Source organism: Natrix helvetica, assembly GCF_964273705.1.
Source record: "Natrix helvetica genome assembly, chromosome: 2".
NCBI lineage: Eukaryota > Metazoa > Chordata > Lepidosauria > Squamata > Natricidae > Natrix > Natrix helvetica.
The window spans coordinates 272,831,994-273,053,783 of NC_138552.1; the positions used below are offsets into that span (position 1 = coordinate 272,831,994).

The 221,790-nt window shown below is 44.0% G+C and overlaps 6 protein-coding genes across 7 annotated transcripts; 1 reads left to right on the plus strand and 5 right to left on the minus strand.

Annotated features, from left to right (window-relative positions):
• Positions 1-912: 912 nt before the first annotated feature.
• LOC309387461 (maestro heat-like repeat-containing protein family member 2A) lies at positions 913-58,799 on the minus strand (the record flags this gene model as incomplete). The annotated part of the gene is made up of 33 exons (XM_081943942.1): positions 913-961; positions 3,623-3,757; positions 6,122-6,312; positions 9,859-9,972; positions 11,550-11,702; positions 14,139-14,260; positions 15,257-15,374; positions 16,131-16,235; positions 17,007-17,114; positions 17,205-17,309; positions 18,669-18,752; positions 20,621-20,752; positions 23,726-23,878; positions 24,888-25,010; positions 25,974-26,093; positions 26,362-26,469; positions 26,559-26,611; positions 29,944-30,085; positions 31,821-31,858; positions 32,216-32,354; positions 33,968-34,078; positions 35,689-35,808; positions 36,342-36,415; positions 40,661-40,774; positions 41,728-41,809; positions 43,666-43,758; positions 48,811-48,957; positions 50,180-50,331; positions 51,760-51,858; positions 52,933-53,095; positions 53,772-53,897; positions 57,625-57,767; positions 58,769-58,799. The coding sequence occupies 33 exons, from the start codon at positions 58,797-58,799 to the stop codon at positions 913-915; spliced, it is 3,747 nt and encodes a 1,248-aa protein (XP_081800068.1).
• Positions 58,537-77,224, minus strand: MKS1 (MKS transition zone complex subunit 1). The gene is made up of 18 exons (XM_081945927.1): positions 77,089-77,224; positions 74,573-74,691; positions 73,964-74,031; positions 72,663-72,818; positions 71,976-72,073; positions 71,706-71,834; positions 70,826-70,930; positions 70,600-70,708; positions 70,453-70,509; positions 69,184-69,226; positions 68,656-68,718; positions 67,571-67,641; positions 65,890-65,959; positions 64,219-64,326; positions 63,090-63,223; positions 62,871-62,953; positions 62,455-62,552; positions 58,537-61,352 (listed from the first exon to the last, which is right to left on the minus strand). Exons 1-18 carry the CDS (start codon positions 77,166-77,168, stop codon positions 61,225-61,227), a joined length of 1,719 nt encoding a protein of 572 aa, XP_081802053.1. The 5' UTR covers positions 77,169-77,224; the 3' UTR covers positions 58,537-61,224.
• Positions 77,225-79,414: 2,190 nt separating this feature from the next.
• BCL7B (BAF chromatin remodeling complex subunit BCL7B) lies at positions 79,415-88,948 on the minus strand. The gene is made up of 6 exons (XM_081945619.1): positions 88,694-88,948; positions 85,475-85,550; positions 84,493-84,592; positions 83,375-83,545; positions 83,077-83,156; positions 79,415-80,396 (listed from the first exon to the last, which is right to left on the minus strand). The coding sequence occupies exons 1-6, from the start codon at positions 88,783-88,785 to the stop codon at positions 80,304-80,306; spliced, it is 612 nt and encodes a 203-aa protein (XP_081801745.1). The 5' UTR covers positions 88,786-88,948; the 3' UTR covers positions 79,415-80,303.
• Positions 88,949-92,577: 3,629 nt separating this feature from the next.
• On the minus strand, positions 92,578-102,544 carry TBL2 (transducin beta like 2). The gene is made up of 7 exons (XM_081940362.1): positions 102,296-102,544; positions 98,877-99,001; positions 97,830-98,014; positions 96,808-96,959; positions 96,516-96,642; positions 96,232-96,384; positions 92,578-93,125 (listed from the first exon to the last, which is right to left on the minus strand). Exons 1-7 carry the CDS (start codon positions 102,444-102,446, stop codon positions 92,669-92,671), a joined length of 1,350 nt encoding a protein of 449 aa, XP_081796488.1. The 5' UTR covers positions 102,447-102,544; the 3' UTR covers positions 92,578-92,668.
• A 124-nt stretch (positions 102,545-102,668) lies between these two features.
• BUD23 (BUD23 rRNA methyltransferase and ribosome maturation factor) lies at positions 102,669-117,357 on the plus strand. Of its 2 annotated transcripts, none has more exons than XM_081940364.1 (12): positions 102,669-102,965; positions 105,570-105,607; positions 106,807-106,902; positions 108,227-108,309; positions 108,400-108,496; positions 108,579-108,675; positions 109,495-109,545; positions 111,346-111,431; positions 112,057-112,102; positions 112,770-112,828; positions 114,403-114,492; positions 116,991-117,357. In XM_081940364.1, exons 3-12 carry the CDS (start codon positions 106,814-106,816, stop codon positions 117,043-117,045), a joined length of 753 nt encoding a protein of 250 aa, XP_081796490.1. In that variant the 5' UTR covers positions 102,669-102,965; positions 105,570-105,607; positions 106,807-106,813; the 3' UTR covers positions 117,046-117,357. The 2 variants fall into 2 exon arrangements, with proteins under 2 accessions (XP_081796490.1, XP_081796489.1); XM_081940363.1 differs by having other exon boundaries at positions 102,953-103,093.
• Positions 117,358-121,591: 4,234 nt separating this feature from the next.
• STX1A (syntaxin 1A) lies at positions 121,592-207,798 on the minus strand. The gene is made up of 10 exons (XM_081944001.1): positions 207,682-207,798; positions 160,492-160,569; positions 157,521-157,620; positions 138,632-138,706; positions 136,492-136,565; positions 135,248-135,356; positions 132,412-132,485; positions 131,281-131,418; positions 124,678-124,788; positions 121,592-121,843 (listed from the first exon to the last, which is right to left on the minus strand). The coding sequence occupies exons 1-10, from the start codon at positions 207,709-207,711 to the stop codon at positions 121,766-121,768; spliced, it is 867 nt and encodes a 288-aa protein (XP_081800127.1). The 5' UTR covers positions 207,712-207,798; the 3' UTR covers positions 121,592-121,765.
• Between the last annotated feature and the right edge of the window lie 13,992 nt (positions 207,799-221,790).

Here is a 221,790-nt window from a genome sequence, read left to right on the forward strand (position 1 = left end):
GGAGTGGGAATGGAGATTTTGCAGTATCCTTCCCCTGGAGCGGGGAGGGAATGGAGATTTTGCAGTATCCTTCCCCTGGAGTGGAGTGGGAATGGAGATTTTGCAGTATCCTTCCCCTGGAGCGGGGAGGGAATGGAGATTTTGCAGTATCCTTTCCCTGGAGCGGGGAGGGAATGGAGATTTTGCAGTATCCTTCCCCTGGAGTGGAGTGGGAATGGAAATTTTGCAGTATCCTTCCCCCGGAGTGGAGTGGGAATGGAGATTTTGCAGTATCCTTCCCCTGGAGCAGGGAGGGAATGGAGATTTTGCAGTATCCTTCCCCTGGAGTGGAGTGGGAATGGAGATTTTGCAGTATCCTTCCCCTGGAGCGGGGAGGGAATGGAGATTTTGCAGTATCCTTTCCCTGGAGCGGGGAGGGAATGGAGATTTTGCAGTATCCTTCCCCTGGAGTGGAGTGGGAATGGAAATTTTGCAGTATCCTTCCCCCGGAGTGGAGTGGGAATGGAGATTTTGCAGTATCCTTCCCCCAGAGTGGAATGGGAATGGAGATTTTGCAGTATTCTTCCCCTGGAGTGGGGAGGGAATGGAGATTTTGCAGTATCCTTCCCCTGCCATGCCCACAAAGCCACGCCCACAAAGACATGCCCATCAAGCCACACCCACAGAACTGGTAGTAAACAATTTTGAATGCCACCACTGAGCCAATTCTAGAGCAATTGAAATCTGAAATCTCAAGAGAAGCCCTGTTGCGGAGGGACAAGGTATGCTGCTCAAAGAGGAAAGGTTGTATTGTTTTCAAGCACACCTGGGCCACTTGTGGGCAATGATCATGGCAGTGCAAGAGGAGGGCAGCCAAAGCACCTCCCACTTTCTTGGCAAAAAACTTGGAAAGCCTCAGTGGAATTGTCTTGGCTAGTTCACCAAGTAGCTCAAAGGCTGCAGCACGGACAACATCATGTTCCTGCAAAAGAACGGGAAAATTAAGCCCATCTTCAGGAAATAAGGTTTTCTTTGACAGCAGGAAACACAATATCCAATATTCCCAAGATGGGTTGGGGTAGTAGAGCCAGGCAATTCCTCTATAGATAGGGGGTCAGGGGTGCACAACCTATGGCCCACTGGATACATGTGTCCCCCGCCCAAGTTTACTCATGCAAACGTCTTGCTACTTTCCTGTTATCAATGACATTTCAGTGGGATTCATAACTGCTGCTGAAAAGTATAGTACTATTATTTTCACAGCGTCGTTTTTCTTTGTACCTGTCAAGCTCTTTATCCTTTTATTTTATATAAAACATGGACAAGAGTGAGTTGAAAGAAATATGTTTATTATGAGAGATGGAGAATTCGCTGAAGATCCAGGCAGTCCCAATGCTTGTGCTGAACATTTATAGTTTATTGCTTTATGTGTATTGCTTTATAATTTGATTGCCTCCCTTAACACTTCATATTTATCATTTTACAGTTTGATTGCTTTCATTTCCCCTTCATATTCTACCTGCTTCCTCTATATAACACCCAAAATATTTCATTGACTCTAAATGTAGGCCTCAACCTTCTCCACAAGAATGATGGAATTCCAGACTTATAACTGAGTACCAGTAGAAGTATTCCTATAATCTTTAACTGATTGCAAATTTATGACAATTTGTTGTCATAAGTTGTAATAATAATGGCTGGTTTAAGTGTGTTCGGGTGAAATTCAGAGGTGGAGGTGGTGGTGGAGGAGGAGAGGAGGAGGAGATGATTTTTCAGTGGCAAAGGCTCCAATGCTTGGATTTCCAGATCCAGAAGCAAATATTAATTGCTGAACAGCAACCAAAAACAAAAGACCCTTCTTTTCTAATTCCACTTATAAACTCCCTAGAGAGAGTTGGATATACCATATAATTCTAGTTTAGGAGGACCGGGTTCAACACTTTTCTACTAAAGTAGTAACAGGAGAATGATCTTTCTGTGGCCTAACTTACATGCCGGAGATGTGCACAGGTTTGGCTGACCACAATCTGGAAAGTGCAATCTGCAGGCCATTTCCCAAGACATCTGCATAACTTGCATAAGGCATGTAGACTTTCAGTGGCTAATTCTGGGCTGGAGTTGTCCTGCAGAGCTTGGAGAAGAGGCTTCAGCAAAGCTTTCTGGTACTTCTTTGCCTGCAAAACAATTCTTGTATTTGTCAACGCCTGGACTACTTTTATCCCCTACAATCTGCTTCTAATCTCTATTACTAGCAGAAGGTGTATAAAAGTAACTAACAGATTGTGGAATGATTATTTCAGGTCAATATAATAACCAGAAGCTCTCTTCCCATTAACAAGTCCAGTATGCTATGTCCATCTTCCTTTCCTTCTCTGAAATGTCCTCTTTCTTTCATCTTAGAGAACACATTTCTTTGGAAGACTCTTCTCCTTGGGCTATTCCTTCCTCAGACATCTTCTTTGTTCTTTATTTGGTCCCCCTTAATAAACAGTTCAATCAAGGACAGTGAAAGATTATGTTTCCTGGCCAACCTCTCTCTGAGAAGAGCAGCTCAGCCAATCACTGCCAACAAATCTATATGTATTAAACTTAAAGCAATCCACAAAATTCCTGTTCCATTATTAGAGTATGATTGTTCCTCTCCCTCCCCTTCTTGTTTAGAACTAGATGTCTCGGTTTTGCACTTTCCGGCTTACCTCTTCTGGAGCACCCTTTGCCATGTTCCCCAGCCCCCTCACTGACAAGATACGCATAAGATAATTTCCACTTTGAGCTTGGGTCAGTAATAAATGCAAAAGAAGGTTCAGAGTTTCTGGTTTCTTCAAGAGAGGATGACCTATAAGCTGAAATACCAAAATTACAGTTACTGAATTTCCAAACTGGCCATTGGAAATGGATGGTTTAATAGTTCGCTCTTTTCCCCCACTAAAAGATAGTAGGAAAATATGTATATACAGTATGTTTCTTAATTATTTCTGCATATGGCATATGGCACGACTTATGTATTGTTTCCCTCCTCCACAAGACTAAGGCTATCACACCCCAGCCCTGTGTCGCCATTTCTCTTAGTTCTTTTACTTTACACTATTTGAAATAATATCTCACCTCCATGCAGAAGATCAAGCTAAGATCTTTAGATGTTGCTCCGGGGGACTGCAGAGAAGAATGGAGACGAAGGAGTAGCCCATCTAAAATGGGGTTGTTTGTATGCATCAAGGCCCTGATGAAGGAAGCAATCAAGGGCCGACTAACTTGGTATCAAAGGATCTGTTTCTTCTCAAGATTACCCCCAAACTGGACTCCCCAAATCTTCCAAAAAGCTTTCTATTATAATCCTGAACTCCCTCCCACCCTTTTAAAGTTCAAATATGCCAACTTTGCCATTACTCTGTGTAATTTCATTTTCATCTTATTTCATATTCTAAGTTCCATTGGTGAATTTGCTAATTTAAAACAAAAAAACACCAAGGAATTGTGTTAAATTTCCATAGAACTTCAGATTAAAAAATGCTGAGCTGAAATCTAAGCCTTTGATGGCAGACCTTATCGATTTAAGAAACATCTTCCTTAATTCTTAGGTTTAAAGATCCAGAGAATGATTTTTCCTGGGCTGAGTGAAAAATGTTAGGGATATGCCCTTTACCTGGCCAACAGGGCCACACCCTTGAGGCTGCTGCTAGGATCCATCAGGAAGTCCCAGGTCTTTCCAGAGTTCAGTTTCCTTGCAATCTCTGGCAGAGCTCTGCTGAACACAGCCTGCAATACTGCAACAGCTACCCTGGAATGCAGAAGACCCCACAGAAAAGATGCATCGGGGACAAAAAAGTTTGCAAATTTTATTCATAGTGATCTGAATAAATCAAGGTGGCAAATATCTACTCAGTCACCAGAAGTCAAACTCAACTCAATGACACCTATCTATCCTGCAACCTGAAGGGCCGTCACAGGGTGGGGGAAGACAAAGAACTCATTTGCAGAATGAAAGGGAACATCTTATAGATTTACAGTAATCTTCCCCATTTGATTCAGCTCTGTAAAGGCTGGGATTAAGACAACCACATTTTCTTTCCATTTGATTAGGAATGCAGTTCCAAAATAGTTCCAAGACATCTGGCAGGTTTCAAGTCAGGGAAAGCAGATCTACAGATTGCAGCAAAAGGCAGTACTAGGTTGAAGAAGTTTCTTGGATGAGAAGCAAAACATCTTCTAAGAAAAACGGGAAAGTCCAGTTGCCTCTTGAAAAAGCACCTTTGGGACAACCATGGCCTGGATGACTGAGAATCTCCATAGACATTTAGCTAAGCACTTTGGGATGAACATCCTCGAACAGTGTAGGAAAGTGAACAGATTTACAGAGAAACTGCAGAAAAACCACAGGAACCCTTTCAGCAGTTCCAAAAAGGCTCCACAGTCATTTGCACTGCTCAGGTGACCCTGAAGACACAGATAAAGCTCCAAGTGGCCTCAACGACTCTCTAAAATAATGCAAATTACCAACTGTCTGCAAGGAATATAAATCCTTCTATTCCCCATCATTCAGTCAGAAGAAGCTTCTTGGATGAGAAATGAAACGTCTGCTAAGGAAAATAAGGAAGTCCAGTTCCCTCTTGAAAAAGCACCTTTGGGGCAACCATGACCTGAATGACTGAGAATCACCATAGACAAGATTTCTATCTCTCAACCACAGCTCTGCTGCCAGTCTTTGCCACCTTCCCTCTTTGTTTCCAGCTGAACATACCCATCCCACTTCTTAAAAAGATATATATTGTGTTATTTCTGTGCTCATCACATATTACTGATGGGGATTTTGGGCTCCCTGGTATGCCAGCATGCTATGGGCAAGCTGGATTCTCCACTCTAAAGCATAGATTTTTCCCTCTTAGAAGCAGGAACTGCAAACAAGTGTTAGGGGAATGATTCTTTGTTCCTGCTCCTGCTGTTTCCTTAATAAAGGCACGAGTAAAAGGAACAGAGAGTATCTACAAGGCCCTGGCTGCAGCATCATTTAATCAGTGCAGGCTTACCACAACTGGTCAACAGATTGGAGCCTCATTTGGGAGTGCCATTCCAAGTCTGCATTTTATGTTCCAGCTTTACAAATTATATTGAAAATGGCAGCAGTTGGGGAGAAATAAAACAAAATAGCACCCACCCAACTTGAATGAATAGCAAATGCTTAAAACTACAATGGCTGAATGAAAAGACCCAACAACTACTGCCCTATGGCAGATCAGGGGAGAGGACAGGGCTGGTACCTTCATGCCTTTCCACTAGACAGTCGACTGTTGAGAGAGGTCCTGGTCCTTCCTATGGAGCCTTGCTTTTTAAAGAGATGGCAGGAGCACATGTTATCCCCCAACCCAAAGACCCCTGCCACTATCAATGTGGCAACACTGATAAATACTGTAATAAATGACTGGGACTGGAGGCCAAAACATATGAAGAACGGTTGCAGGAACTGGGTATGTCTAGTTTAATGAAAAGAAGGACTAGGGGAGACATGATAGCAGTCTTCCAATATCTCAGGGGTTGCCACAAAGAAGAGGGAGTTAAGCTATTCTCCAAAGCATCTGAGGGCAGGACAAGAAGCAATGGGTGGAAACTAATCAAAGAGAGAAGCAACTTAGAACTAAGAAAGAATTCCCTGACAGTTAGAACAGTTAATCAGTGGAACAGCTTGCCTCCAGAAGTTGTGAATGCCCCAACACTGGAAGTCTTTAAGAAGATGTTGGATAGCCATTTGTCTAAAATGGTATAGGGTTTCCTGCCTAGGCAGGGGGTTGGACTAGAAGACCTCCAAGGTCCCTTCCAACTCTGCTATTCTATTCTATTCTATTCTATTCTATTCTATTCTATTCTATTCTGAATTAAATTGATAATGAAACCCAACCAAGCAGCTTAATTATTGTTAGAAGAAAACAATGAAGCCATTTCCTCCAGATGATTGTCAAGAAGCCTCTTTCCCTGGCAACAGATTGCTAGCCAATTGATGGCTGCTGGGCAGTGCCACACAACACCTGTGCAACTATCAGATTGCAGGCAGTGAAACATTCCTGGCAACAAGTATTTAAGGGGAAGAAATGCCAGAAACATGAGAGGTTTCGAAGGAACCGTCCACTTTTAGGAAAGGCACAATGTTTACCCATGGGATGCCATGAACTTGGTCTCAAGACTCCCGTTGCTTTCTAGAGGAGAAAAAGAGAACGTTGGCATCTTATCATCCTGATGTTTGCTGAGCTGCTGCAGAAGAATGTAGCACAGCTCGGTCAGTAATGGAAACAAGGTGGCACAATCATCCAAAGCCAAGACTACCTCATGGAGAGCCTCAAGACCCTGAAAAGGACAAAGATTGAATGGAACATCTGAATTGTATTTGTCTTGGATCTATTGCTGGTCTACCTACCCCACTCTTGTTGACCTTGACTAGCAACAGCTCTCGGACAAGTCAATTCTCCCAACTTGTTAAGAAATCAGTTGTCCCGTCACTTACATTGTTTCAACTTCTATCCTCAAAACGATGCTATAGGGCCCTACACAGAACAACTACTGAACAACTAGGCACAAGGACAGTTTCCCCCCCAAATGCCGTCACTCTGCTAAACAACTAATTCCTACAACACTGTCAAATTATCTACTAACACTGTATTACTATTATTTTTCTCTTCCTTCCTAGTACCTGTCTCTTCCCACTTATGACTATAACCATGTTGCTTATATCTTTAGAATTTATATTGTTTCATTTGTTTCCCTGTATAATTTGAATGCTTATTAGTAACCTATGACTATCACTAAGTGTTGTATTTTATGATTCTTGATGAATGTATTCTATTTTATTTTTCTTTATGTACACTGAGAGCATATGCAACAAAGACACATTTCTTGTGTGTCCAATCACATTTGGCCAATAAAAAATTCTATTCTATTCCATTCCATTGTTTAATTATTTCCCAGCCATCCAGAGAAAATCAACCTCCCCACCTTGGGTATACTGATTGTCCCTCAGTCTCGAGTCCAGAGCTCTCACCCAAAGGCAGCTGCTGGTGACATTTCTTTCCATTCTCATCCAGATGAGCAAACACTTCAGGACAGAAGGGCCATTATTTTTATAGGTTGCAAGCGATGCCCAGAGTTCTCTCTTTACTCTGGAGATGGGGAAAAAGTTTACATTTTAAAGCAATGGTAGTCTGCCAGTCCAGTACCATTGCCATTCCCGGATACTCCCGGCAACCAGAAGTCTTTTAGTCAGCTCTTAGCAATATAGATAGAAATAGAGACCATCCTCATTTAGTGACCGTTCGAAGTTACAATGACACTGAAAAAAGTGACTTGTCATATTTTTTCACACTTACAACCATTGAGGCGTCCCCATGGCCACATGAGCAAAATTCAGATGCTTGGCAACTGACTCACATTTCTGACAATTGCAGTGTCCTGAGATCACGAATGTGATTCCCTTTTGCGACCTTCTGACAAGCAAAGTCAATGGGGAAGCCAGATTCACTTAACCGGGTTACTAACTTAGTAAGTGCAGTGATTCACTTAACAACTGGGGCAAAAAGGCCATAAAATGAGGCAAAATTAAGCAAAGAAATGTCTTGCTTAGCAATAGAAATGTTGGACTCAATTGTGATCGTAAATCAAGGACTATCTGGAGTCGCAATAAACAGTATAAACCATGAGTACTAACACTACCTTTATGGTAAGGCTACAGTAAAAGAATCATGCAAGTCTGAAAGAACATCCCTCTCTCTCTTCCTCACACACAGAAACACACAGAGACATCTTTGTGTGTCCTTGTGTGTCCTTGTGTGTCTGATCATACTTGGCCAATAAAGAATTATTCTATTCTATTGCATTCCATTTCATTTCATTCTATTTTCTATTCCATTCTATTCCATTCCACTCCACTCCACGCCACTCCATTTTCTGTTTCTGTTTCTGTTTCTATTCTATTCTATTCCACTCCACTCCGCTCCATTTTCTGTTTCTATTCTATTCTATTCCATTCCATTCCATTCCATTCCATTCCACTTCACTCCACTCCACTCCACTCCATTTTCTGTTTCTATTCTATTCCATTCCATTGCATTCCACTGCACTCCATTTTCGGTTTCTATTCTATTCTATTCTATTCTATTCTATTCTATTCTATTCTATTCTATTCTATTCCACTCCACTCCACTCCACTCCACTCCACTCCACTCTACTCCATTTTCTGTTTGTTTCTATTCTATTCTATTCTGTTCTGTTCTGTTCTGTTCTATTCTATTCCATTCCATTCCATTCCATTCCACTCTATGCCACTCCATTTTGTTTCTATTCTATTTTATTCTATTCCACTCCACTCCATTTTCTGTTTCTGTTTCTATTATTCCATTCCATTCCACTCCACTCCACTCCATTTTCTATTCTGTTCTGTTCTGTTCTGTTCTGTTCCATTCCCCTCCAACCTACTTCACTAAGTTTATGGCCAAAGCATGAGAACGACTCCCATTTACATTGTCTCATATACCTTCAATGAAAGGTGATGGATCATTAATTTACAGAGCACCAGCAGGATGCATGACATTTTATAAACAGATTAACAAAAAAGACAGATTTCTGCTCTGGTGTATAATACGTATAAATAAGTAGAAAAAAGTAGCACTTTTTTTGCTTCCCCTAGACCCATGATGGCGAACCTATGGCACGTGTGCCAGAAGTGGCACGCAGAGGCATCTCTCCGGGCACTCGAACCATCGCCCATTGTTCTTTCAGCCAGCCAGCTGGTCGTCACAGGAGTGCTGGAAACCAGAAGAGCAGTTGCCCAGTGTGCATGTGCATGCTGGGCAGCTGCTCTTCTGGTTTCTGCTATGCGCATGCGCACCGGCCACTTGGTCTTCCATTTTCTGCCACACATGCGCACCTGGCTGGGGCTCTTCCAGTTTCATGTGCATGCATGTGCACGAGCCTGCTGGTCTTTGTGCGTGTATGCGCACCAGAAACCAAAAACCATGGGGGCGATGCGCAAGCACACGCCGGAAACCAGATGAGCAGCTCCCAGGCGCACACATCGGCTGCTCTTCCAGTTTCCAGCACCTGCACACATGCTCCCGTTTCGGCACTTGGTGCCCAAAAGGTTCGCCAACACTGCCCTAGATTTTGCCTCATATAAACAGAGTAACCTAAAGGGATCCTTGAGTTCTCCTGTAATTCTTTGCCATTGAGCTTATCACTTCTCAATATATTGGCTGGATCCTCCCAGCATGTTAGACTAGATTAGGCTAAAAGAGGATGCTTCATAATTATGGTGGAATGTAGTTATTATTGTCTTAGCATATTTGAATACAAGTAATTTGGCTGCACACCTATGAACTGTGTTTTCTTAACCCAGGATCAAGGTTTAGCATGGTATGTGAATCCATCCACTGGATGAATGGATGGAAAGAGACAGTCTCCATCCCTATTTGAGACCTTTACTACCGCTGAAGTAGAAAGGAGACCCACAACGACGTTTTTGTGTGAAACATAAAATGTGTGGAATATCAATGCTGCATTAATTTGTGACTGCCCCATACCTTTCTGCCTAATAGCAATTGCATTTAGACTTACATACTGCTTTACGGTGCTTTAACAGCCCTTTCTAAGCAGTTTACAGAATCAGCATATTGCCCCCCAAGAATTTGGGTCCTCATTTTACCCACCTTGGAATGATGGAAGGCTGAGTCCACCTTGAGCCTGGTGAGATTCAAACTACCAAATTGCAGGCAGCAGAAGCAGGCTGCAGTACTGTACTCTAATCACTGTGTCTGCGCCACCCCAGCTCATAATGATTAAGGCCAACCCTATGCCCACTCACTTGTCTTGAAGCAGGGGTTGCTCCAGGAGAGAGAAACAAACTGCTTTGCGATGATGCTCAGCCAAAATGCAGATGGCCTGGGCCAGGAACTGGCGCTGAGCTGAGTCTTCGGAATATTGCCAAAAGGAACAAATGATGTCTACGATATTGTGAACCTGAGAAAAGGAGAAGCCATCATCACTAAGGAAATTATATCTGCAGCTTTTCTTCACAACTGGAATGTACTTAAGACAAATGCGAGCCTAAAACAAATTATGTAAGTTTTATTCTTTCTAAGGAAGGTCTATAAAAGATTCCAAATTCGCTAGCAACTCTCAGTTTTAGAAAGATGGTATCATCTTAATCCTTCAGGAGTTAAGCTGCAAAGATTTTGACTTGGTCGCAAAGTTTAAATTAAATCCAGGTAAGATGGAGGTATTTTTGGTTGGTAGGAAACAGCTGCTACTGGAAGCCTTCAGGCTAGGAGTGCTCCTTGATCTACAGATGTTTCTGGAGTCCCAGATGGCAACGGGTGAGAAGTGCTGAAAAGTTCATCTCATAGACATCTTGTGACTGCATCTAAGCCAGTTGTCCCAGAGGTGCTTTTTCAAAAGGCAACTGGACTTTTTAAAAATTTTCCTTGAAGACGTTTTGCTTCTCATCCAAGAAGCTTCTTTAGTTCTGAAGAATTAGTTCTTGGAGGAGAAATGTCTTCAAGGAAAAACAAAGTCCAGTTGCCTTTTGAAAAAGCATCTTTGGGACAACCATGAGCTGGATGACTGAGAATCTCCATAGATATCTAAGCCGGTGGGGTTTGGCAGCAGTGACACATGGTTTAGAGCACATCATGAATTGACAACAAAAATGTACCTTCCATCAGACTATCCTTTAGAGCAGGGGTCCCCAAACTTGGCAACTTTAAGACTTGTGGACTTCAACTCCCAGAATTCTCCAGCCAGTTATGCTGGACCACGTTTGAAGATCTCTGCTTTAGATGTACCCGAAATTGGATCCTGACCACTTGAAGGAGTACCTGCCTCAGTTTGAACCTGTCTGCACATACAAGGTGAGCAGGAGAAGCTCTTTTAAAGGACCTCACTTTCCAAGTTCTGCTTCTCAGTCACTTGGGCAAGGGTCTATCTATGTTGCTCACAAGCTGTGCAAAGCGCCCCTTGGAGATACACTCAGACCCCACTTTCCTGCTTTCATAAAAGGTGTCAGGCCCTTATTTTAGCCACATTTTTAGAACTTGAATGAGATAAGCATGTTGCTTTTATCAGCCTTAAGAAATACACAGCGGGGTAGGAGTAAAAATTTCTTTGGCGGCCAACATCTAATCAAGGGATGGATAACCTGTGTCCATCCAGTTGTTGAACTACAATTCCCAGCATGCCTCCTTATCAGCTAAACTGCTGAATATTGCATTCGAACCAGGGGTGGGTTCCGGCAGGCACTACTGCCGGTTTGCTCGTGTGCGCGCCATGCGCGCCTGCTTGATGCGCATGCACAGTGCTATTAAAACCGTTCTGCACATACGCAGAACTGAAAAACAAGATGGTGGCGCCTATGGAGCTGCCCGGGGAACCAGTTCGGGAGCATGGAAGGCCTGTGTTACTGCCGGTTCCAGTGACCCAGGCTGCTAAACCACTACCAGTTTGTCTGAACCAGTCCAAACCACTAGGAACCCACCACTGATTCGAACAAGATCCTGGGTCGCTGCTCTTGTCCTAGTTTCTTCAGATTTAGGCTTTACCTTGTCTTTTAGATCTGGTCGCCGTTCCTTCACAGCCACCTCAAACCACAGGAGGGCAGCCTTGTCACAGGCCTCGTTCACAGTCCTCAGTTGCTCCAGCAAAGTGTGCAAGAAGGTCAGGATTCCTTGGAGAGGCAGGACACGGCTGACAATCTGAAACCGGAAGTAAGGACAGAAAGTTCAAAGCAGCTTCATCTTAAGCCAGAGCAACATCACTTCATCTTTTCTTGAACGTACACTGTGAACCAGGGCTGGGTTTCCAGCCGGCACTACTGCCGGTTCGCTCATGTTTGTGCTGTGCTGAAATTGTTCTGTCCGTGCGCAGAACTGAGAAACAAGATGGTGGCGCCTTTTGCACTGCCCGGGGAACCGGTTTGGGGGTGTGGCAGGCCTGGGTCACTGCCGGTTCCAGTGATCCAGGCCGCCAAACCACTACCAGTTCGGCCGAACTAATCCGAACCTATAGGAACCCACCACTGCTGTGAACTCAGACCGAGCATGGGCAGGAGATTTCCACCCTCTCATACATCAACAGCTTTCAGGGATCCAGAAAGATCTCTTCTTCCTTAAGTTTGGATTGTTAGCCCTTCCAGGATGGAGGGTCCCTTATGAAGTGCTTATCTTGTCCTTCTCCTGGGTACTGAGATATCTTTTACATCAGTGTTTCTCAACTTTGGCGACTTTAAGTCCTGTGGACTTCAACTCCCAGGATCCCCCTGCCAGCACATGCGCAACCCCCCATGCTCCCCCCGCCCCTCGTGCATGCACTCATGACGTCACCCCCCCCTCCTGTTTTGGGTCTAGCAGGCCTCCCTGTAGCCTCCTGGGACCAAAAATGGGCTGCGGGGGGGGGAACCTCCTGTGCTCCTCCTGCTCCCTGTGTATGTGACCCCCCTGCCCCCGCGTATGCACAAATGACTCCCGCATGCGCCCCTCCACCCGCACATGCATGGTAGAGACCCAAAAATCAGCTGGCTGGCAGGAAGCGCATGCGCATGCATGGTGAAGCCGGACCGATGGCTCACGTGCCGATGGCTCACATGCCCGCAGAGAGGGCTCTACATGCCACCTGTGGCACACGTGCCATAGGTTTGCCATCACGGCTCTAAGTGATCTGACTCTTCCAAAAAAATTGCCAATTTTCTGGGTTTATTTTCTCCAAGCAGGATGCCTATCTTTGAACAAGGTTTTGGCAACATTTCAACACTAGGTGGGACAACAAAACAAAACAGGCAAGATTGTATTATCTATGTGGGCTAGGATGGATATTTCATGTTATTCTGACTGTACCTACATTTTTGTTCTCTTGCTTTGTTGAAGTTCTGAGAGCATCCTTCACCAACCAGTTATGTGAACCTCAATTCCCAGAATTTCCATCCCACGTGGCATCATCAGCTGAAAATTCTGGGAGATGAGTCGACACATTTGGAAGGTGCTCCAGTTGGAGAAGACTACCTAAGAAACGATGGAAAGCTGGTATCTTCAGTTTCTTAATCTATATCAATTCTATCAGCAGCAACACATGCTGTATGCTATATCAGGTCCCTGGCTATAAACTGACAGCTCTCTTTAAGAGTCAGAGAAAGACGCCACGAATTGTCCTCTACAAAAGCGTTCCCCAACCTTTCCAGTTTGGTGGCCCGACCTGGCACATGTGTGTTTGTATGTGTGTGAGTTGCAGGTGAGTTGTGTCAATGGTGTGCGCACACCAGGGGTGGGTTCCTGCCAGTTCTAACCTCTTCTATAGAAGAGGTTCCACAAATCTACAGTGCCGTTTAGAACCGATTCCAGCTCCCTCCCCCCCCGCCCGTCTGCACATCATCAAGATGAAGATCGAGAGGAGGAATTCTGGGAGTTGAAGTCCACAAGTCCTAAAGCTGTCAAGTTTGAATACCACTGGGTTTTTTTTCCCTAAAGGGTTCAAATGCCAGAGTTTCTGAGCCAACATTTTGTTTGCTAAGCAAGAGCGTTGTTAAGTGAGTTTCACCACATTTTACAAGTTGGCCACGCCCACCCAGTCACATGGCTGGCAAGCCACTCCCACAAAGCAGGCCACACCTACAGAAGAGGTTCTAAAAAATCTTGAAACCCACCATTGGCGCACACGCTCCCCCCACTCACTCAAATGGAGCTTCACACACAGGTGGAGGGTGCTTGCCCTTGTGCACGAAGCTTCACTTGTGCGAGAGCAGAGGGCACAAATGAATGGTACTTGTGCTGGTGTGCAAAGCTACACTCGTGCGAGTGCCCTTCACTCACACGAGTGGAGCTTCGCGCACAAGTGCAAGTGCCCTCTGCTTGTGCAAGTGGAGCTTTTGCGCTCAAACGCAAGCAACCTCCATTCATTCGACCAGAGCTTCATGCGCACACACTTGCCTATTTCTCTATGGCCTGATTTCAAACAGGCCATGGCCCGCTAGTGGGCTGCAGCCCCAAGGTTGGGGACTCCTGCTCTACAATATCCCATTGTGTGAAAGTCAGTCCCCAGAATCTTGAGCAATGACCACTATGGCAGTTGTTCAAACATCTGCAGATATTCATGCACACAGATATGCAGTCACACACAAGAAGCTGTCCATTTTTTAATACTTTGGCCAACTGGAGAGAGGCAGCGTGCATCGTCTCAGTACTCTCACTTTGAAGGTCCCTTTGAATGCAATACAATCGCTGTTGGTTGACACGCACTTTGGGCTCACGCAACTTTGTGGCTCCTAAAGGAATAAGGAAGGAGTTGGCTGAATATTATGCTCTATTATTCCATGTTGTAGCTACAAAAGATTTCTCAGTAAGTTTTAGTAGTCTAGCAAGGATGTATCAAAATTTGAAAATGTATCTCCCTACAATCAGGGAAAGGACAATGAAGCAACGAACCAGCATTTCCATTGCTAAGCAAATCAGATGTCAAGCAAAACATCATATGACCACATTGCTTACCGATGGCATCCCCAGGAGTCTGTTCTGGTCATTAGGTAATGACCTCATGCTTCTCCTGCATTCCACAAATTGCCTCTGTTTCAATTTCCCCTTCTTGCCTATCTACCTCATCCATCTCCATCTCCAAGAGCCATGGTGGCGCAGAATGCAACATTGCAGGCTAACTCTGCCCACCGCCAGGAGTTCGATCCTCACTGGCTCAAGGTTGACCTCATCCTTCTGAGGTTGGTAAAATGAGGATCCAGATCATTGAGGGCAATATGCTGACTCTGTAACTCACTTAGAGAGGGTTGTAAAACACCACGAAACGGTATACAGATCTAAGTGCTATTGCTATTGCTACCTCTGTTCTTTTGGCCACCCTAAACAGTAGGGCTGAGATGAAAAGGCCATTGTATCCTGTCACCATCCCACCACCCCGCAGGAGCTTAGAAATCCTTTTGGCAGAAGGGTTGGAAATGAAGGACTGGAAGCTGCGATTATAGCAAATGTGAGCTGGTCACTCAAGCACCCAAATATTCATCATGTCACCATGGAGATGTTACAATGGTTGTTAAGCGTGAGAACCAGTCATAACTTCAATTTTTCAACAACTTTGTAACTTTGAATGGTTGCTGAACAAATGGGATGTAGCCCAAAGACGGTTTTGAGCATGGGCCCTACAGAGAATTCAACAGTCTAGTGTGGCTTGAGATGGCTGAATAGTTCATTCATTGAGACTGCAATCCTATGTCAGTTTACACCTGCAGAGCTCTTCCATTGTTAAAACTCACCTTGGATGTTTAGCAGGAGTCGAATGCAATTACCAGCACTATGACGAATGGTGCTCAGTGTGTCATAAGTAAAAGGACCCAAGAGTGCCATCACGTGGCTGAACTGGTTCTGAGAGATCTGTGAAAGATTATTTTTAAAAAGGCAAAGGGTAGCTAAACTGTTCTGACCCCCCTCTCTCCACTCCTGTGAACAAGCCAAAACACAGGCTTGGCTGTTTGCCACTATTTAATTGCAAAATAACAAACCCTTTGGCTGAGGGCCCAGATAACTCAAAATACAAGAAAAACAAACCAGATATTCAAACACGGCTCTAAGACATTGACTTTCTTCACTGCTAATTTCAAACTGTTGTTTCCTGCAAATGTCCCCTCCCAACGCCTCACCTTATAAACTCTCTTGGGAGGGCCCAATCCCCAACCACCTGTACTGAATTATCTTCTATGAGCCTTCCTACGTAATTGCTGCTTTCTTTTCTCAGCCCTTCTCACTCTAGCATCAGGGACAAACTGCCTTTGATCCTCCCCACTGCTCCATGCCTCAGGCGCCTCCTAGTGGCCAACCAGCTCCTCTGGTCCCTGCTCTGAATCTGAACCCTGCATACGGTCCTCCATGTCGTCCAGGGCAGACTCAAATGATCCCTCGCTATCCGAGTCCATCAGCAGCTCAACTGGATCCTGCTGGGCCACAACACTAAACTATGGTTAATCTTACAGAATAAACCAGTTTTCTGGCAGTAACAATTCCAAAAAGCTACTCTTGCAAAACTTGGACCAATCTTCATGGAGATGTTTTCCCCAACATATAAGAATACCTACCCCCTGGGTATAGCTTGCTGGGCCAGGCTTCACTTGGCAGATGCTGGGCCATACTCACAGAAGTGTTAGTCCTCTGGCAATGAGCTTTCAGTAGATGGACACCAAGCTGCATAGCTCGAGCACGCTCCCATTCACGCTCCGACACCAGCCAATAGCCTAAGAGCTGGGGAGAAGATGGAAGTCTACATCATCATCCACCATTAGAATCTAGGTTTAGTCACCGAAATTAAATGCAATGAGAGTTAGCACCAATAAAAAGTTGTGTTTCGTTAGATAACATATAGAATTTGCTGTCATATAGCTTTAAATTGTTTTAAAAGCAAACTACCGTATTTTTCAGAGTATAAGATGAAACTTTTTCCCTCAAAAAAGAGGGTGAAAATCTGAGTGCGTCTTATACACTGAATGCAGCATTTTTGGCCTACCAAAACCCCATCCCCTTTGCAAAAATGGACCTTCAGAGGGTTTGGGAAGCTTGCAAAGTGCTCCTGAGGGCTGGGGAGGGCAAAAATGAGCAAAAAATGGACTGTTTTTGCCCCCCCAGCCCCCAGGAGCACTCTATAAGACTCCCAAAGCCTCTGCATGCCCCCGCTTTTTTGCAAAAAACAGCCCATTTTTGTCCCCTCCAGCCTCCAGGAGCACTCTACAAGCCTCCCAAAGCTCTGCATGCCCTTTTTTGTTTTTTGGGGGGGTGGGGGGTGGAAAGCAAGGCGTGCAGAAGGTTTGGGAGGCCTGCAGAGTGCAAAAACTTTTTTTTTAATTTACCGCTTCAAAATCATGGGGCGCCTTATACTCGTCTTATAGTCCGAAAAATACGGTACATAAATTAAGGGAGGCCTAAATTACTGCTAGTCTTGATGACATTATATGTATTTTTTTAAAAATCATAGACAGTGCTATTTAAGTAAACATGAAGTTCTTCTGTCCAACTCACCTGGAAGATCTGCTGGAACCAGTCTGAATAGTCATTCTCTCCTGATCCTGGCTCCAGTAAGGTCTCCATCAGCTCTGACAAGGAAGTCAAAGTACCAGTATATAGAGTCTGAAATGGAGAAGACAATAGCACTTACAGTATTAGTGCAGAAAAAGCAGGGGATTACAAAGTCCCCTCCTTCAACCCACAAGTACTTACTTGACTGGCACCTTCTGCCACCCCCAAAGGAGGAAGAGCAAAGACATGGCTTAGACAGGCCTCTGCCAGCTTCCAGTTCTCCTCAGGGCTCAGCATTTCTGGCACCTTGCTGAGGAAGCAATAATACTCTGTTTAAAAAACCCTTCCTTGGCCTTCCCAGTTCCTGAAGCAAAATAAAGCAGAATCTCACTGGGGCCCATTATATGATCCAGTCACTTTTCTTTTCTTTCCTTTCTTTTACTGTATTAATATCTCACCAGAGGTCCCAAAGTCAGAACAATCAAAGGCTCTTATGTGCTGGTTCATATCGCCACATTCTCCAAAGGCCAGTAGTTAGGGACCTTATTGTGAATGCCCACAATTCGGCAGTGGTGGGATCCTGCCAGTTTAACAACCGTTTCGGCGATGGCGGGCTTTGCACCCACGAGCTCTGCCCGCATCTGCGTCTAACATGCGCTCCACACGTGTCAGCAGTTACCTCTGGAGAATAACACAGGTGAGACGCGGCAATCTGTTCTGCCGCACAAGTCAGCTGAGAGGATATAGGTAAGTAAAGTGCAGGGGCGCGTGAGCGGGCCAACCTGATCATCGGAGCAAACCGGTTCGCTCCCCAGCTGATTGTCAGAGATACCAGTTCGCCCGCAGTGGTCCAAACCGGCCGAATCCCACCCCTGCATTTACGACATCTTCAGTATATGATATCCAAAAAGCAAAGGGTTTCTTGATAGCATCTCCTTATTTACATACCTATTAGCCATCAAATGGACAGCAATCAAAGAAATGCCTAATTCCAGAGATTAATTTCTGACTTGATGAGTGGCAGAGGGAGGTAATGTCCCTTCCTCTGGGTTCGCACAACAGCTTCTTTTACAACTCAGTCAAAGAACTAGGAGTTGAATCGCAAAATATCAAAAACCTGGATCAGAGTAAACTTGGCTAGATTTGGTAAGCTAAAGATTCAACGTATTGTGCTAATTCAGTGATTTAGTTTCACATGTTGTCCAAACGCAGCCAATGGGGGCTTCTAATTAACTGGAGGGGAGGACATGGCATCTGTGCATGCTTGAAGGCATTTTGTGTGCCAGAACTAAAGGTAGACTATGAAATCTGGTTCCTGTTCTGTAGGGAGAACGAGGCAGACAGGGACTGAGGCAAGGCAGGTTGAAGCTAACACAACCTTTATTAACAGTGACAAACAGCTCATACGTATGGCAAACCTGGAACCGGCAAACAGCAAAACAAAGGACAGCTGACAGCTGTTTTATACTAGAGCTGTCAGACGCTTAGCCAATCAGGTAGCTGGAATCTCCCGCCAGCAGGCTGCTCGCGTCTCAGCCAATCAGGAACTAGCAGTGTAAGTCAATGGCAGGGAACTTCAGTACTCAACAGTTCCTCAATCTTTATTTGGGCTCTGACTGATCCATGTAGGGCTGGTGTTAAAAAGAAAGGCATAGCAATGGGTACTTGCCTCAGGTGCCGAAGGGCAACCATCACCTGTTGACAGACAGGAGTTACAAGCACTTCCAGAGACTCTGTTTTAACAGTATTCTGTAGCAAACAGTATAGGAGGGAAATAAATTGGGCATGGTTTAGATTGGGATCCTTCTGTTGAGTTCCCAAGCAACATTCCTCAGTAAAGAACATTCCAGAATAAGCAGTTGGTGTTTTAGGCCATAATACAGCCCCAGAAACATTCCAAAGATATCACCATATAGTCATTTTTAAAGTAATTAGGAACGGTTAGTGATGATTGTGGAATATGAGATGGACTATATTTAATTTTAAGGACATGTAAACTTATGAATTCAAATATAAATTTTGTCCTGGCTTCCTTCCTTCTATCCATCTATCCATCCATCCATCCAATTTATATGACCACCTGTCTAACCAGAAGGAACTCAGGGTGGAGTGTAAGGATAAAACCTTGATATGATTAGAGAAAAGAACATTAAAATGGAAGTTAAGCCCTGTATATAATTTGGAATAATTAATAATAAATAATAAACTTTTCATCCATAAAGTGACCACATCAGATTGGTTCTCATGGCAGTCAATTGCCAAATGTGATCCTTGGCATAGAAGAATTTGTTTGAGGCAAAGGCAACTTTGCAGGATCCAATCTGGGTCGGTCACCAGGACCAGAGATTTTGTCTTCCAAGCTTTCAGGACCATCCCTAGTACGAGTCCGAAAGCTTGGAAGACAAAACCTTCGAAGTAGCCACACTCTACAGGGAAGGAGGAGGAGAAGCCAGTAAGTGAAAATGCTCATGTCCCTTCCTCAGGACCCAGATTGTTGGGGGCAATAGGCTGACTCTGTAAAGTGCTTAGAGAGGGCTGTAAAAGCACTATGAAGCGGTATATACCGTATTTTTCAGAGACACACCTTTTTCTCTCAAAAAAGAGGCTGACAATCTGGGTGCGTCTTATACACTGAACACAGCATTTTTTGCCTCCTGAAACCCCGCCCCCTTCACCAAAATGGCCGTGCATAGCCTGTAGAAGACTTTCAGAGAGCTCCTGGGGGCTGGGGAGGGCAGAAATTAGCAAAAAAAATGGGCCGCTTTTTGCTCAATTTTGCCCACCCCCCAGCTCCCAGGAGTACTCTATAAGCCTCCTAAAGGCTATTCATGCTATTTTTTTTTTACAAAAACGGGCCTGTTTTCGCAAAAAATGGGCCCATTTTTCTCATTTTGGGGGGGGGGGGCGACCCCCCCAGGAGTACTCTGCAAGCCCCTAAAGGCTATTCATGCCTTTTTTGGGGGAAAAAAACAGGCCAGTTTTTGTGAAAAACGGGCCATTTTTGGGAGGTTTGCAGAGTGCAAAAAACTTTTTTTTTTAAATTTGCCTCTTCAAAACCTTGGTGCATCTTATACTCCGGTGCATCTTATACTCCGAAAAATACGGTAAGTCTAAGTACTAACTACTATTGCTATTCCAGCAAGAGCCATAGCTGGAACAAAAATCACATGGTAGATTTATGTGATCTTTTCATCTCTTTACAGTAATTTTCCGTGAGACCAGGTGTAAGAAATCCCTTTAGGAGACCTTTTGCAAGCATCAAGTCAAGTATTTTAAATAAAATAAACAAATTGTATTCACCAGTAGTGGGATTCAATTTTTTTTACTACCAGTTCTGTGGGCATGGCTTGGTGGGCATCGCATGGCATGGCGGGCATGGCTTGGTGGGCGTGGCAGGAGAAGGATACTGTAAAATCTCCATTCCCTCCCCACTCCAGGGGAAGGTTACTGCAAAATCCCCATTCTCTCCCGATCAGCTGGGACTCAGGAGACAGAGAATAGCTGGGGGCGGGGCCAGTCAGAGGTGGTATTTACCGGTTCTCCAAATTACTCAAAATTTCCGCTACCAGTTCTCCAGAACTGGTCAGAACCTGCTGAATACCACCTCTGGTACTCACCATGAGAAGGTCAAGCAACACTCTCTTTTGAGGCAGCTGGAAGGTAGTAGAATCCCCTTTGCTCTTCATGGAAATGCTGATTTCTGACACACACTGGGCGAAACTCAAAACCAGCTCAGCATCATTGGCCCTCTGGATGGAAATGGGAAAAGGATGATGGAGGCTGAGTCCAAGAGGAACTTGGATTAAAGGAAGGAAGCACTGAATAACCAAACCTTCCCGAGTAAGAAACAACTGACACCACTCCACTGACACCATTTCTTTTGTAAAAGATTTATTCCATCGCTGAACTCAGATAAATGGGGCCCAAAAAATCACCAATGGGCAAGTCATTCTCGGTTCCCACATCTGCCACCTCCAGCCCAAGTATGCATCAGATGAAAATTACTTCATTGTTACAACAAGAAGGGTCTGGAGAGAGCTCAAAAGACTTATCCGTTACCCAAATGTTTCAAGAAATTATGAGGGGTCAAAATGAGCTGAAAAAGGAGGTGACAGATCTTAAAGAAGAACTCAGAGGTGTACAACACCATATAACAGAAAACAAACAAAAGATTAGGGTGTTGGAAGAGGGGGCAGCTGGGCAAACCAAGGGGGTTAAGGCAGTCCGGAAGGGGAATTTAGAATTGGAAAATTTTATGGCCAAGATAGAACTTGAAAGAATGTCCTTTTTTCTCAGATTCCAGAATCTACCAGAGACAGAAAATGAAGATCTTAAGGATATTATGAGTACAATTTTAGCAGAATATATTAAGAGAGATAAAGAACAGTTGTGGTGGGAAATGGATCTGGTTTACAGGATTAATTCAGCATACGCTAGAACACATAATGTTCCAAGAGAGGTACATGTTAAATTTCTTAGGAGGACCACGAGGGATGAGGTGCTAGAGGCTCAAAGGGGGAGACCATTAAAATATAAAGACAAAGAAATTACCATTCTTAAGCAAATTCCAAAAAGAATAAGAGAGAGAAGGAGGAAGTATTCCTCCTTATCAAAGAAATTATATAATAAAGGAGTTTGGTTTAGATGGTTATTGCCAGAGGGAATGTTGATCTTTTGGGAGGGAAACAGAATTAGAATTAATACGGTGGGGGAGGCAGATGCCTTCATTAAAAAACACGCCTCTCTCCTAGAGGACGAAAATATGGGAGGTAGTGAAAAAGGTAGTAATGTACAGGGTATGAGGGAGGGAGGGGCTGTGGCTCCATCTGGGGACAGGGAGGAGGGAGCAATATCGAAAAGGCTCAGGTCACAAAAATAAATGCATTTGAAATATTATTGTAATTGTTGATATACTAGAAAGTGAAAAAAAAAGAGATGATTGAACACATGGTTGATATATAATGTAGAACAAGATTCTGTTTTTGCTTATCTTTTATACGTTGTCTTTAACATTCTAAAAATTGTGAGATTTGGGGGGATTTCTACCACTAGCACGGGAGCTGCCAAAATTTTCTATGTACCCTTTTACCTTTCCCCATAAATGTTTAAACACCAATAGAATTCTTTTTTAAAAAATAGTGATTTAATTGGTGGAGCATCAATCACCCTTATTAGTAATGTGGGGAAATCAGGAGGACCTTCTGAACAACACCACAAAGGAACATCAGTGTCAGGGTTCCAAATAATATCCCCAATGAAAGAAGACTCCGAGGCTTTAAGTTCCTCAAAGTTCCATTTTATTAGAGGTGTCATATTGGCACATCTTGGAAAACCCGAATCTGAAAGCTTCCATGTTTTCCCCACCCAAATGAAAGTCCAAGCCTAGCCCAACACCCACATGTTCATCACATTGCCCAATCAGGCACCGTCCCAACTGGAGATGCCTCCCAGTCATACCCCTCCAGATGCAGGGCAAGACGTCCTTGACTCTCTGAGAAAGGAATGTTATTATGACTATATATCTCCCAAACTCCATATAATCCCCCCTCCCATTTTCCTACAGCATTGAATGTGGCAGGCCTGAAGGCCTAATGCAAAACATGGCTTCCAGGCCGGACAATCAGTGCTTCCAAAAGCTAGGATCGTAAAATATATTCTCCACCGATCAACCAAGATTTTTTCCATAGATGAAATTATGTTATACCTTTTAGGAACTATCTTTTTTTACTTACATAATGACCTAATGCAGTGCTTCTCAAATAGTGGGGCGCGCCCCCCAGGGGGGGCGCGAGGCTCCATAAAGGGGGGCTCGTTTGATCGGAGTGGGCGCTCCGGTGCGTCTCCTCTGCCCGCTTTTGTTCCGCCCTGGCGGCAGGGATTGCCCGTCAGGATCGCTGAGCCCGCCCGCGTCTCTCTTCCCTCAGCCGCCCCTTCTCTTTCTCCTTCTTCCGACTGGCCCTCACAGTTGTGACTCAAGCATATCCATCTCGGGCAGCCACAACAAGGCGACTGCTCCTCCCACAGCCAGCGGCGGTGCCCATTTATCAGACCTCCGACCCGGAACCTTTATCGGCCGCTGGAGCCGTACGGGAACCGGATCTAGTGCCGGCTAAATGGGTGGGGAGTAAGGCAGGGCCCCGGCGGAGAGAAGCAAAACCCGGGCTTCAAGGATGCGTCTCTGTCTGGAGAGTTTCCAAGGCTCCGTGGTAAGGAAAGGCGAGAGTTTCCAAAGCTTAGAGCTGTGTTGTTTCTAGAAATCACTGCGTGCAGGATATATATGTTGTGTTTGTGTGTGTATACAAGTGTCATTTCTTCAGTGTTATCACAGAAGTGAGTATACCCCTTAACATTTTGTAAATATTTAAGTATACTTAAATATTTACAAAATGTTAAGGGGTGTATTCACTTCTGTGATACTCTATATAGGGGGTGCGCGAAATGTTTTCTTCTTCCTAGGGGGGACATGACAGAAAATAATTGAGAAGCACTGACCTAATGCAATAAGGTAGTCAGCGGGTGGATATCTTATTGCAAACATGTACTCAACTTTTGGGCTGGGTGGCATGTAACACAAATCTCCTCCTGTAACTTACACTCTTTGTGATTCCAGAAATTATTTTCTCCATCTTCATCCCTAAAAGCATGCTCTCAAAATCCAATGCCACCAATTAAATGAAACAGAATCTCGCTACCCTGGTAGCACAATAAGGCAAATAACTCACCTCTGGATTGTTTAGTATCATATAATGGTGTAGGATCCTTGGCACAATCTCATTGGCCAGATGAGGCATTAGCTGTTCCTGGGGAACACGAATTGCCACACTACCATATAATAGAAGGAAGGTATTCATCACATGTTCTTTCTCTGGCAAGCCCTACAGATGATGAAGAAGACCAGGGGTGGGTTCCTGCCAGTTCTGACCTCTTCTATAGAAGAGGTTCCACAAATCTACAGTGCCGTTTGGAACTGGTTCCAGCCCCCTCCCCCCACCCATGCGCACATCATCAAGATGAAGAGCGAGAGGAGGAATTCTGGGAGTTGAAGTCCACAAGTCTTAAAGCTGTCAAGTTTGAACACCCCTGGGGTTTTTTTTTTCTAAAGGGTTGGGGCTTCAAGGGTCTTGTAACTTGACAGCTTTAAGACTTGCGTCCTTCAAATGCCAGAGTTTCTGAGCCAACATTTTGGTTGCTAAGCAAGAGTGTTGTTAAGTGAGTTTCACCACATTTTACAAATTGGCCACACCCACCCAGTCACATGACTGGCAAGCCACTCCCACCCAGTCACATGGCCAGCAAGCCACTCCCACAAAGCAGGCCACACCTACAGAAGAGGTTCTAGAAAAATTTGAAATTCACCACTGAAGAAGACCAATTCTAATGGCACAATCATATTCTGGGTCCCAAATTTGTTTCAGAGAAAATATGACAAGTTAGCAGAAATAACTTTGGTTTTTCTTGCTCAATAAGTATTTTTCTTTCTAAGTGCCATTTGTTTGAGGCGCTAGAGAAATTTTCTTGAGTCTGACTCAGGAAAAAAAAAGAGAATTGTAAAAGCCTGCTCAAAGAAATTAAAATCCAAGCTGGAGAAGGTTGCCTTCCGTACCTCTCTTTTTAAGCTGGCAAACCAAAGAGACAGAAACAAAGGCCAAAGGTTGTATGAGGCTAATACTTCTGGGAATTGTAGTGCCAATGCATAGAGAAGGTATCTGTGGTAAGGAGCCCGGCATATATGATTACATGTGTTGCATCATCTGCATTCTAGGTCTGACTGAAACATGCTTTAAGCGTGATCTTTTAAAAGGGCACCATGTTCTCATGTAGCCAGCTTCCCAGTTGCTAGTCAAGAAGACCAAGAAGATAGCATGAAATGGTAAATCTTCAAACCTGGCCAATCCGAAAGCAAGCCGAATCTTTTCCCTCAGAAATCGCTTTCTCAAAGCAATGTAGAGCTTCCAGCACCGCCACAAGCTGCCCCTCTGCACAGTATGCCAGGCACCATCGAGTACCCTGAGGACAAGAGAAGGGGTAGCCAGAAAACAGAAGAACTCCTCTGTCAAATCCAGTTCACCCCTCCATCCACCCTTTTAGGATCTTCTTAACCCCATTTTCTCACTCCTAGAGATATTGAGCTAAATGGATCATTCAGTTACAGGCCCTGCCATCATAGAAGAAATCAAAGACGTTTTTAAAATTAACAGCAAATGTGATCTGTGTTCTACTTTGATGCTTTTCTCTGACTTTTCACTGACAAATAATATTTGAAAGTGTCCTCTTCTCTCCAGCATGAGAAAACAAGCCTTCTACTAAAGCAGAACCCAGTGGCAAAATAAAACATGGAAAAGAGCAAAAGGGAATACTGCGTGATTTACAACAATAACCTCTTTTGAACAGATATATTCTTCCAATAATATCAAATGGAATAGAGAGAGAGGAATGCTATATCATTGTAGTAAAAGCCATACTTAAAAGACATGAAAGTTAGTTCCAGAATACCAGAATACAGAGTCAGAAAGAAGATTAGGATTACCAAATAACATCATCATCATGTACTGTACGATCAAGGCAAAAACATATATAACAGAAGAAATCTAGAATTCTCAACCGCAGACTGTGGTTGAGGGAGGGAGGGAGGGAGGGAGAGAAGAGGGAGGCAAACTATTCTCCAAAGCACCTGAGGGTAGAACAAGAAGCAATGGGTGGAAACTAATCAAGGAGAGAAGCAACTTAGAACTGAGGAGAAACTTCCTGACAGTTAGAACTGAGGAGAAACTTCCTGACAGTTAGAACAATTAATCAGTGGAACAGCTTGCCTCCAGAAGTTGTGAATGCCCCAACACTGGAAGTCTTTAAGAAGATGTTGGATAGCTATTTGTCTGAAACGGTATAGGGTTTCCTGCCTAGGCAGGGGGTTGGACTAGAAGACCTCCAAGGTCCCTTCCAACTCTGTTATTGTATTGTATTGGTTCTTGCCTTTTGCTGGGCTTTCTCAGTATAATCTGTGTGCGAGAGCAGATGCAGGAGCTGCTGGGTCACCCCACCTACATCCCCTGCAGCAGAAAGAGCAATTCCCAAAGTCTTGTAGAGGAAGACCTGGAGGAGAGAAATAAAACAGCTGGAGGTTCTTTAAACATGGCCTAAAGAAACCCAGACCCATCCAAAGCCAATATGTAGGCTTTAATTTTCAGAATCCTCAACAATGGTCACAATAGTGGAAGATTTACTGTAGGTGAAATCTCCACGTTTGAAGAATCTCTAGGCTGGAGAAAGCTGACATGGGACGTATTAGTGTATGAGTTACAAGGTAGAACTGGTTAGCCTTTTTATAAAGGACATCACCAATATTCTTTATCACACTGACTTTTTCTTTAGAGGAGTTGTGATAGACACCCATCTGCTTCATGAGTTCCTGCCCCAAGATTAGGTTCCAGCCTTCTTCCTGGTTTCTCTGTAAGGATTTCTTCAGGAACTGTGGAGTCATCAGGAGAATTGAGGAGGCCATTAGAGAGGGTCATCGGTGCCGTAGGAAATATTCATGTTCACATCACTGGGATTTACCTCCAGTAGCTTCTGCTCCCAGGCTGCTGGTGGCAATGTGTACTTGCTGTGGCCTTTGGGGAGAGCATAGGAGACCAACATTACCCAGAGAATCAGGAGGAGAGATGGTTCTTTTTAAAGCCCTTTGGAAATGAGAGAAATTTCCATAAAAATATGAGGACCAGATTGAAATGAACCATGCCAACTACACATTAAAAAAACAACCACTTCCATGAATTCCACATTTATTGGTGTTCAGTAAACTTTTGAAGTCTGGATGGTTGGATGAGCCTAACATTGTAGGGCAGGGGTGTCCAAACTTGGGAACTTTAAGACTTGTGGACTTCAGGACAAGAGTTGAAGTTCTGGGAGTTGAAGTCCACAAGTCTTAAAGTTCCCAAGTTTGGACACCCCTGTTGTAGGGTTTTTCCCCTGACATCTCTAAGGATGTTTGGACAGATACAAGACCAAAATCACTTTGATTTCTCAATATTGGGGTTGTTGGCATGGAGCCTTGGCTTCAGAAATAAACTTTTTTTTCTTGTCCTCTCACATTCCTGCATTGTGGAAAGATTTACAGCTGCCATAGATAATCTATGATTATGCCTGACATCCTGTGCTTATAATTAATGACACAGGACAGGTGTTGGAATTTTACTTTCCAACCCATATATTGCTTTAACCAGTTAGGCTTAACTGTGACGACTAATTGAATTATCTGAACCTGAAGTAACCCCCATTCTTGTTTAGTACAGTGTTTCTCAAACTTAACCATTTAAAGATGTGACTTCAACTCCCAGAATTCCCCAGGCAGCATTGTTGGCTGGGATATTCTGGTTGAGAAACACTTACTTAGTACCTATTGTATTAAAATTTAGAACCAAGATTAATTGTCAATTGTTTTATTTGTGGTAGTTGGAAATTTAGACTTAGATGACCCATTCAGCCTTAGAAAAGCTACACATCATGGCTAAAACTTTCTTGTGATAGCCGTGGCCAGGGGGGCGTTCCACCAGGTTCGCCTGGTGCGCCAATTGCATCCCCTATTGGACCGGAGCGCCCTTCGCACAGTCACTCATGCGCTTGTGACGTCCCGGCTAGACTACTGTAACACTCTCTACATGGGGCTCCCCTTGAGATGCACCCAAAGGCTACAGCTGGTTCAGAATGCGGTCGCGCTGGCAGCCTCGGGAGTCTCTAGCTACTCCCACGTAACACCTCTCCTGCGCGGGCTACACTGGCTACCTGTGGCTTTTCGGGTGCGCTTCAAGGTGTTGACCATCATTTTTAAGGCGCTCCATGGCACAGGACCTAGTTATTTGCGGGATCGTATCCTGCCCCATACATCCCTCCGGCCGATTCGCTCACACAGAGAGGGACTCTTCCGGGTGCCGTCCACTAGGCTGTGCCAGCGGACGACGCCTAGGGGAAGGGCCTTCTCTGTGATGGGCCCGACCCTCTGGAATGACCTCCCCCCCGACATTAGAATGACTACGGATCTCCGCTCCTTCCGTCAGAAACTTAAAACCCACCTATTCCAACTAGCCGGCTTGGCCTAATTCCACCTATCCCACCTCAGTCCTATTTCTAAATTTTTAAAGATTGGTTTTAAGGTCTGTTTTTTTAATTTTTATAAATTGTACAGGGGCTGTTTAATCTGATTTTTACTTATGTGTATGATTGTTTGTATGTTTTAAATTTATGCCTGTACACCGCCCCGAGTCCCTCCGGGGAGAGGGGGTGGTCTAGAAATTTAATAAATTATTATTAATTATTATTATTATACAATTCTTCTTACTGCCACACTTGAGATATTAGAAGCTAGGACATATATCCTGAGATTACTGTGTTGCACTGTACAAACTATGTCTTATTTAAATGGAATTTTCATCAACGTGTACAGGCAGTCCTTGTCTTACAACAGTTCATTTAGTGACTGTCCAAAGTTACAACGGCACTGAAAATAGTGACATGACCATTTTTCACATTTACGACCCCATAGTCACATGATCAAAATTTGGATACTTGACAACTGGTTCATATTTATGACGGTTTCTGTGTCCTGGGATCATGTGATCAGCTTCTGCAACCTTTTGAACAAGCAAAATCGATGGGGAAGCCAGATTCACGTAACACCCGTGTAACCAACTTAACAGCTGCCGGGATTCACTTAACAACTACGGCAAGAAAGGTAATACAATGGGACAAAATTCACTTAACAAATGTCTCGCTTAGCATCATAAATTTTGGCTCAATTATGGTTGTAAGTCGAGGACTACCTCAGAGGTGGTTTTCAGCCAGTTCTGACAGATTCTGGAAAACCGATAGCGGAAATTTTGAGTAGTTTGGAGAACTGGCCCCGCCCAGTGCTGCCTCCCAGCCTCCCAGCTGATCTTCTTTTGTTGCCCTGAACAGCAGAATGCAGCTGGAAAGCACGTTAGTGAGGTGGGGAGGAAATGGGGATTTTGCAGCAATCTTCCCCCAGCAGTGACGTGCGGTGAGGTTTATGGCTGGTGAGGCTGGTGACGTCATCAGGAAGGTGGGGAATGGGACCACGTGTGCTGGAGGCCCAGGTTGCCTCAGCCTCCAGCACACGTGATCCCATTCCCCGCCTTCCTGAGCGTGCTCCGCCGGCTCGCGCTCCACAGTCCTCGAAAGCGACTGGGGAACGACGAGAACCTTCCTGCCTCTGCTGGACTTTGCGCGCTCCTCGCGACAGTCGCGAGGAGCGCGCAAAGTCCAGCAGAGGCAGGAAGGTTCTCGTCGTTCCCCAGTCGCTTTCGTGCCTTCATCATCCAGGAGCGCCGACAACATTTCTGCCTCCGCCCTCTGCAGCTCCCGGGCACGCCCGGGCGGATGTATATAATATTATATTTATTAGTATATAATATTATATACTATTATTTCATGAAGAGAGGTGAGGCTCTGCCTCCCTTGCCTCCCCTGACCGCACGTCCCTGTCCCCCAGGAGGGGGGAGGGAATGGGGATTCTGTAGTATCCTTCCCCTGCCACGCCCACAAAGCCGTGCCCACAAGGCCACGTCATGCCCACAAAATCACGCCCACAGAACTGGTAGTAATTTTGTTTGAATTCCACCACTGGGCTATCTGTATATACTTTGGTCAGGTACAGTATTTGTCTAAATGCAGGAATTATTTTCAACTGGATAGAGAACTGTATACAGTAGTTATGTTTGCTTGAATGTTTTTTATACAATCCAGGACCCTGTTTTTGTAGAGTCCTGGACCATATGGGCATCTATATACATATTCAAAGCATACATAAACAAATGTATGGATTAGAACTTGGTATGCAGTGCCATTGTCTGGTTAAAATTCTCCATGCATTAACTAAATACATTAGAAGAACACAGAAACATGGTCTCTTTGCTTTCATTTATCTCACCTTCCAGGTAATGGGCCAGGATGGGCACTTCGACCCACCAATGTTCACCCACACTCTTGTAGAATTCTGGGCGCAAAGCACTTAGCAGGAGAAGCGCTGCAGTTCCTTGGCCACCTCCTTCTAAAGGGCAAACTGCAAGGGCCTGCAATTTAGGACAATAAAACATGATTTTGTATCCAAAATTTCAAAACCTTTCCCAACGCTGCTTTAATCATATTTGAAAAGCTACCTTGAAAAGCAGTTGGATTTTTCAACTGGCGGTAAGTCAAAATGTAACCCCTATCTTCTGCTTTCAAGTTACTCATACCGTATTTTTTAGAGTATAAGACGCACCAGATTATAAAATGTACCAAGGTTTTGAAGAGGCAAATTAAAAAAAAAAAAGTTTTTATACTCTGCAGATCTCCCAAAAAAGGCCTGTTTTTCACAAAAACAGGACCGTTTTTTTGTCAAAAAAGGACATGCATAGCTCGTTTTTCACTCATTTTTGCCCTCCCCAGCCCCCCGGGAGCACTCTACAAACCTCCTAAAAACTATGCACAGCCATTTTTGCAAAGGGGGTGGGTTTTTGGGAGGCAGAAAATGCTCTATTCAGTGTATGACGCACCCAGATTTTCACCCTCTTTTTTGAGGGAAAAAGGTGCGTCTTATACTCAAAAAAATATGGTAATTGAGGGATTTCCCTCACAGATTCTGTCTCCTACTCTTTGCTGAGTATCCATCTAGTATGGGACTTACCCAACTACTAATAGGCTCTTCTATAGCCACATGAATGTGTTGTCTTTCTGTCCTTGAGATGTAGGAAAATACGTGGACATACTGTAATTGTGGATGTAAAAAGCACTGCCCCACAGTGACACTTTAACAATGAAACTGGTAACATTGCTTTCTTCACATATTACCCTGTTTCCCTGAAAATAAGACCTTCCCGGATAATAAGCCAAATTGGGCTTTTGAGCGCTTGCACTAAAATACGCCCTCCCCTGAAAATAAGCCCTCCCTGAAAATATTGCAACACAGCAGCAGGCATGAGGTGACCATGCTGACTGCCTCCTGTACCTCAAAAATAATAAGACCTCCCCCAAAATAAGGCCATGCGCTTATTTCGGGGGTCAAAAGCAAATAAGACCCTGTCTTATTTTCGGGGAAACACGGTATAATGCAAGTACTTTCAGGACAGCAAATGAAAGCCAGTTTGGTCTAGTGCTGAGGTCTTCAAACTTGGCAACTTTAAAACTTGTGAACTCCAATTTCCAGAATTCTCCAGCTGGCTGGAGAATTCTGGGAGTTGGAGTCCCCAAGTCTTAAAGTTGCCAAGTTTGGGGACCCCCAGTCTAGTGGTTAAGAAACTTGTAAGGGGAAAATACATTTAAGTTGGCTGATAAGAATATCCCAGAAGACCCATATTTGGTTTTCCATAAGGTCAATAATCCCATGTCCATATTGCCTCTGCCCCCACAAAAAAGAAGAAACAGGCTGAAGCAGCTAGGTGTCTGGTCTCTCTCACAGTCACAGCTAACATGGCAATAGAGAAGAATCCAGTAATTGGATGGTTTGACAGACCTGATGGACCAGCTGGCGTCCAGCAGATCGCCTGCTTTTGAAGGTTTTCCTCCATGCACCTTTAAATATCTACAATGGAGTTAATATATTGGAATATAAATAGAAATGTTTCTTGTCAGTTTAGCCTTTCTGGCCATTGTTGGTTAGATGTGTTATGACAATTCCTCCTCTGAGCAGATGTTGTCTGTCATTATTTTAGGAAGAATGGGCACCTGGGAAACTAATTGATTGACTTCCTGCATCAAACGTCCTACAACCAAGGCACGTGAAGTTGCAGGAGAGAGAAACCTGGGCCCTGCAGCTGTATCACTTACTATAAGGCGAGCCATCATTCCCTGGGGAGTTGGTGAATCTACTGGGAGTGGAGAGAGAAAGAGAGACAGAAATATGGATGAGGCAGGGAAGTACAAAACTTCAGTAAATCATGAAGCGATGGAAACTGATTTCCTAGGTCTAGTGACAATGTGCGCATTTATCGACTTTTATCTAGACATCAACTGGCAGATGGACAGGCTAATGGACAGCATCAGTTCATAATATGATAGCCTGAGGCATTTATAGGTGGCTAGTTGCTTCATAGTCAGGAATATCTGCAAGATTTTCCCGAATCTCTTAGAAAACTGCAGATGCCTCAGCCAGGTTGCTTCTACCATCTCCCCCTACAAGGAATGAAGCAGCCCAGTTGAGTGTTAGACTTGCTGGTACCCACCTGGCTCCAATGTAGCCTGTGTTGGAACAAACCACCTCAGTCGATGTTCAGCTAGGAGCCGCAAGGCTTGGCACAGAGGTGTAGCCAAACTTGTGTAATGTGGCTGCATTAGATAGTTGAGCAACATTTCCCATAATTCCTACCAGAAAGGAAAGAATAGTTAAACACTTACAGTCTGCTTCTTCTCTAGCATTATCAAATCACTATGTATGTACTACTGGTGGGTTGCTAACTGGTTTACTACCGGTTCACTCGTGCATGCACGCACCGCTTCTACACATGCACAGAAGCGTCTGGGTGGGTGGGTGGAGCCTCCCGCCACTGCCACTACTGGTTCCGCCAAACTGGGCTGAACTGGGACCAACCCACCTCTGGTATGTACAGTATATCTGTCTGACCGTCCATCCATCCATCCTTACAGCATAACTTTGGTTAGCTGGGGAATTCTGGGAGTTGAAGTCCACTGATCTTAAAGTTGCCAAGATTAAGAAACTCTGATCTAAAAGAGGCATGGCTGACTTTTTAAGTTTTCTGAAGTGAATCTCTCACATATTACTCTCAGAAGATTTCCTCCGCCTTGGACTAAGAGCATTAAATCCAGGTTTTTACATGAAGTTTGCCATTATGTCCCATTTGATCTTTTCCCACTGTGCTAATTCCCCCCCACCCCCTGCATTTTGTTTCAGGTCCCTCCACAAAATGTCTCCATTTATATGGTAATACCAAAAAAAAAGGAGCAAAATATCAAGGCCAATAAAGACCATTTATATCAGGAGGGCCAAACTCAAGGCCCGGGGGTAGGATCCGGCCCACGGGGTGCCCTGGAAACAGCAAAGGACCAGTGGTGGGTTTCAAACTTTTTTAGAACCTCTTCTGTAGGTGTGGCCTGCTCTGTGGGAGTGGCTTGCCAGCCATGTGACTGGGTGGGAGTGGCTTGGCAGTCATGTGGCTGTGAGGGCGTGGCCAACTTGTAAAATGTGGTGAAACTCACTTAACAATGCTCTTGCTTAGCAACCAAAACGTTGGCTCAGGAACTCTGGCATTTGAAGCACACAAGTCTTAAAGCTGTCAAGTTACAAGACCCTTGCACCCCTAACCCTTTAGAAAAAAAACCCCAGGAGTGTTCAACTTGACAGTTTTAAGACTTGTGGACTTCAACTCCCAGAATTCCTCCTCTTGCTCTTCATCTTAATGATGTGCGGATGGGCGGGGGGAGAGAGCTGGAACCGGTTCTAAACGACACTGTAGATTTGTGGAACCTCTTCTATAGAAGAGGTTAGAACTGGCAGGAACCCACCCCTGCAAAGGACTGACCCGTGGTGCCTCTGCCAGCGAAAATGGAGCTCAGGCGGTCTGCACAGCCTGTTTTCACTGGCAGGGGATTGCAGAAAGCCATTGTAGCTGAAAATGAAGCTTGAGAGCCTGTTTTCTTTGGCAGAAAGTTGCAGGAGGCCGTTGGGGTTGAAAATGGCGCTTAGGAGTCCATTTTCACTGGCAGAGCGCTCGGGACAACACAGGCATCCCCAACATGAGGGACGTCGAGTTGGCCACACCCATCCTGGCCATGCCCCCTCCCCTCCGAGGTCAAACACAATCTTGACGCAGCCTTTGAGTTTGACACCCGATTTATATGAATTTATATGAATGGATTTATATGAACACCACCACTATGACATGAATGAAGCAAAAGCCAAGACAAGTGATTGCAAAGAAATGAAACATAGCTAGCTTAAGTCTTAATGGTCTTCTGACCTGACTTGCACCTCTTCCTGAAGTTACGGCGAAATGAAGAAGATCCACACCGACTCTCTCCATGGCCTTCTCCTTTAAACCTCCCAAAGGAAGATCCCACGTTGGCTGTGTCTGAAAGAGAAAATCGGATATCCAGCCATACCCAGGGTTTGCACATTCTGCTAGATCAAAGTTCTCCAAGGTGGTCAACATCAATTCCCAAAGATCAAAAGGACTAACCCAGGGGGTGAATAAATGTCTGCGGATCAGTAGATGGCTGATAAATGATGGCAGGCCAATTAGGGTCAATTAATCTTTGGGGATCTCTGTAAAGCTCCAGACCAGTCTCTAGGCCTGAAGAAGAGGTGGCTAGTGATGAGACAATGTTACTCAGGTTTGGATGGTCAGCTGCCAGTGGGAACAGCCTTGAGTTATTTCTATTATTATGGTACGTTGTACATTCAGCCTAATGTTTAAACTGGATTCGGCATTTTTATCCAAGGGATGGAATCCTTCCCAAAGGATCTGGGTTTGATGGTATTAGAGGTATTGTCACAGGATGTAAGTTGTTCTGAGTAAAGTTGCCTTTTGCAATTGACTGGTGGTGATTTTGTCAATGCCAATGTGTCCACATGGTGCTCCAGTTATTATAATTATGGTTCGGTGATAGTTGGCCATACAATTAGACTGAATTTGGCATTTTATCCACCTATTGAGTTCTTCCCAAGGATCTGGAATAGGCAAATGTTGATGTTTGAGAGTGTTACAGGTATTGTCACAGGATCTAAGTTGTTTTGAGTATAGCTGCCTTTTGCAATTGACTGGTAGTAAGTTTGTCAATGGTGAGGGTGTTCAAGTAGTACTCCAGTTGTTTTGGGATTGAGCCCACGGCATTTATTGCTAATGACACTTGTTAGATCGGGTAATGAAAGGCACAAAAGGCTAGCGATAACATGAGCTCTTTATTGGTATAAGGCCAGGCATCCACTGGGGCCTCTCTGTTTCCGCCGGAAAAGAGAGGACCTGAGTGGAAACTACTATTGTCTTGCTGCAACACCGGGGGGGGGGAGTATCTAACACCACTAGCTTTGCTTATTATTATTCATTGTATTATTAGTTAAAACAGTATTCATTAATTTTTATATAATAAATATTTGGGGATTGATGAACAATCTGAAACGTCATAAAGAGGTCAATGAGCTGAGATGTTTGGGGTCTTCTGTGTTAGATTAAGCTAAATGGAATTGGGTAATTTGTAAGGACAGAAGGTTGTGGGAAGGTAGCCATTGCCTTAATACCTGAACGTGAACGTTATGTCAAGCTGTCATACAGGTGAGTTTCTTATGGGCCCTAGCATGTTATGTGACAGCAGCAGTCCTGTTTATTAACCTTTATTTCGCATTCCTGAGTTTGGGTAAGGAAAGAATGAAGGTAAAGAAACCCATATGATGATGCACGGAGAATCAACCCTCTTAAATAAATAAAATAAACATCTATGTACAGGAATGTGAAATTCATCTCTTATTCTTTTCTTGTTTCAACCCCACTTTTATTGCATTCTTCAGGCTGAGAGTTTTTTTCTTGTTTTGTAAAACAGCAATCTGAAAAATAATAGCTGCTCCTGTTAAGAGAGAGAGCACATCCTGCCCAAAATATAAGGATGATGTCACTGGGCTCATCCAGTTTACTCCCACCCCCCAACATGAAATGACTCCACTGTTGAAATTTCAGATTAGTCTTACCAGTTGATGGGCAGACTTGGACAGCTGCAGGGCAATGTAATTCAGAGGCCATCCTTCAATTTTCTCCAAATAACCGACAGACAGCAGTTTTCTAATAGTCTGGAGCGTTGCAAGACAAATCTAATAGCCAGAGATTTGGGGGATAGAAGATGGCATTGAGAGAGGGGAAAAAAATGGTACCTTGTCAGGGTGGAGAACATGCAGCCCTGTCCTCACTCCCACAGCTATATTTTTGCAATCTCTAATATCTTCCTGAATATATTCATCTCTTTTGGTTTCATTTTTTAATATTTTTCTATATTTCATTTTAAAGAATTGCAATAAAAAATTAAAACAACATTTCTATTTCTCTCCCCCTCTATTTTTGCAATTAAAGGCATTAAAGTGTGCTAGGGAAGTTTAATACACCCATTTTATATACCGGTATATACATACATATATACACATGCTATATTTATACATGTATATACACATACAAATACATACATACATACAAATATATATGATGAAATGAATCACTGCCCATTTTGAACACATAATAAAAAGAAGAGACTTGAGAGTTCACAAGGCTACTAATAATTACAAAGTTTTTCACCGGAAAATTGCTATTGACACACGTCGCATTTTAGAACTGCCGAGATACAGTTTCTCACCAGGGTGCTATCATCAACCAGGACAGCCTTCACCACCTTTACACAAAGCAGCCTCTTGTTCCACACCTCAGGCACTGAAAAAGATGGGGGCAAAGATGGGAGCTTCTTAACACGAGATATACAATGTGAAATCCCTAGCTGTTTGTGGCCCTTGTGTGCCACTATAGACTCTATAAAGTAATGACTTAAATTGGGAAGGAAAGGCAGGGGGAGAAAATCATTGAATGCTTAACTGAAGAATATATTTAGCCTGTTTAATTCTAATTAGATGCACAGGTAAATTAAACAAAATCAAATTTAATTCACCTCATAGTTTTACCTGGGGTAAGGTCAAAAGGACTCTCCACTTCGATCTTCTTCCTAGAGCAGGGTTTCCCAACCTTGATGACTTTAAGACATGAGGACTACAACTCCCAGCATAGCTGACTGGGGAATTCTAGGTGTTGAGGTCCATGTGTCTTTAAAGTTGCTACTGTTGGAAAAAGCTGGCCTAGAGAAATCATTAACCATAAATGTAAAAACTCCTTGAGTTTTGTGTATGGAGATTTTCAGTTGTCCTGGTCATGATTGTCCCATGAACTGGACAATTGATGACCTCATATATTACTGCCTTTTGGACAACCAAACTTCTGATTTAGGTGTGGGAGTCTGAATGGATTTCCAGGGGGAAAAAATGCAGACTACAGGACTCAGGTGACCCGGAGGGCACAGGTAAACCTTCAAGTGGCCTCAATGACCCTCAGAAAGAAGGATAATGACCACACAGATGACAGGAATATAAATCCTTCCATTCTCCACCATTCAGTCATATCTGAAGAAGTTTCATGGATGAAAAGCGAAACGTTTTCAGGCAAAACAAAGAAATTCCAGTTGAATTTGAAAGAAAGCACTTTTGGGACGTGTCTGGGTTTCTCTGCACTGCAAACTTAAGCTGCAATGCTCCTTGGGAATAAAGCTGGTTTAAATCCATTTCCATATTTCAACCACTTCATCTGCTTTTGCCTGCATTTTTGCCTGGGACACCCATATCACAGCCTCAAGCTGATAAATTGAAATCTGCTTCTGTATACAGCGCAGCCATGCTAGCAAAGCAAATGTCATTTTTTTCCAGTGGGGAGGGGTGTAGTTTTTATATCTGTACTTGCTATAGCTTTTATCTGTACTTGCTATAGCTTTTGTGTGAGCAGCCCCTCCCTTCATGCCTAAGTGTACGTAACATCTTCCTATCCACAGATAAACAAAAAATCAGAGAAAGAAAATATACAATACAATACAATACAATACAATACAATACAATACAATACAATACAATACAATAGTAGAGTTGGAAAGGACCTTGGAGGTCTTCAATCCAACCCCCTGCCTAGGCAGGAAACCCTATACCGTTTCAGACAAATGGCTATCCAACATCTTCTTAAAAACGTCCAGTGTTGGGGCATTCACAACTTTTGGAGGCAAGCTGTTCCACTGATTAATTGTTCTAACTGTCAGGAAATTTCTCCTCTCTTCTAAGTTGCTTCTCTCCTTGATTAGTTTCCACCCATTGCTTCTTGTTCTACCCTCAGGTGCCTTGGAGAATAGTTTGACTCCCTCTTCTTTGTGGCAACCCCTGAGATATTGGAACACTGCTATCATGTCTCCCCTATTCCTTCTTTCTCTTAAGCTAAACATACCCAGTTCCTGCAACCGTTCTTCATATGTTTTAGTCTCCAGTCCCCTAATCATCTTTCTTGCTCTTCTCTGCACTCTTTCTAGAGTCTCAACATCTTTTTTACATCATGCTGAACAAAACTGGATACAGTATTCCAAATGTAGCCTTACCAAGGCATTATAAAGTGGTATTAACACTTCACGTGATCTTGATTCTATGCAGCCTAGAACTGTGTTGGCTTTTGGGGCAGCTGCTGCACACTGCTGGCTCACATTTAAATGGTTGTCCACTAGGATTCCAAGACCCCTCTCACAGTTACTTCTATTGAGCAAGGTACCACCTATTCTGTACCTGTGCATTCTGTTTTTGTTGCCTAAATGTAGAACCTTTACTCTTTTCACCATTGAATTTCATTTTGTTAGATAGTGCCCAATGTTCAAGTTTGTCAAAATCCTTCTGTATCTTAAGTCTATCTTCTGGAGTGTTGGCCATCTTGGTGTCATCTGCAAATTTGATGAGTTCCCCATTTATCCCCTCATCCAGATCATTGATGAAGATGTTGAAGAGTACTGGGCCTAAAACAGAGCCTTGACCAAATCTCTTTTCACTTGTTGCTGGGCTTCCCTAGAGTTGTAAAGTTGGCCTGAAGGACAGACTCTTGGGTAAGATGTTGCGATGAACTCCTTGATAGTGGTTAATTGGGCATATATTTGTTTTTTTACCTTCACATCATATATTCTTTTTGTTCATTGGGTTTTTTTTACTTCTTGTTTTAATCTTCTAAGTGCCCAGTGTCCCCAGGATATGGTAAAAAACTCAAAATGGTGGCCACAACAAGACAATGGAGACTTTGCTATTTGTAATGTGAGTCGCATAGGCAAAACATATAAAACAATTAGAGTTCTTACTGCACCATTGCAACCACTATCTTCATCTTTTTGACCACACCCTGCAGATACCACTGTAGCCTAGGATTATTTGTGACTAGGAGGACACACAGGTTAAGAAATGAAGAAATTATTGTCTCCCGGGGGCAGATATAGATAGATGAGAGAAGAAGAGAAGAGGAACCAGCTAGCCTCAGGACACAGCTGAGCTGAAATTTGACCTGGAGATTGCAGCCACAATGTTTAGTTTATAGTTGGGACTGATGCATTTCTGTGTGTGATAGTTTGCACAACATATTAATCAAATTATATGCAGAGCACATCATGAGAAAGACGGGGCTAGATGAATCAAAAGTTGGAATTAAGATTGCTGGGAGAAATATCAACAATCTCAGATATGCAGATGATACCACTCTAATGGCAGGAAGTAAAAAGGAACTGAAGAGCTTCGATGAGGGTGAAGGAGGAGAGTGCAAAAGTTGGCTTGAAACTCAACATTAAGAAAACTAAAATCATGGCAACCGGCCCTCTCAATTCTTGGCAAATAGATGGGGAAGAAATGGAGGTAGTGACAGTTTTTATTTTCCTGGGCTCCAAGATCACCACAGATGGGGACTGCAGCCAAGAAATTAAAAGACGCTTCCTCCTGGGGGGGAAAGCTATGGCAAATCTAGACAGCATAAAAAGCAGAGACATCACCCTGCCAACAAAAGTGTGTATAGTCAAGGCTATGGTTTTCCCAGTTGCAATGTATGGCTGTGAAAGTTGGACCATAAGAAAGGCTGAGCACCAAAGAATTGAGGCCTTTGAGCGATGATGCTGGAGAAGAGTCCTGCAAGTCCCTTGGAATGCAAGGCAATCACACCGGTCAGTCCTAGAGGAGATCAACCCTGACTTCTCTTTAGAAGGCCAGCTCTTAAAGATGAAACTCAAATACTTTGGCCACCTAAGAGAAGGAAGGAGTCACTGGAGAAGAGCCTGATGCTGGGAAAGATTGAGGGCAAAAGAAGAAAGGGACAACAGAGAATGAGGTGGCTGGATGGAGTCACCGAAGCAGTCGGCGTGAGCTTAAATAGACTTGAGAAGATGGTAGATGACAAGAAGGCCTGGAGGAACATTGTCCATGGGGTCACAATGGGTCGGACACGACTTTACAACTAACAACAACTTAATCGAAGACCTATAAAAAAAATATTCATTTTAGTTGTTTCGTAGTTTGTTAGATGGTGTGTGGCAAATCCTATCTGTCTGCTGCTTTATGATCTTATATGAGTCTGTAGAATGGGTTAATTTAAGTTAAAGATATGGTGTGAACATAACTGTTCAGGGTTCATTTCAAAGCCTGAAGAATCCACACTACTTTGACAAGGTAGTCCTTGATGTACAATCACAATTGGGATCAGGATTTCCATTGCTAAGCAAGACAGTTGCTAAGTGAGTCACACCCAGTTTTATAACTTTTTTTTGCCACGGTTAAGCGAATCACAGAGTCGTTAAGTGAATCTGGCTTCCCCCATAAATTTTGTTTGTTGAAAGCCAACTGGGAAGGTCACAAATGGAGATCACGTGACCCTAGCATGCCATTGTAAATACATGTCAACTGCCAAGCACCCAATTTTTTTAAATCACATGACCATTGGAATGCTGCAATGGTCATAAGTGCAAGGACCAGTTGTGAGTCACTTTTTTTTCAATGCAGCTGCAACTTTGAACGGTCACTAAACGAATGGACTTGGGATTTCCTGTCCCGAGCCTAACCACCTTCCTATCCCAGTCCTTACATCGGGCACCAACAATTTCAGACAGTAGTAACAACACCACCACACGGACATCTTCTTGGCTTTCTTCCAGCTTCCTCAGGAAAAACCGCAGCAGCTCAGAAGGATGTGAACGTGCTGAGTGGAGGCAAAAATATAACCGTTATATCATGGAAGTGGGTTTCTGCCATTTTTTAAATTAAATCCTTCAGGTGTTTTAGGGGGTGTTGTGGTGGTAATATGGTGAAGCCACAAAAATCTGGCCCGACCTTTTGGCTGCTGGGAGATTAGCAGAAGTTTTAAAAAAATAAAATAAAAGAGCTTTTGGGGCCATTTTCAGGCTGTTGTTTGGCCATTTTCGGGCTGTTTTGGGGGCCATTTTCAGGCCGTTTTCTGGCGCTCTGGTGCCCGCAAAGACTAGCTGGCTGGCATGTATGTGCCTGCTGGAAATCAAAAGAACAGGTGGCGATGTCACGCGTGCCCACAGAGAGGACTCTGTGTGCCACGTCTGGCATGCATCAGAGGTGGGTTGCTCCCGGTTTGGCCAGGATCAGGTGAACTGGTAGTAACGGCAGCGGGAGGCTCCGCCCACCCATCCTGACGCTTCTGCACATGCGCAGAAGATTCGCGAGAGTTCAAGAGCACGTGCAGGAATGAGCCCAAACCGATAGTTGAAAAATTGGCAACCCACTTCTGGCACGCGTGCCATAAGTTCGCCATCACGGTTGTAGGTCATCTAGTCCAACCCCCACCCCCCGCCCAAAGAAGGAGGAATAATTTCCCAACTTTGCCCTAGAATGCAGACTTACAACTTATTCCCAAGGTCACCTACCCTACTTCCCCACTCCTAAGTGGCTTTGGCCACTTTTCCAAACTTATCCTTCAGACTAAGCTGGGTATTCAGGGCTTAGATTAGCTGCAGAAGCCTTTAGCAGAGCCCGCAGACCTCCTACAGTGTTATCAAAATGCATTTTTTTTTAATGTGGTGGGAATATTGTCAGATACAGTAAATGGGAAGAAGGGATCTTTCTAGCATTACTTCATTTGAATTCAGTTTAAATGAACATCAAAGAAGTGGCTCTTGCCTGTACCTAGCTTTAGGAAGAGCTGTGTGATTTCAGCAGAGTTGTTGCTCTGCCATTGAAGATGTCCCTTTGGCTCTCTGCTGCAGATCTAAAAAAAGAAGGAAAGGTCAAGAGTCCCTGTTCTTGCGAAGTTGGGAGAACAGAACTCCTTTTGCCCTTCAGCTGCCTTGGTTGGCTCAAGATTTTTTTTTTAATTAAGTTTTTTATTAGTTAAACATTAAAAACATTGGACGTAGTGCGACATTTCTGGCACAACCGTTCCCATATAGTGATTAAATCTTACAACAGTTACATTTTATATCCATTACTTAGGTGTATGTAATCAGTCAGATTACCTGTCCGTTGATCCTTTCTTTTATATAATTACTAATCATACAAATACATATCCTATTCCTACCTATCACATATTCTTAATACCATGTTCTCCAATTCTTAACTTTTCTGTGTATCAGGCCTGTAGTCCTATTCCTTTTAGGATCTTTGGCCTGCCACACACTCTATTCTTTTACCATGCTGTTTCATTAGTGGGGTAATTGGGAGGGGGAATAGTAAGGAGTAGATTTGTGGAATGTATTGTTGACATTCTTTTATAAAAGTCAAGGTCATCTTTTGTCTCCGCACCTCGACACCTGACCGGAAGCAGAGGGGTGTAGATGCCAGCGTGGAAGGTGATGATTGGAACATGTGATGGATTATAGGGTGTGGGGATAGATCATGAACTTTCAACTGGGTGGAATTCCAGGAAGAACATTAGAGTTGGAATTCCATAGACATGCTAACTTGCCTGTATGAATAAATGGGAACTTTAAGGATGATTCTGCCTTGGACAATGATTTATTTCATGCATGGTATTTAGAACGCCTGACATATGCAGCATTAAATATAGTCCACCTTTGGATTGGCTAAAGATTGATGGGCTTAGGGGAACACTGATATTTTTTAGGAAGGCCCTCTAGTCCTGGTGATGTCATCGGGCTTGGGGTTTCCAGGGAATTGATGACATTTTAAGGAGGCTCCCTTATTCTGCTTGATGGGGTTGATATACTTACTCTGTTGGTGATTTGTATTCTTTATTTTTCAGAATATTTAATTTTCAGTAATAACTATTCATATTTTAAGATTGATTGTTTTTGCAATGGCTGCTTTTACAGGTAGTCCTCGACTTACGACCATTTGTTTAGTGACCATTCGAAGTTGTAAGGGTACTGCAAAAAGTGACTCGTGAGCATGTTTCACACTTACAACTGCTGCAGAATCCCCAGGGTCACATGATCAAAATTCAGATACTTGGCAGCTGGCATGTATTTACGACGGTTGCAATGCCCCATGGTCATGTGATCATTTTTTGCGACTTTCTGGCAAGCAAAGTCAATAGGGAAGCCAGATTCATTGAAGTGTTACTAACTTAACGACTGCAGTGATTCACTTAACAATTGTGGCAAAAAAAGGACATAAAATGGGTCAGAACTCACTTAACAACTGTCTTGCTTAGCAATGGAACTTTTGGGCTCAATTGTGGTCGTAGGTCAAGGACTACCTGCATATTATTGTTATTATTATTGCTGCCTAGAGTCACTTCTGGTGAGATGGGTGGCTATATAAATTTGATCAAGTATAAGAGGTGTGTGTGTGTGTGTGTGAATGTATTTGTATATATTTGGCTTCTGCATCAATTTGCTCAGGGAAGCACATATTGTTGTAGCTGCCCATTGTGAGAAAAATCAATGGAATTGTGCAGGGAATAGAAATCAGATGGAATGGAAAACATTCTCCTTGCCTACTTTAATCTCAGCCTTTCTTTATGAACATTTTTTACATTGCAGAACTGTTCTAAGTCTAAGATTTTTCCAAAGGAATTTCATTGCTAAGTAAATAAATAGTGTGTAACAAAAGAAGAGTGTTACACACATACAAAATTGCAGTCTGTAATTTGTCCATTCTTACCTGCAAGATCAGATTCTGTGCAAGGGCCCCCACATACATACTAGGGATTGGGTTTTTGTTCACTAGAGAAGCTTCAAGAATCTGGCCCAGGATCTGTAATAAATATGAAAACAATTTTTTTCATATTTAGTCTGCAATTGGCTTCCTCTCTGGAAATCCATTCCTACTCCCCAGTGGTAGGTTTAAAAATTTTTTTAGAATCTCTTCTGTAGGTGTGGCCTGCTTTGTGACCGGGTGGGAGTGACTTGCCAGCCATGTGACTGGGTGGGAGTGGCTTGCCAGCCATGTGACTGGGTGGGCATGGCCAACTTGTAAAATGTGGTGAAATTCACTTAACAACGCTCTTGCTTAGCAACCAAAATGTTGGCTCAGGAACTCAGGCATTTGAAGTGTGCAAGTCTTAAAGCTGTCAAGTTACAAGACCCTTGCACCCCTAACCCTTTAGAAAAAAGAACTCCAGGGGTGTTCAAACTTGACAGCTTTAAGACTTGTGGACTTCAACTCCCAGAATTCCTCCCCTCGCTCTTCATCTTGATGATGTGTGGACGGGCGGGGGAAAGGAGGTGGAACCGGTTCTAAACGGCATGGTAAATTTGTGGAACCTCTTCTATAGAAGATGTCAGAACTGGCAGGAACTCACCTCTGCTATTCCCCCACCATTCAAAGAACGTTAGTCCCAAATTGTATAGCTAAAAGTTGCAGACTACAGGAACCAGAAGACCCTGAGGACAGAGATAAACTTCCAAGAGTTTCAATGACTCTCTAAAACAAGGGGGTCAAGCAGGCCAGATGTGTCCCGTGCAGGCAGTGCCCACCCCAGCTTCGTGAAGGGGAAAAAGTCACAATACGGCACGTGACGGCAACTGTGACACCATCGAGTTTGACGCCTGTGCTCTAAAAGGATGCAAATGACCAGCTGTCTGCAAGGAATATAAATCTTTCCCTTCCCCACTATCCTGTCAGAGCTGAAGAAGCTTCTCGGATGAGAAGTGAAACATCTTCAAAGAAAAAAACAAGCAAGTCCACTAATACAATACAATAATAATACAATAGTAGAGTTGGAAGGGACCTTGGAGGTCTTCTAGTCCAACCCCCTGCCTAGGCAGGAAACCGTTTCAGGCAAATGGCTATCCAACATCTTCTTAAAGACTTCCAGTGTGGGAGCATTCACAACTTCTGGAGGCAAGCTGTTTCACTGATTAATTGTTCTAACTTTCAGGAAATTTCTCCTCAGTTCTAAGTTGCTTCTCTCCTTGATTAGTTTCCACCCATTGCTTCTTGTTCTACCTTCAGGTGCCTTGGAGAATAGTTTGACTCCCTCTTCTTTGTGGCAACCCCTGAGATATTGGAACACAGCTATCATGTCTCCCCTAGTCCTTCTTTCTCTTAAGCTAAACATACCCAGTTCCTGCAACCGTTCTTCATATGTTTTAGTCTCCAGTCCCCTAATCATCTTTGTTGCTCTTCTCTGCACTCTTTCTAGAGTCTCCACATCTTTTCTACATCGTGGCGACCAGAACTGAATGCAGTATTCCAAGTGTGGCCTTACCAAGGCACAGTGACGTGCGGTGAGGTTTATGACTGGTGAGGCACTGACACAGTGCTGGGTTTCAAATATTTTTAGACTTGTGGACTTCAACTTCAGAATTCCACAGCCAGGCATGCTCAGTTCCAATTTAAAGCGACAGCATTTGTTTTTCTCCTTTGCTCCTTCTTTCTTTTTCTTTTTCTTCTCCTTCCCCTCCTTCCTCTCTCTCTCCCTTCCTCCACCTCTCTCAAACACACACACACACACACACACAAGTTGGATTGGACTATCTCTCCTACCCCTTTTCCCTCTCTCACTCACTCTCAAACAAACCCCCCCACACACAAAAGTTGGATTGGATATCTTTTCCAGTGGTTTGAAAGCAGCTCCTCTGCCATCCCCCCCCCCCATTCCCCTGCTGCCTTTCCCAAACACCTCCACCATTGCAAATGCAGCCTGCTGTCTGGGTGGGAAATGCCTGGAACACAATAAAGCCCACCCACCACCTCCTGCTGGCAGGCTGGGGTGAGAGGAGAGGCAGAGAAGCCGGAGGGGAGCCGATCTGAGCCTTCCAAAAGAAAGAGGCTGGGGGGAAGTGTGTGTACTACAGCATGGCTCTTTGCCTGGCTTCCTTCCTCCTCCTGTGGTCTCCTCAGTGCTCGCTTGTGCTCTCCCTCCCCAAGTGTAGTTTGATTGCAGGTGGAGCCACGTTGCCTTTTCAAACTTGTAATCAGTGAAGCTGGGCTAGATTTTTATATAGTTTTATCCAGCTGTGTGTGTGTGAGAGAGAAATGAATGGGGGCCTGGGGAGGAAGTCACTACACTTGGGGAGGGAGAGCATCAGTGAGGAGACCACAGGAGGAGGCAGGAAGCCAGGCAAAGAGCCATGCTGTAGCACACACACCGGCCCCACAACGTGGCTCTGCCTGCAATCAAACTACTCTTGGGGAGGGAGAGCACAAGCGAGCCAGGGTCCTTCCCTCCAGCCTTTGCCCAAAGCCCTGCACAGCACCAGGAGGATGAAGTTTGAATTCCTCCCCCTCCCTCCAACCCACACGTACCTTTTCCAGCTTTTTTTAACAGTTAAGCAGAGTCATCCACGGTGAGGCAGTAACTAGCTCAGCTTTTTCCTTTTACTTTTTTTTTTCATGATGAGAGTGGTGAGGCTGTGCCTCACTTGCCTCACCTGACTGCACGTCACTGCCAAGGCATTGTAAAGTGGTATTAACACTTTACGTGATCTTGATTCTATCCCTCTATTTATGCAGCCTAGAACTGTGTTGGCTTTTTTGGCAGCTGCTGCACACTGCTGGCTCATATTTAAATGGTAGTTCACTAGGACTCCAATATCACTTTCACAGTTACTACTAAGTTACCAAGTAAACTATATCGACGGCATTCCTCTGGTCCACTAATTTTGTCACATTATCAAAGAATGCAATTATCAAAGAATGCAAAAGTCCAGTTGCCTCCAGAAAAAAAAAGCACCTTTGGGATTCCGGTTCTGGCTATTGAGAGCGGCGGGCGTGTTTCGCTCACCCTGCGCGCTCTTGGTGGCCCCCCCTCAATCAGGGGGGCACAGGGAGCCTTGTGGGGGTGCCCTGCCGAAGGGGCAGCTAGCTGGGGGTCCCCTGTATCGGCGGCGGCTGCGGGGGGCTCCTGGCATTGCCCTAGGTGCCAGGAGGCAAAAGGGGGTGCGCGAGGAGCTTCCATGCTTCCACGCGCTTTCGCTTCGAGGCTGCTGGATGAATTTGACAATCTGAAGGCTGCAGCTGCAATGTGGTGAGATGGAAATGCTCCCCGATTCCCTCTCTGATTGTTTAATGAAGGATTGACAGCTTTTTAAAGATTTTCAATCTGTTCCTGGGAAGTGCGATTGGAGGGAGGGGGATTTCCTCCCCCTTGGAAAAGCGGCTTTGGACTGCTCTCTGCCCTCGGAGGAGGAGGGGAAGAGCTCTAGAATGAAATCACACTCATAGCAAACAAGCAGATGAATACCCTGCTGCAATTGTGAAAGAGAAGTGATGATCTGTTCTTTTTGAAAACTTTTGGTTTGTTGCCTTCTGATCCCGTGCTGGCAAGGCAAGATGGCACACTTCTACTGTCTTTATGCACTTTGAAATTTGACTCCACCCATAGAAATTGCTGGCATTTTGTCTTTGTCTCTGTGACACCCAGAAATATCTCTTGATATACTGTGCCCTGGACTTGGAATAATGGATTTTATTGTCTGGATTTGAACTATAGAAAAGGTCCCTATTATTGTCTGGACTGCCTGCCTCATGATCTCTCTTTCATAGTTGCCATTTCATCCCATGGACACAGACATCTCTGAGTTTCTCTTTACTAAAATGGCACCGAAAAGACCTCCACCTGGGAAACCAGGCTTTGCTGGCTCTGCTCCAACATCCTCAATGTCCAGCCCCAGTGGACAACAGACATTAACATCTCTACTACAACCCAAAGTCCATGAGGAGGACCTAACCCAGCAGTTGGTTCAAAAGCTCTTAAAGGGGCAGGAGGACTTGAAAAACCAACTGAAAGAAATGAATGAACAGCTCAGAGAGAACCAAAACCAAACGGCTCAAAACTCACAGAGACTGGAACTTTGGGGGGAGGGGACGGCTGAGATGAGGGGGGAGGTGAGGGGGGTCCAGAGAGGAAACCAAGAACTTGAGAACCATCAGATAAAAATGGAATTTGAAAGGATGTCTTTTTCCTTAGATTTCAAAACGTAATTGAGGCTGATGATAAAGATTTGAGGGAGATTATGACAAACTTACTCGCTGAATATATCAAAAAAGACAGACAGCAGTTGGGATGGGATATTGACCTGGTCTATAGAGTTAATTCAGCTTATGCTAGAACACACAATGTTCCAAGAGAGGTTCACATTAAATTTCTTAGAAAGACTACAAGAGATGAGATTCTGAGTGCACAAAGGGGGCAAATGTTAAAATACAAGGATAGAGAGATAGTCATCCTGAAACAAATCCCAAAGAAAGTTAGAGATAAAAGAAAAAAATATTTGCTCTTAGCGAAGAAACTATTTGAGAAAGGGGTTTGGTTCTGGTGGCTGCTGCCAGAAGGCATGCTGGTATTCTGGGAGGGCAGTAGAATCAGAATTAATACAACTATGGAGGCGGAGGCCTTCATGGAAAAAAACAAAGCTCTCCTAGATAAAGCTGATGACACTACACAAGACACACAAGACACGGGAGGTGCCGGAGCTTTGCTGGTTGGTGGGGGGGGGAGAGGAAAACATCGAGAAAACTTAGATCACAAAAGTGAGTTAAAAAAATAATGCAATTGCTGATACAGGGAATTTTTTCTGCTGGATATAAAATAGATTGAAATTATTGGAAGATATAAGGTAAAAATATGCTGTCAAAAAATTGCTAAGTAGTAATTACCTAATGTATTAACAAGTGAAAGTTATGAGAACCGGGGGGAGTGCCATTTCCTGCATAATGTAGCTGTCATAATTTGTAATCTTACCCATTACCCTTCTTCCTAAAAATTTTGTAAAACCAATAAAAAAATTTGTTCAAAAAAAAAAAAAACACCTTTGGGACAACCATGACCTGGATGACTGAGAAGCTCTACAAACCTTTTACCTTAGAGATATAAAAAGCTTCGGTGCTGCTGCTGTCGTACTGCAAGGAGAGCAAAATGATGTCGTCATAGATCTGAGTCTGGAATTCTGTCCTGGGTAGCAAGATGCTCAGCATGGGGCTTAAGGCCTTCAGAACTGCTAGCCTGACCTGCCAGGATGGATGGAAGAGAAAGGGTTAATGGTAATTGTTAATATTTCCCTCCAATTTTTCTTCAAGTAAAATATGTTCCTCTGAAGCAGAGGTGGGTTCCGACCGGTTTGGCCCGGTTCGGCTGAACTGGTAGTAACTTGGTGGCCTGGTTGCTGGAACCGGCAGCGACTCAGGCCTGCCACATCCCCGAACCGGTTCTCTCGGCAGCCCCATAGGCAGCGCCATCTTATTTTTGGCTTCTGTGCATGCGCCATTGGTGGGTTGCAGGCAGTATACCCCGGTACGGGCGTACTGGAGCCTGCCCGGAGCACCGGGTACCCAGTGGTGGGTTTCAAAAAATTTTAGAACCTCTTCTGTAGGTGTGGCCTGCTTTGTGGGAGTGGCTTGCTGGCCATGTGACCGGGTGGGGGTGGCCAACTTGTAAAATGTGGTGAAACTCACTTAACAACACTCTTGCTTAGCAACCAAAACGTTGGCTCAGAATCTCTGGCATTTGAAGCACGCTTTAAAGCTGTCAAGTTACAAGACCCTTGCACCCCTAACCCTTTAGAAAAAAAACCCCAGGGGTGTTCAAACTTCACAGCTTTAAGACTTGTGGACTTCAACTCCCAGAATTCCTCCTCTCGCTCTTCATCTTGATGATGTGCGGACGGGCGGGGGGAGGGAGCTGGAACCGGTTCTAAACGGCACTGTAGATTTGTGGAACCTCTTCTATAAAAGAGGTTAGAACTGGCAGGAACCCATCCCTGCAGGTACCGTTCTGGTATGGTGCTCTGGAGGGCCCACCTGCCTGCTCGAGCTCCTTACCTGTGCTTTAAGCCTTTGGCGCTTCCGCACACACGCATGGCGCGTACAGTGCCTGCGTGACGCTCCACCAAGCAGCTGGAGCATCGAGGAGGCTTGCGGAAGCGTCACAGGAGAAGTACGATGCATGCGTGCGCCACACATGTTCATGTGGGTGACGCCAGGGCCGTTCCAACCGTACTGGCTGGAACGGAATCCGGAACCCACACTGGCATGCAGAGAAGCATTTTTTTAGTACTGCGCATGTGCGTGAAGCCTGCTCGCACTCAGCGTCCCTGAGCGAAGCAGCAGTAGCAGCAGCCGGAACCCACGCCTGCTCTGAAGGGAATGCCACTCAGGGAGTTTTGCCACCTTGCCTTGCTACACAGAATTGAAGGCAGATCTGGGACAGGGTCATGAGCTCAAGGCAACTCACCTTGGAGTGACTGCCAGGTAACCAGGTGCGAGTGATACAGGCGTAAAGGGGCAGAAGGTAGCTGGAGAATTGCTGGACACTGATACGTGGGTAGGAACTCCTTTCCCAGGTCCGAAGATAGATTTGAATTGCTTTGCATATCTGTTTCAGGGCTTGTATGTAGGGGAAAGAGAGAAAGGTGAGGATCTTAGCGGAAGGCAACATTTCTGCTTCTCATAAAAAGGTACTCAGTGGGGACCTATGGGGAAGCTCAGCCGACTTTTCTTTCAAAGTCTTCAGAACCACAACTGGTCCAGTGCTGAAAAGCAGCTGTAGGAAGTTAAAACCCACCCTTCTGCTAGAAAACGGAAATATCCTGGGAAATATTAAGAAGGCAGAATATTATGTTTCCCTGGATGTGAAAAGGGTGAAACATGTTTTTAAAGACAAAGGAGCTCCCTGCAGCTCCCTGCCCCCACCATCGTTGTCAATGAGCCGTTAAAGCCTGAGCTAGTCTACTTTACATAATAAAGGTAGGATTAGCCTTCTACAGAAACTCACCACATGGACTCTGGGAGCTCAACCAAACTTGGACTCAAAACACAGTCTAGAGAGTTTGCACAGTCTGCATGGCCCCATTTGGAGTCTGACAACCAATCAGAATACTTTTCTTACACAGGAACAGGAAATAGAGAGGTGGGGCTGAACAGAGTATAAAAAAACCCAGCAAGCCCCTTCTTTTCTCTCTTTTCTTCTTCACCCAACATCTTGAAGCATGTGATCGTCTTTTCTGTTGAGGACCTCAAGCCATGTGACCCTGTCCACCGTTAAACCATCTTTCCCAGCAGCTTCCATGTTTCCAGTGTCTTTTTCCCACTTGGAGCTGAACCCAGAAGGACTTTTCTTCCAACCCAGGAAAGACACTTCCGCTTGAAGGATCCAATCCAGGTCCATTTTTGCTTAGCCCTAACTGGTTGGTTTGAATTTGGCTTAGGGCAGGGGTGTCCAAACTTGAGAACTTTAAGACTTGTGGACTTCAACTCCCAGAATTCCCCAGCCAGCTGGCTGGGGAATTCTGGGAGTTGAAGTCCACAAGTCTTAAAGTTCTCAAGTTTGGACACCCCTGGCTTAGGGTGTTGTATGAACAAATTTTCATTTGTCAACCACCCAATTCACATTTTTCTCTCTTTTTCATTTCTTAGGGGCTTCATTCACACAACACACTTAAACATCATCTTCTTTTAACGACCTCATAATACCTTGCGGGGTGGAGCCTGGGAAACTGAATGGAGTTAGGTGTTTATTGGCCAGATGCCCTTCCTGTCGCCAATGCAGAGTTTTGTTGAGCAGATATATTCTCATTCTGCCCAGAGAGAGAAATATCTGCCTCGATTTAGGATCGAACTCACAGCCCCGATTGTGAGGGGAAAGCTCCACCTCTAGGCCACTGCACCACTCACACAACACACTTAAACAGAACAATTAACATTCAAAGTGCTTGGCTCATGGGGGTCTGAGCCTTTGTGCGATTCCCAGAGCTGCCAGCAAAAGAGTTTGAAGGTTTGTGATGGGGAAACCTCAATCAGCTCTGGAAGTTTCACCTGTGCAGAGGGCCCAGCGCTTCCTGGTATCCTCAATTCTACGTGTGACTGTCTGCATGGTGGTTAAGGTGATCCCAAAGAAGGGGACACAGTGGTACACTAAGGGGAGGAAAAGAAAGAGAGGGAGGGAGGGAGGGAGAGAAAGAGCTTGTCAAAAGAGAAGTGTTGATCATTTTAGAAATCTGAAACTCTGAAATGGGAATTCATCAAAAAACAAAGATCGTTGAGCAACTCTTTGGGAAAAGTCACGAGCTACTTTTAACTTTAACTTTTAACTTTTATTTAATTTATAAACCGCGCCCTCTCCCAGAAGGGACTCGGGGCGGTGTACAGTCATATTAAAACACAATATAAATACATACAGATATAGATAAATATGGATAAATATAGATGGAGGAGGTAACATATAAACTGTACAATAATAATTAAAATTAAAATTAGAGATACATTAAAAACTACCCCTAAAAAAACTACCCCAGAATAAGATGTTTGCCAGGAGGTTAAAAATGGGACTATAAATGCGCTAGGCCAGCTAATTGGAACAGGTGGGTCTTGAGTTTCTGCGTTACAGACTATTTTGACTTCTACGTTACAGACTATTCCCGTATCTAGGGCAAGAGCAGAGTACTTTTTTTTTTTTTTGAGTTTAAATTGCAGGTAGTCCTCGACTTACAACAGTTCATTTAATGACTGTTCAAAATTACCGCAGCACTGAAAAAAGTGACTTGCGACTGTTTTCACACTTAGGACGGTTACAGCATCCCCGCGGTCATGTGATCAAAATGCAGGCGCTTTGCAACTGGTTCATTTTTATGACAGTCACAGTGTCCTGGGGTCAGGTGATCACCTTTCCCACCTGTCTGACAGGCAAAGCCAATGGGGAAGCCAGAGTCACTTAGCAACCATGTTACTAATTTAACAACTGCAATGATTCACTTAACAACTGTGGCAAGAAAGTTCGTTAAGTGGGGCAAAAGTCGCTTAACCGATATCTCACTTAGCAACAGGAATGTTGGGCTCAATTGTGGTTGTAAATGGAGGACTACCTATATGTCCCTCTAAGACAAGAACTGGACATCTGGATGCCAGTTCTGATATGAGTCCGGATGTGTTTCGATTGGGGACAGAAGCAGTCGCTTTCCACTCTCACCCACTCCCCCAGCTATAACCTACCATTCATGGTTGTGACTTTGCCCAAAGTGAGGAGAGTGAACTCATCAGGCTGCCCAAAAGGCTTGAGGTGTCGTTGAAGCTCATTCATGATGACACTGAAATGTCGGCGAGCAAAACTGGCCAGTGCATTGCTGACAGCCACCTGGAGCTCCCAAGGCACCTCCTGTCGAAAAAAGAATGAGGTCGAAGACTATATTAGGTGTTCGAATAATACAGCTTGTTCAAATACAGCTTATATCCGTGATGGAGAACCTATGGAACATGTGCCAGAGGTGGCACGCAGAGCCTTCTCTGTCGGCACATGCGCCATCGCCAGCTGCTCTTCTGGTTTCCATTGCACACACACAGAGCTGGTTTTCGGGGGTGCCGGAGCGCCGGAAACTGGCCTGAAAATGGACCCCAAAACTGCCAAAAGTCTACCAGTTTGGGGTCATTTTCAGGCCATTTTTCAGGCCAAAAACAGCCCGAAAAATGGCCTGAAAACAGCCAAAAAACAGGCATGCACGCACTGGCCAGCTGGTCTTTGGGTTTCCGGTGCTGCGGTATGTGCAAAGACCAGCTGGACGGCACGTATGTGCGTGCCAGAAACCTGGTCGTCAGGTTTCTGGCATGCACTGGCCAGCTGGTCTTTGGGTTTCTGGTGATGCGGCACGTGCAAAGACCAGCTGGACGGCATGTATGTGCATGCCAGAAACCTGAAGACCAGGTTTCTGGCATGCACCGGCCAGCTGGTCTTTGGCTTTCCGGTGCTGCGGCGCATGCACATGCACGCATATTCCGGTTTGGGCACTCGGTGCCAAAAAGATTCATCATCATGGGCTTACATTGTTCCTGCTTACCAACAGAGATGCTCTCAGCTGCTTCAAGGCTGTGAGAACAAAGCTGCAGGCAGGCTCCACCTCCAGGCCACGCTCCAGCATAGCCCGAAGGCTGCGGTAGATGGCCACCTTCTCCCAGACAGCGCCCTGCAAGGGGTGGGGGTGGGGAGAAGAGAGACCGTTTCTGCATAGGGATGGAACGAAGCCCTGATTCATTGACACAACCAAGAGTCAGAACATAGCAAATTGCAGGGTCAGAAACTGGTATCTCTGTGACAAAAAGAGGGGGCAGAACAGAGAGATCCTTTTCTACTGACCAGTGGTGGGATTATTTTTTTTAAACTACCAGTTCTGTGGGTGTGGTGTGGGTTGGTGGGAGTGGCTTGGTGGGTGTGGCAGAGAAAGGATACTGCAAAATCCCTATTTCCACCCCACTCCAGGGCAAGATACAGTAAAATCTTCATTTTCACCCCACCCCACTGTTGTGGCCCAGCAGGATCCAGTTGAGGTGCTGATGGACTCGGATAGCGAGGGATCATTTGAGTCTGCCCTGGACGATGTGGAGGATCCTGTGCAGGGTTCAGATTCAGAGCAGGAACCAGAGGGGCTGGTTGGCCACCAGGAGGCGCCTGAGGCATGGAGCAGTAGGGAGGATCAAAGGCAGTTTGTCCCTGATGCTAGATTGAGAAGGGCTGAGAAACAGAAGCAGCAACTCTGTAGGCAGACTCACAGAAGATGATTAAGCACAGGTGGTTCTGGATTGGCCCCTCCAATTATTATAGGTGAGGCATTGGGAGGGGACATTTGCAGGAAACAACAGTTCGAATTAGCAGTGAAGAAAATCCATGTATTCTAGCCGTGTCTGCTCGTTGGGACTATCTGGGTTGTTTTCTTGAATGTGAGTTGTCTGGGCCTCAGCCAAAGGATTTGTTATCTCAGCAAATTAAATAGTGGCAAACAGCCAAGCCTGTGTTCTGGTTTATTCACAGGCATGGAGAGGGGGGTCAGAACAGCCCACTAACCTGCTTTCCAGCTCTGTTCTCCTGTGCAAGGCAACAGAAGAAGACCCAGCCGATCAGCTGGGACTTGGGAGACAGCCAATAGATGGGGGTGGAGCCAGCCAGAGGTGGTATTTGCCGGTTCTCCAAACTACTCAAAATTTCTTCTACTGGTTCGCCAGGACTGGTCAGAACTGGCTGAATACCACCTCTGCTACTGACCCCGCAGTGCTGTTTCTGAGTAGTCTAGAGCAGTGTTTCTCAAACTTGGCGACTTTAAGTCCTGTGGACTTCAACTCCCAGAATCCCCCAGCCAGCATAGCTGGCTGGGGAATTCTGGGAGTTGAAGTCCACAGGACTTAAAGTCACCAAGTTTGAGAAACACTGCTCTAGAGTCTAGTCCCGGGGTGTCAAACTCAAGGCCCGTGGGCCAGATCCGGCCCATGGAGTGCTTAGATCTGGCTTGTGGGGCCAGCCTGGAAACAGCAAAAGACCAACCCATGGTGCCTCTGCCAGTGAAAACAGAGCTCAGGGGCACGTGTGCTCCGCTTTCGCTGGCAGAGGGTTATCAAAACAAACTAAAAACAAAACAAAAGGATAAATGTTTGAGCATGCAAAAAGGAACAGGTGTTCTGACCTAGGCTTCACAAAATCACAAAGCAGATTCCTTGTCCCGACCAACCCCCTTTTTATTAAGCTAATGTGAATGCATCTCATTCACATCCAGCAACTTCCTGACGAAGAGTCCTTCAAGGTTGAATTTGCAACCACCGACCTTATCAGGCTTGGAGAGCTGCCAGGCCGATATCTTCCAAAAGAAATGCTGTACAAGAAAATAATTGGTAAGGAGTCTCTGAGAGTCACAAGCAAATCTTCAAACTAATTATTTGAACTAATTGCCTCCTGCAAACTCCACTCCCCTTTCGCTCCTCTTTACTCTCAAGTCAGCCCTTGTTCCTTAACTGTTCCCTTCTCCTGGCAGGTCTGCACATGGGCAAATCGGGAAGAGGCTCCAGCTGTTCTTCTGCCCCACTGATAACCAACTCTGAAGGCAACTGATAATTGTCGGACGGCCCTGGTCCCATCTCTGCCTCTGACACAGAGCCCTCCTCAGAGCCTTCCCCAGACTCCAGGACTGGCCTATGTTCCTCCCCAACCTCCTCACTGTCTGAGCCTACCACCAGCTCCACTGGCAGACCACAACAACAGGAAAGGACGAAGGGAAAGAGGAAAGACAAAGAAGAAAAGAGTGGAAGAGAGTAAGGAAGGAAAAATAAGGGAAGAGGGGAAGGAAGAAGAAATTAGAATGAAGGAAAAAGAAGAAAAGGAAAGAAGGGAGGGAGGAAGGAAGGAAGAAAGGAAGAAAGGAAGATTATAATGAGAGTGAGGGTCTCAGGGAAGTCCTGTCTTAGCACTTGGCTACCACAGGCACCCCCAACATGAGTCGTGCCATGCCCACCATGGCAATGATCCCCCCTGGCCCTCCGAGGTCAAACACAACCCTGATGCAGCCCTCAATGAAATCGAGTTTGACATCCCTGATCTAGACAAAAACAGATCATGCCAGACTAATCTTATTGCATTCTTTGATAATGTGACAAAATTAGTGGACCAGAGGAATGCTGTTGATATAGTTTACTTGGACTTCAGTAAGGCTTTTGATAAGGTAGACTATAACCTATACTAGATAAAGTAGAAGAATGTGGGCTAGACAGCATCACCACCAGATGGATTCGTAACTGGCTGACCAACCGCACTCAACGTGTAGTCCTCAATGGAACTGCATCTACATGGAGGGAAGTATGCAGTGGAGTACCCCAAGGCTCTGTTTTAGGCCCAGGACTCTTCAACATCTTCATCAATTATTTGGATGAGGGAATAAATGGGGAACTCATCAAATTTGCAGATGACACCAAGCTGGCAGGAATAGCCAACACTCCAGAAGATAGGCTTAAGATACAGAAGGATCTTGACAAACTTGAACGTTGGGCACTATCTAATAAAATGAAATTCAATGGTGAAAAGAGTAAGGTTCTACATTTAGGCAACAAAAATGGAATGCACAGGTACAGTATAGGTGGTACCGTGCTCAATAGTAGTAACTGTGAGAGGGATCTTGGAGTTCTAGTGGACAACCATTTAAATATGAGCCAGCAGTGTGCAGCAGCTGCCAAAAAAGCCAACACAGTTCTAGGCTGCATCAACAGAGGGATAGAATCAAGATCAGGTGAAGTGTTAATACCACTTTATAATGCCTTGGTAAGGCCACACTTGGAATACTGCATCCAGTTCTGGTCGCCACGATGTAAAAAAGATGTGGAGACTCTAGAAAGAGTGCAGAGAAGAGCAACAAAGATGATTAGGGGACTGGAGACTAAAACATATGAAGAACGGTTGCAGGAACTGGGTATGTTTAGCTTAAGAGAAAGAAGGACTAGGGGAGACATGATAGCAGTGTTCCAATATCTCAGGGGTTGCCACAAAGAAGAGGGAGTCAAACTATTCTCCAAAGCACCTGAGGGTAGAACAAGAAGCAATGGGTGGAAACTAATCAAGGAGAGAAGCAACTTAGAACTGAGGAGAAATTTCCTGACAATTAGAACAATTAATCAGTGGAACAGCTTGCCTCCAGAAGTTGTGAATGCCCCAACACTGGAAGCCTTTAAGAAGATGTTGGATAGCCATCTGTCTGAAACGGTATAGGGTTTCCTGCCTAGGCAGGGGGTTGGACTAGAAGGCCTTCAAGGTCCCTTCCAACTCTACTATTGTATTGTATTGTATTGTATTGTATTATAGACTGCAGAAAGTTCTAGGCCTTGGTGGAGCCCTGGCTTCCCTGAATATAATCCAGAGCTTCAAAGAGCAATTTTCCCTACCTCATCCTGTTGGAGGATCGTCATGAGTGCTGGCATCACAACGGCTGGCTGGCTACGAGCTGCATGTATTATATGAAATACTAGATCCTTCGGGTTGGTTTCTTCTGGGAATTGCAACAGTTGACGGATGGAGCAGAGATGTCCTGCGCAAAAGTCCCAAAATTATTTAGGTAAAATAATAACATACCCTTGGTTTCATGGGGGAAAGTGCTGTGTGCAGTTTGATACTTGTTCATCTGGACTTATTTGTATTTTTAATTATGTTTTAATTAAAAAGTGAACTTTTAATTAAAAATTGAGTTGAAAATTGAAAAGTAACAGGGAGAGTCAGTTAGGAGTAGTGTTAAGGCACTAGGTTAGAAACTGGGGGACTGTGAATTCTAGTCCTGCCTTAAGCACCAAGCCAAACCAGATCACTTTGGGCTGGTCATTAAATAGCATGTAATGGCAAATGCGGTATTGGGACGTGGTGGCTCAGTGGCTAAGACGTTGAGCTTGTCGATCAGGAAGGTTGGCAGTTCGGCAGTTACTTGTCCAAGCTTCTGCCAAACTAGCGATTCGAAAGCATGTAAAAATGAAGTAGAAAAATAGGAACCATCTTTGGTGGGAAGGTAACAGAGCTTCTGTGTGCCTTCGGCGTTTAGTCATGCCGGTCACATGACCACGGAGACATCTTCGGACAGCGATGGCTCTTTGGCTTTGAAACGGAGATGAGCACCTCCCCCTAGAGTCGGGAATGACGAGCACATATGCGCAAGGGGAACCTTTACCTTAATAACAAACCACTTCTGAAATCTTGTTGAGAAAACTGCAGGGAATCCAGGCAGTCACTAGGAATCAAGACTCATGCACACGCACACACGCACGCACCCTCTCTCTCTCACACATACACAGGAGACTGGCATGCCAAAAAATATATATCTTTGTTCCAAAATACTTCTAGACCAGATTGGTTCACAAATGTTAGGAAATAAAAATGGCAGACAGCTGCAGCATAACAATGCCCATTTGTGTAGAAAAAGGACAAAAGCAAATAGGGGCACGAAATATTCTTTACATTTGATGTCCTGCTACAAAGTCTATTACACATTATATTTAGTATTTATTGCATTTATTTACATTGCCCTGAACATGTAAGTCTTACCTCCACTTGATGCTGCTTCCTCATCAGCCATATGCTCATACTGCTTCTGTTTCGTGTTTTCTGTCCAATGGTGAAAAAAGCAGCGATTGTGGTTTGCATCCACCCTCCCCAACTCACCTCCCATTCTTATGGTGGCGATGCAATTATCTTTCTCTTGCAGAATATGACAAGTCTTTATGCCATTATCTTAGCTAAAGTGTGAACCAGACCATCATAACAAACAACGTAATGGCTTCTTTGTTGGGTATAGAATTGCGTATGCGGTTGCATTTGGACAACTTGGAATTAGGCTTTACTATGGGGTATAAAGAAAGCCAAGCACCAGCCTGAATGTTGTCAAACCTCAAAGAATGAAGTTTCACAATTGGCAAATGACAGGGCAGAAAAATAGTATAGACCCCCCTCCCACCGAGCAAGGTTCTTGCAGGGATCCCCCATCCAGCTCACTTTGTCCTGGGCTGAATTTTCAGATCTTGCATTGTTCATTCCCAAAGACAGAGAAGTCCTAAAGAGTGGCTGATGACTGAGATGGGCCAGGAACAGTGTGTCCCAGAGACAAGTTCCAGTTGACCTTGGTTAATGGAACAGCAATCTTCACAGAGCTCTGTGACATCACTGGAAACCTGGGAGCCTTTGGCTCATTCATATGAACTGAGTCAAGAAAGAGAGTCCAGCAAAGAAATTGGAACAGGATTCACATCTTAATACAGAAGATTCTTAAAGTGAATATAATGATAAAACCAGAGACTTTTCTTTTGGGCTTAATGGATAAAGAACTTGGAAAAAAACAACAACTTTGATGTTATATATGCTGACAGCAAGAATACTTTATGCACAAAAATAGAAGGATACTTTGATTCCCACATTGGACAAATGGCTAGAAAAGTTGATGGTGTTAGCCAATAGCTAAATTGACTACTTTGATTTAGAGAAAAGAATACAATTAACTTTGTTTCTACTTGGAAACCAGTGTTGGACTTTGTGGTCAAGGTGGGGGGGAAAAGTAAACTTTGATTTTGGGCTTTGTTGATTAGATAGGTGTCAAGATTCTGAGTAACGAATCCAACCAATTCAGCAACTCTTGAGACTTTTAGTTTTCTCAAAGAACTCCTTTAAGTACATCATTTCAGCACAGTTGAAGAACAAACCAGCTCTGGCTATTTCTCACGCTTTCAAGGTAATTGAAGATTAGACAGTTCCCTCCCTCCTTGTCACCGGTCACGTTGTCCAATTACGTGTTCTGACGTCTTCTTGGTAACCTCTTCCAGTCTCTGGCCAGCACTTGGTAGAATGATCTTGGCTCCCACAAGATAGTAAGTTGTTGATGTCTGGTCTGACATTCCAAAGCTCCTCCTCCCCCACAAAGTACGTCAAGCTGAGAAAGGAGAAAATGGCTGCGACAGGCCCCACCCGTTTCAAAGTTGGCAATACGTTTTGTTATTATGGAATGGTTAGTATATACTATTATGTAAAAGTAAAAAGTTGAGGTCGTATATTATTACCTTATTCTACTGTGCCAAAAAGAGTCATAAATCAATCTTTTTTCCCCTCTTCCTTTCCCTCCCTTATTTTCATTTTTCTTTGTATTTCTGTATTTTATATTTTGATAAACTAATTAAAAATTTGAATCTAAAAAAAAAGGGAAGATAGTCCAAACACTAAGGGGATTAGCAACAAATCAGGAAAGCAACTTGGAAACAGTTTCCTTCCTATAAGAATCCTAGGAAGCTGCTAGGAGGAATTTTACAGCCCCAATCCGTGCAGGAGTCATTAGAAGATTCCCAGTTGGCATCACCACCTGAAATTGAGCCCACAGCTTCCCAGCTACTCTGCACTCTTTGCTTCAATTCAAGGCAATTTTGGTTTTGCATAGAAGATAAAGGGTGGAGACAAAGATACAATGTACCAGTAGCATCCTTGTTCTCTAGATTTCTGGAAGAGAAAGTTGTGTGGGGCAACTTTCTATGTTTTAAGAAAGAAATAAACAGTAATATTGAAATATCATTGTTTTAAATGTTCCTTGTCCTTTGTTATAAACAGAGTACAGATACAATGTGTGTGTGTGTGTGTGTTTAGGTGCTTGTGTATGTGTGTGCATGTGTGTGTATGGGTATAAATATATCCCTATGTATATATAAAGATACACACACTTGGGTACAAAAACACATCCATGTACATAAAATAAAATACTGTACAACATGGTTGCCTTCCTAAGGCATAAAATGTTTTTGTAATCTCATGATCTTGTGTGAAGAGAGAGAGAAAAACTGAGGTTTCTGTTACATCCTGTATGTCGAACCCGACATGGCCCATCTCCAGATTCAGACTGAGGTGCAGGACTCTGCCATAAGTTGCAAAAGCAGAGGTCAGAACCGAAGGCGTAGAGCTGGCAGGGAATTCTGAGAGTTGAAATTCATGTGTCTTCAAGTGGCTGAGAAGCACGGGTGGAGAACCTCTTAGAAGACAGCAGGCTGCTTGATGATGCTTTCATCACTGTGAGCTTCAGAGGCTGAAGTGCGAATCAAATCTTGAGGAAGGCTTTCTCGGGCTTCCTGCATTCGGTGACGAGCCCGTTGGAACGCCTCTGCAACAAAAAGAACAGACATGGTAGTTGAGGTTCAACCTGCACAGTCAGCTAGTTCCCCTGCCTGACCACTCCTTCCTTCTAGACTTTTTAACCAAAAGTCCATGCTAAAACATTGAAAGCATGCAATGAGTTGAATACATTATGCAGGCTAGAAAGTATGTCTTTTAGTAGCTCTGTGGAAGAGAGAAAGAAAATGTATTGTGCAAAAGCAAAAGAATGATTTTGAATTTCCCTTACTGCCTTATTCTGACACACCATCCAGAATAACAAATATTTTATTCTATAGTTTTTAAAAGACCTGGGGGCTACAAAGTTATTTTAACTTTAAAAAAATATAAAAAATAGTATTCCTCTGTAAATCTGAGTTTTACAAGTAAGAAACAGATATCATATGTTTTTCATTAAAAGGGTAAAACACAATCCTCTTTAAATGATTCTAATGTTCAAGATAATTTAAAACAATATTTAATTAGAAGATACGTTCGTATTTAATAAAATGAATAACCGCCTGTGAATTTGGGCTTTTAAAGAAACTACCATACATTAAATTAAATGATGAAACAATTTAGAATTAAAATGCATAAAATGGCCATTGAGAAGCCTAAGAATAAAAACGGTGCCCTGCTAGATTGGACCCCTGGTGCATCAGTCTCTTATCACAGTGGCTAACTCAGGACACAAGAAAGTCCACTCGTTCCCCAGCAGATGGCCTTTAAAGCAATTGCACTGTGATCAACGCTAATCATCGTTAACCCCTTGGATTCCCATGAATTGATCCAATCCGTTTCTGAAGCCACCTTAGTTGATAGCCAACAACATATCTCACAGTAGCAAATTCCAAAATTTAATTAATATTTCCTTTAGTCTATCCTGATTCTTCCAGGAGTCAATTTAATTTCTGGTTATAGAATTTTGGGTAGGGAAAAATAGCTTTTTGTCCACTTTAACTGCGCCATGCATAGTTGTGTGATGTTTCAGTCACGTCCCCTTTCATCTGCCTTCTTTTTAGACTAAAAAAGCTCAAATATTGCAATCTTTCCTGATAGGGAACTTGTAAAGACCAAGATCCAAATACCTGTTCCTGTGCCAAAAGCCTTACCTAAAACATTATAAAGGGAACTTTGGTGACTGAAGTTTCCCAGCCGATCCAGAACACTCTGCATGCGTTTCTTCATGGAGCTGGACTCCAGAAAAGCTCTGCCAAGAAAGAAGTTATAAACATATAATTTTGAAACTTTTAAACTTTGAGAACCAGTCGTAAGTACTATTGTTCAGTGTTGTTGCAACTTCAAATAAGTGATCAGTAAGCAAGCACCGTGTATGTGCTTCCTTATGTTTGCATCTGTATCAATGTGAGTATCAAAATTAGGCATTTGAATCTAAAGGCAGATAACCAAGCTGATAATGGAAGCCACTTTTTGCTGAAATTTCTTTAAATACAGAGGAAAAGATTCTCTTCCCTATGCATGTTCTGAATGTCCAGAAATTCTCTCTCTAGTGAAGAGGAAATCTTACTTGGACTGCTGCAGGCAGTTCAGCCGGAAAGTGACACTCCCTGTTGTTTCAGAACGAAAACCTAAACGGCTGAGACGATCACCCTGCACAGAAGATAAGCATCAGTTTAGACGAAGTCTTATCTGAGTTTTCATCCTTCGTTCTCAACAAATGTGCTAAGCTCTGGACCAAAATGCTTTGCAGAAAATATGGGTGGGCCATGGGGAGGCAGGCACTCACTGTGAAAGTACTTGGCACTTTGGTGTAGGTTATATCCTCAAGCTCTGGAGATCCTCCAATGAAAAACCTCCGTAGTTCTGAAATGGTGCCCAACTCCACAGGACGCCATGTAGAAACAGACAAAGTGTGAACTCCTGAATCATCGGGTTGAATAAGATTGATGCCAGAGATATGGGGGAGAAAAATCAAAAGGCTACTCAAAACATGGATACACACAATATGTTAGCCATTGAGATCATGATATAAAAGTTCCAGTGAAATACAAGACCTGGGAACTGTGTACTTCAAGCAAAGGAAAATTTAGAGATACTCTACAATGAATAAGAGAAGGTGGATTTTCATGGCATGTACAAGATGCCATAGTGCTCCATCCACACACAAAGTTTTATTTAGACATTTACTGGCTTATGTGACATCTCAGACACAGAGTGACTGTGGGTGCCTTATGGATTATACATCATGGTTTATATAACACAATACTATGTTTGTATCATACTAAGACAAACCCAAACAACCATATTACAGCTTAGCACAATGTACAAACTCAGAGAATTTGCTCATCTCTTGGCAGTGCAGACAGGAGATGTTCACATCAACTTGGTGCACTAATCTTCTGTCAAGGATATACTATCCCATTTGAATGGAAGGAAGAGAATCCTTTCCAAACCTTAAATCATATGCCTTTTCCCCGCAAAATTGTTGCATGTTAAGCAAAGGATAAATGCCCAAAACCACCCAGGAAATTTCACCAATCAGTAGGAATGTGAGTCTGCTAGGAGAATGACAGAAAGGCATTATAAAGAGAGTATCTATTATAAGCTTGCCATCTTAAGTGCTAAGAGCGTGCCATCTTAAAAGGACTTCCCAGAATTCCAGCAGTTAAGGAAATAAGAAAGTTTTCTCAAATTACAGTTATCAGAAGAGCATCTAGTACTTAAATGTATGATGAACATACACTACTTGAGGCAAGTAAAAAAATAAAAATGTACTTTGATTTTTGTTTCATGTAAATCACCCAAGAGTCCCATAAAAGTGATTATACGCAGTAAATCAAATCAATAAATTAAAATCAATAAATTTGCTTCAGGAGTTGCACCAATGCAAGTTCAGTTCTAGCGCTGTCTTTTACCTGGCGTTGCTGGCAGCACTACAAAGCCATAGCCTTCAACACGGTACCTATGCCAGAAATCCAAGGAAAGAACCTCAAAGTATAGGACAGGCCACTCAGGGAGGGAGTCTATAAGAGGAAGGAAGATAGTAAATAAGACACCAGCCAGTTTCGTCTCAATGTCATGTTTTATTCCAGGATAAACAGTAGGGCAATTCTGCTGATCAGGAGATGTTTTTTAACAGATTAACAGAGTTGGAAGGGACCTTGTAGGTCAGGATGTCAAGTTGGCAGCTCGTGAGCCAGATGTGTCACGCACAGATCACACCCACCCCAGCTCTGTGAAGGGAGGAAATGTTGCCAAATGTCACATGACAGCAATGTGACATGGCGAGTTTGACACTTGTGTTGTAGGTCATCTAGTGCAGTGTTTTTCAACCTTGGCAACTTGAAGATGTCCGGACTTCAACTCCCAGAATTCCCCAGCCAGCGAATGCTGGCTGGGGAATTCTGGGAGTTGAAGTCCGGACATCTTCAAGTTGCCAAGGTTGAAAAACACTGATCTAGTGCAATAGTTTTCCACTAGAATCAGAATAAACCATTGCTCAGAGGCACAATCCTCTGACACAGTTGCAAGTCTTCATTGAAATGAATACAAGCTAGGCAACACATCCTGCTCTTCTGCAGGCCTCGCCCATACAACTGTACAGTTTTTTTTCTAGAGCAGAAGTGTACAATGGGAGGCGTCAAGGCTGTCTAAAGTCCCCTGAAACCATGGCTTCAGTTCTGAGAAATCTCCAAAATTTGTAACAAATCTGTAATTTTTAATATTGGAGAGGGTGAGTGAATATATAAGTGGAGAATGATCGTATTAATTACATTTAGCTGTAATTAAATTTTAACATGTATTCAATTTTTAAATAGAATTTTGTGTTTGTCTCTAACAATCTTAAGGGTGGTAATGATAGTGGTATACCTCCCAAAGGCTACATAACCTAGAGAATGTTCCAGAAAATTACATCACATAAAACGAAATCCCTCTGTCTCCAATGTGACAGGCCAATCAATTCCCCCAAATGGACAAAATACCGTATTTTTTCGGAGTATAAGATGTACCGGAGTATAAGACACACCAAGGTTTTAAAGAGGCAAATTTAAAAAAAAAGTTTTTGCACTCTGCAAACCTTGCAAAATGGTCCGTTTTCCGCAAAAACAGGCCCGTTCCCCCCCCCCAAAAGGCATGAATAGCCTTTAGGAGGATTGCAGAGTGCTCCTGGGAGGTGGGGGCTCCCCAAAGCGAGCACAAAATGGCCCATTTTTTTGCAAAAACGGGCCTGTTTTTTGTCAAAAAAATTGCATGCATAGCCTTTAGGAGGCTTACAAAATACTCCTGGGGGCTGAGGGGGGGGGCAACATTGAGCAAACAACACCCAGTTTTCACTCATTTCTGTCCTCCCCAGCCCCCAGGAGCTCTCTGAAAGCCTTCTACAGGCTCTGCACGGCCATTTTGGTGAAGGGGCGGGGTTTGGGGAGGCAAAAAATGCTGTATTCAGTGTATAAGACGCACCCAGATTTTCAGTCTCTTTTTGAAGGAAAAAGGTGCATCTTATGTTCCGAAAAATACGGTATCTGAAATCCATTAGAGCGGAACCACTTCTGAACTTCTTTCTCATACACAATGGCATGACTCACCTTCCAAGTCACCCTCTTGGGTGAAGAACATCTCCAGGGTAAATGGGAAGGAAAAAAAAGCCACCCTATCCTAGGAATGAAAAATAGTAGCATCAGTTTTTACATGGGGCAGCAGGGAACAGAACAACCATGTGTATATGTGTGTAGGTTTGTGTGTTTGTGTGTGGGATAAGAAAACCAGCAAATATTCCCTCAAGAGGGATATGCTGCAATAGCAATAGCTCTTAGACTTATATACCATTTTACAGTACTTTACAGGCCTCTCTAAGCAGTTTACAGAGTCAGCCTATTGCCCCCAATAATCTGGGTCCTCATTTTACCCACCCCGGAAGGATGGAAGGATGAGTCAACCTTGGCGCTCCATGGCACAGGACCTAGTTATTTGCGGGATCGTATCCTGCCCCATACATCCCTTCGGCCGATTCGCTCACACAGAGGGACTCCTCCTGGTGCCGTCCACTAGGCTGTGCCAGCGGGCGACGCCTAGGGGAAGGGCCTTCTCTGTGATGGGCCCGACCCTCTGGAATGACCTCCCCCCCGACATTAGAATGACTATGGATCTCCGCTCCTTCCGTCAGAAACTTAAAACCCACCTATTCCAGCTAGCCGGCTTGGCCTAATTCCACCTTTCCCACCTCAGTTTTATCTCTAAATTTTTAGGATTGGTTTTAGGGTCTGTTTTTTAATTTTTATAAATTCGTACAGGGGTTGTTTAATTTGATTTTTAGCTATATATATGACTGTTTATATGGTTTTTAAATTTATTCCTGTACACCGCCCCGAGTCCCTCCGGGGAGAGGGGGTGGTCTAGAAATCTAATAAATTGAATTGAATTGAATTGATCCAGTGCCAAACTGCTGGCAGCTGGCAGTCAGCAGAAGTAGCCTGCAGTACTGCATTTTAACCACTGAGCCACCATGGCTCTTAAGCTTGATTCAGAGTTGCCTGCAACTGTGCCTAGATGTTGCTGCATATATATGCTGTGAAAAGATTGATGGGTAAGCTTAGGATTCGCAGATGTATAACTGCAACAGCTATGCAACTGTCTCCAAATGACAGAGGCTTGTGTTCCCTGATGCTGGAGAAGCCTAATCCAGGCTTTAGACCAATAGAATCAACTCTACTGACTTTGTGCCAACACTGAAGAATTCACATAGACCCTAAAGCAAGGGAGGCTTCCCCCCCCCCCCCGCCCCACAAATATTTGTCTACATGCTGAAGATCTTCTCCAATCTGTTCTCCAGATTTAATTTTTATCTTTTTAAAATTACATCATTTTGTATAGTTGCCCATTTTACAATTGTGATTCTACTGGCCATCCCAGACTAAAAAGTCTCATAATTCTTATGCCCTGGGCATTCCAGTTGAATCTGTGAGAATTTATGGGCCAACTGAGGTTCAATGAAATTTAATGCAAATCATTAAGAAATCTCAATAATTTGGCAGCACGATACATTTAACAATTAAAGGAGTAAATTGAAGAAGATTCTACTAAAACTTAGCTTTGAAGTATTAGGAGTATCAGAAAACTAAAATCCATAGCAAGAACTGCATTCCCGAGTCATATAAGGCTGCTATTCCTCAAAATAGGAAAGAAAAATATGCCTTAAACCCCCAAAACTGGCATTAAACACTGCGACTCTGCAAATAGTCGCAAACAAAGGAACCATCTTAAACATACTTTGCCATGTATTTTGCTAGTGCAAGTCTGTGTTATTCCAGAGAGTAGTTGAGATGGGGGACATGACCAATCTACAAAGAAAATAGAAGCTTTTAGTACTGCAGAAAAGACAGCAAAATTAATGAGCAGCTAAAGCACAAAACCTCTGCTCCAAAAACAGACACCCGTTCATTGCATACCAGGTAGTTCCTGACACAATGACTGAAATTGAGCCTGGAATTAGGGTCCACCATATTGACCAGGCCCAATTTTATGTGATGGTCATTAAGCAAGTGCAAGGGTGATTAAATGAATCCACAGAAAGTTAACATCAGAATCTAGCAAAAATGCTAAAAATCATGGGCATGCTGAAAACGGCCATAAACGTGACCCAGTAGCCTAGCTCCCAAATGAAATTAAGTGTGTGTGTGTGTGCGCGCGTGTGTGTACATGCTGCAGTTGGAACTCTGCAATCGGGTCCTAAGTACCTTTTCAGGGGACTTTCGTAACTTTGGTCGTTAAGCAACTGGTCATTATGCAAGGACTATCTGTATGTTCCCCCCCCCCCAAAAAACCATTAGAATTTCTCTCAGATATACTAATATGGAACAATATGGAAAAGTACTGTAGATAGCTTAAAATTATTTGATCCTTTTTCTTTTCTTCACCTTGAATCATGCACACTTAGGATTAAAATGACTCCAGCGTTATAAAAGTAATGCTACCTCATGTTATTAGCCATATTTCTGTTATGCTTGTGATCTTGAAGTGTGAAGTGTGCGATGCAACAGGTAGGTAAGTGATGAGATAGAGGAGGGAGACACAATTTTTTTCTGGCTCTCATCATGAGATTGTCCATCAGTACTTTAAGACTGGATTTTAGAGAAAATAGTTTTGGGAAATACACAACCTCAAATAACAAGAGGGTAGGTTCAAGGATATGCTTGCTTTACTATGGGAAGACTTATGAATTCCTATATAGTTTCAATTATTTCTTTGCTAGAAGCAACTCTCCAGGAGGATACACATTTCCACAAAAACTGTACGTGATAGATGCCATATCATATCTTTCTCCCCATCCTAAGGGCCCAATTTGTACTACTCACAGCTGGGCAGTTCCAAGAAGAAATGTATGTACAGATTGTTGTATTCGTAACCCTGGGCTGAAACTAGGAAAGAAAAGGAAACACGGTAATAAAGCCTTATTCTCTGGAGCTTTTCTCTTATTCTTAACCAAGCTGTCCAATCCAATGAAGGTGCACACACCTTACTAAAGAGACTTTGAGTTTATAACAAAACCTGAATGAGTTGGCTAATCAAACTTTTAGGAGGATATTTTAGTTACAATTACAGCTCTAGATCGCTTACAAACTGAAAAGTTAGTCATTTTTCCTAACAGCAAAAAAGGTAGCTAAAGCAATATCAGGGAAACCACAAAATTAATTACGGAACAATGAGAGGTATAAATCAGTTAGCAGGATCACAATTCCCTCTACGCGGTTTCATAGGGCAGGCTTAGGCTTCCAATTACAGTTTGACCCTTAATATTGATTTAGGTGCCAGGGGATCAATCTTGGGTTGAATGTGGAGGGAGGAGAAACAAAAACTCCTCCAGGAATAAAAGGCTATCTTACCTATTTCACCATTAACAAAGAGTCGGAAAATACCAGGAGCAGTCTGCAAGAGGAAAGAATGAATGTTACCCAGCACAAAAACTGCAGTTGAAAAGTTTTCCAGTAGCCGAGAGCTGCTGGCTCATCAGACTTAATAAATCTAGACTGAAAGAATCAAAGAGTTGATCTGATATAAAGCAACTCTATATTTATATTAGAAGGGGAACATCGGGTGCAAAACCCCAAGCCAGAGACATTTATTTATTTAATTATATCTCACCTTTATTATTTTTATAAACAACTTGAGGCGGAGAGCAGATCTAATATACCTTTTTCCTCCTAATTTCACCACAGGAAGAATCCTGTTAGGTTGATTGGTCCAAAGTCACCCAGCCAGCTTTCATGTCAAAGGTAGAACTAGAACTCATGGTCATTTCTAGCTTGGTGCCTGTTAATACGCATCTTGATTGCACAAAGAGTAATTTACACGTAGCAGTTAACCGTTTTGTGGAAGGAAGTTCTCATTTTTACCTCTTCTATTGCTTGATTTTATGAACACAGGGATGGAAGGGTTTTTTGATGGTCAATGAAACAGGAGACATCTCAAAGGTTATGTGATGAATAGATGAAAGAGGTGGTGGGTCAGGACAAATTCAGGACTTGAGATTCTATTGTCAGTGTGCTTCAGATTCAAAGATTAAAAATATCCTTGGTTGAGCTTGGTTCCTAATGGCTTATCTATGTAATTTTTAACGATGTTACAGAAGTGGTTTGCCTTTGTATCCCAGAATATATTTTTTTCTCAGTCTGTCAATGGCTCAGGAATGTCTGTGTGGTTCTCCATCCAAGGACTAGCCAACATCAACCATGCTGGCTTCCTTATATTACCTAAGGCATGCATAAGCACAATTTAATGTTCAGTAGTGGTTTCTCAATTAAACAATAACTAGTATGAGAAATCTGCATGGTGAGCAAAGGACTAAGAAGAAAACAGCAGTACAATTTTTCTCTCTCCAGGAAAGTCACTATTATAATACAACCTGCAAATTGCAGGAACTTTACTTATCAGCTCAAATCATATTAAAAATTTGTTTCAAAGAATGGTAACTAATCATGAATGTTATGGTAATGCATTACAAAGCAGAACTCCAAATTCCACCAACTTGACACTTTCCACTAAAAATAGAACCAGATTGTAAGGTCCTGAGGTTCTGTCTTAAACAAGTTAAGATTAGAGTTAACAGTTACAAAGTAAAGCAGACACGTCTAGCGCAAAAAGAAGTCACTTACCATCTCAAAGTCAGATCCCACAAGTCCACTGAGGTACTCTTTATGTCGGCTGTACAACTAAGGAGTGAAACATACAGTCAGAAAATAAGACATATACCCGTTTACAAATTTAGGCCCCACTTAGGAGCAAAAGCTAAGAGTTCTTACATCCTTGAAGACACGCTGTTCCCGTGCTTGCTCCTTCTCTTCCACTGTGGGCGATGCATTCTCCAGAGTGAATTTCCATATTTCCCGCTTCTCCCCCTCCAGCTCAATCCTTCAGGGAGCCAAACAACACAGCCCAACTCAGAGAAAAGATCTGTACAATTGATATGCAATTGCCCCTTGACTCCAACTCATTTTCGGAGATCAAAGGGTTCTAAGTGCTGCTCACCTGTAAGGCCCTTTTGTGCCTGTAAAATCTGGCTTGACTGTGATGACTCCATTGCCATCTACCTTGATCATGCAGAGAACATACTCATACTCCTTGCGACCAAGCCTACGCAGAAATCATTATTAAAACATGACCTGCTTCTCAGGGCTTAAATACTGGCAGTACAAGATAAATCCAGGTGTTTCTGAACATATTATAGAGCAATGTTATGCAAACCCCAGATCCAAGACCAAAGGGAAACCCTAAAACATAGAAGATGGCCTTGACATATTGGAGAGCTTCTGTGCCATTTTAGCACTAGCACTTAGACGTATATACTGCTTCATAGTGCCTTTATAGCCCTCTCTCTACGCGGCTTACAGAGTCAGCATATTGCTCCCAACAATCTGGGTCCTCATTTTACTGACCTCGTAAGGATGGAAGGCTGAGTCAACCTTGAGCCTGGTGAGATTCAATCTGTCAAATTGCAGGCAGCCGGCAAGCAGCAGAAATAGCCTGCAGGACTGCATTCTAACTACTGCACCACCATGGCTCTTCTGGACTGCAATGAATTTGACCCATACCTGAATTCTAGGCCAGAAAAGATTTCATTCACCTTACACTTTGTCACCTGGCCGATATATAGCAGGGATTACAATATCTCTTTAGCATAATCTTCGTTTTTGCTACTCTCAACACAAATTTATACTAACCTTCTAGAGACAAATTCCCTAGAGATGGTAACATGAGGGACACTGTTCTCATGCAGCTATCACCTTCGGTTCTGTATCAAGCAGTGCTAATGACTTTTGTTCATCTTCAAAACTTTTTGGAACATGGGGGGGGGGGGCGCTGAGAAAAAAACAATGGGGCTGCAAAGCTTTGGTGCACAGAAACTTACTTGCCTTGGGGTCCTAGGTCCCCCATAATATACATAGTCTGCACAGGAGTATTAAGGACATGGTTGTTCTTGATGAATTCTTCTGAGGGCTGCCAGGTGATAATTCGGGATTTCAGGATGTTTCCTTCTCTGCCAAGAGGGGCAAAGGAGACTGTTGCCTATAGTGAAGCAGATTTCCTTCTGCTTTGGCAGGGTGGATCAAAATCATCCCCCCACCCCTCAAGACCAAGAGATGTGTACAGCAAAAGCAATGTCCATGGCTGCACTTACACTGGCCTGCGTTCTTGTCTCCTCCTCCTCACATTAGCCATCATTTCTGCCAAATACGAAGGCACTTCCTTGTCAGAAGTGGTCATTTTCTGACCATGCTGGAATGTAAGAAGAGAGCTTGTTATACTCATTTAAGCAAGAAAAATGTGAGCTAAGAGGTTCCATTCAAAACCCAGGGAAATATCTTTTTGCAGTACTTTTGGTACAAAGCAGACAGCAAAGGCTCCGGTGACAGCCCATCAAGGGAAAGCACTTTAAAGTTTCCAAGGTTGAGAAACACTGCTCCAGAATTGAACATCTGCTAATTACATGCTTTCTTGGCCATAATATGTGATTTGGTATTGCAATCTTTCAATATATTTTCCAACTCTAACCAACCACTCTGGACTTTCCTGGTGATCTTCCATCCAAACATCACAATGATCTAAGCCTGTCTAGCTTTGGAGGAATCTGCCAAGATTACCAAGATGCTACTATCTGTCTGGACTTTACTCCCTAAGGCAGGAATTATATTTGTAATTAACGTCATTAATTATTACTTAAGGATTATAAGCATATTTTTTTACATTACTTCATATTTGCTAGTAGGAACAATTCCTCCCTTCCTATCATTCATGTTGACATAAAGAATGGATTCTGGATCAGGCATTCCGGTCTACAATCCCATCTTTGTTAAAAAGCTGGTACCTCTTCTAGGCTGGTGAAGCGGTCATGGTCTGTGTATGTGAAGATCCGCTTATTCTTTCGACCCCCCAACTCTTCCAATTTTAGGATATCCTGGTGGTATTGTCGGTCAAGTGGGCTCTGGCAGGCAGACTGATTCTGGTAAAGATCAACCTCAAACTAAATAGAATAGGGGAAAAAAACATTGTTGCTTGTGTAACGAAGTCCTCCCTACAAAATCTTCAACCCATGGAACTGCAGTCTCAGCAAAGCAGAGGTCCAGCAAAAAACAAATAGTTGGACTTGTTAGATGAGTAAATCACAAAAACAAGCCACTAACTTCTGCAGGACTCATATCTAACTGAATTTCTTATGTCTGAATAGGTCTGCTGGAGGTGAAGAATGGGGGAGAAGCAAAGGGACATAGTTTGGACAGAATGTTCCACCAGGGTTACAACTCAACAAGAGGCCAAAAGCAGTCTGAAACATTTCTATCTTTTAGACCAGGGGTGTCCAAACTTGGGAACTTTAAGACTTGTGGACTTCAACTCCCAGAATTCCCCAGCCAGCATGGGGAATTCTGGAAGTTGAAGTCCACAAGTCTTAAAGTTCCCAAGTTTGGACACCCCTGTATTAGACTGAGTCATTAGTCTCTAAAAACCTGAAGGAGAAAGTATACAAAAGAAGCCTGTCTTCTTCATTTAACGTAAAAAGGCAAAAGCCCCTGTGAGCATGATGTACAGTACTGTTAAACTGACTCCCTATTCAAGGGAGTTCAACTAGGCAAGAAAAATACCTGTGACATTTAAAGTGATAATCAAAAAGTTTTCTTTTGAATTATTTCGAGTGTGGAAGATATACAAAATTCCTTCCGAACATGAAATAATTGTTTTAAGAGCAGTATAGGCTCTTTCAAATTTTTTAGAAGCATCCCAAACTCCCAAATGTTCACAATTAGGGATTTGGTGCTTAAGAACACTTGAAACAAAACATCTTTACCTGAGTGACTGAGAGACAAAATGTAGGCCCACTGTTGAAATCCAGATGATTTATAGCTTCATATTTTTCAACCCAGAAGCCTTTGGGAGTGAAGTTTGTACTTTTACACATTCCATGAGATATCCATGTGAAATATGCAGCACACGATACATTTGCAGGAACAGCACATGATCAGTCTGCACAAGAGGCTAGAATATTATGCTTAGATGAAGGAGATCACTGGTCAACCAGATACCTGGCTTACGTAAGAATAAATTGAATACACACTGCCAGAAGCACTGAAAACTGCTAGAATCATTAGTGGGACAATCATCCCATCTACTCACTTGACTGAAGAGTTTTTCTTGCCAGCCAATAACAGCCTCCTCTTTCTCCTCTTCAGGACAATGTCCACCTGCAACATAGACAAGCCTCCAACGTGTGCTTGGCAAGAATAATGGCTTAAGATGCTCCAACTCTCCCAAAATTTATTTTATTTCTTGGTTACTTATATACATAACATCTGGGCAGGTCTAATGATTATTTTATTGCTTTGAATGTCTATATATTCAGTATCAAAGCCAAAGACAAGAAAAACTTAGGAGTTAGCCACACTAAATCATTGCACAAATCATGGGGCATTTAATTTGGCAATTTAACAAGAAAAGCAATGCAGGAAATGAGAAAATGGCTGTGGGGAGATCAGACAATCTCATTGACCAAGGTCATTAGTTTTGTTAAGGTAAATGATATCTCCTGACCACCAAAATAAAAGTTAGTTTAAAAATGAAACAAAATTATACAGAAACTTATCTTGGTTCCACGGTCATATTCTACAAAGTGAATCTTTCAATTATTTGGTTTTATACTGCTCAGACTTTGGAGCTTTAACAGTCTTAACACCTGACCAGACTTCCAGAAATCATTGTTCTTAAAGTCCAGCCAAGAGCACTCACCTGCTGAATTGTAAGGCTCAAAAGTTGACAAGCCGATGAACTGCTGGCCTGATTGGAAGAAAGACTGCTTTAGCTGCTGTAATAGAAGGCTAGTGGAAGTAACCCGCTGAATTTTAACCCTGCAAGAAAGAAATATATTGTTTTTGGACATCTGGAATGTGACGTTCAAAGCCAGTTGCTTGGGGGCAAAATGAAAGCAGAGGAAGATTACTCCAAATAACTGTTCTACTTAAGACTTCTGTCCCTATTAAACATTATCAGTTGGGAAGTATCTGAATTTTTAAAAAATATTTTACTTTCTTTTAAAATATATTTAAGAATAGAATATGGATGTGTAACTAGAGCAACACAAAAATGAATTTACAAACCATAAAAATGATAAAATGTTAAGAAAAACATCCCTCTAATATTCCACCAGTAACATTAAATTAAGAGAATACATGGAGATAATCACAAAACAATTGATTTAAAAGTATCAATAGGCTGAAGTTAGAAATTAACAATGGAAGAGAAAGCTGTAAAATTATTATATATTGTTATAATAATAATAATAAATAAATAATAAATAAATTTGGATTTATTAGCCGCTCCCTTATGTATGTTCTGTGTTTTGTTTTGTCTTATTGTATTTTTTTTCTTTGCTGTGTCTTCCCTATTGTTTTTAAAGATCAAAACATTTAATAAAAATTATTTTTTTAAAAAAAGAAATTAACAATGGCAACTACAATAAGAATTTTCAGTCAAAATAGTAAAATAAAAATTTCTAGCTAATCTGAGATAATCTGCCCTTAACTTTATAACCACTTAAAAAGAACTCAGCATTTTAAGATCTTAAGAGAAATTCAAACTTCAGTTGCGGCCAAAGTCTATGTGTAGAATTATAATTCATAAATGTTTTCCAAGCTGAAGTCCATAGATATATTTAAAAAAATATGAAATAGGTTTTGACATTGGCTGCATACCGGTACTTCCAACAATGTTACTTCAGTGTACTTTGTAAAAAGACATGTGGTGCTTAACAGTAAAAACAGTTGCAAGAAAATAAAAATCAGAATTTAAAATCTGTTTCATTCTATTGTGAGGCATCTTCCAGAATGGTTGAGCCTGCCTCCAGAAATGAATTATTACATTTCCAGCAGTACTGAATATATCACCGTATCTATTTCTATTATCTGAGACTTTATTGGTGACAATAAGTAAATGTTTTTGAATTAAGTTTATTTCAATTTTTCTCTTAAATTATTATTTTTCCAGGACTGGATACGCATAGGTTTTTGTAATTCTTTATATAGGTGTGATAGTAATTTTAAGGGGTGAATTCTCTTTTAACCATCTGAGCACTTGTACTTTAAATATACTTTTCCTGCTTTTCAGATTGATTTTTTTTATTATCTTTGATTTTACAGTAACATCAATACTGCACTGTTGATTGTACCTACCGGTAATAGTTGTGACTAAAAAACAAGATATTATGTACTCTCTGTACACAGAAGTGCAATAAAGCCAGACTTTTGTTAATTAATTTTAGTCAGAGCTATCAAATCAGAACTGTAAAGGTCTAAAAACTATATGCTAGCTAAGGAATACCAGTCACTCTTTAACATTTACTGCTTTTTAGCAGTTGTCTAGGTTTTTGCAGCACGTAGTAGACATATTCTAGCATTAATTTTGCTTTGTTTAAAAAATTATTTTATACTTTGCATCCAGTAACGGTTAGACTCCTTGATTATATTAATTAGTACTGCTGGACATATCTTAAAATTAAACGATTTCCCTAAGAGAAACTGATTATAGATCTCTGAATAAGATTAACTATAATAGGTATGCATGTAATTTCTCATACTTTTATTCATATTTATTTTTATCACAATGCTACATAGTGTTTCTATATCATTGCAACTATGTTTGTAATTATTTTGCAGCATGTTTGAAATTATTTCTTTTTGATATATTATATTAGGAACATTAACCCTCAGTTACTTGTGCATCTTGTATTGTGCATTTATTTTATTCTTATTCCTGTCACTATCAGTTGATGTTGTGATTGCCGACTGCTTATTTGGCACATTGTTATCAAGCCCTCAGATCTCAAGTTTGCAGTTTAGTCTTTTAACTCAACTTTTAACACGCACCCCCATACATGCAAGCTATTGCCAACTTAGGAGGGAAAAACACTTTCTGCATTCCTGAGGTGGATTATAAAGCGATTTTTTCTCTCGGGGAGGGCAGTCATTATTAGAGGATTTGCCGCCTGTGCGCGTTTACGGGGCATTTGAGGTGTAATTTTGAGAGGGAGAGCTCAATTTCCTGTAAGAAAACCGAATAAAATATATTGATTTCCTCTGTTGGAAACCAATATATTGATGCCACAGGATGTTTTCCAGACTGGTTTGTTTCACCGATAGGCGAGCTGCAAATCAAAAGAGCGACTGGAGTAACGGACAGGCGGCGGCGGCGGCAACTTTCAGCCGCGGGAAGAATTCGGGGCCTTTCACGACAGAGAAGGGAAAACCAACCTGAGGCGCAGGTTACGGATGGGGTCTCGGGTTCGGTAGACAGCGCCGCCCGTGTCTTCGTTCCAAGCCGCCTCTGCCATCGCTCCCGGGGCGGGGAGAGGAAGGCAGCGGCGTCTCGACTAGGCCGCTTTTTCCATGGAAACGACAAGATGGCGTTGAACGTAAATATAGGAAAAGAAGAGCCCGCTAAAGCTTCCGTGGCTCCGTGAGAAAAGCCAGGGGTCTCCGCGGGAGAATTAAGGGAAGCGGTTTTGCAAGACACGTTTGTCACACGCCTGTAGATGTTCTTAATCATCCAGGTCATGGTTGTCCCAAGGGGTTTTCTCCAAAAAGCAACTAGACTTTATTGAGATTCCCCCCCCCCCCCCTTTGAAATCCTCTTATCAGTCAGTTAGAACCGAAGAAGCTTTTTGGATGAAAAGGGAAACGTTTTCAAAGAGGGGGAAAAAACTCCAAAAAGGTCAAAAAGGGCTTTTGGGACACATTTATCATAGAATCATTTTTACAGACCCCCTAGGGCAGGGGTGCCCAAACTTGGCAACTTTAAGACTTGTGGACTTCAACTCCCAGAATTCCCCAGCCAGCTGGCTGGGGAATTCTGGGAGTTGAAGTCCACAAGTCTTAAAGTTGCCAAGTTTGGACACCCCTGCCCTAGGCTTAGAAGAGACCATTTTAAGTTTTGGTTTGTATAATGTACAACATAGAATCATAGGGCTGAAAGGAACTTCAGAGGTCTTCTAGTCCAAACCCCTGCTCAAGGTGGAAGACCATATACATCCAGGTCAAATGTTTCTCCAGTCTATTTTTGAAAGCCTCCAATGATGGACCATCCACAACACTGGGAGGCAAGCTATTCCGTTGATTAATTGTTCTGAAAGAAAATATCTCATCATCATTCTTTAACAAGGTTCCAATTCTTGCCCTGCCATCTGGGAGTGGATGCTTTGGAGAATGTGTCAATCCTCTCTTCTTCCTTGGTCTTCATCAAATGCAATGGAGGCAACTTGTGAAAGCCATTTTCCATCATACATCGCAGTAAAACTTTTAGATCTCTAAAGAGAGATCCAGAGGCCAAGTCTGCCAGATTATCCTTAAAATAGCACTATTTGCATCAGAAGGGTAAGGGCATTTATCTAGCAACTGGTCATAGGCTGTCAGCAAAAACTATTTAGACATATAGATGGGACAATCTGGCCAGACTCTAAGCAAAAAACAAGAGTTACACTTCCATCACTTGATAATGGTAGTATCCTAAAGAGCGGAGATGGCATTTCAGTTCCTCAGAATGGCATCCTTGGGCAAGATAAGATTAATTCAGTTCAGAAACCAACCTTTTGTATCTACTAATAGTCAGAAGAGAGCCTTTTCATTGTGTCTAGTAGCCTTACGATCATCTTAACGTAAATTATACCTTTCGTCCTTTAAAAAGCAAAAGCTGCTATATGATGGCTGGGCTTGGGTTCTGAACATCACATTTGTCTGGCAAGTCTTCTGGAGAGGAATTTTTTTGGAAGACCCTGATCTTTCAATGCTGTAGCTCTGTCCACATCCCCCCTCCCCCCACAACTTAGTAGTATTCAGTACTTTCATTGTTAATTTAAATGGGACATTTTCTTGGCTTAATTGCATTAAGGTCTGTAGGTTACATTTGCCTCACATTCTTCTACCTTTAGATGTGGCAGTTATGGACTGACTTGTGCTCTCAGTAACAGTAACAGGGTTGGAAGGGAACTTGGAGTTCATCTAGTCCAATCCCGTGCTCACACAAGAGACTTGTACTAGGGATTTGAACCATCGAACTGCCGACCTTTCTGATCGACAAACTCAGTGTCTTAACCACTGAACCACCAGGAAAATATTCCATGAAACCCTCCGTGACAAAACTCTTCAAGCTTTCTTCAATTCTAAGTTGAAATACATGTATTTGGGAGATGGCAGAAAATTAGACCTACATGAAATATATTGTTCCCCTTGCTAATCAACCCCAATCCTGTTCATACTGCAGTATATTCTTCCCCATTCACTTCCCCAATATACAAGGTAATGGGTGAGAAAACCTAATCATTTATCACTTTATGGTATAGGAGCAATGGTGAAAAAAAATTTTTTTGTGTCAGCGCAACTAAGCACCATTTAATCCTATTTCATGAATGGAGTGGGACTTAGAAGAAGGTAAAATCATGGGAAATGCATAAAAAAGGATGCTGTCAAGATAAGTTTCTGTCATGATTCCCATGCAAATGGGAAGAGGACTTCTATGCCAGCCATCCCGTTTCTTGTTGTGAATCTCTTCCCCCCTGCCCCCAAATACACTTTCTCACACATATACTATTTCAAATAGTTTAATTTTAAAAATATTCTCTTCAGTGCTAAAATATCTTTCTTCCCTGCGTGGCCAGCACTCTTCATGGCAGCAGGGCCCTGATCATGAAGTCAGTTCCACATGCAGATTGTGATGGGGAGGACAGGTCCGCAGAGACGAGAGAGGGCCAGGCGATTGGTGCTAGCTGTGCTAGGTGGCTATTCCACCCCTGAGAAGGGCTGCTCAGAGACAATGCCCCTTTGGTACCTGGGAAGATATTCTTCACTCTGAGGTCCACGTTTGCCAGACTGCAAAGGAGAGCCCTTTAGCCACCTAGATGCAGCCCACCCTTCACTTCCTAGAACACCTTCTTAGCTGCAGCACCATTATCCTTCCCTGGAGGGGAAAGTTTTTGCTCCCTCCAGCACTAATGGCTTAACCCCACAACTATTGCACAACATCCCAGGCAGACTTCCACCAGGTCCTGACTCACTTCCAGAGAGAATCCTTCACTGTCTGGAGGAGAAAGGACAGGAAAGGATTTGTGAGCTACCTGTTAAATGCAGAGAACTCCTCTTTCTTACAGGAACTTCCTTAACTGCAGTCCCCAAAGCCCACAGAGGATAAATAAAAAGTATACAAGAGAGGTTGCAACCACCTCATTCCTTAAGCGTGCAAGTCAAGAGGATGTGGCTGAGAGGAGATTGCACAAAAGGGACAAATCTTAACACAGGATGAGCAAAGTTTCATCTGGAGAGGTTATGGAAAGAGCAGGTTGATTCTTGGAGGACACTGCACAGGAGAGAAACACAGAGGTGGAGAAGAATACCAACTTTCAAACAGATTGGTATTTTGAGAGGGAGGGGCAGGTGGAGTTTTGAAGACAACTGCATCACAGGATGAAGCAGACTGACTAGCTCTCAGAGGTTGCATGACATATGGAGTTCTGATCTGCACAAAATCTCTTAAGTGGAGGTGCACCAGAATCTTCCTCTCCTCCGTTCACCTGAAACAAACAAAGAAAAATATATGGTTAGCTGGGTTGTCAATACAGGTTAATCCTTGGTTATGGCCATTTGTTCAGCTACTGTTCAGTTATAGTGGTTCTGAATGAATGCTAGTTAAATGGTCCTTGAGATTTCAGCAATACCCCAGTCGTATGATCAAAATTTGAATGGTTGGCAGCCTGCACACAATTATGAAGTCAAGGTCCACTTCAGTTCCTTTCACCTGTCTGTTTTCCCTCATCTCTGCCCTTTTGGCTGTCCTCCACTCTCCTGCCTCTGCTCCCCCATTACCCCAGATGACCTTTGCCAGGTCAGCAACAAGAGGAGGATAGCAAAGGTCATCTGGGGGCAGTAGGGAACAGTGGGGGAGGGCTGGACAGCCAGAAGGGCAGAGATAGGAGAGGAGGTAGGTGGGCAAGGTGAACTGAAGCAGAGGTAAGTGCTTCAGGGCAGGAGAAACACTGGTTTCTGACCTAGCAATGGTGAGTCTTGGCCTAATGACCAGAGCCAGGATTACTTGGAAGTGCCAAGGTTAAGTGAAGTTTCGCCTAATGAATGCTTCACTTAACAACAAAAAATCTGTTCCAATAAGGATGTAACCTGATTAGCTGTATAGAAAGTGAACAAAACTTCTTTTACAATGCTGACATGAAAAATGTGGAAGTACTTCCAATGATGTGACCATATCCCTTTCCCAAATGAGGTTCGTCCAGAAGTACTTTAGACTTTTTGAACTGAATGTGGACATTATAAACATTATTCATGTGCTTTGAATAGCCTCTTCTAACTGATTAAACATGAACTTTGTACCTTGCATTCTTGCCAGTATTACAAAAGTTGTTGGCCACCATCTTCTTCTGGGATGTTTCAACTTCCTAGACTAATTTATATTCTGGGATTTCCTGATCCTCAACTATCCGCTTAATTTTTCTGAGATCAGCCAAAGTTGGTTTGATGCTGCCACCTACTGTGTAAAGCAGTTACTAAAACCACGATAATCTAAGTAAGTCTCTCTTTTTTCAGGGTAGTAAAAAGACACAAGGCCTCTGAGGTGCAAAATGACGAATTGTTTTTTTGTATATTTGAGATTACTATGCATATTTTGGGTTTGGGACTGTCTTGCACTATGATTGTCGTGCTGCAGATACTCCAATAATCAGTTCCTCATCCATCGCAGAAAGGATTGAGAAATATGGAATCAATGTTGGTCTTGCTTCAACTTCAGCATTTACGGTTTGTTGAGTGACAGGTCCCCTACCCAGGCAAACATTGAGAAACACGAACCCCTGAAAGGTTCCATATTCAAATGGCCATTTCTTATTTTATAATCTGACTGTCGCTAAGAGGAGAATCACCAATCCAGGAATAGTGTGTGGTTTCATAAAGTCAGGGTTATGGAGTTGTGTAAGGGTCTGTACTCCTTTTGAGAATGGAAGCAAATAAGTGTTTTCTTATTTGGACTATCAAGAATGAGTGTATGACTCTATTATTGTTTTTGTACCCCAGGATCTGTCAGTCTCTTTGTTAAACACGGTTTCTTTTCAATTTTAAGGCTACATGTTTATAGTAACCAAAGAATGCGAAGTGTAATATGTGGCCAAGATGTGACTGTCGTCTAGTGCTTCAATGCATGGTGCCTGTCATAATGTAGGGATATTTTCCCTTCTGAAAAATCTTACGTTTCCTTGCCTTTTGGACCTCCCAAACAGGAGCTATTGTGGAGCTATTATAGATGAACCAAAGCAGGGCCTTCAAATCCTTCCACTTTTTGGTCAAAAAAAATGCTCAGTTCAACAAAAAAAATTTAAAAATCCTATCCAGTATATTTCGAAGGCTTCAGCCTTAAAAGATACTAGGATATTGATTTGCAATTACATCATGAGTGGCCCGTGTTTTTTTTTTTAAATTTGTTGTTGTTGCACCCATAGTGCAGCAGTCTCCAACCTTTCTGGTTTTGTGGACTGGCAGAGGGGGGGGTCGTGGGGGAGAAGGAATGGTTCTATACTCACCAGCCTGCTGTGTGCACAAGTGCACACATGTGCTCGCCTGCTGCCATGACCCAGTTCTGAATGGGCCTCAGCCTGGTAGTGGGCCCTTGGCATGGGGGTTGGGGACCCCCGCCATAGTGGTTTCAGTAGAATAATAATTGCCTGCCAGATCTGCAAAGTCATTTTTAAGGGACTTTTCTTTCTCCCCACTCCTTGCTTATCCCAAAAAAGCACAGGCTGCAGAAGGCTGTTATCGGCCACTCTTGATTAAGCTACATCTCAGAAGTGGAACATCTGAAGGACTGCATTTGGCCTGGAGAGCTATGCAGGGCTGGACCTGCTTAGTATGTGGATGAAAGAACTCCAGGGAATACCTGGGAGACTAGGCTGTCCTGAGAAGTAGTGAAAACATCTTAGAAAAAGGCAATGACAGATTACTAAGGGAGATAGATGGCTGTATCCATCAAGATGCTAGAAATCAAGCTGGACATGACAGAGATTTTATTTTAGATTGTTAACACATGGAAAATAACCGAAGCTAATCAACTTTCCAATTAAAATTCATGGCCTGGCTAGGAATTTTGTAGCTGAATGCCCAGACAGAAATGTCTGAATATTAATACTGCATGCTGCTAAAGAGTGTGTGTCTGAATCTGCCTTAGGAAGCTGTTGCCTATTCCGTAGGCCTTACCTGAGCCTTGAGTTTTACTGGCTCTTCTTTTGTGAGGGTTGGAGGCTCATCAGCTACTTCTGATGGAGGGAGAGCAGGTTCTGAAAGTTAACAGGAAAAAAGGGTCAATGACACTTCAAGGCTTTTATTGGGCTATTCAATACTCTGCCGAAGTTGAAAATACCAAGGATAGTATGCCTTTACTATGGAAGCCCCTTACCAGGAATTCTACATAATATGCCAGGCCTGTCTCAATTCTCCCTCAGTGGCCATGGGAATGGGTTTTGTGGTGCCACAACTCCTTAGCCAAACGACTCACCTTCCAAGGGCTCCTGTCCCAGCGTGGGTGGCTGTGAATCGTCAGTGCGGAAGTCAGAAGTGTGGCTAGGGCTCATGGATTCACTTTGCTGTGGACTGGGACTGGAAGCAGCACTACTGTCTGCCTTTAGCTGATAGGTGTCTGAAAGGGAGCTCTGATTGCTGTTCTCATCTGGGGAAACCAGACAGGGAAAAAGACTTTTCAGTGAACTGGAACCAGAAGTAGCACTGCAGGTATATCTGCAAGATAATAACTGAAACAAAACTCAGATTTTCAAAGATTTGTTCCCTAAGACATACTACTTCACACCATGGGTAAGTAAAACTTATAATCCCCTTCCCTAGTCAATGTAATATTTGAACAGAGACAGCCAGGACCAAGGGATGGTTTTAGGTCTACTACAGTTCTTTAAAAGGCGATAAAGACTATTGAAAACAAAATCCCATTTCATGACGAGCCACAGCAGAGGGAGGAAAGAGCCACATGCGGTTCCAGAGCCGCACTTTGCTGAACCCTAGTATAGACATACTTCAATCCCTTAATTGTTCCTCATACAGCCTTCAGACCCTTTATCATCTTTGTTGCCCTTCTCTTTCTGAACTTTTTCTAGGCTCTCAGTATCTTTTTTGTATCATTATGCCCAGAACTGGACAGAGTATTCCAAATGTGGCTTCACTAATGCAGTATAAAGCAGCACTATCATTTCTTGTGATCTTGATACCATCCCTTTGTTGATGCGTCCCTAGGACTGCATTGGCTTTTTGGCAGCTGCAAAACATTGTTGGCTTATACTTAAATGATGGTCCACTAGAACCACCAAGATTTCTCACACAGTTAAACCAGGTTACCACCTATTCTATACCTGTGCATTTGGGTTTTCCTGCGTAAATGCCAGAATACTGTATTATCATAACACGGTTTGAAAGATAGGTCCATCTAGCCCAGTATTAGCCACTTTGACTAGCAATGACTTGCCATGATTGAAACAGGGATGCTGCTTTCTTGATCCTGTTATGTGGTAATGATGCCTCAGGCACTTACAAGACCTCTGCCAGTGCTTGCAGAGCCTTGTCTTTTCTGCTTTATCAATATGCAAGAAAGACCTGAAGTCTAATCACCTTGGAATTCCAGGAGAAGGGAAGAGTTGGCTGCAGTTTCAGCTGGATAGCCATTTGGTTCTGGGACAGCAGCAGTACCACTGGATTTGGACTTCTCTTTCTTGAAATGAGAAAGAAGGCAGTGAGCTAGCGTGCAAAAGAAATATCTCTACCACATATATGCACCCTCTACAATTAGCAGTTGGAGCAGATAGGGCTTCAGAGGCCACCAATAGACTCAAAGGACTCCGTGAGGAAAGCAAGGCCTCCTTATCTGGAATGTGATATGTCTTTGAAGAATTAAGCATGAAAGCTACAGTTTTGCTATCATCAATTAAATATTTAAATAATGCTCTCCCTTCCTCATCCCACATCCAAGTTGTCATTTATCTAGAAAATGTACTGCGTATTGCTGCCCAACTCACTCTGGGTGATTCCACCACTGACTTACAGATATAAAGATCTCTAATACAAAAACAATAAACCTCTGTCTCCCTACCGATAACAATCAAACAAACCACTATATCACCCTGGGGTCCACAGGCCCATTGGCAAAAGCATGTCTTCGGGGCCTTTCAAAACACTATCAATTTGGAGGCCAATCTTATCTCCACAGGGATGATGTTCCACAGGGAGGGAGCCACAACAAAGGAGGCCCTTCTTCATATGAACTTCCTTAAGAAAGGGGACCTATAACATACTCTGCCTCCCCACTCTGGTGGGTCAGATAGAGGTAGCTGGGAAAGGATGGTCCTTGCAAATATACCATAGCAGAAGGGATTTATGTTTCGTTTTAATTTCCTTCGGAGAGGCAGGAAGTCTATTGAAAATGAACTGACACCTGTCAGACTACCATAAGGATTGTATTTTTGTTTGTAGGAAGGGAAAGTAAAAAGTAGCATATTGCTCATTCTGCCGGTTCTTACTTCCTGTTGGAGAATAGCCCAAGCCCCTCCCCCTCCCCCTCCAGCAGGGCTTGTTCCTTGAAGCTCTCATCCCTCACCTCTTTGCTATCAGCCACAGGCACCCACTTGAATATCCGCAGAGATGTGTCTCCCACTGTTACCCATTTCTTCTCCCTGCATCAAAGCATGAATGAGATTAGATACAGTCAAGCAACCTTCTTCCCCAGCTACAATTTACAGGATTGGTTTAAGTGAACAGTGAAGTTATTTCAGTTTTATTGGATTTCTGCTTTTTTCCTTAAGCTGTACTGAGACCAAGGTGAAATTATACAATCTAGTATGCCTTCTCACCCTTTTGGGGGGGGGGGGGGAGGTAAATTGGAGCACTCTGTGTTCAGAACTGGACTCAGGAGTAAATAACACTTTAGAATCCAAACTTTATACTCAGCCTTTGAGTGAGGTTCAAGGGGCCATATAATTAAAAAAAAGGCAGGATCATGTCACAAATGAAACAATTTTAATTTAATGTATGCTAAGTTACATATGGATAATAAAACAACTTCTCAGACTAATATTGTTTGTTTTTTTAATTCATTAATAATTATAATGTGGTGGTAGCTTTTGGAAGGCCTGTTAGGGATCTACCCAAGACTTTCAGAGATTGCACAGGCCAGAACCATAAAACACAGCATTAAAAATACCATAGGGAAAAAAATAATAGTTGAAAACAAAATAGTATCTTCAATCCACTTAATATAATCTGTTGGTCCGTACAAAAACATTCACAATAAATGCAAGATTAATCTTTTTGCATGTTTCCTATAGTTATCAAACTTTAGCTATTGGGGGGAACCACAAGAGTTCTCAAGTATACAGATAACGTGAAAGTTATTTTCTCAGAATCTCAAGCTGTTTACAGCTTTAAATGCCAGCACTATAAGAAACTGAACTTCTACAGTAATAACCTTTGATACTTGGCAATCCTGTTACTATTGCTTCTCTACCATTGTTCAATATGTTTCAAAGATATTGAACTTAACTTATGCATCAGTAATGTTTAAAGTTTTGTAATAGCAGCTAGTGATTGTATTCACATAACATTAAAAAACAATTCAGTCCATATAATTGGTTTCAAACTACTTCCTAAAGCAAAATATATCAACCATGTTACACCTTGCTGTGATGACATTCACACTATGTTAAGACAGAATGAAATGTATTTAGTCCTGACCTAGCCATTATTGGTTTTAAACCATGTTTTATGGTCTAGCATGTTGTGTGAAACAATTTAAGCATTTTTTTCAAGAAAGGCTGGTTCTAACAGGCTTGGCTCCTTTTTCTTTTGCTGCTGACTTAGAAGAGAAACTATTTTACTATTTTGGTGCTATTTTACCAATGTTCACTTCTTTATAGAATGCTCCATTCTTTTAGTGGTGGGAGCTTCATCACTGGAGACTTTCAAGAAGAGACTGTATTGCCCTGTTAGAAAGGGTGTTTCCTGCTGGGGGGGTGGGGGGTGGAACTAGATGACCTATAACAGTGATGGCGAACCTTTTTTGGCTCGTGTGCCACAAGTGGGGGGAGCGCAGGGGGGTCAAGTGCGAGCGTGCCGCACCCATAATGCAACGCGCAATCCCCCAGTGTGCATGTGCGCACAACGCGCGACCCCCTCCCATTTTTATATGTTTTTTTTGCCCTCCCCAGGCTCCAGGGGTTTTATAGGAGCCTGGGGAGGGCAAAAAGAGCCTCCCCCAACCCCCCGGAGGCCCTCCGGAGGCTTTAGGGACTGTCCGGAGGCTTCCCTGATGCCTTTGGAACGCTTAAAACGACCCTCCAAGCAACTTCCGGTTTGCTCGGAGGGTGGTTTTAAGCGTTCTGAAGGCTTCAGGGATGGTCCTTGAAGCCTCCCAAGGGGCTGGGGAGGCTCTTTTCGCCCTCCCCAGGCTCCTATAAAGCCTCTGGAGCCTGGGGGAGGTGAAAAATAGCTTTTAAAAAGGTGAACCCAGCTGGCCAGCGCGCGCATGCGCATTGGCCAGCTGACAGGGCAGCGCCTCGCGTGCCCTGATAAATGGCTCCGCGTGCCACTTGTGGCACACGTGCCATAGGTTCGCCATCACGGACCTATAAGGTCCCTTCCAACTCTATTAATCTGAATCTGAATCTGAATCTTGGGAAATGGAAAGCATAATATTCATTAACTGACCAATAAACTGCTCATTCCCAGCCACTTTTTCTTGCATCCAAAACATCTGATGCCAAACCACGGGAATCTGAATGTATTCTCTCCCCCCCCCCCCCCCGAATTTAGCCATTCATTGTTTTCAAACAGTAACCAAGTTATAAATTAATTTCTCTATCCCACGTCTCTACAATTATATAGTCATGTATCTGTATGACCCTTTTTAAAAAAAAAAAATGTATATGCACCTATTTGCCAATGAAGTGTGGTCCTGAATAATCACATCCCTGCAACCCAGGAAACTCCCATATACTGGCCCCAAAAACATACCAGCCACATTGAGTTGCTTATGAATTCTCCTTATCAGAACTCTGAGCTCCAACAAGGAAAATGTGTTGGCCCAAATAATCATCCATTGGCTATAAGACTTCTGTGTAGGTATGAATCATAACACAAATTAGTCAGACATTCCCATCTGCCAAGACAGGGCAGGAAGACATTCAATAGGGGCTGTTATCTCATATTCTGTGGTAGACTGACTCTTAAAAATGGAGTCTTTCTTTCTTGGCTAATGAGCCCCTATATTCTCAATTCTCACTCGTCTGAAATATGGAGATGCTACTATTGGCCTACCTTACAAGGTTATTGCGCAGATTGCTAACGTCACACAATTACAGTTTTTTAAAAATCGAGTTGGGCTCAAATCCTTTTCCCCTTCCTGCTTATGCATACAAAACTTGTGCGGCACACACGCAAACAAGCAAAAATCTCCCTCCTGTCCTCACCCACCTCCAAGCAGCTGGATGAGGCAAGCGGCTGCAGGTAGGCCCGCCAATCCCTATAGCAACCCGGCTCCCTACTTTTTTTTTAAGCTCCCGTGGGATTCGACTGGTGTAGCGTCACGTCAATCTAAACTATGTGACAGGTCCCATTGCCTGCACTACAAATCGCACAGCTCCCCGCACCCGGCCACTTCAGTTGTTACAAGATGATTGGCCGTTTCGCAAAAGCCCCACCCACCAAAATAAACGCCTGCCACCAGTTGGCTGTTTAGCTGTCACCAAGGCCGCATTCGGCAGGGATTGGTTGACCCCTTATCAGACCCCTCCCCCCACGACCCCTCCCTCCCGTCCCTCACCATTTGCGAACGCGCTCGATCGCCGCCATGACTTTTTTGATGTCATCCTTGGCGCGGCTGCGGGTCTCTGCCCGCACTGAGCGGCCCGACATGGCGCCTGTGGCCCCAGCAGCCCCAGATCCCGCAGCAGCAGCTGTGCCTACACGCGCATGCGCGTGCCGCCCCTCTGCCTCCGTGCGTAACGCGTCAGCGCCCCGCCTGAGGAAGAGTACGGGCTCCTTAAGCGCATGCGCGAGGCGGTTTCATGTGCCCCGTGCATAGGGGAGGTGCGAAGCGAGTTCTGGATTGTCTTTTATAAACAGGGCGGGAGTTTTGTATGGTTCAGAAGAACTAGTTTTGCAATGCTATTGATTTATTTTAGATATGCTCTGGGGAAAATACAGTTATACAGTTTCATAAAGCGATTGCATCCCATTTATATAAGGCAGGTGTTCACCAAACTTCGCATATTTAAGACTTGTGGACTTCAACTCCCAGAATTCTTCAGCCAGCTATGCTGTTGCCAGAAAAAAACTGTAATAGAGGGTCTGCTTTGGATTTTTAAGACCTGACTTCAAATCGTAGGTACAAATGGAGAAAGACTTTCTTTTATGGCAGATAAATGTTTCCTTTGAGCGTTCACTGTGATATCTTCTGTATTTGGTAGCTTTTAAATTTTTTCCCAAACTAGCCTAGTTGTGGGATTTCCTGAGAGTCTCCCATCCAAGTGTTTATCAAGATAAATCCAGTTTAGCTTTTCAAAGGTAAAACTGCCTTTTAGATTTCTATTGCTGTTTGTGTTGTATTATGACATCACATGCTAAAGGGACAGTTGGGTTCTCACATTGAGTCATGTATTACCCAAACTATTTAGCCTCCTGAACGGTATTTGAGGATTCACTTGCTGTGGACCAGTGCTATGACTCAGTAGAAGGTTCCACATTCCTAAATTATGAAGGGGACTTGGTTTATCATGGAACTGTGATGGTGAACCTTTTTGGCACCAAGGGCTGAAAAGGTTGTGTAGAAATGTCGCATTTGCACACAGGCTCATCAGGCCTGCGCTCTGGAAAAGCCAAACTTCCGGGTTCTAGTGTGCATGCATGCCTGATGATCAGCTGGCTGGTGCGCATGCACATGCTGGTTTTCAGCACTGCCGCAGATGCAAAGGGATCACGCCAGAAAAGCTGAAGTTCCGGGTTCTGGCGCGCATGCGCACCCAACAACCAGCTGGCCGGTGTGCATGCTCGCACCAGTTTTCAGCACTGCCACACATGCGAAGGATCGCTGATCGTTGCACATGCATGCGCGCAAGAAACCCAGAAGACAAACAGGCAAGGTTGTGCGTGCCGGGTGACATGGCTTTGCGTGCCACTTTGGGCACATGTGCCATAGGTTCGCCATCACGGTCATAGAGCTTTTCAGGGACTGCTACATAAGGGGAAAACATACTTTGGAGACATATAGGTTTACTTAACTATTTGCTTAATAGTAAGTCTTAAATATTAAAAGTAAGGTTCATGAAATAAACTATAGTCCTCTGGTTGACATATAACATTAAGCCAAAACAGTCAACCAAAAACAAATACACTGTGTAATGTATGTATCCAACCATAATGGCAGCTGATTTAGTTCTAATTACTGGAGCAGTATGAGGCCCATACACCAAGTGTATTAAATCTGGCAAGCTTATTGTACAGCCCCCTCCATCTAAAACACTCTAGATGTATGGTGATTACACCCACTAATATGAAAACGTGGGAATTTTAATCCTAATACATCTAAATACTCTAGGGATGGTTTGAGATACAGCCAATATCTACAAATTAGAAGTCAACAATTAAGGCAGCTTTACAACCAATAGCCTGAATATGCATTATATAGTATATTATTTCTCTTGTGGCATATCCTGGATTTGTAGTTATCCCTTAGAGTCACTATGAGGAAGGAAGCAATATGCATGTTGTACCCTGGTTATGTTTAGGTCCTCAACCTAATAATTCAATATGGTGAACTCTTAGCAAGTAAACCTCCCAGCGGGAATGGGAATTTAAGCTAGGAAGATATTTCTTATATTGTAAGCCACGGGTGTCAAACTTGATCGCGTCACATGATGTCATGACGTTTTTTGTCTTTGCGGAGCCGGGGTGGTTGTGGCCTGCATGTGATGCATCCGGCCCGTGGGCTGCCAATTTGATACCCCTGTTGCAAGCCAACAGCAGTTTTAAGACTATTCCTTACAGATGTGGTAATCTAATCAAGTTTTCTCAAGCAAACCTGAGCTTAGTGAATGTATTAGCTTTCCAGTATAGTCCTAAATTTGAAAGGTAGAGATAGAGACATCTTCAAACTGAGCTTAACTTTTGGTGACTTTATGGATACATCATTGTAGTTTTAATGGGAATAGTGACTTGCCATTGTTTTGTCGTGGGATTCTTTTTTTCAATTTCTCTGGCTGGCCTCCTATCCTTTTCTTGAAGTGGAAAGATCCCATTTAAGTCCAACACTATGTAGCTTTTTGAGATCGGTGAAGGACAGCTCAGTGCTGTCTACATCTACTCACAAATAAAAGCCTCTGAGTTACCTGGAAATTAGCCCTATCTACACTTATCCCCAATAAGTGTGAATTATTTTGAATAATTTGATAACTGAGATAATTGAATAATTTTAATTTTGAATTCTTGACATGATTTACAATTTGTATCTATTCGTTTTGCCCACAGAACCCTTCAAATTAAAATTCCAGAAAGGTTTTTAGTTAGTTTAGAACACAGGTGACAAACCTGTGGCGGTTTTGACAATGAATTTCATCCAAGTTGTTTCAACTCTGTATGATCAAATACAGAATGTGAATAATTTTTAATTCTTTGTGTTATATATTGAATTTGATTGTATAGATAGTGTTTGACTTACAATAATTGGGCCTGGTTCCAGTAGTAAGTTGTTATGGTAATAAGTTGGGGCAACCATGTGATTTGATTCTATTTTACAATATTTGTTTATGGAGGTCATTAGGGGAACACTGCAAGTCGTAAATGCAAACCCATTGATTGAAATGGGCAGTTTTTGCCAAAGTCATAAATCATGCTCATATGATCATATAATGCTACAGTTAGTTGTAAACGATAGCAGTTGCCAAGTACCTGGAAAGGCTGTCATGTGACTGTGAAGGGGAGCTTTTTTTTACAACAGCTAGAAGTGCATTATGGGTGGGAAATGAGCTGTTCTGGGCCCATCATAATTTGAACAGTTGTTAAGTGACTGGTCATAAATTGAGGACTACCTGTATTTCTTGTTTATTCTTGTTTGTAATCTAAAGATGAGAAAGCTATAAATATACCACTAACCAAACCCATCCTTTTCAGGAAAGGTATGTATCAGAGAATTCACAACAACTCTCAAAACTGAACTGAGTGAAGAGCCAATAAGCAGATAATGCAGATAACATTTAGCTAGGATTTTTTCCTATTATGTTCCTACAAAATTCTAATTAAAAGGGATGATGCATAGATAAAGTAGTGTTATGCAAAACATCTGGATTAAAAGGTTTCTGTATAAAACATTCTATTTGAGTTTAAAACATGTTTTGAACTCAAAGCAGCATGTTTCAAATTTAGGATGGCCTGAGCTGTAATATTTTGCACCTACCTAGTAAGAAGAGTTAGACATTAACTCCTTCCAAAATTCACTGTATTTTCAAATCCTTTTGTGAAGACATCTTTTCAACTTCTTTTGCCCTTTGGAATAATAACACTAAGACTTCTCAGAATGTCCAGATGCATGGGTGATGAAAGCCACTTCTATGTGATTAGCCCTAAGCACCAATTGACAATTGGAACAACAGGACAAACTGTCTTGTCTTCCTTGTTTTAAATAGTCTTTAAGAAATCCCAGGAAGCAACAGCTGTGCAAAAATTGTTTTATTAGTTCTCATTCTGCATATTTAAAAAAAAACTAGCCCCAAATTTGCACAGAAAACATGCTTCTTGGAGCAATTCACTTCTTCTTGCCATAGATACTATCCAACGCACTCTGGGCGTCTGTTATTTGTTGCTGCAGTCTCTGCTTAGTAGACTCATTAGAAGCCTTTTTCAGCAGCATCTTCATTTCTTCCACCACAGCCCTATACCCAGTTGTGTTGTGGAAGACACGGATGGCTCGGTCTCCACAGGAAATCAGGAAGCGACTGTTCACGTCAAAGGCTAAGTCTGTTATGTGCTCTCTATGAGCACCTTCAAAGCACTCTTCCTCCTCTCCTCGCTGGGTGTTATAAACAAAAATGCTGGTGCTGCTGGAAATGGCCACTGCCCGTGCATCAGGAGCCAGAGCAATGCGGCAGGGCTCTGTTACCTTGCAACTGCCTGTCAGCAATAGGTAAGGATCCTGTTGCTTCTTGTATTCAACATCTGTGTCCCAGAACTTCCAAGTGCCATCCTTTGAAACTGTTGCCATCCTGTTAGGGTGACAGAATGGCACATATTATTTAGCAATTTTGAGTTAATACTGTAGTTAGATGAATGTATTGGCTTGGGTCTATCATTCTTGTTATTTATACTTCCTTTCTTCGGTTCTGAAGTCCAGAAGCTAACTACAGAGCTCCCCATGGTTATATAATTCACATCATAAATTTGAAAAATGGTTCTGCATATAGACATACTCAATATGTATGACATAGATGCCTTCAAGAGATCTGATAAAACTCAAATATCCCTCAGGAATATTTTAAGACTTCAGCTGGCCTGTTGGTGACAGAATATAGCTCTTTTCAGTTTCCTAAGGATTGATTTATTTGATATACACTGGGGCAAAAAAGTATTTAGTCAGCCACCAATTGTGCAAGTTCTCCCACTTAAAAAGATGAGAGGCCTGTAATTGGCATCATAGGTAGACCTCAACTATGAGGGACAAAATGTAAAAAAAACACCAAACAATCACATTGGCTGATTTGGAAAGAATTTATTTGCAAATTATGGTGGAAAATAAGTATTTGGTCACCTACAAACAAGCAAGATTTCTGGCTCTCACAGACCTGTACCTTCTTCTTTAAGAGGCTCCTCTGTCCTGCACTCATTACCTGTATCAATTGCACCTGTTTGAACTTGTTATCAGTATAAAAGACACCTGTCCACAACCTCAAACAGTCACACTCCAAACTCCACTATGGTGAAGACCAAAGAGCTGTCGAAGGACACCAGAAACAAAATTGTAGACCTGCACCAGGCTGGGAAGACTGACTCTGCAATAGGCAAGCAGCTTGGTGTGAACAAATCAACTGTGAGAGTAATAATTAGAAAATGGAAGACATACAAGACCACTGATAATCTCCCTTGATCTGGGGCTCCACGCAAGATCTCACCCTGTGGGGTCAAAATGATCACAAGAACGGTGAGCAAATATCCCAGGACCACATGGGGGGACCTAGTGAATGACCTGCAGAGAGTTGGGACCAACGTAACAAAAGCTACCATCAGTAACACACTATGCCGCCAGGGACTCAGATCCTGCAGTGCCAGATGTGTCGGCCTGCTTAAGCCAGTACATGTCCGGGCCCGTCTGAAGTTTGCTAGCGAGCATTTGGATGATCCAGAAGAGGATTGGAAGAATGTCATATGGTCAGATGAAACCAAAATAGAACTGTTTGGTAGAAACACAACTCGTCCTCTTTCAAGGAGAGAGAATGGCTGAGTTGCATCCAAAGAACACCATACCTACTGTGAAGCATGGGGGTGGCAATCTCATGCTTTGGGGCTGTTTCTCTGCAAAGGGACCAGGATGACTGATCCGTGTACAGGACAGAATGAATGGGGCCATGTATCGTGAGATTTTGAGTGCACACCTCCTTCCATCAGCAAGGGCATTGAAGATGAAACGTGGCTGGGTCTTTCAACATGACAATGATCCCAAACATAACGCCCAGGCAACGAAAGAGTGACTTCGTAAGAAGCATTTCAAGGTCCTGGAGTGGCCTAGCCAGTCTCCAGATCTCGACCCCATAGAAAACCTTTGGAGGGAGTTGAAAGTCCGTGTTGCCCAGTGACAGCCCCAAAACATCACTGCTCTAGAGGAGATCTGCATGGAGGAATGGGCCAACATACCAGCAACAGTGTGTGCCAACCTTGTGAAGACTTACAGGAAACGTTTGACCTCTGTCATTGCCAACAAAGGATATATAACAAAGTATTGAGATGAACTTTTGATATTGACCAAATACTTATTTTCCACCATAATTTGCAAATAAATTCATTCCAAATCAGCCAATGTGATTGTCTGGATTTGTTTTCTCATTTTGTCTCTCATAGTTGAGGTCTACCTATGATGCCAATTACAGGCCTCTCTCATCTTTTTAAGTGGGAGAACTTGCACAATTGGTGGCTGACTAAATACTTTTTTGCCCCACTGTATACAGCAGCACATCTTGTATGTGACTCTGAGCCATTACCAAGTTAAAAACATAAAACAAAATAACAAAATAACCCTAAACTTTTAATAGTCTATAAAAAGATAAAAACTGTAAAAAAAGAAAACCCTGCAGGAGAGCATACTCAATTGCCCTAGCAATATAGTCACATTTAAGAAACACTAGGCCCGTGATGGCGAACCTATGGCACGTGTGCCACAGGTGGCACGTGGAGCCATTTGTCAGGGCACGCGAGGCGCTGCCCTGTCAGCTGGCCAGCGCCCATGCGCGCGCTGGCCAGTTGAGTTCACCTTTTTAAAAGCTATTTTAAAAGGCTCCAGAGGCTTTATAGGAGCCTGGGGAGGGCGAAAAAAGCCTCCCCCGCCCCCCCCCCCCAGCAAACCGGAGGGTGGTTTTAAGCGCTCCGAAGGCTTCAGGGAAGCCTCTGGACAGTCCCTGAAGCCTCCGGAGGACCTCCGGGGGGTCAGGGGAGGCTCTTTTCACCCCCCCCAGGCTTCTATAAAGCCCCTGGAGCATGGGGAGGGCAAAAAAAAATGTAAAAATGGGGGGGACGTGCATTTTGCGCGCATGCGCACTGGGGGGGTCGCGCGTTGCATTATGGGTGCGGCACGCCTGCACTTGACCCCCCTGCGCTCCCCCCACTTGTGGCACGCGAGCCAAAAAAGGTTCGCCATCACTGCGCTAGGCTATAAATCCTACTAAATAAACCAACTGAGAACCTATTAACAAAGTACATTGATGAAGAATGGACTGCATTAATTGTACTTAACATCATTAATTCATAATACATTTTTTTTAGTCTACAGAATACACAAAATTGTGAATTAAATGGCTTGGGTTGAAACAACTTAAGCCCCCCACAAAAAAAATTGACCCCAAATTAATCAAACTTAGCAAGTTGTCTGAATCCATTGGTGAGCTCTGATTTGAACTGGCTAAATATATTGTGGGAACATAGCCACTTAATCTTCAAAGGATATTCCTCCATTGGTTTATAAGAAGGAAGGAAGCAATTCCAAAGGGCCTTCTCTTCCTCACACCCAGGGTATCAGGAAAACTAGACAAAGGGCTCAAAGGGAAGATGTGAACAAGTTATTATAAAAACGTTACTATTCCATAGAAATGAGGGATAGCTTCTCACCGCCGAGAGTCATTGGAAAAAGCGAAGGAATACACGCCAGCTTTATGCCCCTTCAGTTCAAAGGCTCTGATCACTTCCTGGAAATCTCCATTCTTGCTGAAACACACTTCCCACACCTTTACATCAGGAGTGAATCCACATGAACCAACAAACCTATAGGAAAGAAAATGTCAAAATGACTTGAACCACTTTGTGAGCTGCCACTTTTCTATTCTTCAATATTATTTCGAGCACAAAGAAGACATCTCTGACATAATAGAACATAGGTGACTGCCCTTCCTTACCTCCCACATGGTGACACAGTTGCAAAGGTGTTGTTCATCTGGTTGGTATTGATGCTATCCAGAATTTCCCCCTTCATGTCCCAGATCAGGATGGTGGTATCACTGGAGGCACTCATGATATACTTTCCTGGGGAATAAAGGGAAGAGGTAAGGCTACAATTCTGACAGGCTGATGCAGCTATATATATACATTATTCAGGAAACCAAGCAAATTAATTTGCTTTTCAGGAAATAAAGCTGAACTGTTCCCTGTAATTGTAAGCTAGGCTGTTCAAAAGACCAGCTTTCATACCTGTATCAGCAACTCCAATATTGATAATAGGAGCCTTGTGCTGCTTTGGAAATTCTTCTGGGATTGCAATGTAGGTAAAAGTGCCATCCTCTTTCTTTGTCATTTTAAAAACTCTGAGGGTGTCTCCATATGCCAACCAAACAATGAAAGCTCTGAGTGAAGGAAAGAAAGGCATATAAGCAAGACAAGGATCACAAGGAGGAAGCTGCTCCGCTTCGTAGTCATATAACATAAGCCCACCATGTTTTGTGAAGCGTGTGAAAATGCTTCCACATTTGCAACTTCAGACTAGCTTCATTTTACTGCTGCTCCTGTCTGCTTTTCTGTCAAAAGGAATCACAGCGACAAAATCTTCAGACTCTTTCGCTACATTATGTGACTGAAACAACTCCTCAGCCTATCCTTTTTGCAATGAGGAGCTGCAGCTGCTTCTCTCAGCGCAATATCTTGAACCGAAATCTCATTTATGGGAAGTAACTTTTCTTTACAAATTACGAACGGGTTAGGGTTAGGGTAAAACCCTAACCCTAACCCGTTCGTAATTTGTAAAGAAAAGTTACTTCCCATAAATGAGATTTCGGTTCAAGATATTGCGCTGAGAGAAGCAGCTGCAGCTCCTCTCGCAAAGAGAGGCGAAAACGCTCCTCTCGCAAAGAGAGGCGAAAACGCTCCTCTCGGTGAAAGTCAGAAATAAGCAAAGAGAGGCGAAAACGCTCCTCTCGCAAAGAGAGGCGAAAACGCTCCTCTCGGTGAAAGTCAGAAATAAGCAAAGAGAGGCGAAAACGCTCCTCTCGCAAAGAGAGGCGAAAACGCTCCTCTCGGTGAAAGTCAGAAATAAGCAAATATTTCGGACATACACCAAGCGAGATTGGTGAATGTCGACATTCACCAGATTTCGGACTTTCACCGTAACATATATATATATGTTTTTATTGTAATGCACTGCCCATTTTCCTTCAGGATTAGGACAGTTTACAGGTAAGCAGGTAATGCAAAGGATATTAACCAAACCTCCATCCTACCTGGAGTCCGGGAAGAAGCGGACCAGGGTAGCATGGTCCAGTTCCACATTAACCCGCATGCAGCGATGCTCTCTCTCCAAAATGTCTTTGGTACTCCATATACGCACTGTACGGTCATCAGAACAGGATGCCAAATACTTCCCATTATTGCTGAAGTCCAGGCAAGTGACATTTCCACTGTGCCCCTACAAAATAAGAAGAAATTTATCTTTTTGCCTATTAATAAATCCAGGTGTCTTGTATACTGGATATCTGTTATCTAAGGAGCGAAACGCTGTTAAAAATTCTAAAAACAGGACTTATTTGAAAATTGTGGATATAAGAAAGAAGAGTATAACTATCCAGTCAAGGAAACTTATGACCTTTACACACCTTTCATTCCAACCTCAGAACAGGCTAATTCAACTGTAAAATAGTGATCAAATTAAATTGTTTTTGGAGTCAGGTATACTTAGTGAAATTGGCAAAAGAAAACTTTGTTGTCTTTGTTTTAATCTCAACATTATTTGCTTTCTTCTGCTATCATCTTTTAACAAAACTCAGCAAATTGCTATGTATCATCCAGTAAACAGTTGGATTCCCATTTATTGCCTTGGACAAGTAGATATAATCAAGTAAAGCCAAATGGTTGTAAGTTCATCAGTGAACAGGAAGATACAATGGTAAAGCTGTGGCAGGGTGGAACTGTTTTTTCATATCACAAAGTTGTTTATTTCTGCACAGTAGCTCAGGATTTCAAAATGAAAACCAAATAAAGTAATTACATTCAAAGCACACCCCATGGTGTGGGGTGTGGAGGAAGCAGGTTCTAGAAAATGAAAACTATACAATATGAATCCAATCCTTTTTGAAAGCAACCTGGTGAATTTTTCCAGAAATGTTTACTGTTACCATTGAGTAGTACAGTTGCAAATTCTGACATCCCCAAATTTTGGAAACAATTCAGAGAATAAAAGTAGGCCAGTTGGCAGATACATGTATGATCAGCTCAAGAAAAAAAAAGGTGAAATAACGGCATGTAAGAATATGTTACCCACCAGAGCTCACCTTGAGGGCTGAAGCCAGAAGTGGGTGTGTGAAAGTATGCTGTTGGGGCTTCTCTTTTCGAATTCGTTGTTGCTTGGGCTTTTTCAGGCCTGTTTTGCTGGCTGCATCACCATTTACATTTTGATCTGAGGAATACAGTTGAAGAAAAAAATGTAACAAATCAAGGACCAATTAGTTTTAATTGTTTAAATCACTAATAGCATTTTTTTCAATTATCACATCAGCACAACAAAAAATAAATATAAGTAGCCTGCAGCAGAATGTTTTTTAATCTAAAAGCCAAGGCTTTAAAATGAAGCTATTTCTGTATCTATTAGTGTTTATGTGTCCTTAGTTTAAGACATAAAAATACCCTTACATAAAGATTCACATGTCTTTGGAGCATAAAGGCTAAGAAAGGAATGAGGGAAATGTGATATGAAGACCCCTAAATAATCACCTTTAGTTAAAAATTTCATGTTAGCCTTTTGTATAGTCTTATAGCACCTTATAATACTTTTTAATATATAAAACATATAAACTTTCAGGGATCATACTTTGCTTCATTATTCTTACGCTGCCCATACTCTTGTAGATGCAGTTGTCAGACATGGAGGTAGTTCTGAGTAGTTTCTTTATTGTTGCTTGCCTATACGTAGAATCTTGCCAGACACAACTATAGAAATACAGATAGTCCTCACAACCACAATTAAGCCCAAAATTTATGTTGCTAAGTGAGACATTTGTTAAGTGCATTTTGCCCAATTTTGTAACGGTTCTTGCCACAATCATTAAGTAAGTGGGTTGTTAAAGGAACGTGGCTTCGTTGACTTTGCTTCTCAGAAGGTCACGAAAGCTTTTCATATGACCCGAAGCACTGCAACTATCATAAATATGAATCAGTTGCCAAGCATCCAAATTTGGATCATATGACCATGGGGATGCTGCAATATGTAAGTGTGAAAAATGGTCAGAAGTCTCTTTTTTCAGTACCATTGTAACTTTGAATGGTCACTGAATGAACTGTTTTGAGTTGAGGACTGCCTGCACTTTGTGAACTGCTAGGAAGGGACCATCTTAGCCCTCTTCCTGCCTACCAAACATTCCCAACTCCCCTCTTCTTTACTCTCTGGGAGGCAGCCTCTCCCTCCTGTGACTCCCAACTACATTTCACTACAGCAGTGCATGTAAGAACAGTTTTTTTTGTCATTCAAGATTTTTTTCTAGCTATCTTTTAATGAGCTCAAAATGGCAGAAAGTGTTCATTCTTCTCCCATTTTATTATCAAAACTAAATGACTGCATTTCCAGTATCTCTTAATCTGGTGACTAAATTACCCACCAATTCACACAACACACTGAATCATAAATTAACCAAACAAGCTGGATTTACACAACATATTAAAGCCACAAAAGAAAGGAAAAACACGTTTATTGCTAGTATATTGGGAAAAGCAACTGCGAGCTCTCCCTAGTTAAGCACTTGTTATAAAGGCCACTGAGGCTAGAATTGCACAGTCATCTCAAAATTGACAAGATTGAGAAATACAGGTAGTCCTCGACTTACGACCACAATTGGACCCAACTGTTCTATTGCCAAGTGAAGCATTTAATGGAGTTTTGCCCCATTTTACAAACATTATTGCCACAGTTGTTAAGTGAATCACTGCAGTTATTAAGTTGTTAAGTGAATCTGGCTTCCCCATTATCTTTGCTTGTCAGACATTCGCAAAAGGTGATCATAGGACCCCTGGGATATTGCACCCGTCATAAATCTCAATTGACAAGTGTCTGAATTTTGATCAAGTGATTATGGTGATGCTGTAACTGTCTTAAGTATGAACAATAGTCATAAGTCGCTTTTTTCAGTGCCACTGTAACTAGTCGCTAAACAAACTGTTGTAAGTCAAGGACTACCTGTACTGAGACTGTAGCTTTTTGCTGAACATACTTTTTCTATTAATGACATTCCAGATTTAATTCCCATTCTATAGGTCTAGAAAAAAGAAACTCTGCTGGGAAGTCCAGAAAGCCCACACCAGTTTGCCTGACCCTATGATGAAGCTTCCTTGTCCATGACCTAAGCAATCGGAAATTTCCTCAATATGATGCCACAGGCACAGCGGCATGAAGAGAGCGGCACCCATATACATTTCAATCCTGATATCCAAGGCAATACTTCAGGGTGTGTTTTTTCACCTTTCTGCTGAGACCAATTTCTGCTTTTTTCCCTGGTAAAAATGATGGCTCCAATCAAGGCTTCTGCTGAACGTACCTCCGATTTTAAGATTTGAAACCAAGTTTCCTACTCACAGACAAATCCTTCCAACTATTAGACTGATCCAACGCCGCCTTTGCTAGTCAGTCAGAAACGCTTCTGTGATCTAGGCACAAGGCCAGTCATCCAGGTCATGGTTGTCCCAAAGATGCTTTTTCAGGAGGCAACTGGACTTCCTTGTTTTTTTCTTTTGAAGATGTTTTGCTTCTCATTCAAGAAGTTTCTTCAGCTCTGACAGGATAGTGGGGAATGTGAAAGGATTTATATTCCTTGCAGACAGCTGGTCATTTGCATCCTTTTAGAGCAGTGTTTCTCAACCTTGGCCACTTGAAGATGTCTGAACTTCAACTCCCAGAATTCCCCAGCCAGCTGGCTGAGGAATTCTGGGAGTAGAAGTCCAGACATCTTCAAGTGGCCAAGGTTGAGGAACATGTTTTAGAGGGTCCTTGAAGGTTTATCTGGGTCCTTAGGATTACCTGAGTAGTGCTCCTGGTTTCCTGTAGTCTGCAATTTTTCTCTGGAAATCCATTCCTACTCCCACTCTGGATTTCGCTCTGATAGTACGGAATGGAAGAATTTATGATATATTCCTTTTTCACATCTGGTAATCTGCATCCTTTTAGAGGGTCGCTGAAGCCCCTGGAGGTTTATCTGAGTCCTCAGGGTCACCTGAGCAATAGTGAGCCTGGTTTCTGTAGTCTGCAATTTTTTCTCTGGAAATCCAGAGGGGGAGAAGGAATGGATTTCCAGAGCAAAATAGCAGACTACAGGAACCAGAAGACCACTCAGGTAACCCTAAGGACCCAGATAAACCTCCAAGTGCTTCAACGACCCTCTAAAAAGAGGCGAATGACCAGCGCTCTGCAAGGAATATATAAATCCTTCCATTCCCCACCATCCTGTCAGAGCTGAAGAAGCTTCTCGGATGAGAAGCGAAACGTCTTCAAAAGAAAAAAAAAACACCCAGAAAGTCCAATTGCCTCCTGAAAAAAAGCACCTCTGGGACTCCAATCACGGGAAACAATAAAGCGCAGCGCCTTATTAAAGCCATTTTTAAATCGGGAGCTGCCACGGCTCATTCCTTGCGCAAGATGGAAACGTGGCTGCAAACCCCGCCTGGCAGAAAGCTGGCAGGGCGGCTTCAGCACTTCGTCCCCGCTCACCCTCGGCCGTCCCGCTCAGTTTTGCCACGTCCTCCTTGCTCGGCGCTGCCTTCGTCCACCGCGTCAGAAAGAACAGCAGCCCCCACAAAACGACGGCACCGAGGACCAGCGAGAGGCCCACCAGCGTCGCGGACACGACCGCCTCCCCCATCCTCCGGCGCCAGCAGCAGCGGCCTCCTCCTCCTCCTCCAGCTCCCCACAGCCACCTCAGCGGAGGCGGGATCGAGCCCAACCGGAGCGCGCACGCTGCAAGTAGCAGCGGGTATGTTTTAGGGTCTCTTCCGTTACGTGCGCGTCCCCGTCTGAGCGCCCTCCGCGAGTCACTGAAGACGCATGCGCGTCACTTTGCCCGCTAGATGTACAGTGTATTTGGTCCCTAAACTTGGCAACTTAAAAGACTTGTGGACTTCAACTCCCAGAATTCTCCAACCAGATATGCTGACTGGAGAATTCTGGTTGTTGAAGTCCACAAGTCTTAAAGTTGCCAAGTTTGGGGACCTCCGTGTTAGGGAAAGGCTTTCATAAGCTTTCAACTTTCTATTTTATTTGTTAGCTTTAGAATGACTCCACCTGACTCTGAGAAGTACTACGTCAGTACTTATGTCTTGAGGACTAGAAACGCTGCTAATCATTCGTGTGTTCAAGTACAACCCTGGTGTCTCTAACCAAGGTGAGGGCGATTAATTTTCCTAGCTCTGAGGTTCTAGCGGCGCCGGTGTCGCCTAAGAGTGACGTACGAAGACAGGCAGCATGGCGGCCTGCGGAAAGAGGCCTGAGCATCGCGGGCCCCCTGAGCTGGTGAGAAAAGGAATAAGCCTTGTAGCAGCAGAGAGGGAAGGCAGCGCTGTTTCCTAGGGGAGAGGTGGAAATGCTCGTGTTCGCCATCCTTTGGAACTAACCAGGGGCATCTCAGTGCCCAAAGCCAGTCTACCTAACTCTGCTTCGAACCCTGCTGATTTGCTCACTGCCTGCTCCTTGGGGATCCTTAATTATTTATTTATATTTATTTCGTCAAACATGTATTAGATAACAGATATGAGTATAAACATGATTTTGAATACATGAAACGGATACGAATGTGGGGACATTAAGACAGGGACGGTAGGCACGTTGGTGCGCTTATACACGCCCCTTACAGACCTCTTAGGAATGGGGTGAGGTCCACAATAGACAGTCTAAGGCAGAGGTCTTCAAACTTGGCAACTGTTAAGACCTGTGGACTTCAACTCCCAGAATTCTCCAGCCTGGAGAATTCTGGGAGTTGAAGTCCACAAATCTTACAGTGGCCAAGTTTGGGGACTCCTGGTCTAAGGTTAAAGTTGTGGGGGCTTTGGGGAAGAAACCACAGAGCCAGGTAGTGCATTCCAGGTGTTGACCACTCTGTTGCTGAAGTCATATTTCCTGCAATCGAGTTTGGAGCGGTTTACCTTGAGTTTGCATTTATTGTGTGCTCGTGTATTGTTATGGTTGAAGCTGAAGTAGTCATTGACAGGTAGGACGTTGTAGCAGATAATTTTATGTACTACGCTTAGGTGAGACGGATGGCGGCGTAGTTCTAAGTTGTCTAAGCCCAAAATTTCACATCTGATGGCATAAGGTATTCTGTTGCGAGCAGAGGAGTGGAGGACCCTTCTCGTGAAATATTTCTAGACTCTCTCAATTGTATCAATGTCCGATATGCAGTGCAGGTTCCAGACAGATGAGCTGTATTCGACAATTGGTCTAGCAAATGTTTTGTATGCTCTGGTTAGCAGTACAATATCGTAGTTATTGATACATTAAAAGTGAAGTGCGACCTTGATGCCAGAACAGGAGTAAGGAATAGGAGAATAGCTATTAAGAATGGCAATTCTTTCCAAATTATACTCTGGAAGGGTTTGGAATAGCCCACTCTTAATCCAGAAGCTTCATTTCTGAATGAGATTCCCCAGTTATACATCTTTGGAAAGTAATATAATCATACATGTTATATGCGTTGTGCTGCTCTTGTTTCAGTTGGTAGAAGCAGCCTGGAATGATACTTTCTTAGTCCACCAAACAAGTAAATGTAATGCATTAAATCCCTGAACCCTGAAATGGATTATTTCATTGTGTCCCAGTGTTTGAATTCTGACATTCAATGTGATCCTGTAGGATGATTCTTATGTTTAATCATGTAGAATGGAGTCTGTATATTCAGTCTACTTCATAGTTCCAGATTGATGAAGAAGGGAACTCTTTGTTTAAGATCCTATGGGCCTATGGCATTGTTTATCCAGCTTCTGGTTGGTCACCATGGAAAGGAGGGGGATGAATTAAAATGGATCCAGTCGAGTTCTTAATACTGTTACAGTATTCCTTATTTCCATCTTGCTTTGACTCAGGTTACAGATCCAGCCTTTCATCTAAACTCTGAAATGCACTGTCTCTTTGGGGGACAAAAATATGTTGAAGGAGCAACATATCCGAAATAACTGGAGAGATTTTCCATTCTTGAAAGCACAGTTTTTCCAGTTTCTGCTTCTAGGAACAAATAGAGCTGTTGGGATTCTGCTCCAATGAGACTCAAGGCAGCATCTGTAATGTACCAGGAAGTCTCTAAATTTTGCTAAGTTTACTAAGTTACTAGTTACTAAGGTTCTTGATAAATGACTATCAGACTTTGAAAACCTGGTATCACTGGATCATGTTCAACAATTTTGTTGAATTAACTAACTACAAAGGTTTTTAAATTGGATTTTGAATAAATGTGCAATTAATTGTTACAGTTTTGAATTTTACTGTTACTATCTTTATTCCTTCATGCAAACCACCCAGTCACATGACTCCCCCAGCCACACCCATCAAGCCACGCCCACAGAACCGGTCGTAAAAAAAATTGAATTCCACCACTGGGGGGGGGGGGGGCACTGAGGATCAGTTTGTAGCACCAAGGGGGCGGTGGACTGAAAAAGTTTGGGAACCACTGCTCTAGACGAAGGAAAAATATGATCTCTTGTTTATGATCTCTTGATAATTTAAAGTGAAACCCAGTTGTTCCACAGGAGCAGTAAGAAAATAACTCTTGTCATTGTCAGATTGTCTTATTGGCAGGGGGAAAAAAATTGGGATGGGGAGGATAATCAGGAGTGAAAGGAAAATCTCCGTGTTATTTTCAAGACTTAATCTAACAGATGAATTGCTTTCATCTCACTTTAAGGACCTTTCCAGAGGAAGGATGAAAGACTTGAATTAATCCAGCAAAACTGTATTTGTGATTTCCTTTTATTCATTTCTCTTTTCCTTTCCTCCCTAGTTCTATGATGAAGCTGAAGCTCGGAAATACACACATAAGTAAGACAATCTTGGGCTGTGAGAAGCAGCCTATTTATAAAATTTATATATATTTTTAAAACTCAAATCAACCGTAGAGTTTGCATAGCACATAGTGCATCAGTTAAAATTTCCAAATAACTAATTTAAAATAAAATCCATTGAGTTTTACAGTTCGTCATATGTAATGCCTACAATGTATAAGTTATGCGGTATATTAAGCAATGTGTGGATATGTCTTCATTTTATTTAAGCCATTAGGTTATTAGTTACAAAACACAGAGTTTTTGAAACATAGTACATTGTCAGATTTCTCAGAGATTTAGATCTCCTCAGATTTAGATACATTGCACTTAAAACGTAAGAGCGCTCTTGAAATTTTTAAAATCTTTTTTACTGAAATATAGATCAAAATAGATTAAAACAATTTCAGAAGATTACAAAGACGGTAGTCAGGTAGGTCTTCCCTTATTACAGTTAAATTGCCATTACAAGGTTGGTGTGAATGTGTCAAGGGAAATCGGGCTTTTTTGTAAAATGGAAATAGAAGTGCCAACATGAAAGATTCTTGAATGTTGCTGGAGAGGGAATGATTCCCTGAAAAGTGTGATGCTAAGTATATTGTGAGTGTTGGAAAAACACTTGTCTATCTGGCACATTTATTGGAAGTTGCCATAGAGATAGAAACTTAGGTAGCCTCATGGGGTTGTTAACAGCTTCTCTTTGTCTCTATTTTTAAGGGGGGAAACCTGAAAGGGAAAAGAACCAAAACCACTTTAAAGAATCATTATAGTGGACTGACCCACCTTGTCTTTCTTAATGTAGCAATAGCACTTAGACTTACTGGTATTTCCCGCTTCATAGTGCATTACAATGCTCTCTAAGTGGTTTATAGTCAGCCTATTGCCCCCCAAAATGTGGGTCCTCATTTTACCGATCTCGGAAGAATGGAAGGCTGAGTTAACCTTGAGCCAGTCATAATTAACTGCTGGCAGTAGGCAGAGTTAGCCTGCAATAACTCATTCTGACCACTGTGCCACCATTTCTTCTCCTGAGTTCCTGGAATAGATTGCTTATTGTTTGTGCATAGGCATCTTCTTGCAATTTCAAGAATGAGTTAAAAAGAATCTTACGTTTTCCTCTGGGCATCCAAGAGAATATGGTGCGGTATGTATGTTTGCTTCTTGATGGCACTCATGTATTCAATTTCCATCCTCTAGCTCTCGAATGATTGAGATTCAGTCTCAGATGTCTGAACGAGCAGTGGAATTGTTGGGTCTCCCAGACGATCGGCCATGTTTTTTGCTGGATGTGGGGTAAATTTGTTTTGTTGTTCTCCTGGGATTGATCTACCAGAATAGGAATGGGTTTTTAAGTTTATTTCCTAGGGGAGTGATACCATGTTTACATTGCCCACCCACACAATCAATATAAGGTTAGATTAGTTTAGATTAGTTTAGATAAGATTAGTTTTGAGAGAGCTGGCTTTCTGTCAGGGTTCCGACTAAATCATGAGCCTCGAGTCAAGCTTCAAAAGAAATCCAGTCCTTTATTAGGAGCTTCATGTCGGCATGTTCCCAAGTGAAGCCAGCTCTGACCCCACATAATTTATGGCCCCAATCATGACCCTATTTCCCCCCTCCCCCGGGTGTGCCATCAATCACATTTGCCAACAGGCGTGGGTTGTAGAGATCACTCCCCTTCAGCCACAGTAAGTAACCCTGGGATAGAGCCTTGAGAGAGATAAGCCTGGAATATGCATCTGTCTTTTGCTGCCGTGCTATTTCATCGGGTTCCCATTCCCCCTTTCCTATGGCAACTCGAGAGCAGGCTCGGGATGCTTTGTGAAGTGACATAAGGTCTGAGACTTCCTTTAGTATCTAAATTTTAAAAATCTCCTTGAAGCATGACTGGCTGTATATCAAAAGCCCTTCTTTAGGAGAGCAGCAATTACCTTTAAATGCTCAGTGCTGAATCATGGCCCATTAAGTCCATTGTTGCATCCCATTGAAAGCAGCTCTGCCAGGCTGAAGGTAGAAGGTTGGCTTTCGTGTGACTTGTTCTCCATATTTAAAAGTAGAAACGTGTAATGTTGGGTTGCCTCCCTCCCAAGCAAACTGTGTGCTGTGCCATTTAGCTGCAGCTCATCTTCCAATCAATGTGGTCCCTCCAGATGGAAACAAATGTGCAAATTGTGTAGTAGGCTATCACTGTGGTATCAAGAACAAAATCCAAGTTTCTGCCTTGCCTATACTGTCATGATGTCCTGAAATTGGCAATTTTGGGGACAAAGAATCAATGAAATAGGTTGCTATTACCCCATTCAACAATGTGATCAGGAGAATTATAAGTGGGTGTGGGTGGAGGATGTTTGTAAATTTAAGCCACCTTTCAAACAGTTGTAAATTCCCGAAGTATTAAAGCAGTTCTTTCCCTCTCCCATTAGTCACATCTTCATTTTAAAATAGGTGCTTTCTGCATTTAGGGGTAGCTTTGCTTTGATCCATAAAACCTAACAAGCTTTTTGAATAACACAATAGTATCTCCAAGGGTTTACATTTTTTTAAATGCTTCACTCTATCTTGTTTAGTGCAAAAGAGAGCAGATATTTATTCGTCCTAATTGTGCTTTTCCTATCAGCTGTGGCTCTGGTTTAAGTGGTGATCATATCTCTGAAGAAGGGCACAGTTGGGTTGGTATGGACATCAGTCCAGCAATGCTTGGTGAGTAGATCTTTCTTTTTTTGCTCTCTCCTTAGCTGAACTTCCATGCCTGGAGAAATGTCAGCATCCTGCTTTCTTTATTCTAATTAGATGTAGCCGTGGAGAGAGAAGTGGAGGGTGACCTGATGCTAGCAGATATGGGCCAGGGGATTCCCTTCCGACCTGGAACATTTGATGGCTGCATAAGGTAAGAATTTGTAATAACCATCATCAGTTAGTACAAGATAGGGAAAATATCATATTCACTGCCCTGAATTATTTCCTTGCAGTATTTCTGCAGTTCAGTGGCTCTGTAATGCTGATAAGAAAACTCACAGCCCTCCAAAGCGACTATATCGGTTCTTCTCAACTCTATATACGGCTCTGGTAAAGTTTTGTTTTTCTGTTACTTATACCTCCCCCCACCCCCTCTTTAAGGTTTCTAATTAAGGAAGGTAAGAGATCCTAACTATATTTTACAGCTTGACAATTAGCTGTTTATATAAGTATAAGCAAGGTGAGAGGAAGAAAGTAAGAGGGGGGGAGAGCAATGTGATTTAGAAGTATGTGTAGTGGCTTGAAACATGATGAAGCAGGCAGGTTCTGTTTTCCCCCTTTCCCTTTTGCTATTCTGAGAAAACTTAGTCTTCATTCTGTGTTCAGGTCAGTAAGGAGATTGATCTTGCAGTCAAATGGGAATTGCAGTTGTCCTAATAGTTAGGCTTCCCAAAAAGAAGATTCAGAGGCTAAAGCAATGTTTCTCAACTTCAGCAACTTTAAAATGTGGGGCTCCCAATTCAGAGAATATTCCAGTCAGCAATGCTGGCTGGAGAAACCTGGGAGTTGAAGTCCATTCATGTTAAAGGTCCCAAGGTTGAGAAACATTAGGCTGAAGCTTCTGCGATATGTAGGGAAGTAATGCTCCTCCACCACCGCTGCGTAGATACAGCTGAATGAAAAAGAGTTTTAAGGATGAAAGTGGGGAAACATTCTGCCATAGCTTAGTGTGGAGTAAACTTGGCATGAAGAAGATATTGGAATTTTCAGGAAACTATGATCTGGGATAGTAGAGCTGGGGGAAATTGATTCCACTGCCATTCAAAACAGATGATATGGATTAACCATTGATCTTTGACAAAAGTTGCTTCAATAAGATCCATGGCTAGATTGCAAGATCTCATCAATAACTGACATTTTGTTTTTTAGGCCCGAGGAGCCCGTGCTGTTCTACAGTTATACCCGGAAAACTCGCAGCAGGTTTGTGCCTTGGGGCTGGTGGGGGGAACCTACTGAGTAGAAAGGCATGTAGAGGAAGGTAACTTTATGTAGGAGGTTGTGTTCGTGTTGTGTTGGTAGATCAGCGAGAGCCTGATCTTGGTTGCTTGATGAAATTAGGCAAGTCAGTGTTTTCCATATTTCTGCTGGAATAATTTAGGAGAATTACATCTTTTCAACTTTATTCACACCTTTTAACGTACTGTATATTCTGCATATACCCTGCAGATGTGAGCTGCTGCCTTATAAGAGGCAGAAGGCATCTAGAGAGACGTGAGGAAGCCATGGCCCATTTCTTTGTTGTTGTTTTTTTGTTTACTACTTTGATTTTAAAGAGCAGGGAATCTCTAAAGTGCTCTGGGAAAAAGGAAACCTGAGTCCTACTCTGCCAATACTTGGAAATGGTATAGGAAATTTAGAGAAGGAGAGAAAAAGAAAAGAAAAGAGGCTCCTATTGTGTCTATGGAGATTCTCAGTCATCCAGGTCAAGGTTGTCCCAAAGGAGCTTTTTCAAGAGGCAACTGGACTTTCTGGTTTTTCTTTGAAGATATTTCACTTCTCATTCAAGAAGAAGCTTCAAAGAAAAGCCAGAAAGTCCAGTTGCCTCTTGAAAAAGCACCTTTTAGATGTTCCTATTGTGTTTAGCTTTAAAATGGTTTGCATTTAGTTTTTAAAGGGGGCATTTCTTCATATGGGCTACCTATAGTTCTAACTGAGCTTGTAATCCAGGGGCTGGCAAACTACAATCTCTTATCTTTTTTTCATGCAGTTTGAAAGTGGGTAGATGCCTGTGGATAGGCAGGCAGAAAGCAGATTGCCAAGCTCAAGCCAAGAGCTCCCAGGGCAGGGGGCAGGGCTAGGAGTGGAGTGTCTTGAGCAGCAGCGTCTATCAGCAGCCTCCTTGCTGATAAGACTGGTGGCTTTCAATAGTTGCCACACTTCTTGGCTTGCAGATCTGCCAGCCATACCAGGGGCTAAGATGAAAGGGCAGGAGGGTAGTGTTGTGGCCTGCCAGCGGCCAGCAGAACTGGCAGCAGATTCAGACAGTGAGGAGGTTGGGGAGGAACATGGGTCAGTCCTGGAGTCTGGGGAAGACTCTGACGAGGGCTCTGCGTCGGAGGCAAAGATGGGGCCAGGGCCGTATGCCAGTTATGAGCTGCCTTCAGAGTGAGACATCAGTGATGCAGATGAACAGCTGGAGCCTGTTCCCAGTGTGCACATGCGCAGATGAAGGGAACAGCTAAAGAACAGGAGTTGACTTGGGAGAAAGGCCACGGGTGAATGATGAATGGCCCCTCCCAGAGGAAATAAAAGAGGAATGATGGAGTGAAATTTGCAGGAGACAATTAGTTTGATTAATTGGCCTGTGACTCTCCGAGGCTCCTTGCCAAGTTTTGCAGATATTGGCCTGGCAGCTCTTTGCGCCAGATAAGGTCTGTGATTGTAAAACCTCCCTTGAAAGACTTTGCTGTCTGTAAATGAGCAGAATTCACAGAAAATTAATAAAGGGTTTTTTTGTTGGGACCAGGAGTTTGCTTCATGCTCTTGGGAAGCCTAGAGCATGTAGAACAGGTAGAATCTCACCTTTTACAGAAGATTTGCCAATCCCTGCGCTTATGCCCAGTAGAAGTGCAGAAGCAATTTTTTTAAAAGGGCAAGTTCCTTTGTAAGGATAGAGGAGGGTGTGGACTGTGTAGGAAGTTCTATTGGACGAGGGAGCCTGGCCCTTCCCATCCTCAAGAGGGAGGTCTGTAGATGCACTGAGTTTCTTTCTCTTGGCAGCTGGAGCTCATCACCACTCAAGCCATGAAGGCAGGTTTCACGGGTGGCATGGTGGTAGACTACCCCAATAGTACCAAAGCCAAAAAGTAAGTCTTTTGCTATCTGGGGGAAGGTTGTTACTTCTGGTTTTGGGGAGATGGGGATGCTCCACAATGCACACTGTGTGAAGTTTTTGGATCCCGAGCGATATGAATCTCTCTGATCAGTTCAGTGCATGCGTAGCTTCAAGTTTTGGGGTAATTGATGACTTCTCGTGAAAATTCAATTGTACCAAATAATATTATGGTTTAATATGTTGTGCACAGTTAGGCAAGGACCCCCTCTTGAGACACTTTTCACAAGAGATCCTTCAATCTAACAAGGCAGACATACTCAGATCTCAGCTCTTGTGGGAAATTTAAGGACCTAGAACATTCCAAGCCATCTCATGCAATTCTGCAGGGCAGTTCAATCCATTGCAATAAATCTCATGTTTCTCTTTTCCCTGCACTTCATTTAGAAAATAATTTGATGAGGGGGGACTGGATCCTTTTCAGATACCAGAAAAGACCCTCTCTTCTGGAGATCTTTGATTGCTTCTAAGAGTCAGAACTAAATGGCACCAACAGATCATCTTTCAATAGAGTAGCTCCTTTGAGGAGTAATTTTAAAAGTTCCTTTCTTTCCATGTGTGTGTATTTGATATTCTACTTATCTTTTTCGTTTTTACAGATTCTTTCTCTGTCTCTTTGCTGGCATAACTGGTGTATTACCAAAGGTAATAAAATTGTTGGGAAAATTGAACTGCTTTAATCTAGAACACTTCTTTTCCACAACAAAGGACAAGGATTCTTTACAGATGGCCTTTAATTCCTCTGGCACCTATCTCACTTTCAAATTCTTGTCTTTTGAAAGGCATGTTTTAAATGCTTGTCAACTTAAAGAGTATTTTGTTTACTAAAAGGTATGGGTTTTTTTGCTCTAGAATGACACATTGGAACATTTAAGCAATATCTGATTGCTAAGCATGGTCATTGGGCCTCCCAATTAAGGTGGTCTGGGGCTTTTAGGTTCACCGCCTAGACTCCTTAATTGTACCTCCCTGTGTAATGGACTGTCAGAATGACCTTGAGGCCAGGCAACAATCAGGCAAAGGGCAGCTGAGTCCAGAGGAGGAATGTGGGTATGGCAAATAACTCAGAAAGAATCCTCTTTAGTCTCTTGGTCTGTAAAGATGAGGTGTGGGAGAGAAATACCTTCAGACTTGCAAGATTCTGATAATGTAACCTTTCAGGTAAAGTTAGAGCTAGTATTTTGGGGTGTGCTACTTGTCTGGGCTACCTTGTAAGGCTGGCACACCTTGATGCCTTGTTGCAGTTTTCGTGGTTGGTGTTTCTCTTTAAATTTAAATTTATGTGGATTGTTTTATTTTGTGGCTTTGGCAGGGTCTTGGTACAGAATGCAGTGAAGAAGAGACCACACAGGCCAAGTTCACCAATGAAAGGTACCAAAGCCAGAACTGGAAGCAGGAGGCCATCGGGTTTAGGGTGGTTCAGACTGAATTGACCGCTTGACCACAGAGCTCAAACTGCAAAATAAGAGCAAGGGTGGTTGGCCTTTTGGGGTGCTGGGAGAAGCAAGATCCTATAAACAAGTTGTGTAAAGCAAATGCTGTTTGCAGTTGAATATCTTGTATGGCATGTGGGCTTGATAGGCAAATCATCAACGTCTCCTCCTCCCGAACGCTGTGAAAGGCTACGTTCCCCCTCTTCATGGCTTGGGGGAGAGACAAACAGCAATAGCCAAGAGGATCATTGTCATGGTAATCAACAGCCTAATTGCCATGTTTTCCTGCCTCTGACACGCTGCTAATGGAAATGCTCTGATTTGGTCAATAATATGAATTAGTGGATGTGTAGCCCAACCTTATCTAATCCAGTTCTCTGCCAATACTGGCTGGGAGTTAGAAAAACGAAATCCAACATCCTTCCTGAGTAAGGTTGGAATAGTCTCTGTCGTTTGTTGTACTGGTCTTTTAAACTCTAGTAATATACTATACAGGGACGTGGTGGCTCAATGGCTAAGACACTGAGCTTGTCAATCAGAAAGGTCGGCAGTTCGAATCCCTAGCGCCACGTAACGGAGTGAGCTCCCGTTACTTGTCCCGGCTTCTGCCAACCTAGCAGTTCAAAAGCACGTAAAAAATGCAAGTAGAAAAATAGGGACCACCTTTGGTGGGAAGGTAGAAGCGTTCTGTGCGCCTTCGGCATTTAGTCATGCCAGCCACATGACCACGGAGACGTCTTTGGACAGCGTTGGCTCTTTAGCCTTGAAACGGAGATGAGCGTTACCCCCTAGAGTCAGGAACGACTAGCACATATCTACAAAGGGAACATTTAATATACTATACAATAAGTCCTTATGCCAGTGATGGCTAACCTTTTCTGGACAGAGTGCCCAAAGTGCATGTGCGTGCGCAAATGCGTGTGCCCCCCCCCGAACCCGCAAAATGCAATGTTTGTGCGGGCCCCACACATACACCCTTTGGGCCCCACGCATGCATGCACGACCCCTTGTATGTGCCCCACACTTGCGCAGCAGACTTGAGCTGAGCTGAGCAGGGACGACAGCTTGCGTGCCCACTGAGAGGGCGCTGCATGCCACTTCTGGCACATGTGCCATAGGTTCGCCATCACGGCCCTATGCTGTTTCTTCATTTCCACCCTCAAGTTTTGTTTTTTTAAATTCTAGTCATTTCAGGGAACTCACATCTTTCTACATGGACTATGCAGAGGCTTTATTCTGATTTTCCCCTTAGCAGGCTAGATGAGCCTCTTTTAAAAGTGGGCCCTTCTTAGTTACAGCCCCAGTTGACAATTGACAAAGACTTTGAGCAATTTGTAGAGTTTTCTACTTTGAAAGGAACTTTTAAAGTCCATTGAAGGACTTTTGAAAAAAGTGATTATTTTCGTATTGCTTCTTTGCTCTATTCCATGTTTTGCTTTTTTCTGAGGCTACTTGGCATTGAACTAAAGTAACAACTGCTAATATTTGTGATTTGATTTTTTTCCTCTCAAGGATCCGCTTTAGAAATGCCAAAGGGAAGTCAGCGAAGAAGACTAGAGACTGGGTGTTGGAGAAGAAAGAACGGCGGCGACGACAGGGCAGGTAAGTCTGAACTCTGCATCTTCCTACAGATCAAGATTCTTTATGTCCCACAGAATGGGCTCAGGTGGTAACCTATGGCCTCAGAGTAAGATCTGACCTCTCTTTTGGGGAGGCTTTGCAGATCCCACCAACTAAAATAGCTGAGAATTGTTGGTGTCGTTTCCTATTGTTTTTAGGCAGGAAACAGATACGAAAGCAGTGTTGCATGACATGGCTGACCTTGCAATCTCTTTTGCAGCCAAATGTGCTGGCAACATCTAATAGCAGATGGCTTAGTCAGACTTTCTGTGGCTGTTGTACCCAGTTTACTGGAAAAAGCAGCTGCTACTGCAAAGGAGGTTAGCATTTCCCTTTCCTCTCTCCCAGGTACCATTTTTGCCACATCAAAATGTAAGATACAGTTTACACTTGATACCGCCCTTAATTTTCAAGGGCAGTATTTACATTGCTTCTTTTCGTTTATTGATCATTGTTTTAAAACAGTAAATAAATTAAGAAAAATACTGTACATGATCTTAGCCAAAAGGCGGAGAATCTATTGGAGCATGATCAGGATCAAAGCATGAGGATCTCAGCTACCCTCATGAAAATCAGAATGGGCAGAGAGACAAAAGGCCAAAGGCCTTGTTTTTACAACATCTGTGTGACATTGTCTTCATCATGGGGCAGAAGAAAGACACTTAAATCCTCAACAAGTCATTCATATGGTGCACCATTCCACTCCTATTACATCATGCTAAAAGGATAGAGCATACCATTCTACTAAAGATTAGATTTAAGCTACAGTGTTTCCCCGAAAATAAAGCAGGGTCTTATTTTCTTTTGACCCTCGAAATAAGCACTTGCCTTTATTTTCGGGGAGATATTATTTTTGAGGTGCAGGAGGCAGAAAGCGTGGTCACCTGATAGCTGCTGCTGTATTGCAATATTTTCGGGAAGAGCTTATTTTACCGCATGAGCTCAAAAGCCCGATTGGGCTTATTCTCCAGGGAGGTCTTTTTGGGGGGGAAACAGGGTACTTAAATCTCCAGGGGAAAAAACTGGCTTCCTCCTATGTGTGATAGAGCCCCAACCACTTTCCATGCCCATTGTGCCTCTTGCCTTTCCAAAAAATGTTGATAATTGTCAGTTACATGATGATCCCCCCCCCCCCCCCGGCAATCCTAGCATTTGAAATTTTGCCCATTCTTACTTTACATACATACAATAGTAGAGTTGGAAGGGACCTTGGAGGTTTTCTAGTCCAATCCCCTGCCTAGGCAGGAAACCCTATACCGTTTCAGACAAATGGCTATCCAACATCTTCTTAAAGACTTCCAGTGTTGGGGCATTCACAACTTCTGGAGGCAACTTCTGTTCCATTGATTAATTGTTCTAACTGTCAGGAAATTCCTCCTCAGTTCTAAGTTGCTTCTCTCCTTGATTAGTTTCCACCCATTGCTTCTTGTTCTGCCCTCAGGTGCCTTGGAGAATAGTTTGACTCCCTCTTCTTTGTGGCAACCCCTGAGATATTGGAACACTGCTATCATATCTCCCCTAGTCCTTCTTTCTCTTAAGCTAAACATACCCAGTTCCTGCAACCGTTCTTCATATGTTTTAGTCTCCAGTCCCCTAATCATCTTTGTTGCTCTTCTCTGCACTCTTTCTAGAGTCTCCACATCTTTTCTACATTGTGGTGACCAAAACTGAATGCAGTATTCCAAGTGTGGCCTTACCAAGGCATTATAAAGTGGTATTAACACTTCACGTGATCTTGATTCTATCCCTCTGTTGATGCAGCCTAGAACTGTGTTGGCTTTTTTGGCAGCTGCTGCACACTGCTGGCTCATATTTAAATGGTTGTCCACTAGGACTCCAAGATCCCTTTCACAGTTACTACTACTGAGCAAGGTACCACCTATATTGTACCTGTGCATTCCGTTTTTGTTGCCTAAATGTAGAACCTTACTCTTTTCACCATTGAATTTCATTTTATTAGATAGTGCCCAATGTTCAAGTTTGTCAAGATCATTCTGTATCTTAAGCCTATCTTCTTAAGCACATTTATCTATCTTATTTATGCACATTTATATTCTGTATCTATATGGTTTTTAATATGTCTGTACACTGCCCCGAGTCCTGTTTAGGAAAGGGCGCGGTTTACAAATAAAAGTTTACTTACTTACTTACTTCTGGAATGTTGGCTATTCCTGCCAGCTTGGTGTCATCTGCAAATTTGATGAGTTCCCCATTTATTCCCTCATCCAAATCATTGATGCAGATGTTGAAGAGTTCTGGGCCTAAAACAGAGCCTTGGGGTACTCCACTGCATACTTCCCTCCATGTAGATGCAGTTCCATTGAGGACTACACGTTGGGTGCGGTTGGTCAGCCAGTTACAAATCCATCTGGTGGTGATGCTGTCCAACCCACATTCTTCTATTTTATCTAGTAGTAGGTTATGGTCTACCTTATCAAAAGCCTTACTGAACTTTGTTTTCTTTTATGGTTCATCTACAGGAATGTGAGAGCAGACACAAAATACACAGGCCGAAAGCGGAAACCTCACTTCTGACTTCCTGCTAATTGGACTGGAGTAGTTCTTTGGAGGTGTTGTTTTTTTTTTTTTTTGGAGCTAGGATGTTTTGTTGTGGGGTGGAAGAGGAGGGAGCAAATTGAACAGAAGCTGCTGAAGACTTCCAGGCTGGCCACAGTCCCTTCTTTGCTCCTACCCCTTTAAAAAGAACATCTCACAGAGAATATGGGACCCAGACAATTCACTGTTTCTTTGCTTCTCAGAACCTCCTTTGGTTCCTGATGGTTTCAGATTAGGTTGTGTTGGTTTTACTACTCCCAACTCTCAATTAAATGAGGTCTTGGAAACAGATTCTGTGTCATTGCTAGTTGGTCTAAGCCGCTGCAAGTGGCGGGGAGCATCCATAACTCCCTGATGTATTTTGAGATTTCTATGCCTGCTTTAAAAGCTGGAAGAATGATAAAATGGACATTGTGCTGTGTAGCTTTATTCTGGACCACAACCAAAGGCAAAAATCTGGGCTTAGGACATCATCAAACAAAACATTAGGAAAATTAGCAAAAATCTGAGCTTAGGTGATCATCAGGCACCTTACTTTGCATGCCTTAAAAAAGGTGCTGGTGGGACCACATCTTAATCTGAGCTCTGGGCTGAGCAGAAGCAAATCAGTGAAGAAACAAAGCACCATCTAAGATTTTCTAACTAGTGACGTTTGAAAAGAGTACGTGTACCATATCAGAAACCAGAAAATATCTTGGGTTGGTTAGTTAATTGGCATGGGGTTCTGCTTCCACCTTATTTCCAGGAGTAGGAAAACCTGAATACTTATGAGCTGTAATAAATATGCCAATTCAAGAGATGTATGCTTTTAAAATTAAATTCTGTATAACCATGATGGCGAACCTATGGCACGCATGCCACAGATGGCGAGCAGAACCCTCCCTCTGGGCATGCACACCATCGCCAGCTACTCTTCTGGTTTCCAGTGTGCCAGCTGGTCTTTTGGGGCACTGGAGTGCCGGAAAATGGCCTGAAAAATGGCCAAAAACCAGACCATTTTGGGGGCATTTTCAGGCTTTTTAAAGCCATTTTTGGGCCATTGTTTTGGGTCGTTTTCCAGCACCCGCAAAGAACAGTGAGCACGCCAGAAACCAGAAGAGCAGCTGGCGACAGCACGCATGCCCAGAGGACTCTGCGTGTCACCTACGTGCGCCATAGATTTGCCATCACAGGATTATAACCACATTCGGGCCAAAAACGGCCTGAAAAACAGCCAAAAAAACAGGCATGCGCGCACTGGCCAGCTGGTGAGTTTCTGGTGCTCTGGCGCAAGACCAGCTGGCTGGCACGCATGCACATGCCGAAAACCCGAAGACAGCCAACTGGTCTTTGGGTTTACGACACTCCGGCGCACCCACATAACACACGCGTTCAGGTTTGGGCACTCGGTGCAGAAAAAGGTTTGCCATCACTGCTATAAAACCATCTCAGAAGCCGTGTAAGTACAGGTTATTCCCCCCCTCCTGCCCCCCAACGTTCCGGTTCACAGAAGACACAAAAGGATGACATGTTTGATATAAATATTCTTTATTCTACATAAAAGTTCATTCATAAAAGAAAGCCGTTTCCCTCCTGAAGTCTGGAGGTGGTGAAGGAAAGACGTTTGGGGACAAATTGAGCAAAAAAAAAAAAAAAAAAATGGCTGGAATGTAGGAAGGAGGCAATAAGAGCAGCGTTTCCCAACCTTTTGGCAACTTGAAGATGTCCGGACTTCAACTCCAGGAATTCCCCAGCCAGCGAATGCTGGCTGGGGAATTCTGGGAGTTGAAGTCCGGACATCTTCAAGTTGCCAAAAGGTTGGGAAACACTGCAATAGAGGATTAGTTCCAGATTCCCCAAGCTGGAAAGAGAGGCTGGAGAGCCACAAGAGACGAGGGCACTTAATTCACATTGTACAGCAACATTACAACTCCTGGAGAGGCCTCTAGGACAGCATAGGTTGAAATGTCTTCCCCTGCAAGAATGCTGAATACTGCAACAGGTGAGACAACAGTGGCACTTCAGAGGGTTTATTAAAAAAAAAGATTAAAGATGATTGACACATTCTCTCTCAATATCCGGAGAGATTCCTGAAGCACAGACGTCCTAGTAAACAGCAGCTCTATTTTTGACATGCAACAAAGGAAGGTGTGACCAGAGGGAGGAGCAGTAGCTGCCCTAGTGCTGCAGCAGAGCCTTTGCCCCCCCCCCCCCCCCCGCTGATCATAGAAAAGTTAGTTAAGGTCTCCCAAAGTGGGGGTGGGGGAGGAAATAAAGGAAGTGGCTGAACAGGGGAACTGCCATGAGCAAAACTGAAACTTGATCATAACTATTGAACAAAGAGGTTATTTTCAATATTTACTGACTACCATGGAAGAAAAAAACGCAACCGCCGATTGGCAGGGAGGAGCCAATATCTGCAACTGGTCTTTCAAGCGGGAACTCCACCTAATCATGTTTTAGTTCCGAAATTGCAAAGTTGCACAAATGGATTTTGAAGCTCATCTGCGCTACGTCACTCCATCTTGACTTGAGTCCGGCAGTGAGGATTATGTAAGCTCTCTATCCTTGAGCAGATTCTAGTGGACTTTCTTGTTCCCCAATAAGCCATTTCTGACTAAGGCAAACTGATGAGAAGCAAAATCTCCCTTAGAGGGCGAGGATAGGAGAGCAGGTTCTTGGTCCGGAATTTTACTGTATTATTGTATGAAAGATACTGCTGGTGTTGTGAAGCATCTGGAAGAGCTAAATTAAGACTAGAGAGCAGAGAGGTGGGGTGAAGGTTTGGCAAATTCCGGGTAGCTTGGAATAATCATAGGAGGCAGCTTGGGACATATAAGAGGGAGAAGATGGCCGACCCCACCGGTTTTGTCCTCAGAAGCAGGTCCGGGCAGCTCCTCTAAGAGGAAATGCAGTCTACATTTCTCTCTCAAGAACCACCTGGTGAAATCCTCAATTAACCCACAGGGAAAATAATAATAATGTGGAACTTGATTAATAATGAGCCTTTTGCTGTTGGACAATGGCAGTGGACAGGTGAAGAGTCAGATACTCAGGTACTGAGAGTGAAATTTAACAGTGGCAGAAGCTGGACTAGCCTAGTTGGTCTTAAGCACAAAGAGGCTAATTCAAGGCCAAGACGGTTTCGGGCTCTGGCATAGCTCAAGCACCCAACATGTGTCTTGCAGGCATGATAACAGCTGTAACTTCTGGAACGGGTCCTCACTGTGTTACTCCAATGGGCAGAACTGGATTTTCAACACGCCACAGGTGCCCTTGTCCCAATCACAAAGTACCCATTTACCAGAGGGCAAATGAGTGGGAATTCTATTTACTTTCTAACTCAATTGTTAAAAGGTTTAGTTACCAGCCTGAATAACTTTCATCTGCTTTTTGGCAGCCACCATTCTATTTTCTAACAGTACAAGGACCAAAAAGCCAACTGTGAAATAACATTTTTTTAAAAAAATTGGGACAGAAAGTCTGGTAAGGGCTACGGAACGCCTTGGACACATTAGTGCCACAAGCATTTTAATAGGCCCCTCCATATAAGGCTGCTTCTCATAATATTTTAAACTCAAGATTTGTTGTGTTGTGTGACGGAGGGGCTTGCAACTTGTCTGGAACACATTTCCAAAATATGCAATGCTAAATTCCCATTTCACCACACGCCAGCCCTTGGTTAACACATCCAGAAGAACTAATTGGATGTGGAGGAGCTCACCTTTGTCTCCTCCAATTGAGCTGGTTGTTTAAAAGTAATTTATTAGAGGTTTTGTCCTAATTTCATGTTTGCAGGTCACCTTTCTGCTTTTATTTCAAAGCAAAGAAACCTTGAAGGACATTTTAAAGAAATCCATTACATTTTGCTTACAGGAAGGCAAGAGAAAAGACGCCTGGTGCTGGTTCTTCAGAAATTGAAAAAAGGGGGTGAGGTTTCCGCTGAACAGAAATGGCGCTCAGGGCAGAACTGTGGAAGACACAGATTTAGGCCTAGTGGGCCAATACCCATCTCTTACTCCTGGCTGGGCAGCTGCAGAATTAAAAACAAATACAGAATACTCTAGATCAGCGTTTCTCAACCTTGGCGACCTTAAGTCCACAAGACTTAAAGTCACCAAGGTTGAGAAACGCTGCTCTAAGATGAACAGGCCTGCAACACTACAAAGAGGTCCTTGGCCATGGCTAGAAAAAGAGGAAGACTGACTTGGTTGGAGCCAACAGCTATTGCCAAAGAGGCTTCCCTACCTCTTACAAGCAGCCGTGCAGAGGACACAGTTCTGGTGACACATGATGATGACCAGACCTTTGTCCCTGCTATAGGGCAGGGACTGGATTAACTGTGCATAGCTGTCGTACAAATTCTCATTTTGGGGAGAAGAAAGAGGACTTCACGGGAAGGGGATTCCGTTTGAGGAGTTCTGACCCTCAGGAAGAGGTCAAAAGGCGGTGGGACTGCGGAAACCTTGAGCATGTCATGCATACACTGCCTTCCCACCATCCCACCCACCCCACCCCCAGCACCATCCCTCCCCCAACACGTACACTGTACTTAACACATAGTGTTAACACAAATAATCATGCATTAGAGACGAGAGTGCTGGTCCGCCAGGCTATAGGGTTTGGATGGGCCCAATTGGGTGGTGGGGCTAGGTGGCTCCGGTGCTCCTAGTCATCTCCTTACTCCCAATAAGCGATGTTCTCGGAGGGTTGCAGGTTTTTAGCCAAAAATCCCGCCAATAGTAGAAGCAATGACAATTCCCAGAATGACACAGCAGATGACAATCATAATCTTCTTCTGCAAGAGAAAGGAAGAAACAACAACAACACAAGAGTTGGGAGGTGCTCCTGGGGTTGCGTAGAAAGTTACAGCAAAGGGAGAAGAGAAGCAAGGGCTGTTTCAGGGAACTGCTCTACCCCCCCTGATGTGATTTGATTCCAGACAACTCATCTGCGGCATGCCTTCATCGCTGTTCCTTTTCTCTTACACGTTTGTTTTTTTCTTTCCCCAGAATTTAGGTAGGTGGGTGAAGGATTGGTATTGTTTTTCTTGGATTTATTTCGCTTAAAGAAATGGAACCCGTGTCTTTTTCTTTCTCCTCCATCTCTTTTTCCTTTCCTATCATCTATTTTTGATAGTTAAATGCGCAAGCAGTGACTTCATTTTTACTTTAGGCGGAAGAATAGGGTAACAACGTTAAAAATGTCTTTAAAATATATTGTAAGAATCCCGTTGGCTTTAAGATGATTTAGGTCAGTGATGGCGAACCTTATTTTGGCTCGCGTGCCACAAGTGGGGGGAGCACAGGGGGGGTCGTGTGCAGGCGTGCCCATAATGCAAGGCGCGACCCCCCCCAGTGCGCATGCGCGCACAACGCACAACCACCCCCATTTTTATATGCTTTTTTCGCCCTCCCCAGGCTCCAGAGGCTTTATAGGAGCCTGGGGAGGGTGAAAACAGCCTCCCCCGCCCCCCTGGAGGCCCTCCGGAAGCTTCAGGGACCGTCCGGAGGCTTCCCTGAAGCCTTCGGAACGCTTAAAACGACCCTCCGAGCAAACCGTAAGTGACTTCCAGTTTGCTCGGAGGGTTGTTCTAAGCGTTCCGAAGGCTTCAGGGAAGCCTCCGGACGGTCCCTGAAGCCTCCAGAGGCCCTCTGGGAGGGCGGGGGAGGCTCTTTTCACCCTCCCCAGGCTCCTATAAAGCCTCTGGAGCCTGGGGAGGGCGAAAAATGGCTTTTAAAAAGGTGAACTCAGCTGGCCAGCGCGCGCATGCCCTGACAAAAGGCTCCAGGTGGCACGCGTGCCATAGGTTCGCCATCACTGATTTAGGTTAAGGGGCCAGAGATAAAAGGCAGTTTGGAAGCTACACTGGTCCAACATTCAGGGCCCTGCCTGCTGGATGATGAATGATGACACAGCAGAATAATAGCAATCTTACAGGAGCTGGACTGTAGCAGTTGACCTCTGGGTCCATCCAGTTCAAGGTAATGACTATTCTTTGTTTAGAACACTTAGCAATAACACTTAGATTTCTACTTTAATGCTCATAGTGCTTTACATCCCTCTCTAAGCACTTTACAGATTCAGCCTATTGCCCCCAACAATCTGGGTCCTCATTTTACCAACCTGGAAGGATGGAAGACTGAGTCAACCTTGAGCTGGTCAGGATCGAACTCCTGGCTGTGGGCAGAGTTAGCCTGCAAATGCTGTATTCTAACCACTGCGCCACCACAGCTCTCTTCTCATGGTTTATGGTTCAGTTTTTTATTATCTTTAGGCTTGTCTGAGACAGAAATAATCTATCCATCCCCTTCAGGCTAGTCCCTCCTCAGAGAGGTCCATGGAAAGAGGTCAGGGAGCAGGACTCCTTAGTGGCAGCCCCCAAGGTGAGGATGGCCCTTTCCAGCTGTCCTTTCAGAAAGCAGCCATGACTATGCCATTCCAATGGGCCTTTGGGCCGGGTACAGAGTGGAAGCCTCTTGTGCTTTAAGGATTCTAAAACGGGGGGTGGGGAACAATGGCCCTTTTATGACTTGTGGACTTCAAATCCCAGAATTCCTGAACCAGCCATGCTGCCTCAGGAATCCTTGGGAGTTGAAGTGCACAAGGCATAAAGGAGCCATTGTACCCCATCTCTGGGCTAAAGGATGAGGTTTCATTTGATTGATTTTAATTGTTCTGACTGTTCTGATTTTGATCTTATTGTGAGCCACCCAGAGTCCTTGGGATGGGGCAGCGCATGTACATTATGATAAAATGCAGAAATAAACTGCCTGTGTTGAAAATTTGTATTTTCAAGGGCTGGTGCCAAGTTGCAGTGTGTGAAAAGCAACACGAGGAGGACCACTTCCAACAGCAATCCCTTGCGTTGACCGAGAATAAGGCTCCATAAATGGGAAGGGAAGGGTCGACACAGTTTTTAAGACCAGTTAAATAAAACAGAAAACACACACGAGAGAAACTGGAAGATTAACATATGAGCTTCTGCTAAAGGCTTGTTGATTAGGGAAGGTGAAATTCACAATCTATATGTATGTATTTCAAGGCAAATGAGAGCTGTTCAACAATGTCGGGGGTGTCAAAATTCAAGGCCCGGGGGTCAGATCCGGCCTGCAGGATGCTTAGATCTGGCCCACGGGGTTGCCCTGGAAACAGTGAAGGACAGGCCCACGGTGCTTCTGCCGGCGGAAACAGCTTGTGAGGGCTCCTGAGCTCTGTTTTTGCTGGCAGAGGGTTGCAGGAGGCCGTCGTAACCAGAAACAGAGCTTGCGAGGGCCATGCGCGACCCTCCCAACCTCCGTTTTCTCAGTCAACCTCCGCCATCGCAGCCAAAAAAGGAGCTCGGAAGCCCATTTTCGCTGGCACAGTGCTCAGGCCACCACAGGCACCCCCGACACGGGTGTTGTCAAGCTGGCCACGCCCACCCTGAGGTCAAACACAACCCCGATGCGACCCTCAATGAAATCGAGTTTGACACCCCTGAACAATATGGGGAAAAGAATGCTTGCTTCTGTGCAAGTCTTAATTTATTCACCAGAATACTTTCCCACACCAGCCATTGCATCTCCGGGACACCACAGGATGGCTTAACATACCCCCCTCCTCCTGCACAGACCACCAACCAGTGCTTACCCTCCGGGCTTTGCTCTGGTACTTTACAGCTTTTTTGGTATCTGACACGGCCCTCTCCACATAGTCCACCGAGTGTTCCACATTATATTCAATGCGGTCGATCATCTCGCCCTGCACAATGGGGGATGCACAGATTTCAAAAAACGTGGCTTGAGGGACGCTGAGGTTCTCCCTATTACCTCTTTCCTCACGTCCACCTGCAGTGGGAATGGCGCTTTCAGCCTCCTTCATCCTGGCCTTTGCTGCTAGACCTGTCAACAGAAGAAACAAAAGAGAGCAGAATGACAAGGTGGAAACTTGGGGATTTAGAGCTGGGTGTGGGGCAGGGAGGATCCTGAGGCCTCCCTGGGATACTTGATGTCACAGGTAGTCCCCGACTTGCAACAGTTCATTCAAAGATACAACGGCTCTGAAAAATGTAGCTTATGACAATTTTTCCCAGTTGCAAGTCCTTTGCAGGATCCCCATGATCATATGATCAAAATTCAGATGCTTGTCCACTGGTTCATACTTGTGACCGTTGTAGCATCCCTGGGTCGGGTGACCCCCTTTTGCAACCTTTTGACTAGCAAAGTCAATGGGGGAGCCAGATTCACTTAACAGCCAGGTTAGTAACTTATCCATTGCGGTGGTTGGCTTAACAACCTGGGCAAGAAATGTCATAAAATGGGGAAAAACTCACTTAAAGACAATAAATTTTGGGCTCGACGGTGGTCGCAAGTCGAGGACTACCTGTACATATTCCTCAACAGCTTTTATCCTCAAAAGTTATGGCGAAATGAAATCGCACCCGAGCTATTCTTCAATTCAGCCGAAAAACATGCTCCATCAAGTTATTCTTCTTGGACCCAGCCTGCCACTGCATCAGAAGTGACCATTAAGCGGTTGCTTTCCCTCTTCTGCCTTCATCCCTGTTCGCTTTTCCGTTATGTATTTTAACATGGGTTAATAATTATCTCATTTTAAATTATTTTATTTTATTTTATTTTTAACCCACCTTTTGTAGAGGAACTCAAAGTGCCGTACAAAGTACACCCTCATTCTATGGTCTCCTCTATCAGAAAGTTTGGGCTAAGAAGTGACCAGACCAAAATCCTCTAGATAACTTCTGTACTTGAGGAGAGATTCAAATTCATAACTCTCTGCTCCTGTTCCAACATCTTCATTACTATACCACATTGGCTGGGGCACACAAAGCTCTAGAACCGTGATGGCAAACCTATGCCACGTGGAGCCCTCTCTGTGGGCACGCGAGCTGTCGCCCAGCTCAGTTCCACTGTGCCTCCCGCTGGCCAGCTGATGTTTAGGTTTCTGCCGTGCATGCGTGGGGAGGTGGTGGGGGCTGCAAGTGCATTCAAGGGGGAGTCGCGCACGCACGCGTGGGAGGAGGGGGGAAGCGCAGGGGGGGTGCAACACCCTCCCCGCAGCCCATTTTTTGTCCCAGGATGCAGGGGGTGGGGGGTGGGGGCTGTCTCACACATGAGTGAGATTTTGGCATGCGAGGAGAAAAAGGTTAGCCATCACTGCTTTAGAAGATAGAAATGTTTGGCTCAACAGCAGAGGAAAAATCTTTAGCAATAATTCATTTTTAAAAAAAAGCTATTTTAATATTCATTATTGCTTGGTCCACTTCAGGCTTTATTGTTCTAAATTTTTGTTGTTGTTTTGTCGTACGTAGTTCTCACTTTGAAGAGGCCTCAATAGCAGAAGCACAGATTTGAATTTGAGACTCTCCAACTCTTTATTTATTCAGGATTTAAAGTTCCAGTGTGAATCCCAGATGCTTTTCCCAGGCTAGGAAGGCGAAGGTCTCCCTTTTCCCATGTTTTTATCTGCCCATGATTATAGGGTGGAGGTGCCTAGACAAAGATCCTAGAGTCTTATTCTATTGTCTAATAAAACACACACACACAAAAGAAAGGACAATACTACTCCATAAAAGGCACTCAGCATCACAAAGGCACAGCTGCTGTGGCAGCATACCAAGAGGCAGGAAGAAAAGAACCACAACTGCATGCAGAGAATGTCTCCCCACATTTATCACAAAGCAGCACTCATTGAAACATACAAGACAGGCTTGTAAAAGTAACATTTACAAGTAGTGCTCAACTCATGAGCAGTCATTTAGTGACTATATTCAAAGTTAAGACATGCTCCTTGGTAAAGGTGTTTAATGGCCCGTAAAGCAGTTCTGGTCATCGTAAAATGTCCACCGCCAGCCCATGGTCTCGTGATTGCAATCAGGGTGCTTGGTAATCTTCCGACTGGCTGTCAAGTGCTCGGCAATCGTTTGATCGCCCCTTGCAATCTTCTCTGCCAGCTTCCCCAGAAAGTCAAAGGGGAAGCTGGTAGGGAAGGTAGCGAGCTGCTGCCAAATGTCAAGATGGCTCCCTCTCATCTCCGGGAGCTGGCTGAATGAGCTGCCTTCCAAGGGGAGCTGGACTCCTTTGGCGGGATGCAGAATGGGGCTCCGATTCTGGTGATTTGAGCTCCATTTCTACATCCTCTGGAAGGAGTTTCCTTCTGCACATGGAGGGCAGATGAGATCCTTCCACAGGGAGCAGAAGTGAAGATCAGATCCTGATGATTTGAGCTCCATTTCTACACCCTGACAAAGGCAATCCTTTCCCACACATGGAGCACAGATGACATCCCCTGGCAGGCAGCTCTTTCAGCCAGATCATAGAAAGGAGAGGAAGCTGAAATCCAAGCCGAGATGGAGAGACAGTGCAATAAAGTAAGCGGCACCTCAGGAATGTGGGGTAGGCCCTGGAAGGCCGGCACAGGCTACGTGGAATGTGTCTCCCCAAAAGCTGAAAATCTTGCTTGCATTTTGGCACCGCTCCTTCTCCCTCCGCAGGATTTCCACTGCAGGCACCTTGTACTCCTTATCTGGGACTCCATCTGCTTCATGACGTCCAGAATTGTTTAATGATGATATCTGGGAGTGTTAAGTCATTGAGTAAATCAGTCGCATGAGTAGTTATGTGATGTCTCGCCTAATGACCACATGGTTCAATGAATAAGATTCCATGTTCATTTGTGGTCACAAGTCAAGGGACTGTATCTAGGACTTTTGTGTTGTTCAGAAAAGTACATTTGAGTGGGAGGCCCTCTGCTTTCTGTTTTTCCAGGATTTTGGCCTGGCTGACCTGAGATCCTTTTTCAATCTGCCTTGATAACCTTTGAGGTTGAGTAAGATACTAGAATTGCAGCCTCCCCCACATCCACTCCTGATGCGTGGACCAATTCTCAACATTTTCAGCCAGGGCCATGTGGGTGACTATTCTGGGAGATGAGCATTACTCAACTTGGTGAGGCCTTGATCACCTTAATGAGCCTAGCAATTTTTGTTTAACTATCAAGAGAAATCCAAGCAAGACTGAGTACCAGAGGGAGACCATCCTGCAAGGAAAGATTGGGTCATTGAACCTGGTGTTGTCTTCAGCTGAAAACAATGGCCTTGGATCCAGCCCACCTCTTTCAGATTCCTGGGATCAAGTCTTGCAATTTTTTTACATGAAGCACATATGTTGTAACCCCAACCTATTCTTCCTTCCTGCATCGTTTGCTCTAGACAAGCTAGCCACTTGGCCATCACCCTTCCCCTTCCCAACAATACTGCAGGGGCATGCAGAATCATGAAGCAGCCATGCAGCATAGACATGCAATGGTCCCAACCCTGGGAAAATAGGCATTACCTGCCAATACCTGAACAGCTTTATCCGAGTATGCATGGTAGCGTGGGAGATAGAAAGAGGGGGGTCAGGAGTGGTAAGAAGAAAGGCAGTACCAAACAATCAGGAATCAAGTGTATTTTACCCCTTAAAGGGGCAAGGATGGTACCTCCACTTTCCTCTCTGCCTATTTCTGTAAATGTAGCCCACCGCCCCATGCTCGAAGTTCTCCTATCTGCTTCATTTCCTATGGATTGCACAGGTAGGCAGATGGAAATCGACCATGTCACATCATTTCTATTACTGAAGGTCATGTTTAAAACAAAAACAGACAGACATTTGCAATGCAATCCAACCTTTTAGAAAGCATTTCCTGCGACAACATCCCAATTATGGACCTCTATCCTCAATAAGTATAGGTCAGATAAAAGCACATCAATCCACCCAGGCATTTGCAGAACAACAACTCTGCCAGGAACAGGCTATCTTGTTTTTTTTTAAATGAACTTCATTTAGCTCTGTTTTAATGTAATTTTTAAAATAATTGCTACTCTGTTACCTAAAATTGGCTTTAGGTTCTTCTCTAAACCTTCAGAAGGAAGAATGGTTCAGAAAAATGAAATAACAATACTGTCATAACAGAACAACAGTTTCTCACAGGTAGGATAAGTGGAAAAGCAAAGTTGTCAAAGCATCACAATAATAAGAGTCACATTTATCATAAATGACACTGCCCTATCTTTTTGCAAGGTGATTTACCACTTTCACTTTATCTAATTAAAATAGCTAAATTTAATTAGACCTTAAAGAAAATCAACAGCAGCTAAGAAAAGGTAAGAGGCCAAGTGAAACTAATCAAGGAGAGAAGCAACTTAGAACTGAGGAGGAATTTCCTGACAGTGAGAACAATTAATCAGTGGAACAGAAGTTGCCTCCAGAAGTTGTGAATGCCCCAACACTGGAAGTCTTTAAGAAGATGTTGGATAGCCATTTGTCTGAAACGGTATAGGGTTTCCTGCCTAGGCAGGGGGTTGGACTAGACGACCTCCAAGGTCACTTCCAATTCTGCTATTGTATTGTATTGTATTGTATTGTATTGTATTGTATTATTGTATTGTATTGTATTGTATTGTATTGTATTGCATTGCATTGCATTGCATTGCATTGCATTGCATTGCATTGCATTGCATTGCATTGCATTGCATTGCATTGCATTGCATTGCATTGCATTGCATTGCATTGCATTGCATTGCATTGTATTGAAAAGTTTTTGGATAGGCAGCCCTTGTGCTGTAAGATGAGTAACTACGTTTCAGCCCTTTAACTGGAGAAAGGTCTAAAACATAGATAATTATTTTATAGCACAGGAACTGCCTGCAAAACAAAGATTTTTCACTTGGCCTCCTACCTTTTCTTAGCTGCTGTTGATTTTAAATTCTAATTAAATTTAGCTATTTTAATTAGCATTTTCTAATTCAGAAAGCATTTTTTCAACCTCTGAGTTTATGAAGAAATTTTTACAATCCTCCGCAAATACCATTACTGAACTTATTTTGACCCCCTCCCCTAGGACTTTATACATTTCAAAAGACTGCAACTGTTTTTTGTTTCATTGTCTCCCATTCTCTCAGCCTCTGGCCCAATTTGGTATTGTCTCTATTCCTGGATTAGCTTCTTCTTAATGAGATTTTTTGAGATTCAACCAAACTTGGTACACAGATGACTTACTCTCTGGAAACAAATACTGTGGGGGTAAGACACCCCTAACACCCCTCGGGGGGGGGGGGGTTCTGTGTGTGCCCATGTCTCTGTGTTCCAGCATAACTCTGGAATGCCTGGGCCTCTGAAATGCAAAGGACTGAATTATATCCATAGTGTCAAGTCACATTACTTTTGACACTGATAATGTGCATTTCGGATTCAAGTTCTGTTACGATACCGCTTGTTGTGCCTTAAAATGGCTTCTACTGTACAAGTAGTGGAGTTACCATGGTAACAGCTTCACAGAACACCACAAGGGGGCTCCCTGTGGTAAGGGGGAAATCCAACATTAGAAATTACATTTGGTCCGGACATTTTCCTCTTATAAATAAATACCTAGGCAATGCGGGGTTATCAACACTAGTATACAATGATATACAAAGCATGATCACATTGTGTGGGGCTTTGCACAATAATGGAAGAAAAATTGCAGGATCAAATTCCTACACTTTGCTTCTTCCTTGTTCTCTCTTGGTCAGGATTCTCTCTTGTCCCTCTTACGGAGAATCTTTAAGCTCAAACTGCAGTAAATATTGAACAAATCAGATGTGGTGGACATGATCTCACTGGACCATCATAATTGGAACAACATGCTTAACCAAGTCCTATAAGAGCTAAATAATTGCATTTTGCATAACATTGAAAAGATGTTTAGCTCTAACTTTGATTTGGGGGGGGGCATTTAGTTATGTTAGTCTATGTTTTAATACACCACATGAAAACAAAAATGAGTTAACACAGTAAACAAAGCGAGTCATGAAATGAAACCTTAAGATGTTCAAAACAAAGTGGTATAGGGAAGTTTGGATCAACACAAATCTTATTTGTGTAATGCAGGCCATAGAACTAACGAAGTCATTTATCCCAACCCTCAATTTAATGTAGGAACTATAGTGCAAAGGTACCATTGCAGTATCTCTAGCAGAGGATAGCGCAGACCAGAGACTAATCAACACAGGACTAAATGTTTCCACCTGGCATGCCGTAAGTCAGGGGTGTCCAAACTTGGGAACTTTAAGACTTGTGGACTTCAACTCCCAGAATTCCCCAGCCAGCATGGCTGGCTGGGGAATTCTGGGAGTTGAAGTCCACAAGTCTTAAAGTTCCCAAGTTTGGACACCCCTGCCGTAAGTAAAGAAGTCCATCCTTCCGCAGCAGCTCTCACCTGGCTTTCCACCAACATGGCCATGTCCATGAACATATCGTGAAGCTCACGGATGCTGTTTTCTAGCTTGATGATCTCACTGTGCCGTGTCTCAATCTCATTCAGTGCCTGCTTTGTAATGTTGGAGTCCATGATGATCTAGCAAAAAAGAAAAAAGAAAAAGAAAGGCAGCATTGGAACACTAATGGCATATGGTCCAGGTAGACTTTCCATCCTGGGTAGATATTTCTGGAGACCACATTCTCCTGATTTTCTACGGCTGGCTAGAACAAGTTTATAAATTGGTAAAAACTGAGTTCTTAAAAAAATTATGGCTTTCTTTGGAAAAAACATTTCTTTGGAAAAAAAACCTTTCTTAGGAAAAAAAAAACACCTTTCTTTGGAAAAAACATTTCTTTGGGGAAAAAAACCCCTTTCTTTGGAAAAAAAAATGTGCACGCTCACATTTGCGAACCGGTAGGGAAGGTAAGGGAATACTACCCCTGTTGGGGACCACTGCTATAAAGCATTATGGAGTGGTATATAAGTCTAAGTGCTACTGCTATTGTAAGGACTCAAAAATGGCACTGCTAAACTCTACTCTCAGAAAGAGTCTATGGAGAGTCTCAGTCATCCAGTTCATGGTTGTCCCATGGTTGTGTCGTTTCAAAAGGCAACTGAATTTTGTTTATAGGTGATGGAGTTGATGCTGCTGACAAACAGTCCAAATGGAGTTCCCTCTTTGTGGATTTTGGGGAGTCCACCTATGCATAGAGCAGCTTTCCTAAGCTAAAGGCAGTAGTATTGTGGTTTGTCAATAGCATTGTCCTGCAGTAGTTGTTGCAGGAAATCAATGACCTTTTTCTTATAACTGCTAGTAGGATCTCTCTTCAGAGTCTCATGTCTAGCAGGGCCCTTCAGAAGAGCGTCTATGTTAGCGTTTAGTCATCTGTGTTCAGGATAACTGTGCATCTCTTCCTTTATTAGCCAGCAAGATGGTGATGGTTGGGTTTCTTCCTAGGGATGTCACTGCTCTTCTTTCTTGAACCGTGAGGTTGTCCAGCTGCTTTTTGACATGGCACCTTTGGGTCTCAGCAGTGTGGACAAAGAAAAGACTGGCCAAATCCCAAGGCAAAGAGAGAGTCTGCTTACCCCAGAGGAGAAGATAGCTGGATTCCCACTCTCCAGCATGTCTTCCAGTTCTTCACTGGTGGTGGTCCTGCCAGCTGCAAATGATATTAAGAAGTTAAGGGTGAATAATAGAATCTATCTTTCCTTCCCAACATCCAACAGTCCAAAACTTTGTCCATATTTCTTCCTCGGATCCTTTCAGATGATTCTCATAACCTGCCTCTGTTACCCTTTCCGACCTCTCCAACATCACAGCAGAGAACTCAGAACTAAGCCCAACAGCCCACAACAACATATCGATATGAACCCAACTAGCCCAATTAACACAGCTTGCTCAGACATGCTATAAAATTGATCAAAACTGGTTAGCAAGGTTTAGGCAGTACATATCCCTCAGTAGGAAGTGATAGTGCATATAGAATCAAAATTTCAAATTTCATTTTTTTAAAAGAAAAGCGGGGCCGTAATGTGACCTAGTGATGCAAATTTCCTTGTTCACCATTATTCTTTGGCATGATGAAAGCATAGTCGTTACACAATCCTCCCTTCCTACTCATTATATCTGCAAGCAGCTTTTCCCCCCCTAATTCCTAATCTCTTCCACTCAAGACTTCTATTTTCTCCCAATGCACGCTGCTGCCCTTTCCGCTTTGTGATAGTTATCTACTCTCTCCTCCTTTTATGTTGAAAAAGCCACCTGGACAAAGCAGACCTTAAGGCACCACATGTTCTTCTGCAGCTGGGTACATTTTGCCAGTGACAGCCTCCAAACAGAAGAGGCAGGGGGCCACTTCATAGCCTCTTTTCCAGCTCTCATCTCTTACACTAGGCTTGTTTGTGGTAAATAGGAAAGGAAAGGAGCTTTGCTTGCTCCAGTCTGCAATTGGCCCAGGTACTCCATGGATGCATAGTGGAAACTGAGAAAGGGCAGAGAGTACTTGTGATTTGTACGGTCTACATCAGGCTTCCAATTTAGCACGTGGGTTGAGGAATTCTGGGAAATGAAGTCCACGCATCTTAAAATTGCAAGGTTGGAAAAACACTTATCTAAATTAGTATTTCCCAATCACACCCAGCATTTTATTTATTAGGTCATATGTTGCCCAATTTTTCCAGATTCCTGGAAAAAAATGTATTAGGAAATTAAAAGGCCCACAGTAATAACTCTAAACAACAGTAATTCCACAAAAACATAGTAGCAAAATAATATCAAGCAATTATCACAAAGGCTTGTCCTATGTAGAGGAATGGTGATATTCATTGAAACCAGACCTGGGTCTTTTCATTACTGGTAATGTCAGGACTCGCACCAATTTATCTGAGCAAGGGCCTCTTAACCACGCCCTGCAAGTAGCAGTAGCTGGGACTCCAATAGGACCCTAAAGTTATAGACCAGTTCTCTTAGGAACAGTATCATTCACTGGAGAGACAACTTATATACCATTTCACAGTGCTTTTACAGCCCCCTCTAAGTGGCTTACAGAGTCAGCGTATTGCCCACAACAATCTAGGTCAGTAATGGCGAACCCACAGGTGGCACGCGGAGCCATTTGTCAGGACATGCGAGGCGCTGCCCTGTCAGCTGGCCAGCGCGCATGCGCACGCTGGTCAACTGAGTTCACCTTTTTAAAAGCCATTTTTCGCCCTCCCCAGGCTCCAGAGGCTTTATAGGAGCCTGGTGAGGGCGAAAAGAGCCTCCCCCCCCCCCCCGGAGGCTTCAGGGACCGTCCCTGAAGCCTTCGGAACACTTAAAACCACCCTCCGAGATAGTGACTTCCAGTTTGCTCGGAGGGTCATTTTAAGCGTTCCGAAGGCTTTAGGGAAGCCTCCGGACAGTCCCTGAAGCCTCCGGAGGGCCCCCGGGGGGGTGGGGGAGGCTCTTTTCGCCCTCCCCAGGCTCCTATAAAGCCTCTGGAGCCTGGGGAGGGCAAAAAAAGCATGTGAAATGGGGGGGTCGCGTGTTGTGCGCGCATGCGCACTGGGGGGGTCATGCATTGCATTACACCCGCACACGACCCCCTGCGCTCCCCCCCCTTGTGACACACGAGCCAAAAAAGGTTTGCCATCGCTGATCTAGGTCCTCATTTTACCGACCTCGGAAGGATGGAAGGCTGAGTCAATCTTCAGCCTGGTGAGATTCAATCTGCCAAACTGCTGGCAGCTGGCACTCAGCAGAAGTAGCCTACAGTACCGCATTCTAACCACTGTGCCACCGCGGCTCTGTTGAGCTGACAAAAAACCCTTTGATAAGCAAAGAGCAATTCCAGTTTGGTTAAATTCATCTTTAGTTTGCTTTATCCCACTAGGAATCCAGGACAAGATTTCAATAATATCTCCCTTCATGCCAATGGTTACAGTAGAAAACTGAGTAAGTTCAAAATCCACTATATTGTCCTGTCTGAGTATGAACTTCACCATAGCTAAATTAATCTGTTCTGATTCTCTGGCTACGGGAATGTATCTTTAATTATTGTTTAGGATCTTTCTTTTATAACAAAATAGGCTTTTTACTATAAAAGAAATACTAAGAAGAAATTAGGAATGTGAACTTTGCCTTAAAGAACAGAAATGGGTTTCATTAATCTGCCTTTACAGAACTTTTGGTGGAAAATGGGAGAATATAAATTGAATAGATGTTCTTTCTCAAACTTGAACAGGAAGCTTTTAACTATATGCACAGTAGTTCTGAATGCTTCAACAGCAACCTGACCACAAGAAAAATACTGATGTCACAATTAAAATGAATTGTGAAAATAGGCAAACAAGAAAAACAGAGGACTGCACCATTTTCTGTAAGAAGTGGATGAACAAACACATGGTAATCTCAGTGAAAAGGGCTAGTAAGGAAGGCACTCACTGATTTCCAGCTGTCTTTGGATTCTCCCTTTACAGCGCTCCCGGTAATCAGTCTGGGTTGTATTATATTCTGACATCACCTCCACAAACTTCCGTGATAAGGTGGAATGCTGGGGGCGGGAGTGGGAAAGCAAAATTACAACAGAATATTTCTGAAAAATATGTGTGCTGCTGGCTTATACATCCACAGGCTTCTGTAAAAATCCTATTTTCTTCCATTTATAAATTTACCAAGAAAATGCTCTTCGATACTATGTTGAACCCATGGAATTTATGGAAGAAGAGATTCATGGCCAATGGCTTGAAAAGAGGATGCAACAAACCTGTGAGAAGTGAGATGCTTACCAATCAGTGCTAACTGAGAATGGTGGATGGACCTTTCATGTATACCTTATATCAGGGGTGTCCAAACTTGGGAACTTTAAGACTTGTGGACTTCAACTCCCAGAATTCCCCAGAGAGCCATGCTGGCTGGGGAATTCTGGGAGTTGAAGTCCACAAGTCTTAAAGTTCCCAAGTTTGGACACCCCTGCCTTATATCAAATAAATATATATTATCAAATAAACAGCTTTGCTGCCTGTTTATGGGCTTCTTGAAGCCACATGGCTAGACAATAAAGTTAAATTTTAATCTACATGAAGACCCACTTGGTCTATTTTATAGATTCTTGGAATAGATGGAAGAAAGAGAGAAAAAGCTGAATCCCCCAAAACATTCAAGAGCCCATATTTCACGGTCTCATCAACGCTGTATTTGGGGTATTCATAGGATTATGGAACAGGCAATGGTGTCCCTGTAATTTCCTTATTTACCTTCCACAGAGTATCATCCATCTGCTTGGTTTCAGAAAGGTCAAATGATGATGTAAATCAGGCTTGGACAACCTCTGGAGGATTGGATGTGACTTTGTTCTTTGCAAAGATAAGTCCCTTTAGCCCATTGAGAAGAGGATAGGGAGGAGAATGTCAAGCACACTGTCTTTCCCAGCAGCTCTACGCTTTGGGCATCAGTACAGACAATGTGTCATGGGAGACATTCTAGCCAACATGAATATCATACAATGGCATACAGCCCCCCCCCCCAAATAAATGCCAACCACTGCTGTAGATATTGAGAAGCAGGTGGAGCCATTTTCAAAAGCTGTAGGATTTTTAAAAGTAATCTACCATTTGACCACCCTGGTTATTCTGTGCATGAAAACCTCTGAACTCATAGGCAACATGGCTTTTTAGAAATGGACCCACTTGCGTTTTCCTTATTCTCAAGTCCGCTGATGATCTGTTCAGCCCTTCCTCTTGTTCAATACTCTGTTCGATACCTAAGAAAAAGCAGAAAAGTAGAACCTATTTTGAGAGAGGGAAGAAAAAGCACATTACAGGGTAAACAGATGGTCTCAGTCTCTGTCTCTCCTTCTCTGCCTGCTGAACATCCATTTCAGACTGGACTAAAAATAACTCTCCAGAAGAGAAGGAACCAACCAACTATAAATGACCCATTTTTAAAAAACTTGCACCTGGCAAGGTTTCATTGGAGAGTTGCAGTGATTTGTTTGTATTTTTTTTTTAACAAAGCAACGCGGTGGCTCAGTGGCTAAGACACTGAGCTTGCCGATCAGAAAGGTCAGCAATTCGGCACTTCGAATCCCTAGCACCGCCTAATGGAGTGAGCTCCCGTCCCAGCTTCTGCCAACCTAGCAGTTCGAAAGCAGGTAAAAATGCAAGTAGAAAAATAGGAACCACCTTTGGTGGGAAGGTAACAGCGCTCTGTGCACCTTTGGTGTTGTGTCATGCCGGCCACATGACCACGGAGACATCTTCGGACAGCGATGGCTCTTTGAATTTGAAACAGAGATGAGCACCACCCCTTAGAGTCGGGAACTACTAGCACATATGTGCGAGGGGAACCTTTACCTTATTTAAAAAAAAATCAAAATCTGGGCCAGCAAAGGTGAACCCTAATATTCACATACATAACTGTTTTTTAAAAAAAATTATATCTTCCAAGCTTTGCTCGGTAGGAAGCAGAGGTAGGATTCACTTACTTTCCCTACCGGTTAGCAAATGTAAGCGCATACGCCTTGTCCACACACATGCACATGCCTTTTGCGCAAGCAGTGCTTGCACATTATGTCAGGGTGGGTGGGCGGAGTTCGCCCGAACTGGAGAGAATTGGCTGAATACCACCTCTGCAAGGAAGGGAGTTTCCTTGCAATCAGCTTGATTCAAAGATTTTCCCCAAGCACAATGGAAAGTGCTTTAAAAATTTTCATGAAAAGATTAGAAGCTCCAGAGTGAAAAAAGTGAGAATTTTTTCCCATGTGGGGCCCTTTAGCATCCTTTATCATTACTCATGGACCACTTGTACAAACACACACAAAAAAAACTGCAAGTGGCGGTGATACAAGCAGAGAATGTATGCTTAGAGCTTTCAATTCTGTAACAACTTTGTCAAGCTCTCAGATAGATGGGCTGTGCAAAGAACAAAGAATTCACAAATCATTTAGTGAGCTCCTACAGTGAAGGTATTTGAACTTGAGACTTCATGAACTATTGATCAATTACTACCTGTTTTGGGAAATGAGCCGGTGACGTCTATTGAGGAGGCAAGTCAATCTATTTAAGAGGTACATGTTCCCTTCTTACACTGATGGATGATATGTACCTTCCTCAATTGTGGGTCCTCAACCAGAGGCCTGGAAGTTCGAGGATTCTGCACAGTATCTTAGCTGGTCCTAGCACTGCATTCCTCTGGAGAGACAGCGTTGTTGTCGTCCCTGGGATCTGTTGGGGCCACCCTCCCAGCTTAGGAGTGACAATCCCTAATCTGTTCCTGAGTCCCTATCGCAGTGGTGGCGAACCTATGGCATATGTGCCAGAGGTGTCACGCCGAACCCTCTCTGTGGGCACGCGTGGCATCGCCCCAGCTCTGTTTCGGGTCTCTGCCACGCATGCCCACCTGCCTCCTGCCAGCCGATTTTCAGGTCTTTGCTGTGCATGAGCAGGGGGTGCACGTCCCTACGCCCACGCCTTGCAGTTTGGGTGCATGCACTTACTTTGGGCACTCAAGTGCCTAAAAGGTTCTCCATCACTCCCCTATTACCCCTGAGTTCCTATCACCGCCATCGCCATCATTTCAGCCTTTCCTTTCCATGTTTTCTCTAGTTTCTCCTTCGGACCCTGGTACTTCTTCCCACTAAGGCAGTAACGTTCAGGTGAAATGTCTCTGTGAGCAGCTCCAAGCACAGCCGGTGCCTCTTCAAGCGTGCACCATGTCATCATCCATTATATCAAATCAGGGAGAGAGTTGGAAGCCCCCAAACGATCCCAACTTCAGTCATGCCAGGAGTGGCCGCCTCTCTCCTTACACCTACAGCAAATACTCAACTCTTTAGCTTGGAGCGCACTTTGTTGGCCGTTTTCTTGATATCAGACATCAATTCCTCCAGCTCCTCCTTGGTTTCTAGAAGGGAAATACTGAAATTGGTGACATGGACAGAAACACACACACACACATCCATATGCCTACATTTTGGCTTTTTCTGTTTTACTGGGCTTTAGAAGGAACTTATTTGTAACTGGTTAATGTAATAAATGTCACCAAGCCCTTCCATCCTTATGGCCCAAAACATGGTTCAAGAGTGACGGGATAGAGAAGAAAGGCATCACAGACATTTCCATGGGTACCCCTCCCCTCACTCTGGATGCCCCCACAAGTTAGACTGGCATCTGTCCTTTTGTCTTTCAGGAACTGGGGAATAGAGTCATCTTCCTGTAGAGCAATCAGACAAGATGTCATTTAGCAACTGACTCTTGTTATAATGGTCTATTATTTTTATGGCTGTTTTAAGCTCTGTACGTTGTAAGATTCCTTTGTATAAGTCAGCATCATATACATTTGGGTAATCTGTTAATAAATAGAATTGTCCCTGGCACAAATGAAACAAAAATGTTGAAAAGTTATGATATTTATGTAGTTACTTACTAAGTACATCTAAGTTATATTAAATTAACCAAAATATCTTTACAATCCCCAAGGCTTGTAAGACTTTTGAGCACCTCTTATGTTTGAAAAATGAAAGTTGAAAAATTTGACACGCCCTACGACAGTAACACAGATACTGTGTGTTCAATAATTTTATTATTCTACTATTACCGAAGTTTATACCATTTACATAGCAACATAAGCAGGGAAAATACCAAAGAGCTTGCAATCAAAATGTAAATACTCACTGACAGTCTAATGAACACATTTGCCTTACCGTTGTCTGTTGCACAGTTTATGAAGAGCTCTGAAAAAAACCTGTGTCAGGGTTCCAAGGAACATCCCCAACGAAATCCAACGTATAGGGTTTCCTGCCTAGGCAGGGGGTTGGACTAGAAGACCTCCAAGGTCCCTTCCAACTCTACTATTGTATTATTGAAAGAAGGCTCCGAGGCTTGAGTTTCCTCAAAGTTCCATTTTATTAGAGATGTCATATTGGCACATCTGGGAAAACCCAAATCTGAAAGCTTCCAGGTTTTCCCCACCCAAAAGAAAGTTCAAGTCCCTGTCCAGCACCCACATGTCTGTTTATCACATGGTCCAATCAGGCACTGTCCCAACTGGTCATGCCTCCCAGTCACACCACTCCAGGTGTAGGGCAAGACGACCTTGACTCTCTGAGAAAGGAATGATATTTTGACTACATCTCACACACTCCATATAATCCGCCCCCCAATTTCCCAGCATTACATGTGGCTGGCCTTAGGGCCCAATGTAAAAGATGACTTCTAGGCCTGACACCCTGCAGAAGCTGAGTTTCTTATTTCCTCTCCATTTGAAATCTTTTTTGGCTATTATAGACAAAGAGATGACAAAATGAACCGCATCCGTTTTCTCTTTGAGACACCTCTCCAAAATCGATCCTGGTTTTCCTTTCTAAAGGAGATATTAAATTACAAAATGGGTGGCTTAAAACTAAGCAAGATTTAGTGTCCTTACTTCCCCCTTGTAAGTTACCTAAATTCTTCAATTCCTAAAATGTTCCCAACCAACCCCCTTCAAATGTCACCATAACCTAAAATCCACAGCTCCTGAAGATTCATTCACATTCTTTATTTTTAAAAAAGAAGTGTTGTCTAGCCCCATCAATGTAACATACCTGTCATCTAGTGTCAGTGGCCATCACATCCTGCAGTATAAATTCTATAAATTATGCATTTTTATCCATCATAACATCTCCAACTAAGAGGCAGGGGGGGATCACTTTTTCTACATGAGACTCATCACAGAGATCTTTATAGGTTTATATAAACCTCCACTATCTGTCATTCATCTTTTCTCTTCTAAGGTGGCTCACATAACATTAGATTAAATCAAACCATCCGCGTGACAGTTTATGAATCAGCATGCCGTGGGGATCCATCCATTGCTGTGTTAACCAAACCATTATCTTTATACCATAATACATTTTCTTCTTCTTCTGGTTTTAGAATGTTTGTGACCTTACCAAATACATTGGTTGCAAGGGCTTAACGTTTAGCATGTTTATGAAAGCGTCCTGGATCATTTCTTTCCTAAGTCCTATGGCCTTCCAAGGCCTCCTTGCAGAAGACGGACAGTCCTTTTGGTGCTCCTTCTCTGCAATCTTCCGGCTGATTGTCGCTACCTTCATGTTGATCACAACTAACACGGCTTGGCACAGAAAGAGGCAGGTGCAACTGTGTTTCCCTCATCACCCCCCATGAGATAATTTTTGTCACCTGGAGCTCCAAATGCTGCCAGTGTAACCAAGCAACACTGGCAAGAGCAGAAGAGATTGGCCCTCAAGGAGGCAAGGAGAACACAGCTCAAGCCCAGCGTCTCTCAGAATCACACAGCCATGCTTCAGCTCTTCTCCGGAGAAGCTCAAATCATGTACTGCATCATTTGTCACGACAGACAAGTGTTCCATTTTCTGGATTAGGTGGGACAACCGAATAACTACCTAATTTTTTAGTTAATGCAGTCCCAATCCATGGCATAGATAAGTGGTGGCGAATCTTTTTCTTATGGCATGCCAAAATTGCGCGCACCCATACCAATTAAATCCTCCCCGCCCACCTGCGCATACGACCCCCCACGCATGCATGCACAACCATCACCCCGCGCATGTGCATATTACACCCCCCCAGGCTCCTGAGGCTTTTCTGAAGCCTGAGAAGGGCGAAAAACGGCCCCAATGGCCAAACCAGAAGTTTGTTCTCGAACTTCCAGTTGGCCCGTTGAGGCTGTTTTTCACCCTCCCCAGCCTTCCCTGAAGCCTGGGGAGGGCAAAAACTGCCTCCCCCGGCCCTCTGGAAGGGTGAAAAATCAGTTGGCCACTGCACACATGCGCGCTGGAGCTGATGGCTGGCGTGTCAGCAAATATGGCTCTGCATGCCACAGGTTCGCAATCACGGGCATAGATGTATCATCATCAGCATGTGAAGAACTCGAGTGAAGCATCTGAGATAGGCTTAAGCCCACAAGCTTGAAGTGCTTTTAAATGCCTTTATCAACAGGGATTTTGTAGCTTGTCCAGAACATGCCGCCTTGCAGCTTTCTAAATTTGTTAAGCTTATTCAAGGCCTTTACTTGCAATGACAGAAAAGTTGGTAAATTGCGAACCATGTAGAAAAGCTGTGTTATTAGTCTATGGGGCAAAAATCGGCAGACTGATAGCACCTTTTCCATTTTATTAAATTTTACTACAAAGGCATAAGCTTTCATGAGTTGCAAAAGCTTGTGCATTTTAATAAATAGTTTTAATTGCAAAAAGGTGCTCCAGACTACTGATCTAAGACAACATGTGAGTTTCTAATAAAATGCAGTGCCTAGCTTTGAATTTCTACTTCTTATATTTATTACTATTGGGGGGTCCTTGGTTCTCTCTGAGCTTGGTTGTGCCAGAGTTTCTGAGCCAACATTTTGGTTGCTAAGCAAAAATATTGTTAAGTGAGTTTTACCACATTTTACAAGTTGGCCATGCCCACCCAGTCACATGACTGCCAAGCCACTCCCACTCAATCACATGGCTGGAAAGCACTCCCACCCAGTCACATGGCTGGCAAGCCACTCCCACAAAGCAGGCCACACCTACAGAAGAGCTTCTAAAAAAAATTGAAACCCACCACTGAAATTAAGTTCATACAAGCACGCAATACCCACAATACTGGATTGGTTTCAAGTCTGGGCAGAGGACAAAATCAAACTAGAAATAAGACAAAAAGCCACAAACAAATCATGCATTTGTCATACTAGGGCTATGATGGAGAACCTATGGAGCCATGTTGCCTGGCTGGCACACATATTGTCACCCGTTCCTCTTCCTGGTTTTTGGTACGATGGTCAAGTGGCCTTAGTGCATGCGGCAGTGCTGGAAACTGGAAGAGCTGGTCTTCCGTTTTCTAGCGTGAGCATGCATGCTGGCCAGCTGATTGTCGCACGCATATGCGCTCCAGTAACCAGAAGACTAGCTAGCTGGGTGTTGCACGGAAATTGGAAGTTCATTTTCTGGCCAGCACATGCACCCTTTTTGGTACTTGGTGTTTGCCATCACTGTACTAGGGTATCACTGTACTAGGGTAACAAGCCAATAACAAAACACAGCTTCAGATGTGGCCTACAGCAACGTTTAATGGACCCTGTTTGCACAGACTCATATCAAGCCAAAACCAAATATAGGTAGTCCTTGATTTACAACCACAATTGAGCCCAAACGTCTATTGCTAAGCAAGACAGTGGTAATACAATACAATACAATACAATACAATACAATACAATACAATACAATACAATACAATAGGTTAAATGAGTTTGGTCCCATTTTACAATCTTTCCATAGTTATTAAGTTAGTAACAAAGTTGACCATATAACCCCAGGGCACTGCAACTGTCATAAATACATGCCAGTTGTCAAGTGTCTGAATTTTGATCGCACGGCCACAGGGATATTGCAACAGTCGTAAGTGTGAAAAAAGGTCAAAATCATATGTTTCAGTACCGTTGTAACTTTGAACGGTCACTAAATGAATGGTTGTAAAGTCAAGAGCTACCTGTAAGCTATTTTAAGGCTTCATTTGATATATTACTCCACCATTAGGTGCAAACAAAAAAAGCTGGGCTACCTACATGTTGTGCAGACATGAAATAAAGTAAGTCAGGATTGGCTGAATTAGCTTTTTCAATTGCTAATTAAACATTGGACTCATACTATACATTATGCAATACAGATCAGATATATAAATAAATGAGGGGACAATCCAGAAAAATATTGGAATGTAGGAAGCTGATGCCATCTAAATTCTGTGTAATAAATCGGGAGAACAAGAGGCGACAATTAATAAGGATCTTGTATGGATTTTTCCTTCTTACATTGCCTTTGTTATATTTCCTTTTAAAACATGTTCTTCTTTGTTACAATTTATCTCTTGCTTTCCAGTCAAATAATCAGTGCGATATATGATGAAACGTCTATATTTTGGGAGCAGTAAAGAGGAAGCTGCATAAGAAATGCAATATTTTATCTCTGCAAAGCACATCTTTCTTATTTGTAAAATTGAAGCTCTATGCTTTCTTCAACTGTCCCCTTCCCCCGTGTATCCTTTGCTATTCTGCTTTTGAAGTAACTTGTTTCCCATCTAATAAAAATCTTCTGGATTTTCAAAGGCAAACACATCCCCAGGGAGCAATTTCTGTCTTGCACAGTGCAGGTGTTTACAATGGCTAATACACCACACCAACTCAGTCTGGGAAATCAATGTTTCCATCCTTTATACGTGACCCAAAACTCATTAGCGACATCTTGCAGCCACAGAGAAGCCGGATATCATTTGAGGAAGTGGATGGCATAGCAACATGAAGATGAAGGCTGCCGGCCTGTTCCAAACACTGATCCAGCTCCAGCTGTGCAAATATGGATGGCACATGAAGCAAGTGGCAGAGAGAGAAATCTTTGGGATTGGGGGGTGGGGTGGAAGAGAGAAAAGGAGATACGGTTCTGTCTAGCCATTATTAGTAAAATTCTGTAGGGATAGATTTTGAAAGTAAGACTTGCTTAAAAAGCTGAGCAATTAGATCAGCGATGGCGAACCTTTTTTGGCTCGCGTGCCACAAGTGGGGGGAGCGCAGGGGGGTCATGTGCAGGCGTGCCGCACCCACAATGCAATGCGCGACCCACGAGTGCGCATGCGCGCACAACAGGTGCGACCCCCCCCATTTTTACATGCTTTTTTCGCCCTCCCCAGGCTCCAGAGGCTTTATAGGAGCCTGGGGAGGGCGAAAAGAGCCTCCCCCCGCCCCCGAGGCCCTCCGGAGGCTTCAGGGATTGTCCGGACACTCCCTGAAGCCTTCAGAACGCTTAAAACGACCCTCCGAGCAAACCGGAAGTCATTTCGTGTTTGCTCGGAGGGTCATTTTAAGCGTTCCGAAGGCTTCAGGGAAGCCTCCGGATGGTCCCTGAAGCCTCCGGAGGGCCTCCGGGGGGGCGGGGGGGCTCTTTTCGCCCTCCCCAGGATCCTATAAAGCCTCTGGAGCCTGGGGAGGGCGAAAAATGACTTTTAAAAATAGTGAACTCAGTTGGCCAGCGCCTCGTGTGCCCTGACAAATGGCTCCGCGTGCCACCTGTGGCACGCGTGTCATAGGTTCGCCATCACTGAATTAGATAATGTCCCACAACTAAGAGGGTGGAACGATGGCTCAGGGGTTAAGACGCTGGGCTTGTCGCTGGAAAAACAGCAGCCCAGGTTCAACACCTGAGAGCCAAGTAATGGCGTGAGCTCCCATCCTCCCCCCACTCCTGCCAACCTAGCAGTTTGAAAGCACACAAATACAAGCAGGTACCACTTTGGTGGAATGGTAACAGTGCTCTGTGATGTCCTGCTGGCCACATGACTGCGGAAATGTCTTTGGACAGCTCTGGCTCAATGGCCTTGAAACGGAAATGAGTACCCCCACCTAGGGGGGTCAAACTCAATTTCATTGAGGGCCGCATTAGGGTTATGTTTGACCTCGGGGGGCCAGGGTCAGCTCGACATGGCCAGCTCGATTTCACTTATGTGGGGGGTGCCTGTGGAGACCCGAGTGCTCTGCCAGCAAAAATGGAGCTAGGGAGGACCCCAAAATGGCAGCTCCATTTTGGCTGGCAAAGGGTTGCAGGAGGCTGTTGCAGCCGAAAATGGAGCTCCATTTTCGCTGGCAGAGGCACTGCGGGCCGATCCTTCACTGTTTCCAGGGCGGTCCTGGAGGGCGGCCAGATCTAAGCACCCCACAGGCCACATCTGGCCTGCGGGTCTTGAGTTTGACACCCCTGCCCTAGAGTCAGGAACGGAGTAAAATCTGCAGGCACTCCTTTACCTTTTTTTTTTTCCCCTTTTTTTTTACCACACTAGAACTGCAACCCAACAAGACAGACACAGACTTCAGAGGATAATTAGAACTGCAAAAAAACCCATTACTGCCAACCTGCCCTCCATTCAGGACCTGTACACTGCACCAGTCAAAAAGAGGGCCGTGAAAATACTTACAGGCCCCTCGCATCCTGGACATCAATTGTGTCAACTCCCACCCTCAAAACGACGCTATAGAGCACTGCACACCAAGACAACTAGACACAAGAACAGTCTTTCCTCGAATGTCATCACTCTTCTAAACAAATAATTCCCTCAACTCTGTCAAACTATTCACTAAGGCTGCATTACTATTATTATTAGTCTTCTCATCGTTCCTATCACCCATCTCCTCCCAATTATGACTGCAGGACTGTAACTTTGTTGGTTGTATCCTTACGATTTATATTGATATTGATTGTTTCCTAATTGCTTATTTCTACCCTATGGCTATCGTTAAGTGTTGTACCTTATGATTCTTGATATCTCTTGTCTTTTTATGTACACTGAAATCATATGCACCAAAGACAAATTCCTCGTGTGTCCAATCACACTTGGCCAATAATGAATTCTATTCTATTCTATTCTATTCTATTCTATTCTATTCTATTCTATTCTATTCTATTCTATTGTAAAGTACTGTGCATGTTTAGGAGAAGCAAAAATGATGAGAACTCTGAGCTAATAAGCATTAGGTAGAGCCCAGTTATTTTGAAAAAGGAGTTGCAGAGAAGTAGATTTCAGTTAAACCTTCAACAGAAAATTTTCTTACAGTAAAACCTGTTGCCCAGAGACTGACTTCAGGCAGTGGGTTCTCATTCAATATGTACCCCGAAAAAAAGACTGGACTGTATAGAGATGCTGCCACTGTATCCTGCAAGCAGATAGTGTAATGCAGGGGTGTCCAAACTTGGGAACTTTAAGACTTGTGGACTTCAACTCCCAGAATTCTGGGAGGTGAAGTCCACAAGTCTTAAAGTTCCCAAGTTTGGACACCCCTGGTCTAATGAGTTGATTAGGCCAGTCCTTCCTAATCTGGCACATCTTGTTTCTTTTCCTTTCAGAACTCTGCAGCCACTGATCATACTACCTAAAAATTGTAAAGCTGCAATTCTTTCACACCAACAGTGGGTAAGATCAAAGGAAAGCTGCGATAAATAATGTTCAAATGTTCCTTAAATGTTATGAGTGGAGAATCCTGGACTACACTGAAACAGCCAGTGTATTCCACTATGATATAAAGGACCGAAGAATCAGAGGAAACCCAAAGATGCTTTTTCAAAAGTCAACTGGACTTCGTTTTTCCTTGAAGACATTTCGCTTCTCATCCAAGAAGCTTCTTTAATTCTGACTGAAGTCATAACCGAGTCAATGACCCTGAGTCACAACTGAATATGTTTCTTGAATGAGAAGCGAAACCTCTTCAAGGAAAAACAAAATCCAGTTGCCTTTTGAAAAAGCACCTTTGGGACAACTATGACCTGGATGACTTGAGAATCTCCATAGACAATCAGAGGAAACTCTTTCCATTATTTTCCCTAGTTTAAAAACCCTGATCAAACTCAACATTACACAAGCAGGGTATTATTAAGAACCATCTAGATTTTCTTCTGGTGGTCCCTTTTGGCTGACTCAGCCAAGGGTTGGGTGACACCAAAGCCTGTTGCTAAAAGAATGGCCTTCTGCTGAAATGGGATGATTGGCCTGCTAGACATTCCAGTGTTTATCCACACAATCCCAAGTAAATTGATCCAAGAATAAATTCCACCAAAGATGAGACTTGCTTCCAAGTCAACTTGCACTGCAAAACACCTCACATGCACAATTCGCACACCTGCTACAAAATGGCTTTGCGAGATTTTGCACTCAATCTTTAGAGTTTGGAATTCAGGTGTCATTCTACAGTAAGGACTGTTCACTTTTTTTTTTCAACTGTCACTTCTGAATCAAGCCGCGGGAATTTTGGAGGGAGGCAATTTAGCATATTCCTTTTTAATGAGAGCAATCCAAGCCTCCTATTGCCAACAGATGCATGCACAAACTGTGCTTGGATTATCTGTCAGCAGAGTGGTGTAGCAATGGGATGAATCACCCATCCCTGAACTTCAGGCTTGCGAATATAGTAAAGTGGGGAGAACCGGGCAAATCTAATTTAAACAACCAAGCAGACGAAAATTGGGTTTATGGTAAGGGCATAGGGCAGCAAAAGGCTTGACTGAAACTCCAGGGGAGCATGGAAGGCAGAAGGGGAAGCAAAGCATCCAGCTACCAAGTGGGCAGACGCAGAGAGACTGGAGGCATCTGTCTGGGGAATGCAACAGGAACGTAGGCAACTGAGATAGGAGGAAATGAGGGCTATGCCTGGAAGAAGCTATCTAAATCCAGCTATCCTTTCTGGAAGCACTTGCCCGCTGAATCCCGAGAGCCCGTCCCACACAGTCCTAATTAAAGAATGCCTACAGCAGACACAAAAAGAGAACAGAGTTGTCAAAGGAAGCAAGAAAGCAAGGAATTGAATGAACAAGGAATGGGACAACTTGGGTGAGCTGTGACAGACTACGTGAATGCCATTTTTTAAGGCAGAAAAAGATATGCTGGTCTGGTCAACCAGCTACTAACCAGAAAAGCACTTTCCAGTTTGCTCTCGTGCTTTTCATATCAGCGTGACTCGAAAAATCAGCAGGGCTTGCAACATTTGCTAGGGAATTTTAATAAGCATTATTACAGACTCAGAGACTGCTAAGGAAGTCGAACTATTGTTTTTAGCATTCGTGGCTGTGTTTTTTCTTTGTAGAAATCTGCCCAGCTGGCTGACCTTAGGTGACCTTAACTTTAGCTGGATTGGACCTGTTCCCTATATGGATAGAAGATGCCTAGGAAAGACCGGGGTTGTAGGCTAGACCAGGAAAATGGAAAGAAAAATTTGTGAAAGAAAGCAGTGGTAAACTTCTATTTTATTGTAAAGGTAATCATGGACATGTCCACAAAGGATGGAAGGCTGAGTCAACCTTGAGCCGGTCAGGATTGAACTCCTGGCAGTAACCACTGTGCCACCATAACCCTATGAAGTATGTTGGTTCAGATAGAATGATTGACCTAAAGCCACGCAGAGCTTTTGTGACTTGATGGCTGGGAAAATCCTGAGAGTTGAGGTCCACATATCTTAAAATTGTCAAGGTTGAGAAGTAATAGTATAGAAACACGAAGCCAACATTCAGTGCCTCTTTTTCCAAACTATCCATTGGATTTGCCATGAATGCCCATTTTCTAGAATGGAGACAAGGCATTCTAAAGTGGGTGTTTCCACTCTACTCATTCTAAAAGTGGAGCTTAGAAGACACTGCTTCATGTGGGAGGGGAGAGCACCATGCCTTTCTCCAGTGTCAAATTGAAAAGCCAGAAGGGAACTTAATGGAAGAAGACTTGAGAAAACATGGAATGAAGGCCCCCCCTATTCTACAGGAAGCAGTGTCACAACAGTTTTAAGCCCTCCCTCTGGAAGGAGTGGTAGAAAGATATTTACTATAACTCCCTTGCCTGATTCTTGCCTATAACGCCGCTATCCTTGCTCCATTATAGGAAAATGACCGTTGGCTTACCTGAATGGTCTTTCTCTAGGCGCTGCGGGAGTGTCCAAGCACGGGTTAACATCAGCTTGCTGCCCAAGGACTGAGTTCGAATTCTTGTAGCTCCGCCTCTTGCTCCCCTCAGAGGCTCAGTTTTAAAAAACGAAGGAGTGTCCAAAGGAACTGTCAATGCAAAAGTCCAATCCAATGAAACAACTACCCCGCGACCCCTGATAGGGTGGGGTTGGACACTCCCGCAGCGCCTAGAGAAAGACCATTCAGGTAAGCCAACGGTCATTCTCCTAGGCGCTGCTTGGAGTGTCCAAGCACGGGACATGCCAAAGCTATGATCCCCCAGGGAGGGAAGAATTGTTCACGGGCGCGGGGCTAGCCACAACCCTCTGCAGAATTCTTCTCCCGAAGGCTGCCTCAGCCGAGGCAAAGGTGTCCAGTCTATAGTGCTTGACAAACGGTGACGGGCCTGACCACGTAGCAGCCCGGCAGATGTCCTCAATGGATGCTTGGGTGGCCCATGCAGCTGATGTAGCAGCACTTCTTGTCGAGTGTGCAGTGATACGAGGAGGCGCCGGCCTGCCCTGATGTTCGTAGGCAAGCTGGATACACGCCTTTATCCAGCGCCCTACTGTAGCGGAGGTGACCTTCTTGCCCATGGTGGCAGGTTGAAATGACACAAAGAGGGCCTCCGACTTGCGGAAAGGAGCTGTTCTTCTCATGTAGATCCGCAGGGCACGGCGGACGTCCAGCTTATGCCACTCACGTTCCCTGGAGTGCTTGGGATGCGGACAGAAGTCCGTGAAGATCACTTCCTGCGAGCGGTGGAAAACGCTGTTGATTTTTGGTAGGAATGCCGGGTCCAGGCGTAATATCACTCTGTCGGAGTGGATGACGCAAAGGTCCTCTCTGACTGACAAGGCTGCCAGTTCAGAGATCCGGTGTGCCGAAGTGATGGCAATGAGGAATGTCGTCTTGAGGGTCAGGTGGCGTAGTCCAACTGTCCGAAGAGGTTCAAATGGTGGCCCGGAGAGAGAACGTAGCACCACGGACAAGTCCCAGGTAGGATACCTGTGGATGGTAGGGGGAGCCAGATTGGTGGCTCCTTTGAGGAAATTGCGCACCTGCGGGTGTTTGCTGAGGGACAGGTGCGACTCAGTAGACAGGATGGAGGCCAAGGCAGCAGTCTGGTGTTTGAGAGTGTTGGGTGCCAGACCCCTGTCAAGACCGTCCTGCAAAAAGTCCAGCACTTGGGGAACGGTGGCAGAAGTGGCAGAGATCTGGTGTTGAAGGCACCAGCGAGAGAAGGCCGACCAGGTAGCTTCATAAATTCTGACCGTTGATGGACGTTTGGATGCCTGGATGGTGCGGATCACCTTATCCGAATATGCGCTGAGCCTCAGGATCTCCCCTTCAAGTGCCACACGGCAAGTTTCAGCCACTGGGGTTCCGGGTGATGGATGGCCCCTTGGCTGAGGGAAATGCGGTCCTGAGGAATGCACCAGGGACGAGACACTGAGAGACTGACCAGGTCGGCGAACCAGGATCTCCTCGGCCAGTGAGGAGCCACCAGCAGTACCTCCGCTCCCTCTGTCAGGATCTTCCCGATGACCTGTGGAATTAGCGGCAGGGGCGGGAAGGCGTACAGCAGACCCGGAGGCCAGGGAGAGCGAAGAGCGTCCGTGCCTTCCGCCCCTGGGCACTGGAACCTCGTGAAGTACCTGGGTAGCTGGGCGTTGGCCGGAGACGCGAAGAGGTCGACAACTGGAAGGCCGAATCGCAGAGACAACTGATGGAACAGGTCTGGGTGAAGGCGCCACTCCGCGTTCTGGATGGTGGATCTGCTGAGCCAGTCTGCAGTCGCGTTGTCCTCCCCCGAGATGTGGTCCGCCAGCAGAGACCTGAGGTGTCGTTCCGCCCACCGACCCAGGGATTCCGCCTCCGTCATCAGAGCAAGGGATCGTGTGCCACCCTGATGATTGATGTACGCTTTCGTGGCGATGTTGTCGGTCAGGACCAGCACATCTTTGTCCCTGACCAGCTGGAGGAAATGCCGCAGGGCCAGTCTGGCAGCCCGGAGCTCTAGCCAGCTTATGTTGTGGGCGAGCTCCGCTGGTGACCATCTGCCCTGGATCACCTGGTTCCGAAGGTGTGCCCCCCACCCGAAGAGACTGGCATCTGTTGTGATGACCAGGCGCTCCGGCTCCTTGAAGTAGGAGCCCTTCAGGAGAGCATCCGACTGCCACCACCGTAGGGAACGAATTACCTTGGGAGGAAGACGTATCACCCTCTTGGATGTCAGGGGAAAAAAACACCCTGTAGAAAATGAGGTCTATGGACCGAGGCTGATTCCCTTCCACATATCTTTTGAGATATTAAGAAAAGAAATAAGTCTTTAACAAGTATATTCTAATTAATAAACAAACTTTAATACGAAAATAATAAAAGTAAATGAAACAGAAAATAACTAATTGGTTACATTTTGATAATAAAAAGCTCTGGTTGCCAAGTTGGCAGCCGAACAAAGAAGAAGGAATTCTGGAATGTGTAACGCATGCGCAATAAATCACTTTCAGATAAGAACTTTTATGACCTGCGCAATAAAGCTTTCTTAGTTTAACTCTTGAATGTCAGTTCAGGCCTAGCAAACTTTTTAACATCGTGACATTGGAGTTGCTGGCCATGCGTCTCTGGAGGGGCAGCAGGAACCACTGGAGGTCCCTCGCGTGGAGGCGTGCCCACGGGACCATCGAAATGCAGGATACCAGCTTCCCTAGCAGTTGAGAGAGGGAAACTACAGATGCTGACCTGGTGGACCGGATCTTCCGCATGATGGATCTGATGCTGTCCACTCTCTCTTGCGTGAGGAAGACCTTGCAGGACTCCGAGTCGATGACGGTGCCGAGATGCTGGATCCTGTGGGTCGTGTTGAGATGGCTCTTGGCCAGGTTGACCGAGAAGCCGTGCTGTTGCAAGACCTGAATGGTGGTGTTGAGGTCTTGCTGCGCTTGATCCCTGGATGACGAGTGGATCAAGATGTCGTCCAGGTAACACTCCAGCCTCACTGGAATTGAGCGTAGGTGAGCTGCGATGGCGGCCAGCAGCTTGGTGAAGGTGCGTGGGGCTGACGAGAGTCCGAAGGGAAGGGCTCTGTACTGGAAATGCTGGTTGGCAAACTGGAACCTCAGGAACCTGCGATGCGCCGGGTGAATCGGAACGTGCAGGTACGCCTCCTTCAGATCTATCGATGTCAGGAGGTCTCTCTGTCTGATGCAACCCAGGATGGTCTGCAGGGACTGCATCTTGAAGCGCTTGTATTCTAGATGTTTGTTGAGTCGCTTGAGGTCCAATATTGCCTGCACCCCTCCCGATGGCTTGGGGACTAGGAACAGGATGGAATAGAAGCCTGTGCCCTCCTGACCCTCGGGTACCCTTTCTATGGCCGCTATCTCTAAGAGGTGGTCTATCTCCGCCCTCATTAGTTGGAGCTTGTGAGGTGACCTGGGAGTGGGGCAGCAAACCCAGGATCTTGGAGAGGGGGAAAGGAAGTCCAGGGTCAGGCCGTGACGGATTGTGTTGAGGATCCACACGTCCGTCGTGGTCTCCTCCCACTGGGCGGCATAGAGTTGGAGACGGCCGCCTATGGGAGGGTCCCTGTGACTGTCACTTGGATTTCCGGAAGGGGCGGTTGGAGAACCCCCCTAGGGAAGGTTTGCGGTAGCCCTGTTGTCTATTTCTATCCCTGTAGAAAGGTCTGTCCTGGGGACGTTCCTGTGACTGGGAAAAGGGACGGCCGGAACCACCTGAAGAGGTGGAAGGCTCGGAATTCCGAAAGGAACCCCTCCGAAAGGGCTGGCCCTTGCGTTCAGGTTTCTTGGTCATGGCTGGGAGTACCTTGCGTTTGTCCTTGGATTCAATCAGAAAGGAATCCAAGGCCTCCCCAAAAAGTTTCCCACCCTTAAAGGGAGCGGAAGCCAGCTTCCACTTTGCCTTGACATCTGCCTGCCAGTGGCGAAGCCACAGTAGGCGACGTGAGGTCACATTGGCGGCTAATGCCCTGGAGGAAAACTTAGTGGCACTAAGTGAGGCATCAGCAGAGTATTCTATGGCTGCTATGATCTTATTCACGTTCTGTCTCATTTTAGTGTCCCCAGCCGGTAGGCCGGACAATAGTTTGCGGAGCCAGAAGAGAGCTGCCCTTCCAAAGTAGGAAGAGGCAGAAGATGCTCTCATGGCCCAGGCTGTGGCCATATGCGTCTTGATAGAAGACAATTCAGCCCTTTTGTCCTCTGCCTTGAGCCCCTCCAGTAATTCAGCAGGTAGAGCCGAATTGGAGGTAAGGGACATAATGGGGTCATCAACCTGGGGGAGCTTTAGGAGCTCCTCCAGCGGCTCTTCCATGGTATATAACCTCTTGTCGTTCCCACTGGGATTTGCCACGGAACCAGGCTGGGTCCATTGGCGTTGGATAATGTCGAGGAACAGCTGAGGGGCTGGAACCAAGTCTAAGGGGGGGGGGAAACTTCGTTGAAAAGCCCTGCCCCTGGGTCCTGGGGACCGATGGTCTCCATGGAAGCCTGATCCGAGGTAGGGTTGGGCTTAGGGGCTGGAAGGCCCATCTGGGGTCCTGCAGCCCGGGCCTTAGACAGAATAGCCCGAAACATGGAAGAGTTGAAAAGACCCAGAGAGGGGGGAGGTTCTGGTGTGGGATTTTCATCCTCAGAGAGGTCTGGAGCATCACGCTCCACCTCCTCTGAATCAGAAACCTCGCTGATGCCCGAGGGGTCAGGTGAGGCCTCCCTGGAGGTCCCTGTGCCCTAGCCGTTTTCCCCTTACTGGGCTTAGCAGAGGCAAGGGGAAGCTTAGATGCCAGCTGCATCATCCCATCAGTGATACCCCGAGAGATGGCCTCTGCCACCACTTCCTGCATGCTTTTGGGCAAGGGAAGATCGTGGGCCTGAGGGGTATCTGGCCCAGTTACTGAATAGATGAAGGAACCCTCCTCTGCCAGGGAATCTGCCTCATCAAGGGAATCTGCTGCCAGGGAATGGCCTGGAGAACCCATAGAGGCCCTGGAAGGATTAGGGGAAAAATCAAATTCCTCTCTTTCCCCTGGAAGGGAGGGAGGAATCCCCTGCCTGGAGGTAGATGGAGCAGGAACCCCTTCCTCCCCAGGAGTAGGGGCTGGGGGAAGGACCTGCTGGGCAGATAGGGCCTTCTGGAACTGTTTCTCCAGGGCCCTCTGCCTCCTAGCAGCTAGTCTCTCTTCAGCCTTAGAAGGCTGCTTGGCTTTAGGAGCCTTCCCCTTTGCTGGGCATCCCACCCCTTCACCTTTGGCAGCAGGGTTGGTCCTGCTGCGTTTAGCTGCTGGTGGGCCAGCCTGCTGATCCACTTGCTTCTCCATAGCGTTGGGAATCCTTCCTGATGGCTGAGGTGCTGGAGAATCCGAGGCTTGCATCGCTGGGATCCTCCTGCTGTAGGCAAGTGGTGGCTGGAAAATGGCTCCGGCTGAAATGAGGCAGGAAGCCAGCAGATCCGCGCTGAAGAAGGCAAGGGTGAATGGTCTAGATGACCAAAAGAACCCCTGCGGCCGCTTTGTAGGTCTGGAGGGGAAGAGACCCAGTCAGGAGACCCTGCGATGGTCCTCTTCAACCCCTACTGCGGCGATCTGCAGAGAGCGCAGGCAACGCGATGAGGCTAAAAGCCCCGGCAAAAAAAGGGCGCCAAAATTTTCAAATAAAAATGGCCGCCGTTCGCGTTTTCGCGCCTGGAGCGGCACCGGGGGAAAAGGCTACAGCCTAATGCTGTCCTTTGGGGTCCTAGTCTCCTACCTGCACCCCAGTCGTTCGCCGGCAGCCGCCAAACGAACCCCCTCCAGTGTGATCGCTCTCGTCGCTGCGAGAAGCGAGTCGCGCTCCAGGCAGCCTGGCTCGCGCGCGAAATTCAAACGGCAAGAAAAAAACTCGAATACAAGAAATACAAGAAAATACTAAAAAAATAACAAACCTCTATCTAAGAGCTAACTAAACTTAAAATTTTTACTTAAAGGGAGCAAACTACACTAACCAGAGGGTCCAGTCTGCTGCTCAAGGACTGGATCTCCCCAAATTGCGTCCTGTAGGGCGACTGAGTTTTTAAAACTGAGCCTCTGAGGGGAGCAAGAGGCGGAGCTACAAGAATTCGAACTCAGTCCTTGGGCAGCAAGCTGATGTTAACCCGTGCTTGGACACTCCAAGCAGCGCCTAGGAGAACAGCAACTACCTTTTCTGATAACAATTGGATATGATCACGCAGAGTGATTGAGCCCTGGGTCCCCATTAATTAAACAGTGTCATCTTACAGGAGCCCAGGCTGGACCTGTCTTCTGGAATGGTATCCCCCAGAGATTCATGTGGCTCCACTCTTCTGACATTTAGGACATTGTTAGAGACCCAGTAGTTCTCCTAGGCCCATGATGGCGAGAGGGCACGCAGAGTCCTCTCTGTGGGCACGCCAGCCGTCGCCCCAGCCCAGCTCCACCACGCATGCGCACGCACCTCCGGCCATCTCTGGGTCTCTGCCGCGCATGGGCACAGGGGACATGGGGTGCCTGCACGAGGGTGGTGGTGCTCACATTGCATTTTGGGGTTTCGTGCGCACACACACTTTGGGCACTCGACACCAAAAAGAAAAAGCCATCCCTGTCCCAGGCTTTGGGAGAGAGTGATAGTGAAGCTCAGGAATGGTATGTGGGAATGGCTTGCTTCCTGTCTGGGCTACCACAAAGGACTATCAAGCCTCCTTTAGCTACCATTGGTTCATAGCTGGTGAACTGTTCTTCCAGTTGGCTGTGACCTTTTTTACATGTTTTGTTTTCTTTTTGTTTGCAAGCCGTCTAGAATTGTCAAGACAAAGTTGTCAAGAAGTCAATTAGCTTTGAAATTTGATGGGAAGAAAAAAAAAGTTATTTGGCTCAGTCTCCGGAGGACAATTTCATTTTATTTTATTTTTGATCATGTTTGAGCTGCATTCTGCATAGACCCAGTACTTTCCAGCCTTGTGACCAGGGGTGAAATCCAACAGGTTCTGACCGGTTCTGGAGAACCGGTAGCGGAAAATCTGAGTAGTTCGGAGAACCGGCAAATACCACCTCTGGCTGGCCCCAGAGTGGGGTGGGAATGGAGATTTTGCAGTATCCTTACCCTGCCATGCCCACCAAGCCACACCACGCCCACCAAGCCACGCCCACCAAGCCACGCCCACAGAACCGGTAGTAAAAAAAAAATGAATTTCACCACTGCTTGTGACAGATTCTGAGATGGAGCTCCTAAACTACATATGATTTCACTGTTGTCCCTTAATCATATCATTCTCCCTTGAAATGTTTATCTCACATGACCAGCTGGTTCAGCCATGAAGCAATCTATTGGGTTTCACACGATCATTTATTTATTTTTTTGCACCCAGGCCACCCACCTCTGGTAATGCGAAAGCTTCCCACTGTGAGATGGACAGACGAGTGCTAGGTTCTGCTGTCTAAATTAAGGCATAGCTAATTACAGAGCGCTTTGTTCTAATGTGCTCACACGAATCAGGCAAGGGAGTTAATTAATATTTACGCAGCACCCACACTTCCCATGGGAGAGAAGAATGTTCCATTGTTTGGAACGGAGCAGGGAAAATACGGAGCTAGCCACAATAGGGGTTGCATAGTAGCAGAGAGCCATGTGGGGGGCAGCCCTCCCAACAACAACAACAACGACAAAAAAAAAAAAGAATTTCCAGCTGGCTAATCTAAAAAGAAAAGCTGCTTCTACATGGCTAACACCTAACACTATCAGCCGAAAGGCATCCTGCAGACTTTGGAACTTTCCCTCCACGGTAGATTTGTCTGTTGTACAAAACAGATAGATGGAAGTGGCGGAGAGGCATTAAAAAAAAATGTTAAAAGTGTTTGGTAACATAATCTGGATCTCCCTGTCAAATTCCACGAATGAGGCAGGGAAGCTGCCTAATGGAAAAAAAAAAAAACCAAATCTGGAAGCATTTCAAGACAAAGTCTTTGACAAGCATGAACACCGATGAGAAATGCAGATGGCTGAACAGCCTGAGACGAGCTTCAGGTCCCTTCTTCTTGAACTCCCATGGAATCCCATAATCATGCTCCATCTTGGCCCTAAGTTTCCAATTTCTATCTGGTTTACATGAATGAGACAACGCAGTGGAGGCCTTCATTCTAACTGCAACCACGCGACAACTCTCTGTCCCTAGCAAAATCTTACTGCTTTTCTTGGTCCATATGTGAAAGAAATGCAAAGCAACCTTACTCACTCTCGTCAGGGTTTGGGGAAGCAAGGATGGCACTGTGCTTTCTCTTCACCTCTTCCACATTTTCTGAGATCTTCTCTATGAACCCACGAATTTCTTCCACCTGAGGGAGGGGGAAAAGCCTGGTATGATTGCAGAATTAAAATTCTGAATCCTGAAGCTGGCTATAATGAATGCTACACATTTTGGGATTGACATATTAAAAATCAATCCGTCAAATAGCAACAGCAGTTAAGACTTATACATCACTTCATAGGGGTTCACAACCCTCTCTAAATGGTTTATAGCAGTGATGGCGAACCTATGGCACACGTGCCACAGGTGGCACGCGGAGCCATTTGTCAGGGCAGGCGAGGCGCTGCCCTGTCAGCTGGCCAGCGCGCATATGCCAGCTGAGTTCACCCTTTTTTAAAACCATTTTTCGCCCTCCCCCAGGCTCCAGAGCCTTTATGAAGGTCCACCAAACCTCCCGAGGGCTTCTGGGGGGGGGAGGCTGTTTTCGCCCTCCCCAGTCTCCTATAAAGCCTCTGGAGTCTGGGGAGGGCAAAAAAAGCATGCAAAAAATGGGGGGGAGCGCATGTAGTGTGCACATGCACACTGGGGGGGGGGGTGTCACACATTGCATTATGGGTGCGGCAAACCCGCACACTACCCCCTCTGCGCTCCCCCCACTTATGGCACGCGAGCCAAAAAAGGTTCGCCATTGCTGCTTTATAGAGTCGACATCTTGCCCCTAACAATCTGGGTCCTCATTTTACCAATGCTATCAACCAACTGCCTATTGCATGATCACAATCCCATTGTTAAATTAACCCTATTGTTCTTTCCCTTAGCCAAGTGATGGCGAACCTGTGGCATGCAGAGCCCTCTCTGGAGGCATGCGAGCCGTTGCCCCAGCTCAGCTCTACCGCACACGCGCGCACGCCTCCTGCCGGCCAGCTGATTTTTGGGTGTCTGCCACATATGCACGGGGAGCATGCAGGAGATGTGCATGCATGCATGGGGTGCGGGGGGCATGCACACAAGCGCAGGGAGCAGAGTGGAGCGTGGAGGCCTCCCCCTCCGCGGCTCATTTTTGCTCCCAGGAGGCTGCAGGGAAGACTACTAGGCCCAAAACGGGGTACATGGGGGTCACACGTGCATGTGGGAGGGCAGTGCATGTCACGTGTGCATGTGCAGGGTGCGGGGGGAGTGTGGCAGTTGCAAATGCATGCGCAGAGGGCGTCACACACGCATTGCATTATGGGTGCGGGGCGCATGCAGGCCCTTTCAGCACACAAAGGTTAGCCATCACTGAACTATACAGTCTTGTACATCGCTGCTGTATTGTTTTTTTCATCCTATTGAAAATACATTCAAAATATTTTTCACAATAGCATTATCTACTTATATATTACTGAAACTCTCATTTGCGTAACCTTCGTTTGGGTGAAATGATGCACTCTATGCCAACACTATTTCAACCAAAATAGTGTATCTCAAATGAGCTGGCTTAAGAGAATGCACCCAAAATCTAGGACTCCTGACTCTCCTAGAATTGAAATTTAGTAAATCTTACAAAACATTTTATGAAGCAAGTTATGACATAATGCAAAATGTCCCAAAACATTTCTCGAGGTCAACTCTTGATGTTTCATTGAACTACAAAGTTCAAAATGGGCTGTTTTCAAGGCAGATACGTCTGAATTTTTAAAAGCTTTTGAAAAACATTAGAAGCTCTGCCACCATCTATTCTAAAGCACCCATAAATTGAATAAGAAAATATATTTTTTGAAACAATGACTCATCAGGTCATAGGTTGTTAAAGTGTTTCTAAGAAAAATGCTTAAAAATTGTTTGGTTAATTGGGTGTTTTCTAACTGTTGAGTGTCCAGTCTCCATCTGGAGAATATCGTTGCATTTATTAATCTTTATACATGTATATATAAGAAATAAGATCACGTAGTGCAGTGTGTCTCAACCTTCCTAACGCCACAACCCTTCAATATAGTTCCTCATGTTGTGGTGACCCCCAACAATAAAATTATTTTTTGTTTTCCATATTTTTTTGAAAATATCTGTTTTCCGATGGCCTTAGGCGACCCCTGTGAAAGGGTTGTTCGACCCCCAAAGGGGTCATGACCCACAGGTTGAGAACCACTGACGTAGTGACTGGCTGTAAGCTGAGGGCATATACCAATCCAATATCTGATTTTTTTCACATAAGCTTTCACATAGAAGAGCCATGTGACACAGTGGTTAGAATGCAGTATTGCAGGCTGACTCTGACCACAGCCAGTAGCTCAATCCTGACGGGCTCAAAGTTGACTCAGCCATCCATCTTTCTGAGGTTAGTAAAATGAGGATTCAGATTATTGTGGGCAATATGCTGACTCTGCTTAGAGAGGGCTGTAAAGATCTATGGAGCGGTATATAAGTCTAAGTGCTTTTGCTAAACAATACTGTGCTTCAAGGGTTAGCTGGCCTAGACATTGGTATCTGAATATAGCAATATCACTTAGACTTATAGACTTCACAGTGCTTTTACAGCCCTCTCTAAGTGGTTTACAGAGTCAGCCTGTTGCCCCCAAGAATCTGGGTCCTCATTTTACCCAACTCGGAAGGACTCGGAAGGCTGAGTCAACCTTGAGCCTGATGAGATTCGATCTGCCAACCTGCTGAAGTAGCCACCAGTACTGCACTCTAACCACTGCGCCACCGCTGTTCTTATAGATCTTTTAAACACTCATATTTTATTGTGTTTTAATCTAGGTCAAGGGTGTCCAAACTTGGGAACTTTAAGACTTGTGGACTTCAACTCTCAGAATTCCCCAGCCAGCTATGCTGGCTGGGGAATTCTGGGAGTTGAAGTCCACAAGTCTTAAAGTTCCCAAGTTTGGACACCCCTGATCTAGGTGAAATGTTCATATGTGTTGCAAGTCCTTGTATGACATGCCATACACTAAATAATAAATAGGAAATAAGGATGTATCACCTGCTCAAAAAACTCATCCATAAAACGATCCCGGTCCACGCCAACAGCAACCTCCTCGTCATCGTCACTGTCCTTGGCCTGCAATGTAAGAAACATAATGTCAATATCTGGAATCTCAAAGAGCTGCCTCACATAATGCAAAGACCTAAATTCTGCATCATAAGGCGGAGATGACATCAGATGGATAGTACCTTTGCCTCAAGGACAAAGCCAGCTATGCATTGATTCCTGTTCTTCCAACTCATTCATTTCTGAGTTCTTCTAGTGCTAATAAATCATCCTTTCTTCAAAGTGAGCTAAAAGTAGAAGTACTATTACATTTCTGCACTATATGGGGACGACATCCAGCTCTTAAGTGCCTACCCTTGTATGCTCTTTCTATATCTGTGCCTTGGGCTGTGTTTACTCTCCCCTAAGGCAATAACCATGAAGAGAAGGACTGAGACATGGGAAGAAGAAGAAAGTATTAGGGACAAATTTCCTTGCTTAACTTTGATCAAAATTGTACCAGGCCAAATTCAGCCAGGAGCAAGAAGCAATAGAGTATACTCCTGTCATCACAGTAGCCACAAGTGACGTCCAAGCTCCATTTGGTTCAAGCAACTCTGATCTTGTGTTAGCAGAAAACTCCTTTAAGGAGTAGATGACAGTCACAGCAAGGATGTCATACTGGATCTGGAGTATCTTTGCCCTCTCAGAATCTGACTCCCACATACCTCTAGGGCAGTGATGGCGGACCTTTTTGACACCGAGTGCCGAAAAGGCAGGACTTCGCGTGCAGGGGCGTGTTACGTGTGTGTGTGCACATTTGTCTGGACCGCAACCAGGAAGAGAAGCTGCCCAGGGGGCATGTGAGTGCTGGAAAATGAACTTCTGGTTTCTGCGCACCAGCCAGCAAGTCTTCTGGTTACTGCTGCGTATGCGCAGACGCTGATCAGCTGGCCAGTGTGCATGCTCAGGCTGGAAAATGGAAGACCAGCTCTTCTGGTTTCTGGCACTGCCACACGCACAAAGGCCAGCTGATGGTCGCATGCGTGCCAAAAATCCAGAAGAGGAACAGGCGACGCTGTGCATGCCAGGCAACATGGCTCCGCATGCCACTTCGGGCATGCGTGCCATAGATTCGCCATCACGGCTCTAGGGCACACTTTGGTGAGAGGCAGCAATTGCATTCCCCCCCCCCCCTACAAAATTCCATACAAAATCCTTCTTTTGAAGGAGTAGAAACCATCAAAGGTCTGCTGCCACCTTTCCCCACGAATGCAATTCATGAAAAGGCATAAGCTCCTATGAGCTGCCCCTTACTTCATCGCAAACATGGAATGGCTAAACTGATGTAGGTTTAAACTGGGATGAAGCAGAGAGGGAAAAGAGGGGGAAATAATCCAGGGTGGTTGTGTGGATGCAAGTTATGAGTGAAACAGATTGTAACTGTCTTATCAATTAACATTTGTAATATGTTAAAAAAAAGTATTTGTTGAAACCTTCTGAAATAGCTTGAAACTTTTTATGATATAAGTACATTCAGCAGTAGTCCAGTTCAAGCTGGTTTCCAAGGCTTGAAATGTGACTAGGTGACCAGGGGAGAGCGTTACTACTGTAACGCTCTCTACATGGGGCTTCCCTTGGGAAGCGCCCGAAGACTGCAGCTAGTCCAGAACGCAGCCGCGCGGGTAGTCATGGGGAGTACTAGGTACTCCCATGTAACACCTCTCCTGCGCGAGCTGCACTGGCTGCCTGTAGTCTTTCGGGTGCGTTTCAAGGTTTTGATCATCATCTTTAAAGCGCTCCATGGCATAGGGCCTAGTTACCTGCGGGATCGCATCCTCCCACATACATCCCTGCGGCCAATTCGCTCTCACAGGGAGGGCCTTCTCCTGGTGCCGTCCACGAGGCAATGCCAACGGGCGACACCGAGGAGTAGGGCCTTCTCTGTGATGGGCCCAACCCTCTGGAATGACCTCCCCCCCGACATTAGAACCACTACTGACCTCCGCTCCTTCCGACAGAAACTGAAGACACACCTGTTCCGACTGGCTGGTCTGGCATAATTTATGTCTACCTCCTGGCATACACATTCTTACTGGTTTTTAGAGGGATATTTTTTAAATTTAACCTGATATGACATTGGGATTTTAAATTTTGTACATTTCGATTTATTTATTTAGCTGTACAGTTTGGCATATTTTATCCTCCTCTCATATACATATTTATGTAGTTATTACTATGTTTTAATTTGTTGTATTTTTGATACGGACTGTACACCGCCCCGAGTCCCTTTCGGGAGAGGGGGCGGTATATAAACGCTAATAAATAATAATAAATAATAAATAATAATAATAACAGTTGTAACTTTGAGGACAGGTTGTAAGTAGCTTTTTTAAAGTCACTTCAAGGTTTACCTGTAAACATCAGATTTCATGACCAACTAGGAAAATATAATGCAGCCATGGGACAAAGGAGCCTTACTATACTACTGTTCCTATAGTAATTAACTTTGTTCCCCCACATTTTAACATCCTAGCTGAATAGCCAAGCACAGGTTTTCAGGTTCAACTGCCTCAAAAGTCATATTGAAAAAACTTGTGCTTTGTGTTGCTGGAGCTCCTTGGAATTTGGAGGCAAGCTGGTGTTTCAGGTTTAAGACCTCTTGCCAATCTCCATCACTCAGTTCTTAGGACCCTGCCACCCCACATCTGACCAGCTGCCTTAAAGCTTCAGTGCCCTTAGAAGAGGGCTGCAGGGTCAGCTGACGTTTTATTTTTTGCCTCACAGCGAACAAATGTGGCAAAAGTAACGCAGTGACAGCAATGGAGACTCAGGGCGAGGAAGTCAACAAGGAGCCCTTTTTTGTACTTCCTCATAGCTCAAGACCTAAAATAGACACCTAATATTAAAAACGTCATCCAAAAATCACAACAAAGAATGTTCTTTCTGTGCCAACTCAGAAAGCTCAAACTGCCCAAGGAGCTGCAGATTCAGTTCTACAGAGGAATTATTGAGTCTGTCATCTGCACCTCCATAACTGTCTGGTTTGATTCTGTAATCCAAGACACAGAACTCAGAAGTTAATCAGAACTGCAGAAAAAAACATTACTGCCAACCTGCCTTCCATTGAGGACCTGTACGCTGCACGAGTCAAAAAGAGGGCTGTGAAAATATTTACAGACCCCTCGCATCCTGGACATAAACGGTTTCAACTCCTACCCTCAAAAGGACGCTAAGGAGCACTGCATACCACAACAACTAGACACAAGAACAGTTTTTCCCCGAATACCATCACTCTGCTAAACAAATAATTCCCTCAGCACTGTCAAACCGTTCATTAAGTCTGCATTACTATTACTATTAATCTTCTCATCGTCCCTATCACCCATCTCCTCCCACTTATGACTGTATGACTGTACCTTTGTTGCTCGTATCCTTACTGTTAGATACTAACTTCAGTTATAATGGTTTCCACCAAGGTCCTCTGTTCCGGCGGGAACAGAGGTTTAATCTCATTGGTCGAAGGGTCTGACAGCTCCCTATAAAAGGGCTGCTGTCAGACTCAACCTTCGCTGGATTGTACATACTTGTTCTGTTACAATAAAGTGCTGTTGTTGCCTTTAGCCTGAGTGTGCCTTTCCATTACCCGATCCAACCCTTACGATTTATATTGATTCTTTCCTAGTATGATTTGATTGCTTCTTTGTACCCTATGACTATCTTTAAGTGTTGTACCTTATGATTCTTGACGAATGTATCTTTTCTTTTATGTATACTGAGAGCATATGCATCAAAGACAAATTCCTTGTGTGTCCAATCACACTTGGCCAATAATGAATTTGATTCTATTATTATCTAATTGGCCAACTGGAAGGAGCAGTGAGCACTGGTGAGTACTCACAATCTATATTTGGATCCAGAGAGAGGTAAAGATGCTTTGGAAGTAACATAGGAACACTTACTTTGGCGCCATATGACATCTTGGGATATGAACAACAGCCCTATCTCTGTTCACAATAGCTGTGAGGAGAAGAGGTGTGGGCTGTTGTAAGACTGAACCTGAGGGCTGGAGAATGGAAACGGTCTTGGCATAGAAATGCTCTGATTTCCAGACATCTGTCTCCTTCCCTGTTTAAAATGGGTAATAGTCAAGAATAACAGTTTGCCCAGGACTAAATCAGTCCTTAAAATGTGAGATTCGGGAAGCACAATTCTAAACAAAGGTTTCTTTGAGGATGCACAGTGCAGTCAGGGAGAAAGGACATGGCGTAGACTGCCTCTCTTCCTGGTGAGACGGTGCTGCCATGTGCCTGAGACTCCTACAGCCCTGCGTGGCAGCACAGGAGCTCAGCTGGGGCGTTTGCACTTACATCTCAAGCAATCACATTCTTTGCAGGGAAATGGCAAACCCGTGCGTGGGCGCATTGCCTCAAATCTCTAGAGTCATCCTCCTCTGCAGCCCTCCCCTCTCTTGCTTCTTGAAGAGGGAGCATTCCAGGTCGGGGCCACATCCCATTCTGGTAGCCCCAAATCACAGCTGACAGTTGTCATGGCAACTTCTCCCTCAGAAGGAGTGGGTGCAGCTGGGAGCAGAGGGTGCCCTTCCTTGCTCAGGAACAATGCTCCAGGGTCCCCACAGCATCAGTGAAAACAAGACTGGAATTTGGCACAGGGAAGAACACACTGTCCAGTTGATTATAGAGCCGGGTTGCTATTTAAGAAGAACAATCTTCTGCAGCCAAAGTAATGATTCGCCTCCTTATTAAGGTTTATTTAATTTGCATTTTATACTGTTGCTTCGGTTCTTTATTAAGAATAGGAAGCCAAGCATTGGTCAGTGACCATAGTAAACTGGGGTTGATTCCATAGGTGATTTCTACCATTGACTCTAAAACAAAAATTCTGTGATTTGTATTAGCATGGGAAATCTTTTTGTTTCTGTCCTTGCATTCCTTTAGACCATCAAGTCCCACTCAGCTGCTCCTCTGAGCACATTCTAGGTCAGTGTTTCTCAACCTCATCAACTTTAAGACACATGGACTTTAACTCCCAAAATTCTCACCCAACTTTCTTGCTGAGGCATTCTGAGAGTTGAAGTCCACGCATTTTAAAGTTGACGAGGTTGAGGAAGCCCTGACCTAGGTAGGATCTGATGAGCACAAAAGGAATATTTACAAAAGAAGATACAAATGATGACTTCAGCAGTCCGGGAAAGCCTTCTCAAGCATTCTAAAGTCTAAACAAAGCAGGCAAAAGTTGGGCACATAATCAAGGATGGGCTTTCCCACATAAGCCATCTGCTCTCCCACTCCCCAACCAAATAAATTAAAAAAAGAAATGTCTATGGTGCTCTCAGAAAGCTAGGAACCAGTCTCTCTTTCCTTCTCTATTAACTGTGTTTTCTGCAAATGCCATTCACACTTGGCCTTCTCCACCAAGCCTTTCGTGGTGCACCAAGTTCTGAAATCTTCCTCTTTGTGATCGAGGGACATTCCGTCCACCAAATGACTTGGTAGGCCCTTGCATTTGCTCAATGAGCCAAACTTACGGGCTTTCTGTGCTTGAAGGTTTCTACAACGAAAAGCAGGGTACGTAAATAAATCTGACACAGTGCCACCTAGATTCTGGAGAGCTTCCAAACACAAAAGGAGCAACAGCTAAGCAATCTGGCTTGGCATTAGGTATATTGGAGAGATTTGTGGGCTTTTGTCTGTGCATCAACCAACCCTTTTCCACCACCAGAGTTGGAAATGCACCTGTGCTCAGCTCTTCTTTCTTCCCAACTCCCGCCCCCTCAGATCCACCTCCTCCATTGTGCCATTTTTACCCACCATTGTTTCAGCCCCCTGGCTCTTTTTGCAAGCAGCAGCTGACAGGTCCCTCCCATCAGACACCCAGGAAACAAAGGGTAGGAAAGCCTGGTTGCCAAGAGGTACCAGCCAGGTGTCCTGTCATCTCATTTTGATTCCCTGTTAAAATATGCGTCTATTGGCACCGAAGCCCCTTTTAATCGTTCTGCTCCAGGCAATCACAAGCTCATTCTTAGAAGCCACAAGTTCTTATTAGTGCTTATTTTGAAACTGGAGCAAAGCAGAAAGACTCAATAGGAACTGCAGACCTAGCAAAAAAGCATAAGGAAGGAACCGTTCTTCTAACATTAAATTCAAATTCACCCTGATGATGGAGTTTTGACAATAAGACAGTAGTTATTTGGGCAAGATTTAAGTTTAATTCCAAAACACCACTCTGGCACCTGGCCAGCTGACAAATCAAAAGCCAGTCAATAGAGACTGGAAGGAGATCGTGCTTGTTTAGTCCAGTGACTCTTCCAATTATCCTCTGTGGCAAGCTGCAAAGAGCCCAGAGGCCCTGCTGGCATCTCTGCACACAGGAATCTGTTGAGATCAAGGCTGTTGATGGTTTTGAAGGCACTCAAGAGCTGCTGTTGTAACATGATCATGACCATATCACTGTCTGTCTCAAAAATAAATCACCCATCGGTGAGCATGATGTGCACCTACCTCGAAGTAGAAAACACAGCTGATCTGTGTATCAGGATGACTGCCAATCTGGTCTACTGTCTGAATTAACATATGTCAGGTCAAATGCATAGTCCATACAGAAATTTTAATGTCTACCAAAAGAGGAGAATATTTGTAGCTCAGGGTTGAAATGAGAGGTTTTTGGTATGCTCTAAGCTTAGTTGCTTACTTGCACATTTCATCATCCAAACTAGGTAATATGTGCTAAGGTTAATTACGCGGGTGCAGTTAACTAACAATCTGAATTCATCTCTCCACACATCATCCTTAGTGGTGTGCAAACCAATATTTGCATTTTTTGTGTCGGATGAGGAGACCACATCTTTCTCCTTCTATCCTGGCCATTTTTTTTACAGAGACACAATTGAGAGCGTTTTAACAAAGTGCATCACTGTTTGGTTTGATGGCAGCAGTGCCTCAGATAGAAAGTCCATACAGAGAGTGGTAAGGACAGCAGAGAAGATTATAGGAACCTTGTTTCCTGATATTCAGGATACTGCTTATAAGCGCTCTGTGCTTAGAGCTCAAAGCATTATCAGAGGCTCCACACACTTTACCGTCTGTTTATCTTGCTCCCCTTTGGGAGGAGGTTTCAAAGTATTTCTAGCAGGATTTCTAGCAGGATTACCAGATTCTGTAACAGCTTTGATCCTTATGCCATCCATCTGGTAAACTCGCAAGGTTTGTTTTTCTCGCCAAGTACATGTCTACATCCAAACTGGACTGTGTTGTTTCTCTGTGTCATGTAATATATGTGGGTATAGGTATAATTTTGTATTTATTTATTTATTTACTTACTTACTTACTTACTTATGTTTATGTAGTGTATATTGGAGGTGGTGACCCTTTGGGAGCTATATGCAACAAAATTTCATTTTAATGTATACCGATTAGTGTATATTGAAATTGACAATAAAGTTATTCTAAGTCTAATGTCTACCAGAAGTAACTGCTGTATATTGGATTAAAATACCCCTTTGATCAGGAAGGTATTTTCCTTACATTGTTTTATAGTTTCATCCTATTTTTCCATTAAGCTACTCCGGGCTGCAAAGATAAATCTCCCCTGTTCTATAGACAAGATAGGAAGCTAATCAAGCACAGAAGCTGCTGAGCAGTATTCTATCCTTCTGAGATTGGTAAAATGAGAACCCAGATTGTTGGGCGCAATTTGCTGACTGTGTAAACTGCTTAGAGAGGGCTGTAAAGCACCATGAAGCTGTATATAAGTGCTATTGCTTTCCAGTCAATTAAGTAATTATTTCATTCATTCATTCATGCATTTATTAATGCATTCATGCATGCCATTTTGGTACAATCTAGATCAGGAGATCATGAGTTCTAGTCCTGCCTTAGGCACAAAAACAGTTGGATGATTTCGGAGCAGACATTTTCTCTCAGCCCTAGGAAGACAGCAATTGAAAACCCCTTCTGAAAATGCTGCTCCCCATAACTACAGAGACTAGCTTACGTAGTCACCAAGATGGAAACTGATCAAGGAGAGATTCAACCTAGAAATAAGGAGAAATTTTCCGACAGTGAGAACAATCAACCAATGGAACAGAACTTGCCTTCAGAAGTTGTGGAAGCTTCATCACTGGAAGCTTTCAAGAAGTGACTGGACAGCCATCTGTTAGAAATGGTGTCATGTCTCCTGCTTGGGTGGAGGGGTTGGACTAGATGACCTACAGGGTGCCTTCCAACACTGACTTAAAGGAGCAATGAACAACCAAAATTTAAAATTTCTACTTAACTTTGCCATCATTAAAAGCAACCCCTAAAGAGGGTACAATTAATTTAAAATAACCAGATAGAAATGTGGTTGAAACTGTTTGAAAGCCTCTAATGCTATGTTTTAAAAGTTGATTTAAAAAACAAAGAAACTCTCAACTGAAAACACTACAGACTAAGCCAAAAATGCATAGCAGTAGCAGTTTGACCAAACACCAGAGTAAATAACCACATTTTCAACTTCAGTGCCAAAAAGTTTAAATGCCAGCTTTAATTGAACAGGGAAGGAATCCCATCGGCAGGACACCAGTATCAAGAATACTCTCTCTTGGGTTGTCACATACAGTAGAGACATGAGCAATAATATTTATAGCTGCACCAGATTGGTGTGCAGATTGCAGCAAGACAATTAAAGCACAGCACTTTGAACTCTGTCACTATGCAAATAGCGATGGTTTGTTATTATTATACCCTATTATAATGATCATCAATCACTCATTCCTGCCATCTGAACATTTATTTTATTTTTAAAATTCTTGTTCCCGAACTAGCAACATATTAGTCTGGCAATAATAGGCTGCTCAGCTTACAGATATTTCCTTTTGCTGATCTTGGACTTTGAACTGAAGCAATTCAATACTTCTCCTTGCCTGCCTTCCCTCAAAGCCACGGTTCGGAAATAATGCCCTGCTTCTATTAAGGACTGGGAATACTTATAGAGCAGAGGTGCTTAGATCTGGCTCACAGGGCTGCCCTAGAAACAGTGAAGGACCAGCCCATGGTACCTCTTGTTAGGGATGTAACCCTAGGCTTGGCTTGGCAATGTATATAAGCTATGATTACTTTACTGTTACTTTAAATGTTAAAGAAATGTAATTGGCTTGTTACCTCAAGCAGCCATAAGAGGGAGCTAGAATGGCTGTTAGATCTGTTGGCTAGAAGCTGGTTGGTGTATAGTGAGGTATTGTAGTTTGCTACTGTTTAGCTATACTTTGTGTGTTAGACTGACTATTTGATAACTGAATTACTGAACCGTGTATGATTTGGACTGTTAACTGGACTCTGAATACCTCTATATTTCTACATAGTAAACTACTATATTTTTATACTATTCAGTGTCCCTGTATGCTGATTTGTGCGTGTTATTCCATATCACTCTCACTACGCTTCTCTGCATACTCGCTCTTCTAACGGGGAGCTTAATTACTTAACACCTCTGCCAGCGAAAACGGAGCTCTGTTTTCACTGGCAGAGGATTGCAGGAGGCCATCGCAGCCGAAAATGCAGATCGACAGCCATTTTCGCTGGCAGGGCACTCGGGGGACTCCAACCCAAGTGATGTCAAGCTGGCCATACCCATCCCATCCCATGAGATCAAACACAACCTTGATGTGGCCCTCAATGAAATCGAGTTTGACACCTGTTATAGAGGAGATTGGCTACCCTGAAAAAAGATAAGGGCTTGTGTCCTATCTTATTTGCTAAAGATTCAGGATGATAGAAGCCCATAAATGCAGGTAGTCCTCAACTTACAACCATAATTGAATCCAAAATGTCTGTTGCTAAGTGAGAGAGTTAAGTGAACTTTGCCCCATTTTACCATTTTTCTTGCCGCTTTTGTTAAGTGAATCACTACAGTTGTTAAATTAGTAACACAGTTGTTAAGTGAATCTGGCTTCTTCGTTGACTTTGCTTATCAGAAGGTCGCCATGACACAGGGACACTGCAACCTCCATAAATATGAGTCAGTTGCCAACTGTCTGAATTTTGATCAAGCTAACTGGGAAAGCTGCAATGGTCATAAGGATGAAAAAGGATCTTAAGTCACTTTTTTCAGTGCCATTGTTAACTGTGAATGGCCACTAATGAGCTGTTGTAAGTCAAGTACTACCTATAAAAACACAGCCATCTATTTCCTTAAAAAGCCTCTCTGACTCAGCCAAACAGTTTGTATTACTGTAAGCCAACATGGGTTTGTCAAAAACAGATCATGCCAGACTAATCTTATTGCATTCTTTGACAAAGTGACAAAATTAGTGGACCAGAGGAATGCCATCGATATAGTTTACTTGGACTTCAGTAAGGCTTTTGATAAGGTAGACCATAACCTACTACTAGATAAAGTAGAAGAATGTGGGTTAGACAGCATCACCACCAGATGGATTCGTAACTGGCTGACCAACCGCACTCAACGTGTAGTCCTCAATGGAACTGCATCTACATGGAGGGAGGGATGCAGTGAAGTACCCCAAGGCTCTGTTTTAGGCCCAGTACTCTTCAACATCTTCATCAATGATTTGGATGAGGGAATAAATGCGGAACTCATCAAATTTGCAGATGACACCAAGCTGGCAGGAATAGCCAACACTCCAGAAGATAGGCTAAAGATACAGAAGGATCTTAACAAACTTGAACATTGGGCACTATCTAATAAAATGAAATTCAATGGTGAAAAGAGTAAGGTTCTACATTTAGGCAACAAAAATGAAATGCACAGGTACAGAATAGGTGGTACCTTGCTCAACAGTAGTAATTGTGAAAGGGATCTTGGAGTCCTAGTGGACAACCATTTAAATATGAGCCAGCAGTGTGCAGCAGCTGCCAAAAAAGCCAACACAGTTCTAGGCTGCATCAACAGAGGGATAGAATCAAGATCACGTGAAGTGTTAATACCACTTTATAATGCCTTGGTAAGGCCACACTTGGAATACTGCATCAGTTCTGGTCGCCACAATGTAGAAAAGATGTGGAGACTCTAGAAAGAGTGCAGAGAAGAGCAACAAAGATGATTAGGGGACTGGAGGCTAAAACATATGAAGAACGGTTGCAGGAACTGGGTATGTCTAGTTTAATGAAAAGAAGGACTAGGGGAGACATGATAGCAGTGTTCCAATATCTCAGGGGTTGCCACAAAGAAGAGGGAGTCAAACTATTCTCCAAGGCACCTGAGGGTAGAACAAGAAGCAATGGGTGGAAACTAATCAAGGAGAGAAGCAACATAGAACTGAGGAGAAACTTCCTGACAGTGAGGGCAATTAATCAGTGGAACAGCTTGCCTCCAGAAGTTGTGAATGCCCCAACACTGGAAGTCTTTAAGAAGATGTTGGATAGCCACTTGTCTGAAACGGTATAGGGTTTCCTGCCTAGGCAGGGGGTTGGACTAGAAGACCTCCAAGGTCCCTTCCAACTCTGCTATTGTATTGTATTATAATACAGAGAAAGTAACCGTTCCATTAAGGAGTCATTCCTTGATTGTGATGTTGGGAGGTGGGGTGTCCTTGGTGCTCTCTGAGCTTGCTTATTCTCTTGCAGACGTTTCATTGCCCACATTTAACATGATGGTATGCAATCATTTTAAATATATGTATAAAAAAAATTTCTCCCTTGCCATCAAGCAGAGATTTCCCCAAATGATTTAAAGCTTAATGCAGTCTGGCTGGTGGGATATAAAGCAACTCTTGATAGCACACTGTGATGCATTTATCAGGTTAACTATGACAGAATAATTGCTTGTTATCTGCCAAAATTTGTATACTGTACTATGGTTAATGCAGTGAAATCAATCAAGTTTCCCAAGGAACTACCTGAACAAGTTCTATAAAAGCTTGAAGACACAGACAACTGACCATCTGTAGTATTGTTCCCCTTCTGGGATATTACTTCTAATTCATGCAGCTCTTTGAACTTACAGTACACATCTATATATTGAAAGTCCATAAATCTACACTGTGTTAATTGTGAACTTGTTACAAGTTTATAAATGGGAAATGTAATCATATCAACATATGTCAGGCAGAAATCCATCATTTGTGGGAAACAGTTGGTTTCTTTAATTTTTATGTGGACATTGTAGAAGGTGGCATTCTGTGGCTATGCTATTTATTGTCAAGCACTGGGGAAATCAGGAGACTCAGGCAGTTAATATGAGTATAAAGATTTATTGCAAGCTTAAGCTTGCTACAAAAATCTGAGATACTAGCGGTCAAGGGAAATGAGTGGGAATTAAGAAGGCATTCAAGGTGGGCTGGACTTAGATCTCTTGCAGGTGCGCAAGGACTCATGACTTACAATGTGTTTGACCCCTACCTTAGGCTCAGTCTGGTCATTTCCACAACTATGCCTGATAACTGGGTCTGCACTGGGTGCTTTCACATATTTCCTGGAATTCTCTGCCCTGTGTACATTTTTTTAGGATGATCATGCCAGTCATTTTGTACATGGGCAAATCCTCAAGTCTAAGAGCACAAGATGTTTTCAGAATTCCAACTGTCTCATAACCCATATAAATCCTATTTCAATTTATCATTAATAGGTGATTTGGTAATTTATATCATAGAACCATAAAGTTGGAATATGCCATACACTTAGGCAATTCTTTGCTCAATGCAGGATCCACAACTAGATCAATGCTTCCCAAACTTTTTTCTTCATTATCCAAAATTGCTTACCAGAAAGTCTTATCAAAGTTTGAGGACTAGTTTTAAGTCTTTTCGGCACCTTCAAATGATCACTGAACAGATGGTCATTACTTAAGGACTACCTGTATTATAAAAACAGTAGCATTGAATGATCTTTATGTCATTTCAGCAAATTGCCATTGGTAATTTCATTGATTTTTGTCTTAATATGAACAATTTGAGAGATTTTAGAATATATTTAGTGCACATGGCAATCTTTAAGTCAATTTAAATACAATACAATACAATAGTAGAGTTGGAAGGGACCTTGGAGGTCTTCTAGTCCAACCCCCTGCCTAGGCAGGAAACCCTATACCATTTCAGGCAAATGGCTATCCAACATCTTCTTAAAGACTTCCAGTATTGGGGCATTCACAACTTCTGGAGGCAAGCTGTTCCACTGATTAATTGCCCTCACTGTCAGGAAATTTCTCCTCAGTTCTAAGTTGCTTCTCTCCTTGATTAGTTTCCACCCATTGCTTCTTGTTCTATCCTCAGGTGCCTTGCAAAATAGTTTGACTCCCTCTTCTTTGTGGCAACCCCTGAGATATTGGAACACTGCTATCATGTCTCCCCTAGTCCTTCTTTCTCTTAAGCTAAACATACCCAGTTCCTGCAACCATTCTTCATATGTTTTAGCCTCCAGTCCCCTAATCATCTTTGTTGCTCTTCTCTGCACTCTTTCTAGAGTCTCCACATCTTTTTTACATCGTGGCGACCAAAACTGAATGCAGTATTCCAAGTGTGGCCTCACCAAGGCATTATAAAGTGGTATTAACACTTCACGTGATCTTGATTCTATCCCTCTGTTGATGCAGCCTAGGACTGCGTTGGCTTTTTTGGCAGCTGCTGCACACTGCTGGCTCATATTTAAATGGTTGTCCACTAGGACTCCAAGATCCTTCTCACAGTTATACTACTGAGCAAGGTACCACCTATACTGTACCTGTGCATGTCCCCTTTGTAATGGGTAATGTGCTTGTATGCTGATAGGCAAAGAAAAAACACTTTTACCCTATTTTGGGCAACTCACTCAATTTGGGAAGCACTTCATGAAACCATTTAGGGCAGATGACACACAGCCTGTCGGAAGTTCTCTAGTGAAGAAGAATTCACCATGTCACGGGGCTGCCTATTTCACTGATTGAGAGTTTATATCAGGGGTGTCAAACTTAATTTCATTGAAGGCTGCATCAGAGTTGATCTTGCGGAAGGGCGTGGCCAGGGGGACATGGCCAGCTTGACGTCACTCGTGTCAGGGGCGCCTGAGGTGACCTGCATGCTCTGCCTGCAAAAACAGGCTCCCAATCTCCATTTTCAGGTAGGATGGCCTCCTACAACTGTCTGCCAGTGAAAACGGAGCTTGGGAGGGCTGAGCTCCATTTTCAATGGCAGAGGCACTGGGGGGCCACTCCTTCGCTGTTTCCAGGGCGGCCCTGTGGGCCAGATCTAAGCACCCTGTGGGCCGGATCCAACCCATGGGTCTTGAGTTTGAAAACCCGGTCTTTGGGTTTCCGGTGCTCACATGCGCGCCGGCCAGTTGGTCTTTGCGTGTGCCGGAGCCCCAGAAATCCAAAGACCTCATGCGTGCAGCTGTTCTTCGGGTTTACAGCACACATGAAGATCAGCATGCCCGTCAGAAACCAGGAGAGCAGTTGGCACTGGCGCGTGTGCCCATAGAGAGGGCTCTGCGTGCCACCTCTGGCACACATGCCATAGATTCACCATCATGGCTATAGGGTCTCCTGCTTGAGCAGTGGGTTGGACTGGCAAGCCCACAGGCCGGATGCATCATGCGCAGGCCACGCCCACCCCAGCTCCACAAAGGCAAAAAAAGTCACGATACATCACGATGCATTACGTGACATGATCAAGTTTGACACCTGTGGACTAGAAAATTTCTAGATCCTTTCCAATTCTGTTATTTTTTTCCCTAAGTCACTAGTCACTAAAACTGGCAGTGAGGCAAGTAAAAGACCTATAAATCTATCTCTCTCCCCCTATGTGATCAACATAAATGATCGTTGGCTTACCTGAACGGTCGTTCTCTGGGCGCTGCGGGAGAGTCCAAGCAAGGGTTAAATTCAGTCTATTCACCCAAGGACTGAGTTAATTTTCTTAACCACGCCTCCTCTCCTCATTGAGGTCAGTTTAAAAATGAAGACGGTAGTCTGTGATGGACAGAAGATTTGCTCCACACAGCCTAAGGCGATCCGGAGAAAAGAAGGAACCCCAGGGTGGGGTTGGACTCTCCCGCAGTATCCAGAGAATGACCGTTCAGGTAAGCCAATGGTCATTCTCCTGTGCGCTGCTTGGAGAGTCCAAGCAAGGGACATACCCAAGCTATGCAGTCGCAGGGTGGGAAGAAGAATCGTCTAGGGTGTTTGGAGCCGCAACTACCCATTGCAAAACTCTCCTCGCGAAGGAAGCCTCGGCTGCAACGTAAGAGTCAATGCGATAGTGTCTAATAAACAAGAGTTGGGGATGACCAGGTGGCTACTCTACAAATTTCCTCCACTGGAGCCTGCGTTGCCTACGCAGCTGTAGTCACGGCACTCCTCGTGGAGTGGGCTGTGATTCTAGGTGGTATCGCCCTGCCCTGGTCCTGGTAAGCCAGCTTGATGCAGGCCCTCAACCACTGGCTAATGGTCAACGGAGATACTTTGCGTCCCATGGATCCAGGCTGAAAAGAAACAAAGAGTGATTTGGAGCGACGAAACTCCTCCATCCTCTTGATGTATCTGCAAATCATCCTTCGCATGTCCAGTTTGTGCCAGGTGTGTTCCTAGGGATGACGAGGACAAAAGTTGGGAAGAATCACTTCTTGAGTCCTATGAAACAAAGAGTTAATTTTAGGTAAAAACGCTGGATCCAACCTGAGGATGACCCGTTCAGCGTGAAAGATGCACAGGTCTTGTTGGACCAATAGAGCCATCAGCTCCGACATCCTTCTAGCCGATGTAATGGCTATGAGAAAAACTATTTTCAGGGTGAGATGTCGAAGTCCGATGGAACGTATGGGCTCAAACGGAGCCTTGGTCAGGGCCCGCAGGACGAGCGATAGGTCCCATGTGGGAAACCTGTGAATTGCGGGTGGATGAAGATTGGCGGCGCCCTTAGAGAAAGCTCCTCACCTGAGGATGCTGTCCTAGTGACACCAATGAATGTCTGGTTAAGATTGTAGACAGAGCTGCGACTTGGCGACGAAGGGTGTTGGGAGATAATCCCTTATCCAAACCGTCCTGCAAGAATTCTAGAAACTGCGGAATGGTCGGCGAGACGGCATTGAAGCCATGAGTCCAACACCAGGTAGCGAAGGCGTTCTAAGTGGCGTTGTAAATCCAAGTTGTGGACAGACGACAGGATGCCTGGATGGTGTGGATGACCTTGTCTGAAATATTGTCTTTCCTCAGGAGTTCCCCCTCAAGTGCCAGGCAGCCAACTGGAGCCAGCTGGGATCCGGATGTACTATGGCCCCCTGGCTGAGGGAGAGAAGCTCCTGAGGTATTTTCTATGGTCTGCGAATGGAAGGCTGACCAGGTCCGCGTACCAGGATCTCCTGGGCCAGTGAGGTACTATCAAGAGAACCTCCGCTTCCTCCGACAAGATCTTGCAAACCAACTGCGCGATGAGAGGCAGTGGCAGGAAAGCGTACAGGAGACCCTTGGGCCATTGGCAACGCACAGCCTCTATCCCTTCTGCTTGCGGAGTGGCGGAGATCAAGAAGAACCTCAGGAGCTGGGTGTTGGCAGGACTGGCAAACAGATCAACCACCGGTAGGCCGAACTTTACTGTCAGATGATGGAAGGTCGACGGTGTCAACTCTCTGTGTTGACATTCCATGCAGAGCGTCGGCGGAGCCGGATCTCAGATTACAGTAGCTGGGTTGAGATGAATGAAGCTATTGGATAATGTGATTTATTGACAAAGACTGAAGGGAGGGAACAAACAAGGGCAAAATTTAAAAGCAGATAAAGAAAGCAAAAAAGATGGCTGCAAATAAGAAATGCCTAATGAAGAATGCCTAATGAAGCTGTTAATAAATCACTGCTTTTTGTATTACAATATCGGGTAGCTTATTATGAAGCAGGCATCGTTAGGGTACTTTACAGACAGCCATCTTTTGCTTTTAAATATCGGGGGTACCGAGGGGGAACTCAGAAGACCATGGCAAAAGGCTAGCTATCTGAACAGAACTGGATAGCAGACATCAGACATCAAAGCTGAGATGAGCGAAGCAAGAAGAGATAAGTAATCAACCCCTAAAAACAGCTAAAGCTGAGCCACCACCCCACCCCTATGCCCAGAAAAAGGGAAAGGCCCTAAGCGAGCTGGGAAGAGTGGAGGGGATGCTGGATTGGAATCAAGCCAGGCCCCCAAAGCCCCCAATGGAGCCATTGGGAAGTTCCATAGAGCAACGGAGGGCGGAATTTGACTGGATCACCCTCCATGAAGAAAGGCCATTATGCATGCCAAAAGAGAGGGGAGGAGCAGTGGGTCCTATTGAGGGGACAAGAAGCACATGGGAATGCAGCCCCACTTCTACACCCATTAGAAGGAAGATGAAGCCAGTGCCTCTCCCACGTAGCAGGCAGGCTGCCCAGGGCAGACAATTTCCACCCTCCCTCCGAACTAGACCTGAGGAGTATCTTCAGACATATCAAACGCAAGCATATAGAGGCCGACAGGAGGAGGGAAGGGCACTGCTGATTGAACTGCCCCGATTCAGAGGAAAGTTTGATGGGAACTCAGACCAGTTAGCCATATTCCTTGACTCAGCTGAGGTCCACCTGGAATGCTATGGACACCTCTACTCATCCCCCAGAGCCATAGTGAATACTATTGCAGAGGGACTAGAGGGGGAAGCAAAGGAATGGCTAGCAGCCCTCCACAAGAGGAGAGCCCCCCAACTGCAAGGAGTATATAACTTCCTATGACTGCTAGAGGCCAGATTTCAGTTGGTGGAGGAGGACTTGTATGCGGAAGATGAGCTCAGCAACTTAAAGCAAAGGGGCCGCCCCATCAAAGAGCACATCCGCGAATTTAGGAGAGTCATTGGAAGGCTATCCCCTTTACCAGAGCGTCTGTTAGTGTATTTTTTCAGAACAAGTCTGGACCAGCAGATTGCCCAAGTAACTGCCTACCACAACATTCCAAACTGACTCTCTGAATGGTTCTGAGTAGCAATAAAAGTCAACAGCGGGCTGCATGCCAATGACATGAGAAAGCAACTGGACGCAAAAGAGAGAGGTCAACCTGATCTGAAACCACCCAGCCAACGGAGAACCACAGTGGGCCCTGAGATCAGCCCTCCCTTGAAATCTGCTGAAATGCTACAGATGAAAGGGGATGAGCCATATGGCATCCATGTGTCCCACCCCAATCCCGATGCTGAGGCCACAGCTACTACCCAGGGCACGATGAGAACGTGGCCACAAACGGGCTACCCACACATCCCGGAATGCTTTCCAGGCTGCAGAGGTCCCTTCACAACCAGATGAAAGGGGGGGGGGGGAACCCAAGGCAACAATAACCAGTCACCAGAATCCTACGACCGTGACGATGAGGGCGAAAACGACCCAATGGTGAGAGGACCAATTCGCCCTTTCCATTTTCCAATACGCTTCAAAGCCCCAAAGACAGGAAGCCAGGGGGATTTTCAAGCCCTAAAAGACTCAGGCTGCACTAGATGCTTGATCAACCTAACCACAGTCCTGAAACTGGGAATCAGAGCAAAAAGACTGGCCCACCCAATCCGGTTCGAACAGGTCGATGGGTCCCTAATGGTGAGAGCCTATGCCACCCACCTGACCGAACCAGTGAGACTAGAGCTAGTGAATCAATGGGAAGTAATTTGATTCATAATAGCCTCCAAAATGACAGATGCAGTCATACTGGGACTCTCCAGGCTAGACAAGTGGGGACCAACCATCTGGTGGCAAGGGGGTACCTTCAGGCTTAGGATAGAAAAGGGGCCCCAACCCCTTTTCCACCAGCAAGCAGAAACACCACCCAAGCAGGGAACCCCCCAAAAGAGCACACCAGAACTTCTGGGAGCCACAGCCGACGAAACCCCAGAGACCGAACAGATCCCAGGGAAATATCAGGACCTCGCAGAAGTATTCAGTGAGACAGAATGCAACATTCTGCCCCCCCCCCCCCCATGAGGCAGATTGTGCCATTGAAATCATCCCAGGGGCAAATCTACCCAAATCCAAGCTGTACGCCATGATGCAATAAATGCGCAAATACATAGACAAAAACCTAGCGCGAGGGTTCATCGAGCTAGCCAAGCCACGGGTTGCAGCACCAGTCCTCTTCAAAGAGAAAAAAGACGGAACTATGAGACTGCATGTGGACTTTTGAGGGATAAATGCCGTGTGCGTACACAATCTATACCCCCTTCCCCCTCATGAAAGATATGCTATCTCACTTGGCCAAGGGAAAAGTCTTCACCAAATTAAGACCTCAGAGAGGCATACTACTGAATACGGATCAGGGAAGGAGATACGTGGAAAACAGCGTTCAACTGCCCCCTAGGGAGCTTCCAATTCAAAGTGATGTCTTTCGGACTACAGGAAGCCCCAGCAGTGTTCCTGCAGTTAATAAATGAGGTGCTGCATGAGCACATCTACAAGGGGGTCCTCGTCTACCTGAATGACATCCTCATCTACACTGAGACCATGGACGACCACATACCCCGGTCCGCCAAGTACTGGAAAAACGTCTGGCAGCCAACCTGTATGTCAAGCTATCAACATGTGAATTCACCGTGAGCAACTAGACTACCTAGACTACCGAGTGTCAAATGAGGGAATAGAGATGGACCCAGCCAAAGTGCAAGCCATCCTAAGCTGGCAACCCCCTCGCACCCGCAGACAGTTACAAAGCTTCCTAGGGTTTGCAAACTTCTATAGGCAATTCACCCCCTCCTTTGCGAAGATCACCAAACTCCTGACAGACCTGCTGAAGACAGGGAGCCCAGGAACAAAACCTTGCCCGAGACAACCTCTACAGTGGGACCCAACCTGCCAAAGGCATTCGAGACACTAAAAGAAATGTTTGCAAAGGAACTGGTGCTGAAGCATCCTGACCCCGAGCAACCCTTCGTGATCCAAGCAGATGCCAGTGACATGGCAGTGGGAGCGGTGCTACTCCAAAGAAACAACCAGGGAAACCTACAACCCTGCACCTACACCTCCCACAAGCTCACAGACAGAGAGATGATGGGCCACATGGGAAAAGGCTTTTGCAATGAGATGGGCACTGCTAACCTGGAGACACCTGTTGGAAGGGGGGCAGAAACCGTTTGAAGTCTGGACTGACCGTAAGAATCTGGAGGCTCTTAGGACCCCATGGAAACTATCACCCAATCAAGTCCGATGGGCTCAATATTTCAACCGCTTCAACTTCGTACTAAAGCACATTCCAGGGCAGAGGAACTTTCTAGCTGACGCCTTCTCCCACATGCCCCAGTACGAATGCGAACGGGAGCACGTAGTGGATGCCATCATTCCCTCTACCCAAACCGCTGCCCAAGTGACCACCAGACGACAAGGCTGTGACCGGCACGACCAACCAGCAGGCGACCTAACCACGAGACTCAAAACTGAACTGATAGCAGACCCTTGATTCCAAAACAACCAACACATCTTGACAAAAAGAGATGACCTTGCATGGAAGGGGATGAAACTCTATGTCCCGGAATTCCTACGCACCCTAATTCTCTAGAGGAACCACGACGCCAAACTGGCAGGCCACTTTGGATTCCTAAAGACGTTACACTTAGCCTGGAGGCAGTTCTGGTGGCCCAAATTAAAGAAAGATGTGGACAGTTACATGAAAAGTTGCACCAGCTGCGCCACAATGAAGAGGCGACCAGGAAAACCTCCCGGATTGCTGCAGCCAGTAAGAGAACCAACGAGGCCGTGGGAGGAGATTGCAATGGACTTTATAGTAGAGTTGCCGAAAAGTGGGGGAAACACAGTGATTTGGACTGTAATAGATCTGTTCTCCAAACAGGCACACTTCATACCCTGCAGCGGACTACCCTCAGCTCACAAGCTGGCCAAACTGTTCCTGAAGCAAATCTACCGCCTGCATGGAGTACCTCGAAGAATTATCTCAGACAGAGTGGTCCAGTTCATGGCTAAGTTCTGGAGGGAGTTCCTGCGGTCCATTGGGTCATCCCAGGGCCTTAGCTCGGCTTTTCACCTGAGCACCAATGGGGAGGCAGAGAGACTGAATGCTATGGTACAGCAGTACCTGAGGTGCTACGTGAACTATCAGCAGTCCAATTGGGCAGACCTTCTGACCTTCGCTGAGGTTGTGTACAATAATGCTGTTCACAGCAGCACAGGACTAACACCATTCAAAGTAGTGAGCGGCATGGACTTTGTCCCAATGTCTGAGTATCCAAGGGATCCCCCTTCCTCAGTCAGCTTGACTGACTGGATGTCAATGCTAAAAGCAGCCTGGGAAAATGTCAAAAAAGCGCTAGCTAAAGCAGCACAAACCTATAAGAAACAGGCAGATAAATACCAGCTCCGCAATGACCATTCCTGGTGGGAGAGAAGGTTTACTTCTCCACAAAATATTTGAGATTAAGACTCCTTAGGAAGAAACTTGGACCAAAGTTTGTGGGACCATTCCCCATAGTAAAGATCATCAACCCAGTCTCAGTGCAACTGAAACTGCCCCAACTGCTAGGGAAGGTACACCAGTCTTTCATAGTAGCCTCTTAAAACCCGTGGTCGGATCCACTCTGAGACCACTACCCCGGGAGCCCCCAGACTCTTTGGTCATAGGGGGCTAAACCCATTATGAGGTGCAACACATCCTTGATTGGAGGTGGCACAGGAGGCAACTCCAGTATTTAATTAAGTGGAAGGGCTATCCCTTGTCAGAGGCATCTTGGGTAAAGAGTAGAAATATCCAGGCTGATCGCCTTATAGAGAGATTCCATGAAAAAAAATCCAAACAAGCCTGGGGGGAGGACGTAGCCTTGAATCCCACACTGGTACTCAAATTGTTTTTGCTTGCACAGATTGCCTTTGAAAAGTGAAAGGAGATGGATGTCAACTCTCCGTGTTGACATTCAATGCAGAGCGTCGGCGGAGCCGGATCTCAGATTACAGTAGCTGGGTTGAGATGAATGAAGCTATTGGATAATGTGATTTATTGACAAAGACTGAAGGGAGGTAAGAAACATGGGCAAAGTTTAAAAGCAGATAAAGAAAGCAAAAAAGATGGCTGCGAATAAGAAATGCCTAATGAAGAATGCCTAATGAAGCTGTTAATAAATCACTGCTTTTTGTATTACAATATCGGGTTGCTTATTATGAAGCAGGCATCGTTAGGGTACTTTACAAACAGATGAAGACGCCATTCTGCGGTGTCGATGGTCGCCGGCTCAGCCAGTCCGCTGTAACATTGTCCACTCCCGAGATGTGGTCCGCACGTAAGGAGGCCAGATAACGTTCCGCCCACCTCCCGAGAGCCTCTGCTTCCACCATCAGGGCTCTGGACTTGGCGCCTCCCTGGCGGTTTATGTGGGCCTTTGTCACTATATTGTCTGTGAGCACCAGAACATGGCGACCCACAATGTCCTGTCGGAACTGATGTAAGGCTAGTCTGGCAGCCCTCAATTCTGGGCAGTTTATGTTGTGGGCTGCCTCTCTGTGCAACCACTTGCCCTGAGTAACTTGCTCCTGAAAGTGGGCACCCCAACCCTGGAGGCTGGCATCTGTCATGACCACCAGTCGGTCCGGCTCCTTGAAGAGGCTTCCCTTTGACTGGGAGTCCCACCACCGGAGGGACTGTTTTACTTTGGGAGGCAGTCTGACATGTCTGGGACAGTTGCTGGCTTTGGCGCGCTGAATGAGTAGGAAGAACCATTGTAGTTCCCTCACATGAAGGTGCGCCCAGGGAACTATGCTTATGCACGAAATCATGAGTCCCAGAAGTTGCGACAGAGACATGATTGATGCAAACAGGTTCATCCTCACCTCCAGTGCCCGGTTGATGAAATTACGCCTGCGGTCTGGAGATAGAAAAACCTGGCAACTGTCTGAGTCTATGAGAGCTCCCAGGTGCAAGATGCGAGTTGACAGTGTCAGCTGACTCTTCTCCCAATTCACCGAGAACCCATGATTCTATAAGGTGGAAATGATGATCCGGACATCTCTGAGAGCTTGGTCAGTGGACGTTGATAGAATCAAGATGTAGTCCAAATAACAAAGACGTATGGGGCGTGAGCGCAGATGGGCCGCTACGACTGCCAATATCTTCATGAAAGTCCTCGATGCCGATGACAGTCCAAATGGCAGAGCTCGGTACTGGTAATGCTTGCCGTCGTAGTGGAACCTGAGGAACTTCCTGTGGGACCTGCGGATTGGGATATGCAGGTATGCTTCCTTCAGGTTGATGGAGGCCAACTTGTCCCCTCGTCTGATGTAGCCTATGATGGTCTGTAAGGACTGCATCTTGAAACGTTTGTAGGCCAGATGCCGATTGAGATTTTTGAGATCCAGTATGGCCCTCCACCCCCCAGAGTTTTTGGGGACAAGGAAAAAAATGGAGTAAACCCCCCTTTTTTCCTGCTCTACGGGAACCGGTTCTATGGCATTTATTTGTAAGAGATGCTGGATCTCCACCTGCATGCGTAGTTTTTTTGAGGGGGAGGGTACGGGGCAACGGACGAAGGTCCTCGGGGGGAAGAGAGAGGAACTCTAGAGTGAGTCCCTGTCTGATCATGTTGAGGACCGAAACGTCCGTGGTGATCAACTCCCAACGAGCGGCATAAAGTTGGAGACGGCCGCCTATGGGAGGAACCCATTGGTGGTCACTTGGGATGACGGTAAGGGCAGTTGCTGGAACCGCCACGGAAGGGACGTCGGAAGGACTGCTGCTGTCGTCACTTATCCCTGAAGTTTGTCCTGTCCTGGTTATGGTCACTGCCCTGTGTGTAGGGCCTCTGGTAAGAGGGCCCTGCACACGAGGCGTCATTCCCCTGAAAGGGCTGCTTTCAAAAGAAGGAGTTGTTTTTCTTATCTGCCTTCCTGGAGGTAGACGGAAGAACCTTCGACTTATCTTTGGTCTCAATCAAAACATTGTCTAGGGCTTCCCCAAATAGCTGTCCACCCTTGAAGGGAGCCAAAACCAGCTTCCACTTAGACTTCATGTCTGCCTGCCAGTGGCGAAGCCACAACAGACGACGCAAAGTCACGTTGGAATCTAAGGCCCGGGAAGCAAATTTTGCAGAGTTGAGGGAGGCATCGGCTGAATACTCAACTGCTGCAATGATTTTGTTAAGGTCGTGTTTCCATCTGGAACCTTCCGTAGGAGGATTCGATCTCAGCTGCCTCAGCCAGAGCAGTGAGGCCCGAGTAAAGAAGGAGGCCGAGGTAGAGGCCCTAATGGACCAGGCAGTCGCCTGGTGGGTTTTATGGCATGCCTTCTTTGCCTTCTTGTCCTCAAGAACAAATCTAGCGCAGGCACCAGATCCTGGGCAGGAGCATTCTCTTTGAACAGCCCCTCCTTTGGGTCCTTAGATCCTGAGGGTACAGCGTTCCCCTGGTCGGGGTACCAAATTCAGTTGAGGCCTTCGCTTTATGCAGTAAAAACTTAAACAGAGAAGGCCTGAACAACCCGGTGAAGGCAGGCTTGTCTGTGTGTGTGTGTGTTTCGTCTTCAGAAAATTCCTGCTCCCCTATATTATTCTCTTCCAAGACAGACTCCTCCGTGGTAACAGAGGTGCCAGGGGAGGGAGGACCTTGGACCTGGTCCCCTTAGTCAGATCTCTGGACAGGCCTGGCAGAAGAGGATTTAGTTGCCTGGCACTTCTCGTGAATGCCAGTGGCAATGCCCCACTCAATGGCTTGTTCTATGACCCTCTGCATTTCTGCAGACAAGTTTGGTCCCTGATCCTCTGAGGGGCTTGAGCCGCCTGCCCTGCTGATGCTTGCATGCCCTGGAACCCCCATATCTTCCTCTACAATGGAACAGGCAAAGGGGCAAATTTCCTCTCTAATGGAAGAAGAATCTGGGTAACCCAGAGAGGTTGCTGGAGAATCAGGCTGGGACCCCTCATCTACCAGAGAAGGGGATATGTCCCTTCATGGGGAGTGCTGAATTGGGATCTCCTGAGCCTGGTGTAAGGGACTAGGATCCCTGGACTGATGGCCCGAAGAGAGAGACAGCCTCCGGGCCCTCTCAAATTTTTTTTTCAAGGGCTCTATGACTGCGGGCCTCGGCCTTGGATAAGGCTTTGCCGCCCCTGGGATTGGGAGTTCCCTTCCCCTTGGGGCCCTTCCTGCCCTCCTCCATCTCAGGGGGATCTGGCCTACTGCGTTTGGATAGTTGTTCCTCTTGTGCCCTCTTGGCTCCGTCCACCATGGTGACTTCAGCTGGGAAGGAGGCTCCCAGTCTGCAGTTGCACGGAGGGTATGTAGAAGCAGCAGGCCTAACACCTGCACGAGCTATGGGCTTCAAGGTGCCTCGTAGATACGTCCGATGGACAGGAGTATGACGCGGGGGGGGGGCAAAGCTCTCCTGGGCTGCCCACTGGAGTGTTCTTGAGGGAGGAGGTTTTGCCGGAGGCTCGAGCTAAGGCCAAGCACTCCCTCGTGGCTATCTGCTGGCTTGGAGGAAAGCGCAGCAAATAGAAACAGCCAGGGAAAAAGGCGCGTGAAAAAATGCCTCCCAAAATGGCCACCACGCTTTTCCGGCAATGAGGGAACTGTCGGGCACGAAAGGAGGGTTTTCAGTCTATTCACACAAGAACTGAGAACTCCTCAAACACGGGTCCGAACTGGGCTGGACTGAGTTTTTAAACTGACCACAATGAGGAGAGGAGGCGTGGTTAAGAAAATTAACTCAGTCCTTGGGCGAATAGACTGAATTTAACCCTTGCTTGGACTCTCCAAGCAGTGCACAGAAGAATTAATAATTTGGGTAAGACTTGGTAACAGGAAACGTAAAGATATAGGATTCTAAAATAATAATATTTTAGCAGATTGGCTGATGCTATAGATCAGTAAAGTCACTTCCGGTTTGTTTGGAGGGTTGTTTTGAGCACTCCGAAGGCATCAGGTAAGCCTCCGGACGGTCCCTGAAGCCTTCGGAACGCTTAAAACGACCCTCCGAGCAAACCGGAAGTGACTTCCGGTTTGCACGGAGGGTTGTTTTAAGCATTCCGAAGGCTTCAGGGAAGCCTCCGGATGATCCCTGAATCCTCCGGGGGGGAGGGGGAGGCTATTTTCACCCTCCCCAGGCTCCTATAAAGCCTCTGGAGCCTGGGGGGGGGGCGAAAAAAGCATGTAAAAATGGGGGGTCGCGCCTGTTGTGCGCGCATGTGCACTGGGGGGTCGCGCATTGCATAATGGGTGCGGCACACACGCACATGACCCTCCTGCGCTCCCCCACTTGTGGCACACGAGCCAAAAAAGGTTTGCCATCGCTGCGATAGATTGTGAAGTTTATGGATTTGATGATTATGAAGAGGCGATATGCCATGAAGCCAATGTAATTATATAATTACGCTATATAAGCTCTGAAATCAAAGTTAAGTAAAAACACTGGAGAACAATTAAAAATTAGGGGTGCAACCATATGCCAATGTTGCAGTCCAGATGTTCTGTAAAAAGTGAATGAACAGACTGGCATTTTGAGAATAAACAACTAGTGCCGGCTTGGAATCACATTTTGAAAAATAGAAAGTAACCTCACACTTTTTAACAAGTCAAGAAGCAGTCATAATTTTTTCTGGAATTGTCAGCAACCAACCTGAACTGGTGCGAAAAGAGGCTTGCTACAGGAGTGCCTAATTTATCTCACTTTTCATGCAATTTGCATTTCAGGTTCTTCAGCTGCATTGATTTGGGATAAGAACTGAGGGGGGGGGATGTAATACTTTGTGCTTGCAGCTAAGAAGGTAAAGCTGCTTCTTTAGGCAGCAACTGCGACTCAGCCAGGCTAAGAATAGTGTGCCAAAGGGGAAGGCAGACCTGACTAATTAGCCCAGTTAGCCAGCTTTTAAACAAGCCACCCTGGTCCCATTAAATATGGAACAAAGGTTAAGCATCTGTTTTTCAAGAGGTGGTTAGCACATCACAGAGCGTACTCTGACAGGTCATAGGATGCCATCGTTTTGAATGGGATTTTCCAAACTCCCTTCCACAAATAAAGCACTTTACTACTTCCAACTGCACCATTGTATTAATTCCATTGTATTAAAGGGCAGCAGCCTTTATAACAAAAGTTCATATGTAGCAGTCATGATATTAAACTAGAGTTTTGTTGGACAAATGCAGTATTCCATGTGTGCTAAGGATAGAAGATAAGAGAATTGCTTTTGTAGGTAGTCCTTGACTCACAACGATTCATTTAATGGTCTGTAGAGATTCTCAGTTATCCAGGTCATGGTTGTCTCAAAGGTGCTTTTTCAGGAGGCAGCTGGACTTTCTTGGGTTTTTTTTTCTTTTTCTTTCTTTTGTTTTTGAAGAAACGTTTTGAAAAAAACAGAGAAGTCCCGTTGCCTCCTGAAAAAGCACCTTTGGGACATTCATTTAATGACTATTCAAAGTTAAAACGGCACTGAAAGAAAGTGTTTTAGGACCACTTCTCACACTTACGATCATTGCAATATCTCCCAAGTATGTGATCATAATTAGGGCTCTTGGCAACCAGCCTGTATTTATGACAGTTGCATCGTCCCAGAGTCTTGGGATTCTCATTTGCAACCTTCCTGGGGAGCGAAGATTGTAAGCAAATTCAAGGGGGGAAACCAAATTCACTTAACTGCATGATTCACCTAACAACTGCAGTGGTTTGTTTAATAAACACGGCAAAAAAAAGATCATAAAATGGCTCACTTAACAACTGCCTTGCTTAGCAACCGAAATTTTGGGCTCAATATTGGTCACAAATTGAGGACCACCTGTATATTGTTTTAGTAAACTTCCTGGAGCCAATAGGCTAGCTGCTGATGTTAACATTGAAAAACTTAGCAGTTGGGTCCTACAAAATGAATTAAGTTTATGTTAATATCTATTCTTATCATGACCAACCAAATAAATGTCTCTAAGTAGCTAGAAACAGACACGACTGGATGCTTTTCTGTTTTGGATTCCCACCAGCATTATTTCTGAACATGGAGATTTCATTCTACCGTTGTGTGTAACAGCTATGGATAGCTCTGACTACTCTTTTAAAAAGATTGGAGTTTGAAGAGTCAAATGTGACTCTTAAGGTAGCCCCACTTTTTTCAGGCTTGCAGAAAAATATGCAAAAAAGAAGGGTTGCCTGAATGACAAGCATAGAGGCTATGCTTGTGCAACATCTGGAATATATTTTCTGTATCATTTTCAAAGCACATAGAGCCCAACATGCAAAGGTTCCTCAAATCTATTGTATACATTATGGGAAGTTCTTTTGTTTGGCTAGTCTGCCATCATTTTTTCCTGAATTATCTATCTATCTATCTATCTATCTATCTATCTATCTATCTATCTATCATCTATCTATCTATCTATCTATCTATCTATCTATCATCTATCTATCTATCTATCTATCTATCTATCATCATCTATCTATCTATCTATCTATCATCTATCATCTATCATCTATCTATCTATCTATCTATCTATCTATCTATCTATCTATCTATCTATCTATCTATCTATCTATCTATCATCTATCTATCTAATCCAGTGTTTCTCAAACTTGGCGACTTTAAGTCCTGTGGACTTCAACTCCCAGAATCCCCCAGCCAGCATAGCTGGCTGGGGAATTCTGGGAGTTGAAGTCCACAGGACTTAAAGTCGCCAAGTTTGAGAAACACTGATCTAATCCAATCCTTCTCTCCACTTCTAGAATTCAAACAGCTGAATGCGCAGATTTCAGCCCACCCTTTCTAGCATTCCATTATGCTCATACGCAGCACAAAGACAGCCCAGAAGCCCCGAGATGAACCAAAATTGTCCTATCATCCTCCCTACAGGTAATAAGACCAGAGGAGATGGTGGAAAGCTTTCATCTAACGAAGAGGCTCTTGGGAGTCCTGAAAATAAAGCCAAATCTTCTGTTTATTAGAAACAGAAGTACTGACAGCTCTTTTATATTCCACTGCCTTAAAGATTGGAATCTCAAGGGATTGGATGTTAATAATATGATTTTTAGCTGCTGTTGATGCAATTTAAATGTACGCATGCAACATGCTAAAACCACAGTTAAAAAGCATCTTTGCTCTGTGCACATCCTACCAACTACAGCTTGATCACGAAACCAAGCACGCAAACCAGAGGTGGTATTCAACAGGTTCTGACCAGTTCTGGAGAACCGGTAGTGGAAAGTTTGAGTAGTTCAGAGAACTGGGTAAACACCACCTCTGACTGGCCCCACCCCCATTTATTCGCTGCCTCCTGAGTCCCAGCTGATTGGGAGGAAATGTGGATTTTGCAGTAACCTTCCCCTGGAGTGGGGAGGGAATGGAGATTTTACAGTATCCTTCCCCTGCCACGCCCACCAAGCCACGGCCACAAATCTGGTAGTAAACTTTTTGAATCTCATTACTGAAGCAAACACTACAGCTATGGAATGGAATGAAAATAAATATTTGGGCCTTTCAAAAGCATTAAGTTAAAATGCTATTTGCCATCGATTCAGTGGGAATACTATATTGGTAAGTAGCCTGTTACTCCACACAATTAGTGGCCTGCTTCTTTTAAATCTGTTCTAAGTCACTAGCTAATAATGTTCTGACTATTCATGAGAACCATCTGATAGGCAACATGATTAGTTAAGATCTCTACTTTTACTGTATATGGGGGGGGGGGGGAGAAACCTGCCAATCACAGTATCGCTGCAGAAAAGGAATAGAGGGTTTAAGACAAAAGTTCCAGACAAGAATTACAATGAGATCAGTTCTTAGTCCCATCATTTTACTGTTAGATTACTGCAGCCTTGGGCAAAACCATCAAGGGCAACAGAAAATCAACTCATCGCAAGACTAGTTTGACATAGCACAAATCCATTCAACCACTGAAAATGTTAGCTACCGTATTTTTCAGATTATAAGACGCACCAGTGTATAAGATGCACTAAGATTTCAAAGAGGTAAGTAAGAAAAAAAGTTTTTTGCCTTCCCTCAGCCCCCAGCAGCCCTCTGCAGGCTTCAGCAGGGCTGGGCAAGGCAAAAACACCCCCATTTCTGCCTTGCTCAAGCCCTGCTGAGGCCTGCAGAGGGCTGCTGGGGGCTTCAGGAGGCTAAAAATGGCTGTATTCGGTGTATAAGACGCACCAACATTTCCATGGTCTTTTTTTGGGGGGGGAGGTGCATCTTATACTCCGAAAAATATGGTATACCTTTGTCCCCCAAACACCTTCAAAAGCAAGTTTTAAGTCTCACTTAAGTGAAAATGGGAATCTTGCCTGTCACTGCAGAAAAAGCCAAGGAGGGCATAGATAGATATCTAGGTTTTAGGGCAGGGGTGTCAAACTGGGCAGCCCGCGGACCAGATGTATCATGCACAGGCCACGCCCACCTCACCTCCACGAATGGGAAAAACATCACGAAATGCCGCATAATGACGTGATGCTTCAAGTTTGACACCCATGCTTTAGGGCAGTGGTGGGCAACCTTTTTTTTCAACTGAGCCAAATCTCGCCAAAACCACGATTGAAATTTATTTTGAGAGCCACATTTTTAAAACCGAAAATACATAGGATGGTACACTGTTTTTAGTTTCAATAAACTCTGGCATTTGAAGCACGCAAGTCTTAAAGCTGTCAAGTTACAAGATCCTTGCATCCCTAACCCTTTAGGGAAAAAACCCCAAGGGGTCTTCAAACCTGACAGCTTTAAGACTTGTGGACTTCAACTCCCAGAATTCTGAGAATTGAAGTCCACCAAGGGCATCAATCATATTAGCCCAGGGATCTGCAAAATTGGCTCTTAAGACTGGTGGACTTCAACTCCCAGAATTCTGAGAATTGAAGTCCACCAGTCTTAAAACAGCCAACTTTGCAGACCTCTGTGTTAGCCCAAAGCCTGGCGCTGGGCGGGCCTTTCTCCCCCATTGGTGGAGCCCCAAGAAGCGAGGAGGGAGAAAAAGAAACGGAGGCGAAGGAGCTTCCCCCCCGCCCCCTCCCAGCAAAAATCTAACCGGGGAGCCGGGCGGGCAGTAGCAAATTAGCCGATCACGCCCCGTGATCGGTTAATTTGCTACTGCCCATGCGGCGTGATCGGCTAATTTGCTACTGCCTGCCCGGCTCCCCGGTTAGATTTTTGCTGGGAGGGGGCGGGGGGAAGCTCCTTAGCCTCCGTTTCTTTTTCTGCCTCCTCGCTTCTCGTCCCCGCCCGACTTCAGGATCCTCCCTAATCATTGTGGGGCGAAAAGAAAAAAGGGAAAGGGGCGCTTGTTTTGAAGTGCCCGAGAGGAGGGAGGGGAGCGGGCTCCCGGCACACAGAAGAGCCGCATTAAAATGTGTAAAGAGCCACATGTGGCTTGCGAGCCGCGGCTTGCCGACCACTGCTTTAGGGGATATGGAGAGTGCTGCCTTATACAGGTAGTCTTTGATTTACAACCACTATGGAGCCCAAAATTTCTTTTGTTGAGTGAAACATTTGTTAAGTGAGTTTTGCCCCATTTTATGAACTTTCTTGCCTCAATTGTTAAGTGAATCTGGTTTCCCCATTGACCTGCTTGTCAGAAGCTTGCAAAAGGTGATCACATGACCTTTGGTCAATTTCAAGCACCTGAATTTTGATCACATGATCATGGGCATGCTACGAAGGTCGTAACTGTGAAAAACGGTCATAAGTCACATTTTTCTGTACCGTTGTAATTTTGAAGTCGAGGACTACCTGTATTCTTTACCTCACTGAGCCACTACCCCCTCCCCCATCTTTCAGTGTTTTTGTCTTCCACGCATTAATCCCAAAATAAGATGTTCCAAATTATGCAAGAGTAAAGGATACACTTCATTCTTTTGCGCAAATCCAAAGGTAAGCATCCAACAGAATGCTGATATATTAAAACAAAAGAAAAGGAGGCAAGTAAATAAAATGTAGAGAAAAAGTAGATTGATTATGTGCCATTAAGTTGTTTTTGACTCCTTGTGACTACCCTAGAAATAAAACCAGTGACGTGAACATTTAAAGCTTGCTTCCACGGGGATATGGAGAAAACTTTCGCATGGTCTTGCCCTCATTTGTACTTCTTTTTCTGCAAATTTCAACTGCAAATTTCAACATTTTGTGATTTCCAAACAGAAATGGGGAATAAATTACAGTAATAATCATCCACACTGAAGGGAAAATGACTACAGGGCCATTTTGATCAAAGCTGGGTCATTCAATAAAGTTGGAGATCTGAGATGAAGACAACATTCAATGCAAGAATGACAATGCAGGATCTGCCACCGCAAGACAGGTGTCAACTCAAGGCCTAAATAATGATTGCCAGCTCTTGAGTAGCCATTTCTACATGGATGCATCAATTGAAATAATAAATGAATAACTACCGTATTTTTCAGAGTATAAGATGCACCTTTTTCCTTCAAAAAAGAGGCTGAAAATCTGGGTGTGTCTGAATGCAGCACACCACCCCTTCACCAAAATGGCCGTGCATAGCCTTAGGAGGCTTCCTGGGGGCTGTGAAGGGCAGAAATGAACGAAAAACGGGCCATTTTTTGCTTGTTTCCCCCCCTCCCCAGCCTCCAGGAGCACTCTATAAGCCTCCTAAAGGCTATGCATGCCCTTTTTTTGACAAAAAACGGGACAGTTTTTGCTCGTTTTTGCCCCCCCCCCCCCCAGCCTTCGGGAGCACTCTACAAGCCTCCTAAAGGCTATGCATGCCTTTTTTTGACGAAAAATGGGTCCGGTTTTGGGTGATCTGAAGAGTGCAAAAACCTTTTTAAAAATTTGCCTCTTCAAAGTCTTGGTGCATCTTATACTCCGGTGCATCTTATACTCTGAAAAATATGGTACTAGGCTCAAATCAGAAGGTATTCAATTAGCCAATTTGAGGAATAGCTAGTTAATATAAGAAAGGGTGGAGCTGGAAATGAAGGGAGAGAGAATCCCAATCTGTTAAAGTTTCAGTGCTCTCAACACACTGGGAGATTGAGAGATTTAATTTCTTAAAAATGGAATATTAATTAAGAGTAAGAGTCCTCTTCCTTTGAGGATGAAATGACAACACGCAGTCTTCCCTGAGTTTTAAATATTTCTCTGCTAGGCACTGGAAGGGTTTGCTTGTTAACAAGGTCGCCATGAGAGGCCTTTCTCTTTGAGAGAGAAACCTGACTTCAGTTTAAGTAGAGGTATTGTACTTCCTTCCAGCTGCAATGATTTCTATATTTGGTTTTTCTTTCAAACCTTCATTATCCATTTTATTTAGCATCCTGCTTCCAAAAGTGGACAACCATAAGTTTTCAAATAGGTCATGATATCTCCTATGTGTTTTTAATCCACAGCATCCGTTAGTCAGAGAGATGTGGAGGCCTATTTTCCATATCTCTGACTAACAGAGAGATCCTGACTAACCACTGATCCTACATCCTCTGAAGCTAATAATGACAAAAGATCTGTCTAGAATAGAATAACTGAGTTGGAAGGGGCCTTGGAGGTCTTCTAGTCCAACCTCCTGCTTAGGCCTACACCAATTCAGACAAATGGTTATCCAACATTTACTACTCTCTCCATTAAAGACATTTTGTCCTATGGTGGGGGCATTTAAATAATTCTGTATTTTTTTGATTATAAGATGCTTTGAAGTATAAGACGCACCTAGCTTTTGGGGAGGAAAACAGGGGGGGGGGAGAATCTGCCTCTGCTTCCCAGCAATTTGCCTCCTTGCAGCAAACAATCTGTTTCACTTTTATTAGCACAAGAAAAAAAAATCTGCCTCTACCTCCCAACAATTTGCCTCCTTGCAGCAAACAGCCTGTTTCAGATTCAGTTTATTCTGATTAGCAAAAGAAAAAAAAATCTGTCTCCAGAAATTTGCCTCATTACATCAAACAGCCCATAGCAATTCCTGCAGCCTGAAACAGCTGATGGATCCAACCAGCAATCAGCTGCTTGTGCTAATCAGGCTGTGCTGAAGCTGAAACTGGCTGTTTCCTGTTTGCTGCAAGGAGGCAAATTTCTGGGAGGCAGAGGCCAGAGGGTGGGGACAGGTGAACGGGGCTACATTCGGCACCCAAATTTTCATCTTCTTTTAGTGGGGGAGTGTGTCTTATATTCCGAAAAATATGGTAAATCCTTTTTTGTCATATGTAGCCATCTTCTAAAATCAGGGCCTCATTCCATCTATGGCCTTTATGGGTACTGGCTTTATCTATGGCCATCTATGATTACTGGCCTTTATATCTTGCTCAAGGTGGCTGTTTCCAATCCATGCAAAAGGATGTGCACCTAAAAAGGTTTGATTTGAAACATTTGAATATTACTAGCTTTGTCATGGTTAGTTTAGCACAAGAATCTGCAATGTTGACCTTCTGCTTAATGGTTCTCAACCTGTGGTCTGCAGACCCCTCGGGGAGGGTGCAATGTTGTTGCAGGGGGTCCAGCAAATCTTGAATTAAGTCTTGGGGGTTCCATGGTCATGTTCCATAACCACAAAAAGTATTTAAAGGGGTTCTGTAGTGAGGAAAAGATTGAGAACCACAGATTGAGGACCTGTTCTAGGTCCCTGGGGAGGATTTAAAGAAAGGAATGGAAGCAGAATGCTTCCCAGAGGCAACCATTCTAGTCCCACTATTAAAGCAATGTGAAAACTGGTGGGAGGGAGACCCTCCAAAAGCTCTATCAGAATGATATAGACAATTACCTTCCCTTAATTTCTCTTAAGGAGACAGATTCAGATATTACATTATGGCATACACAGGGTTTAAATTCTTTAGCTCACAGAGAGAGATTCTCTATTTTTATACAGAATTAAATATTAATGAAATGATTATTTGTTCTGGGCTATAGGTTGTGTACAACTGACTTGGGGTGACCAAACTCAATCAATGGAATTTGTAAAGCAGAGTTTATGGGAGGCCATTGCAGAGCTTTGGATGGAATCCATTCTGTTAAGCGTTCCGGAAGGCTTTAAGATTTGGCTCTGTTTCCAGATGAGAGGTTGTTCTGATTTTGGAACCCCTGTCATGTTTTAATTGCTATGGCTATGGACGCCTGTTTTTATATATATATATATAAAAACAGGCGTCCATAGCCATAGCAATTAAAATATATATTTTATGTATGTATGTATGTATGTATATATATATATGTGTGTGTATGTATATATATATATATATGTATATGTATGTATATATATATATATATATATATATATATATATATATATATATATATATATATATATATATATATATATATATATATATATATATATATATATATATTTATATTTATCAGCACAAATACAACACAAATATAAAAAAGGCAACATTAAAAATGAAAATATGGGTTTCTGTCTGGATGGTTTTCTGTGATGAGCCGAATGACAGAAAGAGGGAGTAGTGAGCTCCCTCCCATATTTGGGCATACCAGGGGTTGTAACACAAATACATACCTATTTCCCTGGCCTTGCTGATAAGGAAGAGAGCCTGTGGCTTAGTGGCAATTACATCGGCCTAATATGCAATACAGCCCTGGTTCAAATCCCAGTAAGGGTATGGCTAGCTGATGAGAGCTAAATAGCTTGAAATGGATCCATACTAGTCTCCCTTTATTTATTTATCAGCACAAATACATCATATATATATATGTATATATGTATATATATATGCTGGTTTTGTTGTATTCGGGTCTTTTCCCGTGTAAGGTTGAGATTGTCTTACACGGGAAAAGACCCGAATACAACAAAACCAGCATACCTACACCCGTGAAAATCTACGAAAACATACATACATACATACATACATACATACATACATATATAATATTATAATATAATATAATATAATATAATATAATATAATATAATATAATATAATATAATAAATATATAATATAATATAATATAATATAATATAATATAATATAATATAATATAATATAATAATATAATATAATATAATATAATATAATATAATATAATATAATATAATAATATAATATAATATAATATAATATAATATAATATAATATAATATAATATAATATAATATAATATAATATAATATAATATAATATAATATAATATAAAGCACAACGGCTAGAAAGAGGAGATTGTGAGTTTCATTCACTCCTTAACCATGTAAACCAACTGGCTGATGTTTACCTAATAAGAGTTGTTGTTGGGTATTTTGTATATTCTCTGCCTAGAGTTCTACTCCCCCTTTCTGTCCTTTGGCTCATTACAGAAGACCATCCAGGCAGAAAACCATATTTTTATTTTTAATGTTGCCTTTGCTATGTTTGTGTTGTATTTGTGCTGATAAATAAATAAAGGGAGACTAGTATAGATCTATTTCAAGCTATTTAGCTCTCATCACCTAGCCATACCCTTACTGGGATTAGAACCTGGGCTGTATTGCATATTAGGCAGATGTATTAGCCACTAAGCCACAGGCTCTCCTCCTTATCAGCTGAGCCAAGGAAATAGGTAGGTATTTGTGTTACAACCCCTGGTATGCCCAAATATGGGAGGGAGCTCACTACTCCCCATTAAAAATAAAAATATGGCTTTCTGTCTGGATGGTCTTCTGTAATGAGCTGAAGGACAGAAAGGGGGAGTAGTGAACTCCCTCCCATATTTGGGCATACCAGGGGTTGTAACACACATACATACATACATACATACATACATACATGCTGGTTTTGTTGTCTTCGAGTCTTTTCCCGTGTAAGATTGAGATTGTCTTTGCAACATTTCAGCAAGATCTCACTTGCCATCCTCAGGCTGCTGTCCTGGGTTTAAAATGCGACCGGAGCTGCCATCTTTCTGTAAATCCTGGTGGGAGGGGATGGGGTGCTGGCTTTGTTTCAACAAGTGGAATGATTGGTTGTGTGGTTGTAACATGATTGGTAGATTGGTGCTGATTGGTGCTGGCTGTGTGTGCATTGTTGTTTTGTATTGTAACGGCCTGGGTTGTGGGTGGTGTTCGTTTGTTGACTAGGGCTGGTTTCCAAATGTTTGGTAGGCGGGAGATATCATCACGTTTATTCATGTTGTGGGGGTGTTTCTCTATTTCGATGGCTTCCATAATTATTCTTTTGTTGAGGTGTTCTGTTTTGGAGATTAACCTGGCTCCTTCAAAATTGATTTCATGTCCTGTAGCTTTAAGGTGCAGGAAAAGGGAGGAAGTTTTTTCTTTTTTTCTTACTGCGTTCTTGTGTTCTGTGATGCGTGCATTTGTTCTCCTGTTTGTTTGTCCTATGTATGTTGCTGGGCAGATTTTGCATGGTATTTCGTAGACTCCTTGGTTTTCTAGCTGGATTTTGTCTTTGGGGTTTCTTAAGATGTTAGCTATTTTTTGGTCAGTGGTGAAGGCTGTCTTGATATTGTGCTTATGGAGAATTTTGCTGATTTTATCTGTGGTGCCTTTGATGTAAGGGAGGAGGGCGATGCCATTGTCCTGTTCTGTGTCTTGGTTTTTTGGGGGGGGTCTCCTTTTGGATTAGGTTGGTGATTGTTTTTCTTTGGAATCCGTTGGAGATTAATACATTTGTGAGTTTGTGTAATTCAGTTTTCAAAGCGGGGTCGGAGCTGCCGTCTTTCTATAAATCTTGGTGGGGGTGTATGGATTGCTGGCTTTTTCAGTAAGTGGATTGATTGGCTGTGTGGTTGTATCATGATTGGTAGATTGGTGCTGATTGGTGCTGGCTGTGTGCCCGTTGTTTTGTATTGTAACCGCCTGGGTGGTGGGTGGGGCTCATTTGTTGAGTCCAGTCATATGTATATATTCATATATGTATTCATTCAAATAACTCTAGGCAGAGAATATGCACAATACTCCTTCCTTCTCCTATTTTCCCACAACAACCCTATGAACATCACCCAGTTGACTTACATACTAAGGAGGGACTGAAACGCACACTCTCCTCTTTCTAGCCTTTGTGTTTTATGCTTTGCTGTTATGTTTTTAACAGCTTTAATTGCATAGCTTGTAGAGTGAGTGCCATACTAAATAACCCAGACCATGATTCATTGAACGAATCATAATTAAATCAAAATTATCACACTGTATGAACCCAGGCACAGTTTCTTCCAATTGGCAGGCTATTCTGATAATTAATTCCTGGTTTTTAATTGCAGGTAACATGGATTAAATTTGGGGTCATCTATATGTAATTTAAATCTGCTGTCTCTAAACTCTGGGCCTTTCATGAGAAAGCTACCATCAATACATTGCACTGGAGACCTTCCCATTAAAGAAACAAAAGAAAACAGGTTCTATTTTTTCTCTATAAACTTCATAAATTTGTGAACTTCCCAACTATATTCCTCCCCAGTCATCTTCTTTTCATAAACTGAAATTCACTAATACTTTAATCTTCCCTCACAGAGACAGGCAAATGAAAGTTACCATCCTTCAGCTCTGAATAATTTATAATTTAAAGTGTAGAAAAAAGCAGGACTGTTTAATATCTCACAAGCAGGCATTGCATTCATATGAAAAGCAGGGTTTTCCCCCACCAATGTAGCATAGTGCTTAAGGTATTGGGATTATACTTGGAGGACCTGAGTTTAAATTCCCATTTCACTATAGTGATTTGGGAGCCATCCCTGAATTAGTTTTACAGATGTTTCAATTGTGTGTCTATGATTCAGTTTTTATTCAAGATACTATGCTAACCCAACGAATGGACTGAAGCAAAGAATCTTATTGATTCTTTGATAATGTGACAAAATTAGTGGACCAGAGGAATGCTGTTGATATAGTTTACTTGGACTTCAGTAAGGCTTTTGATAAGGTAGACCATAACCTACTACTAGATAAAGTAGAAGAATGTGGGTTAGACAGCATCACCACCAGATGGATTCGTAACTGGCTGACCAACCGCACTCAACGTGTAGTCCTCAATGGAACTGCATCTACATGGAGGGAAGTATGCAGTGGAGTACCCCAAGGCTCTGTTTTAGGCCCAGGACTCTTCAACATCTTCATCAATGATTTGGATGAGGGAATAAATGGGGAACTCATCAAATTTGCAGATGACACCAAGCTGGCAGGAATAGCCAACACTCCAGAAGATGGGCTTAAGATACAGAAGGATCTTGACAAACTTGAACATTGGGCACTATCTAATAAAATGAAATTCAATGGTGAAAAGAGTAAGGTTCTACATTTAGGCAACAAAAACGGAATGCACAGGTACAGTATAGGTGGTACCTTGCTCAGTAGTAGTAACTGTGAAAGGGATCTTGGAGTCCTAGTGGACAACCATTTAAATATGAGCCAGCAGTGTGCAGCAGCTGCCAAAAAAACCAACACAGTTCTAGGCTGCATCAACAGAGGGATAGAATCAAGATCACGTGAAGTGTTAATACCACTTTATAATGCCTTGGTAAGGCCACACTTGGAATACTGCATTCAGTTCTGGTCGCCACTATGTAAAAAAGATGTGGAGACTCTAGAAAGAGTGCAGAGAAGAGCAACAAAGATGATTAGGGGACTGGAGACTAAAACATATGAAGAACGGTTGCAGGAACTGGGTATGTCTAGCTTAAGAGAAAGAAGGACTAGGGGAGACATGATAGCATTGTTCCAATATCTCAGGGGTTGCCACAAAGAAGAGGGAGTCAAACTATTCTCCAAGGCACCTGAGGGTAGAACAAGAAGCAATGGGTGGAAACTAATCAAGGAGAGAAGCAACTTAGAACTGAGGACAAACTTCCTGACAGTTAGAACAATTAATCAGTGGAACAGCTTGCCTCCAGAAGTTGTGAATGCCCCAACACTGGAAGTCTTTAAGAAGATGTTGGATAGCCATCTGTCTGAAACGGTATAGGGTTTCCTGCCTAGGCAGGGGGTTGGACTAGAAGACCTCCAAGGTCCCTTCCAACTCTGCTATTGTATTGTATATCTATAATGTATTGGGGTAAATCAGCTGCACACTCTCTCTCTCTCCATCCAACTTATTTCACAGGGTTTTTGTTGATAAATAAATGGAAAGAGACTCCCCACCCCTGTAAACCACCTTACAAGAACGGTGGGATTGTAACAAAAATGTGAAGAATGGCTCTACAGGTAGTCCTTGACTTACAACAGTTCAATTGAATTGAATGGTTGTGCAGACCATTCAAAATTACAATGGCACTGACAAATGTGAAATATGAACTTTTTTCACATTTATGACCATTGCAGCATCTCCAGAGTCACGTGATCAAAATTCAGGCGCTTGGCAACTGACTCATATTTATGACGGCTGCAGTATTCCAAGGTCATGTGATCACCTTTTGCAACCCTCTCACATGAAAAGTCAATGGGGAAGCCAGATTCACTAAACAACCGTGTTACTAACTAAACAATTGCAGTGATTCACTTAAAAACTGTGGCAAGGAAGGTCATAAAATGGGGCAAAACCTCACTTAAATGTTTCACTTAGAAACAGAAATTTTGGGCTCAAATGTGGTGGTAAGTCGAGGACTGCCTGTATTAGCTTATCTATCGCAATGATGATCACAGCAAATGTACATTTTGTAAGTAAATTTTTCTTTTAATCAGTGCTCAATCTCCCAGAATCTTGTTCTAATGACTTCAATGAGTACTAACATTGTAACAGAAGGAGAAAAACTTTGCCTCTTATTTTTTACACTATCCAACAGTTTTGGTATAACCTGTCATGCCCTCTTGTGGGTATGTGTGTGTGCTTTAAAGTAGTGGTCACCAACTGGTGGTCTGTCTACCACTGGTGGTCCGTGAGAAATTTTTGTTGGTCCGCAGAAAAAGGATTTGCATTTTTTTATACTGCACTAAATCAGGGGTCCTCAAACTACGCCCCCTGGGCTGGATATATGCAATGAACGCTTGTGTTGCTGCAGAGAGTCTCCCCTTTCGGGGTCTTTTTGTGAGAGTCGGAGGGGGACAGAAATTCTGACTTGGGGTCTGCTTCAGCCTCCTGATGTGGGGCTTTGGATGAAGGCTGGAGGGAAGTGCTGCTGGTGGCGAAGAGCCAGAGGACCTTGTTCCAGTGGGACTGCATCATGGCCTGGAACTGGCTGACCATCTCAGCCCGCTGAGCCTCCAGGCGCCGGTACCTAGCCTTGCACTCCCGCAGGTCTTCCCTCTGCTTGGAAAGCCTATGCTCGTAGTCCTCAGTGAGGTGCTTCTGCTGAGCCTCCTTCTTGGTCAGATCCAATTTGAACTGAGCCGGCTGTTTTGCCAACTCTTCTGGTGGCTGCTAAGCTCCAATAACTGCTTCCTGTTGGGGCTCTAAGGAGCCCAGGCGAGCAGATGAGGAGTGGCTGGGAGGGGAGGGGTGAGTAGAGGCTGGTGAGGTGCCCCTTGATGTGAGTGACATCAAGTTAGCCACACGCACCCAGCTGGTCATTAGGCAGATCATATTAGTGGTCCGTGGGATTTAAAATTATGAATTTAGTGGTCCCTGAGATCTAAAAGGTTGGTGACCCCTGCTTTAAAGTCAGAATTGACTCCTGCTGATTGCCTAGATCCATGATGGCGAACCTATGGCACGTGTGCCACAGGTGGCACCCGGAGCCATTTGTTAGGGCACGCAAGATGTTGCCCTGTCAGTTTCAGCGTGCATGCACGCACTGGCCAGCTGACTTCGGTCTTCATCTTCAGCTGTTTTTCACCCTCCGGAGGCTCCCTCCTGAAGGCTCCGGAGGGCAAAAAACAGCCCTACGGGCAAACCGGAAATCACTTCCCAAACTTCTGGGTGGCCATAGGGCCATTTTTCGCCCTCCGGAGGCTTCGGGGAAACCTCCTGAAAGCTCTGGAGGGCCTCTGGGGGGGCAGGGGAGGCCGTTTTCACCGTCCCCAGCCTCCTAGAAAGCCTTTGGAGCCCGGGGAGGGTGAAAATGGGCCAAAAGCGGGGCAGTCACACACGCATGAGCGTGTGTGTCACGCTCATAGAATATACACATAGAAGAGGGTATAACACAAAGTCACAAAAAAGATAGGGAAGAAAGGATATATAAATAGTAGAAAGAAAAAGAAGAAGTTGTTCAGAGATTTGGGATATAAGATTCTTTAAAAATAAATGGAAAGGATAAGAGAAAATAAAAATTTGGTAGGTGAGAGGAAGGGAAATATGCATAGATAATAATAATTAGAGGGGGAAAAGTTGGAGAACGTTTGTGAGGCATACACTATTGTCCCTTTTTGGGAGAGGGGGCGGTCTAAAAATCAAAGAAATAAATAAATAAAATAATAAATAAATAAATACTATTGTGAACTTTAATGGTAACACTGACATGTAACATGTATGGTATAGAAAGGATTGCAAGTAAAAAGGAATTAAAGGTAAATTAATTAAGGTGAATAAAGATAGTAGGCCAGCTGATATGTATTAGTAGTGGAACATGAAATGATTATACCAAGTTACAAATAAGAAAAATATTAGTTGGAAAAGTACCCAGAGGAGAGGAAATAAATGGAGGGGGAATTTGGAAATATGCCTAACAATATATATTTACAGTTACAACATGAGACCAAAAATATGGGCACTTACTGATGTATAACTACGTAACAGTATTATGAGGATAGCTGAAAACTTGAATCCGTTTTGCACTTCGGCCAAAAAAGAGGTTGGGTGGGTGGGTGGGTGGAGAGGAAACAAATGGAATTTGTATAAAGGTATACCATTAAAAGGAAAATTAGTGTTTTTTTGGAATATAATTATTAATGCCACTGATATTACATGGGGTTTGCTAAAAGGCGGAAATACACCATGTAAAATTGAAACTGGGAGGGCGATAAAGAGAGGGAAAAGAGTGAGAGAGGAGAGAGGGAAGTAGAAGGGAGGGCAAGAGAAGGAAAGAGGGGAAGTGTGGAAAGAAGGGAGGGGAGAGGGGGAGAGCAAGGGGAAGTAGAGAAGAGAGAGATGGCAGAGGGGAAAAAAGGAGGTAGGGAGGAGGAGAGAGGGGGAGGAAAAGGGTTGAAGATGGAATAGACCAGTGGTCGGCAAGCCGCGGCTCGCGAGCCACATGTGGCTCTTTACACATTTTAATGCGGCTCTTCTGTGTGCCGGGCGCCCGCTCCCCTCCCTCCTCTCGGGCACTTCAAAACAAGTGCCCCTTTCCCTTTTTTCTTTTCGACCCACAATGATTAGGGAGGATCCTGAAGTCGGGCGGGGACGAGAAGCAAGGAGGCAGAAAAAGAAACGGAGGCTAAGGAGCTTCCCCCCGCCCCCTCCCAGCAAAAATCTAACTGGGGAGCCGGGCGGGCAGTAGCAAATTAGCCGATCACGCCGCGTGATCGGTTAATTTGCTACTGCCCACGCGGCGTGATCGGCTAATTTGCTACTGCCCGCCCGGCTCCCCGGTTAGATTTTTGCTGGGAGGGGGTGGGGGGGAAGCTCCTTCGCCTCCGTCTCTTTTTCTCCCTCCTCGCTTCTTGGGGCTCCACCAATGGGGGAGCAAGGCCCGCCCAGCGCCAGGCTTTGGGCTAACACAGAGGTCTGCAAAGTTGGCTGTTTTAGGACTGGTGGACTTCAATTCTCAGAATTCTGGGAGTTGAAGTCCACCAGTCTTAAGAGTCAATTTTGCAGATCCCTAGGCTAATATGATTGATGCCCTTGGTGGACTTCAATTCTCAGAATTCTGGGAGTTGAAGTCCACAAGTCTTCAAGCTGTCAGGTTTGAAGACCCTGGGTTTTTTTCTAAAGGGTTGGGGGTGCGAGGGTCTTGCAACTTGACAGCTTTAAGACTTGCATGCTTCAATGCCAGAGTTCCTGAGCCAACATGACTGGAGGAGGAATTCTGGGAGTTGAAGTCCACAAGTCTTAAAGCTGTCAGGTTTGAAGACCCCTGGGGGTTTTTTTCCTAAAGGGTTAGGGATGCAAGGATCTTGTAACTTGACAGCTTTAAGACTTGCGTGCTTCAAATGCCAGAGTTTATTGAAACTAAAAACAGTGTACCATCCTATGTATTTTCGGTTTTAAAAATGTGGCTCTCAAAATAAATTTCAATCGTGGTTTTGGCGAGATTTGGCTCAGTTGAAAAAAAAGGTTGCCCACCACTGGAATAGACTATAATATGGTGTATGGAAAGCAGAAGAACAAATTGACGAGGCTTTATGGCAAGAGGAATTGATATATTATTGAATATTCAAAAAATGTTGGTTAAGATGTAATGGTATACTTTGGATTATATTATATGTATGTTAAAAAAAAATAAAAAAACTTGGCAAAAAAAAAAAAGAATTACGGTTGTGGGCATGCCAATGCACAACCTCCTGAGCTCCCCTCGTTTTTGGCACGCAATGTGAAAAAGCTTAGCCATCCCTAGCCTAGACCTAGACAAATCCATGCAGTGTTTTGGCAAGACTTTTTGGAAGTTGGTTTTCCATTGTCTCCTTCCTAGTACTTCCTCAGTCCTTCCTAGTACTGAGAGAGAACGACTGGCCCAAAGTCCCCCAGTTCATGTTGCACCTAAGGCAGGATTAGAACTCACGGTCTTCCAGTTTCTAACCTGAGGCCTTAACCATTAAACAAACGAGTGCTTATCTGTTTATTTTCCAGTCAACCCATAACAATCTTTTTCTATGTTGCTTATTTTTCAAGTCAGCAATCTCATATTTGCATTCTGAAGCAGAGAATTATTTTTAATTTGCCAGTTTATATATAATAATCTCATCTGTTGTTGCCTCTGTTGAACTGCCATCCAGGCATCTTTTGTACACTCAGCAGCAAAACCGGAAGTGAATGATTCATTAATATTTTTTTTCTGCAATTTCTACTTTTAAAGCTTCAGGTTAGTCAGATTCGTTCTTCAAATATAATTAAATGGATTTTTTAAAATTGTCTTAATTATCTTTTGTATATGGCTGTCAGTATATTATCTTGTATCTTTACTGACTGTTTATATTGCTTTTGCCAAAATATATAGGGGGTTTGTTCTAATCTAGGAAAAATCCCATTATTTGAAGGAAGATTTCTTCTTTCTGATAGCTTCTTGGATTTTATATGGCCCCTCTCCAGAACTAGAGTGCATATTTCGGAGTTCAGAAGCATTATGGATTTAATTCCAAATATGTGCTTTAGTATCTGAAATGAAATTAGTCTGTAACTCTTTAAAGAAACCGTATTTTTCCCCTGCCTCATGTGGCCCTCTAAAGCTACTACATGGTCCTAGGAAATGATGCAGCTGTTTTGGATGGTCATTAAAGAGAGAGATCCAACCTAGAACTATGGAGAAATTTCCTGACAGAACAGTTAACCAGCGGAATGGCTTACCTTCTTTTCAAGAAGAGACTGAATAGCTATTTCTCTGGAATGATATCAAGTCTCATGTTTGAGCAGGGGTTTAACTCAAAGACCTCCAAGGTCCCTTCTGACCTTATTATTCTATGTTCTACGTTTAAGAGTTGTGGACTTATGCCACAAGATATGCTAAATGCCTGACATTTCAACTACTATAGGTAGACTGTTTTACTGTTGTATAGATCTTACCAGGAAGATTTTCCTTATATTTAAACAAAACCTAAGTAGCTCCTCCTCCTCACACTTGTTACTTCTGATGCTAGTTTCTATAGCCATAAAAAAACAATTCTTGATTTCTTCCTGTTACTTCCCTTCTTGTTCCTTGAACCCAATTATCATGTCTGCCTCATTTCTTTTTTTCCACATTGAACATTCCGTATCTCATTCCACAATTGTATTTGCTCACTTAGATAGAAGCACCTTCTATGTTCAAGTAGGCTTTGTTACATAACCAAACATCAAGAGACATCAACTTCAGACACTCAGGTAGCAAACAGAATTGTAGCAATTATGTAACAATTTATCTTTATCATTATCCAATCAAAAAATAACATTCCAATATGAATTCCCCCTTCATTCCAAAAGTTACATAATTTTTTTTAAAAAAATCAACCCATTAGATTTATGAATAAATCAATCCCCTGGGTTGTCTGCTAACAAAGTAATTTCATGGTTTCAACCACTCTTGGTTGGTCTAGCCAGCAATGAAATTAACAATCTATTCCTAGTTATCTGCATGAATGTACAGTAGTAATATTCCACATATGTCCAGGTCTTCCAATCCTCTATTAAGCCATATCAGTATTTTCAAGAGAACAGGGTCTAAACAAAATAAAGATAATAAAACAGATGGGGGGCGGGGGGGAAGAATACCATGCTTTTTGTGCAGTTTTGGTAGCACACAGTGGTGCTATCCATTATGGTCTCCTGGGAATTGCAGTTGTTAAGTGAATCCCGCAGTCAATAAACAAATTTGGCTTCCCTCACTGACTTTGCTTGTTGGAAGCCAGCTGGGAAAGTCACAAATGGTGACTTCAGGATGCTGCAACCATTGTAAATACATGCCAGTTTCCAAGCATGCAAATTTTGATTATAAAATTTGACATACAAGGCAGTAAATCACTTTTTTCAGTGCTGTTGCAACCGCAGTACTATTGTAACTTTGAAACAGCTACTAAAAGGATGATTGTTAAGTCAAAGACTTCTTGTAAAAGCAAAGTGTCTTTTGCCCAAACTCCCTTCATCCTTACATCCTTTTGAGTTGTCCAACCCTCAATTTAGTGCATCCTCTCCCTTGCTTCATTCCACTTCTCTCTCTTTATAACTGTGTTCATAGGACAGCCATCATTCATTAAGTGAACCTTGTTTCCGGTTAATTTTTCAGGGTTCTCGTCCCACATAGCCCCCAAATCAACCACAATGGCTAGGTTAATACAGCAGGGTAGGCTATTTTACAGTTTTTAAGCCTAGGTGAATCCAGGCCGGGGATCACATTCCCACCATCAATTGATCCACCAGAAAACCCACACTTGCTGTTCCAGGTCTTCCTTCACTCCATCCATCCCTTCCTGATCCATCCATCCTCCTCTTTGCAAGTCACCCCACCGGCTGCCAAAGACATTCCCGCCCCCGCCTCCCGCGCACGCAGACAAGGCACTCGCTGAAAAGATACCGAAATGGAAGGAAGCCCACCACCCCTTCTGACCCCAAATCTCTGCCCTCTCACGCCAATAGGGGAAAGGAGAGCAGCATCCCTCCCCTCGCCGCGCGCCCCTCCCCAGATAGATGATACAGGCGCGCCCAGCTTCAGAAAAAGGAGATGGTAGCCACTGCAGCCTCGCCCGCCCGCCCTCTTCCTAAGCGCTCGCTCGCTCGCTCGCTTTTCCCATTGACGGGGCGTCCCTCCGGGTACCGAAGAAAAGCAGCTGTCGGAGAGCAAGGCGGGCGGAGAGCCGCCTGTTGCCGCGCAAAAGCCGCCGTCTCGCCGCCCTCCTTCCCGTTTCCCTCCTCCCGGCCGGCGGGGAGACCCTCCAGCCTCAGCCGCTCAGTCCGAATTACTCACTGTGCGCAGCTCCTGCGTCCGGTCCTTCATCGCGCTCGCTTCTCCTGGGCTGCGCTGCTCGGCTCTCTCTCTCCGGCACCGGGCGGGCGATCAGGGGAGGAGCGGAGAGAGGGCGGGAGGCGGCACATGCGCCGGTGCTGGCGCGTCGGAGGCGGCGGCCCCTCCTTCCCCGCCCACTCGACGGGGCTGCAAGTGGCCACGATGTTCCTGCGGTGGGCGCGAGTGGGGGGAAAGGCTTCCTATTCCACGTGCTGGCGACGGACTCCCACGTGTACAGTCGCTGCATTCGCTCGACGATGGGGTAATTCCCACCTGGACGCGAATACAGGGAGCCCTCGACCGTTCAACATTACAACGGCACTGGAAAAAAGTAATTTGCGACCATTTTCCACCCTTAGGATCGCGGCCCCATCCCTATGGTCACGTGATCACAAATCAGGCATTTGGGCAACTGACTCATATCTACGACGGGTGCAGTATCCCAGGTTCATGTCCTTTATGACAAGCAAAGTAAACGGAGAAGCCAGATTCGCTTAACAGTTGTGTTACTAATTTAACAATTGCAGTGATTCACTTAGCAATTGTTGCAAGAAAGGTTGTAAAGTAGGCCAAAATTTACTTAACAACTGCCTCACTTAGCAACAGACATTTTGGGCTGAAATGTAGTCATACGGTGTGGATTACCTGTACAGTCATCTTTTCCTTATGCACCAGAGGTGGTATTCAGCAGGTTCTGACCAGTTCTGGAGAACCGCAGCGGAAATTTTGAGTATTTTGGACAACTGGTAAATACCACCTCTGACTGGCCCCGCTCCCATATATTCTCTGCCTCCCGAGTCCCAGCTGATAGGGAGGGAATGGGGATTTTGTAGTAACCTTCCCCTGGAGTGGGGAGGGAAGGGAGATTTTACAGTATCCTTTCTCTGCCACGCCCACCAAGCCATGCCCACCATGCCATGCCATGCCCACCAAGCCATACCTACAGAACAGGTAGTTAAAAAAAATTGAATCCCACCATTGCTATGCACTCTAAACATGCTCAGAGACATCCAAGCGACCAAACAGCCATACACCAATCAAGTGTATGGCTGGACCTGATGCCGGTTTATTCCCAGTCCTACTCAGTGCAATAAGGCTTATTTCAGAACAAGTGACACTGGATTGAAACTGGAGCTTCCAATTAAAGATAAATTGAAGAGGGCTCCAGTTCCCTAGTTCCGTTCATGCTGTGCAAATTACAGGTGGATTTCAAAAAAGGTTTCTAACAACAAAAGTTTAAACCATTTAAACTAAAGGTTTTAGACAAAAGTCTAAAAGCATCTCAGCAGGGTTTTATTTACATATTATTAAGGCTGAAATGAGATGGGAGTTTATTTGCTAACCTGACAGGGACCAGGTTCAGTTCCCTATTTTATGTAGCTCTGTTAGACAGTGGTGAGTTCCTAACTGGTTTACTACTGGTTCACTGAGAGGGTGTTTTGCGAGCACGCTGCTTGCTTCACTTGCGCATTGCTGCGCATGCACAGTTGACTGAAAACTCTTCTGTGCATGCGCAAAAACATGCCAGCGACGGCAAAAGAGACGGGAACCAGTTCGGGGGCGCTGCCAGTTCCAGCAACCCAGGCTGCCATACCACTACTGGTGTGGCCAAACCGGTCCGAACTGGTAGGAACCCACCACTGCGGTTAGACATAAATGAACTATTCCCACCCCTAAACAACTATTCCTCCCTCTTTCCTTGCTGGAAAAAAGTGGATTGCTCAATATTAACAAAGGCAGAATAAAATTGACTAGAGGCAGGGAAGATCCCGTTCTGTGCAATTGAGTAAGACAAACCAAATACGGCAAAGGAATTATAACAATTATAATTGGATCATGGGAGACTAATCCCATTCATGTTCCTCCACTTGCTAACAGAGCTTTTCCAAGTGGCCAAGGACACAGAATTCCTTTACAAATCTGATTTTTCTTATTTGCATATGACAGCAAACCAGAACTCTTAGAATTCCGCAATTCAAAGTCTTTAAAAAATTTCTTCCTTGCTATTGTACTCTATTCCTCTTCCTTTATAAACTAAAATCTAAGCATCATCTTACTTCTCAGAGTTGCAGAAGGATAACGTTAGATTGGGTAATGGATGGGCAGACACAGGCTAACAGTAACAACAGCTCTTTATTTAATACAAGTGTGAACAATCCAGCAAAAGCCTGAGTCTGACAGCAGCCCTTTTATAGGGAGCTGTCAGATCTTTCGACCAATAGAATCAAACCTCTGTTCCCGCCGGAACAGAGGACCTTGGTGGAAACCATAGTTGCTATTGTAGATATCTAACAGATAAGTAGGTTTATGAGTCTTTTACTGAGTTTCTGTGTGCAAGTCTGATGTCCCGGTGCTTGGAAGCCGTACGGGTCTGGATGGATGACAACCGACTCAAACTCAACCCCTCCAAGACGGAGTGGCTGTGGCTTCCGGGCCCCCCGGTTCAACCAGTTGCTTCCATCTCTGGCCATTGGGGGCGAGCAACTGGCCCCCATGGAGCGGGCGCGTAATTTGGGCGTCCTCCTGGATGCCCGGCTGTCCATGGACGACCATGTGACAGCCGTGGCAAGGGGGGCGTTCCACCAGGTCCGCCTGGTGCGCCAATTGCGCCCCCTATTGGACCGGGACGCCCTACGCACAGTCACCCATGCGCTGGTGACGTCTCGCCTAGACTACTGCAATGCTCTCTACATGGGGCTTCCCTTGAGATGCACTCGGAGACTGCAGTTGGTCCAGAATGCGGCCGCGCGGGTGATTATGGGGAGTACTAGATACTCCCATGTAACACCTCTCCTGCGCGAGCTGCACTGGCTTCCTGTGGTCTATCGGGTGCGTTTCAAGGTTCTGATTACGATCTTTAAAGCGCTCCATGGCACAGGACCTAGTTACCTGCAGGATCGCATCCTGCCCCATACATCCCTGCGACCAATCCGCTCGCACAGGGAGGGACTTCTCCAGGTGCCGTCCACTAAACATTGTCGGGGGGCGACGCCTAGGAGCAGAGCCTTCTCTGTGATGGGCCCAGCCCTGTGGAATGACCTCCCCCTTGATATCAGGATTACCTCCGATCTCCGCTCCTTGTAAAGCTCAAGACCCACCTTTTCCAATTAGCTGGCCTGGCTCAACCATAGTTTTATCCCATTGCTCCTGACAGTCTTTTTTAAATTTGTAATTTTAACTGAGGGTATTTTAATTGTTAATTTTAATTCTATTATTACTATTGTATGCATTTAACGATTGTTACCTCCTCCATGTACATGTACGTGTATGTGTTTGTATGTATGTGTATATGTATTGTATGTATATGTATATTTGTATGGGTTTTTATTGTACGCCGCCCCGAGTCCTTTTGGAGAGGGAGCGGCTAACAAATTAAATTTATTCTATTCTATATAAGTCATTTACATGTGTTGATTTTACTGGTTTGCACAAAACTCAGCAGTACCTTTTCATGCGGCTGTTGACAAAAACAGGATTGCCAACATGATAGCCAATGTCCGATGATGGATATGGCACAACAACAAGAAGAAGTTGATTTTACTACTATTTGCTGTCCTTCTGAAAATGAATATCCTCTTATTTATTTATTTATTTATTTATTGGATTTATCAAGCCAACCAGCTCAAACAATGTAACCATGGGCAATGTAGAGCAAAAATAACAAGCACAAAAATAACCGTTGAAAAAAACCTCCAATCTACAACTCCAATCGCTATTGAAATACGACATTGAATCTGAAACATTCCAATTACATTTAAACTTACCATGTGTACGAACCTTGCCTATGTAATTAAGTTTGTGTTTTAGTATATTAGGCAAGCCATTAAAAGTGTGTCAGTTGAATAAACCCTAGTTAAATTTTATGGATTAATGGGTCACCCATCGTATGTCAAGTTTGCTTGTGGCTTAGGATCTCATGAACCCAGCTTCTGTTGAAAGCACTGATTTATGGCTTGGTGTATTAAGTGCATCTCGCCATTTGTAGTTTATTCTGTGTGCCGTAGTGTAACAAGCTATAGCTTAATGTAATATGTAAATTCATCCTGTGGGAATAGGACTGAGGAGACCAGATTCAAATTCCCAGTCAGGTGTGAAACTCTGCAGTTGCGGTCACAGAACACATTTAATCAGGTCAATTAAAAATCTGGCAGCTGCATTGAACAACATATTAATTTTACTTTTAATCATTTTACCTTTCCCTCCCCCCTCCCCCCCCCCATTTAGCCTGTTACAGCAACCCCATCTACTTGGTTACTTTGTGGTTCAATTTCTATGGGAACCCAAAATGGGATTATAATAACTTGATTAAGATGATGTTGCATGAATTACTGTTGCTGGACAGATGAGGGTGAGAGTTAAAAGCAAACTATCTCCTTAGAGAATTGGGAGGACAAAGATAAAAAGAATGTGTTAGGTGTGCCTCTTTTAGCTTCTGGAGAAATGGGTTATTAATGCAACAAAAATGAAAAAAATACCAAATCTTAAACTCAAGGAGCCTTCCATCTAAATCCAATAGATTGTAGGTAGAGAGAAGTTAATGCCTTCCTTTCTCTTGCTATGTCTTATTCATTTATGGGGTTCTTATATAATATTATGGCCCATTTTCAAAGTTCTGAAAATATGATGGATTGCATGACTAGGTTCACACATGCTAAGCAGGTTTGACCATGATTCACTGAGAAAACTCCAACAGACTGACATAGAGTTATGATTTATTTGTCACAGGACTGGGGTTGCATAGTCTGCTAATCCAACTATACATTACCATCAAAAGCTTTTGTGAACTGCTTCTTAAGCAAGTTGTTCTAACCATGGTTTTGCTTGAAAGTGTTAGATGAAAACTGGTGCATTTTTAGATTTTGCTGAACGTACATAAATAGTTCAAATTACATTACACAGGAGTACCACTTATCACTGGATAAGATTGAGTTTAATCTTAGGTTGTACAGAGTTATAAAGAAAATGTGTGAGAATAATTACACTGAGATTGTATTTGCTGCACTCAATTTAAGAAAACATATGAAACATTTTCTATCCAAACAAATAAAGTATTTTATCACTTAGTGTGGTAGCCTTGTTAACACAACATGCTAAGATAATTGATAAGATTCTCACAACAGATTGAACTTCAAACTTCTCAATTTGACTGAACCCAAAATATACGTTGCTAGGTGAAAAATTTGCTAAGTGAACTTTGCCCCATTTTACGACTTTCTTTGCCACCTTTGTTAAGTGAATCACTGCAGTTGTTAAATTAGCAACCTGGTTGTTAAGTGAATCTGGTATCCCTGTTGACTTTACTTGTCAAGGAGGTTGCAAAACATGATCACACTGCAACCGTCATAAATGTGAGTCAGTTGTCAAGCATCCGAATGTAAATCTCTTGACCATGGGGATGCTGCAACAGTCATAAGTCTGAAAAATGGTCAGAAGTCCCTTTTCTCAGTGCTGTTGTAACTTTGAGCGGTCACTAAGTGAACTTTTGTAAGTCAAGGAGTGTTCTCGACTGAAATACACTCTGTCTGTGCTGAAAGACATCCTATTCAAGGAGCCATGATTTCTGAAATGAGAAATTGGTTGCTTATTACTAGGGAAAATTAAGGGGTGTAATATTCCTCAATGTGAACATTTGTTTGCATTAATACAGAATTATGATTCTGGCTTAATGGCTGGCATTGGGTCATTATATGAGTAGGATTATTAACTGATTGGTGTAGCCTGGCCTGTTTTATCCTCTTTGGGCATCAGTTTTGAGAAATGACCAGAAAAATCATAATGCAGTGGAAATCAGTGCTTCCCAGACCTTGGTAAATTATCCCCAATTGGGTAAAAATGGTTTTTCTTTGAGCAATGACACTTGAACCCCCCACTCAATCCCAACGGGGACATTTAAATACTGTAAGGACTTTCTGATGTAGAAAACCTCCAAGATTTCTTCCAGATTCTATTCTATTCTATTCTAATTTTTTGGGAAGCACTGGTAAATAGAAATACCACAGTAGCCCCAGTTGAGATCTGCTTGTCAAACTGAATTTAAAACTGGTCACTGAGCACACAACTCCTTTCATGTATAGTATGTTCCTTTCAGGTGAGTTGGCCAAAGCTCAAGAGAAAGTATAACCTGTTTGAAAGATGTTTCCTGGATATTCTGCCACCACCTGGGCATTTTAGAAATCGTAGAAGGGCATCATGTTAGTCAATTGTATCTAAAAATAGGCATCTGGTGGCACCTTTTCACACTCTGAAAAGGTGCTTCCTTTTATTAAAATGAATGTGCTTTTGTGAGTTTCTTCCTGACTTCTGGGAGTTGAAAATCTAGTGGGCAGCCCTGTAGAATCCACGCATGATGCTTTCTAAAAATGTTTTCAGCTGTTTATCCTTATGACATTTTTCTACCATGGTAGCTTTCAATCCTGATTTCTTATTTATTCACGGCATCTATGTGAAGGAACTTTTCATCATTCTCCGTAGCTTTATTTATTTTTTTACCACTATTTTCCATGATATAATGTTGCTATAAACCAGAGGTGGGTTCCTACCGGTTCGGACCGGTTCGCCCGAGTAGGTAGTAACTCGGCCGCCACGCCTCCAAACCAGTTCTATCGGCGGTGGCATAGGCAGCACCATCTTGGTTTTTGCCCATGCGCAGAAGCCATTATTTCACTACTGCGCATGCGCGTGCCCCAAGCATGTCCCAGAGCGAACCGGCAGTAAAAAAAAAAACCATACCCCACCCCTGGTATAAACACAAGTCCTAAGGAATTAAAGCCACCCCTATTTAAATATGACAATCTCATGACAATCTTTATCCAGTCTCCAACCTTCCCTATATAGGTGGTTGGTTTGCAGCTTCAGAAGACCCTGGAAGAAACAAATTAACCTGGATTCATTTCAGACAGGATATAGTCAGTGGGATTGCAGTAGGGGTGGTGCACCCATCCTTGTTGTACATATTGCTGCCATTTCGATTTAAATACTAAGTTAGAGGCTCAGAGTCTTGATTGTGAGTTGGTTGTCCATATAAATTGATTAAATAAGTTGACTAATGGTAAAATCATCTTTTCATCTTTTTTTTTTTGAGCCTTTGTTTCTTGCTTCCAGTTCTAAAATCAAAACCATCAACTATTTCCCCTCTCCCCCAGCTTTCCCACTTTCTTCCCCATTTTCAGCCTTTCTTTTCCTTCTTGCTTGCTGAATTTGCTGCCTTACAGTCCTTGCATAATTCCACCCCTTTCCATTCATTCCACTCTGCCTAGAATTTCCCCAAGATGAGATAGGCGGCAAAAAAAATATTCACAAAATAAAATTTATGTATGTAATTTATATAACTGACCATCTCACCAAAAGCTACTCTGGACGGCATACAACAAAGATAGGAGCAATAAATATCACCATTTAAAACTATATTAACTCCCCCTCCCCAAACAAAAAGAAATAACAAAGGGTTGTTAACAGAGCCACCTCACAAATACTTCTATCCCTGGGATCTCCGTGGGTTGCTGGCACAACCAGGTCTTAACCATTTCTTGATTGTCAAGAAATTGTTTTGTCTTCCTCTTCTCTACCTTACTAACTGGGTCTATCCCCTATTTTCAAAAAGCCATCCTTTGAATCATTTTTCCTTCTCAGCAGGTGCCTTAATTTGCCTTTAAATTGCAGGCTGCTTTTTTTCCACTTCTACAAATTTTATACTGTCTTGGTCTCCCTTGTTAAAGAAATGCTGCACATAAAGTCCCATGCCCTCAATGCCTTTTTGAGCATTTCTTCCTAATTATCTTTGAAATTATCCTACATGCATGTGTAAATGGCGTGGACACCTACAAGAAGGATGAGAAATAATTATGAAAAGTGACTATGTCATCACACAAACGCTGTAATTGACATACCTACATCAGATCAGATCTCGGAATGTTGTAGCAAGCTGTAATTCTGAAAATAATCTCAGTTTGTTGTGAATATTCTCATGAACTGAGAGTGCATGCAGGAGATTCTAACTTCTACATTTTGAGCTTACCATCTTGCCCACTGCTGTTATATAGCTTCGCAATCTTAGGAATAAAGAACAATCATCACCATAATGTTCAATAGCAGAAAAACTGAAAATCATACCTGAGTAACACATTTATTGGGGCCAATCAAATTAACATAAAAGTGTTGCAATTATAAGATTCTTCAGAATTTCATGCAGATGGTATAAAAAGAGTAAGAATAAATGTCTGGTTGTTTAAAACCAAGGGTTTGCATTGCGAATCAGTTCTGAGTTGAAACTAAAGACTGAATTCAGGTAATTTAGGTGCTAGATATACCATGTCAAGATTAGAGAGGAGAAGGATTCAGTTGTCAGGTCCCTTGTTCCAGCCAGAACTGATGAAAATTCAGCAATGTTGTCAGGCATGTCTTTTTCTCTGGAGAAACCCAGGTTTAAGCTCCCGTTCAATAGAACTCACTGGTTATGTTTACATTTAGTACAGAGGCTAAACCCTTTTTTCCTGGGGTTTGTTCATCAAACTGAACAATAAATTAAACAGGGTAGGGTTTTACACTAAGATACAGAATGCTAACCTTGCTAACATTAAATGAGGTTAGCAGGTTGTGTCTGCTTGTGCTTTACTTGACTTAGTTAAATATATTGCATGAATACAGCCATTTCCTTTACTTTATTGTGTTGGAAGTTAAAATCCACGCCTCTCCTAGAGAAATGAAATATTTTAGGAAATATTAAAAAGGCAGACTATTTCGCTTAAAAAGAGAAGTAGAAAGTCAAGAGAGGCAGAAAGTGAGCTGCCCTCACCTTTGTGAATTAAGGCCTGAGCCAGTCTATTCTACATAACAAAGATCCCCTCCTTCAGTTCCAGGGTGATGGGATTAAGGCATGGACCTCAGGACATGATAGTATTAGCCTTTTACCCATCTCACCCTATGGCATCTGGGAAGATTACATCATCACCCAGCAAGTCAAACAAGCCTGGGAGACAGCCTACAGAGTTACCCCTGCGCGCACACACCCTGGGAGTCTGACCACCGGTCAGAATACATTTCTTACACAGGAACGAGAAACTCTGGGGTGGGGCCCATAGAGGGCATAAAACCAGGGCCCTCTCAGCATCTCTGCCCTTTTTTCCCCTTCTTCACCCAAGGCATGTGATCCCCTTTTCCCCCCAGGACCTCAAACCACGTGGTCCTGTCCACCATTAAAACCTTCTTTCCAAGCAACTTCCATGAACCCAGTGTCTTTTTTCCCCACTTGGAACTGAACCCAGATGGACATTTCTTCCAACAATTGTCAGTTCCTTAAATTTAAGGCAAGGTGTAAATCAGTCGTGGGTTTCCAATTTTTTTACTACTGGTTTGCTCATGTGCGTGCGTGTGTGCGTGTGCGCATGCCGTTTCTGCACAGAAGCGTCCGGGTTGGTGGGCGGAGCCTCTTGCCACCTCTGGTGTAAATGTCATAAATACTTAAGGTACGAAAACTATTGCAGGTAGTCCTCGGCTTACAAGAGTTCACTTAATGCAGGGGTGTCCAAACTTGGGAACTTTAAGACTTGCGGACTTCAACTCCCAGAATTCTGGGAGTTGAAGTCCGCAAGTCTTAAAGTTCCCAAGTTTGGACACCCCTGATATAGGTGAAATGTTCATATGTGTTGCAAGTCCATGTATGACATGCCATACACTAAATAATAAATAGGAAATAAGGATGTATCACCTGCTCAAAAAACTCATCCATTTCTGGGAGTTGAAGTCCACAAGTCTTAAAATTCCCAAGTTTGGACACCCCTGACTTAATGATGCTTGATGTTACAACGGCACTGAAAAAAAGTGATTTAAGACCATTTTTCACACTTATAACCATTGGGGCATCCCCATGGTCACATGATTTACATTTGGTTGTTTGACACCTTCTGTGATCTTCAGACCAGCAAAGTCAATGGGGAAACCAGATTCACTTCAACATATTACTAATTTAACAACTGGGGCGATTCGCTTAACAAATGGCTTGACTGGCTGGTTTCACGCATTGCATGAAAACATTCTTCAGGCATTTTAAGAACTCCCCCCCCCCCTTCCTCCTATGGCGACTGAGGGCCGCTGCAGGGGGCAATGACAAAGCAATGTCACCAGGGGAAAGGGAGACTCTGCCGATGTACTGAAGCTTCAGGGTTTGGTTTCGTGATGAAAATATATGTGCCAAACATGTTGACAACTCTGAATGCTATTTCGCTTTTTTTTTTTTAACAGCAAGTCGCTGTTCTGCAAAGATTTGTTGCACAATCTGTGGAGCCTGGGGAAAAAAGAGTCTGAATGCCAAAGAAGAGTCTGTGAGGTCATTGACCACTGGGGTGTCCCCCCTTCCATGTATCCTTATTTGCAAACTCCTGATTTCCTGCCCCACACCAGACAAAAAATGTATAGTGTCTTTCAGTCGGCGATCCTTGTGTATTTTCTATGCCTCTATATCTCTTGTCTATCATTTGGGTCCCCTGCAGGCTCCCTCTCGAGAGACACAGAAAGGGGCACATCCGATTTTCTCCTGGATGTATTTTTAGGCCCGGTCTTCACTCAGGCAGCTCTCTTGCATCCTGCTGACGCACCCTATGGCCTCACCGGGGGGCCGTTTCCACAGGGTGCCATAGCAACGTCGTGTGTAATGATAACTCTGGAGCCTGGCGTCTGCCCTGATAGGGAAGGCCTGCCTGGCGTTCGCTTTCGCCAGGGTGACAGACCATTGTACCTTCCTGACAAAGGAGCTTCATTGGAAATCACGCCCCCACAGCTGCTCTGGAGGGTGGTTCCCTCCTCACCCCACTGCTTTGTGCCTCTGCTTGCCATCTGCTTCCCTCTGTGCCCCCCCCCCCCCACCATTTCTTAAGAGAAACAACAGCAGGTTCAGAACAGGCGAAAAGAAACCACGTTTCTGTTGTTGTTGTTATTCTTGTTGCTCAACTGATCATCAGTTTAGTATGGAATGTGCGGCCAGGAGATGAAGGGATGGAAGCTGTTTTAAGGGCTTGGAAAGGGGATCGTTGGGCAAATCGATTGAGAAAAAGGATATGCATAGTAAGGGTGTGTGTATGTGCCATGAAGACTAAGGGCCACCGCTAGTTGTGGGGCATTCTCTGTAAGGCCATTGATGCTAATGGAGGGGAGCAGTTCCAAAGGAGGGCAATTCATTTGTATCTTGGCAGCAGGAGTCCTGAAAGATTCCATGGGCCATTACTGGAGATGCATGCAGGTTTAGTTTGATAGATATCCCTTCATTAAGTTATGAGGATGAATGATCTGCAATGAGGATTCAGGATTGGGCACGTGGCTAAAATAGCATTGGATGCCTTGAGGGTTGTCTTCTTGGTTCTATCATCCTTTCAAGTGGCATTTGATACGAAAAACTCTAGTGTCATTCTAGCTCATCTACAAGGGTTGGGAGTTGGGAATGTCCTTTTGTGGTGGCTCTGCTCTGATCTGAATGAGTGGTTCCAGTTGGTGGTAATGAGGAGCAAAGCTTGATCTTCCTAGGATCTCAAGTGAGGGTTCCCCATGACTCAGTGCCCTCCCCCATATTATTTAATGTCTATATGAAACTGCTGGGGAAAGTCATCTGTCCATTTGGAGTGTGGTATCATCAATATGTTGATGACATCTACTGATATAATGTCTCCTGGGCTGGACTGGAGATCCCATAAGAAGTCTGGCACCAGTACCTGGAGCCTATGAGAATGTGGATGGGATGAAACAAGCTTGTGTCAAATCCTGTCTCAGGGGTCTGCAACCTTAAACACTGAAAAAGCCACAAAGGTCCTAACCGGAAGCCCCCCGTTCAATTCTGGATCCGAACGGAAGTCCAGTCCCCCACACACACACCATAGAGTCTCCTCCTAGTGTGGCATCCTTTTTCCTCTACTTGTCCTAACTGAAATCCCTATCAATTGTGGAGCCAACCAGCAACAGGGAGGCGCAGCAGAGGGATGAAAGAGCCACATGCGGCTCCAGAGCCATGGATTGCTAACCCCTGTCTTATCTAAATGGAGTTGCCTTTGTTAATGAATGGCTGTGTAATCCAATAACACCAGTCCCAACAGTTACTCTGGGTTCCCCATGAAGGAATAGGTTGTGACTCCTTGTCCTTCTTGTCTTTCAGCTTTTGTTAAAATAGTAAGTGCTATGGCCAGGGGGGAACTTTCTTCAACTTCAGCTTATAACGCTGACCAAGATACTCTGACTGTAACTCATGCTTTGATCACCATCTGGTTAGGTTACTATAATGCATAGTTTGCGGAGCTGCCTTTGGAGATGACCCAGACGCTAAGGTTGGTGCAGAATGTGGTGCCTAGACTATCGATAGGAGTACCCTGCCAGGAAAAATAACACGAGTCCTGAAGTCCCTTTATTGGTTACCAGTAGGCTTCCATGCCCAATTTAAAATGCTGGTTATTACCTTGAAAGCTCTATACCGAGAGCTTCAGTTGGTCTCCCATTTGTCAAGACATTTCCATGTTGGGGAACAACGGCAACCCTTTAATTTTGCTTGCTGTGGAGCAAAAATTAGAGGAGGAAAAGCTTTAGGGATTAAAGAACTGCTTTGCAATTCATTCTTTTAGGAAGGTGGTTCCTTCTCCTACGCAGACTTTGACGGTGCCAGTTGGACGACTTCAGATCTTCTGCTGCCCCTAGTGGTTGAGTTGTCCATTGTCCCAAAATAAAACCTGAGATTCGTTTCTATTATTGAAAACAATGTCTTTTTGGCAATGGTGAAAACAGCGTCACTGACAAGGGGCTGCTCAATTTAGGGCACCCAATCATGCCAAATTCAGTCAGTTGAAAGGGGCAATAAGCAAAAAAAGCTTCAAAGGCAGATGTAGACTGTGCATTTATATGGTAAGTTTGTGACTTATGACCAGTGCTTGCACTTTGGGCCATTTCCAAGCCCCTCTGGTCATGTGATAAACATTTGGGTGCTTGGCAACTGGCGTGTCTTTACAAAGTGTCCCAGGTCACATGATTACTACTTGTGATTTTCCCTGCTTGTTTCTGTTCTGACCCAGCTCCCCAAACAAGAGTCGTTTAATCAATGATTCCTTTATTAGGAGCACCTGCAGCCCCAGGAAAAAGTTCCACTCTCAACCCAGGCAAACAAGTCTGTCCAGCAGGGAGATGAATAGATGTCTGCCACATCTATTCATCTCCACCCCCTGCCTTTTATCCCCACCGCTAGTGGTGGTGGCTCTTCCTTCCCAAGGATCAGCCCATAGATGTCCACTGCTCTCCTCTCCTCTGCCTTCTGTGCATCCGTGCGTCAGGCACTGGACCCAGCTGTTCCTCCTCTTCTTCATCAGCCACCTCCAAACCTGGGGGCTGTTTACTCTCCATCTGAGGGCTGACGGACATCCCAGGCTCCGCCTGTGTCTCTCTGACAGCTCCGTTCCCTCTTCTCCCACAGGTTGCCTTGATGCTGACCCTGATTCCCAAGCCGCCTCCTCATATGATTTGGCTGCTGGAGGGACCGGCGGCCGACGGGCCACAATAATTTCTGACAAGCAAAGACAATGGGGAAAGATGGATTCACTTAATGACCATGGCGACTCCCGTAATGAGTATTGCAAAAAAAGGTGATAAAATCAGACGTGATCAGTTAACGACCATCTTGCTTAGCAGCAGATGTTCATGTTCCAATTGTGATTGTCAATCAAGGACTGCCTGCATTGAGACGGAAAAATGTGCGGCTCCCACAACTTTTCATCAATTCCTTAACCCGATTACAAACCCAGCAGTTATATTCACACAATATGCTACCTTGGTTAGTGTTACACTAGGTTAATTTTTGCTGCTTACCATATTGTATAAATCCAGCCAATTTGATTTAGGGTCTCCTATATTGTGTGCAAACACAGAAAATAGGTTAAGTCAGCCATCAAGTTAAGCATGTTGTGCGAATATAGCCAAAATGACCCTGACCATGTGTCTGTCTATGATTAGGCTCCACATGTCTCATGCGAGTATCCTGCGCACCATATGGCCCTCCCCCATCTTGGCAAAGGCCGGAAAGAACCCCTGCTGCCTTTGTGTTGTTGCTGTTTT

Coding starts and splice junctions, on each gene's coding strand:
- STX1A (XM_081944001.1), bottom strand. CDS start 207,711: ATGAAGGACCGGACGCAGGAGCTGCGCACA. Junction 138,707..157,520: donor TTCCCCAAACCCTGACGAGA/GTGAGTAAGGTT, acceptor TTTCCCTTCTAG/AAACCAAGGAGGAGCTGGAG. Junction 136,566..138,631: donor AGTGCGCTCCAAGCTAAAGA/GTTGAGTATTTG, acceptor GCTTTTTCTTAG/GTATCGAACAGAGTATTGAA.
- BCL7B (XM_081945619.1), bottom strand. CDS start 88,785: ATGTCGGGCCGCTCAGTGCGGGCAGAGACCCGCAGCCGCGCCAAGGAT. Junction 83,546..84,492: donor CCTTCTCCTGGAATTCCAAG/GTGATTAGACTT, acceptor TGGTTTCCCCAG/ATGAGAACAGCAATCAGAGC. Junction 83,157..83,374: donor GGGACAGGAGCCCTTGGAAG/GTGAGTCGTTTG, acceptor GTTAACTTTCAG/AACCTGCTCTCCCTCCATCA.
- TBL2 (XM_081940362.1), bottom strand. CDS start 102,446: ATGGGGGAGGCGGTCGTGTCCGCGACGCTGGTGGGCCTCTCGCTGGTC. Junction 98,015..98,876: donor TTCTGGCTTCAGCCCTCAAG/GTGAGCTCTGGT, acceptor CTTATTTTGTAG/GGGCACAGTGGAAATGTCAC. Junction 96,385..96,515: donor ACTGTGTCACCATGTGGGAG/GTAAGGAAGGGC, acceptor TCTTTCCTATAG/GTTTGTTGGTTCATGTGGAT.
- BUD23 (XM_081940363.1), top strand. CDS start 103,046: ATGGCGGCCTGCGGAAAGAGGCCTGAGCATCGCGGGCCCCCTGAGCTG. Junction 109,546..111,345: donor ACCCGGAAAACTCGCAGCAG/GTTTGTGCCTTG, acceptor TTCTCTTGGCAG/CTGGAGCTCATCACCACTCA. Junction 111,432..112,056: donor AATAGTACCAAAGCCAAAAA/GTAAGTCTTTTG, acceptor TCGTTTTTACAG/ATTCTTTCTCTGTCTCTTTG.
- MKS1 (XM_081945927.1), bottom strand. CDS start 77,168: ATGGCAGAGGCGGCTTGGAACGAAGACACGGGCGGCGCTGTCTACCGA. Junction 74,692..77,088: donor ATCCGTAACCTGCGCCTCAG/GTTGGTTTTCCC, acceptor TCTTTCTTGCAG/GGTTAAAATTCAGCGGGTTA. Junction 63,224..64,218: donor AGTGCTGCCAGCAACGCCAG/GTAAAAGACAGC, acceptor CCGATGATTCAG/GAGTTCACACTTTGTCTGTT.